We start from the raw sequence: 288358 nt of genomic DNA, 5'->3' as shown, positions 1-288358 counted from the left end.
ACATCTTATCCCCTATCCTTTGGATAGGGGAGTAGATGTCTAGGGGTGGAGTACCCCTTTAAAGGGGTACTCCGGTGCCAGATCTGGTGCCAGAAAGTTAAACAGATTTGTAAATTACTTCTATTCAAATTTTTAATCCTTCCAGTACTTATCAGCTACTGAATACTACAGAGGGAATTATTTTCTTTTTGGAACACAGAGCTCTCTGCTGACATCACGAGCACAGTGCTCTCCAATAGTGTTGGGCGGGAATATTTTTTATGCATTTCAAATTTTTATCGCGAATATTGCAAATTTGTGAATATTGCGAATATATTCGCTATATATTCAAAATTGCGAATATTTGCATTTTTTCCGCATATGCGCAACTTCCTTCTTTTCACTTGTGGGCGAATTAGAATGATGCAAATATACTTGTCAGAGGTTATCAACAACATCCCTAGCAACCAATAGTAAAGTTGCCCACCCCCTTACTGTTTTCTTCCTCCAATACACGAATATGCGAATATGCAGGTATAATGAATACGGGAAATTCGTGAATATAGGATGAATATTCGTCTATATATTCGTGAAATATAGCAAATTCGAAAATGGATAATGCCGCTCGTCACTACTCTCCGCTGACATCTCTGTCCATATTAGGAACTGTCCAGAGCAGCATATGTTTGCTATGGGGATTTTCTCCTACTCTTAAAAGGGACAGAGATGTCAGCAGAGAGCACTGTGCTCGTGATGTCAGCAGAGAGCTCTGTGTTCCAAAAAGAAAAGAATTTCCTCTGTAGTATTCAGCAGCTAATAAGTACTGGAAGGATTAAGAATTTTTAATAGAAGTAATTTACAAATCTGTTCAACTTTCTGGCATCAGTTGGAGTACCCCTTTTAAGGATCCTGATGCGTAGTTGTCTTTCCTATATAAAATCTTGAACAGTACTAGGACAGGTTATTAACTCAGTGACAGAATAGAAGAAGCCACCCAGTCTACCAGCTATTGAATTTACACTAAGTAGAAAAAGGGAATAAGATTCAGCTCACCAACAGCAGGGTAGAAGACTGGAAATTCACTTCAGATGTGGAGAGCAGGGCAGGCAAGCAGCGTGCCGTTTCCCGGGGAAGAACATCAAAGAGGGCAAAAAAAGCAGGGTCCTCCAGCTGCTCCAAACGATGGTAATGAGAAAGTAGATTAAAACTTCACTTTTACATCATATAGTTAAAACCAAAGGATATCCATGGAAGTTAAAAAGACACACATGATACACCGACGCGTTTCGAGCCGTAGATGGCTCTTAGCTCTTAACTTCCATGGATATCGTTTGGTTTTAATTATATGATGTAAAAGTGAAGTTTTAATCAACTTTCTCATTACCATCGTTTGGAGCAGCTGGAGGACCCTGCTTTTTTGCCCTCTTTGATATTGAATTTACACTGTTCAGTTACATCTAGGTAGAGTTACCTTTAAAGGGGTACTCCGGCGCTTAGACATTTTATCCCCTATCCAAAGGATAGGGGATAAGATGCCTGATCGCGGGGGTCCCACCGCTGGGGACCCCCGTGATCTTGCACGCAGCACCCCGTTAAAATCAGTCCCCGGAGCGTGTTCGCTCCGGTTACTGACGATCACGGGGCCGGAGCATAATGACGTCACGGCTCCACCCCCGTTTGACGTCACGCTCCGTCCCCTCAATGCAAGCCTATGGGAGGGGCCGTGGCAGCTGCCACGCCCCCTCCCATAGGATTGCATTGAGGGGGCGGAGCGTGATGCCACACGGGGGTGGAGCCATGACGTCACAATGCTCGGGCCCCGTGATCGCCAGCAATCAGACCCGGAGCACGTTCGCTTACTGATTACTATTTTAATGGGGTGCTGCATGCAAGATCACGGGGGTCCCCAGCGGTGGGACCCCCGCGATCATGCATCTTATCCCCTATCCTTTGGATAGGGGATAAGATGTTTAAGCGCTGGAGTACCCCTTTAATGCATTAAAAGCCATTTTAATAAGTGGCAGAATATGAATGAGATCCTATAAGTTTATTTTTACAGCATCACTTTTTAAGCAGTTCTGATTTGGAGCTGTCTCTATGTATCCGAGCTGTGCTGTGTTTTCCTGCAGACATAACCAAGCACTGCGGAAAGGACCGGCAAGTGTTACCCAACCCGTCACCTCCATTAGCTCATTCCTTCTCAGTTTTGCAGATAAACAGACTAGATTGGGAGTGTAATGTAGTGCTGGAGTGCAGATGTTAATGGCATGTGTTTAGCAGATAATGATAATCTATGCAATGCTGTCATTATGTGGCGTATACAGCAGGGAAATTACAAAGCCTGCAACAAAGACGGCGATAATGTACCGCTATATGGGTGAGATACAGTAAAGCCCAGTCAACTCCATCCTATACAGGTGCAAGAAAAAGTCAGTGAACCTATTGGAATTACCTAGATTTCTGCATGGAAAAAATAGAAATTGCGGTCAAAATTACAGACAAACGCAATGGGGGAAATTTATCAAAGGATTTAGACTGGTTTTTCCCCATCTAAAATTGTCGCACAGAAAGCCGCAGTCTAAATACGTGACACTTTTTCACGACTTTTGCTTTAGAGGATTTTTAGTCCATGATGCATTTTAGGCTATTTTAGATGGAAAAATGCATTGGTGCTGAACTTATTGTGGTAGCCCTTGGGGGGTGTATGGTAGTGGTGGTATGGTATCGGTATATGAGGGGTTAGTGTTAACCCTATAGTTTGTGACGCCAGGCTGAGGGCTAGTATGCTGAGGTAATTCTCCGGCCTATCGCCGCCCTTCCCAGTAACGATAGGTGCATGAAATGACTGAAGGTCCACAAGGAGATTTAACTTGAACTTGAATAACTTTACTTAAATGCTTGCGACACATCCAAGGCACAGTAACAGTCTTGTATAAACAGTCCTTATGTTGCTTAGTGACTGACAGTAGTTGCGGACCTTGAGCTATTTATACAGTCTCTGAATTTAGGGTAGAGATTTGCAGATCCGTCCGGATTTAGGGGAATTATTAGGTCCGGTGATGCTGCAGAGTGTCTGGGGATTGATACACTCTATATTTTGAATGATTCAGCCGTTGCCGCAAGGCTCGGGCCTAACTCACTGCGATAGTTGCTGTACAGGTCCTTCTCGTTTGACAGCCCAGGAACAAGAGAGCGAGAAGATGGCCGCAGCTCCCTTATATGGGCAGGGGGCGGGGCAAATCCGATTGGTCCGAACATCTGTCACTCACCATTAAACAGAGTAATGGGATTGATTATGTCACAGGGCCTCCAAAGGTCCTTAAGCAGAATACCATAGAGTTTGCCTAGTCATGTGACCCGCAGGTTTTGCAATGCTATGGAACCGGTAATTAACTATTTATTTACATCTACACAACCATATTTACATTAACCTTTGCATAAATTACTGGTCTATTAGCTGGAATAGAGGCAACAAGGGGTAAACTACATCACAGGGATCCCTACATCCTAGGGACTCTGGCTATGGGGACCCACACATACATAGGACACCACATTATCAATAGTGACTTTTCAGCAAAAATTTGCATCGGGCAAATTTCGGTACAGTGGTCCCTCAAGTTACATTATTAATTGGTTCCGAGACGGCCATTGTAGGTTGAGACCAATGTATGTTGAGACCAGAACTCTATGGAAACCTGGTAATTGGTTCTGAAGCCCCAAAATGTCATCCAAAAATAGGAAAAAGTGAGGATTACACAAAAATAAGTAGATAACTAATATAGATAAAGCAAATCCTTACATATAAAAGTAAGAAAGATCTGCTGGGAGCTGTAATCACTGTCTATGTCAGTGTTTCCCAAGCAGGGAGCCTCCAGCTGTTGCAAAACTACAACTCCTAGCATGCCCGGACAGCCTTTGGCTGTACGGGCATGCTGGGAGTTGTAGTTTTGCAGCAGCTGGGGGCACCCTGCTTTGGAAACAGCGGTCTATGTAGAGGACAGGAGCTTCTTCCGGGTCCTATACAGTACAGGCAATGTCCTAAAAAAGTAACATGGAGTCGCCCTCACCTGGTTTCCAAAGGAGCAGCTAACCCTGGTACAGGTAAATAGTACAGAACATGTAGTACCTCCCTGTACTGTAGGGGGCGCTACCAGACACCAGTCAGTGCACGCGCTTCAGTAATACAGGTGTTTTACAAGTAAATTGCCCATTCTGATTGGTCAGTTCTTCCAGCCATTGACATGTTTCACAGATCTGGACCGTCCGTAGCATTGTATGTTGAGTCTGGTTTCAACTTACAATGGTCCAGAAAAGACCATTGTATGTTGAAACTATTGTATGTTGAGGCCATTGTAGGTTGAGGGATCACTGTACACTGAAATGTCAGACCATGTTGGAGCAGGTTTAAATACAGTCTAAACCTTAGATCCCTAAGTCCGAGTGCAAAATTTATCAAGAGTCGTGCGATTTTTGATAAATTAGGCACAAAATAGACCGGCCTAATGCTCTGTAGGTTGGTCTATATTGATGCGGGAAATAGACAACTTTGATAAATATCTCCCCCCCTCCCCAATATAACTAAGCTAATAACACACATATAATTGTATTGTTCATGACTATTGTTGAGCACATAGAGTAAACATCCACGGTGCAGGGAGAAAAAGTAAGTGAATGCTAACTGACAAAAGGTGTTTAAATTGAGGACATAAGATTGGATTTGGGGCTATTATGTGTGGTTCGTCCATTACAGTGTTGCTGTCATTCAACAAAACTTTTGAAATGTCATAGATGCATGTCAAACATTTTGGGGGAGATTTCTGAAAACCTGTGTAGACGAAGAGTGGCACAGTTGTCCATAGCAACCAGAGTGCTTCTTTCATTTTTCACAGGTCTGTTTAAAAATGAAAGAAGCAATCTGATTGGTTGCTATGGACAACTGCACCACTTTTCCTCTACACAGGTTTTCATAAATCTTCCCTCTGATCATTAGAAAGAAAGGGGAGAATTTTTCATAATGACCACCTGGTTCATTCTGTGTGGTATCCCGGTACCGGATTGCATCCGTTACCTTGTGGTGAGGTCCCCAAAGTCAGAGTCCCTAGTTACAGGTGGGGTCCTCATCTATAGTTAGCCCCTTGTCACCCCTTAAATAGTTAAAACTATTCAAATTCTAAGTGTAAATGTGTAAATAAAGTGTACTTACCTGGTTGTAGCGTAGCAGGACCTGCGGGTCACGTGATGCGTTCCAAAACTCTATGGTTTATGGTTCAAGGATCTTTGGAGGAAGTCAGGTGATCGCCTACCATGCATTGTAACGGTGAGTGACAGCTGACACGGACCAATCCAAAACGGCCCTGTGGCGGCCATAATTCTCGCTCTTTCCTCGTGGGCTGCTGATGGATGAGGATCTGCGCAGCTGTCATCAGCAGTGACTAGACCCAAGCCTTGCGGCAACGGCCATCTTACAAAACTGTGAGTTATTTCAATCCCTCTTAAGTCTGCAAGATCACCAGACCTAAACAGACCCCTAAATCCAGACGGATCTCTGCATCAATCCTAATTCTAATACCCTCTTGGATAAGCTAATGGTCCTCAACATCTGTCAATCACTGCCGCACTACATAGAGACTGCATTACTAAGACTGTTGCTGTTAATTGGATGTACCGCAAGTACCTCAGTAAAGTTTATACAAGTTCAAGTTAATCTCTATTGTGGACCTTCATTCATTTAAGCACGCACCTATCGTTTTTGGGAAGGGTGGCGATAGGCCGAAGATTTACCTCAGCGTATTAACCCACACCCTGGCGTCACGAGTGACAGGGGTTAAGTTAACCCCTCATCTACTGAAGCAACACCCCAACTACACTACATTCCCCAAGGCATACCACATCTGCTTTATTGCTGTTATTGGACACTTTCATCCTATTGATATGGGAATTGTTATCTCTGCATTCTATTTTTGGAATGTTTAAAGGGGTACTCCCGTGGAAAACTTTTTTTTTTTTAAATCAACTGGTGCCAGAAAGTTAAATAGATTTGTAAATTAACTTCTATTAAAAAATCTTAATCCTTCCAGTACTTTTTAGGGGCTAAATACTACAGAGGAAATGCTTTACTTTTTAGATTTCTCTGTCATGACCATAGTGCTCTCTGCTGACCTCTACTGTTCATTTTAGGAACTGTCCAGAGCAGCATATGTTTGCTATGGGGATTTTCTCCTGTCGTGGACAGTTCCTAAAATGGACAGAGATGTCAGCAGAGAGCACTGTGGTCATGACATCAGAGAAATCTAAAAAGTAAAGCATTTCCTCTGTAGTATATAGCCCCTAAAAAGTACTGAAAGGATTAAGATTTTGGAACAGAAGTAATTTACAAATCTGTTTAACTTTCTGGCACCAGTTGATTTAAAAAAAAAAAAAAAAAAAAAAAAAGCTTTCCACCGGAGTACGCCTTTTAAGGGATCCTGATGCATAGTTTTCCATGGGAGTACCCCTTTAAGAATGCAAGGGAGTGCTGTAGACTACTGGATCTGTTTGCATGTCTCTGTCAAAAGTCTTGTTAAATGACAGGGACACTTTAAAGGGGTACTACCGTGGAAAACTTTTTTTTTTTTTTTTTAATCAACTGGTGCCAGAAAGTTAAACAGATTTGTAAATGACTTCTATAAAAAAAATCTTAATCCTTCCAGTACTTTTTAGGGACTGTATACTACATGTTTTTGGATTTCTCTGATGTCATGACCACGGTGCTCTCTGCTGACCTCTGCTGTTCATTTTAGGAACTGTCCAGAGCAGGAGAAAATCCTCATAGCAAACATATGCTGCTCTGTAGGGTTCCTGAAATGGACAGCAGAGGTCAGACAGCAAAGAAAAAATGGACAGCAGAGGGCACTGTGGTCGTGACATAAGAGAAATCCAAAAAGATAAACATTTCCCCTGTAGTATTCAGCCCCTAAAAAGTACTGGAAGGATTAAGATTTTTTAATAGAAGTAATTTACAAATCTATTTAACTTTCTGGCACCAGTTGATTTAAAAAAAACGTTTTCCACGGTATTACCCCTTTAACCCTTTCGCGACCCATGATGGTTCTTATCTGTCATGATGCCACTAATGGTGTATGGAGTGGGCTCCTGGCTCATGACCGCTCCATACCCAAGGATTTAAGTAGTTGGATGTCACCGCTTATAGCGGACAATCTAGATGTATGGGGGATAATAGAAAGGGGCCGGGGTATAGCTATAGAGGTAGCAATGGGGCCCTAGTGCCTAAGGGGGCCCCAAAGCACATCTTCCCCATAAGAGACCAGTATTATAATTGTATAGAGACTGGTGAGAAAAAGATGACATGGCAGCACCTTGTGTATCCGTAGGTACTGGTATATTTGGTGGTGTCCTCTGTGATGATGGTGGTTATCTGTGGTAATGTCCTAATGGTTGGTGTGCAGGCCAGCAGTATAGTGGACGGAAACCTTGGCCGAGGTCCATAGTCAGCTAGGCAATAAAACTTAGGACCCCTTCACCTTGATATGTACGACCCCTTCACCTTGCAATTGATAAAGGGAGATTACCGTCCCGAAACGTGTCTTGCCAGACCTGTCGTTATATACTTTTATTATTTTGTTTTATCAAGTTTTCAATAAAGGAGCTATTGAAACCTAAATACTCCTTGCATCATGATATTCTCTGGTTGAAAGCACTGCTGCAGTAATTTTCCTACGTTTTATTGCCAGTATTATAATTGGCACATTGGGCCCTGTTGCAGATTTTGCATTGGGGCCCAGAAGCTACAAGCTATGCCCCTGAAGGGGGGCTTTTGGGATTGACATCCTCTCTTATTTCTGCAGCACTGGTTTGCTAATACATGGCTTCTAATGTTATTACCAGGGTATAGAGAAGCTGGACTTCTGTCTACCAGTCAAGTGGTGCACCTTCCTTTTACACGGGAGTTGTCTACATAATAAAGTCCATTTGAGGAAAAAACTCTCTCTCTCCCTGGTGTCATATGTGTGGTTCACCACGGGGTGTGAAAATGAGGTGCATGGGGGATGATGTTATAGCCCTGGGGGAAATGGTGTTAACCCCTAAATGTTCGTGAGGCCAGGACATAGTTTTCCCGATAACCACCTGAAGGGTAGCACCGCTAGTCCTAGTTATGCAGGGCAAATAAGAGTCAAAGACCAGGTCAGGGTTAACGGTAGCTTTACTGAGGTAGACAGATGGTACAGTCTTTCCAGCTAGGCCAAGATCCCAGAGAGGTGACCAGTAAAACAGGGGACTTCGCAGCTTGCTGGTACTTGCAGTGACTCTGACAGACTTTAGGACAGCCACGCCGACTATAATAGACTTGACTTGACTGAAGATAGTGACAGCAGACAGAAATGACTTGACTTACTGACTTGTAGCTGTAATTTAGGCTTGATGCCTCCAGATGTGCTGGACACTGGCTCTGAGACGTCTGGACGGAACTTGACCTGGGCGGAGAATGTGGTGGAAGAGAGAGATTGTAGTACCTCCCCCTGTTATAAAGGAGGGCTGAGCAAGGAGCCCATGTGCTAACTGTGGGTCATCTGGTCTCCTGGTGCTATCTGGGTAACAAAACATGTGACTTTAACATGTGGCAACCATTATCATGTGATCATCAACCATCTGACCATATCAAAGGTCCTTTACACATAATATACAATTAATTACATTATGGGGGTACACTGCAGGTGAGCCCTGGGGACGTGCAGGGATTCAAGCTGATAGGACTGTGAGATGCATATCCCGTACTGAGACATCACATATGGCTAGGTCTTTAGCAACAAGCTCTGCGATCTGTCACCTGCACATAAGAAGAGTAAGGCCATGCAGGTGAAATAACTCTTACCTGAGGTAATTCTTGACCGGTGGGCCCAGTAGAAGTGAGTTTGGCTGCTCCGTGTAGCTATACCCTAAGAATGGAATGAAAAATATCAAAGGGTCATTTTAGAAGCTATTCGAAATATTAAAAATTCCATTCAAATACATTCAAATCAGAAAATTTTATCTTTGTTCTGATGTAGAAATTGGCATCAAATATAAACTTTCTCGCTCTGTCATGACCTTTATCTGGAATAATTGAAAAGAAGCAAAATCCGGCAGATGTTCATGGAAAAGGAGTGTGTCCCACAGGGTCCACTACAAAGCCTGTGGTGAAATGTTTTATGTGCCTTTATGCTGTTTGACATTGTTTGATGCTGTAACAGGTTTTACATTGTGATTTTGCTTTGTTACCAGACCAGGCTGGGGTGATAAAGGTGCTTACCCACTCTCTCTCTCTCACACACACACACACATCCATGCATGTTTGGCAACCTGGGTGTTAAAGGGGTACTCCGTCCTTAGACATCTTATCTCCTATCCAAAGGGTAGGGGATATGATGTCTGATCGCGGGGGTCCCGCCGCTGGGGACCTCCGCAATCTTGGCTGCGGCACCACAGACATCCGGTACACGGAGCAAACTTCGCTACATGCCGGATGACTGACGATGCAGGGCGGAGGCTTGTGACATTACAATCACGTCCCGCTTGTGACATCACTGAAAAACATGGTGTTCTTTGGGTGATGTGATGTGTTGGGTATGCACCAGACATAGTGTTTTCTTTGATGGCCGAAAAGTTAAATTTTAGTCTCATCAGACCAGAGCACCTTCCTCTATACATTTTGGGAGTCTCCCACATGCCTTTTTGCAAACTCACAATGTGCCTTTTTGTTTTTAGCTGAAAGTAATGGCTTTCTTCTGGCCACTCTGCCATAAATCCCAACTCTATGGAGCGTACGGCTTATTGTCGTCCTGTATACAGATACTCCAGTCTCTGCTGTGGAACTCTGCAGCTCCTCCAGGGTTACCTTAGGTCTCTGTGCTGCCTCTATGACTAATGCCCTCCTTACCCGGTCCGTGAGTTTTGGTGGCCGGCCATCTCTTGGCAGGTTTGCTGTTGTGCCATGTTCTTTCTATTTGGTTATGAAAGATTTGATGGTGCTCCAGGGGATCATCAAAGATTTGGATATTTTTTTATAACCTAACCATGACTTGTACTTCTTAACAACATTTGGAGAGTCCCTTGGTCTACATGGCAGTGTTTGGTTACTGATGCCTGTCAGGCCCAAGGCCTGATTATGGAAACATACATGTGTTTTATAATTGCATCTGTGTATAAACTAAGACCTGGGGGGTGAGGGGTCATTCAGACGGTGTATCCTGTGTCTTTTGTGTATTGCAGTTTATTGGGGGGGGGGGTGTCTGGCTGTGTGTTTACATCGTCTTTGAAGTCCTGCACTCTGGTCCCATCATATAATCAACCAGATAAGAGGGCCAGGAAGAGAGATGCCCCCCTGGTGGGATAAGAGGGGAGGAGGGAATGGAGTCCCTCCAAAAAGGAGATATATAATATTTAACAATGCTAGAGTCAGTGTGTTCAATGCTGGGCAACAAGCTGACAAGACCATCCTAAGAACAGCTGGACTCTCGCTCTCATGGACTAATATCATCATGCTGTAAGAACTTCATTTTTGCTTTCTGAACTTGTCTTGCTAAACTCTTTCATATTTTTGTACCTGTATGCCATTTGTTTATTTTTATATTTAGCACTGTGATACCTTTTATCAGATTAAATGTTTAATTAATCAGCTCTGGTCTTTGATCTCTAAATATATGAGCTCACCTTTCTGAAGGCAGCTCTGGTAAAACACATTTATCTAAGGGTTAATTTGGTGACTTGCTGGGACTAGTAGTGGATACCCAGAGGTCTGGCGGCTTTAACCCTTGCACCATCACACTCTCTCTAGCATCTTGGCTGGACCGATAGGGTGTGATCGGGACAATGCCTCTTGCTTGGCTGTTGAAGCCCCTGGGGCCTTTCGAAAAGGTGTGTATATGTAATGACAGATCATGTGACACTTAGACTGCACACAGGTGGACATCATTTCACTAATTATGTGAAGGTAATTGGTTGCACCAGAGCTTTTTATGGGATTCGTAACAAAGGAGGTGAATACATACACACATTTTAGACATACTGTAGCGCATTTTTCTGCCCTCATAAATGCATACCACATACCTACACCTAATTAGTGTACTATTTTAAACCTGTTAATCTGTCAAGGGCCTAGGTACTGTGAAAGTCCAGGCAAAAGTACTCACCGGCTGGTGGTGTACTCAGATACTTTTTTAAGTGTATTGTAGCACATTTTTCTGCCCTCATAAGTGCATACCACATACCTACATCTAAGTAGTGTACTATTTTGTACTTGTTAATCTGTCAAGGGCCTAGGTACTGTGAAAGGACAGCCAATGGTACACACCTGCTGCTGTTCTAGACAAATACTGTTTTTAAGTGAAGCGTATTGTACTCCCCTCATATACGCAATAAGTATGTCATGCAGAGTAGTGCCAGGACGTGCACAGAGGAGTGGCAGAGGCCTAAATTCATCAGGCGCAGGCAGAGGTTGCAGCAGAGTAGGGGTGTTTGGCAGCCAGAGTCACAGCGAGAGGTCTGAGCTCCCGGTGTCAGCTAGCAGTTGAGTCGCGACCAGCAACCCAGCAGCCGTGATTGATCAGTTCGCTCGGTCATCCATTTCATCCCAAGTGAGGTTCACTCGGTCACCCACTTCATCCCAGGTGACATCCGACACGCCCAGTCAACAGTTGGTGGGTTCCTCAGAGTTGGCATGGCACTCATGCTGCTGCTGCCACCTCCAGGCTCTGTCATTGTGCTGCTCTATGGTCTCCTCATGCTAGTGCTACCACCTCCAGGCACTGTCATTGTGCCGCCATATGGTCTCCTCATGCTGATGCTGCCACCTCCAGGTTCTCTAATTGTGCTGCTCTATGGTCTCCTCATGCTGATGCTACCACCTCCAGGCTCTCTAATTGTGCTGCTCTATGGTCTCCTCATGCTGATTCTACCATCTCCAGGCTCTCTTATTGTGCTGCCTTGGATACTGCAAAACATAATTAAGGTGCTGGTTCCCAGTTTCAGAAATTCCTTGCATTAGGGTCACTTTCAGAACTCCTTATGCCACCTCGTGGCTGTGGCATTCAGCCACCATATGATCTCCTCATGCTTCAGCCACCTCCAGGCTGTGCCATTCAGACACTATATGGTTTCCCTGTGCTGCCATAAACTCCAGGCAGTCATTCAGCCACCATATGGTCTCCTCATACTGATGCCACCTCCAGGCTCTGTCATTATGCTGCCATGTGACAAATGACGCCTTGTTAGATTTGGTCCTTTGTACCCACACGCCGGGGCCCGGTACACTGAAACTTGGGAGTTAAAAGATCAATTTCAAAATCCTCAATTTCAATTTAAAATTCTTAAATTTCAATGGTCTCCTCATGCTTTTGCCAAATCCAGGTTGTGCCATTCAGACACTATATGGTCTCATCATGCTTCAGCCACCTCCAGGCTGTGTCATTCGGCCACTATATGTCTCCATATATTGACTGTGTATTGTAGGAAACATGTGGATATCCTTGAATTACTCTCCCAGCATTATTGCCATGTTGATACCAAACCAGTAATAAAAGGAATATTGCCAAGGACTAGCAGAAACAGGGAACTGTGGATACTGACCACCGTCTGTTGGAATTGACTGACTATCCCAGGTGATAGATTTACCATTTTGAAGTTCCTCAGTTCCAGTAGGCTTTGAGTCGTTCATTCTTTGTTATGGATCTTCAGTTGTAGAATTAAGTTGTATCATGTTTTCCTGTTCCTCCGAGGGGCTAATGTCACTGGAACACACAATACTCATATTGTCATCTAATGAAGTATCCTTTTCTTCAGAGAACGTATGTATAATTTTATTAATTTGAATGCCAGGTGGTACTCTGACAATTTCTGATTATAAAGGAATTTTGGAATCTGGGACACAAGTAAAAATAAGTATTTTTAAGCGTATTGTATCACATTTTTCTGCCCTCATAAGTACATACCACATACCTACATCTAAGTAGTGTACTATTTTGTACCTGTTAATCTGTCAAGGGTCTATATACTGTGAAAGGACAGCCAATAGTAAACACCTGCTGCTGTTCTAGACAAATACTGTTTTAAGCAAAGTGAAGCGTATTGTACTCCCCTCATATATGCAATAAGTAAGTCAGGCAGAGTAGTGAAATTTCGATTTCAAAATCCTTAATTTCAATTTCAAAATCTGAAATTTAAATTTAAAAATCAAAAATATGATGGTATAAATGTCTATAAATAGTTAATTACCTGTATAAAGCGTAGCAGGACCTGCGGGTCACGTGATCGGGAAAACTCTATGGTTTCTGCTTTAGGACCTTTGGAGGTCCCTGTGATGTATGCTACCCATCACTCCTTGTAATGGTGAGTGACAGTTACTGGGACCAATCCAAAACGGCCCTGCCCATATAAGGGAGCGGCGGCCATTGCTCTCTCTCCTTGCTCCTGCGCTCCTGACGAGGAAGGATCTATACAGCAATCTCCCGCAGTGAGTTAGGCCCGAGCCTTGCGGCAACGGCTGATCGATTCTAAATTGAGAGTGTATCAATCCCTAAGCACTCTGCATGATCACCGGACCTTATCTAACCCCTAAATCCGGACGGATCTGCAAATATTCCCTAAATTCAGGGACTGTATCTAAAAGTCAAGGTCCGCAACAACTGTCAGTCATTGCACTATAAAGAGACTGTATTCCTGAGACTGTTATTGTGCATTGGATGTATCACAAGCCTTTCAGTAAAGTTTGTTCAAGTTCAAGTACCCTGACCTTCAGTCATTTTTGTATATGCACCTATCGCTACTGGGAAGGGCGGCCATAGGCCGGAGAATTACCTCAGCATACTAGCCCTCTGCCTGGAGTCACGAACTATAGGGTTAACATTAACCCCTCATTTACCGAAACAACACCCCAACTACCATACACCCCCCCCCCAAGGGCTACCACACTGCCAACACCTCAATGCTGTGTCATTCAGCCACTATATGGTGTCCTCATGCTTCAGCCTCATCCAAGCTGTGTCATTCAGCCACTATATGGTGTCCTCACGCTTCAGCCTCATCCAAGCTATGTCATTTAGCCACTATATGGTCTCCTCATGCTGCCAGCACCTCCACGCTGTGTCATTCAGCCACTATATGGTCTCCTCACGCTGCCAACACCTCCAAGCTGTGTCATTCAGCCTCTATATGGTCTCCTCATACTGATGCCACCTCCGGGCTCTGCCATTGTTCTGCTCTGCGGCAGTGATTCTAAAAGCGATGCCTGTAATCTGCATGTCATACTGAATAACAGTATTATTTCACAACCCTAGCACACTCCATATGCGTGTTAGGACACAGCAAAGTGTTCTACACCCCTATGGAGGCTCTCTTTAGGCCAGAAATAGCCATTTTTAATTCAGGTCAAACCAATTTTTTTCAAAAAATTTGGCAAATCGGCCAAATCAAACTTTTCTAAAGTTCGCTCAGCTCTAGTCACAGCAGACCAGAATGCATTATTTGCTCTATAAAGTTAATTTACTGGCTAAAGATTGAAGTGTTGTTATGCAGTTATATTATACTATTTTAGATGTTACTATATTTTACTTTATTTTGTTGAATATATTTCGGACTTTTACTCATTATTTTTAAGGCACGATATTGCATGGGCCCTGGCGACTCTGCATAAGCCAAAACTCTATTATGGGCATTTATCAACAGGTTTAGTCAGGTTTTCTTTACTATAATTGTCGCAAAATTGTCACAACTGCGACTACGCGATTTTTCGAGCGACATTTTGACTGGAAAGCGAGAAAAGCAAGCTTTCCAAAAATTAACTACGTAGTAATAATTTTAAAATGGACTACGGGTAGTCAGGTATTTATTAACTGCGACAGTCGCAACTGCGCAAAAAAACGCAACAGGGTTAAAAATTGACTAAATTTACTGCAGCTCAAACATGGAGCAGAAAAAGCTACTACCAAAGTAAAAAAGGAAAAATTGCTTACGTGAAAGAAAATTATCAACAGGCTGAAACCAGTTGATAAATAAGTCACACATAAGCAAAAAGAAAGTAAGGAAAAAATTACAAAAAAAAAGAATACATAAGCAAACATTGATAAATGTCCCTCTATATGGTTAATTTATTTTACTATCTTAAATACATTTTAAATATATAACCTTGAGGGCTGAAATACAATTTGTTATTTATTTTCTCCTCTAGCTTTGTTATTATATTACCGTATTTATCGGGGTATACCACGCACCGGCTTATAACACGCACCCTCATTTTACCAAGGATATTTGGGTAAAAAAAGTTTTTTACTCAAATATCCATGATAAAATGAGGGTGCGTGTGTGCGCGTGTATACCCCGATACACCCCCAGGAAAGGCAGGGGGAGAGAGGCCGTCGCTGCCCGCTTCTCTCCCCCTGCCTTTCCTGGGGTCTAGAGCGCTGCTGTCGGCCCTTTTCACCCCCTGGTTATCGGCGCCGCTGCCCGTTCTGTCCCCCTGACTATCGGTGCCGGCGCCGATAGCCAGGGGGAGAGAAGCGGCGCCGACAGCCAGGGGGAGAGAAGGGGCAGCGGCACCCATTGCCGGTGCCGCTGCCCCTTTGCCTCCCCCCATCCCCGGTGGCATAATTACCTGAGACGGGTCCGCGCTGCTCCAGGCCTCCGTCGTGCGTCCCCAGCGTCGTTGCTATGCACGGCGCGGCGCTCTGACGTCATGCGCCGCGCCGTTCAGTGCATAGCAATGACGCCGGGGACGCGCGACGGAGGCCTGGAGCAGCGCGGACCCGACTCAGGTAATTATGCCACCGGGGATGGGGGGAGGCAACGGGGCAGCGGCGCCGGCAATGGGTGCCGCTGCCCCTTTTCTCCCCCTGGCTGTCGGCGCCGCTTCTCTCCCCCTGGCTATCGGCGCCGGCACCGATAGTCAGGGGGACAGAACGGGCAGCGGCGCCGATAACCAGGGGTGAAAAGGGCCGACAGCAGCGCTCTAGACCCCAGGAAAGGCAGGGGGAGAGAAGCGGGCAGCGACGGCCTCTCTCCCCCTGCCTTTCCTGGGGGTGTATCGGCGTATAACACGCACACAGACTTTAGGCTAAAATTTTTAGCCTAAAAAGTGCGTGTTATACGCCGATAAATACGGTACTTGTCCTGGAATAACTTTACTGAAGGGATCTTTGCTGGTTGGTTTCCAGTGGGTTAAATAAGGTAAGCAATGATTTAGCTACAATGCCCACTACAATTACCACTATTATCTTTATGCAGCCCCCTCATCACTGCATTGGCCTAAGAAAGGTGTATAAGATGTAGAAGAAGAACTGGGCAAACTTAGAAATGAAAGGTGTCCATAAACATGTGGTATGGCGCTGGGGGGGGGGGTGCAAGGAGGTGCAGGGCAGAGGGTGTTACTCTAGGGGCAGATGGTATTAACCCCTTGTGTTTGTGACGCCAGGGCGCAGTTTAGCCTTAACCACCCGAAGGTATACCGCTGGATCCTTATTCCCCTTGACACTTAGTGGCAGGAGACCAAAGAGATCAGAGTCCCAATCTTCAGAGGGGAAATAGGCGAAGGGGATTTGCAAAGGATTCTTGGGCCTGGTGATGGCTGCTGCCCATTCCCTTGCAGGCTCTGTACAGGGGTGTATTCTACAATCTCCCCATTCTCTAGGGAGTGTAGAGGTGGAGGGAGGTAGTCTCTCTTCACCACTCTCCTGTTGACCAGAATATTGCCACTGTGGTGGCAGTCCATCAATGTTGCATACCCCCTCATTTTGTCAAACTTGACGACTGTAGCTCTTCGCCGTTCTAGGGGTGGCTCCCCCTCTCAGGGTTGTTTTAGCCTCCTGAAATATAGGGCCTTCAAGCTCTTGGTGTCTTGTTGCTTGACGTGACTAACTTCATATAGCACAACTTTAGGGCTATACTCCCTCCTCCCCTGCTCCCTTAACTCTTCCAGGATGGCAGCCACTTCGGCCTAACGTTTGCTCTTTTCGGCCTGGGCTGAGGATGGGACTTCCCGGGCAGGGGTAGAAGATGGTACCTCATGAACTGGACTAAGGCTGGCTCATCGCCGAATAACCACTTGGGTAGCGGTGGTGACTGGGGTCGTGCTGAGGGCTGCCGGACTTGGGGTGCTGGCTCTGGACTGGGGGTAGATGGAGGGGTAGAAAACGTGGCCTCGGCCGGGGTACTTCTGACTCCTCCATGACTCCTCCATGTAGGATCCCCAGGCAGCTCTGTTGATGACTTTGACATACCTTCTGCTGGGGTTACAGGCAACTCTCCGTCATCCTCGGGCAGCGGGACTTGATAGCAGGCCTCTTCTGCCCTGAGGGAGATTTTCTGGAGACAGTCCGCTAACTCCTGGAACATGTGCGCCTCCGAGTCTCCGGCACCATCTTGGGACTCTCTTCTCTCTTGCTCTGCCGTGTTTCCGCCATCATCTTGCTCTCACCAGAAACTTCCACAAGACTGAAGAGGTTGAGCACCGCTCCACTTTTATAAGGTTTCCAGCAAAATGGCCGCTGACCGGAACTTCGTGCTCAGCAGGGCCCGGGACCGGAAGTGACTCAGCGTCCTCTTCTTCCGCTCCCCCGGCAACAAGGGGTGGACCTTTCAAGTTCCGATATCGATTTTTTAGGGCCGATACCGATAATCGGTGGAGGTTAGGGCCGATAGCCGATAACTTATACCGATATTCCGGTATAAGTTATGGGCTATTTATCCCCCCGCGACACCGCTGCAGATCATTGATTTAAAGAGGGCGCTTTAAATCAATGAACTGCAGTGGCTTTTGCGGTGCCATATACCGCCCCCGCCACCCGCTTCTCTCCCCCTGCCTGTCCGGGGGTCCTCCTTAGTTCTATCACCGCCACCGCGAATTGCACTACGTGACCCTTTTGTTCTCAAAGAGATAAGCCATAGCCAGAGGAGTCTGTATGTGGTTTACTCCACTTCTCACCACTGAGGACATGTGAACGTTGGGCCAAGCTGAATGTCCAAGAGCATGGAAAGATCAGGAATGATAGCTGTTGGCTAGCTATTTCATGTCTATTGATGGTCACTGGTATAAGTGAGGGTGGGGGGGGGGGTTCTATTTATTACTTATTCACTACTAAAGTCCTAAGAGCATTTTGCATAATAGCATCTACAAATAGAGTTAAGGTATTTTTAATAGTGCAAAGAAAACATTTAAATAAAACTCTTCTACTTCATCTCCTTGGTTTTCAGTCTCGAATATTTTTACATAATCAAAAATGTGACGGGACAGTTAGGATGTGATCATTACATAACAGCATTGTGCATTTTAATTTAATACTATTTCATCTTATATATCAGTAAATGTACTTGCAGGCATGAAATATGCTTAACTCCTTCAGGACGTAGGGCGTACCAGTACTCCCTACGCCCGATCCCGGTGTTTAAAAAGGGATCACACCGTGACCCCTCTTTTCCCATAAAAAAATTGGTGTAAATAAAAATAAACACATGTGGTATCGCCGCGTGCAGAAATGTCCGAACTATAAAATATATCATTAATTAAACCACACGGTCAATGGCGTACGCGCAAAAAAAATCCAAAGTCCAACATAGCGTATTTTTGGTCACTTTTTATATCATGAAAAATTTATAAAAAGCAAGCAAAAAGTCTGATCAATACAAAAATTGTACCGATAAAAACTTCAGAACACGTCGCAAAATATTAGCCCATATACCGGCCCGTACGCAGAAAAAAAAAGTTATAGAGGGACATTTATCAATGTTTGCTTATGTATTCTTTTTTTTAGTACTTTTTTCCTTACTTTTTTTTTGCTTATGTGTGACTTATTTATCAACTGGTTTCAGCCTGTTGATAATTTTCTTTCACGTAAGCAATTTTTCCTTTTTTACTTTGGTAGTAGCTTTTTCTGCTCCATGTTTGAGCTGGAGTAAATTTAGTCAATTTTTTACCCTGTTGCGACTTTTTTTTGCGCAGTTGCGACTGTCGCAGTTACCCGTAGTCCATTTTAAAATTATTACTACGTAGTAAATTTTTGGAAAACCTGCTTTTCTCGCTTTCCAGTCAAAATGTCGCACGAAAAATCGCGTAGTCGCAGTTGTGACAATTTTGCGACAATTATAGTAAAGAAAACCTGACTAAACCCATTGATAAATGTCCATAATAGGGGTTAGAAGATGAGAATTTTTAACATATAAATTTAACTGCATGTAGTTATGATTTTTTTCCGAAGTACGACAAAATCCAACCTATATAAGTAGGGTATAATTTTAACTGTATGGACCTACAGAATAAAGATAAGATGTAAATTTTACCGAAAAATGCACTGCGTAGAAACGGAAGCCCCCAAAACTTACAAAATGATTTTTTTTTTTCAATTTTGTTGCACAATTATTTTTTTTTCCATTTCGTCATAGATTTTTTGGTAAAATGACTAATGTCACTGCAAAGTAGAATTGGTGGTGCAAAAAGTAAGCCATCATATGGAATTTTATGTGCAAAATTGAAAGCGTTATGATTTTTAGAAGGCGATGAGGAAAAAATGAAAATGGAAAAATGGAAAAACCCTGCATCCTTAAGGGGTTAATCCCAAAAATGGCCAGTTAATGTAAGAACATAAAAACCAAGACTCCAGGAACACCTTATGTATGCCACCTATTTTCATTTAGCCCTTGCCAAAAAAAAAAGGGGCTGCTTGTTGGTTAAAGAGAAGACATTACCTTGCCCCTTATCTCCTCCATACATACATGTACATGTTTGTAATGGAGCAGGCAGAGAAGTTGTGCCTACACACTGCTTCATTTATTTTCGATGGAAGTCGCCTTCTGTGCCCACTTGGGGGTGGTTGTGTTTTACAGATGTCATCCAAAACTTCAATAATGCCAGCCTCCAAGTCTGAGACATGACGTCACAGCCATGCCCCCTCGTGACTTCATGCTATCTCCATTCATGTCTATGGACGGGGGCATGATGGCCGACATGCCCCTCCCATAAACATGAATGGATGGGGCGTGGCGTGATATCACTTCTCGGACTCGGAGGCAGCGCCCGGCACAGAATGCCGGGGGCTGCACCGAGATTGCGGGGGTCCCAGCGGCGGGACCCCTGCGATCATGCATCCTATCCCCTGTCCATTGGATAAGGGATAAGGTGTATAAAGCCGGAATAACTCTTTAAAAGCACAGCCTAATAAAATGTATGATGCCCTTTTGCTGCCAAAATATCTATGACTTGTGAGACATGGACTCCATAGACCTCTGAAGCTATCCTGTGATATCTGTTAGCAAGACGTCCAAGACATTAGCAGCAGATCCTTTAAAGAGATTGTCTAACCATTAGAAGTAATCACATATCAACAGTATAAGGAATAAGTGTCTGATCGCATGGGGTCCGACCCCCTGTGATCTCGACAATAGTGACCAGAGTCCTCCATCAGAATAGAATGGAGGCCACACTTATGCACTGCCGCTCCTTTCATTCTTTATAGGGGCCGCCTGAGTTAGCTGAGTGCAATATTCAGCAATTTCTGACAAATTCCATTCCAATTAAGATGCCTACTGTACCATTCTGAAGGGAAACGCTGATTCCAATTCTTGAGATCACGGGGGGGGCTCATCAGTTGAATCCCCAGTAATTAAACACTTATCTCCTATCCTGTGGATAGGGGATCATTTCTAATGGTGGGACAACCCCTTTAAAGGGGTACTCCGCCCCTAGACATCTTATTCCCTATCCAAAGATGTCTGAACACGGGGATCCTGCCGCTAGTGACCCCCACGATCTCCGTGCTGCACCTGGCGTTCGTTTAGAGTGTCAGGTGCAGTGCCTGAGGCTCGTGACATCATATATACATACAATCATCAAAGTTTTTCAGTATATTATATGTGCCCAAAATTTTTAACACGAGGGAAAAAAATAAAAGGTTCTAGCCTTTGGGGGGAATCTGATTTTACCAATTCTGAAAACAAGTTTTTCAAACTTTAGTAAAAGTCGGTAGCAGAGTAGATAAAATCTGATGTGTAACAAATACATAGGTGTAGAAATATGTACAAAATTGCTGTTTTTTTCGGTACATCGGTGTCCTCCATCCCTGTACTGTTCTTCTCCCTCTTAGATGTGATTACTTCCTGTTTCACTTTCTGAACTGTGACCCTGTTGTTGCCAGGTAACAGAGCACACACTTTCCCACAATTCCCCTTGCTTGCATACACAAAAGGAGACTAGAGTTGAAACTCAAACAGGACATTTTCAGAAATACATTGGAAACGTTTAATTTTACATAATGCATCAGTTTAGACCTATTTAACTTTAAAGGGGTGATCCGCTGCTATACATCTTATCCCCTATCCAAAGGTTAGGGGATGAGGTGTCTGATCACGGGGGTCCCGCTGCTGGGCACTCCTGCGATCTTCTAAACAAACACTGGATTTCAGTAGCAGTGGGCGTGGTGTGACGTCACGATCACGGCCTCCAGCCCCGAGCGTTCTGAACAAATTGTTCCCTTGAAGGGGTTAATTAAATTCATACATTTTGGGTTGGATAAGAAACCAGGGAAGAAAGACAAAGCATTGCAGGGTGACAAATAACTTTGCCTGGCCCCATTCTTCCCTATAACTGCAGCTGATATCAATAAATCCCCTATAAAACAATGTGTGAACCCTATCATTACTGCATTAAAGAAATTGTTCTCCCTTTACAGAAAATGTGTCTTAGGGTGAGTAACGCTGCAGCTCGAAGTCCATTTACAGCACTTGATGTTTGCAGCTCCAGGAAAGCTGTTGCCATAAATTCTGTGAAACCCACAGTAAAATCTGAGTTATTGGACATAACAAGAGCGAAGCAGAGGTCAGGACTGGAGTAACTTGTCTAGTAAAATAGACAAGATCTGGAACTACTGCAGGCGTTCAGCCATCCGAGGGAAGATGGAGAACACACATGGTGGCCGTACTGATTCATGGCTGTCACATAAAGTAGACTTAGCTATTCCAACACTGCCATAAACATTCAACCAGTCAAAGCAGAAGAGTCAAAGACCATAAGCATATACCTCTATAGAACTAAACTAAACATTGACAATTCATGACCGTGGTCAGCCTGAACTCTACCTCCAGCCCACCAGAGACCCTTCATCCAGCTTTACCTGAGAGGTTTGTGTCACCTTCAGTTTCATCTTTAACTTGGTAGAGCTCATGAGAAATGGGATAATGTCCTGAAAAACAAGAATACTGACTCTAAATGGGAGACTTTTAAGAATATTTTAAATTCTCACTGTAAGATGTATATAACTTATGGGAATAAAAGGGTCAGGAATAAAAGAAAACCAATATGGATGAATAAAAATGTTAAGGGGGCAATAAATGACAAAAATAAAGCATTTAAACTACTAAAACAGAACGGCAGTGAAGAAGCATTAAAAAGCTATAGAGAGAAATGTAAAATATTTAAAAAACAGATGAAATCTTCAAAAATAGAGACATAAAGACTCATTCAAAAGAGAGTAAAACTATCCCCAAAATGTTATTTAACTATATAAATAGCAAAAAGGTCAAAAATGAAAGTGTAGGCCTTCTAATTATGAGGAAGAAATTATAGACAGGGATCAGGAAAAAGCAAATATATTAAACAAATTCTTCTCCACCGTATTCACCAAGGAAAATGAAATGCCAGGTGAAATACAGTGAGATAAGGTAAACTCCCCAGTACAGGTCACTTGTCTAACCCAGGAAGAAGTACAGTGCCGCATACAAAAAATCAAAATAGAGAAATCACCAGGTCCAGATGGCATTCACCCCAGTGTTCTAAAGGAATTATGTATCGTAATAGACAGACCCCAATTTTAATATTCAAGGATTCTATAGTGACAGGGACTGTTCCCCAGGACTGGCGCATGGCAAATGTGGTGCCAATTTTTAAAAAGGGGTGAAAAGGGGTCAAAAGGGTTTTCTGAGAGATGCTATTTTGGAGTATTTTGATCAAAATAAATGTATGACTCCATATCAGCATGGCTTTATGAGGCATCAGTCCTGTCAAACTAACCTGATCAGCTTTTATGAGGAGGTGAGCTCCAGACTGGAACAGGGGCAATCGATGGATGTCGTATATCTGGATTTTTCCAAAGCATTTGATACAGTGCCACATAAAAGATTGGTGCTTAAAATGAGAAGGATTGGACTGGGGGAGAATGTGTGTAAATGGGTAAGTAACTGGCTCAGTGATAGGAAACAGAGGGTAGTTATTAATGATACTTATTCTGATTGGGTGACTGTTACTAGTGGGGACCAAAGGGGTCAGTCTTGGGGCCTGTCCTATTTAATATATTCATTAATGACCTTGTAGAGGGGTTGAATAGTAAAGTAGCAATCTTTACAGATGATACTAAACTCTGTAAAGTGGTAAACACTATAGAGGACAGTGCACTGTTACAAATGGATCTGGATAGGTTGGAGGTTTGGGTTGGAAGTGGCAGATGAGGTTGAACACTGATAAATGTTAGGTAATGCACATGGGGAGGAAAAATCCGGGCTGAGATTATGTATTAAATGGGAGCACACGTGGGACGACTTACGTGGAAAAGGATTTAGGAGTCTTAGTTAACAGTAAATTTAGCTGTAGTGACCAGTTTCGGGCAGCTGCTGCCAAGGCAAATAAAATTATGGGGTGCATCAATAGGGGCATAGATGCCCACGACAAGGAAATAATTTTACTGCTGTACATTTCCCTAGTCAGACCACACATAGAATACTGTGTACAGTACTGGGCACCAGTGTACAAGAAAGATATAGGGTAATATGGGGAATGGGAGGACTACAGTACCCAGAAAGATTATCAGAATTAGGGTTAATTTGTTTAAAAAAAAGAAGGCTTAGGTAGTGTTGCTCGCGAATATTCGCAATACGAATTATTATTTTTTTTTTCACAGTACACATCACAGTGATCATCCCTCTCTGCTTCCAGCTTGTGTGGTGTAAAGAAGGCTCTAATACTACTGTGTGAGACTGGTGTGCGAATTTTCGCATATGCGAAAATTTGCATATGCAAATTTTTGCTTGTACAGGTTTTTGTATATGCAAATGTTCGCATATGTTAATTTTCGCAAACGCGAATATTTGCATATGCGAAAATAAAACGCGAATATTCGCGAATATATGACGAATATTCGTCCATATATTCGCGAATATTCGCGAATTCGAATATGGCCTATGCCGCTCAACACTAGGCTTAGGGGAGACCTAATAACTGTGTATAAATATATCAGGGTGCAGTACAGAGATCTCTCCCATGATCTATTTATACCCAGGACTGTATCTATAACAAGGGGGCATTCTCAACGTCTTTTTTTTTTTTTTTTTTTATGATAACAATATTTATTTATGTAGCACAAACAGATTCTTCAGCACTTTACAAATTTAAGGGTACAAATAAAGACAATTATCAGGTATTCAAGTATTATATACTCAACAGGAAGAGTGAGGGTCCTGCTCAGGAAAGCTTCCAATCTACAGTATCTGACATAAGTGAGTCCACCCCTCACATTATACATATCTAGGGGTAACAGCATATTCAAGTCATGGTTGCAAATGTTGGCACCCCTGAAATTTTCCCAGAAAATAAGCATTTCCCACAGAAAAGGACCGCAGCAACACATTATTTGCCATTGCCTTTGTGTGTACTGGAACTAAACCAAAAAAGGGAAGAAAAAAAGCCAACTGGACACAATGTCAGACAAAACCATTGGCACCATTAACTTAATATTTGGTTGCACACCCTTTGGAAAAAATAACTGAAATAATTAGCTTCCTAAAACCATCAATAAGCTTCTTACACCTCTCATCCGTAATGTTGGACCACTCTTCCTTTGCAAACTGCTCCAGGTCTCTCTTATTGGAAGGCGCCTTTTCCCAACAGCAATTTTAAGAAAGAAGCACAGATGGGGGTTCTTTACTGTAAGAGCAGTGAAACTATGGAACTCTCTGCCAGAGGAGGTGGTCATGGTGAACTTTATAGGGACAGAACGTTGATCCAGGGATTTATTCTGATGCCATATTTGGAGTCGGGAAGGAATTTTTAGTATGAGTGTTTTTTGCCTTCCTCTGGATCAACTCAGTAGGGACTCATTAGGGATATAGGTTGAACTTGATGGACTCTGGTCTTTTTTCAACCTTATGAACTATGTTACTATGTTACTATATTATGTTAAGTCCTGGGGCCACAAGAGGATCCTGTGTAAGATGTCTAGGGGCAGAATACCCCTTAAATGAGAACTATGAACATTTTTGATATTATTTGCGGGTATTCAAACTTACACATTTATTTATAACTCACTAAAATGGCGCACTGTATAAATACAGCATTTTTGCCTTTTTTGCTCTTAATTTTTATCTGGGATCGGAAATACTTGGATGTTCTTACTGTTTCTCGTAAAACCTTGTTTTATAGGACATTCTATGCTGTAAGATTTTATTTTTAACTCAATAATTAAAATACTTCAAAGTAAGCTTCAAATTTATAAAGGTTTTCTGACTAACGTAAGATAATGGCTGGCATGGGTGCACAGATAACATAGGCTTACAGAGGGCATGCAGCTGCAGGTCTCTGTAGTGTTCTGATGGCATGGCGCCAACTTATCCATTTCATATAATGAACGGGTTGTTTATATACAGAAACAACTTGGATAATGATTCCTTTTAGATGCAGAGTTCATGCGGTTGGGTCTATGCTGCACCATAGATGCCCCCTTAGAAAAGAGATAAGAAAAGGTCAGTGTATGTAAACCATCACTATACACAACTGCAAAAATTGTAATAAAATCATCATACTATTTTAATAAACTTTGGGCCACTCCCTAACCCTTGCGTTAAATTTCCTGAAGGATCTTGTGGGCGAATAGTGCTTCAGGTTGAGAAGATGCAAGAGTTTCACTTGTAATAAAAAGCTTTATACAAAAAGGTAAAACACAATACTATAATAAGGTGCTACCAAGATGGAAGCACTACCAAGATGTTGTATTTTATTGGCTAACATAGACCAATTATTTCCAAGTACCCTCAGCAGGTACATGGACTGTTATGGTATGTACGGTCATGGTGGTCCAATATATAAGGGTATGCCAAGGTTATGATTATGCACATTGTTCTGTAAGGCAAGCTTGGTAGGACACACAAGTTTGACTAGCCCTCCAGAGGGCCAGAGATGTGTTTCAGGGTTTGTGATGTCCATCACCCGTAGCAAGAAGTTTCTTAATTTCTTGGGACTTATTGTCCAAAAGCCACAGTGAATTTCTTTTGTTAAACCATGTCTCTAATCTTTACCACAATTCTCGCACACAAGTGTAGAGCTCTATGGTCAAAGTACTAATTTCCGGAGGTCTTTTGTTGGGGGGGGACATTCTTTCCATCACTTTAATAGGATGGGCCTTTTGATTTTTCAGGGCTCCTGCTCTTGCTCTGTGCACAACTGGGACAATTGCCAGAGTGTGAGGTAATACATTTCAACTTTGTTTTGTTGGGTGGCTGGTAGTAAGCCAATTGTATAGTGAGGGCATGCTGAAATGTGTAGTTGGTGCTTAGACAAGCAGGCTTTGTTTTGCTTTATGTTAGTGTGAATATGGCTGTATACTGTATTTTTGTTTTGGACAAGAAGCCCTGTTTCTGAATTGCGTGTCCGGCACTGCCTCCCACATGACTATTTATCAGTTCCTCCACCTGTTGCCACAATAGGTCTTGTGGCCAATCAGAGAGCAGTGCATTGTATATAGCATCACATGTGTGTGTATACTGTGATTGAAATCTTGTATTCTGAATCTCTCATATTGACCTGACTGGTTTGACTCCTATTCTACACCACTCCTTTAGGTTTCTTAGACTCAGCTTTGCTAGACCACCATTACTGTATCATTGACTCGTCTGACTACTCTCTTTAATCATCATCTATGGTACTACATACCCCATCTCTGTATCTGCCTGTCTATAAAGGGTAATACATTATAACAGACATTTTTTTATTTGAAAACTTAAATTTGGACTTGTATTACCCCTAGCAAACAAAAGAAGAATGATATATCCCATTCTTTGGTGCCAAATACAGCACATATTTCTGTCCCCGACCTCTATGCTTTTCTGGTATCTTCCATATCTAGTTGTTTTGTGACATCTTGGGACAATTAATCTGATATTTGAATAATTTCTGAAATATCAAAAAAAATGCATCGGGCTGAAGCCTTATGGGACAAGCAAAATGACTGAGAAATAGCTCTAGGGTAAGGCTTTCTTGGCCTAAGATACTGTTGTTTTCTTTGATGCGATGAAGACTTTTCGGTTGTGTGCAAATTCTTATTTGGCATTGAAAGATCCAAGTGCAACAAATTTTAAGACTATCTTTTATTTTCTCCTTTTATGGGAAGGTTATTCTATTACAAGCCCTTATGTTATATTGATCAGAGTTGGGTTTAGAACACGCCGAAGGGTTTGTGCTATCATTTATTCCAGTGAAGCGCTATTGTATCAGCCTGGTTCGTGTCCCAATAATGTGGCCCCTGTTTACATTTATAGATATGTGCCAAGGGGCTTTGATGTAACTTACTTAATATCCACACGAAAGCCCCAAGATAAAACATTTGTATGGAGGCAACAGATTTGTGCTGTTTGCTTGGAAGTTTCTTATGAGGAATTGGATGCACCGAATTCCTTGGTCTTCAAACCACAAATCTCACATAACCATGTGAGTAAGAAATATCATTAAGCATGTGCCAATTGTCTCACATTAACCAATAGACTTAGGCCAGGTATCAACTAGAACAAGTCTCTGTATAGACCTGGAATTAATGCAGGGCTTGATTGGTAATAAGGGGCACATCCCTGGGGCCTACAGCATACTTTTTTTTTTTTTAAACTAGAGACATTCATTTAGAAGGAAAGAGTGGTTGAAATATTGAAAATAATCCAAAATGTAAAAACTGAGGAGGCATATGTAACGCTGCTGGATGTGGATCCTCTAACCTGTGTGGCAGATTAAATGGGCCGTAACGGGGAGTGGAGTCTAAGGTGCCGCTGGTCATCACCAGAGCCCGCCGCAAGGCAGAATGGGCTTGCTACGGCAGGTGACACCCAGATCCCTACCCCTGATAGGACTCGACCACACAAGTAACTGGGCAAGACGAGGTACAGTAGGATGAGACAGAGGCATAGTCGGACTTAGCAGAAGGTCAAGGCAGGTGGCAAAGGTGCATAGTCAAATAACGTAGAGGAGAGGGTCAAGATACACAGGCAAGGCAAACAGACGATAGGGAACGCTTAATCTCAGGCTAGGAGCACTGAAGATCCGGCAGGGAAGAGTCGGAGGTGCAGGGACTTATAGAGTAGTTCATAGAAAGAAATTCAGATGTACTAGATGCTAATGCGTTGATGATTACAGCTGTAATCATCAACGCACTAGCGTCTAGTACCCCAGTGCGGTGTGGAGCCGCTTTACCTGCACGAACCTAAGAATAAAAGATGAAGCATTGAAGTATTGGTGAGTCGCCTGTGAATTTCTTTCTATGAGCTGTTTTGAATGAGGTTACTTTTCTACACAAGAGCACCACCATCCATGCATAATCACCTAGACAAGTGTCAGTTTCAGTGTATCAGGGAGTCACAGGAAGCACGGCCAGCAGTGCCAACATACTTGCCTTCTACTCTACACATATTGTTTGTACTTATAGAGTAGAGTCAGGTGTTGCACATAATGCACATAATTATAGGCGTACTGGCCCTTTAAATGTCAGAGCTCTGGCGCGCGTGTACCCTAGGAGACAGGGACACATGCACCGGAGCTGAGAGGCAGTGGAGGAGGCAGCAGAGGACCGTGGTAAGTGATTCAGCCCGCGATGTGAATCCCAGCCCCACCAGCAGCAGGGGAGACAAATTGCTCATGGCCAGCGCATGCGACCGGAGTGCAATGTGTAACAGTATCATTTTTTTCTAGTTACACCTGTGGAAATTACTGTTTATAGGGATACTGTATACATTGATCAGCTGGAAAATCATTATTTTTATTATTATTATTATTATTATAAAATGAAAGGAGATACAGATGCTGGCACTGGTGAAATATTGTTAGTGGTAAACGAAGGGGGCTTGACTGGTGCAGCAATAGGAGAGCAACTCCTGCAATGTTAGACTTCCCCTGGTGCACAACCCGTATATAGAGAAAAGACAATCTCAACAAAGCAAAAAGAAGAAAGCACGGGGGCACTCACGGTACTTCACTCAAAGCAGGCTTCTTTATTCAGGTAGCGTCTGAACACATGTTCTGGCGGGGCGCCAGGAGCGAGCGTGTGGGACGATAGCTATTTTGTGCCGATCCCGGCACTTCCTCAGGTCACTGACCTGAAAAAGTGGCGGAATCGGCACAAAATAGCTATCGTCCTACACGCTCGCTCCTGGCGCCCCGCCAGAACATGTGTTTAGCTGCTACCTAAATAAAGAAGCCTGCTTTGACCGAGGTACCGTGAGTGCCCCCGTGCTTTCTTCTTTTCGCATTATTATTATTATTATTATGTTGATTTATTTATTTATTTGTTATGTAATATGAAAGTTGTTGTACGTGTTTGACAGTGAAATTTATAATAAATACTAATATATTTTCAGTATCACAGCTTCCCTGATGCCCAGCTTTCTCCAGTTCTGCTCTACTTTTCTTCCACTTTCTTTGTTTCAACGAACGATGTTTGTAAATTTAGCTTAAAGGGGTTATCCAGAAATCAAAAAACAGAGGTTCATTTCTGGTTCTGCAGCTCAGTTCCATTGAAGTTAATGGAGCCAAGTTGTAATATCCCACCCAAAGTGGAGAACGACAGGGTGCGGTCTTTGAAAGAAAAAAGTAAGGATAGATAGAATAGTAACAGATCCTACACAGAGAGAAGTAAGACTCAAGGAACTTGAGGAAAAGTTGTCAGAAAGGGGTTATCCGAAACGGATGTTAAATCTCCCACCCGTGAAAGAAGGACCTGTGACAAAGAAGCTAAAACGATCCCCTTTATTAGGACTTACCATCCCCTGACACCCAAAATAGACGGTATAATCAAAAATTATTGGCATATCCTTGAAAAATCCTACCCACGGATTGATGAGTTCAAATCACCCCCAATTATATGTAACAAACGTTCAAGGAATATTAAGGACTCACTAATAAGAGCAGAAATAGGTGGTACACAAAGGAGCAAACAAAGTTTCTTTGGGACTAAACGCATGGGTACATTTCCGTGTCTGAACTGTGCCCAGTGCAGTAATGTTATCAGAGGAGATCAAATTATACATCCCCCTACCGGCAAGACATTTCCTGTTAAAAAATACTTTACCTGTCAATCACGGAATGTGGTGTACCTTATTAAATGTCCATGCGGTCTCCTATACATTGGGGAAACCACCCAGTGGGTAGGAGACCGCATTAATCGACATATGTTGAGCATACAATGCCAAAACCTACTGCGGCCTATTCCAGCACACTTCCAGAACAGTGGTCACTACATTGCACAGCTACAATATCAGGTTATAGATGAAATAGTGCTACCAAGACGGGGTGGCGATATCAAGCAATTGCTTGTACAAAAAGAGGCACTGTGGATTCATCGTTTAGGAACCTTGGAACCAGGCGGCCTTAACCGCGAATATGAGCTGTCTCAGCTACTGACTTGAACATGATTTTAGTTTTAACTTTTTTTTGGGTTAATAGGATCAAACTCTAACTTTTTGTATTTTCTCCAGAGGGTGAATTGAACGATCACTACAAGAAGAATGGAGACAGGGACCAATGTGAGTGATGACAAGTTCTGTACAGTGCTCCAGAATATGTGGGCACTATATGAATAAATGAATTATTCTTATTATGCATATTAAGGAGGCTGGGTTAGTTACTGAACTAAGCCAGACAGACAGCCCCCTAAAAGCATGTCACTAGTCATGGCCTAGTATAGAGAAGCAGAAGACTCCCTATTTGTGTAGGAACAAACTCTGAAGTAGAGAGGGACCTGAGCTGCTAGCAAGACATCAGGGCAGGTATTATACTAAATATATAGTCACAATGTCAAACACATTAAAACAACTTTTGGACTTTCTGCCCGGACAATTCATTTAAGACTCTGTTCACATTTGCATTAGAGTTTCTGTTTTTGGTACAAGCTATGTCCCTTTGTTGGATTTGCCCCGTTGGTACTAAAAGCAGACCATTTGTCACTCCCTGCATGGCGTGGACAGAAGCGTCACAGGGTCTCTATTACAACCAGCTATCCTCAGCCCTGCTGACCTACCAGAAGGTGGTAGAGCTGGGCCAAATAGCTGCGGTGCTCACATCTCCTGAGGGTGGGATATTTAAACCAGCAGCTGCACTGCTGCCTTGGCTGTGATTGAGGTTGTTTTCCTTCACTAGTGTTTATATGTCTGTTCTTAATCCAGGTCTTTTGACTTACCTCTCCTGACTCAGAATTTCCCTACTCTATTGCCTCCTGATTTTGTACTACACTACCCTCTAAATTTGACCGATTGTTTATTATTACTCTGCTCTTGTTTCTGTGCCTTGTAGTCCAACTAGTTTGACCCTTGCTAGTCCTGATGTTGCCTCTGAATAAGATGTTGTACTGTGCTGCACTTTCTCTGGCTTGTTTCGAATTATCATCTTGTCTGATGACCTTGTACCTGTTCTGCCCATTTGTTACTGACCGTGTCTGTCTGAATTATCTAATGTCCTTGCACTCAGTCCAGTGTAGGGACCAAAGTCCAGTTCGGGACAACTGTTTAGGATATGTGGTGCACTACCTGGGTGCTCTACTCTGGCTAGTGTGATGGTGACAAATAAACAGTTTGTGACACCAGGGTAGCGTTAACCACTCTCCAAGGATTCAGCAGTTCTCCTGGGCTAAACAATGGGCAATAAAGACACCAGATGCATGGTTACAGAAAAATGCCTTTTACTGAGGTGAGGATAGATGTTATAATCCTTTACAGTACAGATCAATGCAGGGGAGTGGAAGAGTAACCCTGTGGATCCTGTTGCCTTGAAGGGACTTGTACTACTTTTTACTTGACTGACTTTTAGTTACTGTGGACTTCAGACTTTGACTTTTAGGCCTTAAACCTTAGTGCTTCCCAGGAATAAGCTTACCGCCAGGTTGGAACTGTAGACTTTGGGACCAAGAGTTGCCTAAGGCTTTTTATCTCTTGCTATCCAAAACTTCCAGACTGGACCTGTGCGATGGGGTTCTTATAGATGAGTGGTTACATACTTTTGACTTCTCCACAGGACTCCTTCAGGCTACCACGGACTTCTCTTAAAGGGGTTATCCAGCATAAGGTGATTTTAGTACGTACCTGGCAGACAGTAATGGACATGCTTAGGAAGGATCTGTGCTTGTCTTGGGCTAAATGGCTATGCTGTGAGATTACCATAACACTGTGGCTAGTTTTCTGTGAACTTGTATTTCCTGTTTTCAGTTTTCTTGTTTGCCTACAAATCCTGTCATTACATTTTCCTCCTTCCCACACATCAGCTACCCCACCCATTGAAACATAAATGAGCTGCAGACCTGTGGTCTTCAATCAGGATGCCTACAGTGGTTGCATTAGTTGCAGATTGCTCTCTCCACCCATTGAAGCAGACAGGCTCCCTGTCATCAGCTGACTAGTGAGTCAGGTCTCGACCGCATTGCAAGCTGGGGAAAATCCGAGACAGCAGTCATTTTGTGTGCTGTTAAAAATAAATATTGGGGTGAAAATCACATAAGAATTGTGAGAAAACCGTCACACACAGGTAAAGACACTATATTATGAACTACACTAACTTTACAGCCCCAGTAGTATAGTCAAATAAAAAAAATTCCCGGAATACCCAACTCCTTTCCACACTGTTTCTCAGCTCTCCTCCACTTCTAACACTAACTAAATCCTCCCCCTACACTACTAAAGGCTTTGGCTAGGGGACACCCCATTGGACATCAGGATCACATGGCTTACTCTGCATTATCACTAGTGTTGAGCGGCATAGGCCATATTTGAATTTGCGAATATTCGCGAACATATGGACGAATATTCGTCATATATTCGCTAAATTCGCATATTCGTAATATTCTCGTTTTATTTTGACATATGCGAAAATTAGTGTATGCGAAAATTAGCATATACTTAAATTAGCATAAGCGAAAATTCACATATGCGAAAATTAGCATATGCACGCCAGTCTCACACAGTAGTATTAGAGCCTTCTTTACACCACACAAGCTGGAAGCAGAGAGGGGTGATCACTGTGATGTGTACTGTGGAAAAAAATAAATAAATAAAAAAAATGAATATTCGTAATTACGAATATATAGTGCTATATTTGCGAATTCGCGAATATGCGATATTCGCGAATAAAATTCCCATTGCGAAAATTTCGCAAGCAACACTAATTATCACTCCTTACAGGCATGTTTAACATTTAATAAAGGCAACATAACAAATATGTCCGTAAGGAAAAGAAGATATCGGCACTCACCAATTCAGCTTGCAAGTCTTCTTTATTGAAGCATACTTACATAAGGGGTACAGAAGAGAAGGGTAGTGGGGGGATAGTGAATGGCGACCGAGCTCCTGTTTCGCATGCTTGGCGTGCTTCGTCCTGCCGAACGAAGCACGCAAAGCGTGCGAAACAGGAGCTCGGTCGCCATTCACTATCCCCCCACTACCCTTCTCTTCTGTACCCCTTATGTAAGTATGCTTCAATAAAGAAGACTTGCAAGCTGAATTGGTGAGTGCCGATATCTTCTTTTCCTTACGGACTGATCTGTATACTGCTTGCCTTATCTGAGCACCACCTCCAGCAACACAGCTATACTAGCATCCATCCGCCGTCTTACACTCCAGGACACCACTAGCAGTGCCGCACCACTTCTACTGTGAACATAACAAATATATTAAAAGTATATACCGTATCATTCTCATCATGGAGACAGGAACACTATTGCTGCACACAATGCTATCCATCCTATCAGAATTACCAGAACTATCGTTAAAAGCTCCCAATACAGTCAACAATTGTACAGAATGTAAATATAATGCTCCCAACTCCCCATATATTATACATATATCATCCTTTATACATTTGCTGGCTCTGAAGGTCAAAAGAAGCAGAGCCTTTTATATATATAAATGTAGTGGGAGTAGGGGCAGAATGTGTCACTCTTCATGTAAGAGAACTTTGTTCTTTATACAGTATGGTGATCTATAGAGAATAAATTCCTTTATTATTGTGTGGTATTTGCTATTGAGTGTGTTCTGTGCAATGTGGGTTGCGCTATAAGAAATCTGAAAACCTGCATAGCAGAATACATCTCTGACATAAAGGGAAAAAATCATCACAAACGTTTCAGGATTGACAATAAATGAAGATGCTATTTTGTCAATTTTGGGGAGTTTTGTTTCAACCCAGCGCACTTTACTGTTAAAAGACATGTTATCTTTATTTTGTAGCTCGATACGATAACAATTCCCAATTTATATCGGTTTTGGACACATTTTTTGTGCTGTGATCTGTAGATTTTATCAATACCATTTTTGTTTTGATGGACATTTTTTGATTGCTTTTTATTTCTTTTTTTTTTCTGCTTTAGAAAGTGACCAAAAATCTGCAGTTCTGGACTGGTATGTTTTTAATGTTTTTGGTGTTGACCGCGCAGTTTTAATCTTTCGGACATTTCATCACACAGTAATATGAAATATGTTTAGGTTTATCTTTGTTAACATTATTTTATTTGAAAAATTGGATTAGGGGTGATTTTTATTAGGGCAGGGGTGTTACGTTATGCCTTCCAAGTATGATGAGGATTCCAAGTCGTGCAGAGGCTTTGTTACACAGTGCTCCATGCATCTGGAGCTCATGTCTGAACTGTTTCTGACGTAACGTAGTAAGGTGGCCTTTGTCATTAGTCTACTGACCGGAAAAGCCCTAGCTTGGGCTACACCCCTTTGGGACTGTGGTGATCCAGTATCCTCCAATTTGTCAGCATTCTTGGCAGAATTTCGCATTGTCTTTGAGGAACCTGTCACGTACCTGGATGCGGATGTCACAGAGCAGGTAGTGGATCCTCCACCTGTGTGGCTGATGACACGGACCGCACCAGAGAGCGGAGTCTAAGGTGTCGCTGGTCTTCACCAGAGCCCGCCACAAGGCAGGATGGATTTGCTGTGGCAGGCGGCACCCAGGTCGCTACCCTCGATACAGCTCGACTGTTACGCCGAGCGCTCTGGGTCGCCGATCCTCCCCGGAGCGCTTGCAGCGTTCACCTTGTCGCAGCGCCCCGGTCAGACCCGCTGACCGGGAGCGCTGCATTAGTGTCACTGGTGGGGATGCGACCCGCGAAGCGGGACGTGCCCGCTTCGGTTCGCATCCCAGTCTGCTTACCCGACCTGTCCTCCGTCATTTCAGTCCCGGCGTGCGCGGCCCCGCTCCCTAGGGCGCGCGCGCGCCGGCTCTCTGCGATTTAATGGGCCAGTGCGCCTCTGATTGGCGCCTGGCCCAATTAGTGCATACACCTGTGCCCTAGCCTATATTACCTCACTTCCTCTTCCCAGCATCGCCTGATCTTGTTGCCCTTGTGCCAGTGAAAGCGTTCCTTGCATGTCCCAAGCCAGTGTTCCAGACCCTCTGCCGTTGCCCCTGACTACGATCCTTGCTGCCTGCCCTGACATTCTGCTGCGTCCGACCTTGCTCTTGCCTAATCCCTTGTACCGCACCTATCTCAGCCGTCAGTTGGGGTTGAGTCGCTATCGGGTGGAACGACCTGGGGGTTACCTGCCGCAGCAAGTCCATCCCGCTTTGCGGCGGGCTCTGGTGAAAACCAGTAACCCCTTAGACTCCGTTCCCCTGGTACGGCCCACGTCATCACCCCACTGACACAGAGGATCCACCACCAGTATCCTCACAGTACTTCTCAGCTGTGGGCTTCTTGGATTCCGGTTCTGCAGGAAATTTTATTTTGGCCTCTTTCGTTAATAGGTTCAACATACCAGTGACCAGTCTTGTCAGACCACTCTACATCGCTTCAGTTAATGGAGAAAAATGGCACTGTACTGTGCGTTACCGCACAGAACCCTTGTTAATGTGCATTGGTCTACATCACGAAAAAATTTAATTTCTGTTCCTACCCAACTGCACTTCTGAAATTCTCCTCGGCTTGCCTTGGCTCCAACGTCATTCTCCTACCCTTGACTGGACCACCGGGGAGATCAAGAGCTGGGGTTCTTCTTGCCTCAAAAAATGCCTCATGTCTGCTCCCGGCTCCGTCAGTCATACCCCTGTGACTCCTCCTCTACCAGGTCTTCCCAAGGTCTACCAGGACTATGCCGATGTTTTCTGCAAAAAACAAGCAGAGACTTTGCCACCTCACAGGCCTTATGACTGCCCTATTGACCTCCTTCCTGGTACTACTCCACCCCGGGGCAGGATCTATACTCTGTCCGCTCCTGAGACTCAAGCTATGTCGGACTACATCCAAGAAAATTTAAAGAGGGGATTCATTCACAAGTCCTCATCCCCTGCCGGAGCGGGGTTCTTCTTTGTCTCAAAAAAAGACGGTACCTTACGGCTGTGCATTGATTACCGCGGTTTAAATAAAATCACTATCAAAAACTGCTATCCACTGCCTCTTATCTTGGAACTCTTTGACCACCTTCATGGCACTAACATCTTCACTAAATTGGACTTAAGAGGTGCATATAATCTCATTTGCATCAGAAAAGGGGATAAGTGGAAAACCGCATTTAATACCAGAGATGGACATTTTGAATATCTGGTTATGCCCTTTGGGCTCTGCAACGCCCCTGCTGTCTTCCAGGACTTCGTTCATGAAATATTTCGGGACTTGTTATATACCTGTGTTGTGGTTTACCTGGACGACATCTTGATTTTTCCCTCTAGTCTTGAGGAACACCTTCGTCATGTCCGCCTAGTGCTCCAGAGACTCCGTGAAAATCAATTATATGCCAAGATGGAGAAATGTATCTTTGAATGCCACTCTCTTCCCTTCCTAGGTTACCTAGTCTCTGGCCAGGGACTTCAAATAGACCCAGACAAATTGTCAGCTGTTTTAGATTGGCCACGCCCTTCTGGACTCCGAGCTATCCAACGCTTCTTAGGATTTGCCAATTACTACCGACAATTTATTCATCATTTTCCCACCATTGTGGCTCCGATTGTGGCCCTAACCAGGAAGAATGCCAACCCTAAGTCCTGGCCTCCCCAAGCGGATGAGGCCTTCAATCGTCTCAAAACTGCTTTCGCTTCGGCTCCGGTACTCTCCAGACCTGATCCATCAAAACCCTTCTTGCTGGAAGTGGACGCCTCCTCGGTCGGAGCTGGAGCCGTACTCCTTCAAAAAAAACTCTACCGGACATAACATTACTTGTGGTTTCTTTTCTAAAACCTTCTCTCCGGCAGAAAAAAAATTACTCCATTGGTGATCGAGAACTTCTGGCCATTAAACTAGCTCTCGAAGAATGGAGGCATCTACTGGAAGGTTCCAAACACCCCATTGTCATCTACACGGATCACAAGAATCTCTCGTATCTCCAGTCTGCCCAATGGCTGAATCCACGCCAGGCTAGGTGGTCGTTGTTTTTTGCCCGCTTTAACTTCGAGATTCATTTTCGTCTTGCTGACAAAAACATCAGGGCTGACTCCCTTTCACGTTCCTCTGATGCTTCCGAATCGGAAGCCCCCCTGCAACACATTGTACCTCCTGAGTGCCTGATCTCCTCTGCTCCAGCTTCTATCAGACAAACTCCTCCTGGAAAGACGTTTGTCCCTCCATTCCAGCGCCTCAAGATCCTCAAGTGGGGACACTCCTCACACCTAGCCGGCCATGCTGGCGTCAAGAAGTCCATCCAACTCATTTCTCGTTTATATTGGTGACCTACCCTGGAGGCTGATGTCGCTGATTTCGTTTGGGCCTGTACAGTTTGTGCCCGGGACAAGACTCCTCGCCAGAAGCCTGCTGGACTCCTTCATCTTTTACCTGTTCCTGAGCTACCATGGTCTCAAATTGCCATGAATTTTATTACGGATCTGCCTTTATCCCATGGCAACACAGTCATCTGGGTGGTCATTGATCGTTTCTCCAAGATGGCACATTTTATTCCAATTCCAGGTCTTCCTTCAGCGCCACAGTTGGCGAAGCAATTTTTTGTGCACATTTTTCGCCTTCACAGGCTTCCCACGCATATCGTCTCGGATAGAGGCGTTCAATTTGTGTCGAAATTTTGGAGAGCTCTCTGTAATCAATTAAAAATCAAATAAAATTTCTGGTCCTCCTATCATCCCCAATCCAATGGGCAAGTAGAGAGAGTTAACCAGATCCTTGGTGACTATTTGCGACATTTTGTTTCCTCCCGCCAAGATGATTGGGTCGATCTTCTACCCTGGGCTGAATTCTCGTACATTTCAAAAACTCTGAATCCTCCGCCAAATCCCCGTTCTTTGTGGTGTACGGCCGTCACCCTCTGCCCCCCCCCCTCCCCATTCCCACTTCTTCTGGATTGCCTGCTGTTGATGAAATTACCCGGGACTTCTCCATCATCTGGAAGGAAACTCAAAAGTCCCTCCTACTGGCCTCATCCCGTATGAAGAAGCATGCCGACAAAAAGAGAAGAACTCCTCCTGTCTTCGCTTCTTGGGACAAAGTGTGGCTCTCTGCCAAGTATATCCTCTTCCATGTCCCCAGCTATAAGCTGGGACCACGTTATCTTGGACCCTTTAAAATCAAGAGTCAAATCAATCCTGTCTCCTACAAACTTCTTCTTCCCCCTTCTCTCCGTAATCCTAATGCTTTTCCTGTTTCTCTTCTCAAAACGCTTGTCCTTAACTGCTTCTCTCCCAAGGTTGTCGCTCCAGCTCCTGTCTCTGGCTCCTCCGATGTCTTCGCTGTTAAAGAGATTCTCGCGTCCAAGACAGTCAGAGGTAAAAAAAAAAAATTCTCGTAGATTGGGAAAATTGTGGACCTGAGGAGAGGTCTTGGGAACCCAAGGATAACATCCTCGACAAGGAGCTCATTCACAAGTTCTCGGGTTCCAAAAAGTGGGGGAGACCCAAGGGGGGGGAGACTGTTACGCCGAGCGCACCCTGTCGCAGCGCCCCGGTCAGACCCGCTGACCGGGAGCGCTGCATTAGTGTCACTGGCGGGGATGCGACCCGCGAAGCGGGACGCGCCCGCTCGTGGTTTGCATCCCAGTCTCCTTACCCGACCTTTCCTCCGTCAGTTCAGTCCCGGCGTGCGCGGCCCCGCTCCCTAGGGCGCGCGTGTGCCGGCTCTCTGCGATTTAAAGGGCCAATGCGCCTCTGATTGGCGTCTGGTCCAATTAGTGCATACACCTGTGCCCTAGCCTATATTACCTCACTTCCCCTTCCCAGCATCGCAGGATCTTGTTGCCCTTGTGCCAGTGAAAGCGTTCCTTGTATGTCCCAAGCCAGTGTTCCAGACCCTCTGCCGTTGCCCCTGACTACGATCCTTGCTGCCTGCCCTGACCTTCTGCTACGTCCGACCTTGCTCTTGCCTAATCCCTTGTACCGCGCCTATCTCAGCCGTCAGTTGGGGTTGAGTCGCTATCGGGTGGAACGACCTGGGGGTTACCTGCCGCAGCAAGTCCATCCCGCTTTGCGGCGGGCTCTGGTGAAAACCAGTAACCCCTTAGACTCCGTTCCCCTGGTACGGCCCACGTCATCACCCCAATGACACAGAGGATCCACCACCAGTATCCTCACAGTACCCGGATCCTGACATCGACCACACAGGTACTGAGCATGGCGAGGTTCAGGAGAGTGAGACAGAGGCGTAGTCAACGTAGCAGAAGGTCAAGGCAGGCGGCAAGGTTCGTGGTCAAAAAACGTAGCAAGGAAGTCGGGTAACACGGGTAGGCAGACCAGGTAATGGGAACGCTTTCTCTTAGGCAAAAGGCACTGAAGATCCAGCAGGGATGTGTGGGAGGTGCAGGAATTTATAATATAGTGTTCAGGTGCACTTACTAATTATGGGGGCACTGGCCCTTTAAATTTCAAAGCAACGGCGCGCGCACCCTAAGGGATGGGGACGCGCACACCGAGGCTAAGACGGAACCGTAGCAGTAGTAGTGGAGGTGGGTAAGTGATGGGCCAGGATTCGCATGCAGGCGCCCCACAATGTGAATCCCGGCCCCGCCAGCAAGCGGGGACATGGGGCTACTGCGCTCCCGGCCGGTGAGCGGGGACACGGAACTACTGTGCTCCCAGCCGGGGAGCGGGGACTCAGGGCTACTGCGCTCATGGCTGGTGCTAACCGCCGGAGCGCAGTATGTAACAGAACTTGCATGTGCCTCTTTTGCTGAGAAGGCGTTGCTGAACCTCTGTCAATGGAATTCTACCGTTGGTGACTACGCGGTTCAATTCCGCATTCTAGCCTCTGAACTTTCCTGGAATGATGAGGCCTTGTGTGCCACATTCAAAAAAGGACTGTCAAGCCGGATTAAAGATGCCCTTGCAGCACGTGACCCTCCATCTTCTTTGACAGAACTTATCCACTTGGCCACACGCATTGATGTGCGTTTTGCCAAGACAGGAGGAATTGCGCTTAGAGAGGGAACCTGCCTCCCTGACACCCGTGTTTAAACATCCACCTCTTCAGTTTCCTGTGCCTCTTGCCGAAGAGGTTATACAAGGAGATCATTCTCGTCTTACGCAATAGGAGAGGTCAAGACGACAAAATGAGAATTTGAGTTTGTTTTGTGCTGGCCCGGAGCACTTTCTCAAGAACTGTACAGTTTGCCCGCACCTAGGGTATGTGGGAGAGGCGTCCCTGGGTGTGAATACTACCTCTCCACGTTTAACTTGGCTTGCCAAGCCCTTGTTCATCTCCTCTGTTAATGGACAAAATCTGGACTGTAAGGTTCACTTCTGTACTGAATGTCTTGTCATGTAAGTGGGAGTATCACATAAAGAAAAGATTGAATTCTATGTTCTGCCACACTGTACTGAGATTCTTCTTGGCCTTCCTTGGCTGCTACGCCATTCCCCGCAACTGGATTGGAGAACTGGAGAAATAATTTGCTGGGGACAATCCTGTCAACATTTTTGCCTCCAACCTGTTTTGCGTAAAGTTGTTTCTCGTCTTCCTCCTTTACTTGGCCTGCCACCACCTTACCAAGATTTCTCTGATGTTTTCGGCAAGAAACAGGCTTAGTCTCTGCCTCCACATCGTCCTTACGACTGCCCTATTGATCTTCTGCCTTGTACCACTCCTCCTCGTGGAAGGATACACCCTTTATCGGTTCCTGAGACCAAAGCCATGGCTGAGTATATTCAGGAGAATCTCCAAAAGGGATTTATCTGTAAGTCCTCTTCTCCTCCTGGAGCTGGTTTCTTCTTTGTTGGAAAGAAGGATGGCTCATTCCGTCCATGCATTGACTACAGAGGACTTAACAAAATCATGGTCAAGAACCGTTACCCTCTACCTCTTATCTCTTAACTTTTTGACCGTCTACGTGGTGCCAAGGTCTTCTCCAAGTTGGACTTACGTGGAGCGTATAACCTCATTCGTATCCGCAAGGGAGATGATTGAAAAACGGCCTTCAATACTCGTGACGGACATTTTGAGTATCTCGTAATGCCTTTTGGTCTCTGCACTGCTCCAGCCATTTTTCAAGAGTTTGTCCATGATATCTTCCGTGATCTTCACTACACCTGTGTTGTCGTATACCTAGATGACATCCTGATCTTCTCTTCCAACTTAAAGGAACATCGTACTCATGTTCGTCTGGTTCTTCAGCGACTACAGAAGAATCATCTCTACGCCAAACTGGAGAAATGCCTGTTTGAGAAATCTAGTCTTTCATTTTTTGGCTACATTGTCTCTCATCAGGGCCTCCAGATGGATCCAGATAAATTGTCTGCAGTATTGCATTGGCCTCATCCTTAGGGCCTATGTACTATTCAACACTTTCTGGGATTCGCAAACTATTGTCGTCAATTTTTCCCACATTTTTCATCCTTTGTTGCTCCAATTGTGGCTCTCACTAAGAAGGCATCTAATCCTAAGTCTTGGCCTCAAGAGGCTGAAGAGGCCTTCTTTAAAGTCTGCCTTGGCCTCTGCTCTCGTGTTTACAAGACCGGATCTGGAGAGGCCCTTTGCTTTGGAGGTTGATGCCTCATCTATTGGAGCGGGTGCCGTTCTTACTCAGAAAAACGCCAAGGGCAAGACTGTAACTTGTGGGTTCTTCTCCAAGACATTCTCTCCTGCTGAGAGGAATTACTCCATTGGAGATCGTGAACTCCTCACTATAAAGCTAGCTTTGGCGGAATGGCGACACTTATTGGAAGGTTCTTCTCATCCAGTCAGCATCTACTCCAACCATAACAATTTTCTATACCTTCAGTCTGCTCAGCATTTGAACCCCCGCCAGGCAAGGTGGTCACTGTTCTTTTCTAGGTTCAACTTCTTCATTCACTTCCGTCCAGCAGACAAGAACTTCAGGGCTGATGCTCTCTCCAGGTCCTCTGACATCATTGGTTTAGACTCCACACCTAGGTATATTATTCCTCCTGACCATTTTATTCCTGCCGCTCCTGCCGAGAGTTGGCAAGTTCCTCTGGGAAAATCCTTTGTGCCCGCCAGATTGAGACACAAGGTCCTGAAATGGGGTCATTCTTCCTTGATAGAAGGACATCCTGGAATACGCAAGACTCTACTTATCTCCCGGCACTAATGGTGGCCCCATCTTGAACGTGATGTTTCAGATTTTGTTCTTTCCTGTAAAACTTGTGCCCGTGACAAAACTCCTCAACAGATACCTGCAGGACTCTTACAGCCTTTACCTATTCCAGAGAATCCCTGGTCCCATATCGCCATGGATTTCATCACCAATTTGCCTCGATCTCATAATAACACTGTCATATCGGTCGTTGTAGATCTGTTTTCCAACATGGCTCATTTCATTCCTCTACCAGGTCTTCCTTCTGCCCGGCAGCTGGTCAAGTACTTCTTGTTGCATGTCTTTCGTTTACATGGTCTGCACACCTCGATCGTTTTGGATCGAGGCGTGCAGTTTGTCTCTAAGTTCTGGCGAACCCTTTGTAACCGTCTGGACATCAATCTGGACTTCTCCTCGGCCTTCCTCAGTCCAACTGTCAAGGGGAGAGGGTTAATCAAATCCTAGAGACTTATCTTCGGCATTTTGTTTCAGCTTGCCAAGACGATTGGGTCGACCTTCTCCCCTGGGCTGAATTCTCATATAATCATCAGGATTCCGAGTCCACGAGGTCGTCCCCCTTTTTTGTTGTCTATAGACTCCATCTCCTTTCTCCTCTTCCTCTCCCAGCTTCCTCCGGTGTGCCTGCTGTTGATGAGCTGGTCCGTGACTTCTCTACCATCTGGCAACAGACCCGACGGTTGTCATCCCAGGCTTCAAGCTTGGTCCTCGATACCTTGGTCCCTTCCAGATTCTCCAAAAAATGAACCCTGTCTTCTACAAACTCCATCTACCTGCTACATTACGTATTCCCAAATCCTGGCACGTCTCTCTCCTCAAACCACTTGTCTTAAACCGGTTTTCTCCAAAGAATCTTGTCCCCACACCTGTCTTTGGCTCTTCTGACATCTTCAAGAGTAAAAAGATTCTTGCTACAAAAACTGTGAGAGGTAAAAAAAAATGTTTTGGTCGACTGGGAGGGTTACGGTCCTAGGGAGAGATCTTTGGAGCCTGAGGAGAATGTCCTGGACCGTGACCTTCTCAGGAGTTTTCTGACTCGTAAAAGAAGGGAAGACCAAAGGGGGGGTACTGTTACGTTATGCGCTCCGGCCGCACACGCTGGCCGTGAGCGCATGGTCCCCTTACCTGCTGCTGCCGGCGGGGGTGGGACTCGCATCGCTGAACCCGTCCGCATCTGGGCCCCAGTCCAATTCTGCCTCTCTGCTCCAGCGCGCGTGTCCCCGTCCCCTAGGTCGCACTCGCTGGAGCTTTTAGATTTCAAGGGCCAGTGCGCACATTAGTGTAATTCACCAGTGGCTCATTGTTAAATTCCTCCACCCTCCTCACTTCCCTGCCGGATCTTTGTTGCTTGAGCCTGAGAGAAAGCATTCCTGTTATTGCCTTGCTGTGTATCTGATCCTTTGCTCCGTGACGTGACCTTGCTCCTTGCCACATGCCTACTGACCATTTGCTGCGTTCCTGAATACACTACTGTGCCGCCTGCCCTGACCTTCTGCTATCCTGACTACAAGCTGTCTTATCCCTCCTGTGCAGGGGTGAAGTCCTGGGAAAAAAAGTGTGCAAACTCACCCAAGATTTCCACTCAAGGGCTGGTCCTACAGGACTCCTGTAATTGGAACGGTGTTCCTGCTGTGAAAAAAGTTCCTGCAGGACTTGAGCCCTGCTCCTGTGCCTTGCATCTCCTCAGCCGTCTGTGTGGTTGAGCCGTACCAGGGGTAGCGACCTGGGTGCCACCTGCAGCAGCAAGTCCATCCCGCTTTGCGGCGGGCTCTGGTGAAAACCAACGGCACCTTAGACTCCGCTCCCTGGTACGGTACAAGTCATGTACCACACAGGTCCAGCGGATCCACATCCACCGGGGTTCCTGTCTTCTGAAACGTGAGTGTAACACCCCTTTAATGACGGCTTTCATGTCAGCTTATCGGTACCCTGCAATCTTACTGCAGAACTCCCAATCAGCCTTCCTGAAAGACCAGCACCAGTATTTTAATGCTTTTAGATCCCACAATCGACTTTGATCATGGGATCTAAGGGGTTAATGCCAGACATTGGGGTGGTTATTAATGCCCAGCATGTCAGTTAGAGTAGCTTCTCAGTTCGCTTCACGACTGAAATATACATAATTTCGTGGTGATGTATTCCCACCAATGATTTAAAAAAATGTCACAGGTTTAAGGAAAATCTGGGTTAGCTACAATGCTTTGCAGGCTCAGCTGTCTCTACTGTGTGTGGTTGGCCACCTTGCCCTATAAATGGCCACCATAGGGTGTAAGGTGAAATGGGTGACCCCTATCAACCTTATTATGGTCCTGAAGATACCAGCTCAGTTCTCTTTCTTATAGAATATAAGACCAAACAGGCCTAGGTTATGTCCTATACAGATTGTGGATAGAAAAAAAAATTATAATAATAATAAAAAAAAATATATATATATATATATATATATATATATATATAAAGTAAGGGTAAGCTTAAAGTGTACCTGGCATTTCAGAAGAAAATAATGCTTCAATGTTACTGACTAGGTCTTGCAGATTATTTATATGTCTAAGGAAATCATTGAGCTCACCCTTACTCACCATGCATTCATTTCCTCCCTGTGTTGGATCTCTTCATCCAATCACTGCAGGCTGCTCTGTCACCCCCTCCTCTCTGTTTTCATGCTGCAGTCTGATAGGACAGGAGTGAGCACATAGGAGTGCTAGTCCCACCCTCACATCGACTTTGTCCCAGTCTGTGCTTTAGTTGGGACAAAGATGTTGCTGCAGCCGGACAGGATTATGTTCTGGATGGTATGGGGACTCCTAGTGGTCTTCTTTATTTGCCATGATTTCTATAAAAAGGAGATAACATTTTTTTTAAATGAAGTATATTAGAAAGGTTAATGTTTTCCCAAGATGTACAACATATAAAGAGTTTTTGAAGCTGACAGTGCCAATATAAGTTTACAGTGCATATGTTCCCAACAAAACATTAGATTTTTATGTGCAGATGTGAAGTTTTTACATAAAGTCATTTTTACAAATGGCATCTGTAACTAGAAGACATCTGGCTCTTTCATCTTCTAAGCCAAGCAGCTGGGTAACTACTGAAATTGCTTGATAACCACACGTAGTCTTCAAAATCACTGATGTGTTTATAACTCCCAAATTTCAAGCAATGATGGCCAGCAAGGCCTATGTCCTGATGTTAGCCCTGTCAATAGGGAGACTGCAAAACACCCATCGTCACTGACTGCATCGGAGATTACTACAATACCAGTCATTTAACCCCTAGATATCATGGTCAACCACAACACCTAGGGAGTTATCTATAAGACAGCTATAAGTGCTGTAAGGGTCCTGATTGTAACTCGCGCAAAGCATTGCAGGGTGTGGATTGGTTTTCATGACAGTCAGGGGCCTCTGTGGCTGCTATGTAAGCACTAATAGTACAGCCTGTCATAGTAGGGTATCCTTTTACATTTAATAGTAAGTCAAATAATTCAGTACATTGCAATACAATAGTATTGTAGTGTACTTAAAGGAAAACTGTCATCCTATTCATCCACGGCGTAGCACCGTGTCTTTTTGGAGGTGCGGCCCAGGGACTGGTTTGAGTGGCATTGGGGCTGCTCTGCCAGTGGGTTGTTCCCCCTGTGGGTACTGGTGTTGCGGCGGTGGTGGTTGCTGCCCAGTGCTATGCCATTTTATGCTAGGGACGTTGGGGACCCACTCTAAATAGATGGCCTTGACGTGGCGAGTGGGCTTGTACTTTTTGATCAAAATGTATACTAACAACCTGATAGTTTTTGAATTTATGCTGAGAAGCAAGTAGATCAAAATACAAATTGTGGATGTGCGACCATGTCTGTTTTCTGTACTTGAATTCACATTGTGTTTTCTATCCCCTCCTTTTTTTGTTGATTTTATTTGGTCTGCACTCTTCCCCACCCCTCAGCCCAACCCTATATAAAGTAGCAGGTAGCTACACAGGGCCCTTTCATTTCTGGCAGCCTCCCAGTCTGACTGGGAGCACACGGTAAGTGAGCATTTACACCTTGTTCACACTGGTGTGGTGCTCTCCGGTGTCCGTTGCTGCCCCGGCGCTGTGTCTGTGGGGAGGTTCGGCCCAGGGCTTGGTTTGAGTGGCATTGGGGTAGCTCTGCCAGTGGGTCGTTCCCCCTGTGGGCACTGGTGTTGCGGAGGTGGTGGTCGCCTCCCTGTGCTACGCCATTTTATGCTAGGGACGTTTGGGACCCACTGTAAATAGGTGGCCTTGACGTGGTGAGTGGGCTTGTACTTTTTGATCAAAATATATATTAACAAACTGTTAGTTTTTGAATTTATGCTGAGAAGCAAGTAGATCAAAATACAAATTGTGGATGTGCGACCATGTCTGTTTTCTCTACTTGAATTCACAAATATGTACAATAGGGGTATGTTCACACTACGGAGTGTGAACGGAATCTCGGCTCGCAGAATTCCGCGAGTGGAGATTCAGTCTGGCAGCCGACGGCGGCGGTAGGACCGAGCGGCACTGCGCCGTCACCATTAACGGCTATGCAGTGCTCGCGGACTTCCGAGCAAACAATGAACATGTTCTTTGTTTGCACGGAACAATCTCATCGGCGGAATTGTCCGCCGCTGAAATTCCGCAGTGTGAACGGGTCTCGCGGAGACCTATTCATACTAATGTTAAGTTCACACCGCGGAATGCCACCCGCAGGAATTCCGTAGTGTGAACATACCCTATGTCTAAAACTTACTCTCAAATGGCTAGATAATTGAAAACTGTGGTTTGTTACAAGTTCCTATTGCCTGATATTACATTTTGCTTTAAGTTAATCACATGTAATAACAGCATCTGGAGGGGGCAAATACTTTTTTCGTAGAACTATAAACATAAAACATGTAACACAAAGCAATGAAATGGTTGAGCTGGGAATGGGCAGAGAATTTCGAGTGCAGAGAATGTCACCTACAGAGGACAGTGCACTGTTACAAATGGATCTGGATAGGTTGGAGGTTTGGGCTGGGAAGTGGCAGATGAGGTTCAACACTGATAAATGCATGGTTATGCACATGAGGAAGAAAAATCCGGGCTGGGATTATGTATTAAATGGGAGAACACTTGGGACGACTGATGTAGAAAAGGACTTGGGAGGCATCCTCTACATATAGAGGAAAGAAGGTTTCTACACCAGCACAGACGGGGGTTCTTTACTGTCAGAGCAGTGAGACTATGAAATTCTCTGCCAGAGGAGGTGGTTATGGTGAACTCTGTAAAAGAATTCAAAAGGCGTCTGGATGCATTTTTGGAGAATAATAACATTACAGGTTATGGATTCTAGATCTATAGGGACAGAAGATTGATCCTGGGATTTATTCTGATGCCATATATGGAGTCGGGAAGGAATTTTTACCTCTAGTATGAGTTTTTTTTTCCCTTCCTCTGGATCAACTCAGTAGGGACTCATTAAGGATATAAGCTGAACTTAATGGACTCTCGTCTTTCTTTCAACCTTATGAACCATGTTACTATGTTACTATATTACCTTTCGTCATCACATCCATCAGACACCGGGAGCCGCTCCCTCTGACAAACCTTCCTCTTTGTAAATATTTTAATAAGTGTAAAATCCGACTCTGGAAATAGATTTGTTCTATTTTTATCTTTTTTTCAATTTTACCTTATTTGGCTGTTTCGTGCTTCATTTGGAAAGAAACAATTGGATTTTTCTATTATAATTAAACATTACGGGATGACTTAATCTATTTGGGTGTTCTGAAAAATTTATATTCTTGGTTTGTTTTATAATTTATTGTAGAATGTGACATCTAAAGTCGTGCCAGAATAAGTAATGATAATCAGATAAAGATGGATGGAGAGATAGATAGATAGAGGAGGAAGGGGGGGGGGGGGGGCATGATGGGTAATGAATGGGCAAAGGGGGAAGAAGGGGAGGTGTGTTGTTAATGGATTGGCACAGGGGAAGGAGGTGGTGGTTTGGTTAATAATTTGGCACAGGGGGAGGAGGGGGCAGGGTGGTTAATAAATTGGCACAGGGAGAAAGAGGGGGTGGTTAATGGATTGGCACAGGGGGGAGGTGGGGGTTTGGTTAATAATTTGGCACGGGGGAGGAGGGGAGGGGTTAAGGAAATGGCACAGGGAAAAGAAGGAGGGGAGGGGGTTAGTGAAATGGCACAGGGGGTGTTAATGAAATGGCACAGGGAGAGTAGGGGAGGGTGGGGTTAATGAAATGGCACATGGGATGAGAGTAGGGGGGCAATGAAGGGGCACAGGGAGCGGGTTAATGAAATGGCTGAGGGGAGGGATTACTGAAATGGCAGAGGGGGATTAGGGGGGTAGTTAAAATTGCACAGGGGTGGAGAAATTGTGAATGACATGGCACAGAGGGGTAATTAAAATTGACCAGAGGGATAAAAGGGGCTACCAATTCCCAATCCCCCCCCCCCCTGATCCCCTGTGCTATTTATCCCCTCCCCCTATCAGAAGGGGGTATTGAAATGGCACAGAGGGGATCAGAGGGGGGAATTGAAAGGGTAGAGAGAACAGGGGATTGGGAATTTAAATGGTAAAGGGGGGATCGGCAATGGAGAGCACTGTAAAGATTCAAAGTCTAACATGTTTTTCCCGCAGATGCTGAAGAGATGAAGTTTTGGCTAAAGACATCATGGCGGTCAGAGCCGGATGGAGAAGAAAAGGAAAGAGAATGCCGCTGATCAGAAAAGATATAGTTGTAAGTCCCTAAATGTAATGGTAATCACTTATGTACAAATATACATGCCTCTATATGGTCCTGTGTATAATCAATTACATGGTATAGATCCTGTATACAGCTGGTATATACCTCTATATGGTCACTGTATTGGGGGGGGGGGTGAGGTAGTAGTGGAATTATCCAGTCACTAGTCGCTTTGTGGTGTAATGGTCCTTGTGTGGCGATATTGTCCCTTATATAGGTGTATTATTGGTAATATTGATCTTGGTATACCTATTTTATTGGTATTGTTGGTCTCAGTATGCCCAATCTGTTCAGGTTACAATATGTAAGGTAATATTTGCTCCTTGTTTAGTGGTACCTGCATGACTAGTATATTTAGGTATACAGTATTATCATGCGTAAAAAAAAAATTCATACATATGTTAAATATATATACAGTCATGGCCATAAATGTTGACAACCCTGAAATTTTTCAAGTAAATGAAGTATTTCCCACAGAAAAGGATGTCACACCAAACTCCAAAAATGGTCTGGGCAAAATTATTGGCACCCTTAACTTAATATTTGGTTGCACACCCTTTGCAAAGAATAACTGAAATCAGTTGCTTCCTATAACCATCAATAAGCTTCTTACACCAGAATTTTGGACCACTCTTCCTTTGCATACTGTTCCAGGTCTCTCTTATTGGAAGGCACCTTTTCCCAACAGCAATTTAAAGATCTCTCCACAGGTGTTTAATGGGATTTAGATCTGGACTCATTACTGCAACTTCAGAACTCTCCAGTGCTTTGTTGCCATCCATTTCTGGGGGCTTTTTGACGTATGTTTAGGGTCATTGTCCTGCTGAAAGACCCAAGATCTCGGATGCAAACCCAGCTTTCTGACACTGGGCTGTACAGTGCAACCCAAAATCCATTGGTAATCCTCAGATTTCATGATGCCATGCTCACATTTAGTCTTGAGAAGAGATGTTTAAGGGGGGATATGATAAATGTATATAAGTATATTAATGGCCCATACAAAAAATATGGAGAAAAACTGTTTCAGGTCAAACCCCCCCAAAGGACGAGGGGGCACTCCCTCCATCTGGAGAAGAAAAGGTTTAGTCTCAAGGGGTGACATGCCTTCTTTACCACAAGAACTGTGAACTTATGGAACAGTCTACCTCAGGAACTGGTCACAGCAAGAAAAATTTACAGCTTTAAAACAGGGTTAGATACATTCCTGGAACAAAATAACATTAATGCTTATGAAGAAATATAAAATCCTATCCCTTCCCCAATATCGCGCCACTCCCCTACCCTTCAATTCCCTGGTTGAACTTGATGGACGTATGTCTTTTTTCAACTGTACTAACTATGTAACTAACTATGTAACATTCAAGGCACCCAGTACCAGAGGCAGCGAAACAACCCCAAAACATCATTGAACCTCCACCATATTTCACTGTAGGTACTGTGTTCTTTTCTTTGTAGGCCTCATTCCATTCTCGGTAAACAGTAGAATGATGTGCTTTACCAAAAAGCTCTATCTTGGTCTCATCTATCCACAAGACATTTTCCCAGAAGGATTTTGGCTTACTCAAGTTCTTTTTGGGAAAATGTAGTCTTGCTTTTATATGTCTCTGTGTCAGCAGTGGGGTCCTCCTGGGTCTCCTCCATAGAGTTTCATTTCATTTAAACGTTGACGGATAGTTTGCGCTGACACTGATGCTCCCTGAGCCTGCAGGACAGCTTGCATATCTTTGGAACTTGTTTGGGGCTGCTTATCCACCATCTGGACTATCCTGCATTGACACCTTTCATCAATTTTTCTCTTCCATCCACACCCAGGGAGATTAGTTACCGTGCCATGGGTTGTAAACTTCTTGATAATGTTGCGCACTGTGGACAAAGGCAAATCTAGATCTCTGGAGATGGACTTGTAACCTCGAGATTGTTGATATTTTTCCCAAGTTTGGTTCTCAAGTCCTCAGAATGTTCTCTTTGGAGTTTGGTGGGACATTACTGTATGTCCAATTTGCTTTTCATTTTGTCCATTTTTTGGTTTGGTTCCAATACACACAAAGGGAATAAACATGTGTATAGCAAAACATGTGTTACTGCAATCCTTTTCTGTGAGAAATACTTCATTTTCTTGAAAAAAATTCAAGGGTGCCAACATTTATGGCCATGACTGTGTGTGTGTGTGTGTATATATATATATATATATATATATATATATATATATAGCAACAGAAGAATGCAGCAGCACACTGCCAGCACAAGGATATAGGTGAAACATGAAAATGCAGTTAAAACATGGAGAGCTATACAGCTATGGTGTAATAGATGCAAATGTGAAACTATGAAATAGTGAGGCACTTAGCTCGCAAATTTGTCTCCGCCGGCGGTCAAATAGCTTGGACCGTCCCACCGCGACAAGGTGGCCTCATTGGGACGGACCCTACACTGTGAATATGCCTCTGTGTGAACAGTTCAGTAAGCATGGCAGGGTCTGGAACATCCAAGACACCTTATATACACACCTGATAGAGGTGGGTGGGGTGCAAGGCCAACATGGAGGTAGCCACTCCCCCGTATGTGCAATACAGACAAAGAATAAGTCAGCCAGCACTTTAGTTGATACCAAACTATTATATGGACCTGGCCTATATATATATATATATATATATATATATATATATATATATATATATATATATATATACACACATACATACATATACACGCACATTTTTTTGGGGGAGTATAATACAGGATATAACTCAGGATCAGTACAGGATAAGTAATGTATTGTATGTACACAGTGACTCCCCCAGCAGAATAGTGAGTACAGCTCTGCAGTATAACAGGGTAAAACAGGATAAAACAGGATATAACTTAGAATAAATACAAGATAAGTAATGTGATGTATGTACAAATTTACTCAACTCTTAACTACATGGGAACTTTGAAATGAAGCCCAAACATGGACCAACCTATGAACAAAAGCAAATGTTAAGGCTGAACATTTTGGGCAAATTGGGATAAACTGTGGCAGACGTCAATAGAAAATTTGGCAATTACCCAAATCTGTTACAGTCCATTAAAAGAAAGGACAAACTTTTGATGTGAATGTTATCAGATTGTGACGCTGCAGGAACCGTCCCTTTTGTTGCAGCGATCTGAAGTCTCTATAGTTGTTTGTGATAATTATCGCGTCCTTCTCCGTTATAGAGGATTCATGTTTTGACTCACGTCAAGCTGATATCCATGGCAATAAACAGTAAGTGACTCAGAGCAGTTTGAAGCACTCCATGCCAAATTGCCAGAATTATCATTGAACAAAATGTTTTTCCTGCAAACTGAAGAGATGGAATGTGAAAAACAACTGTAAAGTCAAAATAAACACAACAGTACGGAACAAAGGGCAAAAAAAAGACTTACACATCGATTAAAAAAATATCATGTATTAGGGGATATAGGTATCAAAATATCAAACAGAAAAGGTCGTCATAAAATACTAATGATGGGAACTACTTTTTCGGCTTCATACAACTTTGACGCGTTTGGCTAACACATGCTTTCCTGCTAATCTGGATAAAGGGAATCTGTCATCAGTATCGCCCGCACTAACACTGATGACAATGGTATTCCCTCAATATTCCTGTAAAATTTTAATATGTTAGTAAAGTATGTTTGTGCACATGGGGCGTTCCCAAATCCTGGGTGGAGGGTGATGTCCACCTTAAATCTGCACAGTAATGCCTCCTCCCCTGCGCTGATCCACTCTCAATCTTACCCCTCTCCTCCGCATGCTCAGCTCGCCACATAAAGTGAAATCTCTCTGCTCGCAAAAGAGATTTCACAGCAGAGAAGAGGCGTCTAGCTGCAGAGTGGAGCTCCATTCTGCAGCATAGGAGGATTAGCACTGGGAGGAGGTGTTTTCTATGAAGACTAAGGCCACATATCACCACGCCCCCCCCCCCCGTGCACCAATATACCACATCACCATATTAAGAAAATAAAGAATATCAGTGGAACAGAGGCACCGATCTTGAAACAGGACGTACCGTTGTCATCATCACCCGCACTACAAGTCTGTACCAATAGGTAAGAGCGGCTGATGCTGATGAAAGATTCCCTTTAAAGGGGTATTCCAGGCAAAAACTTTTTTATATATATATCAACTGGCTCCGGAAAGTTAAACAGATTTGTAAATTACTTCTATTAAAAAATCTTAATCCTTCCAATAGTTATTAACTTCTGAAGTTGAGTTGGTGTTTTCTGTCTAAGTGCTCTCTGATGACTCACGTCCCGGGAGCTGTCCAGCTCCTATGGGGATATTCTCCCATCATGCACAGCTCCCGTGATGTGGCATCATCATTGAGCAGTTAGACAGAAAACTTCAGAAGCTAATAACTATTGGAAGGATTAAGATTTTTTAATAGAAGTAATTTACAAATCTGTTTAACTTTCTGGAGCCAGTTGATATGTAAAAAAAAGTTTTTGCCTGGAATACCCCTTTAATATATGTAACAAAATCACTAAATTGTTGCTCGGTGCATGCCCATAACACCAGGATGAAGAAAGATGATACCCAGCACTCAACAGTAATGCACAGTGAAGATTTATTATGCCATAGTGTAGTACACGTACGCGTTTCGGCCCGGGAGCCTAGGCAGACAGCTTAGGAAGGCTCCCACGTTGAAACACATCCTTGTACTACACTATGGCCTAATAATTCTTCACTGTGCATTACTGGTGAGTGCCGGGTATCATCTTTCTTCTACTTATGGCTTTACCCTACCTCGTGCACCACCGCAGATTCTACAGAAGTACCGACATATCCCCATATGACCAGGACTTCGTCTATAAATCTCAACCAATTAATAATCTGTATAAATCAAGACCAATGAATAATGTATTATGAATAATGTGTGCAAAACATATTTTAAGGGCTATTCATTAAACACTCCTGCCATCTTGGCAAAAACAAATTAGAGATCATTGGTGCCACATGTGTACCCATTGCAATGCCGGTTTATTGGGCATACCACCTGTCACCAAAGTTAAACGCATTGTGCTCAAACATGAAGGGGACGTCTCACATGTGCAGAAACATCTTTACAGTCTAAGTTCCGTCACTATGGAGAATACATGTGGACAAACTGACAACATCAATACCTTCTAAGGCCCCTTTCACACTGCAGGTATGCCCCGTCAAATTTGGCCATCAAACTCCCTTTATTTTTATTTTTTTTGCAGTTTGACAGCCGTAATTTTGACGGATTATAACGGCCAATAATGGGTCCTGATGGACCCCATTATAGTCAAAGAGAAAAGAAAGAGAAAAAGTTGGTGCAAACACTATTTTTTCTCTGGCTTTTCTCGATCCTAAAATAACGGGCTTCACATTGCCGAAATCAACCGGCAGTGAGAATGTAGCCTAACACATGTAATAAGGCCTTAGTATTGTCCAGATATGATGAACAGACTGAAGAAGTGGTCCCGGGGACCCATCCAAGTAGTGAGACAGTGGCTCAGTAACCAAAACACTGCCTGCCACAATGGGCCGTCCTTGAGGATTGACCAACAGTAACTACTACAGTACACAAGTTTAAGGTCCCTCCTCCAAAAATCATGTCCCCCTTCTCTTGGTGCGTCAGTATTCATTCATAAAGATGCAGTGATCGCCTGCCATCCTTTTCAAGGGGATAACTATTAAAATGAGAAGAGCCCCAACTTGCTCTCTAGCCCACACTGCTCTATGTGGTCCCCTGAACAATGGACTGTAATCTTAAAGGGGTACTCCCCTGGAAAATATATATATTATTTTTAAATCAACTGGTGCCAGAAAGTTAAACAGATTTGTAAATTACTTCTATTTAAAAATCTTAATCCTTCCAGTATTTATCAGCTGCGTGTTCCAGAGGAAGTTATTTTTGAATTTCCTTTCTCTCTAACCACAGTGCTCTCTGCTGACACCTCTGTCCATTTTAGTAACAGTCCGGAGCAGGATAGGTTTGCTATGGGGATTTTCTCCTGCTCCGGACAGTTCCTCACATGGACAGAGGTGTCAGCAGAGAGCACTGTGGTCAGACAGAAAGGAAATTCAAAAAGAAAAGAACTTCCTCTGGAACATACAGCAGCTGATAAGTACTGGAAGGGATAAGATTTTTAAATAAAAGTAAGTTACAAATCTGCTTAACTTTCTGATGTCAGTTGATTAAAAAAAATATATATATTTTCCAGTGGAGTACCCCTTTAAGAATGGTAATAGTATCTAAACCCTTTGTACCCTGTAATTTTCAGTATTTTTCCAATAAATTTACAGAACATAGTCCCGGCCCATTAGTAGACTATTTTAGAACATCATTAGCTTGATTTGACTCATTTGATGTGTTTTGTTACTGTCTGTTTGGGTATGATATATATAATATATGTTATATAAGTATAACATGGCTCTTCCCATGAAGGCACCATTAGGCTTTCTAAATAGCCATACACCATTTACATTATAAGTGGATTGCAATGCCTAATGATGATTTTCGTTATAGATAGGGCCTGATCCGGGATTGTGAACACCCCTGAGAACATTTTGTGTTCCTGTTCATCATCATCATCTCAGTAACCAATCTATAAAATATGAAAGTAGAATAAATACTCAGCTCAAATGAATCTCAAATCTTTTCTGTTGGTATATTATGTAACCAATTTTTGGAAAGCACCCACCTGGACCTGATTTATGCACCATAGAGCTGTACTCACTATTCTGCTGGTGAGGTCACTGTGTACATACATTACATTACTTCTCCTGTACTGATCCTGATTTATATCCTGTATTATACTCCAGAGCTGTACTCACTATTCTGCTGGTGAGGTCACTGTGTACATACATTACATTACTTCTCCTGTACTGATCCTGAGTTATATCCTGTATTATACTCCAGAGCTGTACTCACTATTCTGCTGGTGAGGTCACTGTGTACATACATTACATTACTTATCCTGTACTGATCCTGAGTTATATCCTGTATTATACTCCAGAGCTGTACTCACTATTCTGCTGGTGAGGTCACTGTTTACATACATTACATTACTTATCCAGTACTGATCCTGAGTTATATCCTGTATTATACTCCAGAGCTGTACTCACTATTCTGCTGGTGGGGTCACTGTGTACATACATTGCATTACTTATCCTGTACTGATCCTGAGTTATATCCTGTATTACACTCCAGAGCTGCACTCACTATTCTGCTGGTGAGGTCACTATTTACATACATTACATTATTTATCCTGTACTGATCCTGAGTTATATCCTGTAGATCTTTTATTAAAATTTCAAACATAACAATAAAAAATTACAAAACATAAACATATCATATCCGACAGAACATATCAATATAACGAATCATAAAACCAACACCATAGCATAAAATACAACACCGGTCCACCCCACACTCATTCCTGCACACAAACAAATATATACAATATTTACAAAATACATATTCCTATAATACCCATACCATACTAATAAACTATATACACTAATATACACTAATACTAAATGTGAATTTCCTGGCCCAGTTGCAATACCAAAAACCCAATACCAGTAATATACCAAAAAGAATAACAACAACAACAATAATAATATATACAAAATAATAAAAACCAACACAAACAAAATAACACCATTTTATTTTTTTGGGCCCTGAGCTGGTCCCGCATCCCATGCCCCCAGTACATGTTACCAGACGTCCATGAACCAGTCCAGGATTTTCTGTATATATAAAAGTCCCATACAAACCCCCTACCCCCTTTTTAACCAACCACCCAACCTAAACTAAACCCAAACCCCAGGTGGCATCACACAATATATACAATATATACATTACATAAAATATACACAGACTAATAATATATACAATACATAAGTATACAAATAGACTACAACAATAAATACAATAACAAATACATATAACACTATAAGCCAAACAACAAACCCCTAAAGCTCAAGTTCAGCGCCTGCAAGCCCTATATTACCATAAACCAACTGCTCAAAACAAAAAGACTAATGTGCCAGCATCAGCCCACCACCAGGGGGAGACAACAGGCTAAGGCACTTTAAAGGCAGAGCCCCTCCACAGACGAGAGGCCCTGCCAGCACCCAGCCTCTCGTACTCCAGAGAACGCACCTTCACCAGGTCACCGAGAATGTTCCTAACCACCACATCCACAGGGAGGATTTTACGCTGCGTCGACACTAAACACCGTGCGTACCTAACGTGTAGTACCTAACCACTGAGCTGACTAGGAATAAAGTGCACCGGTCCCAGCCTCCAAGGTTTCTGAATGCCCCGTAGGCCCATTCCGCATAGGAGAGACTGGCCAGCCGAGGCCAACCAATGGAAGCGCCCACCCTGGTGTAAACCTCTGTGTTAAAGGGACAATGAAGCAGAAAATGCTCCATGCTTTCCAGCATACCTCCACACTCTTCGCGGGGACATCCCCGGTCATCAGAGCTCCTGCACTTCAGATTGTTTCTCACACACAGTTTCCCATGGAAGCAGCGCCAAGTCAAGTCCCAAAACTTCAAGGGGATCCTGATAGAATTCAAAAGCTCTAAACCCACCTCCAGATCCAGACTTGGGCAGTCCTTGAGCGCCAATGGCCTCTGGAAATGAGAAGACAGGACCCTCTTGTCAAGGAATTTCCTCGACAGAGTCCTAATCTCCCCCATCCCCAGACCCCACCGACGAATAACCTTCAGAACCGGGGTAGCGTAAGCCGGGAGATGCCCGTGTGGTGTGCGAAGATCCTTCACTTGCCCTCCTGTCTCCCATTCCTGGAAGAAAGGCCAAAACCATTCCATACAGGAGGATACCCACGGAGGAGCCCTCTTTGACCAGAGGTTTGCTATATTGGTCTTAAGAAAGGTATTCACTAGGAATACCACTGGGTTGACCATACACAACCCCCCTAGTCTCCTTGTACGGTAAGTAACCTCCCTCTTCACTAGGTTCAGTCTATTCCCCCATAACATTTGGAAGAACACACTGTAGGTGTGGCAACATGCATACACTGCCCAGATATATCAGTAAAGGGAGCAGGAATGTTTTGATCAGGTTAACTCTTTCCCGGAGGGTCAAGGACAAACCCTTCCACTGATCCACCTTCTGAGCGGCGATCTTAAGCCTGCTGTCCCAGTTTTGTTTGGGGTAATCCCCTTGGCCAAATTCAATGCCGAGAACTTTTGAAGATTCCTGGGGCTCTGGAAGGGCATCCGGGAGATCAAAACTAGGATCTCCCCCTCCCAGCCAGAGACTCTCACACTTATCCTGGTTGATCTTGGACCCGGATGCCTCCAAGTAGTGGTCCACCTCTGACATCACCCATCTGACCTCCTCTTGTGAGGAGACAAACACAGTGACATCACCAGCATATGCTACCGCCCTCAGAGCCGAATCCGGCACTGCCAGGTCCATTTTCACCCCCGCCAACAGTCCACAATCGATCCTCCTAAGGAAAGGATCAATTGCAAACACGTACAGCAAAGGGCTTAAAGGACAACCCTGACGGACACCAGACCCAACCTCAAAGGAGCGACCAATCCAACCATTCACAAGCGGGAAACTCTCTGCCCCTACATACAAGTTCTTAAGCCAATCAACAAACCCCCCCGGCAGGCCATATCTCAGAAGAACAGACCAGAGGTATTCATGGTTAACCCGATCAAACGCTTTTGCCTGATCCAAGGAGAGCAAGTACCCCTTCCAGTGGCCAGCCCTACCCTGCTCCACAGTCTCCCGGACACTGAGCACAGCACTAAATGTACTGCGGCCCGGAATAGAGCAATGCTGAGCCCCCGAAAGGAGCCGGGGTGCAAACTCCACCACCCGGTTAAATAGCACTTTTGCCAGAATCTTTCTGTCCGCATTGAGAAGTGCTATGGGACGCCAATTCTCAATGTGGGACGGGTCTTTACCCTTTGACAAGATGATCAGCGCTGACCTCCTCATTGACTTTGGCAGAGTGCCCGAGGATAGACACCAAAGTGTCCTTAAAGGTCTAATAGAAATCAGATGTTAAGCCATCCGGACCGGGTGACTTCTTGAGGGCAAGCCCATCAATAGCCATCCTGACTTCCCCTTCCCAGATCATCTCTGTCAAAACATCAAGAGAGGGGTCTACTCCTTGTTCAGGGACGGTTTCAGCCAAGAAAGCTGATACCTTATCTCGATCTAGATCCTTCCTTCCCAAGAGGTGCGAGTAGAAGGATCTGACGACCTCCAGGATCCCTGATCTGGACCTTTTCAAGGATCCCGTACTATCAATCAGTCCTGAGACTATTTTACTATTCACTGACATCTTGCAGTCTCTGTAAGGGTCGGGCGTGCGGTACTTCCCGTAATCCCTCTCAAAAACCAAAGATGCGTGTCTGTCGTACTGGCACTTCATCAACAAGGACTTCACTCCGGAGATATCATCACGACTACCTCCAGTCGAGACAAGGTGTTCAAGTTTCTTCCTCAGGCCCTGGTACAAACGGTACCTGTTTAGGCTTCTGAGGCCCGAGAGCTGGCGGAAGAATCTCGCAACCCTTTCTTTGAAGATCTCCCACCACTCTGACTTACTGCTACAAAGGCCCAGCAATGGTACCTGGCTCTGAAGAAAATCCTCAAAGGACTGTCTTATCTCCGCTTCTTCCAAGAGAGACGAATTCAGCTTCCAATAGCCTCTGCCCATCCGGGGGGTCTCTGTGACATTCAGAGAAAACAAAATTAAACAGTGATCGGAGAACTCCACCTCAACAACAGACACTGCTGAAGAGACGGACTCCTCCTTTAAATAAAACCTATCTATCCTAGACCTACAACTACCCCTATGATAGGTGAATCCCGCGTGGCCTGGGGTGTGCCGGATGTGGACATCCACCAGGTGAGCCTCACTCGCTATGCTATTAAGGGCGACGCTATCATAAGTCAGCTTGTCTCTGGCACCTCCCCTGTCTTGGGGCCTCGTGACAGCATTAAAGTCCCCTCCACAGACCACCTGCCGACTTGTAAAAAGATAGGGCTTGATCCTCATAAAGAGACACTTCCGGTCCCACTTAGACTGTGGGCCGTAGATGTTAATAAGGCGAAGTTCTTGTCCCTTCATGAGGACATCTAAGATCAGGCACCTCCCCATTTCTAACTCGATAACCCGTCGGCATTCTATCGCTGCGGTAAAAAGGACCGCCACTCCGCTATACGGCTCGGCCCCAAGAGACCAGTAGGAGGGCCCATTCCTCCACTCTCTTTTAGTCTTGTAGATAGATGACATATCTGTTAGCCTGGTCTCTTGCAAAAATAAAATATCAGCATTAATATGGGCAAAAAAATCATAGGCCACAAATCGAGCCGTATCTGACTTTATGCTGGCAACATTAATGGATGCCAGAGTCAACGGAGAGGGTGCCGCCATCAAGGGTGATTGAGTTAGACAGCTTTCTTTTTCCCACCATGCTTCCCATCCACCCCACCACCCTCCTCATCAGATGATGGTTTACCCCTTTTAAGTGAAATAGATGTGCCCATTTTCCCTTTATATATATTTTCCTCGTCCCCTGACTCTGGGCCAGTCTCCCCCCCTGAAGATATAGATTCCCCAGGGAGAGAGGACTCAGCGTCTCCTGTGAGCCCCACCGCAACATCCGGAACCTCACCCCCAGCTCCCCCCTCCTCCGAAGAGGAAATGTCGCGGAGGGCTCGGAACCGGTTGGAGAGACCAATCAGAGGGAGATCAGTTGTACCTTCCTTTGGCATCTGGCGGGTGGGAGAAGATCTTATATCTCTCCTTTTCTTATTCTTCCGAGTACCCCGCTTTGTTTCTGCCCATCCCCCACTGTCCTCATCCGCGCTCCCACCATGGGAGGACAATGAGGAGACGGCATCCCCCTCTTTGTGGATCTTCCCAATCTCCTCATCCAGTTCACTATCCCCCAGAGCCTCAGCAGTAACACTGGTCGCAGGGACAGGATCAGAAGCCACCTCAGCTGGCTGATGCTCCTGTGACTCCCGAATCTCCCTATCCCTTTGACGCTTCTTGAGACGCCTCAGTTGGGCAGGCAACTTCTGCTTACTTTTATGCCCTGGCCCCTGCACCCCTTCATCCCCGCCAGCCATCCCCCCAGCAGAGTTCACCTCATGGCTTACCCCCACTGGGGCAACAACCACGTTGACAAAGGAACGAGGGCAGCAACTGAATGGGTGACCTAAGTCACCACACAGGTGACACCTAATCTCTGCACAAGATGCAGCGAGATGGCCTATTTCCCCACACAGAGTGCACTTCTGAACAGTGCAATTGGCACTAAAATGTGTGGGGTCACCACATCTGTGACAGAGCTTCGGCTGACCCTGGTAGAAGATCTGGATACGATCCCTTCCGAGGAAGGTCGCAGATGGTATATGGGTAACAGTGTTTCCTGAAAGCTTAAGCTTGACCATAAACGTCCAGGCCCCTGACCAGATGCCATATTCATCCCTGTTCTTTTTTGGGACCTCCACCACCTCTCCATACCGACCTAGCCACGTCATGATGTCAATACAAGAAAGTGATTCGTTACGGGTTAAAACGGTCACTTTCTTGACATTGTTTTGGCGAGACACCGCCTGAATGGCAAAGTCTCGCCAGCCGGGCTCATTCTTTACCAGCTCATAATTCGACCAGAAGAGCTCAAGCCCCTCTGGCCGAACAAAGCTGATATCGAAATCAGGGGTACCATAAGGATGTATCAAGGCGTAGATGTCAGCTGCCTTAACCCCTTAAGGACTCAGACAATAACATTTTTACGTTTTCATTTTTTCCTCCTCGCCTTCTAAAAATCATAACTCTCTTATATTTTCATCCACAGACTAGTATGAGGGCTTGTTTTTTGCGCGACCAGTTGTCCTTTGTAATGACATAACTCATTATATCATAAAATGTATGGCGCAACCAAAAAACACTATTTTTGTGGGGAAATTAAAACGAAAAACGCAATTTTGCCAATTTTGGAAGGTTTTGTTTTCACGCCGTACAATTTATGGTAAAAATGATGTGTGTTCTTTATTCTGAGGGTCAATACGATTAAAATGATACCCATTATTACATACTTTTATATTATTGTTGCGCTTAAAAAAAATCACAAACTTTTTAACCAAATTAGTACGTTTATAATCCCTTTATTTTGATGACCCCTAACTTTTTTATTTTTCCGTATAAGCGGCGGTATGGGGGCTCATTTTTTGCGCCATGATCTGTACTTTTTTTTGATACCACATTTGCATATAAAAAACTTTTAATACATTTTTTATAATTTTTTTTAATAAAATGTATTAAAAAAGTAGGAATTTTGGACTTTTTTTTTTTTTCGTTCACGCCGTTAACCGTACGGGATCATTAACATTTTATTTTAATAGTTCGGACATTTACGCACACGGCGATACCAAATATGTCTATAAAAAAAAAATTTACGCTTTTTGTGGGTAAAATAGGAAAAAACGGACGTTTTACTTTTTTATAGGGGGAGGGGATTTTTCACTTTTTTTTTACTTTTACTTTTACTTTTACATTTTTTTACATTTTTTTTTACACTTGAATAGTCCCCATAGGGGACTATTCATAGCAATACCATGATTGCTAATACTGATCTGTTCTATGTATAGGACATAGAACAGATCAGTATTATCGGTCATCTTCTGCTCTGGTCTGCTCGATCACAGACCAGAGCAGGAGACGCCAGGAGCCGCATGGACGAAGGAGAGGGGACCTCCGTGCGGCGTTATGAATGATCGGATCCCCGCAGCAGCGCTGCGGGCGATCCGATCATTCATTCAAATCGTGCACTGCCGCAGATGCCGGGATCTGTATTGATCCCTGCACCTGAGGGGTTAATGGCGGACGCCCGCGAGATCGCGGGCGTCGGCCATTGCCGGCGGCTCATTGGCTGCGATCAGCAGCCGGGATCAGCCGCGCATGACACGGGCATCGCTCCGATGCCCGCGGTTATGCTTAGGACGTAAATGTACGTCCTGGTGCGTTAAGTACCACCGCACCAGGACGTACATTTACGTCCTGCGTCCTTAAGGGGTTAAAGTCCAACTTCAGCAGAAGCTCAACAACTTTAGATCTTGGAGGACATGTATCACTGCCTCTCCACCTCAGCCATACCACATTCCTTCGGAGACCACCTGGCCCGGCTGTTGGGAGGGACCACACAGTATCCCCCCCTCTTTCCTCTCGGAAAGCTGAAAGACCATGTCTTTCTCTCCAAAAGGATAGATCAACCTCCCTACCCTCTACATTGATTGATCTCTCCCCTCTCCTTAAGGCCCCCAGGAGACGCTGCTGCAAATTGCCCCCCCCCCAGAGCCAGAAAACGGGGAAGGTGCCCCCCTCCCCCCAGCGGTGACATTTGCGTAGCTGCGTACCGGTGCTGCCACCGCTGGGGGTGCAACTGGACCAGGCCCTACATCCCCACCACTAATCTGTGCCCCTTCACCACCCTCCTCGACATAATCCATACTCACACCATTATTGCCTGTTTTAGCTGATGTGCCCCCCATACCTCCACCCGTGCTACAGCCCATACTACCATTCACTCCAACATTAACCTCCTCATTCATACTGGCTGGACCGGTGCGTTCTGGTGCAGATAGTGTACCATCAGCATCACTGGGTACCAGAGCTGGAGCCACCGCCACAGGACAGGTCACCGGTCCTTTATACAAGGACCGGGAAGCCTGCCTAGCCTGTTTATTAGTGGCCCCAGCCCTGTTTTTACTGGTACCCTCCGCCTCATCAGTACTGGAGTTTTCTGCTCCTGGGCGCCGCTGTTCTGGATAAGCGGCGCCAATACAAAATAAGGGTTTTAGTCCAGTCTTTCTGGGAGGCGAAGACATCTTGGCCTCAGCAGCTCTTTCACGATGACACCGCTGCTCCAAAGGAACAGCAGTGCCAACGCTCAGAGCCACCGGAGCTCCCGCAGCTGACTCCGGCACAAAGCCGCCCCCCCCCCCCTCCCGTTAGGGAGCAGCCCAATGTGCCAGAGCCATCCATGCCCATCGCTGGGCAAATATCACTGTTCGACCTCACAGCCGATACATTGTCTGCTCCACCACTGTTACTACAAACAGCAATGGAGCTCACCGCCACACTAGACTCCATACTCTCCCCACTCTCCACAGCAGAACTCAGGCTAGGCTGAGAAATGGGGTTCACACAGTGAGCTGACCCTGCGGCCAGTCCGGGGGGCTCAGTGAGGGGGGTATATACAAATGTTACCTGCTCCTGGAGCTTGGTCTTCTTTAGCTTCTTTTTCCTTCCCCCAGGTGCCTCCTCTGGTAACTCATCCCCAAACGTGAAGTCCTGGAGGCGACCTGGGGACTCCAGGAGCTGGATCTGGGCCATCAGCGCCCCTCCCTGGTGACCGGTGCTGCTCTCATCCCCCGAACCGCCAGAGCCACGGCCAGATGACATCGCCACTTACCCTGCAGGGAGCCCACTGTATGGGGTCAGATGTTGCAGACCCCCGGGTGGATTTGGCTCAACATTATCGGCCTCCGCAGCGTCTCCTTCCTCCTCCACCCGTGGCTGAAGCCCCCTCAGCCGTCTCTGCTTCTCTCCCTCCATTTAGTTTTTCCCTAAATGGCCCGCTGTTCCCTAAATTAAAGTTCTCTTCTTCTCCAGTATCCTTATTTCATTTTTCAGCTGTTTAATCCGGGCTGACAGCTCAGCTTTCTGTCGTTTCGCCGCAGTTTCCATCAGGGCTTTTGCTTCCCGTACCTCCTCCAGGAGCCTATACAAGCTGCCCCTTGCTTCCTCATATCCACAGATGTGTTCTGCCACACGAGAGTTATGGGGGACTCCAGACTCCCGGGCCCTAAGCATCCCCCAATCCTCCTCCACACATCCGTGGGCATTTAGCTTTGCTCCAGGAGGAGTATCACAGTCCACATTGTCAGGCCTTGTTGTCACAGTGCCTGTGCTTCCGGAACTTCTTGCACTTGTAGTCCCATAACTTGCAGGGCCAGCCTTGCGGCTGCTCTTTGTCTCTATGGGTTCAGGGGTGGCTGGAGATGCATCGCTGCACCTCCTGGCAGAGCGCCTCAACCCGGAGACCTCTGATGCACTTCCTGATGCTGGTCCCTCCACACCTGGTCGCTGGGTCCCCTTGCCCCCGGCGGACCTGATTCGGGGGGTAGGTGTTGGGGTTCTCCTCTCCTCGCTCATGCCTGAGCACACGCTCTCCCTCTGGGGAAGGAAGAACGTTGTCCGGCACAAATGACACGGCAGAGCTCAGAGCGCACACACACCAAACAATCCAGCAAACGACTTCCTCCACACTCAGCAGACTCACAGGAAGATGCTCCCTCTAGTGGCCAGACTCCAGAGCTGTACTCACTATTCTGCTGGTGAGGTCACTGTGTACATACATTACATTACTTATCCTGTACTGATCCTGAGTTATATCCTGTAAATCTTTTTTATTAGAAAAATGTAAATCATAACAAACACAAAACCAGCACAACTTTGCCATAACTGAAAACAACAACATAAAATAACATAAACCCAAACTTTACATTTCAAATAAAAGAACATAAATCCTGCCTAACCGGCCAGCCCAGTTTTCCCTAGAAAATACTAGAGACGCACCTTACATAACCAAATATCTAACAACACTCACATACATACTCAACTTGCATTACCAAAAAAGAAACATAAAAATAGCACAATTTAGCTGTAACTCAAAAACACCCAAACTTGGGAAAACACACACAACAAGGACTCCCACTACACCCCATTAATTTAATATATATATGTATATATACACATACTTTTTTTTTATTTTTATTTTTTTTATTCCCCTAATTGTTAAGAAAGAAAATTAAATCTATAACTCAAAAACACCCAAACTTGGGGGAAAAGAAGACCTAGACCAAAGAAAAACGAAATCCACTACGGGATACAAAAATACCAAAGAAAAATTACTACAAAAAGAACAACTGGTTCGACTGCCATAATATAAGATAAACAAAATTATAACATATTATACATATAGACTATATACACTATATACACCTAAATATACAGAAAACACACCTACAAATACAATAAAACAACCTACACTAAACTGTCCCTTCACCCACACCACCCGCCCTCCTGTACATGGGTCAGAGTCCATACAGTTCATAGTCCTCAATGTCCAATTCATAACTGACCCATGCCAGGTCCACCAAAAGAAACAACCACCACCACCCACAAATACACCCTCCCAACCTAGAACTCCTCCCAACCAACTTTATCATTATCAGCATTACAATATACATAAACAAACAATACAACCCACTTTAGGCCCAAGTTCGGTGCCTGTAAGCCCTTCATAACCTTAACATCTGAAAACAAAACAAAAAGCTATGGTGCACATGCATTAGCCCACCACCAGGAAGAAGGATGGCAATCCTGATACATACAAAATTTATATTCTTTCCCTAACTGCACCCTACCTCTCTCCCTACCATTATCCTTAAAAATAAACTTACCCTACTATCACCCTAACCCTGTCCCTACATCACTGTCCCTAACCAAATCAAGGGTACTCTACCCAAAAGGTCTAGTACCTAGGGTACATCAAATGAAAACCCTCTCCATAGGAGAGAAGCCCTACTGGTACCAAGACTGCCATACTCCAAAGACCTGATCTTCCCGAGGTCACCAGTGATGTTTCTACAGACCTCCACCTCGGAGAGGACTTTCCGCTGTGTAGATACTAAACACCGTGCATTCCACGTGTAGTATCTAACCACTAAACTGACTAAGAATAAAGTGCCCCGATCACGGCCACCCAGGGTCCTGAATGCCCCATAAGCCCACTCCGGATAGGTAAGGCCGACAAGTTGACTCCAGCCGATGGAAGCGCCCACCCGGTTGTAGACCCCTATATTAAAGGGACAATGAAGCAGGAAATGGTCCATGCTTTCCAGCATGTCCCCGCACTTTTCTCGGGGACACCCCCGGTCATCAGATCTCCTACATTTCAAATTGTCCCTCACATATAGCTTCCCCTGAAAGCAGCGTCAGGCCAAGCCCCAAAACTTCTGGGGGATCCTTTTCATGTTTAAAAGATACAACCTCACCCTCAGATCCTGACCTGGGCAGTCCCTGAGCGCCAGAGGCTTCTGGAAGTGGGTCAACAGAACCCGTTTGTCAAGGAACTGCCTTGACTGGGTCCTGATCTCCCACACTCCCAGACCCCACCGACGTATCGCCTTCAGAGTCGGGGTAGAATAAGCCGGAAGATGCCCATGGGTCGTACGGAGGTCTTTTACTTGCCCTCCTGTCTCCCATTCCTTGAAGAAAGGCTGAAACCATTCCCTCCAGGAGAGTACCCACGGAGGAGCCCTATATGACCAGAGGTTTGAGATGTTAGCTTTCAAGAAGGTGTTCGTTAAGAACACCACAGGGTTTACCATAGATAAACCCCCTAGTCTCCTCGTGCGGTACATAACCTCCCTCTTGACTAGGTTCATCCTGTTCCCCCATAACAGTTGGAAAAACAGGCTGTAGATCCTAGTGTAGTAAGCCTCTGGCAAGATACAGACGCTGCCCAGATAGATAAACAAGGGGAGCAGGTACGATTTGATCAGGTGTACCCTTTCCCTGAGGGTCATAGACCAATCGTTCCACTGATCCACCTTCTGAGTGGCATCCTGTTGGCATCTTTGGTGGGATAATCATCCTGGCCGAATGTGATGCCCAGAATTTTTGCTGAGTCTTGGGGCCCTGGGAGGGTGTCCGGGAGATCAAACGTGGGATCTCCCCCTCCCAGCCAGAGACTCTCACGCTTATCCCGGTTGATCTTAGGCCCGGATGCCTCCGACTAGCGGTCCACCTCCGACATCACCACATCGACCTCCTCTCTCGAGGACACAAAAATGGTGACGTCATCAGCGTACGCCACCACTCTCTGGGCGACATCCAGCTCCGCCAGACTCATCCCGACTCCCACCAATGGCCCACAATCTACCCTCCTTACGAAGAGATCGATTGCAAACACGTATAAAAGCGGGCTCAAAGGACAACCCTGACGGACTCCGGACCCCACCTCAAAAGAGCGGCCAGACCACCCGTTTACCAAAGGGAAACTCTCTGCCCCTGCATAAAAGATCTTACGCCAATTAACAAAAGTACTCGGTAAGCCATATCTCAGGAGGACGGACCAGAGGTACTCGTGGTTCACCAGATTAAATGCTTTGGCCTGATCCAGGGACAGAAAGTACCCCTTCCAGAGACCTGCACTACTCCGCTCCACTGCCTCCCTGACACAAAGGACAGCACTTAAGGTGCTGCGGCCTGGAACCAAGCAATGCTGGGCCCCCGAAAGGAGCCGGGGTGCCGATTCACCAGCCGATTAAACAGTATCTTGGCCAGAAGCTTCCTGTCCTTATTGAGAAGAGCTATGGGCCTCCAATTCTCAATACAACTGGGATCTTTACCCTTTGACAGGAGAATCAGGGCTGACCTCCTCATTGACTTTGGCAGAGTGCCCGAGCAGAGACACTCATTGAATACCTCAGTCAAGAGGGGAGCTAAAGACTCCTTAAAGGTCCTGTACCACTTAGATGTTAAGCCATCCGGACCTGGCAACTTTTTAGGGGAAAGCCCCTCGATCGCCAGTCTCACTTCCTCTTCCCTGATTTCTTCTGCCAAAATATCAAGAGAGGGGTCTACCCCTGGCTCAGGAATAGTTTCAGCCAGGAAAGCCGACATCCTGTCTTGATCTAGATCCTTCCTTCCCAAGAGGTGCGAGTAGAAGGAGAATTCCACCTCAACCACGGACACTGCGGAAGAGAAGGCTTCCTCCTTTAAATAAAACCTGTCTATTCTAGACCTGCAGCTACTTCGATTATAGGTGAAACCCACGTGGCCTGATTGGCTCCGGATGTGGGCATCCTCTAGGCGAGCTTCCCTAACTATATTATTGAGAGCTATGCTATCATAAGCCAACCGATCATTGGAGCCTCTCCTATCTTGGGATCTCGTGACAGTATTGAAATCCCTTCCAAAGATCACCTGCCGACTTGTAAAAAGAAAGGGCTTAATCCTCATAAAGAGACCTTTACGGTCCCACTTGGTTTGTGGGGCGTAGATGTTAATAAGCCGAAGCTCTTGCCCCTTCATGAGGACATCTAAATTCAAGCACCTCCCCATTTCTAACTCAATAACCCGTCTGCATTCAACAGGAGTGGTAAAAAGGACCGCCACCCCACTATAAGGCTCAGCCGCAAGAGACCAGTGGGAGGGGTCGCGCCTCCACTCTCTCCTGGGCTTACCAGGGAGGCAAGATCTGACAACCTTGTCTCTTGTAAAAAGAAAATGTCGGCTTCAACACGGCCGAGAAAATCAAAGGCTGCAAACCTAGCCGTATCCGACTTTATGCTGGCACAGTTAATAGATGCCAGCGTCAATGGGGTGAGTGCCGCCATCATGGGTGATTGAGTTAGATGGCCCTAACCCCTCATTTCTGTTTTTTTTCACCCCATCATCCCCAGATGAGGAGGCTTCTTTCCCTTTGGACTTTTTTTTAGACTCTGACTGGTTCATTTTTGAATCCCCATCTCCGCCTGGCTCTGGTTTGGCCCCATTCCCTGAGGAAACTGCCCCATCAGGACAGGGCCCAGTTCCCCCTGGAGGCTCCCCCACTTCAAGCAACCCATCCTCGACCCCCCCTCCAAGGAGGGGGAGGAGATGGCATTGAGGACAGAGTACCGGTTAGAAAGATCAATCAGAGGGGGGCAGGTAAGCATCCGCTAGGGACCTGGTCCGTCCATAGCACGGGAACTAGAGGGCTCCGACCTCTTCTTTCTCCCTTTACTGCCCTTCTTTTTTGGCCTCTCTTCACCCTCCTCATCCACACTTTCACAGTGGGAGGAATCGGAAAGATCGGCCTTGCTGCCTTCTTCTCTACAGATTCTCCCCATTTCCTCATCCAGCACATTCTCCCCCAGTACCTCAGCAGTTTCAGGACTAACCTCTGGAGCAGGGCCAGAAGCTACCCCTGCCACATGGGAACTCTCCAGTTCCCTGCTCCTTCTCCGATTAGCCTCCCTCCCGGACTTTTCCTCTTCACTAACCCTTTTGCACCTTCACCCGCACTCGTGCCCTCCCCAGCTGAGGCAACATTACTGCTCTCCCCAGCCAAGGTGACCGTTGCACGGGCCCAGGCGCTAGGACAACGGCTGAAAGGGTGTAGTAAGACACCACACAGATGACACCTGATCTGCCTACAGGATGCAGCAAGATGACCTACCCCACCACACAGAGCACAGACCTGCACGGTACACGCTGTGCTAAAGTGAATGGGGCTGCCACACCTGTGACAGACCTTGGGCTGCCCCTGGTAGAAAATTTGGATTCTGTCTCTCCCAAGAAAAGCAGCTGATGGGATGTGGGCAACAGTGCTCCCCAAACGGTTCAGTTTGACGGAAAACGTCCAGGCCCCAGACCAGATCCCATGTTCGTCATAGTTCTTTTTTGGCATGTCCGTCACATCACCATATCTGCTGAGCCAGGTCATGATATTATAGCAAGAGAGTGACTCATTACGTGTCAAAACAGTCACTTTCTTGACCAAATTCTGACGGGATATCGCCTTTACGGCAAAATCCCGCCAGCCGGACTCGCTTTTCACCACCTCATAGTTCGACCAGAAGAGTTCCAAACCCTCTGGCCGAACGAAGCTGATGCCAAACTCGGAAGTACCGTAGGGGTGGGTCAGGGCAAAGATGTCACTTGCCCTGAATTCCATCTGGAGGAGGAGCTCAACCACCTTACCCTGAGGTGGACACGCATCTTCGCCCCTCCACACTAAACGGACCATCTTCCTATGACCACTTTCCTGCCCGGATGTCGGAAGGGACCAGACCACCTCCCCATTTTGTTCTCGGAAGGCGCCTAGGCCATGTCTTTCTATCCAAAAAGACAGACCAACCTCACCCCTCCCCTCTACATGAATTGATCTGTCTCCCCTACATAGAGCCTCCAGGAGGCGCTGTTGCAAGTGACCCCCAGAGCCAGACAGAGATGGGGATCCCCCTGATCCCCCAGCAGTGACGCTGGCATAGCTTCTGGGAGAAGCAGCCACTACCGGGGGGGGGGCAGTCGTACCAGAAAATGACCCAGACGAACCAGAACCCTTATTCTTAACAGAGGTGTCAGCCACCAAACCTCTCTCTGCCATTCCACTACCACTCCTCACCTGAATTTCACTAGCACCCCTCTCTTGCACCCCATTTGCACTCATCTCTTGCACCCCACTTGCACCCCTCTCTTGCACTCCACTTGCACTCCTCTCTTGCACTCCACTTGCACCCCTCTCTTGCGCTCTGCTTGCACCCCTCTCTTGCACTCCACTTGCACCCCTCCCTTGCACACCACTTGCACCCCTCTCTTGCACACCACTTGCACCCCTCCCTTGCACACCACTTGCACCCCTCCCTTGCACACCACTTGCACCCCCCTCATCCACACTGCTACCAAAACTCCTCCCATGCACACTACCATAACTCACATTCTGCACATTACCATTTTTGCTTTCACTTTCACTCTTGCCTACAGTCTCCCTTGTATTACAGGCTGGGCTGGCTAGGTCTTTTGTTTCATGTACAAGGGTTGCCGGTTTTAGGATTGGCGCTGTAGAGTTCTTCCTTCCAGTCTCCTGGGACGCAGAGACAGGCTCTGCCTCCGACATGGGTGGCCACGCCCCCCGCAAAATGCCGTACATCTTGGCGGGAGCTGTCCCTCCAGATGCACTCCCGCCCAGTCCACGTCACCTATGGGACCGCCCACTGAACCAACAAGGTCTGGTGCCCGGACACTCCCCCCCCCCCTCACAGGGGAGTGCCCTGCAGCGCCAGGACCTGTACCGCCCACTGCAACCAAGGGATCGCCCCCCAGACGGGTGAATCTGCTGCCATTTTCTGGTGCCTGGACACCCTCCCCCCTCACAGGAGGGTGCCCTTTTTTTTCAATAGCACCCGTGTTTAATAAATTAAACAACAGCGGGCCCAGTACTGAACCTTGGGGTTTACCACTAATAACCGGAGACCAATCAGAGTACGAATCATTGACCACCACTCTCTGGGTACGATCCATGAGCCAGTGTTCAATCCAGTTACAAACTAAAATTTCCAAACCCAAAGACCTTAACTTACCTGTCAGACGTCTATGAGGGACAGTATCAAATGCTTTAGCAAAATCCAGAAACACTATATCCACAGCCATTCCTCTGTCAAGGCTTTTACTCACCTCTTCATAAAAGCAAATTAGATTGGTTTGACAACTTCTATCCTTAGTAAACCCATGCTGGCTATCACTTATAATACAATTATCCACTATGTATTCCTGTATGTAATCCCTTATAAGTCCTTCAAACAATTTACCCACAATGCATGTTAAACTTACCGGTCTATAGTTTCCTGGGAAAGACCTAGAGCCCTTTTTGAAGATTGGCACCACATTCGCCTTGCGCCAGTCCCTTGGCACAATACCAGACACCAGAGAATCTCTAAATATCATGAACAGGGGTACAGATATTACTGAACTTACCTCTCTAAGAACTCTTGGGTGCAATCCATCTGGCCATGGAGATTTGCTTACATTTATATCACTTAACTTACCTTGTACCATCTCTACATTAAGCCAGTTCAGTACATTACATGATGTGTTACCAGCACTGACCTGGCCAATGTCAGCTCCTTCTTCCATAGTATATACAGAACTAAAGAACCCATTCAGTAGCTCCGCTTTCTCTTGATCGCCTGTGACAACCTCCCCATTATCATTATTAAGGGGTCCTACATGCTCTGTCCTTGTTTTTTTTGCATTTATATATCTAAAAAAATATTTAGGATTAGTTTTGCTTTTTTTGGCCACCTGTCTCTCGTTTTGAATTTTTGCTGTTTTTATTACATTTTTACAGATTTTATTAAGCTCTTTGTACTGTTTAAATGTTATCGCTGACCCATCAGATTTGTATTTTTTGAAGGCTATTTTTTTTTGTTGTTTATTGCTCTTTTAACATCATTTGTCAGCCATGTAGGATTTAGTTTTAATCGTTTATATTTGTTCCCCTTTGGTATATATTTAGCTGTATAGTTATTTAGAGTTGATTTAAAGATGTCCCATTTACCTTCTGTATCAGTATTTGAGAACACCTCCCCCCAGTCTATGTCCTGTAGTGCAGATCTCAGCCCAGGGAAGTTTGCCTTTTTAAAGTTATATGTTTTTGCCTTCCCCGCCTGTCTTTGTTTTCTACATTTTAAGTCAAAAGTAACTATATTGTGGTCGCTATTACCAAGGTTTTCCCGCACAGTTACATTACCAACCAGCTCTGCGTTGTTGGAAATGATCAGATCCAACAAGGCATCACTTCTTGTTGGGTCCTCCACAAACTGGCCCATAAAATTATCCTGCAATAAATTTAGGAATTGACGCCCCTTTGTAGTTTTAGCCAACCCCGGACCCCAATCTATATCTGGATAGTTAAAATCTCCCATTATTACCAGTGTACCTGCCCGGGCAGCCCTCTCTATTTGTTTATGAAGCCGAACTTCTATGATATATGATATTAGGGGGTCTGTAGATTACCCCAAATATCCTTTTTTCAGTATTTCCCTCCTTTTGTAATTCTACCCACAGTGATTCCACATCCTCAGAATCATCACACACTATAGCATCGTTCACACTGAATTTCATACCACTTCTTACATACAGACAGACTCCACCACCTTTTCTGTTCATTCTATCCTTGCGAAACAATATAAACCTCTGCAGATTGACAGCCCAGTCATGTGAGGAGTCCAGCCATGTCTCAGTGACCCCAACTATATCAATATGTTCCTCCAGTATCAAGGCCTCAAGCTCCCCCATTTTATTTGCTAGGCTTCTGGCATTTGTGAACATACACTTTACATTTCCATCCTTTATGTTATTGGGGTTAATGGGATTCAAGGGTGTAAGTTTTATTTTCCTATGAAGCCTATTCCTATTAACTATTCTAACCCCATAAAGAATCTTCTCCCTGAAGATGCCGGCTCCAGCCACAATGTCTGATCTCAGCTGAACCAGATCCTCCACCTCTTTCTTTAATGCTCTCACCTTTGCAGTGAATGCTGCTCTCTTGCCCTTGGCTGCTGTATCCTCCTGCTAACTTGTGAACTTGATATCTTTTTCTTAGGCCACGTAGCTGTTTCCCAAGCTGTTCATATTGGGCCATCTTTGCCTGAATTCTCGAACCAAAAGTGGCTAGGGATTCCCTTGGCCCCTTTACCCCCCATTGCTGGGGTTCTGAGGAGCCAGAGGTAGAAGCCTTCACTCCACTCCTCTGCCTGGAAGAGCTTCTTTTCCCAGAGGAACTTTTGCTGGAAGCTTTGCAGCTCCCAGCAGGAGACGGGGGAGGGGGCCCCACATTACTGTGAACCCAGGTGGATCTCCTCATCCCATCTTGGCTACTGGCTGTCGCATGTTCCTTGGCACCCCCCGCCAGCCGAGAACGGGGGGGGGGGCAAGATGAAGCCCCAGATTCCTGAGGCTCCATAGCAGGTGAACCTACCCAGGTGTCTGCCACACACCTGGGGAGGGGCGGATGAAAACGCTGCTTCACTGGAAGACTCAGGAGCTCAGCAGAACACACCCTCTCTACAGAGCTGCACTCACTTTTCTGCTGGTGAGGCCACTGTGTACATACATTACATTACTTATCCTCTACTGATCCTGAGTGATATCCTGTAGATCTTTTATTAGAAAAATATAAATCATAACAAAAACACAAAACCAGCACAACTTGGCAATAACTGAAAACAGCAACATGAAATAACATAAACCAAAACTTTACATTTAAAATAAAAGAACATAAATCCTGCCTAACCGGCCAGCCCAATTTTCCTAACAAAAAGAAAAACACACCTTACATAAGCAAATATCTAACAACACACTCACATGCATACTCAACTTACATAACCAAAAAAGAAACATAATGTAAGGGATTAGGTAACGGGGATAACGTCTCCTGGGTAGACAGGCACAGTTTTTCAGGAACACTGTATAAATTGCAGTCCAAACAGCAGGGGATTCGTTTAACTGACCTCAGCCAGTTTTATTGACAGGTTGAGGTACAGAACATAAAATATAAAAAACAAAATCCTAAGCCTGTCCGGCTCTAACTAACAACAGGAAACCTCACTAACCAAGTGCCGGCCTAATACCGGGCACCAAACAATATAGCAAAGTCCATACCACTTGTAGTGCTCTCACAGGCTCCATGCAGATAACCTGTTCCCAGGCTGAGAGAGAGATGTGTCTGAATTCTCAGCCTTATATCAGGCCAGCACACCTGAGGAGTGATTACCTGACAGCCCAAAACCCGGACTGTCCGGATGGAGTGGGGGCCCACCCTTCTCTCCCCACTCCAGCAACACAGGCCCTAAAAACACACAGGTTTTATACAAACCCAAATTGCAGAGATGTCTGCATAGACCTCTGCTGAACATTTCCCTGGTTGCTTTAAATTACATAAGTGAGGAACCTCGGGCATACATAGACCCCGTCCACTACTTCTCCAGACACTCTGTCACATATCCTCCCCCCCTGTTTCAGACCCGGGGCTGGAACACATCTGGACGTCAGACAATGTACCCGTGACAAGGCATCTGCATTTCCCATTTCGGTCCCTGGCCTGTGCTTTACCGTAAACTGGTACTCTTGTAGGGCTAAGAACCATCTTGTTACTCTCCTATTTTTTTCCTTATTCTCACACATCCATTTTAAGGGAGCATGATCTGTGACTAATTCAAAGTGACGGCCCAGCAAATAATAGCGGAGTGCTTCCAGGGCCCATTTAATAGCAAGGCACTCTTTTTCCACAATTGCATATTTTTGCTCATGATCATTAAGTTTTCTGCTCAGATACAGTACGGGGTGTTCTTCTCCATCCCGTACCTGTGACAGTACTGCCCCCAGTCCTACCTCAGATGCATCTGTCTGTAGGACAAACCCTTTCTTAAAGTCTGGGGTTATCAGCACCGGCTGAGCGCACAGGAGAGTTTTTAGAGTCTGAAATGATTTTTCAGCCTCTTGTGACCACTTGATCATGACAGAGTCTTTTCCTTTTGTCAGGTCTGTTAATGGGGCTGCAAGGGAAGCAAAATTTGGTATAAACCGCCGGTAATAGCCTGTTATCCCCAAGAAGGCACGAACTTGCTTCTTGTTTACCGGTTGAGGCCATCTTTGTATGGCTTCAATTTTGTTTAACTGGGGCTTTACTAGGCCTCGGCCTATGGTGTAACCTAGATACTTAGCATCTTCAAGACCAATGGCACATTTTTTTGGATTGGCCGTGAAGCCTGCCTCACACAGTGAATTGATAACGGCCTGCACCCTAGGTAGATGGGATTCCCAATCTGGACTTTGGATGACGATGTCATCTAGATATGCTGCTGCGTACCGTCTGTGGGGTCTTAATATCTTATCCATTACCCTCTGGAAGGTTGCAGGGGCTCCATGCAAACCAAATGGCAAGACAACATAATGGAACAACCCCTCAGGAGTGGCAAAGGCAGTTTTCTCTTTGGCCTCATTTGTCAGGGGAATTTGCCAGTATCCTTTGGTTAAGTCTAGAGTGGTTATATACCTGGCATTTCCAAGCCTGTCAATGAGCTCATCAACACGTGGCATTGGGTAGGCATCAAACTTAGATATGGAATTCAATTTCCGGAAGTCATTGCAAAACCTCCAGCTGCCATCTGGTTTGGGGATCAGAACTATGGGACTGGACCACTGGCTATGGGACTCTTCGATTACCCCTAGTTCCAACATTTTCCTCACCTCTTCAGAGATAACCCCTCTTCTGGCCTCTGGTATCCTGTAGGGTCGCAGCTTAACCTTTTTCCCTGGTTCTGTAATGATGTCATGTTTTATGGCAGAGGTGCGACCTGGGACCTCTGAGAAAAAATCCCTATTCTTAAAGAGGAACCCCTGAACTTCTACTTTTTGTGTCTTGGACAGGGAGTCTGGCACTGTTACCTCTGGCAACAGGGGTTTCCCAGAGCATCGCTGCTCTAGTGGGAAGGTGGTGTCGGCAGCAAGTGATAGTCGATCTTTCCATGGTTTTATAAGATTGACGTGGTATACTTGCTCCGGCTTCCTCTTACCTGGCTGACGGATTTTATAATTTACCTCATTTACTTTCTCTATCACCTCAAAGGGGCCTTGCCACTTAGCCAGAAATTTACTGTCTACTGTAGGGATTAGCACAAGAACCCGGTCACCTGGGGCAAAGGTACGTACTCGGGCACTGCGGTTATACACCCTTTGTTGTGCCCCCTGAGCCTGGGCCATATGTTCACGGACAATAGGCATCACCGCCGAAATACGGTCCTGCATTTGGGCCACATGTTCAATGACACTTTTATAGGGGGTAGCTTCTTCTTCCCAAGATTCTTTTTCTATATCTAGCAGACCCCTAGGGTGACGACCATATAGCAACTCAAATGGGGAGTAGCCCGTGGATGACTGAGGTACTTCACGGATGGCAAACATAAGGTAGGGGAGAAGAAAATCCCAGTTTTTCCCATCTTTGTCCACCACTTTCTTAAGCATGGCTTTTAGAGTTTTATTAAATCTCTCTACCAGTCCATCAGTCTGTGGATGGTAGACAGAGGTACGCAGCTGTTTCACTTTGAACAGTTTACATAACTCCTTCATGATGCGTGACATAAAGGGGGTACCCTGATCTGTTAGGATCTCTTTTGGTAGACCCACACGACTGAACACCTGTACCAACTCTTTAGCTATGGCCTTGGATGACGTATTACGCAAGGGTATAGCTTCAGGGTACCGAGTAGCATAGTCCATGATTACGAGAATATGTTGATGGCCTCGAGCAGATCTTACAATAGGCCCCACCAGATCCATGGCTATTCTCTCAAATGGTATCTCAATGATTGGTAGAGGTACCAGGGGACTACGATAGTGTGGCCTAGGAGCAGAAATTTGACACTCTGGACAGGTGTCACAATAATCTTTAACATCTTTATGGACCCCAGGCCAAAAGAACCTTTGAAGGACTCTGTCTGTAGTCTTTTCAGCTCCCAAATGCCCCCCCATAAGGTGACCATGAGCCATATCTAGTACTGTTCGTCTGTACACTTTAGGAACCACTAGTTGTTCCACCAAATCCTCTCCCCTTTTTACCACCTGGTACAATAAGTTGTGTTTCACAGCCATATGCGGGTAGCTAAGTCTGCTGTCAGGTTCCACCAGCTTACCATCGATAGACTTCACATTTTCCCTGGCTCTAATAAGGGTGGGATCTTTTAACTGCTCAGTACCAAAATGCTCTTTCCTTACTGCAAGGTCTGGCAGATTGTCATTAGCAGAGTCTACTCTCTCTGGATTGCTCTGACCCTCTTCTAACCCATCACTATGGTCAGAGACCTCAGACTCCCCCACCATGACAGAGAAGGGAAATGATTCATCATCAACAGAAGTCCCTCTTAAACACTCACACCCTTCGGTACCCGGTGGTAGGTCATCCCCTTCCTGACGGGCATTTGAAAGTTTATATTCCCATAGCTGCCAAAAATGTGGGAAATCCCGCCCCATGATGACATCATGCATTAATCTGGGTACTATACCAACCATAAATTTTTCTGCCCCCAACCGGGTATTTACATCTACCACAGCAGTGTGATAATTATGGGTGTCTCCGTGTATGCAGGTTACCGCAATGGTTTTCGCTTGCCATTTCCTGGGATTTACCAAGTCCTTTTTTACTAGGGTAACCAGACTGCCTGAGTCTAACAATGCACTCACATCTTTACCTTCCACAGTAATAACACACATTTGTTTCTCACCCTCAGTATTTGGATATGCCATACACGCAAGCTGAGCATACAGTGATAAACGGCGGTTTATATAGGAGGCATCACATTGCATTGGTTCGTCATACATTGGGCAATTGGCAACAACATGACCTGGCATTTGACATCTGAAACATTTTATTAAGTCTCGATTAAGTCTCTTATAGGCCACAGACCTCCCTGGCCCAGCTGGCCAGCTTCTAGAGCTTGGGCCTCCAGTCTCTCCACTTGCACCCACAGATATCTCACGTCTGCCAGACCCCTTTTCCCTTAGAACAGTCTTACCAGGTAGTCCTGGAGATCTTCGCTGCGGGGCTAGGGGGCGCTGTGGCAGGGTCAGTAGCTCCTCTGCGGCTGTGTACCTCTCCACCATCTCCACCATCTGGTCAGCATTCTTGGGGTCACCATGGCTCACCCACTTACGCAACGTAGCAGGGAGGGCCCTTAAGTACTGGTCCATCACAACCCGCTCCACCATCTGGGGACCTGTCAGGATCTCCGGCTGCAACCACTTCTTGGTCAGGTGTATGAGATCGTGCATTTGGGAACGTGGAGGTTTATCCATGCTGTAGTCCCAGTTGTGCACACGCTGTGCGCGGACCGAAAGAGTAACTCCCAGACGTGTAAGGATCTCCTTTTTTAGCTTATCATAGTCCATAGCATCATGATTCTCCAGGTCAAAATATGCCTTTTGGGGTTCCCCTGAAAGGAAGGGTGCCAACAGTCCTGCCCATTGTACCTTTGGCCAACCCTCTCGCTCAGCAGTCCTTTCGAAGGTGGTTAAGTAGGCTTCCACGTCATCTGTGGTTGTCATCTTTTGCAAAAAGTGACTAGCCCTTATGGAGGAATGAGTGGCGTCCGCCATACCTGGGTTTCGTCCAGTGACACTGGTTAGTTGCTGCACAACAACTGTTAAGGTCTCCCGGTCTTTTCTTTGGGCCTCTTGTGTAGCCTCAATTTGGGCCGTCAGCCTGTGGCTGGTTTCCTCAAGTGCCTTTTGCTGTACTCTGGTAGCCTCCTGCTGCACTCGGGTAGCCTCCTGTTGAGATGCAACAGCTTGCAACATAGCTTTAACCACATCCTCCATTTTCCCAGAGGCAAAAAAAATAGTCTTTGGTGCCCTGCACAAAAAAAGGATTCTGGCCCTTTAAATGTTCAGTTTTTGGCTTTCTTATACCAGAATTACTTTGCCCGCATCCTCCACCACTTGTAAGGGATTAGGTAACGGGGATAACGTCTCCTGGGTAGACAGGCACAGTTTTTCAGGAACACTGTATAAATTGCAGTCCAAACAGCAGGGGATTCGTTTAACTGACCTCAGCCAGTTTTATTGACAGGTTGAGGTACAGAACATAAAATATAAAAAACAAAATCCTAAGCCTGTCCGGCTCTAACTAACAACAGGAAACCTCACTAACCAAGTGCCGGCCTAATACCGGGCACCAAACAATATAGCAAAGTCCATACCACTTGTCGTGCTCTCACAGGCTCCATGCAGATAACCTGTTCCCAGGCTGAGAGAGAGATGTGTCTGAATTCTCAGCCTTATATCAGGCCAGCACACCTGAGGAGTGATTACCTGACAGCCCAAAACCCGGACTGTCCGGATGGAGTGGGGGCCCACCCTTCTCTCCCCACTCCAGCAACACAGGCCCTAAAAACACACAGGTTTTATACAAACCCAAATTGCAGAGATGTCTGCATAGACCTCTGCTGAACATTTCCCTGGTTGCTTTAAATTACATAAGTGAGGAACCTCGGGCATACATAGACCCCGTCCACTACTTCTCCAGACACTCTGTCACAATAAAAATAGCACTATTTAGCTGTAACTCAAAAACACCCAGACTTGGGAAAAACACACACTACAAAACACACAGAAAACACAACAAGCACTCCCACTACACACCACCACCCCTTTTTTTTTATGTTTTTTTTTATGGTTTTTTTTTATTTATTTTTTTGTTTTTTTTAATTATTTTTTTATAATAACACTAATAATAATAATAATACTATGCCACACACATGCATCACAGATCCATAACTTTACAAAGGCATAAAGATAAATTAATCTACAACTCAAAAAACACCCAAACTTGGGAAAAACACATATTACAAACCAAAAACACAACAAGCACTCCCACTGCACACCAAATTATATATATATATATATATATATATATATATATATATATATATATATACACACACACACACTTTTTTTTTTTTCCCCTTCCACGCACACACATATATACATATGTTTTCTACGTTATCCCACAAGACCTAAACCACAACTGGATACAAAAATTACTACAAAAATAACATCTGGTTCGACTGCCATATCTATCTCTACTATAAACACAATATAAACAATATATAATTCACAAATCAAGATTTAAAAAAAAAAAAAAAATATTCAATATTTTTATAATAATTACATGTAATGTACACAATTTATACATATAAACTATATACACTATATACACACCTATTATTATACAGGAAACACACCTAAATATACAATAAATCATCCCACTCTAAACTATCCCTTCACCCACACCACCCGCCCTCCTGTACATGGATCAGAGTCCACAGTTCTCAATGTCCAGCCACGACTGACCCATGCCAGGTCCACCAAAAGAAAACCACCACCCACCAAATACACCCACCCAACCTAGAACTCCTCCCGACCAACTTAGCCATAACCAACTTTATAACATACATAAACAATATAACCCACACTAGGCCCAAGTTCGGTGCCTGTAAGCCCTTCATAACCTAAACATCGGAAAACAAAACAAAAAGCTATGGTGCACATGCATTAGCCAACCACCAGGAAGAAAGATGGCAATCCTGATACATACAAAAATGTACATACTTTCCCTAACACCTCTCTACCTTTCACCCTACCATTATCCCTAAAATAAAAACTGACCCTACTATCACCCTAACCCTGTCCCCTTACATCACTGTCCCTAACCAAAACAAGGGTACTCTACCCAGAAGGTCTAGTACCTAGGGCACATCAAAAGAAAACCCTCTCCACAGGAGAGAAGCCCTACTGGTACCAAGACTGCCATACTCCAAAGACCTGATCTTCCCGAGGTCACCGGTGATGTTCCTACAGACCTCCACCTCGGAGAGGACTTTACGCTGCGTAGACACTAAACACCGTGCGGTAATCACTAAGCTAACTAAGAATAAAGTGCCCCGGTCTCGACCACCCAGGTTCCTGAATGCCCCATAAGCCCACTCCGGATAGGTAAGGCCGGCAAGTTGACTCCAGCCAATGGAAGCGCCCACCCGGTTGTAAACCCGGTTGTAAATTAAAGGGACAATGAAGGCGGAAGTGGTCCATGCTTTCCAGCGTGTCCACACACTCTTCTCGGGGACAGTCCCGGTCATCAGATCTCCTACACTTCAAATTGTCGCTCACATGTAGCTTCCCCTGAAAGCAGCACCAGGCCAAGTCCCAAAACTTCTGGGGGATCCTTTTCATGTTTAAAAGAAACAACCCCACCCTCAGATCCTGACCTGGGCAGTCCCTGAGCGCCAGAGGCTTCTGGAAGAGGGTCAACAGAACCCGTTTGTCAAGGAACTGCCCTGACTGGGTCCTGATCTCCCACACTCCCAGACCCCACCGACGTATCGCCTTCAGAGTCGGGGTAGCGTAAGCCGGAAGATATCCATGTGGTGTACGGAGGTCCTTCACTTGCCCTACTCTCTCCCATTCCTGGAAGAAAGGCCGAAACCACTCCCTGCAGGAGAGTACCCACGGAGAAGCCCTCTCTGACCAGAGGTTTGAGATGTTGGCTTTCAAGAAGGTGTTTGTTAAGAACACCACGGGGTTTACCATGGATAAACCCCCTAGTCTCCTCGTGCGGTACGTAACCTCCCTCTTGACTAGGTTCATCCTGTTCCCCCATAACAGTTGGAAAAACAGGCTGTAGACCCTAGTATAGTAAGCCTCTGGTAAGATACATACACTGCCCAGATAGATAAACAAGGGGAGCAGGGACGATTTGATCAGGTGTACCCTTTCCCTGAGGGTCATAGACCAACCCTTCCACTGGTTCACCTTCTGAGTGGCATCCTGGAGCTTACCATCCCAGTTTTTGGTGGGATAATCATCCTGGCCGAATGTGATGCCCAAAACTTTTGCTGATTTTTGGGACCCTGGAAGGGTGTCCGGGAGATCAAACGTGGGATCCCCCCCTCCCAGCCAGAGACTTTCACACTTATCCCGGTTGATCTTAGACCCGGAAGCCTCCGAGTAGCGGTCCACCTCTGACATCACCACATCGACCTCCCCCCTCGAGGAGACGAAAATGGTGACATCATCAGCGTACACCACTACTCTAGGGGCGACATCCGGCTCCGCCAGACTCATCCCGACTCACAATCCCGGTTCACAATCTACCCTCCGGACTAAGGGATCGATTGCGAATACGTTTAACAGCGGGCTCAAAGGACAACCCTGACGGACTCCGGACCCCACCTCAAAAGAGCGGCCAGACCAACCATTCACCAGAGGGAAACTCTCTGCCCCTGCATACAAGATCTTGAGCCAATTAACAAAAGTACTCGGTAAGCCATATCTCAGGAGGACGGACCAGAGGTACTCGTGGTTCACCCGATCAAATGCTTTGGCCTGATCCAAGGACAGTAAGCACCCCTTCCAGAGACCCGCACTGCTCCACTCCACTGCCTCCCTGACACTCAGGACAGCACTTAAGGTGCTTCGGCCTGGAACAGAGCAGTTCTGGGCCCCCGAAAGGAGCCGGGGTGCAAACTCCACCAACCGATTAAACAGTATATTGGCCAGAAGCTTCCTGTCCATATTGAGAAGAGCTATGGGCCTCCAATTCTCAATCCGGCTAGGATCTTTACCCTTTGACAGAAGAATCAGGGCTGACCTCCTCATTGACCTAGGCAGAGTGCCCGAGGAGAGACACTCATTGAATACCACAGTCAAGAGGGGAGCTAAAGACTCCTTAAAGGTCTTGTACCACTCGGATGTTAAGCCATCCGGACCTGGCGACTTCTTAGGGGCGAGCCCCTCGATCGCCAGTCTCACTTCCTCTTCCCTGATTTCTTCTGCCAAAACGCCAAGAGAGGGGTCTACCCCTGGCTCAGGAATGGTTTCAGCCAGGAAAGCCGACATCTTGTCCTGATCTAGATCCTTCCTCCCCAAGAGGTGTAAGTAGAAGGATCTGACAACCTCCAGGATCCCTGATCTGGACCGATTCAGAGATCCCGTACTATCAATCAGTCCTGAAATTACTTTACTACTCACTGACATCTTACAGTTCCTGTAAGGGTCGGGTGAGCGGTATTTCCCGAAATCCCTCTCAAAAACCAAAGATACGTGCCTATCATACTGACACCTCATCAGCAAGGATTTCACTCTGGAGATATCCTCTCGGCTACCTCCAGTCGAGACAAGGAGCTCGAGTTTCCTCCTCAGACCCTGATACAAGCGATACCTTTTCGGGACCTGAGGCTCGAGAGCTGGCGGAAGAACCCCGCAACCCGCTTCTTGAATATCTCCCACCACTCTGACTTACTACTACAAAGGTCCAGTAAAGGTACCTGACTCTGAAGAAAATCCTCAAAGGACTGTCTTATCTCCGCTTCCTCCAGGAGGGACGAATTCAGCTTCCAATAACCTTTACCCATCCGGGGGGGTCTCTGAAACATTCAAGGAAAACAAAATCATACAGTGATCGGAGAACTCCACCTCAACCACGGACACTGCGGAAGAGACGGCTTCCTCCTTTAAATAAAACCTGTCTATCCTAGATCTGCAGCTACCTCGATGATAGGTGAAACCCGCGTGGCCTGAGGGGCTCCGGATGTGCGCGTCCTCTAGGCGAGCTTCCCTAACTATATTATTGAGAGCTATGCTGTCGTAAGCCAGCGGACCATTGGAACCTCTCCTATCTTGGGACCTTGTGACAGTATTGAAGTCCCCTCCAAAGATCACCTGTCGGCTTGTAAAAAGAAAGGGCTTAATCCTCATAAAGAGATCTTTGCGGCCCCACTTGGTTTGTGGGGCGTAGATGTTAATGAGCCGGAGCTCCTGTCCCTTCATGAGGACATCTAAGATCAGGCACCTCCCCATTTCTAACTCAATAACCCGTCTGCATTTAACCGGAGCGGTAAAAAGGACCGCCACCCCACTATACGGCTCAGCCGCAAGAGACCAGTGGGAGGGGCCACGCCTCCACTCTCTCCTGGCTTTTACCAGGGAGGCTAGATCTGACAACCTGGTCTCCTGCAGATACAAAATATCGGCTTCAACACGGCCAAGAAAATCAAAGGCTGCGAATCTAGCCGTATCAGACTTTATGCTGGCACAGTTAATAGATGCCAGCGTCAATGGGGTGAGTGCCGCCATCATGGGTGATTGAGTTAGACGGCCCTAACCCCCTCATGAGGAGGCTTCTTTCTATTTTAGCCTTTTTTTAGACTCTGATTGGTCCATTTTTGAATCCCCATCTCCGTCTGGCTCTGGTTTGGCCCCATCCCCTGAGGAAACTGCCCCATCAGGACAGGGCCCAGTTCCTCCTGGAGGCTCCCCCACTTCAGGTACCCCATCCTCGACCACCCCCTCCAAAGAGGGGGAGGAGATGTCATCAAGGACAGAGTACCGGTTAGACAGATCAATCAGAGGGGGGGCAGGTAGGTTTCCGCTTGGGACCTGGTCCGTAGCACGGGGACTAGAGGGCTCCAACCTCTTATTTCCCCTTTTATTGCCCTTCTTTTTTGGCCGCTCTTCACCCTCCTCATCCACACTTTCATAGTGGGAGGAATCGGAAAGATCGGCCTTGCTGCCCTCTTCTCCACAGATTCTCCTCACTTCCTCCTCCAGCACATTCTCCTCCAGGGCCTCAGCAGTTTCAGGACTAACCTCTGGAGCAGGGTCAGAAGCTATCCCTGCCACATGGGAACTCTCCAGCTCCCCGCTCCTTCTGCGATTAGCCTCCCGCCTCAGCTTGGCGGGACTTTTCCTCTTCACTGACCCTGTTGCACCTTCACCCGCACTTGTGCCCTCCCCAGCTGAGGCAACATTACTGCTCTCCCCAGCCAAGGTGACAGTTGCTCGGGCAAAAGCGCTAGGACAACAGCTGAAAGGGTGTCCTAAGACACCACACAGATGACACCGGATCTGTCTACAGGATGCGGCAAGATGACCTACCCCACCACACAGAGCACAGACCTGCACGGTACAGGCTGCGCTAAAGTGGGTGGGGCTGCCACATCTGTGACAGACCTTGGGCTGCCCCTGTTAGAAAACTTGGATTCTGTCTCTCCCAAGAAAAGCAGCTGATGGGATGTGGGCAACAGTGCTCCCCGAACGCTTCAGTTTGACGGAAAACGTCCAGGCCCCAGACCAGATCCCATGTTTGTCATAGTTCTTTTTTGGCATGTCCGTCACATCCCCATATCGGCTGAGCCAGGTCATGATGTCATAGCAAGATAGTGACTCGTTACGTGTCAATACGGTCACTTTTTTCGCCAGATTCTGACGGGATATGGCCTTTACGGCGAAATCCCGCCAGCCGGGCTCACTCTTCACCTCCTCATAGTTCGACCAGAAGAGTTCCAAACCCTCCGGCCAAACAAAGCTGATGTCAAACTCGGAAGTACCGTAGGGGTGGATCAGGGCAAAGATGTCACTTGCCCTGAATTCCATCCGGAGGAGGAGCTCAACCACCTTACCCCGAGGTGGACACGCATCTTCGCCCCTCCACACCAAACGGACCACATTCCTACGGCCACTTTCCTGCCCGGATGTCGGGAGGGACCAGACCACCTCCCCGTTTTGTTCTTGGAAGGCGCCTAAGCCATGTCTTTCTATCCAAAAAGACAGGTCAACCTCACCCCTCCCCTCTACATGGATTGACCTGTCTCCCCTACGTAGAGCCTCCAGGAGGCGCTGTTGCAAGTGACTCCCAGAGCCAGATGGAAATGGGAATCCCCCTGATCCCCTGGCAGTGACGCTGGCATAGCTTCTAGGAGAAGCAGCCACTACCGGGGGGGCAGTCGAACCAGGACCTGACCCAGATCCCAAACCAGGACCCTTGTTCTTAGCTGAGGTGTCAGTCAAACCTCTCTCTGGCATTCCACTACCACTCCTCACCTGCATTCCACTTGCACCCCTCTCTTGCACTCCCCTTGCACCCCTCTCTTGCACTCCACTTGCACGCCTCTCTTGCACTCCCCTTGCACCGCTCTCTTGCACCCCACTTGCACCCCCCTCATCCACACTGCTACTACAACTCCTCCCATGCGCACTACCATAACTCACATTACCATTTTTCCACACATTTTTGCTCTCTCTTTCACTCTTGCCTACACTCTGTATATTACAGGCTGGGCTGGCTGGGTCTATTACATTATGTATAAGGGTTGCCGGTTTCAGGACTAGGGTTGCATTTCCAGTCTTCTGGGGTGCAGACACAGGCTCTGCCTCTGATATGGATGGCCCCGCCCCCTCACACAAAGTCATGGATTTTGGCAGGAGCTGTCCCTCCGGACGCACTCCTGCCCCGCCTACTGCAGCTGACGTGCAGGGAACCTCCCCCTTTACAGGTGAGTGCCCCGCAGCGCCAGAAATGGTACCGACCGCACATAAGGGACCGCCCCCTGAACCACCAAGGTCCGGTGCCTCCTCACTGGGGAGTGCCCTGCAGCGCCAGGACCTCTACCGCTCACTTCAACCGAGAGACTGCCCCCCGAACGGGTGAAACTGCCGCCATTTTCTGGTGCCTGGACACCCTCCCCCCTCACAGGAGGGTGCCCTTTATTTTCTATAGCACCCGCGGACATTTTGGGTGCACTACTGAGAAACGGGGTCTGGCAGATTGGGGGACCCAGCACCCTGAACCGACTTCTCAGCCGGCCCAGACTGCTGGAGGGGTGAAAACACAAACTTTATCTGCCCTTCAGTTTTTTTCCTCTTCTTGCCCTTTTATTATTCCTCCTCTTCTCCACTGGGCCCAGATCTTCTCCAAAAGAAAAATTTTCCAGACGGGTGGGGGACTCCTGCATCACAATCACCCGTAGGAGACCCCCATCCGCCAAGCCGCTGCTCTCACTGAGGAATCCAGCTCCGCTGCTCTCACTGAGGAATCCAGCTCCAGCCACAATGTCAGACCTCAGCTGCACCAGATCCTCCACCTCTTTCTTTAACGATCTCACCTTTGCAGTGAATGCTGCTCTCTTGGTCTTGGCTGCATGATTTGCCTGGTAAGACACAAGCTTCAGCTCTTCCCTCAGGCCTCTGAGTTGTTTGCCGAGTTGCTCATATTCGGCCATCTTAGCCTGGATTCTGGATCCGAAGGTAGCCAGGAATTCTCTGGGCCCCTTTACTCCCCATTGCTGGGGTTCCGAGGAACCAGATACTGTAGCCTTTCCTGCACTCCTTTGCCTGGAGACACTTTTACTGGAAGCTTTGCAGCTTCCAGCAGGGGATGGGGGAGGGGGGGGGATGTTGTGGGTCCTGGCTGAACGCCTCACCCCATCCTGGCTACTGGCCGTCGCATGCTCCCTCACACTCCCAGCCGGCCATAAACGGGGAGTGGACGATGGAATTCTGGGGTCCATAGCAGGAAAAACCTACCCAGGCGCCTGCCACACACCTGGGTAGGGGCGGATGAAAACGCTGCTTCACTGGAAGTCTCTGGAAGTCACAGGAGCTCAGACACACCCAACCTCTCTCCAGAGCTTTACTCACTATTCTGCTGGTGAGGCCACTGTGTACATACATTACATTACTTATCCTTTACTGATCCTGAGTTATATCCTGTATTATACTCCAGAGCTGTACTCACTATTCTGCTGGTGGGGTCACTGTGTACATACATTACATTACTTATCCTCTATTGACCCTGAGTTATATTCTGTAACTCTTTTTAATATAAAAATACAAAACACATCCAATACAAAACATAAAACAAAAACAAGCTTAACCAGCTATAACAAACATAACAAAAATAAAATTACAAAAACAAACTCTGCCTAACCGGCCAGCCCAAATTTACTAAAATACACTTTTTTTTTCCTTTTGCCCATACCAAAATAACTCACACAAACACACATACAAAAAAAAAACATGAACAGAAAAATAGCCCAACTTGGCTTATAAAAAATATATAAACATAAAATTCAGCACGACTTGGCTATAAAAATAAAAGAAAAAGGAACATAAAAGTAGCACAACTGGCTATAACTCAAAAATTATCCTCACCCAGAGAAGAGAAGAAAAAATAAAAAATAAAAAATTATAATAATAAATAAATAAATTCCTAAGCACAACTTGCTTTAAAAAAATAAAAAAATAAAAAAAATTGATACAAAATTATGCTCTGCCTCCCAGCCAGAGATCCACCGGTGAAAGAAGGGCAAGGAAAAACAGCGCGGAGATGCGGCCGGAGAGAGGGCCCAAAGAGCCCAGCCCCACGCACCGCCCCCGCACGGCCGCAAGGCCCGCAAAGCACGCCCAGCACGGCAAGGAGCCGAGAACGGCCAGGGAGGATCTGCGCACGGCCCAGAATCCGGCGAGCGCCTAACCCAAAAAGAGCAAGCCAGAACCGAAGAGAAGGACAACACCGCCGAAAAACGAGACCGCGAAGCCGGAGGCGAGGAGAGCAGAGACACCGGAGGGGAGCGGCCCCCCCAAGGAGAAACCTAAACTTACACAAACATACACATAAATACATATGACACCACTTTACTACTGGCCCGACTGCCACTATACACTATATAATATAAAACAATATAAATACAAAACACAATATATACAAAACACAATATATACAAAAATCACAGAAAATATACAAAATATAATAAATACACTACAGAAAACAACAGAAAACACCTACACTAAAACTATCCCCTCACCCACGCCACCCCTCCTGTACATGGGTCAGAGTCCATACCGTCCATACAGTTCTCAGTCCTTAACTGACCCATGTCAGGTCCCCAAAACACCACAAAACCACCACCCACAAATACACCCTCCCCACCTAACACTCCTCCCAACCAACTTATATACAAACCTATACACTCTTATCCACAACCCCCTTTAGGCCCAAGTTTGGTTGCCTGTAAGCCCTTCATACCATGTCAACTGAAAACAAAACAAAAAGCTAATGTGCACATGCATCAATCCACCACCAGGGAGAAGGATGGCAGACCTGATACATAAATCATGTTATACTCTTTCCCTAACTCCCCCTACAATTCTCCCTAATTCTATCCCTACAATAAATCTGACCCTGCCCTCACCCTATCTCTACCCCTATAACACTGCCCCTAACCACAAATAAAAGGTACTCTACCCAAAAGGTTTAGTACCTAGGGCACATGAAATGAGAAACCTCTCCACAGGAGAGAAGCCCTACTGGTACCAAAGATCATACTCCAAAGACCTGATCTTCCCGAGGTCACCGGTGATGTTCCTACAGACCTCCACCTCGGAGAGGACTTTCCGCTGTGTAGATACTAAACACCGTGCGTTCCACGTGTAGTACCTAACCACTAAACTGACTAAAAATAAAGTGCCCCGATCTCGGCCACCCAGGTTCCTGAAAGCCCCATAAGCCCACTCCGGATAGGCAAGGCCGGCAAGTTGACTCCAGCCGATGGAAGCGCCCACCCTGTTGTAGACCCCTATGTTAAAGGGACAATGAAGCAGGAAGTGGTCCATGCTTTCCAGCGTGTCCCCGCACTCTTCTCGGGGACATCCCCGGTCATCAGAGCTCCTACACTTCAGGTTGTCCCTTACACATAGCTTCCCCTGAAAGCAGCGCCAGGCCAAGTCCCAAAACTTCTGGGGGATCCTTTTCATGTTTAAAAGATACAACCCCACCCTCAGATCCCGACCTGGGCAGTCCCTGAGCGCCAGAGGCTTCTGGAAGTGGGTCAACAGAACCCGTTTGTCAAGGAACTGCCTTGACTGGGTCCTGATCTCCCACACTCCCAGACCCCACCGACGTATCGCCTTCAGAGTCGGGGTAGCGTAAGCCGGAAGATATCCATGGGGCGTACGGAGGTCCTTCACTTGCCCTCCTGTCTCCCATTCCTGGAAGAAAGGCCGAAACCACTCCCTGCAGGAGAGCACCCACGGAGGAGCCCTCTCTTTCCAGAGGTTTGCAATGTTGGCTTTCAAGAAGGTGTTCGTTAAGAACACCACGGGGTTTACCATAGATAAACCCCCTAGTCTCCTCGTGCGGTATGTAACCTCCCTCTTGACTAGGTTCAACCTGTTCCCCCATAACAGTTGGAAAAACAGGCTGTAGACCCTAGTGTAGTAAGCTTCTGGTAAGATACATACACTGCCCAGATAGATAAACAAGGGGAGCAGGTACGATTTGATCAGGTGTACCCTTTCCCTGAGGGTCATAGACCAACCCTTCCACTGGTTCACCCTCTGAGTGGCATCCTGGAGCTTACCGTCCCAGTTTTTGGTGGGATAATCATCCTGGCCGAATGTGATGCCCAGAATTTTTGCTGACTCTTGGAGCCCTGGAAGGGTGTCCGGGAGATCAAACGTGGGATCTCCCCCTCCCAGCCAGAGACTTTCACACTTATCCCGTTTGATCTTGGACCCGGATGCCTCCGAGTAGCGGTCCACCTCTGACATCACCATATCGACCTCCTCCCGTGAGGAGACGAAAATAGTGACATCATCAGCGTACGCCACCACTCTCTGGGCGACATCCGGCTCCGCCAGAGTCATCCCGACTCCCGCCAACGGCCCACAATCTACCCTCCGGACGAAGGGATCGATTGCGAACACGTATAACAGCGGGCTCAAAGGACAACCCTGACGGACTCCGGACCCCACCTCAAAAGAGCGGCCAGACCAACCGTTCACCAGCGGGAAACTCTCTGCCCCTGCATATAAGGTGACAAGCCAATTCACAAAAGTACTCGGTAAGCCATATCTCAGGAGGACGGACCAGAGGTACTCGTGGTTCACCCGATCAAATGCTTTGGCCTGATCCAAGGACAGCATGTACTCCTTCCAGAGACCCGCACTACTCCGCTCCACTGCCTCCCTGACACTGAGGACAGTACTTAAGGTGCTTCGGCCTGGAACAGAGCAGTGCTGGGCCCCCGAAAGGAGCCGGGGTGCAAACTTCACCAACCGATTAAACAGTATCTTAGCCAGAAGCTTCCTGTCCGTATTGAGAAGAGCTATGGGCCTCCAATTCTCAATCCGGCTAGGATCTTTACCCTTTGACAGAAGAATCAGGGCTGACCTCCTCATTGACTTTGGTAGATTGCCCGAGGAGAGACACTCATTGAATACCTCAGTCAAGAGGGGAGCTAAAGACTCCTTAAAGGTCCGGTACCACTCGGATGTTAAGCCATCCGGACCTGGAGACTTCTTGGGGGCGATCCCCTCGATCGTCAGTCTCACTTCCTCTTCCCTGATTTCTTCTGCCAAAACATCAAGAGAGGGGTCTACCCCTGGCTCAGGAATAGTTTCAGCCAGGAAAGCCGACATCCCGTCTCGATCTAGATCCTTCCTTCCCAAGAGGTGCGAGTAGAAGGATCTGACGACCTCCAGGATCCCTGATCTGGACCGATTCAGAGATCCCGTACTGTCAATCAGTCCTGAAATTACTTTACTACTCACTGACATCTTACAGTTCCTGTAAGGGTCGGGCGAGCGGTACCTCCCGTAATCCCTCTCAAAAACCAAAGATGCATGCCTATCGTACTGACACCCCATCAGCAAGGATTTCACTCTGGAGATATCCTCCCGGCTACCTCCAGTCGAGACAAGGAGCTCGAGTTTCCTCCTCAGACCCTGATACAGGCGGTACCTATTCAGGGACCTGAGGCTCGAGAGCTGGCGGAAGAACCCCGCAACCCGCTTCTTGAATATCTCCCACCACTCTGACTTACTACTACAAAGGCCCAGTAAAGGTACCTGACTCTGAAGAAAATTCTCAAAGGACTGTCTTATCTCCGCTTCCTCCAGGAGGGACGAATTCAGCTTCCAATAACCTTTACCCATCCGGGGGGTCTCTGAAACATTCAGGGAAAACAAAATCATACAGTGATCGGAGAATTCCACCTCAACCACGGACACTGCAGAAGAGACGGCTTCCTCCTTTAAATAAAACCTGTCTATCCTAGACCTGCAGCTACCTCGATGATAGGTGAAACCCACATGGCCTGAGGGGCTCCGGATGTGGGCGTCCTCTAGGCGAGCTTCCCTAACTATATTATTGAGGGCCACGCTATCATAAGCCAGCGGACCATTGGAACCTCTCCTATCTTGGGACCTCGTGACATTATTGAAGTCCCCTCCAAAAATCACTTGCCGGCTAGTAAAAAGGAAGGGCTTAATCCTCATAATGAGATCTTTGCGGCCCCACTTGGTTTGTGGGGCGTAGATGTTTATGAGCCGGAGCTCTTGCCCCTTCATGAGGACATCCAAGATCAGGCACCTCCCCATTTCTAACTCAATAACCCGTTGGCATTCAACCGGAGCGGTAAAAAGGACCGCCACCCCACTATAAGGCTCAGCCGCAAGAGATCAGTGGGAGGGCCCGCGCCTCCACTCTCTTCTGGCTTTAACCAGAGAGGCTAGATCTGACAACCTGTTCTCCTGTAAAAGGAAAATGTCGGCTTCAACACGGCCGAGAAAATCAAAGGCTGCGAATCTAGCCGTATCCGACTTTATACTGGCACAGTTAATGGATGCCAGCGTCAATGGGGTGAGTGCCGCCATCATGGGTGATTGAGTTAGACGGCCTCACCTTTATTTTTTCTTCCCCTTCTTCTTCGCCCCCTCATCCCCAGAAGAAGAAGAAATGGCAGGACCGCTTTTACCTCTTTTTTTTGACTCACTCTGGTCCATATGGTCCCCGTCTCCGTCCCCGTCCGACCCTGGTTTAGCCCTGCCCTCCGAGGAAGGTGCCTCAACAGGACAGGGCCCAGTTCCCCCCAGAGGCTCTTTCTCCCTGGGCACCTCGCCCTCACCTTCCCCCTCCAAGGAGGGGGAGGAGATGTTATCACGGACGAGGTACCGGTTTGACAGGTCAACCAGAGGGGGGGCAGTCAGGCTTCCATTTTGGACCCGGCCCGCAGTACGAGGGAGAGAGGGCTTGGACCTCTTCTTTCTCCCTTTCCTTTTGCCCTTGTCTTTCTTTTTTGCCTTCTCTACACTCTCCTCATCCACACTTTCATAGTGGGAGGAATCGGAAGAGTCGGCCATATTGCCTTCCTCTTCGCCCAGTCGCCCCCATCCCTGCTCGTACCCTCTCCAGCCGAGGCAACTTCACAGCTCTCCCCAGCCGGAGCGGCCGCCGCACGGGCGAAGGCGCTAGGACAACGGCTAAAAGGGTGCCCGAGGACACCACACAGATGGCAGCGGATCTGCCTACAGGATGCGGCCAGATGACCCACCCCACCACACAAAGCACAGACCTGTACAGTACAGGCTGCGCTAAAATGGGTGGGGCTACCGCACCTGTGACAGACCTTAGGCTGCCCCTGGTAGAAGACCTGGATCCTGTCACGTCCAAGGAAGGCGGCTGACGGAATGTGGGCAACCGTACTCCCTGAACGCCTGAGTTTGACGAAAAACGTCCAGGCCCCGGACCAGATCCCGTGCTCATCAATGTTTTTCTTGGGCATGTCCGTCACATCCCCATACCGACCGAGCCAGGTCATGATGTCGTAACAAGAAAGTGACTCGTTACGGGTCAAAACGGTCACCTTCTTGACCGAGTTCTGACGGGAAATTGCCTTTACGGTAAAATCCCGCCAGCCAGGCTCGTTCTTCGCCACCTCGTAGTTTGACCAGAAGAGTTCGAGACCCTCTGGCCGAACGAAACTGACGTCAAACTCGGACGTACCGTAGGGGTGGATCAGGGCAAAGATGTCACTCGCCCTGAATTCCATCTGGAGGAGGAGCTCAACCACTTTAGCGCGAGATGGGCACGCATCCTCACCCCTCCAAATCAGACGGACCACATTCCTGCGGTTATTGTCCTGCCCGGTTGTCGGGAGGGACCAGACCACCTCCCCATTCTGCTCTCGGAAAGCCCCCAAACCGTGCCTCTCTATCCAGAAAGACAGGTCGACCTCACCCCTTCCCTCTACCTGGATCGACCTGTCTCCCCTACGCAGAGCCTCCAGGAGGCGCTGTTGCAAGTAACCCCCGGGGACGGACGGAGACGGGGACCCCCCTGGACCCCCGGCAGTGACATTAGCATAGCTCCTAGGAGCAGTCACTGCCGGGGGGGCAGCCGGGCCAGACCCAGACCCAGAACCACCATTCACACCACCATTCACATCATCCTTTTTTCCATCCATACCAGACTTCCCATTCGTACCACTACTCCCACCAACATTCACTCCAATGACACTCCTCTCATCCACAACACTACTACACTCAGCATTCTCACATCCTGCACTCATACCCTGCCTAACTGACTCTGGGCTGGCTGGGAGTTGTAGTATGGCTGGTTTAACCAAAGTCTTTTTCTCTGGCTTGGCTTTTGCTGGGGTCAATGCTGATGGCGATGGCTCCTCCTCCTTACTAGGTAATGACGCCTCCTGAGTCTGGGGCTGCCCCCCCGAGCGCACCCCAGCTCCTCCCACGGCGCCTTTGCCGGACACTGACCCCGGCACCGGAACACTCCCCCCCCTCACAGGGGAGTGCCCCGCAGGCGCCAGTAGTGCCCACAGTACTCGGGGAACCGCCCCCCGAGCACACGGCAGCGTAGCTTGCCTCTGGCACTTGGACACGCCCCCTGCCACCCTGGGGCGGTCCTGCAGTGCCAGAGCTGCCCGGCATGAGCCCATCCTGCCCTTCCCTACCGACAGGATGGGTGGGCTTCACAACTATTGCGCCCTTAGCCTTTCCTGACGCCATACTGTACTCCCCATGCTGGCCCCGCTCCACCACAGGAACGGGGTCTGGCAGTTTGGGGGAGCCCGCAGCCTGAACCAGCTTTGCAGCTGGCCCAGACTGCTGGAAAGGGACAAACACATATTGTACTGTCTCCTTCGTCTTACGCTTCTTGGACCTCTGCTGGACCACCACATCCTCACATTCCTCGTCCCCAAAAGTGAAATTCTGGAGGTGGGCTGGGGACTCCTGCATCACAATTGCCCTCAGCAGACCCCCAGCCTCACCCTCCACGTCATCCTCCTCACTCTCGCTTGGTGGTAGTGCCACCTGTCCAGCCTCAATGTAGCTGTCCTGGGTCTGGGTTTCACATGGAGCAGCTAAAACATTCACACTTTCCTCCATCTTCTTTTCTTCCTCCTTTACCTCCTCACCACCATCCTCACTATCTTCGCCGCCACTACTCTCCCCATCATCCACCTCCACCTTACCTGGGGATTTCTTGGCGGCAAACCGATCACTGTTGATCAGCTTCTCCTTGAAGAGACCGCTCCCCTCCAGTATCTCCGCTCTCCTCGCCTCCAGCTTCACAATCTCGCCTTTCAGCGATGTTATCCTTCTCTTCAGTTCTGGCTTGCTCTTTCTGGATCCGGTGCTCATCAGATTCTGGGCCGCACGCAGATCCTCTCTGGCCATCCTCAGCTCCTTGCCGCGCTGCTCATACTCTGCAAACCTTGCGGCCATGCGGGAGCAGTACGTGGAACTGGACTCTCCGGGCCCACTCTCCGACCACATCTCCACACTGCTTTTCCGTGCCCCTCTTCCACCTGTGGATCTCTGGCTGGCACCCGTAGCCTGGGAAGCAGAGCCTGCGTTTCTGCAGTCTCTGCCAGATCTTCTCCCGGCCGGAACAATGGCTGTTGAAGTTTTCACTCCACTCCCCGCCAGCCTAGAACGGGAAGTGGAGCCATGAGGCTCCATTGCAGGAGGCTCTTCCCAGGAATCTGCCACCTTCCTGGGAAAGCAGGTGGAAAAAATCAGCCTCTCTCCTCTGGAAGTCTGGAGTCTCAGGAGCTCAGCAACACACAGACACACCTAGTGACCACACCCTCCAGAGCTGTACTCACTATTCTGCTGGTGGGGTCACTGTGTACCCAGAGATGCACTCACTATTCTGCTGGTGAGGTCACTGTGTACATACATTACATTACTTATCCTGTACTGATCCTGAGTTACATCCTGTGTGCTACTGCAAAGGGGCCCTCTGAAGATAAAGATAAGTTAATCTGGTTTAGACAACTCCGACTTAGCTACAAGGATGCCTGCAAAGAACATACAGAACCCAGATTTCCTTTTAGTCGTATCTGAGGGAATATTAGAACTAAGGAGAAAAAAAAATCCATAGAGGCTTTGAGGGGAATGTGTACAAGAATTTAATGGCATATCTGTGGCCTGCATGGGCTTTAGGCTCGGTCCAGACACATTGTGGCCATCACATCAAGCACCTAGTGAAGACCTGCATCCCACAGAGAGCATTACAGCTTGAGGGTGACATTACATTACATTTTGGTTTATTTGGCTCAGTGGGCAGGTCCTGTTCCATCAATCTTTTTACAGCTGTCCCAGCATAATAACAAAAAATCTAATACTGTAATACCCTTTTAATAATTATTATATTATACAGTGCCAACTTATTCTGCAGCACTTTACAGAGCTTCAATGTGGCTCATAACCTGAATTTTAAAATAACATAGCAGTGTGGGAGGAGTGTGGGAGGAAACACTGGGGTCGACACAAACTCTTTGCAGATGTTGTCCTTGGTTGGATTTTAACCCAGGACTTCAGGAATAGTGATAAACACTGAGCAACAGGACCATTCATAAGACAGCAGATGTAACATTTTCCAACATTCCCTTGTTTTTTTTTTTTTTTTACATGGAACTTGTGCTAATAATATCAGTTCTAGAAAAGGGCATCTTTGCATCAGATATTCCCTCAGAACAGGGAACGCTGCTTTCTTATCTAAGAAAAGATTCTTGCTGCTAATGAGCAGTAATATGAGCTCCCCCTCTTTACATGAATTGTCTCTCCCTGAGCAAACAGGAGGGGGGGGGGCAGGGAGAGGAGCAGACTGCTTTCAGAGAGTGTGAAGCAGAGCAGAGCTGATATGGAGATATCTGTGCTGTATTTATAATAATGTTATATGAGTAAGTTGCTGTGTTTTTCTTTTTGAAACCATACACAGGTTGTTTCTTTCGCTTGACAACCCCTTTAAAACATAAAAAAGTGTAATAGAAATTATATTTCCTTTACTGGTCGATCAAACTTTTGTGACTCCTTATAAAAAATGCCCTAAAATAGACATCAAAATTCTCCCCAGAGAAAACATAAAAGTTAGTTTATCATCCAGAAGAATCTGACATCCAAGATGATGTTAGTATCATAAATGTTCTATACACTGAGGGGTCGGGAGGAGAGACAGTACTTTCTGCCTGAGATAGATAGATGTGTGTGTATATATATATATATATATATATATATATATATATATATATATATATATACAGTGTATATATATATATACAGTGGTCCCTCAACATACGATGGTAATTCGTTCCAAACGACCCATCGTTTGTCGAATCCATCGTATGTTGAGGGATCCGTGCAATGTAAAGCATAGGAAGCTGTACTCACCTGTCCCCGTCGCTCCGGACCAGGTCCTCACCGCTCCCGATGCTGTCCCAGGGGCTCCCGATGCTGTCCCGCTGCTCCGGTGTCTTCTTCGCGATCCTCCGGTGTCTTGCGCATCTTCTGCAGGGTCCGGGCCTCGCTTTCTGGTGACGTTATTACGCTGCTGCGCCGGCGCGGCGTGCGTAGTGACGTAATAACGACGCCGGAAAGCAAGGCCCGGACCCTGGAGAAGATGCGCAAGACACCGGAGGATCGCGAAGTGGACCCGGAGCAGCGGGAATAGGTAAGCGAACCTGCCAGGGATGCTTAAACTGCTATCCGACAGCAGCTTAAGCATTTTGTGCTGTCGGATAGCAGTTAATGCGATGGCCCCGACATATAAAAGCATCGTATGTCAATTTTATCATATGTCGGGGCCATCGTAGGTCGGGGGGGTTACTGTATATATATATATATATATATATATATATATATATATATACACACATATATACATAGGGATAATGCCACATCACGATACTATTTACTTTTATTATATAGAACACATTTTCTGTACTTTCTACAAATAGCATAGAAGAGACACGGTTACCGCACTCACCGCTAGGCTTCAGTCAGCTGACTCCACTTCAGCTGCTCACACGGACATCACCGGTTCCAGATCTGATGCATATAAAAAACAATATAAGTAAAAATAAATCTAAACAGATGTGGTATCGCCGCATGCGTAAATGTCCAAACTATAAAAATATATCATTAAATTAACTTCACGGTCCATGGCGTACACGTAAAAAAATTCCATATAGCATATTTCTGGTCACTTTTTATACCATAAAAAAATGAATAAAAAGCGATCAAAAAGTCCTATCAAAACAAAAATGGTACTGATAAAAACTTCAGATCACAAGGAAAAAAATGAGCTCTCAGTCATCCCCATATGAGGAAAAATAAAAAAAAGTTATAGGGGTCAGAAGAGGACATTTAAAAAAAAAATGTTTTTTCCTGCATGTAACATAGTAACATAGTTCATAAGGTTGAAAAAAGACCAGAGTCCATCAAGTTCAACCTATATCCCTAATGAGTCCCTACTGAGTTGATTCAGAGGAAGGCAAAAAACCCTCATACTAGAAGTAAAAATTCCTTCCCGACTCCAAATATGGCATCAGAATAAATCCCTGGATCAACGATCTGTCCCTATAAATCTAGTATATATATCCAGCGATGTTATTATTCTCCAAAAATTCATCCAGACCCCTTTTGATCTCTTTTACAGAGTTCACCATGACCACCTCCTCTGGCAGAGAATTCCACAGTCTCACTGCTCCTACAGTAAAGAACCCCTGTCTGTGCTGGTGTAGAAACCTTCTTTCCCCTAAACGTAGAGGATGCCTCCTTGTTATAGATACAGTCCTGGGTATAAATAGATCATTGGAGAGATCTCTGTACTGTCCCCTGATATATTTATACACAGTTGTTAGGTCGCCCCTAAGCCTTTTTTTTTCTAAACTAAATAACCCTAATTCTGATAATCTTTCTGGGTACTGTAGTCCTCCCATTCCCCGTATTACCCTGGTTGCCCGTCTTTGAACCCTCTCCAGCTCCACTATATCTTTCTTGTACACTGGTGCCCAATACTGTACACAGTATTCTATGTGTGGTCTGACTAGTGATTTGTACAGCGATAGAATTATTTCCTTGTCGTGGGCATCTATGCCCCTATTGATGCACCCCATGATTTTTTTTGCTTTGGCAGCAGCTGCTCGACACTGGTCACTACAGCTAAATTTACTATTAACCAAGACTCCTAAGTCCTTTTCCACATCAGTCGTCCCAAGTGTGCTCCCATTTAATACATAATATCAGCTCAGATTTTTCCTCCCCATGTGCATTACCTTACATTTATCAGTGTTGAACCTCATCTGCCACTTCCCAGTCAGATCCATTTGTAACAGTGCACTGTCCTCTATTGTGTTTACTGCTTTACAGAGTTTAGTATAATCTGCAAAGATTGCTACTTTACTATTCAACCCCTTAATAAATATATTAAATAGAACAGGACCAAAGACTGACCCCTGTGGTACCTCACTAGTAACAGTCACCCAATCAGAATAAGTACCATTAATAACCCCCTCTGTTTCCTATCGCTGAGCCAGTTACTTACCCCCTTACACACATTCTTCCCCACCCAATCCTTCTCATGTTATGCACCAACCATTTATGTGGCACCATACCAAATGCTTTGGAAAAATCCAGATATACTACATCCAGCGATTGCCCCTGATCCATTCTGGAGCTCACCTCCTCATAAAAGCTGATCAGGTTAGTTTGACAGGACCGATCCCTCATAAAGCCATGCTGATAGGGGGTCATACATTTATTTTTATCAAGATACTCCAGAATTTCATTCCTTAGAAAACCCTCAAACAATTTACATACAACGGAGGTTAAACTAACATGCCGATAATTCCCGGGGTCACCTTTTGATCCCTTTTTAAATATTGGTACCACATTTGCCATGCGCCAGTCTTGGGGAGCAGTCGCTGTTACTATAGAGTCCCTGAATATTAAAAATAGGGGTCTGTCTATCACATTACTTAAAGGGGTTATCCAGGAAAAAACTTTTTTTATATATATAAACTGGCTCCAGAAAGTTAAACAGATTTGTAAATTACTTCTATTAAAAAATCTTAATCCTTTCAGTACTTTTGAGCTTCTGAGTTATGTACTTATGAGTTATGTACTTATGAGTTGTTCTTTTCTGTCTAAGTGCTCTCTGATGACACATGTCTCGGGAACTGCCCAGTTTAGAAGAGGTTTGCTATTGGAATTTTCTTCTAAACTGGGCGGTTCCCGAGACACGTGTCATCAGAGAGCACTTAGACAGAAAAGAACAACTCAACTTCAGAAGTTCATAAGTACTGAAAGGATTAAGATTTTTTAATAGAAGTAATTTACAAATCTGTTTAACTTTCTGGAGCCAGTTATATATAAAAAAAAGTTTTTTCCTGGATAACCCCTTTAATGTAGTCATGATTTTTCCCAGAAGTACGACAAAATCAAACCTATATAAGTAGGGTATCATTTTAATCGTATGGACCTACAGAATAAAGCGAAGAAATGCACTGCATAGAAACGGAAGCCCCAAAAAAGTTACAAAACGGCATTTTTTTTTTTCAATTTTGTCCCACAATGATTTTTTTTTTCTGTTTCGATGTAGATTTTTTGGTAAAATGACAGATGTCATTACAAAGTAGAATTGGTGGCATAAAAAAATAAGCCATCATATGGATTTTTAGGTAGAAAATTGAAATGGTTATGATTTTTAAAGGTAAGGCGGAAAAAACGAAAATGCAAAAACTGAAAACACTTCTTAAGGGGTTAATCCAGGTTCTTGTTCTATCAGGTGCCAATTTTGGCTGATCACTGATTTTATTCTCCCATTCATCAAGTTGTTTTTAAATGCAAACACAAACCTTTTTTCTTTATTCTTCTTAGTTTTCTCTATTAGCAGGTTATCTCTTTCTGTACTTTTTACTTTACATAAGGCAGAACAATAAAGAAAAAAGGTTTGTGTTTGCATTTAAAAACAGAGTGATGAATGGGAAAATAAAGTCAGTGATCAGCCAAAATTGGCACCTGATAGAACAAGAACCTGGATTAAGAAAGGTCACGTCTAGCGGTCCGATAGTCAGGCATAGGAGAAACCATTCGTTGGGAGAATTGTTGATCCACAGGAAGAGAAGAACAAGAGAAATAAGTCTAATATACCGGATAAGTCCGGTAGCAACTGGCTCACACAATTGTCTCCTACAGGAAATAAAAAATGTGGTAGTTGTCCCCAGTGTAAATACAATGATTGCGCGAATACAGGACGACTTGGAGGCTTCCATTTTGCAGTCAAAGAACTGATCACGTGCCGCACCACACATGTCGTATATTTCATCAGATGTTAATTCAATAGGTTCTATATAGAGAAGACAATGGCAAATGGAAACTCTGTATTAGAATTCGTGAGCATCTACACTCAATTCAAACAGGTATTGGAGCCCCGTGATTTCTTGAGCATATGAAAGGAGTGCACGGAGGTGACATAAGAGGTCTGAAATTTGAAAGATTGGAAGTAGTTAGACATGCAAAATCTGGATATGACAAGAACACCTTACTGCTGCGAGATGAAACATATTGGATCATGCGCACTGAAGCGCTTGGGCAAATTGGCCTGAATGAAAGGATTGAAATGTCATCCCTTCTATAGATGTTTAGTTAGCGCCTCAGTTTATAATACTTACCTAATTTGTCCAGTAGAAACTCACTTATGTGTATAATAAAGGTGATGGTCTCCACTAGTATAGTTGCTTTGCTATTATTTGCTTTTTGTCCCTTAGCAGACTCCGTAGTTGGAGTGATCACATGATCAGTGTTTTTCCCCTATTTAGTATGTGCACTGCGCAATGATTGATACGAGGCCGGAAGAAGCACACACAGTGCAAAACCGCCGGCAGTCGCCTCTGAGCGCCCTGCATCAGGTCTGGAACCGGTGATGTCCGTGTGAGCAGTTGAAGTGGAGTCGGCCGACTGAAGCCTAGCGGTGAGTAAGGGTAACCGTGTTTCTTCTATGCTATTTGTATTTAGTGACTTAGTTCTTTCTGGTTCCCAGTAGTGTAGAGCACAAATATTTGTAATGCAAATTTTTATCGTGAATATTGGCTTACCCATCATTACGCCACAAAATGGTGCCCTTCCATTTTTTAGGTAATACTGTAATATATACAGTCACTAGTGGTATACATACACCAGTGTGTTTTTGATGGCAGAGTACTCCAATGGGCTCTTGATTGGGGCCATAAGGCCCCTCTTATGGATTTACCGTGTAAAGAAGGGGTCCCAGATTCTCCAAAAACAAGGAATCCTCATATGTCAGATCTGTATATAGAGGGGGAGCGCCTGCAGTGCTGAGAACACCGAACAACCCTACCCCTGGGTCAAGAGCCGGCTATATATCAGAAGACATTAACACATAAGGACATCTGGTAAATCATTCATGACATCCAGAGATGAGACCAGAGGTCAGGGGTCAACTCCTAACATGGGCGGACATTATATGCAGTCCACCAAACTGAATGATGTTAGAGAAGGACACAGCACTACAACTCCCCTCATGTAACACTACTGAATGATATATGTGATAAAAATCCTTTTTATTGCGTATCACGTAAAACTACTAAATAATATAATAGAAGGACACATCACTATAGCTCCCATCATGTAATACTACTAAATAATATAATAGAAGGACACATCACTATAACTCCCATCATGTAATACTACTAAATAATATAAGAGAAGGACACATCACTATAGCTCCCATCATGTAATACTACTAAATAATATAAGAGGACACATCACTATAGCTCCCATCATGTAATACTACTAAATAATATAAGAGAAGGACACATCACTATAGCTCCCATCATGTAATACTACTAAATAATATAATAGAAGGACACATCACTATAACTCCCATCATGTAATACTACTAAATAATATAATAGGACACATCACTATAACTCCCATCATGTAATACTACTAAATAATATAAGAGAAGGACACATCACTATAGCTCCCATCATGTAATACTACTAAATAATATAATAGAAGGACACATCACTATAACTCCCATCATGTAATACTACTAAATAATATAATAGGACACATCACTATAACTCCCATCATGTAATACTACTAAATAATATAAGAGAAGAACACATCACTATAGCTCCCATCATGTAATACTACTAAATAATATAATAGAAGGACACATCACTATAACTCCCATCATGTAATACTACTAAATAATATAATAGAAGGACACATCACTATAACTCCCATCATGTAATACTACTAAATAATATAATAGAAGGACACATCACTATAGCTCCCATCATGTAATACTACTAAATAATATAAGAGAAGAACACATCACTATAGCTCCCATCATGTAATACTACTAAATAATATAATAGAAGGACACATCACTATAGCTCCCATCATGTAATACTACTAAATAATATAAGAGAAGAACACATCACTATAGCTCCCATCATGTAATACTACTAAATAATATAATAGAAGGACACATCACTATAACTCCCATCATGTAATACTACTAAATAATATAATAGAAGGACACATCACTATAACTCCCATCATGTAATACCACTTACTGTTCTAAGAGAAGGACACAAAACTACCCCCACGGCACTACAGCTTTACCAATATAATACTGTCACGATTCGGCTGGCTGGAGGTGGATCCTCTGTGCCAGAGAGGGATTGGCGTGGACCGTGTTGGTGGACCGGTTCTAAGTTGCTACTGGTATTCACCAGAGCCCGCCGCAAAGCAGGATGGTCTTGCAGCGGCGGTAGCAACCAGGTCGTATCCACCAGCAACGGCTCAACCTCTCTGACTGCTGAAGATAGGCGCGGTACAAGGGAGTAGACAAGAGCAAGGATCGTAGTCAGGGGCAACGGCAGGAGGTCAGGAACACAGGCTAGGAACACACTAGGAAACGCTTTCACTGGCACAATGGCAACAAGATCCGGCGAGGGAGTGCAGGGGAAGTGAGGTATAAGTAGGGAGTGCACAGGTGAACACACTGATTAAGCCTGCTGCGCCAATCAGTGGCCCTTTAAAATGCAGAGACCCGGCACGCGCGCGCCCTAAGGAGCGGGGCCGCGCGCGCCGGGACAAGACAGATGGGGAACGAGTCAGGTACGGGAGCCAGGATGCGCATCGTGAGCGGGCGCCTCCCGCATCGCGAATCGCCTCCCGGCTGAGAGAGATATTGCAGCGCACCCGGTCAGCAGGTCTGACCGGGGCGCTGCGAATGCGAGGATGCTGCGAGCGCTCCGGGGAGGAGCGGGGACCCGGATCGCTCGGCGTAACAGTACCCCCCCCTTGGGTCTCCCCCTCTTCTTGGAGCCTGAGAACCTGAGGATAAGACTTTTGTCTAGGATGTTGTCCTCAGGTTCCCAGGATCTCTCTTCTGGGCCACAGCCTTCCCAATCCACCCAAAAAAATTTTTTTCCTCTGACCGTCTTGGAGGCCAGAATCTCCTTCATGGAGAAGACGTCAGAAGAACCGGAAACAGGAGTGGGAGAAACAAGTTTGGGAGAGAAGCGGTTAATGATGAGTGGTTTAAGGAGAGAGACATGGAAGGCATTGGGAATACGAAGAGAAGGAGGAAGAAGGAGTTTGTAAGAGACAGGGGTAATCTGGCACAAGACTTTGAAAGGACCAAGATAGCGTGGTCCCAGTTTGTAACTGGGGACAAGAAAGCGGAAATATTTAGCGGAGAGCCATACCTTGTCTCCGGGAGCAAAAATGGGGGGAGTTCTTCTTTTCTTATCGGCAAATCTTTTCATCCGGGATGAAGCCTGTAAAAGAGAATTTTGGGTCTCTTTCCATATGGTGGAAAGATCACGAGTCACTTCATCCACAGTGGGCAAACCAGAGGGCAAGGGAGTAGGGAGGGGACGAAGAGGGTGACGGCCGTACACCACGAAAAATGGGGACTTAGCAGAAGATTCGGAGACCCTGAAGTTGTATGAGAATTCGGCCCATGGTAGAAGATCTGCCCAGTCATCCTGGCGGGAGGAAACAAAATGCCATAAATAGTCACCCAGGACCTGATTAATTTTTTCTACTTGCCCATTGGATTGGGGATGATAAGAAGAAGAGAAGTTTAATTTGATCTTGAGCTGTTTACAGAGGGCCCTCCAGAATTTAGACACAAATTGGACGCCTCTATCCGAGACGATATGCGTGGGCAAACCGTGAAGGCGAAAAATGTGTACAAAAAATTGCTTTGCCAACTGAGGCGCTGAAGGAAGACCAGGAAGAGGAATAAAATGTGCCATCTTGGAAAATCGATCAACGACCACCCAAACAACTGTGTTGCCACGGGATGAGGGCAAGTCTGTAATGAAGTCCATACCAATCTGTGACCAAGGCTGTTCGGGGACAGGCAGAGGATGAAGGAGGCCAGCAGGCTTCTGGCGAGGAGTCTTATCCCGGGCACAGACAGTACAGGCCCGCACAAAATCAACAACATCAGTCTCCAGAGTCGGCCACCAATAAAAACGAGAGATGAGTTGCAAGGATTTTTTGATGCCCGCATGGCCTGCGAGGTGGGAGGAGTGTCCCCATTTGAGAATCCCGAGACGCTGGCGTGGAGAAACGAAGGTCTTCCCTGGAGGAGTTTGCCTGATGGAGGCTGGAGAAGTGGAGATCAGACAGTCAGGAGGAATGATGTGTTGCGGAGAGACCTCTACTTCAGAGGCATCAGAAGAACGAGAGAGGGCATCGGCCCTAATGTTCTTGTCAGCAGGGTGAAAATGAATTTCAAAGTTAAAACGGGCAAAGAACAACGACCACCTGGCCTGGTGAGGGTTCAGTCGTTGGGCAGACTGGAGATAGGAGAGATTCTTGTGATTAGTGTATATGATAACTGGAAATTTTTATCCCTCCAGCAGGTGCCTCCATTCCCCAAGCGCCAATTTAATGGCCAGTAGTTCTCGATCCCCGATGGAGTTGTTTCTCTCCGCCGGAGAGAAGGTCCTAGAAAAAAAACCACAAGTAACAGCATGCCCGGAAGAATTTTTTTGTAGAAGGACAGCTCCAGCTCCCACTGAGGAGGCATCTACCTCCAATAGGAAGGGTTTAGATGGGTCAGGTCTGGAGAGCACGGGAGCAGAAGAAAAGGCAGACTTGAGATGTTTAAATGCGTCTTCCGCTTGGGGAGACCAGGACTTGGGATTGGCATTTTTCTTGGTTAAAGCCACGATAGGAGCCACAATAGTGGAAAAGTGTGGAATAAATTGTCTGTAATAATTGGCGAACCCCAAAAAACGTTGGATAGCACGGAGTCCGGAGGGGCGTGGCCAATCTAAGACGGCAGAGAGTTTATCTGGGTCCATTTGTAGTCCCTGGCCAGAGACCAAGTATCCTAGGAAAGGGAGAGATTGACATTCAAAGAGACATTTCTCCATTTTGGCATAAAGTTGATTGTCCCGAAGTCTCTGAAGAACCATGCGGACATGCTGGCGGTGTTCTTCTAAGTTGGCAGAAAAAATCAGAATATCGTCCAGATAAACCACAACACAGGAATATAGGAGATCACAAAAAATTTCATTAACAAAGTCTTGGAAGACGGCAGGGGCGTTGCACAGGCCAAAGGGCATGACCAGATACTCAAAGTGTCCATCTCTGGTGTTAAATGCAGTCTTCCATTCGTCCCCCTCCCTGATGCGGATGACATTATAAGCACCTCTTAAGTCCAGTTTGGTAAAGATGTGGGCACCTTGTAGGCGATCAAAGAGTTCCGAGATAAGAGGTAAGGGGTAGCGTTTTTTTACCGTGATTTTATTAAGTCCGCGGTAATCAATGCAAGGACGTAGGGAGCCATCTTTTTTTGGACACAAAAAAAAATCCAGCTCCGGCAGGAGAGGAGGACTTGCGGATAAACCCCTTTTTTAAATTCTCCTGGATGTACTCTGACATGGCAAGAGTCTCTGGAGCAGACAGAGGATAGATTCTGCCCCGGGGTGGAGTAGTACCCGGGAGGAGGTCAATAGGACAGTCATAAGGCCTGTGAGGAGGTAAAGTCTCAGCTTGCTTTTTGCAAAAAACATCAGCATAGTCCGTATAAGCCTTAGGAAGACCGGATACAGGGGGAACCACAGGGTCACGGCAGGGAGTACTGGGAACCGGTTTAAGACAGTCCTTGTGACAAGAAGTACCCCAGTTCTTGATTTCTCCTGTGGACCAATCAAGGGTTGGGGAATGGCGTTGAAGCCACGGTAATCCAAGAAGAATTTCAGAAGTGCAGTTGGAGAGGACCAAAAATTCAATTTTTTCATGATGAGGTCCGATGCACATTAGGAGAGGTTCCGTGCGGTAACACACGGTACAGTCCAATCTTTCATTGTTAACAGAATTGATGTAGAGGGGTCTGGCGAGACTGGTCACCGGGATGTTGAACCTGTTGATGAGAGAGGCCAAAATGAAATTTCCTGCAGATCCGGAATCCAAGAAGGCCATAGCAGAGAAGGAGAAGGTAGAGGAAGATATCCGCACAGGCACAGTAAGGCGTGGAGAAGCAGAGTTGACATCAAGAGCTGTCTCATCTTTGTGCGGAGTCAGCGTACGTCTTTCCAGGAGGGGAGGACGGATAGGACAATCCTTCAAGAAGTGTTCGGCACCGGCACAGTACAGGCACAGATTCTCCATGCGGCGTTGTGTCCTCTCTTGAGGTGTCAAGCGAGACCGGTCAACTTGCATAGCCTCCACGGCGGGAGGCACAGGAACGGATTGCAGAGGACCAGAGGAGAGAGGAGCCGGGGAGAGAAACCGTCTCGTGCGAACAAAGTCCATATCCTGGCGGAGCTCCTGACGCCTTTCGGAAAAACGCATGTCAATGCGGGTGGCAAGATGAATAAGTTCATGCAAGTTAGCAGGAATTTCTCGTGCGGCCAGCACATCTTTAATGTTGCTGGATAGGCCTTTTTTAAAGGTCGCGCAGAGGGCCTCATTATTCCAGGATAATTCGGAGGCAAGAGTACGGAATTGGATGGCGTACTCGCCAACAGAAGAATTACCCTGGACCAGGTTCAGCAGGGCAGTCTCAGCAGAAGAGGCTCGGGCAGGTTCCTCAAAGACACTTCGAATCTCCGTGAAGAAGGAGTGTACAGAGGCAGTGACAGGGTCATTGCCGTCCCAGAGCGGTGTGGCCCATGACAGAGCTTTCCCAGACAGAAGGCTGACTACGAAAGCCACCTTAGACCTTTCAGTAGGAAACTGGTCCGACATCATCTCCAAGTGCAGGGAACATTGCGAAAGAAAGCCACGGCAAAACTTAGAGTCCCCATCAAATTTATCCGGCAAGGATAATCGTAGGCCGGAAGCGGCCACTCGCTGCGGAGGAGGTGCAGGAGCTGGCGGAGGAGATTGTTGCTGGAGCTGTGGTAATAACTGCTGTAGCATCACGGTCAGTTGAGACAGCTGGTGGCCTTGTTGCGCTATCTGTTGCGACTAGTGTTGCTCACGAATATTCGCAATTCGAATATTATTCGCGAATATCGCATATTCGCGAATTCGCGAATTTCGCGAATATAGCGCTATATATTCGTAATTACGAATATTCGTTTTTTTTTTTTTTTCTTCACAGTACACATCACAGTGATCATCCCTCTCTGCTTCCAGCTTGTGTGGTGTAAAAAAGGCTGTAATACTACTGTGTGAGACTGGCGTGCGTAAATTCGCATATGCGAAAATTAGCATATGCTAATTTTCGTATATGCGAATTTTCGCGCATGCTAATTTTGCATATGCTAATATTCACATATGTTAATTTTCGCATACGCGGAATGTTCGCATATGCGAAAATAAAACGAGAATATAACGAATATGCGAATATTCGCGAATATATGACGAATATTCGTTCATATATTCGCGAATATTCGCGAATTCGAATATGGCCTATGCTGCTCAACACTAGTTGCGACTGCTGGGCGACCACCGTGGTGAGGTCGGCGACAACTGGCAGTGGGACTTCAGCGGGATCCATGGCCGGATCTACTGTCACGATTCGGCTGGCTGGAGGTGGATCCTCTGTGCCAGAGAGGGATTGGCGTGGACCGTGTTGGTGGACCGGTTCTAAGTTGCTACTGGTATTCACCAGAGCCCGCCACAAAGCGGGATGGTCTTGCAGCGGCGGTAGCAACCAGGTCGTATCCACCAGCAACGGCTCAACCTCTCTGACTGCTGAAGATAGGCGCGGTACAAGGGAGTAGACAAGAGCAAGGTCAGACGTAGCAGAAGGTCAGGGCAGGCAGCAAGGATCGTAGTCAGGGGCAACGGCAGGAGGTCAGGAACACAGGCTAGGAACACACTCGGAAACGCTTTCACTGGCACAATGGCAACAAGATCCGGCGAGGGAGTGCAGGGGAAGTGAGGTATAAGTAGGGAGTGCACAGGTGAACACACTGATTAAGCCTGCTGCGCCAATCAGTGGCGCAGTGGCCCTTTAAATTGCAGAGACCCGGCGCGCGCGCGCCCTAAGGAGCGGGGCCGCGCGCGCCGGGACAAGACAGACGGGGAACGAGTCAGGTACGGGAGCCGGGATGCGCATCGCGAGCGGGCGCCTCCCGCATCGCGAATCGCCTCCCGGCTGAGAGAGATATTGCAGCACACCCGGTCAGCAGGTCTGACCGGGGCGCTGCGAATGCGAGGATGCTGCGAGCGCTCCGGGGAGGAGCGGGGACCCGGAGCGCTCGGCGTAACAAATACTTTATACATAAAGAGAAGGCCACAGGACTACAGTCCCCATCATGTAATATTACTAAAAGAGAAGTCCACAGCACCAACGCTTCCACCATATAATACTACTGAATGATATGAGGAGGCACAGTACTACAGCCCCCATCATGTAATGTTACTGAATCCAAATATAGTTTCCAAATGCTCAATCTATTTCTAAAGATAAAAGAATAGTAAATTCTGCAGAACACATACTGTATATAGATCTTATTACAAACAATTCCGATTTGTGGTTATACACTCCCACACATCAGTATATACATTCACACATCAGTATATACACCCACACATCAGTATATACACCCACACATCTGTATGTACATTCACACATCAGTATATACATCTACACATCAGTATATACATCTAATCATCAGTATATACACCCACACATCAGTATATACATTGGGGCAAAAAATATTTTGTTAGCCACCAATTGTGCAAGTTCTCCCACTTAAAAAGATGAGAGAGGCCTGTAATTTTCATCAGAAGTATACCTCAACTATGAGAGACAGAATGAGAAAAAAAACTCAGCATTCTTTCTACTCCAAACATGACAAGTTGAGTTTTTACCAAAAAGTTCTACTTTGGTTTCATCTGACCATATGAAATTCTCCCCATACTATTCTGTAATATCCAAATGCTCTCTAGCAAACTTCAGATGGGCCCGGCCATGTACTGGCTTAAGCAGGGGGACACATCTGGCACGGCATGATTTGAGTCCCTGGCAGCATAGTGTGTTACTGATGGTAGCCTTTGTTACTTTGGTCTCAGCTCTCTGCAGGTCATTCTCTAGGTCCCCCCATGTGGTTCTGGGATTTTTGCTCACCGTTCTTGTGATCATTTTGACACCACGGGGTGAGATCTTGCGTGGAGCCCCAGATCGAGGGAGATTATCAGTGGTCTTGTATGTCTTCCATTTTCTAATAATTGCCCCCACAGTTGATTTCTCTACACCAAGCTATTTGCCTATTGCAGATTCAGTCTTTGCAGCCTGGTGCAGAAATACAATTTTGTTTCTGGTGTCCTTCGACAGCTCTTTGGTCTTGGCCATAGTGGAGTTTGGAGTGTGACTGTTTGAGGTTGTGGACAAGTGTCTTTTATACTGATAACAAGTTCAAGCAGCTGCCATTAATACAGGTAATGAGTGGAGGACAGAGGAGACTCTCAAAGAAGAAGTTACAGGTCTGTGAGAGCCAGAAATCTTGCTTGTTTGTAGGTGACCAAATACTTATTTCCCACCATCATTTTCGAATAATTTCTTTAAAAATCAGACAATGTGATTTTATGGATTTTTTTCTCATTCTGTCTCTCATAGTTGAGGTATACCTATGATGAAAATTACAGGCTTCTCATCTTTTTAATGGGAGAACTTTCACAATTGGTGACTGACTAAATACTTTTTTTGCCCCACTGTACACCCACACATTAGTATATACACCCACAAATCAGTATATACATCTACACATCAGTATATACACTCACACATCAGTATATACACCTACACATCAGTATGTGGTAGAGAGTGTGATGCAAATGGCAGATGTTGTTACCCTAGGGGCAGATGGCATTAACCCCTTGTATTCATGATGCCAGGGCGTGGTTTATCCTCAATACCACACAAAGGTATACAGCTATATCCTAGGTTAGGCACAGGGGCAATAATGACTCAGATGCCAAGTTACGGACATTGGTAGCTTTACTGAGGGTAGACAGATGGTAAAGTCTATACAGTTCAGCCAGGACCCATGGAGATGACCAGTGACTCAGAGACCTTAAGGGCTTGCTGGGATATGGTCAATTTAATGCAGGCCATGTTGACTTGACAAATGATGACTGTGACTGACTTGACTGATGACTGACAATATTGAGACTGTGGCTTACTTGTAGCTGCTTGTGGCTGCAGACTGGACTTGAGGCCTCCTATGACTCTGGACACTCTCTAGGCTTGACTCTCTACTTGACTTGACCTTAGCAAAGACTTGTAAGGAAAAAGAGAGAGCTAGCTCCACCCAGGGCTTATATGGGGGAGACTAGCAGGGAGCCCATAGGTCACCCCTTGGATCACCTGGTCACTGGTGCCTCCTGGGTAACAATCCCATGACAAGTCACATGGTAAACAGTCTTAAAATGACAATGCATTACATGGTATAATACATTAGAAACATATTTACATGGGGGGACAGATGCAAGGGGGCCCAGGGGACACTGTAGGGAGGCTGCCTGACAGGGCAGCAGGAGTATGGGTAACACCTCCTGTACTGAGTCACCACAAACTCCCCTTCTTGAATACAGCCGTCCTCGGCACCACTGATGCCTATTGACAGTTCCTGGGGCATATTGGTATAAAATGTCCTTCACAGGTCTGGATAGTTAATAACAACAGAGGATGAGTCCATGTAGCACTTTAGAAATGTCCATACATGCTCTTTTGGGAATTAAATTGGCAGACACACAGGATTCATTACACTCTAGACACTGAAACACATAAATTGAGGATTGGGCTGCCGGAGGCTATTTACACAATGCCTTAACTACTGGGGCCCTTCAGTACTAAAACACTTCTCCCCAGAACTCTATACATTTTTTTTATACAACACACCATTGTTACCTCTATATAAAGCATTTCTGTCACTCTACGTGCTTTACTTAAGTTTCAGGGGAACCCTCTGGCCAGGAGGGCACCCTGTACACGGGGACAGGAAAAATGTTAAATACATATAAACATTTCAACAATATGGACTGGTAATGGAAACATTAAATAAAGTCCTGACTTGACATTTTGATTAACTCATATATACATTATATAGACTTACTAAATTAGTTTGACTGTGTGATATTGTTTTTACTCCCTATATCTAGCCGGAAGCTGTAGCAGTGAGGTAGTGGCTATGCTTCTCCTGATCAGGTCAGGATACCTCCCATATAAATTGCTATGAACAAAAGACTCTGTACACCTTGACATTTTATTACAGCACACCATAAACATTATAATACACTTGCATGAATTCTCACTTGCACAAAGATAATAGCAAAATATATTACTCTAACGGTATATACATACAGTATATTGTTCTTTTTGTTCTTAATACCGCTCCACAGTTCTGGTACTCTATAGTGTTCTTAGTAAAGATTTAAGGCTAAAAGCTGGGCAGATACACTTATGAAAATGGTTACAAATATACTTCTTGACAAGTTTGTCAGGCACTTCTTCTTAAATGTTGCATAATATGTAGACAACAAAAGTACTTCACAAAGTAAAGTTAGTGACACATAAGCAGAATTATCACTGATATGCTTCTTTAACTTGGAAACTTCCCATCCCAGCCTTGCCAGTCGGACTGCTTACAAGACTGGGACATGTAACAGGGTCCACGGGACTGTGCTCCCTCTAATGGACTCATGCGGGTTTTCCAGTTCACCCAAGACAAGGTAGACTCTGTAATGGGGGGGCTGATGGTGACCTCCATTTGTACTTCAGCGGCTTGGGCCACTGGGGGAATAGCAGTCAGTGCCTGTTGCGGGAGTAGGCCGAGGCACTTCAGTTGGTACCCGCTGGTTAGGTCAAACCTCCTCGACTGTGGCAGATACATTGGTGCCATGACAGGCACTTCGGGCAAATATTTATCTTCTTCTGGACATATGCCTTTGACTTTAGGGGACAGCAAGGGTAGCAGATACTGTTGCAGATATTGGATAACTTGCAGCTCATCGCCAAACAACCACTTAGATATTGGTGGTGACCGGGATGTACAGCAGACTTCTGGACCTAGGGGGTTTGCTCAGGGCTAGGGGTAGAAGGAGGGGTAGAGAAAGCGGCCTCAGCCAGGTACACACTTCTGACTCCTCGGTGTGGATTTCAACCCAGGACCCCCAGGTCCGGTGGTGAGGGGACAGCCTCAACGGCGATGATGCATGAGAAGATGCCGGTGTTCCCTCTGCCGGGGTTGCTGGCCAGTCTCCATCGTCCTTGGGCAGCGGAACTTGGTAGCAGGCCTCTTCAGCCCCAATGGAGATCTTCTGAAGATGGTCAGCTAACTCTTGAAACAGGTGTGCAGCGGCCATGGCGACTTTCCGGGCTTGCAGCACCATTTTAGGACTCTCTGCATGTGTGCTTGCCTGTTCCGCCATATTGCTCCATGTTGTCCTGTACACTTTCTGGGGCAGATTTTATTTGCATCAGCATGTGATTTTCTGACAATACTGGACACAGTTCAGACTGGGGGAGGACTTGTCACATAAGACGCACATCCATATCCTGTTCGTGACACCAAAAGTTGTGGTAGAGGTTGTAATGCAAAGGGCAGATGTTGTTACCCTAGGGGCAGATGGCATTAACCCCTTGTATTTGTGACGCAAGTGCGTGGTTTATCTTCGATACCACTCGAAGGTATACTGCTGGAACCTGGGCTAGACATGGGGGCTATAATGACTGACGCCAAGTTACGTATAACGGTAGCTTTACTGAGGATAGACAGATGGTAAAGTCTGTACAGTTCAGCCAGAGCCCACAGAAGTGACCAGTAACTCAAAGGCCTTAGGGGCTATGGTGTAATAGGTAGCTATGGTGTAAGTCAATAGAGCCTTGAAACATGACTTAGAAGCAAAACCAGGGATCCCCATCTGTAGACAGTTGTTTTTGAGTAGGGTAGGGTGCTGGTTGGTCGATATGCTTGCTTCCTCTTGTGGAGACCCAGGGGGTGTAGGAAGTCTTACATGCAATAATCTCTAAAAAAAAAAGTTACACAGTCCAACAACTGCTTCAATGGCAACTCACTGAGCCAACAGGGAACATTGCCTGTAATACTCCCTACACCTGCTGGTTCTTGGCAAAGAGAGTCAATATCTTCCAATGAGTATCTCAAAGTCAATATTCCAAATAATGCATACACTTCAATGTTCTGTCTGATGTCTGGATCATCTTCTTTACTCCCACCACCAAAGTCTGTGGCTTCTTGTGGCGGCCCAGTCCAGCATCTCTGGCTCTTCCGCCGTAGGACTAATTGGGTGGCTGACGTTTAAAAGGTTTGCTAGAACTGCCTTGTGTATTATGAGTGCTGGAGCTCAAAGTTACCGTATTTTTGCATTGCATGTGGATTGGTCAGTCATTTCATGCATACACTATAGGGTTCTACAGGGGGCAGAGGGTAAATTTTTTTCACATGTATTGCATCATTCTGGAGAGTTGTGCAAGAATCTACTCACATGTAGGACTCCTAACCAATTAATGTAAAAGCCAGTCCCAACTAAACCCCATAGCCTTGGAATAGAGGGGGATCTTGGTCTTGTTCGTCTAGTTATTCTGGCCCTGGCTATAGCTGGAAGCATGTTAATCCTTCAGCTCTGTTATAACATGCCCAATTCTTCTTTCCCTCAACACTGTCAGTCACGGGAGGCTCCATACACAATGGATAGTCGACTGGTCCTGTTAAAGTTTGTTGGTTTGGATGATTTTGACTACAGTGTATGGGGACCTTCAGACCCCTTATACAGAGAAACTCAATGCAATATGAGGAATAGAGGCACACAAATATGCTATGAGGAACTTCCCAACTATCCCTTATAATTCTTTGACTAGAGAGGATTGAATTTTTAAGAAATTTGATATGTCCGATTTGATTCGCTCATCTGTATTGAGGACCCATTGGAGGGCAAGTCTGGTGCCAGCAGCCGTCGTAATTCCAGCTACAATAGTGTAAAATTTGCAGCAGTGTATAAGTTGTTGCAGTGAAAAAGCTCATACTTGTATCTTAAAATCGAGCTGGCGGTCCGCCGCGAGGCCAGCTACTGCCTGTCCCATCCTCTGCCTCTCAGCGCATGATCCATGCTCATGAATGAGTGTCCACTTCAAAATGGAGGGACTACAGCTGGGACATTAAACAACCTGGAGGTGGCAGCAGCATGAGGAAACCATAATCTGGCAGAATGACACAGCCTGGAATTAGCGGCAGCAAGATTAGACCATAGAGTGGCAGAACGACCCAGCCTGGAGTTGGCAACAGCCTGACGAGACCATAGGGCCTCACAATAGAAAAGATTAAAGATATTTTAGAAAATTTAAATTGAAGATCTTATATATGTCTTTAACCCCTTAATGACAATGGACATTAATGTAAGTCATGGTGCCGTGGTACTGAACGCACCATGACATACATTTACGCTCCGCCATGACCGCGAGCACCGGACTGGTGTTCGCGTCATGCGTGACAGGTCCTGGCTGCTATCAGCAGCCAGGGACCTACCGGTAATGGCGGACATCTGTAATCGTGCGGATGTCCACCATTAATCCCTCAGATGCCGTGATCAATACAGATCACGGCATCTGCGGCAGTGCGGTACTTTAAATGGATTATCAGATCGCCCACAGCACCGTCCGTCTCCAGGGGTCTTCTGCTCTGGTCTGAGATCGAGCAGACCAGAGCAGAAGATCAACGATAACACTAATCAGTGCTATGCCCTAAGCATAACACTGAACAGTATTAGCAATCAAATGATTGTAATAAATAGTCCCCTATGGGAACATAAAAATTGTAAAAAAAAAAAAAAAAAAAAAAGTTACAAAATGTAAAAAATAAAAAGTACAAAAAATTTGTAAAATCCCCTCCCCCAATAAAAACATAAATCATCTGTTATTCCCATTTTTCCCCCAAAAAAGAAAAAATTATAAACATATTTGGTATTGCTGCATGAGTAAAAGTCTGAACTATCAAAATATATTGTTAATTATCCCATATGGTGAACGGCATAAACGTAAAAAAAAATGTAAAAGTCCAAAATTGCTGCATTTTTGTCACTTTTTATTCCAAATAAAATTCATTAAAAAATTATAAAAAGTTAAAGGGGTTCTCAGGTGGTTACACATCTTTTCCCCTATCCAAAGGATAGGGGATAAGATGCCTGATTGCGGGAGTCCCGCCGCTGGGGACCCCCGTGATCATGCATGCGGCACCCCGTTTGTAATCAGTCCCCGGAGCGTGTTCGCTCTGGGACTGATTACTGGCGACTACAGGGCGGGCGGCATGTGACGTCACGCCCCCGTGTGATGTTACGCTCCGCCCCTCAATGCAAGCCTACGGGAGGGGACGTGACAGCTATCACGCCCCCTCCCGTAGGCTTGCATTGAGGAGCGGAGCGTGACATCACACGGGGGCAGGGGCGTCACGTCACACGCCGCCCGCCCTGTAGTTGCCGGTAATCAGTCCAGGAGCGAACACGCTCCGGGGACTGATTACAAACGCGGTGCCGCGTGCATGATCACGGGCGTCCCCAGCGGCAGGACTCCCGTGATCAGGCATCTTATCCCCTATCCTTTGGATAGGGGAAAAGGTGTGTAACCACCTGAGAACCGCTTTAAACCTAAGTGGTACAGATAAAAACTACAGATCACTGTGCAAAAAATGAACCCTCATAGAGCACTATATACGGAATAATGAGAAAGTTATAGGTGGTCAAAATAGGGCAATTTCAAACATACTAATTTTGTTAAAATAGTTTGAGTTATTTTTAAGCGGTACAATTATAGAAAAGCATATAACATGGTATCATTTTAATCATATTGACCCACAGAACAAAGAAAACATGTAATTCTTACCATAAAGTGTACACCGTGAAAACAAAATCTTCCAAAACTTGCTAAATTGCAGTTTTCTTTTCAATTTTCCCACATAAATCGACCAATCAGAATGGACTGGTAAATCACTGGTAAAACCCTGTATTACTGAAGAGCATGCACTCACTCGTGTCTGGTAGCGCCCCCTACAGTACAGGAAGGTATTAAATGTTCTGTACTCTTTACCTGTGCCAGGGTTAGTTGCTCCTTTGGACACCAGGTGAGGGCGGCTCCATTTTACATTTTTTTTTTAGGACATTGCGTGTTCTGTACAGGACCCTGAAGAAGCTTCTGTCCTCTACATAAACCAGTGTTTCCCAAAGAGGGTGCCTCCAGCTGTTGCAACAGCTGTTGTAGTTTTGCAACAGCTGGAGGCACCCTTGTTGGGAAACACTGAAATAGACAGTGACTTACAGCTCCCAGCAGATCTTTATTACTTTTATATGTAAGGATTTGCTTTATCTGTATTAGTTATGTACTTATTTTTCTTTATTCCTCACTTTCTACTATTTTTGGACGACATTTTGGTGGCTTCAGAACCAATTACCAGGTTTCCATAGAGTTCTGGTCTCAACATACAATGGTTTCAACATACAATGGTCGCCCTGGAACCAATTAATATTGTAATTTGAGGGACTACTGTGTCTATATATATATATATATATATATATATATATATATATATATATATATATATATATATACATATTTATTTATGAAGTATTCCACACTGCTACATCACTGTGTCACCTATCCAGTGTCCCCAGAGCACTTTATGTGCATGCACACACTTTGTCAAGCATACTCCTCCGGATACCCATGTTCGCTAATATATCCTTCACCATTTGGGAGGTTTTTTTACTCAGAGATTGATTTATTAGCTCACATGGGCATGTACATTGTTAGTGACAATATATGTTGTCATTATGATTTTCTGTGATAAGTCAGGAATACATTGAATTATCCATTAACAACCATCAGCAGCGGAATTGCCGAGTACAATCACAATCTGCTCCTACTCTTGAGAAGTATCTATTGTTATTATGTCTATTGTTAGGTATTCCTATATCAATATCATTTTTTTCAGTCCTATGTAGAAGAATATAATTACTATAATACGGCCTCCTATATACAAGAATATAACTACTATTATACTGCTCCTATGCACAAGAATATAACTACTATAATACTGCCTCCTATCTACAAGAATATAACTACTATAATACTGCCTCCTATATACAAGAATATAACTACTATAATACTGCTCCTATGTACAAGAATATAACTACTATAATACTGCCTCCTATGTACAAGAATATAACTACTATAATACTGCTCCTATGTACAAGAATATAACTACTATAATACTGCTCCTATGTACAAGAATATAACTACTATAATACTGCCTCCTTTATACAAGAATATAACTACTATAATACTGCCTCCTATGTACAAGAATATAACTACTATAATACTGCTCCTATGTACAAGAATATAACTACTATAATACTGCCTCCTATGTACAAGAAAATAACTACTATAATACTGCTCATATATACAAGAATATAACTACTATAATACTGCCTCCTACATACAAGAATATAAATACTATTATACTGCTCCTATGTACAAGAATATAACTACTATAATACTGCTCCTATATACAAGAATCTAACTACTATAATACTGCTCCTATATACAAGAATAACTACTATAATACTGCTCCTATGTACAAGAATATAACTACTATAATACTGCTCCTATATACAAGAATATAACTATTATAATACTGCTCCTATATACAAGAATAGAACTACTATAATACTGCCTCCTATATACAAGTATATAACTACTATAATACTGCCTCCTATATACAAGAATATAAATACTATAATACTGCTCCTATGTACAAGATTATAACTACTATAATACTGCTCCTATATACAAGAATATAACTACTATAATACTGCTCCTATATACAAGAATATAACTATTATAATACTGCTCCTATATACATGAATATAACTACTAAAATACTGCTCCTATATATAAGAATATAACTACTATAATACTGCTCCTATGTACAAGAATAGAACTACTATAATACTGCCTCCTATATACAAGTATATAACTACTATAATACTGCTCCTATGTACAAGAATATAACTACTATAATACTGCTCCTATATACAAGAATATAACTATTATAATACTGCTCCTATTTACAAGAATAGAACTATAATACTGCCTCCTATATACAAGTATATAACTACTATAATACTGCTCCTATATACAAGAATATAACTATTATAATACTGCTCCTATATACAGGAATATAACTACTATAATACTGCTCCTGTATACAGGAATATAACTACTATAATACTGCCTCCTATATACAAGAATATAACTACTATAATACTGCTCCTATATACAAGAATATAACTACTATAATACTGCTCCGATGTACAAGAATATAACTACTATAATACTGCTCCTATATACAAGAATATAACTACTATAATACTGCTCCGATGTACAAGAATATAACTACTATAATACTGCTCCTATATACAAGAATATAACTACTATAATACTGCCTCTTATATACAAGAATATAACTACTATAATATTGCTCCTATATACAAGAATATAACTACTATAATACTGCCTCCTATATACAAGAATATAGCTACTATGATACTGCTCCGATGTACAAGAATATAACCTACCTCTACAGTGTAAAAAACAATAAATAAAAGGGGTCATTTATGAAGGCCCTATATTTTTGTGAAGTTGCGGCGCACAGCTATATGACTATCTGCACTGGTGGATCCAGTGGGGGATTTGTTGATGCAGTTTTCTAGGCGCACAGTTTTGTGCTATGGTCACTTCACCTGGGACCAGCGAGCTCCACGTTAGCGCCGTTAACATTAGCGGACATTTATCATAAAGCACCGGTACCTCCATAAATACCGTCCAGCTGCGTGCGGGGCACACCAATGCACCGCACAGGTGGAAACGTTGCACATATTAATGTGTGACTCCTATGGTGTTTAAAAAAAAAATAAAAATATATATATATATATATATATATATAAATAAGAACAACCTAAAAGAAAAAAATATATATGAACAATATATTATTATTATATCAGGCTTGGTCCTTGTGCTTTGAGATAGGGGGTTAGATTTGATGACCCATATTAATTGACATAATGTATTAACACTCCAAAAATTCTATACTAGGTGGCGTTGTTTCAGGTGCTACATAGAATATACAATTTTTTTTATAGTTCACCTCAAGAAGAGTTTAAAGGGGTTATTCAGGAAAAACTTATATATATATATATATATATATATATATATATATATATACATATATATCTCAACTGGCTCCAGAAAGTTAAACAGATTTGTAAATTACTTCTGTTAAAAAATCTTAATCCTTTCAGTACTTATGAGCCTCTGAAGTTAAGGTTGTTCTTTTCTGTCTAAGTGCTCTCTGATGACACCTGTCTCGGGAACCGCCCAGTTTAGAAGCAAATCCCCATAACAAACCTCTTCTAAACTGGGCGGTTCCCGAGACACGTGTCATCAGAGAGCACTGAGACAGAAAAGAACAACCTTAACTTCAGAAACTCATAAGTACTGAAAGGAATAATATTTTTTAATAGAAGTAATTTACAAATCTGTTTAACTTTCTGGAGCCAGTTGAGATATATATATATATATATATATATATATATAAAAAGTTTTTTCCTGGAATACCCCTTTAATGCACCTTTCAAACTCAATTATAGGAGCTCCACCAAAAGAGAGTGATGTTATCTTGTGTTTTAAATACCAAATCTATGGGGGAAGATTTATCAAAACCTGTGCAGAAAAAAGTGGTGCAGTTGCCCGTAGCAACCAACCAGATTGCTTCTTTTATTTTTCACAGGCCTTTTTCAAAATAAAAGAAGCGATCTGATTGGTTGCTTTGAGCAACTGGTCAACTTTTTCATTGCACAGGTTTTGATAAATCTCCCCCATGTGTGTGTATGTATCCATAAATGTGTGTATGTGTCTTATGTATATATGTGTATGTATATGTATGTATGTATGTGTGTGTGTGTATATATATATATATATAGATATATATATATATATATATATATATATATATATATATATATATATACATATATATAATGTATGTATGTACCAGCATCACTTCCGAACACCTGGAGATATGTTGATGTTTGTACAAATATAGGATAGTTAAATTAACCCTAACCCACCCAGTGTTTGGCGGGACCACAGGTGTAGTGCTGTAGGTGGTGGGGTCAGATGGTATTAACCCCAGGGGGCAAGATGTTGTTAACCCCTAGTGTTTGTGATGCCAGAGTGGTTTTTGGTATCGAAACCACATGAACGGTATCTCAGCTATTCCAATGGCTAGTTAAGGAAAGGAGAGTCCACAACCAGTTATGGTTTAACGGAGGCTTTACTGAGTTTAAGACAGATTATATTATCTTCACAGCTAGGTTAGATTCCCAGAGAGGTGACCAGGACCCAGAGGACCTCACAGCTTGCTGGGACCAATTATACTTGTAATAGACTTGAGACAATTATCTTGAGGCTTGACAAGTTGACTATATGCAGGACTTGACTACTTGTAGGTAGCTACAGCAGACATAGACTTGAGACTTACTGGAATGACTGTAGCTTTTGGGGTCTTCCAGATGCAGATCACTTGCACGGAGATATCTGCACTGGCTGGTTCTCAGTAAAGGAAGAGAATGAATTGTAATGGCCGCCCCTTTATATAGTGGGGGCTGGACTAAAGCCCATTGGTCAAGCTGTGGGTCATAGGTTAAGCTGGTGCTCTCTGGGAGAACATGTGACAACAAATCATGTGACTGCATAATATAACATGTGACAGACTTACACAGGTCCTTGAGACCTCCCACAGGTCCTTTGTACTACATATACATTAAGATCCTGTCTATACATTAAAGCAGTATATACAACATTCTGGAAACAACAGGGGGAGACCCTGCAGGGAAGCCCCTTGTTAGGATTCGGCAGGCTGGAGGTGGATCCTCTGTCAGCGAGGGATTGGCGTGGACCGGTTCTAAATTGCTACTGGTATTCACCAGAGCCCGCCGTAAAGCGGGATGGTCTTGCTGCGGCGTTAGCAACCAGGTTGTATCCACCGGCAACAGCTCAACCTCGCTGACTGCTGAGAAGGCGTGGGACAGGAGGACTAGACAGAGGCGAGGTCAGACGTAGCAGAAGGTGAAGGCAGGCGGCAAGGTTCGTAGTCAAGGGTAACGGCAGAAGGTCTGGTAACACTGGTAAGGCAATCACAGGAACGCTTTCACTAGGCACACGGCAATAAGACCCGGCAATGCAGGGAAGGGGAAGTGAGGTAATATAGGCCTGGAGCAGGTGAGCTAATTACACTGATTGGGCCAGGCACCAATTAGCGGTGCACTGGCCCTTTAAATCTTAGAGAGCTGGCACGTGCTCGCCCTAGAGAGCGGAGCCGCACTCGCCAGGACGTGACAGCCGGGACCGGGACAGGTAAGTAGATTGGGATGCGATCCGCGAGCGGGCGCGTCCCGCTATGCGGATCGCATCCCCGCCGGCAGTGTCAGGGCAGCGCTCCCGGTCAGCGGGTCTGACCGGGGCGCTGCAGAGAGGAGAACGCCGCGCGCGCTCCGGGGAGGAGCAGGGACCCGGAGCGCTCGGCGTAACACCCCTAGGTCACTGAGGGTCTCAACCTGACAGGGCCCAAGGGTAGTACAGGACCATGTCCTGTACTGGGATATTTCACATTCATCTGCATAAATATAATATTAGCACAAGAAATTTGTGCAAGTAACACTCATCTCTTTAGGTGGTGTAGGATGAGGGAAGTTCATTGATACGTGTCTTCTCCCATGGTACATCCTTTTAAAAATCCACACAATTCTTATGTTGCTTGCGTAATTTTATAAATTAGGTAGAGAACCCTCTGCCAGAAAAACAGAGCAAATGAAAAGAAGTAGAAGGAGGATTTATTATTAGTGTTGCTCACGAATATTCGCAATTCGAATATTATTCGCGAATATCGCATATTCGCGAATATCGCGATTATAGCGCTATATATTCGTAATTACGAATATTGTTTTTTTTTTTCCCTCTTCACAGTACACATCACAGTGATCATCCCTCTCTGCTTCCAGCTTGTGTGGTGTAAAGAAGACTGTAATACTACTGTGTGAGACTGGTGCGCGAAAATTCGCATATGCGAAAATTAGCATATGCAACTTTTCGCATATGCGAATTTTCGCGGGTGTTAATTCCGTATGGGCTAATATTCACATATGTTAATTTTCGCATACGCGAATTTACGCATATGCGAAAATAAAACGGGAATATAACGAATATGCGAATATTCGCGAATATATGACGAATATTCATCCATATATTCGCGAATATTCGCGAATTCGAATATGGCCTATGCCGCTCAACACTATTTATTATAAGCGCAGATTTTGTGCAATGTAAAAGCTGCGGTTTAACCGTGTTTTCCCAGTTGCTGCAAAATTCATCTTATGATGGACATAATAATAAATTGGAGCAAATGACCTAGCGCATAGCGGGTGTTTAAATTTGCATGTTTACTTGCCGCTGAAATTATAATCTAATTTTGCGCTATTTTTATGTTCTCTGTACTGACTTTGTTATTTTTTGTTGTGCGCCTCCAGGTGGCGTGGTTAGCAGCTGCGCTGGTTGGTGCGCTGACTTTATCATTTGCACTAAAATAACTTTTGTGCAAGTGCATTCCCGTGACTAGCTGATAGGAATATGTGTGAGTTTTTTACCTTTTTATGGGCTTCCTGTCTTTTGCGCAAATTTGTGCCGCATATCACATTTCGAGCAGCAACTGATGAAAGCACACATTTGCACAGCAGGTTTCACTTTGCTTAAAAATCTGCGCTAATGATCAATTCCCTCCAGAGTGCACACAATTAAGAAATCCCCCATAAAGGGGTACTCCGGTGAAAAACTATTTTTTTTTTTTTAAATCAAATTAATTCAAGAAAGGTAAACAGATTTGTAAATTACTTCTATTAAAAAAAAATCTTCACCCTTCCAGTACTTATCAGCTGCTGTATGCTCCACAGAAAGTTTCTTTCTTTTTTAATTTCTTTCCAATCTGACCACAGTGCTCTCTGCTGATAGCTCTCTGCCTTTGGCTGTGCGTGCATGCTGGGAGCTGAAGTTTTGCAACAGCTGGAGGCACCCTGGTTGGGAAACACTGACCTACGGCTGTACAAGTACACTGGGAGTTGTAGTTTTGCAACAGCTGGAGGCACCCTGGTTGGGAAACACTGACCTACGGCTGTCCAGGTACACTGGGAGTTGTAGTTTTGCAACAGCTGGAGGGACCCTGGTTGGGGAAACACTGGACTTTGGCTGTCCGGGAATGCTGGGAGTTGTAGTTAATATTTAAAAAAATATAAATATCCAAGGCTTCTCAGAATATCATTAGAGTAATGGGAAGGATCTTAGCATATTAACTCCTTAACAACCAGGACATACATTTACGTCCTGTACATGATATTTACGTCCTATACATTTACGTCTTATACCGGTAATGGTGGACATAAGTGATCCCGTTGATGTCCGCCATTAACCCCTCAGATGCCGTGATCAATACAGATCACGGCATCTGCGGGTTTGCGTCTATTGTAATAGCTGATTTGATCGCCCACAGCAAGGCTGTAGGGGATCAGATCAGCTAAGATGGCTGCCGGAGGTCCACTCACCTGCCTCCGTCGCTCTCCTGGGGTATTCTGCACTGATCTGCATTCACACCACGTTTTTGCAATACAGTTGCCATATCAGGTTTTTGATTTAAAAAAATGGATTCCTCAAAACCGGACTAAACTGTATCAAAACGTGTGTACAAATTTTAACCCGTATACGATTTTAAAAATGATGTCCGGTTGCATCCGTTTTTTAAGAAAAACTGTATACGTTTTAAACTTTTCACTCCATTTGGAATAAAGTTTCACTTGTTTGATTGAAATTCCAAGAAAAAAAACCATATGGTGCAAACCAAATGGAACCGTACGCATTTTTTTTACACTAAAACAGTATACGGGAACCATATTGTAAAAATGTGGTGTGAATGCAGCCTTAGAGCCGGAGATTGCCGATAATACTGATCAGTGCTATGCCTATGGGCTTGGTCCTTAAAGGGTTAAAGGGTATCAAATGTTGTCGTTTACAAACCGAAAACAGTTGCAAAACATAAGGTATAAACATATACAAAAAGCATCAACTTTGATTCCTAACAAAGTAGCAATAAAGCAAGCCCGCTGCTGACCTCTACAGGTGACTGTGCAGAATGCAAGAGCCATTCAGATGACTGTGAGAACAGCATCAAATGAAGAGAGGGAGGAGACCTGGCTGCCCAAGTGAATGAATTGCAGCCCTGGGAGGCTTCCTGATCCCTGCAATGTGAGTTTCTCCAAAGCTTCTCCAAGCTGCTGAGCCCATGTAGTGCCCTGAGCTGCTGCCATGGAGAGTGGAGTCAGCTAGGTGGCACAGGGAGCAGCAGGTCATGCAGGGTTCCTGGACCCCTTTTGGGGGATTAGAGCATCTTTAGGCAGACACTGGGGAGGAGCTGCTGCAATCCCCACCACTGCTGCTGTTGTTGACTGAGACAAGTAGCTGCTTCAGACACAATGTCATGCATGGGAGGTGCAACACACTGCAAAACTTTCTCACGAGTTCCTGCTCCTCACGCCTCCTGAATCCAAGCCTGTCAAGGCAGAAGAAGGGCTGGGACTTGTGGTACCATGCAATGAAGGGACTTTGTGGAGATGTCTTGGACAGGACACCATGCCTGAGCTTTCTTCTGCCAAGTGTTTGAGACCTGGATCCTTCTTACATGGAGAGGAGACTGAGTTAACATGACTTTATTCACCAATGAAAGCTTGTGGAACCGATCAGGACAGCAGGACCACCTGCTGAGGGGCAATGGCACTGCCAATAGGACCTCACTGGTGGAGGGCTTGGACATGCAGGCGATCAGTGTTGGCATCGTCTTGGCTGCTTTTATCTTGTTCGCCATTGTGGGCAACATCTTGGTCATCTTGTCAGTGGCATGCAACAGGCAGCTCCAGACTGTGACCAACTACTTCATCATCAACCTGGCCATAGCTGACCTCCTGCTCAGCACCACTGTGCTGCCTTTCTCCGCCACCCTGGAGGTTCTTGGCTTTTGGGCTTTTGGAAGGATCTTCTGTGACATCTGGGCTGCTGTGGATGTCCTCTGCTGCACTGCCTCTATTATGAGCCTCTGTATCATATCCATTGACAGGTATGTAGGGGTCAAGTACTCTCTGAAATACCCAACCATCATGACTGAGAAGAGGGCTGTGGTCATCCTCATCATGCTGTGGGTCACCTCCATGGTCATCTCCATTGGACCACTCCTGGGATGGAAGGAGCCTCCACCAGCAGATGACAGCCAGTGCAACATCACTCAGGAACCTGGCTATGCCCTCTTCTCCTCTCTGGGCTCTTTCTACCTGCCCTTGTTGGTCATTCTCTTCATGTATTTCAAAGTCTACATTGTTGCCAGAAGGACCACCAAGAGTTTAGAGGCTGGGGTCAAGAGGGAAAGGAATAAGTCCATGGAAGTTGTCCTCAGGATCCACTGCAGAAGTAGTGTCATGGGGGAGTCTACGGCCAGCACCAGATCCAAGGGACATACCTTCAGGAGTTCACTCTCTGTAAGACTCATCAAGTTCTCCCGGGAGAAGAAAGCGGCCAAGACACTGGCTATAGTGGTGGGGGTATTTATTCTGTGCTGGCTGCCCTTCTTCATTGTGCTGCCTTTAGGTAGGTACCCCAGGGTCACCCTTCTATAGTGTAAGTGTATGGTCCTTGTGCTGTATGATTGCTTTTGTGTTGAGCTATTATAGTACCTTTGCTGTGTTGGTTGTCGGGGACGTGCACACATAGACTCAAAAGGGGGGTTGAGCCCCTACCCTATGATACCCTGACTAATTAGTAGTGTTGAGCGCGAATATTTGAAATTCGAATTTTTACAGCGAATATCGGCACTTCGCGTTTTCGCAAATATTTAGAATATAGTGATATATATATATTCGTAATGACAAATATTCATTTTTGTATGCAAATTTTTAAGCAAATTTATGCAAATATCGTCACTTCCAGACTGGACACTGATCCCTCCCTTCTTTTAGGCAAAAGATATAATGGCGCATGCGCACTATGCAAATTTTATTACGAATTTTCTCATGAAAAAAAAACAACGAACATAGCGAATATGTGAATATCGCAAACATAGGACGAATATTCGTCCATATATTCGCGAAATATCGCAAATTCCAATATGGCCCCTGCCCCTCATCACTACTAATTAGGACCTCCATGGGGTGATGCGAATCCTATTCAGCTGATCTCAGGAATTGTGTTGTGTTAACATATATGTAAGTTTTTTACTAAGTTTTTGTTTTTTTTGTTATAAAGAGAAGTGCCATTTTTTTCTACTTGAGCCCCTGCCCCCCAAAATGTCTGTGCATGCCCATGTTGGTTGTACATACATACGTACACACATTCATTCATACCTACATGAATTCATACATAGAACTATGTAGGTGCAAGAATACATACACCCCTATATAACTATATTTTTACATACAAAAATTCATTAGTATTCATATGACAACTTATACATGCACATATACATACATTAATTCATACATATGCAAAAATTAGAATGCATACAGACATACATAGACATATATATATATATATATATATATATATATATATATATATACATGCATTCATACATATAGGCAAGCACAAACATATACTTGCATGCTTGTATGCATAAATACATGTGAGCATACATATAAGCGTTCATACATACCTGTGTTCATACATATAAGCATTTATACATACTTGCATACCTATTTCTGAGCTTAGGTAGGAAGATATACCAGTGTTTCCCACTCAGGGTGCCTTCAGCTGTTGCAAAACTACAACCACCAGCATGCTCGGACAGCCTTCGGCTGTCCGGGCATGCTGGGAGTTGTAGTTTTGCAACAGCTGGAGGCACACTGGTTGGGAAACACAAAGATAGATAGATAGGCTTTCATACATGCATGTAAGCATTTCTACATACTTGTATTCATACATACATATAAGCATTTCTGCATTCTTGCATAGATTTTTGGATTAAACAACATTCATATATACATATATGTGATCATTCATACATCCATATAAGCATTCATACATAATTCTATACGTACTTGTATTCATACATACGAGCATTCACACATTCTTGCACAGATATGTACATATAAGAATTCATACATACATGCATGTATTCAGCCATACATATAAGCATTCTTACATAGATATTTGGATATATTCATACATAAAAGTATTCATACATACTTGCAAAGATATTGATACATACCAATCATACATACTTGTATACATACATACATATGAGCATTCATACATACTTGTATGCATACATACAGTACATATAAGCATTTTTACATACTTGCATAGATATTCATACATACATATACTCATTCATACATACTTGTATACATACATATAAGCATTTTTACATACATGTGTAGATATTTGTATTCATACATACACAAAATCATTTATACATACTTGCATAGATATTAACACATACATATATCATTCATGCATACTTGTATACATACATACCTACATACACATGTATTCACACATACATATACTCATTCATACATACTTTCATACATACATATAAGCATTCATACATACTTTCATACATACTTGTATTCGCACATACATATACTCATTCATACATACCATTCATACATACTTGTATTCATACATACACATACTCATTCATACATACTTGTATACATACATACCAACATACATATAAGCATTAATACATACTTGTATACATACATACCTACATACATATAAGCATTCATATATACTTGTATACATACATACCTACATACATATAAGCATTCATATATACTTGTATACATACGTGTATTCATACATACATATACTCATTCATACATACTTGTATCCATACATACATATAAGCATTAATACATACTTGTATACATACATACCTACATACATATAAGCATTCATATATACTTGTATACATACATACCTACATACATATAAGCATTCATATATACTTGTATACATACGTGTATTCATACATACATATACTCATTCATACATACTTGTATCCATACATACATATAAGCATTCATACATACTTGTATACATACATACCTACATACATATAAGCATTCATACATACTTGTATTCATACATACATATACTCATTCATACATACTTGTATACATACATACCTACATACATATAAGCTTTCATACATACTTGTATACATACTTGTATTCATGCATACATATACTCATTCATACATACTTGTATACATACTTGTATTCATACATTTACTCATTCATACATACTTGTATTCATACATACATATACTCATTCAACATACTTGCATAGATATTCATACATACATATACTCATTCATATATACTTGTATTCATACATACATACAAGCTTTCATACATACTTGCATACATATTTGGATTCTACAGCATACATACCTATAACAATTCATGCATACTGTACATACTTTGTGTGGTTTTACTTTAGCTCAGCAGCTTGTGCAGGGTTTATCACAGTAAATGTTGCAGTGTTTGTTCTTCATACATACATGCATCCAATGTTGTGTTGTATACTGCATATACATATAGTGCTGGTGTGATATACATGTGGGACCTTGATGCTTTGCTTTATACAGTATAATTGCAGAATGTGCTGCATTGGTCTAGAATAGTAGTATCAATACCAATAAAGACAACACATTATGCTTATCAATATCACAGGGGGAAATAGTACCAAATGACAAACTCAGCTCTCCTACAGATGCATGTTAGAGTGTTTTACAGTTAGTATTGTCTGTTGGTTTGATATTCATTCATGTTATGTGCAGTAAGTTTTACCATGGAACACCCAAATGTAGTATTTTATTTGGTGTTTGATTTTGTCAAGTGCTGCTTAGCTGAGTTTGTCAGATGCACTTGGAGTGCTTTGTTTGTCAAATGTAGCAAGGCTGAGTTTGTCCCCTGTATTCTGGCTCCGTTTGCTGCAGAGCTGGATTTGTCAGACATAATCGAGCTTGATTTGTTACAAGTAGCAGTGCTGAGTTGATCTATCCTGATGTCATTTTATGACTGCAGGAATGTAAGCGGTGTACAATGGCCAAGGCAGCACCAAAGAACTGAATTACTCGTTCAGCTCTGCTACTTCTGTCCTGATGTTTCATCATGTTATGACCGTAGGTAACTAATCAGCAGAGATCAGCAATGCAGCACCAACGAACTAAATTACTCATTCAGCTCTGCTACATCTGTCCTGATGTTCTATCATGTTATGACTGTAGGTATCTAATCAGCACACGTGACCGATACAGCACCAAAGAACTAAATTACTCGTTCAGCTCTGCTACATGTGTCCTGATGTTCTATCATGTTATGACTGTAGGTATCTAATCAGCACACGTGACTGATGCAGCACCAAATAACTAAATGACTCGTTCAGCTCTGCTACATGTGTCCTGATGTTCTATAATGTTATGACTGTAGGTATCTAATCAGCAGACGTGACCGATGCAGCACCAAAAGACAAAAATACTAGTTCAGCTCTGCTATATCTGTCCTGATGTTCTATCATGTTATGACTGTAGGTATCTAATCAGCACACGTGACTGATGCAGCACCAAATAACTAAATTACTCGTTCAGCTCTGCTACATGTGTCCTGATGTTCTATAATGTTATGCCTGTAGGTATCTAATCTGCACACATGGTATTAGGTATCTGATCAGCAGAGATGAGCAATGCAGCAACGAAAAACTAAATTACTAGTTCAGCTCTGCTACATGTGTCCTGATGTTCTATAATGTTATGACTGTAGGTATCTAATCAGCACACGTGACTGATGCAGCACAAAAGAACTAAATTACTCGTTCAGCTCTGCTACATGTGTCCTGATGTTCTATCATGTTATGACTGTAGGTATCTAATCAGCACACATGACCTATGCAGCACCAAAAGCCGAAAATACTCATTCAGCTCTGCTACATGTGTCCTGATGTTCTATCATGTTATGACTGTAGGTATCTAATCAGCACACGTGACCGACGAAGCACCAAAAAACGAAAATACTAGTTCAGCTCTGCTACATGTGTCCTGATGTTCTATCATGTTATGACTGTAGGTATCTGATCAGCAGAGATGAGCAATGCAGCACCAAAGAATGAACATTCAGCTCTGCTACATCTGCCTATGTTGCATTGTGATGGTGTTGTTTACCGTATCTCAGCGGTGTAGCAGTGATGCTGTGCAGTGTCTGCACTGTCCTCTATCACAGACACTTCAGCTGCAGGAGATAAGAGACTGTGGCTGATCCTCATTCATTTGCATAATGTGCTCAGATCTCAAAGTAGAAGAGACTGGTACCATAAGGACTGCAAAGAAACCAAGACACAGATGTAGCAGAGCTGAATGTGTGATTCGACACAGACCATTTCATGCTGGGTTTTTTTAAATCCAAAAAGTAACTCAAAATGTGTAAATTATGGAATGTTATGGAGTAAGTAAAAATTACAAATTCATCTCTGCTACATCAGATGAATCGGTACGACCCGGCAAAGTTACGGCATCAGTTGTGATCAGTTTAGGCTGGGGTCACTGAGCCGGATGCCGGATATATGTGAACACAGCCTGAGATGCTGCAGAAGCCACAAGAGATCATATGCAGGAAGCCTGAGAGAGGCTACTACTCCATTCCGAGTCTTCCTATCTTTTTACATGATAATACTATTAAATAAGTTAATACGTTTTTTGGGGGATTTTTTTCTGAAAAATTTTGCAATTAAAATGACTATTTTTAATTACACATCGATGTACAGAAGTAGTTGAGTTAAGTAAATGACTTGATTTGTAATATCGCAATGTGTTATGTGAGCCTTTAATCCTAATATCTTCACACATTGGTCAAGATTTTGGCCCAGATGCAAACTTAAAGGGGTTATCCAGGAAAAAACTTTTTTATATATATCAACTGGCTCCAGAAAGTTAAACAGATTTGTAAATTACTTCTATTAAAAAATATTAATCCTTTCAGTACTTATGAGCTTCTGATGTTAAGGTTGTTCTTTTCTGTCTAAGTGCTCTCTGATGACACGAGTCTCGGGAACCGCCCAGTTTAGAAGCAAATTCCCATAGCAAACCTTTTCTAAACTGGGCGGTTCCCGAGACTCGTGTTATCAGAGATTACTTAGACAGAAAAGAACAACCTAAACTTCAGAAGCTCATAAGTACTGAAAGGATTAAGATTTTTTTAATAGAAGTAATTTACAAATCTGTTTAACTTACTGGAGCCAGTTGATATATACATAAAAAAAAGTTTTTTTTTTCCTGGATAACCCCTTTAACTCTGCTACATCTGTATAGATGGAATGATGTAAAAATCCTTCAGTTTCCTGTATGGAACAGTTGGTGGTATCATAGTTCACTTAGGTAAGTAGAAGGACCAGTGTTTCCCAAACAGGGTGCCTCCAGCTGTTGCAAAACTGCAACCCCAGCATGCCGAGAGTTGTAGTTTTGCGACAGCTGGAGGCACCCTGATTAAGAAACACTGAGATAGAGAGATAGATAGATATGAGATCGATATGAGATAGATAGATATGATATAGATATGAGATGATAGATAGATAGATAGATATGAGATCGATATGAGATAGATAGATATGAGATAGATAGATAGATAGATAGATAGATAGATAGATAGGAGGGAAGTAGATAGAGAGATATACGATACATAAATGATAGATAGGTAGATATGAGATAGATAGATAGATATGCGATAGATAGATAGATAGATAGATAGATAGATAGATAGATATGAGATAGATAGATAGATATGAGATAGATAGATAGATAGATAGATAGATATGAGATAGATACAGTGGCGTTGCTAGGGTTGGTGTCACCCGGTGCGGTAGAAAATGGTGTCACCCCCATACCTCCCCCCCTCCCCCCAGAAAGTTTTTAGCCTGTTGTGACGGACACCACTGTTGTAGCGCATTGTGAGAAATTCCAGTATAATAATCACATATACCAGTTGCCACAGAATGGGAAAGTGTTAAAGAAGTTTTCACCATTGAAATATACAGCTCCCAGAAGGGGTACTCCACTGGAAAACATTTACTTTTATATCAACTGGTGCCAGAAAGTTAAACAGATTTTTAAATTACTTCTATTTAAAATCTTAATACTTACAGTACTTAGAAGCTGGTGTATGCTCCACAGGAAGTTGTGTAGTTCTTTCCAGTCTGACCACAGTGCTATTTGCTGACACCTCTGTCCATGCCAGGAACTGTCCAGAGCAGGATAGGTTTGCTATGGGGATTTGCTCCTACTATGGACAGTTCTTGACATGGACAGAGGTGTCAGCACAGAGCACTGTGGTCAGACAGAAAATAAATTAAAAAAGAAAATAACTTCCTGTGAATCACTTATACAGCAGATAATAAGTGCTGGAAGGATTAAGATTTTTAAATAGAAGTAATTTACAAATCTGTTAAACTTTGTAGCACCAGCCGATTAAATTTTTTTTTTCCAGTAGAGTACCCCTTTGAGCAGTGGTGAGGTTATGCTGGGAGTTGTAGTTTCACTGACCTAACTGTAGAACGGACAAGTGACTACAGCTCTGATAGGACATAGAGAGGAGAATGTACAATGATATCAGTGACTACAGGTGACGTCTTCTCTATAGTGAGGAGAATACAGAATGATATCAGTGACTACAGGTGACGTCTTCTCTATAGTGAGGAGAATACAGAATGATATCAGTGACTACAGGTGACGTCTTCTCTATAGTGAGGAGAATACACAATGATATCAGTGACTACAGGTGACGTCTTCTCTATAGTGAGGAGAATACAGAATGATATCAGTGACTACAGGTGACGTCTTCTCTATAGTGAGGAGAATACACAACGATATCAGTGATTACAGGTGAGGTCTTCTCTATAGTGAGGAGAATGTACAATGATATCAGTGATTACAGGTGACGTCTTCTCTATAGTGAGGAGAATACACAATGATATCAGTGATTACAGGTGACGTCTTCTCTATAGTCTTTCCTTATCTAATTCAGATGGTACATACCGCCAGGACTTGTTCCAGCTAAAACTTCTGTCTGCAGAATGCGACGCCCAGACGTCTCCTCACTATGTCAGCGCATTCTCATCCTCTATATGAAAACAATTATTATTATAAACCTGCCAGACACTGTATCCTCTGAATATAATACTACTATACACTATACTCTTTGATTATAAACCTTCCATACACCATACCCACTGAATATAATACTACCACACATCTGTTCATTCTGAATATAATACCAACACATACTGTACACTCTGAATATAAATCTGCCACATACTGTACCCGTGAATATAATACCACCACACACTGTACCCACTGAATATAATACTACCACACACTGTACATTCTGAATATAATACCAACACATACTGTACCCTCTGAATATAAATCTGCAACATACTGTACCCCTGAATATATTACCGCCACACACTATACCCTTTGAATATAATACTACCACAAACTGCGCCCTCTGAAAATAATTCTGCCACATACTGTACCCTCTGAATATAAATCTGCCACATACTGTACCCTCTGAATATAAATCTGCCACATACTGTACCCCTGAATATAATACCGCCACACACTATACCCTCTGAATATAATACTACCACAAACTGCGCCCTCTGAATATAATACTACCACAAACTGCGCCCTCTGAAAATAAATCTGCCACATACTGTACCCTCTGAATATAAATCTGCCACATAATGTACCCTCTGAATATAAATCTGCCACATAATGTACCCTCTGAATATATATCTGCCACATACTGTACCCCTGAATATAAATCTGCCACATACTGTACCCTCTGAATATAATACTACCACCCAATGCGCCCTCTGAATATAATACTTAGAGATGAGCAAACTACAGTAAATTCAACTCGTCACAAACTTCTCTGCTCGGCAGTTGATAACTTTTCCTGCATAAATTAGTTCAGCTTTCAGGTGCTCGCGTGGGCTGGAAAAGGTGGATACAGACCTAGGAGACTTTTTCCTAGGAATGTATCCACCTTTTTCAGCCCACGGGAGCACCTGAAGACTGAACTAATTTACGCAGGAAAAGTCATCAACTGCCGAGCAGAGAAGTTCGTGACGAATCGAATTTACTGTAAGTTCGCTCATGTCTAATAATACTACCACAAACTGCGCCCTCTGAATATAATACTACCACAAACTGCGCCCTCTCAATATAACGTTGCCATACAGTGCACCCTCTGAATATAATACTACCACCCACTGCGCCCTCTGAATATAACGTTGCCATACAGTGCACCGTCTGAATATAATACCACAACCAAAGTAACACCCCTCAACATCCGGTAGCTGATGCTATTACCACGGGAGGGGGGTATTGGTGGTGTTGCTAGTGGATGATGGGAGTGGTACTACTGGGGAGGTGTTGCTGGAGGATGATGAGGGTGCTACTGGCCATCCCCCCTGGCAGTATCACCCCCATCATACATCGGCAGGATCATCCTCCTGGCAGGAGCACCCCCATCATCCACCATCAGGGTATGTTGATGGAGGTGCTGCTGGGGGGGGGTGTTGCTGGTGGATGATGAGGGTGCTACTGCCAGGGGGGGAGCATTAGGTAGGCAGCAGTGCCCCCACATTAGGTAGGTCGCAGTTTCCCCACATTAGGTAGCATCTATTCCCCACATTAGGCAGCATAGATTCCCCACATTTGGTACCAGTTCCCCCACATTAGGTAGGTACCAGTTACCCCACATTAGGTAGCAATTTCCCCACATTAGGTAGCACAGATTCCCCACATTAGGTAGCAATTTCCCCACATTAGGTAGCACAGATTCCCCACATTAGGTAGCAATTTCCCCACATTAGGTAGCAATTTCCCCACATTAGGTAGCACAGATTCCCCACATAAGGTAGCATAGACTCCCCACATTTGGTAGCACAGATTCCCCACATAAGGTAGCATAGACTCTCCACATTTGGTAGCACAGATTCCCCACATTAGGTAGCATAGACTCCCCACATTTGGTAGTAGTTTCCCCACATTAGGCCGCAGGTTCCCTTGCAGGTTCCCCACAATGGGTCAAAGTCTCTTCACAATAGATCGCTGGTTATAACCCCTCCCCCCCCCCCCCCCCCCCCACACACACACACACACAAAAAAAAAAAAAAACACATACAACACAGAGAGACAAACACACACACACACACAGTCAGAGAGACACACACTCACAGACAGACAGACACACACAGAGTCACACAGTCACACACACACACAGAGTCACACAGTCACACACAAACACAGAGTCACACACACACACTCAGAGAGTTACACAAACACACACAGTCACACACAAGCATAGATAGAGACAGACAGACAGAGAGACAGACATACAAACTCACCCATCCAGCGCAGCGCTCCTTCTCACCGGGCGCCGTGCGAGTGACGTAACTCACGTCCTCCTGCGCGGCCATGCGGTGTGACGTCAGGCCGGCGCAGACGTGGGAGCGGAGGACGGGCACAGTGCTGGTGAAGGTGAGGGTGGGGGGTGTGATGACGGTCAGGCGCACAGTGAAGGTGAACGAGGGGGTTTGCTGACGGACGGGCGCACCGCACACACAGCGCAGGGGGGGGTGCTGACGGATGGGAGGCCGGTCGGGCACAGATGGGGGGGGTGTCTGTGTAGCTGGGGAGGGGGGGTGCTGCGGAGCGTCTTGGTGTCACCCCATTAGGTTGGTGTCACCCGGTGCGGGACGCACCCCCCGCACCCGGGTCGCAACGCCACTGGATAGATAGATAGATATGAGATAGATAGATAGATAGATAGATAGATATGAGATAGATAGATAGATATTAGATAGATAGATATGAGATAGATAGATAAATATGAGATAGATAGATATGAGATAGATAGATAGATATGAGATAGATAGATATGAAATAGATAGATAGAGAGAGATAGATATGAGATAGATGGATATGAGATAGATAGATAGATAGATAGATAGATAGATAGATAAATTAATATGTAACATGTCAGTCTTCACTGTAGTGTCACAAGTCCCAACATGTTGGGAGTTGTAGTTTAGCACCAGCTGGAGGTGCACTGGTTGGGAATCACTGCATTGAGGGACCTTAGCACTTTAAGAGTTAAAATTAACCTCAGCGCCAAAAACCTGGCTTGCCCTTTGATTAAGTAAATATCAAGTTTCTAGAGAGTCATAATAATAAGCAGTGATATAGGACCTGGAGTAATGTAGGGCTGTCCTCCCCCCTTCACTGCCACTTTACAAGCCAGCCTTTATGTACCACCATACATCGCTATTGATCCGGGGTAGACATCATACGACTGGCACATGGAAGGTTGGCTGCTCCTGCCCAGCAACAAAGTGTGGTATGAAGCAGCGGGCAGACTGCCAATGTGAACCCCTGGAGATGGTGGAAGATTATTAGACATTAGTATCACCTACACTGTATACCAGGTATATGGCCCAAACCAGGCTGATAGATAGATAGATAGATAGATAGATATGAGATAGATAGATATGAAATAGATGGATAGATAGATAGATAGATATGAAATAGATAGATATGAGATAGATAGATAGATAGATAGATAGATATGAGATAGATAGATAGATAGATAGATAGATATGAGATAGATAGATATGAGATAGATAGATAGATAGATATGAAATAGATATATATGAAATAGATAGATAGATAGATAGATATGAGATAGATAGATAGATAGATAGATAGATAGAAGATAGATAGATAAATGATAGATAGATATGAGATAGATAGATAAATATGAAATAGATAGATATGAGATACATAGATAGACAGATAGATAGATAGACAGATATGAGAAAGATAGATAGATATGAGACAGATAGATAGATATGAGATAGATAGATATCAGATAGATAGATAAATATGAGATAGATAGATAAATAGATATGAGATAAATAGATAGATGGATAAATAGATATGAGATGGATAGATAGATATGAGATGGATAGATTTAGATAGATATGATGGGATATGTAGGTGTGGATGTGCCTGTGAGTAAAAGATGACACAGGAAATTACTAAAGGAATTCCAGACAATAAATGGAAGTTTTCCTAATATAAAGCACCACCCAGAATGCCACTCGTGATGCATTTATATTAGACAGGTTAAGAGTAGACACCGCACCCGTGCCCTGGGGTAAGAGCTGGCACTTCTCTCTGTTTATGAGTTAACAAGATGATTCCTGTCTGGATTGATATAATGACTACTACATCTATGGACACAGCTCCTGGCATTAAGTGGTTACTGTTCATCTCCTGCTCTATAGACCTGGAATTTCATCTTGGAAAACATTGGCATTTAGGAAATTATTATCACTGAAAAATTCTCAGATTTACTCACTACCCACAGCATATAATATAACTACTATAATACTGCCTCCTATGTACAAGAATATAACTACTATAATACTGCTCCTATATACAAGAATATAACTACTATAATACTGCTCCTATATACAAGAATATAACTACTATAATACTGCTCCTATATACAAGAATATAACTACTATAATACTGCTCCTATATACAAGAATATAACTACTATAATACTGCCTCCTATATACAAGAATATAACTACTATAATACTGCTCCTATATACAAGAATATAACTACTATAATACTGCTCCTATATACAAGAATATAACTACTATAATACTGCTCCTATATACAAGAATATAACTACTATAATACTGCTCCTATATACAAGAATATAACTACTATAATACTGCTCCTATATACAAGAATATAACTACTATAATACTGCTCCTATATACAAGAATATAACTACTATAATACTGCCTCCTTTGTACAAGAATATAACTACTATAATACTTCTCCTATATACAAGAATATAACTACTATAATACTGCTCCTATGTACAAGAATATAACTACTATAATACTGTCTCCTATATACAAGAATATAACTACTATAATACTGCTCCTATATACAAGAATATAACTACTATAATACTGCTCCTATATACAAGAATATAACTACTATAATACTGCTCCTATATACAAGAATATAACTACTATAATACTGCTCCTATATACAAGAATATAACTACTATAATACTGCTCCTATATACAAGAATATAACTACTATAATACTGCCTCCTATGTACAAGAATATAACTACTATAATACTTCTCCTATATACAAGAATATAACTACTATAATACTGCTCCTATGTACAAGAATATAACTACTATAATACTGTCTCCTATATACAAGAATATAACTACTATAATACTGCTCCTATATACAAGAATATAACTACTATAATACTGCCTCCTATATATAAGAATATAACTACTATAATACTGCTCCTATGTACAAGAATATAACTACTATAATACTGCCTCCTATATACAAGAATATAACTACTATAATACTGCTCCTATATACAAGAATATACCTACTATAATTCTGCTTCTATATACAAGAATATAACTACTATAATACTGCTCCTATGTACAAGAATATAACTACTATAATACTGCTCCTATACGGTGGGGATCAAAAGTTTGGGCACTCCAGGTTAAAAAATTGTATTAATGTGCATAAAGAAGCCAAGGAAAGATTGAAAAATTTCCAAAAATGCATCAAATTACAGATTAGACATTCTTATAATATGTCAACAAAAGTTAGATTTTTTTCCATTATTTACACTTTCAAAATAACAGAAAACAAAAAAATGGTGTCTGCAAAAGTTTGGGCACCCTGCAGAGTTAATATCCTGTTCTGCCCCCTTTGGCAAGTATCACAGCTTGTAAACGCTTTTTGTAGCCATCCAAGAGTCTTTCAATTCTTGTTTGAGGTATCTTTGCCCATTCTTCCTTACAAAAGTCTTCCAGTTCTTTGAGATTTCTGTGCTGTCTGTCACACACTGCTCTTTTAAGGTCTATCCATAGATTTTCAATTATGTTGAGGTCAGGAGATTGTGAAGGCCATGGCAAAACCTTCAGTTTACGCCTCTTGATGTAATCCCCTGTGGATTTCGAGGTGTGTTTAGGATCATTATCCATTTGTTGAAGCCATCCTCTCTTTAACTTCAGCTTTTTCACAGATGGCATCAGGTTAGCATCCAAAATTTGCTGAAATTTTATTGAATCCATTTTTCCTTCTACTCGTGAGATATTCCCTGTGCCACTGGCTGCAATACAACCCAAAAGCATGATTGATCCACCCCCATGCTTAACAGTTGGATAGAGGTTCTTTTCATTAAATTCTGTTTCCCTTCTTCTCCAAACGTACCTTTGCTCATTCCGGCCAAAAAGTTAAATTTTAACCTCATCAGTCCACAGAACTTGTTTCCAAAATGCATCAGGCTTGTCTATATGTCCATTTGCAAAGTTCAAACGCTGATTTTTGTGGTGAGGACGTAGAAGAGGTTTTCTTCTGATGACTCTTCCATAAAAAACATATTTGTACAAGTATCTCTTTATAGTGGAATAGTGTCCCACAACTCCAATGTCTGCCAGATCTTTCCAGAGGGATTGTGCAGTCAAACGTGGGTTTTGAATTGTTTTTTTTTTTTTCACAATCCTGCGAGCTGTTCTGTCTGATACTTTTCTTGGTCTTCCAGATCTTGCTTTAACTTCCACTGTTCCTGATGACTGCCATTTCTTAATTACATTCCGAACAGAGGATATTGACATTTGAAAACGCTTTGCTATCTTCTTATAGCCTTCTCCAGCTTTGTGAGCTATTTTCAGTTTCAGATTCCTAGACAACTGCTTAGAAGAACCCATGGTGCTGATTGTTGGGGCAAGGTCAGATGAGTCTGGGCATTTAAAACCTTTGAGATTGACATCACCTGGTCTTCCCAGATGATGATTGAGAACAATTCATGACACTGGAAGGTCTCAGCTTTGCAAAGGGGGCAGTGCATGCTATAAATTCTGCAGGGTGCCCAAACTTTTGCAGACACCATTTTATTTTTCTGTTATTTTGAAAGTGTAAATGATGGAAATAAAACCTAACTTTTGTTGACATATTTTAAGAATGTTTAATCTGTAATTTGATGCCTTTTGGAGATTTTTCCATCTTTCCTTGGCTTCTTTATGCACATTAATACAAATTTTACCTGGGGTGCCCAAACTTTTGATCCCAACTGTATGCAAGAATACAACCACTATAGTACCGCATCCTATGTACAAGAGTATAACTACAATAATAAATTACTTGATGGAAGATATTAGGGGCACAAAACTCACCAATTTAAACGCATAGTCCTCTTTATTCAAGCTTCATATGTTAAAGCAGTATCAAGATGTATAATGATCAATGGAGATTTGTAGTGCGGGCGCAGGGGTATGGTGAAGGCCTCTATGATGCCCCTGCGCCCGCAACACAACTCTCCCCTAATCATTATACCACTTGATACTGCTTTAACATATGAAGCCTGAATAGAGAAGACTATATAGGGGACGATTTATCAAAACCTGTGGAGAGGCATAGTTGCCCAGTTGCCCTTAGCCTCAGAGACCTTGTTAAGAATGTAAGAAGCGATCTGGTTGCTATGGGCAACTGGTGCAACTTTGCTCTCCACAGGTGTCGAAAAAAATCTCCCCCATTGGGGTGAGGATCTGTCTGGTTATAGAACAAATCTAAGCACCTTTAAAGGGGTACTCCGCTGCTGGAGCCAGCACTGGGAGCTCGTGATGTCATGGCCCTGCCCCCTCATGATGTCACGCCCTGCCCCCTCAATGCAAGTCTATGGGAGGGGGCGTGGTAGCCATCATGCCCCCCCTCCCATAGACTTGCATTGAGGGGGTGGGGTGTGACGTCATGATGGGGCAGGGCTATGACATCACAAGCTCCTGGGGCTGGCTCGAGTGTTCGGAACAGAGTACCCCTTTAATACAATGTTTAAGCCAGATATCCTTTAATATTTTTTCATGATGGTTCTTGTAAGTTTTTAATTGTATATAAATAAGGAAGTGTATGGAGAACTTCCAGGCCTGTTAGCTGTGTTGTTTCTGTGATAAGCTCATGGCTGGTGTTACTTTAATGGAGTGTTTTAGTGTAATGGAATGCTTAATGGCCGTACGCTCCTAGATCCGACCTCACATCTGCTCTATATCAGGCTCTCCTAACCACAAACAAGCCAAGGCCCAATCTCCACTCCAGTACTGTAGTGATGCTTGGAAGGTCTATGACCTAAAGACTATCTCCTACCACAATACCTGGGCTGTTTATAGAAGCTTATGTTGTTTCAAGAGATTACTCCAGGTTAACATGTTTTGTAATTTAACTCTCGTAGCAATTTGATTTAAAGGTCAAATCCTTAAAGGGGTTATCCTCCATAGTGTGATTTTAGTAGTACGTGCCTGCCAGAACTGGGTATTTCCTGTTGAGTTTCATTCTCTAAACTACACATCCCATAGTTCCATAGTTGTAAGTATGAGGTCACTTTCCTCCCTCCCACACATCAGCCACCCTACCCATTGAAACACACCCGTGATCCATTCAATGCAATGCACCAGTGTTTTCTAATCAGGGTGTCTACAGCTCATTGAAGCAGGACTGGCTCCCTCTGATCACCTGACTAGTGATGTAAGGTCTCGACACACTGCAACCTGGGAAATCCCGATACCTGAGTAATTTTGTATGCTGAATCACATAAGAATTGTGAGACCACCGTAACACACAGGTACAGACACTATATTATGAACTACACTAACTTTACAGCCCCTGTAGCATAGTCAAATAAAAAAAAAGTTCCTGGAATACCCCTTTAATGGGGTTTCCTTGGACCAAATCTGACCAAATACTTCAGATCAGTGTCGGCCAAACCTTTGTTGGGCAACTCACCACTGACTGGCAGCTTATCTCTTTGAGAACTTTAGAATTGGACATGCTGAACATCTACATGACAAATGGTTCATTCCTTAGATATCCGCTATTGGGGAAAATTTGAAAGGACCCCGTACAGATAGCAGCATCAGGTACTGTTCCTATAGTTCCTAATACCCCACTCAGAGCATGGAGAGCTGGAAGCCTGGGTTAGCAGACCAAGAACAAAAAGGTACTTCAGCATGACCAAATGGGATAAGTAGTGGGCATAACAACAGGCTAAAAACAACATTCTCAGAAGACTTGACAGGTTTCGGCTATCAAGCCTTATTCATAGCATCTAGGGAAACACTACACAGAGAAGGGGCCTCGACCCGGTTGGTCCCATTCCTTATTTTCTAAGGTACAAAACTGTGCCGAAGTCCTCTCTATAGGGAACTGCAGCAAATTAATTTAAGGGGGAAACGACCCTTCGGTTCTGGGGGGACAAAATCAGATGCCATAATAGAAAGCCCATGTCGATATTAGCTATGGGGCTCCCTTTCTTCTATGTGCACCATTGCCAATAATGTACCACTGAAAACATATATGCATTAATAACTGATTAGATATAGGCAAACATGACAAAAACAAAAGCATACAAAATAGACAACGCATTCTACTATGGCTCTGACATAATCTCAAAAAGTGTACCCCATACAGATTAGGTGGTTGTATATGGCCATATGTTAGGTTAGGCCATCACTGTTTAATTGATCGGTGTTGGGCCTTTGGGATCTGCAACTCAACCCAATGTAGGCAAAGCACTCTGGTCCTATATATCAGACTCCATGGTTTCAACATTGATGACCTACCCATAAGACCAACCCATCACTGTTTTAGTTATTTAAAGGGTATGTCTCTGGATGACAGTTCATGATTATATGCCCTATTTGAACTTATATACATCATAGATGTAGGTTCCCCACAATGAATCTCCCCTCTGTGAGCCTGGATGGAGATCTCCTCTGTAAAAGTTACTCTAAGTGATGTGAGCATCCTCTGCCGAGGAAGTGTCAGGTCAAGCAAGGCTTTTGCTGGCTTTGCTGAGGGAGCCATTTTGGTGTCTGCTATAGGGTGTATAATGATTTATTGCAGAGGTGTTGCTTGTAGCTTCTGGGCCCTGTTGCAAAATCTGCAACAGGGCCTCTATATGCCAATTATAATACAGGTCTCTTATGGGGAAGGTGTGCTTAGGTGCCCCCTTAGGCCCCTGAGGCCCTTGTGCGACAGCTACCTCTGCTACCTCTAAAGCTACACCCCTGGTTTATTGGATCATCATTTTACAGTATAGCATTGTGTAATTCCAATATTACATATTGGGTATTCCGGTTTATACATCTTACCCCTATCCAAAGGATAGGGGATACGTTGTATGATCGCAGGGGTCATGCCACTGGGGACCCCAGTGATCTCAGTGCAGGCTCCAGCATTCTGTGCCGGGCGCTGCCTCTGAGATGGGGGCACCTAGATCGTGCGTGGGGCCACGCCCTCTGTCACGCCCCCTCCCATAGACATGACAGGAGGGGCGTGGCGTGATGTCACAAGGGTGTGTGGCTGTGACATCACGTCCCCAACTCGGAGGCAGCGCCCGGCACAGAATGCCGGAAGCTGCACCGAGATCGCAGGGGTCCCCGGCGGCAGGACTCCTGCGATCGTACATCTTATCCACTATCCTTTGGATAGGAGATACATTGTATAAAGCTGGAATACCCCTTTAATACTTAAAAAAAAAACGTTCCATGACTTGACCAAAAAGATGCACTTGGACACAGCAGAGAAGACTTGCTAAAGACTGTAGCGCTAGTAATATGTAGAGCTACCTGGGCAGTGTAGACATTGTGTATAGGATATTAACATCTGTTAAAGGGGTACTCCACTGGCCAGCGTTTGGAACATTTAGTTCTAAACGCTGTGTGCACGCTGCGAGGGTCATCCATGCCCCCTCGTGACGTCAGGCCACGCGCCTCAATGCAAGTCTATGGGAGGGGGCGTGGCAGATGCCACGCCCCCTCCCATAGACTTGCATTGAAGAGGCATGGTGTGACGTCATTAGGGGCGTGGCTGACCCCCCCCACAGCACACACAGCGTTCGGAACTAAATGTTCAGAACACTGGCCAGTAGAGTACCCCTTTAAAGGTTCAAAAGAACAACTAGTAAGTCATGTTTTTGTTTTTTTGGGTACTACATTTTTATTGTAAATACTAGTCTGAAGCCTCCACTGAAGTGTTGACACGGTGACCTCTAGTGTTTACCCAGTCCAGGAACGACTTCAGGCCAAGCTTAAAGACTGATCCTTAAAGATAAGGATCACTAAGGTCAGCAAATGTCTACAAAAACATTGAAATGGTAACTTCAGCCACCAAATATATTAACAACAGTAATATAATAGACATTCCAAAAGACAGACAAACATATCAGATAGCTGTTGTCCACATGTTTGCTCAAACAACAGTTATCTTGGCCAATCACTCCATACACAAGTGTACACCTGTTTTCATTGTCTGGCCTATCTGCCTGAGAAGGATCAGGCAATTGAAATTATACACATCCAACCATTATCGTCTCGGACATCTGCTGTTGGGGGGGGGGGAGTCTGGAGGCCACTATATATATTAGAAGGTGCTTTAGATGCAGCACAATATAACTACTATAATACTGCCTCATATGTACAGGGATATCTACTATAATACTGCCTCCTATGTACAATGTACAAGAATATAACTACTATAATACTGCCCCTATGTACAAGAATATAACTACTATAATTCTGCTCCTATATGCAAGAATATAACTACTATAATACTGCTCCTATATACAATGTACAAGAATGTAACTACTATAATATTGCCCTATGTACAAGAACATAACTACTATAATACTTTCCTATATATGAGAATATACCTATAATACTGCCCCTATGTACAAGAATATAACTATTATAATAATGCTCCTATGTACAAGAATATAACTACTATAATACTGTCCTATATATGAGAATATACCTATAATACTGCCCCTATGTACAAGAATATAACTACTATAATACTGCCTCCTATATACAAGAATATAACTACTATAATACTGCTCCTATATACAAGAATATAACTACTATAATACTGCCTCCTATGTACAAGAATATAACTACTATAATACTGCTCCTATATACAAGAATATAGCTACTATAATACTGCCTCCTATATACAAGAATATAACTACTATAATACTGCTCCTATATACAAGAATATAACTACTATAATACTGTCTCCTATATACAAGAATATAACTACTATAATATTGCCTCCTATATACAAGAATATAACTACTATAATACTGCTCCCATATACAAGAATATAACTACTATAATACTGCTCCTATGTACAAGAATATAACTACTATAATACTGCTGCTATATACAAGAATATAACTACCATAATACTGCTCCTATGTACAAGAATAAAACTACTATAATACTGCTCCTATGTACAAGAATATAACTACTATATACTGCCCCCTATATACAAGAATATAACTACTATAATACTGCTCCTATATACAAGAATATAACTACTATAATACTGCTCCTATGTACATGAATGTAAAAACTATGATAATGGTCTTTAGTATAGTAAGTAAATGAACCCTGTGCGGTATATTTGCAGTCCAGTGTATACAGAGCGTCCTCCCACAGACATCGTGATTGCGGTGATTGGTTTCGGGATCCGGGACATGCCTGGTAAATCCCTTTGATTGTGAACTATTTGCTTGTGTTTTGCTTTGGGCACAACTGTTTATATTGTATTTTCTGCCACATGGTAACAATTGTGGGATCATTATGGGGCCGAGTGTTGTGGTGTCATATTTAGGACGGCGGCGTACGCACTGCACTTGTCTTATTAGTTGGGAGATTAAAATTCAGTTAATAGATTTCCTGTTCTGCATATAAATGACTGCATTTCAGTTTTTCTGCAGGATTTCGTAATGCAAAGTGCTATTAGAGCTGTAGATATCTGGCGTATTGTGCTGAACAATGGACAGTGATGAATTTGGAACAAAAGAAATTATATTATTATGATTAAACTTCATACATTTAATTTGATGGGCCTGAAGGAATGTGTACAGGGGGAATGGAAAAGGCAAAAATACCTACCCCCCCATTGTTCTCTGCACTCAGTACCCCATAATGAGAATGTCAAAACAGAATATTAGAAATCTTTTCTAATTAACCGAAAGGGAAAAACTAAAGTTTTCCATGGACATAAGTATTCTGACCCTCAGAGCCTTTACTATAGCACTTAAAATATATCTCTGGCTCCTCCCATTTCTCTTGATCATCTCTGAGATATTTCTCCACCTTGATCAGAGTCCCTACTGGTGGTAAATTCGGTAGAATGGACATTACTTGGGAAGACACCCCCTGTCTATATAAGGGTTCACAGCTGACAATGTATATCAGAGCAAAAACAGAGCCATGAGAGGGAAAGAACTGCCTATAGAGCTCTGAGACAGGATTGTGTGGAGGCACAGACCGAGAAAAGGGGACAAAAAATTCTGCTGCTTTCAATGTTCCTGAGAGCAGAACAGCCTCTATAACTCTAAATTGAAGACGTTTGGTACAACCAGGAATAATCTTAATGCTGTGGGTTTTAGCTAGGACAGGAAGACTGGTCAGTTTTAAGGGAAAGCTGAATGGAGCAAAGTACAGAGATGTTCCTGATGAAAACCTAATCCAGAGCGCTCTGGACCTCAGACTGGGCCGAAGCTTCACCTTCCAGCAAGACAATAGGGGATATTTATCAAAACCTGTCCAGAGAAAAAGTTGCCCAGTTGCCCATAGCAACCAATCAACTCGCTTCTTTCATTTTAAACAAGGCCTCTGCAAAATGAAAGAAGCGATCTGATTGGTTGCTATGGGCAACTGGGCATCTTTTCCTCTGGACAGGTTTTGATAAATCTCCCCCAATGGCCCTAAGCACAAAGGCAAGACAACACAGGGGCGGCTTAGGGACAACTCTGTGGATGTTCTTGAGTGGCCCAGACAAAGCCCTGACTTCTCTGTAGAGACCTGAAAATAGCTTCCACCGATGGCTCCCATCCAACCTGACAGTGTGTGAGAGGATCTGCAGAGAAGAATGGCCGAAAATCCCCAAATCCAGTAGTGCAAACCTTGTGGCCTCATCCCCAAGAAGACCGGAGGATGAAATCACCGCCAAAGGGGCTTCCATTAAAGGAGGACTCCAGAATACAAAAATTGTCCTCCATACATAGTTACATAGTTACATAGTTAGTATGGTTGAAAAAAGAAATACGTCCATCAAGTCCAGCCAGGGAATTGAAGGGAAGGGTGTAAGGGGATAAGGGGAAGGGATGTAGTTTTATAATTCTGCATAAGCATTAATGTTATTTTGTTCCAGGAATGTATCTAACCCTGTTTTAAAGCTGTTAATTGTTCCTGCTGTGACCAGTTCCTGAGGTAGACCGTTCCATAAATTCACAGTCCTCACGGTAAAGAAGGCGTGTCGCCCCTTTAGACTAAACCTTTTCTTCTCCAGATGGAGTGAGTTCCCCCTCGTCCTTTGGGGGGTTTAACCTGGAACAGTTTTTCTCCATATTTTTTGTATGGGCCATTTATATACTTATATACGTTTATCATATCCCCCCTTTAACGTCTCTTCTCAAGACTAAACAATTGTAACTCCTTTAATCGCTCCTCATAGCTAAGATGTTCCATGCCCCATATTAGTTTAGTCGCGCGTCTCTGCACCCTTTCCAACTCCGCAGTGTCCCTTTTATGGACAGGTGCCCAAAACTGAACAGCATATTCCAGGTGAGGCCGTATCAATGCTTTATAAAGGGGGAGTATTATGTCCCTGTCCCTTGAGTCCATGCCTCTTTTGATACATGACAATATCCTGCCGGCAGTAAAAAACATAAATAGATACATACCTTCCTTCGCTCCCCCGGTGCTTCCGGTAACCCGCTCCGGTCTCCACCGTGATCCTCTTCCTGGTTGCCGGTGGTCGGCGAGTCATACTGCACTCAACCAATCACCGGCCGCAGCGAAGTCCCGACTCGGCCGGCGATAGGCTGAGCGGCAGTGTGACGTTTTCAGCCCCAGCAGCAGGCCGTCACACTGCCGTTCAGCCTATCACCGGCCGAGTCGGGACTTCGCTGCGGCCGGTGATTGGCTGAGTGCAGTATGACTTGCCGATCACCATAAACCAGGAAGAGGATCACGGCGAAGACCGGAGTGGGTAATCGGAGGCACCGGGGGAGCGAAGGAAGGTATATATCTATTTATTTTTTTTACTGCCGGCAGTGTGGGGGACTATTTTTGTGTTCTGGAGTTCTCGTCCTTTTCGTCTAGGGGGCTTCCACTAAGTCCTGAGTAAAAGGTCTGAATATTTATGTTACTGCAAGATTATGATATTACTAATTTTAAGACATTGGGGGAGATTTATCAAAACCTGTCCATAGAAAAAGTTGCCCAGTTGCCCATAGCAACCAATCAGATCGCTTCTTTCATTTTCGAAAGAAGTGATCTGATTGGTTGCTATGGACAACTCAGCAACTTTTCCTCTGGACAGGTTTTGATAAATCTCCCCTATTGAGTGGAGAATGAGGGGGGAAACTTAAATTTTTGTGATTAATTTTTTTAATTTTTTTTTTTTTAAGTGAAAGGGTCTAGGGCAGTGGTCTTCAACCTGCGGACCTCCAGATGTTGCAAAACTACAACTCCCAGCATGCCCGGACAGCCGTTGGCTGTCCGGGCATGCTGGGAGTTGTAGTTTTGCATCATCTGGAGGTCCGCAGGTTGAAGACCACTGAGTCTAGGGGCTTCCTGAATGTAAAGTAGGTATTCCCCATCCTGTGGACAGGGGGTAACTATTAATCTTGGGATAATCCCTTTAATGTAGAAAGACTTTATGATTAAAAAAAACTTTTTAAGTTATATATAACCAGAAAATTGCTGACTCTTTCCAGAAACAACCAGCAGATCAGTGACTGCAGCTCTGGGCTATTATAGATACCGCAATATCAGTACATATCTGGGGGTAAGAATAGTGTCACATATTTCCCATATTTTCCCAAACACTAGATCACATGTTCTAGGAAGGTGTACACTACATTTTTCATCATATTGCTACCACTAAGTGGCGCTATGTTTCACCTGTTATTATAAAAGCCTACAATACATGACCGGCGTTATCCGTCAAATGGGATCATAGTTAGGAAACTATTTCCAGTAATAGAATCCAGCCCGGTTTATGATGTTCTTGTTGCCATCCTGCATCATAAACCATCCAGCCTATATATATATATATATATATATATATATATATATATATATATATATATATATATAATGTACAGTAACTCCCCGACCTACGATGGCCCCGACATATGATAAAATCGACATGCGATGGCCTCTCAGAGGCCATCGCATGTCGATGTCTGCATCGACATACGATGCTTTTATATGTCGGGGCCATCGCATTAACTGCTATCCGACAGCGCAAAATGCTTAAGCTGCTGTCGGATAGCAGTTTAATCATCCCTGGCAGGTTCGCTTACCTATTTCCGCTGCTCCGGGTCCACTTCGCGATTCTCCGGTGTCTTGCGCATCTTCTCCAGGGTCCGGGCCTTGCTTTCCGGCGTCGTTATTACGTCACTACGCACGCCGCGCAGCAGCGTAATAACGTCACCAGAAAGCGAGGCCCGGACCCTGCAGAAGATGCGCAAGACACCGGAGGATCGCAAAGAAGACACCGGAGCAGCGGGACAGCATCGGGAGCCCCTGGGACAGCATCGGGAGCGGTGAGGACCTGGTCCGGAGCGACGGGGACAGGTGAGTACAGCTTCCTATACTTTACATTGCACGGATCCCTCAACATACGATGGATTCGACAAACGATGGGTCGTTTGGAACGAATTACCATCGTATGTTGAGGGACCACTGTATGTATATATATATATATATATATATATATATATATATATATATATATACACATACAGTGGGGCAAAAAAGTATTTAGTCAGCCCCCAATTGTGTAAGTTCTCCCACTTAAAAGATGAGAGCCCTGTAATTTTCATCATAATGAGAAAAAAAATCCATAAAATTTAATTGTCTAAATTTTAAAGAATTAATTTGCTAATTATGGTGGAAAATAAGTATTTGGTCAATAACAAAAGTTCATCTCAATACTTTGTTATATACCCTTTGTTGGCAATGACAGATGTCAAACTTCTGTAAGTCTTCACAAGGTTTTCACACACTGTTGCTGGTATTTTGGCCCATTCCTCCATGCAGATCTCCTCTAGAGCAGTGATGTTTTGGGGCTGTCGCCAGGAAACACAGACTTTCAACTCCCTCCAAAGGTTTTCTATGGGGTTGAGATCTGGAAACTGGCTAGGCCACTCTAGGACCTTGAAATGCTTCATACGAAGCCACTCCTTCGTTGCTCAGGCAGTGTGTATGGGATCATTGTCATGCTGAAAGACACAGCAACGTTGCATCTTTAATGCCATTGCTGATGAAAGGAGGATTTTTACTCAAAATCTCACGATACATGGCCCCATTCATTCTTTCCTTTACACGGAACAGTCATCCTGGTCCCTTAGCAGAGAAACAGCCCCAATGCATGGTTTCCACACCCATGCTTCACAATAGGTATGGTGTTCTTTGTATGCAACTTTCTCCTCCAAATTCTTTCTCCTCTAAACATGATGAGTTGAGGTTTTACCAAAAAGTTCTACTTTGGTTTCATCTGACCATATGACATTCTACCAATACTCTTTTGGATCATCCAAATGCTCTCTAGCAAACTTCAGATGGGCCCGGGCATGCACTGGCTTAAGCAGAGGGACACATCTTGCACTGCAGAGTCCCTGGCAGCGTAGTGTGTTACTGTTGGTAGCCTTTGTTACCTTGGTCGCAGCTCTCTGCAGGTCATTCACTAGGTCCCCCTGTGTGGTTCTGGGATTTTTGCTCACCGTTCTTGTGATCATTTTGACAGCACATAAGATCTTGCATGGAGCTCCAGATGCATTTTCTAATAATTGCTCCCACAGTTGATTTCTTCACACCAAGCTGCTTGCCTCTTGCAAATTCAGTCTTCCCAGCCTATTGAAGGTCTAAAATTTTGTTTCTGGTGTCCTTCGACAGCTCTTTGGTCTTGGCCATAGTGGAGTTTGGAGTGAGACTGTTTCAGGTTGTGGACAGGTGTCTTTTATACTGAAAATGACAGGCCTCTCTCATCTTTTTAAGTGGGAGAACTTGCAAAATTGGTGGCTGACTAAATACTTTTTTGCCTATATATATATATATATATATATATATATATATATATACTAACATCACAGCTTCTGCTCGCTCATTTCTCCCAACCATTTCCTATCTTGTTGGTTTGTTACTATGTAGCTCCTTGGGGTTAGTTTGTTTGTGTTGCCGGCTTCACATTTTGTATTTGAGAATTGAACAGAGAATATGACCCTTGGGGACAGATGGTAAGATTCTTTAATATTTCATGCAGTTTATCATGGGGATATGAAGAAATACATGTGGGCAAATGAAGCTTTATGCGGATCCTGTAATGAGAAGCTTCAGCCCGGAGCAGATGTTCTCCTTAATTCAAGCACAAGAACTGGTAGTTCTTCAGTTTTTCTCGAACAACCAGTTAGGATCCGGTTCCTGCGATGCACTGGGAGAAAGTCTCCCATATGAGCTCTCTATACCCTGACTTCACTAAAGCTGGCCTTAAGCTGTCCGACTAACATTTGTTAAGTTGACAAGTATCACTCCTAATTCCCCCATACACGCTCGGCTTGGACATTGAAATCCAACATGTCAAACCCTTTTTACCCTCGACATTTGCCGTCATGCGAGATTTGGTAGGTCCACTACGCATTAGATGATCCTGCTGAAATTTTAGGGTTTGGCAGACATATGTCTAATGTGTATGCTAGTTTAGGGATATCTCCCAAATCTTGCTAAGAGCAAATAGGGACAAGCCACATCCCTAACCACTTCCTAAGCCACATCCCTAACCACTCCGTCAACCCCATCCCTAACCACTCCCTCAGCCACATCCCTAACCACTCCCTCAGCCACATCCCTAACCACTCCCTCAACCCCATCCCTAACCACTCCGTCAACCCGGAGATGGGAAAGGTCATTTTTAGTGATGAGTGGCATTGGCCATATTCGAATTTGCGATATTTTGCGAATATATAGACAAATATTTGTCCTATATTTGCGAATTTTGCGTATTCGTTATATACGCGTATTCGAGGAAAACAGTGAGGGGGAGGGCAACTTTACTATTGGTTGCAAGGGATGTTGTTGATAACCTCTGACAAGTGTATTTGCATCATTCTAATTGGCCCACAAGTGAAAAGAAGGAATATGTGAATATTCACATATGCAAATATAGAGCGAATATTTTCACAATATTTGCCAATTTGAGAATTTGCGATATTCGCAATCAAAATTCGAAATGCGAATATTTGTGCCCAACACTAGTAATTTTGTGACAATATTGCAATATATTGATACTTGGACATGATGTAGTACTACAATCACTAAACAGGGTGAAGAACAAGGCTATACAGAGATAGCAAGTCATAAGTAGTGTTGAGCGTGAATATTCGAAATGCTAATTTTTACCGCGAATAACGGCACTTCAGGATTTCGCGAATATTTAGAATATAGTTATATATATTCGTAATGATGAATATTCTTTATTTTTAATGCGAATGTATGCGAATATCGGCACTTTCAGACTGGACACTGACCCCTCCCTTCTTTTAGGTGAAAGATATAATTGCGCAGGTGCATTATGGGAATTTCTTTACGAATTTTCACATGGGGAAAAAAAAGAGAACGAACATGGCGAATATGCAAATTTCGCAAACATAGGACGAATATTCGTCCATATATTTGCGAAATATCACAAATTCGAATATGGCCCCTGACGCTCATCACTAGTCATAAGTAGTCACCCTGTAAAGTAAGTTCCCAAACCTAAAGCTGGATATATACATTAGATTACTGTTGGGTCATATGGCCAATAATTATATCTCTTGACCACTTGTGTGCGTGAGTTCTGAATTGAGATGGTGGAAGTAAAGCAGCTGCCGGAGGAATCTTATCTACCTTGAAATGGGATTTGACAAATTTTCGGGGGGAATGTCAGAATTCCAGAGTAGGATAGGTTTTCTATGGGGATTTGCTCCTGCTCTGAACAGTTCTTAAAATGGACAGTGGTGTCAGCAGAGAGCACTGTGGTCAGACAGAAAAGAAATTCAAAAAGAAAAGAACTTCCTGTGGAGCATACAGCAGCTGATAAGTACTGGAAGGATTACGATATTTAAATAGAAGTAATTTACAAATCTGTTTTACCTTCTGTCTAACACAAGCCCTACACCTGCTAACCAGACAAGAGGAGATTCCTGTGGTTTTCTATAGTTTGTCGAATGGATTTAATCGTATTATATTACAAAGTTACATGAGTGTGCGTCCCGAAATATAGTTATGTGCTGAGTCATGATTCCAACATTTTTGCCTTTAGAGTCAAAACCTCTTGTCACTTTTTTTTTTTTCTCCTTTTTATCCTTTAGAAGAGACATATAGATTATGGGGGAGACTTATTAAAACCTGTGCAGAGGAAAAGTGTAGCAGTTGCCCATAGCAACCAATCACATTGCTTCTTTCATTTTTCAAAAGGCCTTTTGAAAAATGAAAGAGGCAATTTAATTGGTTGCTATGGGAAACTGCACCACTTTTCCTCTGCACAGGTTTTGATAAATCTCCCCCTATGTTGTTTTTTAAGCCATGTTTTAGCCTAAGGCTATATTCACACGGTGGAATTTCCGCAATTCCACACAAATTCCGCCAAAATTTAAGCCCCCATTGACTTCAATGGGATTCCACAGCGGAATACCACAAAATATAAGACTGGTCTTATATTTTTGCGGGAAAGCAGAATTTCTGGAGTGGAATGCCCGTTGCAGAAATTCTGCTGCCTGAATGGGACTGCGGAATCCCATTGAAATCGATTGTAGGGAAATTCGGCTGAATTTCCAGCAGAATTCCGCACAGAAATTCCGCTGTGCGAACATAGCCTAAGGGTGGCGTATTTTGCTGCGTATTTGGTGCTGCGTATTTTCCTACCCATTGACTTCAACAGGGAAAATAAAATACGCAGCAGCATATACGCAGCAAATACACCGTGTGGGAATGTACCCTTAGGGTGCGTTCACAGGTGCATATTTTTGCTGCAGATCTGCTGCAGATCTTGCTGCTGCAGATTTTGCTGCCCATTGACTTTAATGGGCAGCAAAATCTGCAGAAGCAAATCTGCAGCAGATCTGCAGCAAAAATGCGCACCTGTTAACGCACCCTAAGGGTACATTCCCACACGGTGTATTTGCTGCGTATATGCTGCTGCGTATTTTATTTTCCCTGTTGAAGTCAATGGGTAGGAAAATACGCAGCACCAAATACGCAGCAAAATACGCCACGTGGGAATGCACCCTTAGGGTGCATTCCCACGTGGCGTATTTTGCTGCGTATTTGCTGCGTATTTGGTGCTGCGTATTTTCCTACCCATTGACCAAATACGCAGCAAAATACGCCATGTGGGAATGCACCCTTAGGGTGCATTCCCACGTGGCGTATTTCGCTGCGTATTTGGTGCTGCGTATTTTCCTACCCATTGACTTCAACAGGGAAAATAAAATACGCAGCAGCAAATACGCCGTGTGGGAACGTACCATAAGAGTACATTCAGACGCATGCGCGGTATACTCGCACACATCGCGCTCACTCCCTCTGCTCTATGAGCTAGGCCGAGAGCTGCCGCGATGTGCGAATATACTGCGCATGCGCGCGGAGACTCGCACATCGCAGCATGTCTGCTTGTAGCGGCGCATTGCCGCTCCGAGCAGGCACATGTAAAGGCAGCTTAGAGAGGTCCTTCAGCGGTGGATCCGCGGCGAAATCCGCGCGAAAAATCCGCTTGTCTGAACGTACCCTTAGGTTATGTTCACACAGTGAAAAATTTGCGGAATGTGTGGCTGGAAAACACAGTTGAGCATTCCGGCAATACTGCTAGGACCACTCAGAAATGCATTGTCTCCATAGACGGCTATGCATTTCCAAGCAGATTCTGCTGAAAGAATGAGAATATAGTAAATATCTTAATCAATATAATTTTTTTTATAATATAATAATATTAAATATAAAATGTAGTTATATATTCTATATAAATAAATAATTTATTATTTTTATTAATTATTAATTATTATTATTTTTATTATTATTATTCCTTTCCCTCTGAAAAGGGTATTTTAATTGAAAGCTCCCAGACAATGTGAGATTCCTTGTTTGGGGATCATGACCTGCAGTACCAGGCACCACCACATATTGATGGGTGTCGCTGTTTTAGGTACTGTAGTAAATAGACCATAAATCTTCACTATTGCCTTTCATTTTGCAGATCAGTAGAGGAGTTAAAGGGGTACTTCACTGCCCAGTGTTCGGAACATTTATATGCGGGGGTTGTGATGTTAAGGCCACGCCCCTCGTGATGTCACAACCACGCACCCTCGATGCAAGTCTATGGGAGGGGGCGTGAAAGCCACCACGCCCCCTCCCATAGACTTGCATTAAGGGGGCGTGGCTTGATGTCACGAGGGACGAGGACGTGACGTCACAACCCCCGCAGCCCCCTCCCAACATTCGGAACTAAATGTTCCGAACGCTGGGCAGGGGGGTACTCCTTTAAAGGGGTACTCTCCTGGAAAACATTTTTTAAATCAACTGTTACCAGAAAGTTAAACAGATTTGTAAATTACTTCTATTAAAAAATCTTAATCCTTCCAATACTTTTCAGCTGTTGGGTGCACCACAGGAAGTTCTTTTCTTTTTGAATTTCCTTTTTGTCTGACCACATTGCTCTCTGCTGACACCTCTGTCCATTTTAGGAACTGTTTTCGGAGCAGGATAGGTTTGCTATGGGGATTTGCTCCTATTCTGGACAGTTCCTAAAATGGACAGAGTGGACACTGTGATCAGACAGAAAGGAAATTCAAAAAGAAAAGAACTTCCTGTGGAGCACACGACAGCTGATAAATACAGAAAGGATTAAGATTTTTTTTTTAATAGAAGTAATTCACAAATCTGTTTAACTTTCTGACCCCAGTTGATAAAAAAAAAAAAAAGATTTCCAGGGGAGTACCTGGGGTAGTGCTCGTGATGTCAGCAGAGAGCTCTGTGTTCCAAAAAGAAGAGCATTTCCTCTGTAGTATTCAGCAGCTAATATGTACTGGAAGGATTAATATTTTTTAATAGAAGTACCGTATTTTTCGCCGTATAAGACGCACTTTTTCTTCCCCAAAACTGGGGGGAAAAAGTTGGTGAGTCTTATACGGCGAATACACCCCTATCGCGGTGTTCCCTGCGGCCATCAACGGCCGGGACCCGCGGCTAATACAGGACATCACCGATCGCGGTGATGCCCTGTATTAATCCTTCAGACGCGGCGATCAAAGCGGACCACCGCGTCTGAAGGGAAAGTGACACTAACCCGGCTGTTCAGTCGGGCTGTTCGGGACCACCACGATTTCACCGCGATGGTCCCGAACAGCCCGACTGAATAGCCGGGTTAGTGCTTACAGGACACCGGGAGGGACCTTACCTGCCTCCTCGGTGTCTTCTCCGTTCAGGGATCCCCTGTATGGCCGGCGCTCTCCTTCCTCGTCATCACGTCGTCGCGTACGTGCCTCGGCGTGCGTAACGACGTGATGACGGCGACGGAGAGCGAGGATACCCGGCCGGCAGCAGAGACGTTCCGGAGCGACTGGGACACAGCGACAGCGATGGAGCGACATCCAGGGCAGCGGTGACGGGTCCGGAGCGGCGGGGACACGTGAGTATTACCTCCTATGCAGTGGTCTTCAATCTGCGGACCTCCAGATGTTGCAAAACTACAACTCCCAGCATGCCCGGACAGCCAACGGCTGTCCGGGCATGCTGGGAGTTGTAGTTTTGCAACATCTGGAGGTCCGCAGGTTGAAGACCACTATTGGGTTCAAAATCTTAATTTTTTTAGATTGTGCACCTATAAATTTGGTTGCGTCTTATATGCCGGTGCGTCCTATAGGGCGAAAAATACGGTAATTCACAAATCTGTTTAACTTTCTGGCCCCAGTTGATTTAAATAAAAAAAAATGTTTTTCAGGGGAGTACCCCTTTAAGCATGGGGAGGATTAATCTTCTCTGCATTTGTTGTGCACTTCCATTCACGAACAGAGCGCAGAGGTAAATAGTAAAGAACTGGAACACAAAGTATATCGATAGAACTGGAAAACGACTTAAAAGTATAAAACTCCGATTGCATTTATGATAAATCCCTTTTTAAAACTAATCCCTAAACCGTGACTCGGCTTCCGCTTCTTGGATCACATCTGCAGCCCGATAGATAGAAAGAATTTTTGGATGACAAGGCATCTCCATCCGCCGGTAAAAGATGGGATAGTAATGACACAGAACCCATCTGTCTGCCGTCTATGAGGCCTTGTGACCATTGAAGGATTTCATACTGCAGACAGTCCGCTCTCCCTCCACCGCATAGATCAAGGCCGAGATGACACTTTGCTGAATGGGGCGCTGCCATGTCTGGAGTGACGACGCCGTCACCTTGCTGATGTTGCAAGACGTCTCGGCATTGCGCTCTATCGACTCCAGAAAAACTTCTATATTAGCAATAAAGCGGTTAACCCTTGTGATATCCCCTTGTTTAAGTTATAAGAGCCATTAATAACAGCTGGAGCTTATTATGTGGACAGCGGTGTAGTGTGGTTGCTCGTGTCATCTGCTGGAATAATAATGTGGTGTTTATATGGTTAATAATAACATAAGGCCATTATTACACAATCCATAGTAATAAGTCATTATCCACACAACACTGTACAGGGGGAGATTTATCAAAACCTGTCCAGAGGAAAAGTTGCCCAGTTGCCCATAGCAACCAATCAGATCGCTGCTTTCATTTTTAACAAGGCCTCTGCAAAATGAAAGAAGCAATCTGATTGGTTGCTATGGGCAACTGGGCTATTTTCCTTTGCACAGGTTTTGATACATCTCCCTCTTTGTGTTTTATGTAATATCATGTGTTAGGATTACCTGGGTAGAAGGGGGGTTGCCCGCAATACGCTGTTGGGGTAGCGGGGTGTGATGAGGGCAGATGTTGGTACCCTAGGGGCAGATGTCATTAACCCCTTGTATTCGTTACGCCAGGGCAGGGTTTAGCCTATAACCACCCGAAGGTATATCGTTGGATCCTGGGCTAGGCACGGGGGGCAATAATGACTTTAATGCCAAGTTACGGAAAACGTAGCTTTACTGAGGGTAAACAGATGGTAAAGTCTATACAGTTCAGCCAGAGCCCAAGGAGGTGACCAGTGACACAGAGACCTTAAGGGCTTGCTGGGACTTGTAGTAGACTGGACAATTGAATGCAGACCACGCTGACTTGACAGATAACAGGGACTGACTAGACTTGACTCATAAAGCTGTGACTTTATCTTACTTGCCTTGATGGTGGCTGCAGGACTGGACTTTGAGGCCAACACTCTGGACACACACACTAGACAAGACTGCACTGGACCTCAGCAGAAGAGAGAGAAGCTCCACCCAGGGCTTATATGGGGGAGACTAGCAGGGAGCCCATAGGTCACTCTTGGGGTCACCTGGTCACTGGTACCTCCTGGGTAACAATCACATGACATAACTCTTAAAGATACAACACATTTTATAATACAATACACTGCAGAACTTATGTACAGGGGGAAAACAAGTGCAAGGAGCCCCGGGGACACTTAAGGAGGCTGCCTGACAGGATAGCCAGGGTACAGGGCAACACCTCCCGTACTGGGTCACCACACTGTGAGATATAGCTACTCATTGAATTGAGTGGACACCGTGTAATGTCTTATTTCCCCAGTGTGGCAGGGAAGTTGAACGCTTGCTATTAGGTCTCCGCTCAGGTTACAGATGACACTGGAGGTCCCAGCAGAAGGACATTTTCTTATCTGTGTATTGTTAAGGGGTTCTTCTAACAAGAAAGCATTGTCTAACATGGAGGATCCCTTCTAAGGGGTACTCCGGTGGAAAACAAATGCTTTCATATCAACTGGTGGCAGAAAGTTATACAGATTTGTAAATCACTTCAATTTAAAAAAAAAATCTTAATCATTCCAGTACTTATCGGCTGCAGTCTACTCCAGAGGAAGTTGTGTAGTTCTTTCCAGTGTGACCACATTGCTCTCTGCTGCCACCTCTGTCCTTGTCAGGGACTGTCCAGAGCAGGAGCAAATCGCCATAGCAAATGTCTACTGCTCTGTACAGTTCCTTAAACAGACAGAGGTGGCAGCAGAGAGCACTGTGTCAGACTGGGAAGAGCTACACAACTTCCTCTGGAGAATACAGCAGCTGGTAAGTACTGGAAGGATTAAGATTTTTAATAGGCATCATTTATAGATCTGTTTAACTTTCTGGCACCAGTTCATTTGAAAACATTCTTTTCCACCTGAGTACTCCTTTAAAGATCATTTGCCCCTAAAAAGTAAAATCCAAAAAAGGATTACAGCATTACAGCTACATTTTTTTCTTTGGCTGCTATTTGAGAAAAGGGGAGCGACAAACCATATTTAGGCCATATGTTGTACATCTATGGTTTGGTACTCTTTAGATCACCAATCTGAAAAGATCACTGATGGTTCCAGGAGTGGACACAATGTTAGCATTAGGAGACAGTCCCTTTATGGTCCATGTCAAACATGCAAGTAGATGATATTACAGTTTGTCTAAATGAATAGGCTCTAGATTAGTGAATAGGCTCTAGATTAGTGAATAGGCTCTAGATAGAGTCTTCCTTGAAGCTGAAGCTCTCTTAAAAGCTCTGCATCTCATGGGGGACAATGAACAAATCCATTTGTTTGTTATAAATCCCCCGTCCCATTAAAGTCCACTGTCTAGCATTCCTGGCATTCAGTTTATCTTAAAAGGGTACTCTGGTGGAAAACCTTTTTTTTTTTTTTAAATCAATTGGTGCCAGAAAGTTAAACAGATTTGTAAATTACGTGTATAAAAAAAAAACTTAATCATTCCAGTACTTATTAGCTGCTGAATACTACAGAGGAAATTATTTTCTTTTTGGAACACAGAGCTCTCTGCTGACATCATGACCACCGTGCTCTCTGCTGACATCTCTGTCCATTTTAGGAATTGTCCAGAGCAGTATATGTTTGATATGGGGATTTTCTCCTACTCTGGACAGTTCTTAAAATAAAAAAAAAGACAGAGAGAGCACTGTGGTCCTGATGTGTTCTCTGTGTTCCAAAAAGAAAACCATTTCCTCTGTAGTATTCAGCAGCTAATAAGTACTGGAAAGATTAAGATTTTTTTAATAGAAGTAATTTACAAACCTGTTTAACTTTCTGGCACCAGTTGATTTAACAAAAAAATAAAATAAAATAAAAAACATTTCCACCGGAGTACCCCTTTAAAGGCATTGCTTGACCATTTTCTGGGCTATAAATGAGGGTGAAGGCTCTAATCTGTTTGACAAATACTTCCAGTATCAGCTGCTGTATGCTCCACAGGAAGTTGTTTGGTCTTTTTCTGTCTGACCACAGTGCTCTCTGCTGGCACCTCTGCCCATGTCAGGAACTGTCCAGAGCAGGAGAGGTTTGCTATGGGGATTTGTTCATGCTCCGGACAGTTCCTGACAGGGACAGAGGTGTCAGCAGAGAGCACTGTGGTCACACTTAAAAGAACTACACAACTTTCTCTATAGTATACAGCAGCTGATGAAAGGATTTAAGATTTTTAAATAGAAGTAACTTACAAATCTGTAAAACTTTTCGGCACCAATTGATTTGAAAACATTTGATTCTACCGGAGTACCCCTTTAACCTCTTAAAAGAGAACTACGGAATTGAAAAATGTATCCCCTATCTTACGGGGCCCCGGCTCTCTGCATAGAGAGGGAGTGTTGACCACCACACGAAGCAGCGGCTGACACGCCCCCTCCATACACTGCTATGGGAGAGCCGGAAATTGCCGAAGGCAGCGCTTCGGCTCTCCCATAGCAGTAAATGGAGGGCGCGTGTCAGCTGCCGCCTCGTGCGGTGGTCGACACACGCTCTCTATGCAGAGAGCCGGGGCCCCATACGGGAGATCGTGGGGGGCCCCAGCGGTCGGACCCCCCCGCGATCTGAAACTTATCCCCTATCCTTAGGATAGGGGATAAAATGTTCAATCCCATAGTTCTCCTTTAAGGACGCAGGGGATACCTGTACGCCCTGCGTCTGGTCCCGGTATATTACGCGGGGTCACGCTGTGACTCCGCGTCATACCAGGATGGTCCCGGCGGCTAATGGGCTAATAGCCTGCGGCACCGATCTTTGTGCCGCACACTATTAACCCATTAGATGCGGCGTTCAAAGTTGATCGCCATGTCTAAAACTAAAGTAAACGCTTCCCGGCAGCTCAGTCGGGCTGATCGGGACCATCACGGTGAAAATGCGATGTCCCGATCAGCTAGAACGCGAGCCGAGGTCCCCTTACCTGCCTCCGTCGCGTCCGATTGGCGATTGATTGCTCAAGCCTGGATTTCAGGCTTGGAGCAATCGACCGCCGATAACACTGATCTTTGCCGTGTCAATTCATGGCAATGATCTGTGTATGAGATCGGTATGTGCAGTGTAATAGCCGCTAGGGGGGGCTATAACACTGCAAAAAAAGTGTAAAAAATAAGTTAATAAAGATAATTTAATCCTTTCCCTAATAAAACTAAGAATCACCCCCCTTTTCCCATTTAAAAAAAAAAACTGTGTAAATAAAAGTCAACATATGTGGTATCGCCGCGTGCGGAAATGTCCGAACTATAAAAAGTCCAAAATAGCGTATTTTTGGTAACTTTTTATATCATGAAAAAATGAATAAAAAGCGATCAAAAAATCTGATCAATATAAAAATGGTACCAATAAAAACGTCAGATTACGGCGCAAAAAATTAGCCCTCATACCGCCCCATACGCTGAAAAATAAAAAAGTTATTGGGGTCAGAAGATGAGGATTTTAAACTTATAAATTTTCCTGCATGTAGTTATGATTTTTTTAATAGAAGTTATACAAAACCCAACCTATATAAGTAGGGTATCATTTTAACCGTATGGACCTACAGAATAAAGATAAGGTGTCATTTTTACCGAAAAATGCACTGTGTAGAAACGTAATCCCCCAAAAATTACAAAATGGCATTTTTTCTTCAATTTTGTTGCACAATTAATTTTTTTTCCGCTTCGTCTTGGATATTTTGGTAAAATGACTGATTTCACTGCAAAATAGAATTGGTGGTGCAAAAATATGGAATTTTAGGTGCAAAATTGAAAGCGTTAAGATTTTTAGAAGGAGATGAGGAAAAAATGAAAATGCAAAAACGGAAAAACCCTGCGTCCGGGGTTAAGATAGATACTTGTCAGTCAAATCAGCACTCGTCAACAGCTATCGAAGTTTTATGGACACCATATAGACTTGTCATTACTCAAGTTCTTCATTGTTCATCTCAGATTGATGCCATACTTTCTCACCCTTCTACTTCCTTACATTGGTTTTAGTAAAACAAAGGGTTACTGTATAGGTATTAGAATTAATTAATGCTTATACTTCCCTGTATTTGTTGTCTTTCCTTATGGGAGAGGTAGATGTAAAGCGTTTATTGTGATATCATGGGTCCACCCTTTTATTGTCGATCTGGGATTGTTACATGAATGGAATGTAATTCACACTTGGGCTGCATTTTTGACCTTTCCCAGGCTGTGCTTTACTCCTTACTTTTCATGTACCTACATGTGCTGCCAACCTACTGGATTTGTAGGAAAAACACAAATTCAGTGCTTCAGGCTTCATTATCCTATTGCCCTTTTACCAACACATTTCACAGTCCCTGCCACAAATGGGGCTCGCAATCTAATTTCCTTACCTCTACGGTAGATATGTCATTGCTGCTGGCAAAATGACTGTGGTGTCCCGGTACCGTATTGCATACCGTCCCCAAAGTCAGAGTTACTACGTTCAGGTAGGGTCCCACAGGTGGGACAGCCCCTAGTCGCCTTTTCTTTCTAGTTTTGTAATGTCTAAATTTATATATTTAACATAATGTATATTAGTATGCTTACCTTGGTAGCGTTGCAGGACCTTCGGTCATGTGACAATGTTGATTCCTCTATAGTATGTTGGAGGACCTTTGGAGGTCCTTGGGTCACATGTTTATCCATAACTCTTTGTACAGAAGATTGACAGTTGTTATGGACCAGTGAGCTCTAGTCCAGCCTCTGCCCATATAAGGGAGCTGTAGCCAATGATCACTCTCTTGGGTTGCTGCTCTCGTGGATGCCGGACTATTAGGACGCATCTGCACAACTTACAAAGACAAGCTAGGCCAGAAACCTGCCGGCCTCAGCCTGAAACGAAACCGTGAGTTAAAATCTCAATCCCTGCTAAAGCTAACGTGTTTACTGGACCGAATCTAAATCCAGTGGATCAGTGCAACAATTATCTTCCTAAGCTCAATAGACTCACGAGGTCCCAACCACTTGTCAAGCTCTAATAGACTCTGTTATATGGACTGTTCCTGTTCATTATTGCCTAAAATCTTCAGTAAAAGTTCCGACAAGTTTCTGCAAATCTCTGGTTGTGGACAATTAATTATTTCCTTTCTCCCTATCGCTCTTGGGACAGGTGGTGTTAGCACAAGCATACAGGGAATAGCCCTCACCCTGGCGTCACGAACAGAAAGGGTTAAGCAAGCACCCTTTAGTAACCGCACAGCTACACCCCATATACCCTACAACCCCAGGCTACCACATGACCATGTAGCTACAAAAGAGGGCCCCACCATAAACACCAGATAAGTGACTACCATACTCAACTGGGTTATCTTAGTGAATTTAAAGGGGTACTCCACTGGAAAACATTTTTTTTAATCAACTGGTGGCAAAAAGTTAAACAGGTTTGCAATTTACTTCTATTTAAAAATATTAATCCTTTTCCAGTACTTATCAGCTGCTGTCTGGACCACAGAAAGTTATTTTCTGTTCGAATTTCCTTTCTGCCTGACCACAGTGCTCTCTGCTGACACCTCTGTCCATGTCAGGAACTGTCCAGAGCAGGATAGGTTGGCTATGGGGATTTGCTCCTACTCTGGACAGTTCCTGATGTGGACAGAGGTGTCAGCAGAGAGCACTGTGGCCAGGCAGAAAGGAAATTAAAAAGGAAAAGAACTTCCTGTGGACCATACAGCAGCTGATAAGTACTGGAAGGGTTAAGATTTTTAAATAGAAGTAATTTACAAATCGGTTTAACTTTCTGGCACCAATTGATTTAAAAAATAATGTAAGGAATCCATGCACATTAGACTGAAGCTGAGGAAAACGGATGATTTTAGCTTCAACTAGATGACTTGGATAGACTAAGTGTCTGGGCATCCACTTGGCAAATGAGGTTCAATGTGGATAAATGTAAAGTTATGCATCTGGGTACTAATAACCTGCATGCGTCGTATGTCTTAGGGGGGATTAAACTGGCAGAGTCACTGGTAGAGAAGGATCTGGGTGTACTTGTAGATCACAGACTACAGAATAGCATGCAATGTCAGGCTGCTGCTTCCAAAGCCAGCAGGATATTGTCATGTATCAAAAGAGGCATGGACTCAAGGGACAGGGACATAATACTCCCCCTTTATAAAGCATTGGTACGGCCTCACCTGGAATATACTGTTCAGTTTTGGTCGCCTGTCCATAAAAGGGACACTGCGGAGTTGGAAAGGGTGCAGAGACGCGCGACTAAACTAATATGGGGCATGGATCATCTTAGCTATGAGGAGCGATTAAAGGAGTTACAATTGTTTAGTCTTGAGAAGAGACGTTTAAGGGGGGATATGATAAACGTATATAAGTATACAAATGGCCCATACAAAAAATATGGAGAAAAACTGTTCTGGGTTAACCCCCCCAAAGGACGAGGGGGCACTCCCTCCGTCTGGAGAAGAAAAGGTTTAGTCTAAAGGGGCGACACGCCTTCTTTATCGTGAGGACTGTGAATTTATGGAACAGTCTACCTCAGGAACTGGTCACAGCAGGAACAATTAATAGCTTTAAAACAGGGTTAGATACATTCCTGGAACAAATTAACAACATTAATGCTTATGCAGAATTATAAAACAACATTCCTTCCCCTTATCCCCTTACACACTTTCCTTCAATTCCCTGGTTGGACTTGATGGACGTATGTCTTTTTTCAACCATACTAACTATGTAACTATGAAAGAGGAAATATAACATCTAACCAATGTTTGAGCAAATTGATGGTACACTGTCCTCTTCTGTAAAGATGTCGTCCATGCTTGAAATTTTCCAAAATGACAATATCAGGATGGCACTGCACACAGGTGGTGCTCGTTGATCAATACAGTATCCAAAGTAGAAAGGAGGGATCCCGACACTCGTAAACTGCTGAATGAACTTTGTCTTTTTATTATAGCTTCATAGAAAATACACTTAGGCGATACGCGTCATGGCTATACCAGCCTTTCTCAACAGCACTGCGGTTGAGAAAGGCCGGTATAGCCGTAACGCGTACCGCCTAAGTGTATTTGCTTTAACCCCTTAAGGACATGTGCCGTTAATGTACGGCGCTGCATAGTGTCACTTAGCGCACAGCACCGTACGTTTACAGCGCGGCTGTGACGCAAGCACGGTAATGGCGGACATCAGCGATCGAAAAAAGTCAAAAATGTAAGCTTTTTTGTCACATCAAACTGCAAAAAAATGTAATAAAAAGCGATCAAAAAGTCACATATATGCAAATGTGGTACCAAAACAGATCATGGCGCAAAAAATGAGCCCTCGCATATCCCTGAATACGGAAAAATAAGAAAGTTAGAGGTGGTCAAAAATAGGGCAATTTTAAACATACTGATTTTGTAAAAAAAAAAAGTTTGAGATTTTTTAAAAGCAGTGGAATAATAGAAAAGTATGAGAAATGAAGAGAAAGTACTAAGGCTACGTACTGTGGCCGAAACGCGTCACCTGTTCTCCATGTTGGCTGATTGCTAAATAAAGTACCAAGTATTGCTTGACTTGCCACGCTGGACTTTCTCTTCATTTCTCCTGCAATTGCTGGACTGGGGTCCGGTCCTGTCCGTGCTGTGGCGAGGGCACCGGGGTGAGCTGTGTCTACTCTGCATTGCTGTTAATAGAAAAGTATGTAACATGGGTATCATTTTAATCGTATTGACCCACAGAATAAAGAAAACATGTAATTTTTACCGCAAAGTGTACAGCGTGAAAACAAACCTCCCCCCCCAAATTAGCAAAATTAGGATTTCCGTGAAAATTTCCTTACGCAAAAAATTTTGGGGGGGGTTTACCATAAATTTTAGGGGAAGAGGAGTGATGAGTGAGTAGATCTGGTCTTGCAAAAAACAAGCCCTCATATGGGTCTGGGAATGGAAATATAAAAGAGTTATGAATTTTAGAAGGCGTGGAGGAAAAACCAGAAACGCAAAAATAAAATTGGCTGTGTCCTTAAAGGGGTACTCCGGTGCTTAAACATCTTATCCCCTATCCAAAGGATAGGGGATAAGATGCCTGATCGCAGGAGTCCCGCAGCTGGGGACCCCCGGGATCATGCACGCGGCACCCCGTTTGTAATCAGTGCCCGGAGCGTGTTCGCTCCGGGACTGATTACCAGCGAACCGCAGGGCCGGCGGTGTGTGACGTCACGCCTCCCCCCCTGTGATGTCACGCTCCACCCCTCAATGCAAGCCGACGTGAGGGGGCGTGATAGCTATCACGCCCCCTCCCGTAGGCTTGCATTGAGGGGCGGAGCGTGACGTCACATGGGGGCGGAGGCGTGACGTCACACGCCGCCGGCCCTGCGGTCGACCATAATCAGACCCGGAGCGAACACGCTCCGGGCACTGATTACAAACGGGGTGCCACGTGCATGATCCCGGGGGTCCCCAGCGGCGGGACTCCCGCGATCAGGCATCTTATCCCCTATCCTTTGAATAGGGGATAAGATGTTTAAGCACCGGAGTACCCCTTTATGGGGTTAAAGCTATAATAAGAAAGGCAAAGTTAATTCAGCAGTTTATGAGTGCCGGGATTCCTCCTTTCTACTTTGGATATTTGATCTTTTGGTTGAAAATTTCAAGCAGTTTCCAAACGAGTCCCAGAATATTCCCACAAAGATCAATCATCCTTCGCCCAGTGTTGTTGATCCTATATGATCAGTTTAATCCCATATAATGGCCAGTATGGACTGAAATCTTTGTGCTGGTGTTTTCCAAAGAATTTTTCACCAATTAATAGTTAATCCAACAGTTGTTCAACCATCAACCTACTTCTCGTAAGATATCCATACACATGCAATAGCTAAGGGCCGAATGTTTGTTGGGCAAACAGTTATGTCTCCTGATCCCTCCATGAACATAAAAATGTGGCTCTGCCAAGCATTTATGTGTTCTCAAAGGTAAGGAGGAGTAAGCTGCTGCCAGACTAATCTTGAGGTGGCCTATTTCTCTGGAAACGTAAACGTAAAGTATCAGGCACTTTAACTACATCTTGCCTGATCCTTATCTTCCCTGACGTCATCTATGGGAGCAGGGAGACCACCTACACATTAGACAGCTAGCCGATCAAGCTGGATTTAGAAGGTTTGGCCAACTTTGTTCTAATATGTATGGAGGCTTTATCGGGGGTCATACACCTTCAAACAAATGTTTGGCCTACAGCTATCTCCCCCGTTCACCCAATACACACGAATGCACAACTCGGCTCATAAATTCACAATAGAGAGGAAGGGTAAACACTGTCAGACTCCTCTGGCAACAGCTTATCTCCCCAAGACCAGAATTGAAATCCAAAATCCCTTCAAATCAGTGGGCTTAATTGACTTTTCTGTAATGCGTATGAAGCATTATTTGTGTTGCCTTTCTAGTAGGATTGGACTGGTGGAAATCCTGGTTGTTGGACTCCATTTTCTTCAAATATTTTATTAACTATGTGCCAACTATAAAATAGTTGGCCCATTTTCCCTACATTAGCTATATCCATAGAAACTAGGGGCAATTTAATAGGCTTAATTGCTTAATTTAATAGGCTTAATGCTTAATTTATCTTTGGGGCGGGGGGGGGGGGGGAAACAGGAGAACTTTGGAGAAGCCAGGAGCCCACACAAGTGTAATGTCCCAGTACGGGATGTTTAGTTTTGTATTATAAGCGTAATATACCTTTAAATCTGTACCACATGATTGTATTGTTACCCAGAGAACCCCAGTGACCAGGTGACCTATGGGCTCCTTGCACAGCCTCCCTATATAATATGGGGAGGGGCTGTAATCTCTTTTTTCCATGCTCGTGGGTTCCTCCTGAGGTTCAATGCAGTCAAGTGTTCCAGTGCCTGTGTCCGGCCATTGGAGGCCTCCAGTCTAAATTACTGCAGCCACCAGTCGGTCCTGAGTAAGTCAAGTCATTTTATTTGTCTGTCACCATCTCAAGTCAAGTCAAGTCATCTATAGTCACCGTGGCCTGCATTATAGACTGTCAAGTCACTGCAAGTCCCAGGAAGCCTGCGAGGTCTCCCTGTGTCACTGGATATTGGCTGAACTGTAGAGACTGTACCATCTGTCTTACCTCAGTAAAGCTACCGTTACCCTTAACCTGGCCTTGGACTCATTATTACGCCTGCCTTACCTAGGATTAGCGGTTCTACCTTCTGGTGGTTATAAGGCCAAACCACGTCCTGGCGTCACGACAAGAAGGGGTTAATACCATCTACCCCTGGGGCCATAACATCTGCCCCCTTACACCTTACATCACACACCGTGGCACACCACACAAAAATGTGGAGGTCATACAGACTCTAAGACATCCTAATGGCATTGAAACTTACTGCCTCAGTGCTCCAAAGCAACAGATATAGTAGCCATTGGACCAACTAGAGGTTGAGAGAAATAATCAAGGCCAAAGCAAAGACAAGTAGTGAAAGTTTTTTTATGATCTAAAAGGGCCCATACACCTTAGACTAAGTCTACTGAATCTGCTGCCTTTGGCAAGTTTGGCCAACTGTCTACAGTGGTAAACTGTCTAAAGTGACTCATGACAGATAATGCCGGTGGACGGAAGGGCCAAGCGTGTTGGCTTTTCAATGCTTCTATTGAGGCTCCTTTAGAAGTATCTGACAACTTGAAATCCAACATGCCCAATTCTTAATTTATTTTTAATTTTTTTCAGTTGTCTTTGTTTTTGCTTGGTCTACACTTCCCCCCTCAGCCGAGGCCTATATAATTGGCAGAAAGCTGCATCAGGGCCCTATTCCTCCTGGCAGCCTCCCAGTCTCATACTGGGAGCACATGGCGAATGAGCTTTTTACATCTGTTCCCCCTGGTGTGGTGCTGTTTGGTGTCTGTTGCTGCCCCGGTGCTGTTTCTGTGGGGTGGCGCGGCCCAGGGACTGGTTTGAGTGGCACTGGGGATGCTCTGCCAGTGGGTCATTCCCACTGTGGGCACTGGTGTTGTGTGCCATTTTATGTTAGGGATGTTAGGGACCCTCTACTTACAGGTGGCCTTGATGTGGCTAGTGGGCTTGCACTTCATGATCATACAGTACACTAACGACCTGTTAGTTTAATGAATGTTGCTGAGAAACATTAGATCAAGGTGCATGTTGTGGATGTGCGAACATGTCTGTTTTTTCTCAAGTTGAATTCACCAATTCTTCTTTACCCATGACCTTTGCTGTGGTGAATTGGGATATCCTCATACACCTTATATAGTTAACTTCCAACCAATGCATATCGGTGCCATTCATCCAGCCAGTCTATGACTGTACACAAGAGGATCTGCCTTATTGGGCCAGGATTTTGGATTGTCATAGAGAAGGTTTATCTTGAGTCCCCCTCTCTGTGAACAGATTATTGTATTATCCATCTTTTGGACGAGGAATTGAATAACCTCAGTGATGACTTTGGTTTGTATAATCTGGAAATGTTAGTAAATAACTTTCTAATGTCGAAGCGTTTTTGATCCAAAAATACAAGAAAACACGTCACTCCGGCAGATTGTGATTCCAACTTGCTGTTTACTCGAGGACTCCAAATATGTGCACCTCGGGATCAGATTATTTTTACTCTATTGTGAAGAAAAAATAAGATAAATGATTTTTGTTAAGCAATATTTTGACAGCTGTTCCCTTTTGTGCTTTTGGCAAGTCAGTAATAAAATCCCTTTGAAGTTTAAGTATAGAGGGAAAACAATAAGACGCTTTTCCAAATTTGTAAAACTAATTTATTTTGTGTAGGAACCTTATGTTAACATTTCTCTGCATTAAGTTTTTCCATGGTAAATATAGCCATGGGTGCCCCACTGATTGGTAATAATGGAACGTTGAACTACGCTGCAGAATGATGGTTTAGTGTGCCCTGGTACTAATTTTGTCAGTTGCCTTAGTGTACAGATCAATAAAGGCTCCGGAAGACTATCAAGAGAGTTTGCTTTCAATGGTATTTTGTTATTTGCCCACAGTGGAGTTATACCAACCTTGTAATTGTCAGGATCCAGATAGGTATGCAGCGAGGACACTGGTAGTGGATCCTCTGTGTCAGAGAGGTGATGACATGGGCCGTACCAGGGGAACGGAGTCTAAGGGGTTACTGGTTTTCACCAGAGCCCGCCGCAAAGCGGGATGGACTTGCAGCGGCAGGTAACCCCCAGGTCGTTCCACCCGATAGCGACTCAACCCCAACTGACGGCTGAGACAGGCGCGGTACAGAAGGACAAGGCAAGAGCTAGGTCGGACGTAGCAGAAGGTCAGGGCAGGCAGCAAGGGTCGTAGTCAGGGGCAACAGCAGAAGGTCTGGAACACAGGCTTGGGAACACAGAAAACACTTTCACTGGGCACTAGGCAACATGATCCGGCGATGACAGGAAGGGGAAGTGGGTTTTATAAGGAGGGAGCAGGTGCAGGTACTGATTGGGCCAGGCGCCAATCAATGGCGCACTGGCCCTTTAAATCTCAGAGAGCCGGCACTCGCACCCTAGGGAGCGGGGCCGCGCGCGCCGGGACTGAGCAGACGGAGGACGGGGCAGTTAAGGAGATTGGGATGCGAGCCGCGGGCGGGCTACGCCGTTCGCATCCCTGCCGGTGACAGTAGTGCAGCGCTCCCGGTCAGCGGACCTGACCGGGGCGCTGCACGGAGGTGAACGCCGCGAGCGCTCCGGGGAGGAGCAGGGACCCGGAGCGCTCGGCGTAACAGTAATAGTCTAGTTGGCCATATATGATGCACTAAAGGCTCCTAAAGTGGCTTCTTCATAACGCAGGCGGTTCAGTTAGCCATATGTAATGCTTTTAAAGGCTCTTAAGGTGGTTTTATCATAACCCAGGTGCATAAGCTGGTCATTTATGATGATTTTAAAAGCTTTTAGAGTGTGTTCTCACCTGGCGTATACGCAGCGTATTTCACGCTGCGCAAAATTTACAGCAGCAACGGGAAATACGTTGCGTATTCCTTGCTCACAATACACACAGGGCTTTCCGGCGGCAGCCCTATGTGTGTAGTGAGTTTTGGAGGCGGGGCCATGTGACGGGGTGACTGGGATGTGCGGCTCCGCCTCCAAAACTCACTGCACACATAGGGCTGCCGCCGGAAAGCCCTGTGTGTATAGTGAGCAAAAAATATGCAACGTATTTCCCGCTGCTGCCTTAAATTTTGCGCAGCGTTAAATATGCTGCGTATACGCCAAGTTGGATCGCACCCTTAGGCTAGGTTCAGACTACGGAATTTCCGACAGAAATTCAGTTGTAAAATTTCCGTCAGAAATTCCGCTTGCTAAAATGTCTAGTGTAGTGAATGGTTTTCCGTTCACAAATTCACACTTCGGAATTTGTGAAGCGGAAAATCCGCTTAGAAATTTCCGCCTGAAGAAAGGCGGTGCTCTTTCTTCAGGCAGAATTCCTCGCCGAACACATTGCAGTCTGTGGGAGACTGCAGTGTCTGCGCGGTCCTAGCGCCGACCTATTCAGTCGGTGCAGGCGGAACTCAGAATCTCCGGCCGGAGATTCCGTAGTCTGAACCTAGCCTTAAAGTGGCTTATTCATGACTCAGATGGTTACGTTGTCCATAAGTGATGCTTATAAAGTGGCTTCTTCATAACTTAGGCTCATTAAAACCAAAAAATGTGTAACCGATTGCCCAAAGTCATCTGGTGTTAAAGGGGTACTCCGGTGGAAAACTTATTTTTTTTTATTTTTATTTTTTAAATCAACTGGTGCCAAAAAGTTAAACAGATTTGTAAATTACTTCTATTAAAAAATCTTAATCCTTCCAGTACTTATTAGCTGCTGAATACTACAGAGGAAATTCTATTCTTTTTGGAACACAGAGCTCTCTGTTGAATCACGAGCACAGTTCTCTCTGCTGGCACTGTCTATTTTGGGAACTGTCCAGAGCAGCATATGTTTGCTATGGGAATTTTCTCCTACTCTGGACAGTTCTTAAAATGGACAGAGATGTCAGCTGAGAGCACTGTGCTCGTGATTCAGCAGAGAGCTCTGTGTTCCAAAAAGAAAATAATTTCTACTGTAGTATTCAGCAACTAATAAGTACTGGAAGGATTAAGATGTTTTAATAGAAGTAATTTACAAATCTGTTTAACTTTCTGGCACCAGTTGATTAAAAAAAAAAAAAATACGTTTTCCACCGGAGTACCCCTTTAACCCCTTAACGACGCAGGACGTAAATGTACGTCCTGGTGACGTGGTACTTAACGCACCAGGACGTACATTTACGTCCTGAGCATAACCGCGGGCATCAGAGCGATGCCGGCATCATGCGCGGCAGGTCCCGGCTGTGGATCGCAGCCAGGGACCCGCCGGTAATGGCGGACACCCGCGATCCCACGGATGTCCGCCATTAACCCCTCAGATGCCGTGATCGATACCGATCACGGCATCTGCAGCATCGCAGTCACTTAACAAGACGATCGGATCGCCCGCAGCGCTGCCGCGGCGATCCGATCGTCCTGCACGGCAGACGGAGGTCCCCTCACCTGCCTCCGCTGCCTTCCGGGAGTCTTTTGTTCTGATCTGCCTTCCCGCAGACCAGAGCAGAAGATCACCGATAACCCTGATCAGTGCTATGTCCTATACATAGCACTGAACAGGATTAGCAATTGAGTGATTGCTTTAAATAGTCCCCTATGGGGACTATAAGAGTGTAAAAATAAAAGTAAAAAAATTAAGTTAAAAAAATTTGAAAAACCCCCTCCCCCAATAAAAAGTAAATTGTCCCATTTTCCCTATTTTACCCCCAAAAAGTGTAAAAAAAAAAAAATATTTTATATACATATTTGGTATCGCTGCATGCGTAAATATCCGAACTATTAAAATAAATTGTAAATGATCCCGTACGAGGTATGTGCTTACTCGAGAGAAATTGGGCTACAAATATAAGTATACATTTTCTCCTTTTACCCCTTGTAAAAATTCAAAAATACGGTCTACAAGAACATGCGAGTGTAAAAAATGAAGATTGTGAATTTTCTCCTTCACTTTGCTGCTATTCCTGTGAAACACCTAAAGGGTTAAAAGGCTGACCGAATATCATTTTGAATACTTTGGGGGGGTGCAGTTTTTATAATGGGGTAATTTGTGAGGTATTTCTAAGATGAAGACCCTTCAAATCCACTTCAAACCTGAACTGGTCCCTGAAAAATAGTGAGTTTGGAAATTTTGTGAAAAATTGGAAAATTGCTGCTGAACTTTGAAGCCCTCTGGTGTCTTCCAAAAGTAAAAACACGTCAATTTTATGATGCAAACATAAAGTAGACATATTGTATATGTGAATAAAAAAAATATTTTGAATATCAATTTCCTTACAAGCAGAGAGCTTCAAAGTTAGAAAAATGCTAAATTTTCAAATTTTTCATAAAATTTTGGGATTTTTCACCAAGAAAGGATGCAAGTTACCAAAAAATGTTACCACTATGTTAAAGTAGAATATGTCATGAAAAAACAATGTCGAAATCAGAATGATAACTAAAAGCATTCCAGAGTTATTAATGTTTAAAGTGACAGTGGTCAGATGTTCAAAAAATGGCCGGGTCCTAAGGTGTAAAATGGCTGGGTCCTTAATAGGTTAAGGGGTTTAACCATTATACAGGGAAGAAAAATAAACTAATACCCCCCCCCCCCCCCCCCCTGTTCATCTACATTTAGAAGAGGTTATTTATTTTGAAGTAGTCATTCATATGCATCTCTTCAATAATTATTCATATGCTGTGAAATTGCACACAGTTTTGTAAGTTTGGGCTCATATGGTACAAGAGATGGGACAACAAATTTATTTTATGGTAATGTATCAGTCACTATTTAAAGGGGTACTACGTTCAGCGTTTGGAACAAACTGTTTTGAACTCTGGAGCCGGCGCAGGGAGCACGTGACATAAGAGCCCCACCCCTCATGAGGGGGTGGGGCATGACATCATGAGGGGGCGGGGCTATGATGTAACAAGCTCTTGTCACAGGCTCCAGCATTTGGAACAGTTTGTATATAGAGCTGGGCTGAGGGGGAGGGGTAGAGTGCAGACCAAGTAAAAACAACAAAATATTCAAGTAGAGAAAACAGACATGGTCGCACATCCACAATTTATATTTTGATCTACTTGCTTCTCAGCATAAATTCAAAAACTAGCAGGTTGTTAGTATATATTATGATCAAAAAGGGTCTTTCCAATTGCATTGAAATCAGTGGTCCTTCCATATAATGCACATATTTGCTGGGTCCTCCAGAGTTGTCCAGGCTCCAGGGGACCTCCCGGTTCCTATTAGCTTACAGAGGTTGAAAATATACTTTTGGAACCCTCTTAGGAAAGGTAAAATGTACTCACAGAGACTGAGCTGACAGCTTTCTCTGCAAAGTACATTGGTGCTATAGAAATACTTGGCAACCCCTTATTGATTGAAGCTTCTGATTTAGTGCAGTTGAACTTGTGAAAAGTAGAGTCGGTCAGATGTACTTATACCAACTCCATGGGATTCTCTGTAAACCTCAACTCATCGTACTGAATTATGATGGTGCATGACATTTTTTTTTAGAATTCAGCTTTGCTATGTGGCCTTTCTAGGCTGATATTCCCTAGTAAGTAGTATACAGAAGTATCTTATATGGACATGCTTGGATTAGACAGCTTGGGGGACGTATTAAAAAATGGTGTCATTTATGTTACATTAAAGGATAGGGGATAAGTTATAGATCGCGGGGTGTCTGACCGCTGGGACCCCCTGCGATATCCTGCACGGCACCCCGGCAGTCCGTAAGAAGGGGATGTGCCGATTTCTGCAGGAAGCCACGACCGAGTATACGGGATACATGGAGGTGGCCTGTTGGCCGCCGCTTCGTTCAGGGGTCTACGTGCCCCCTTCCTGTGGACTTCTGAGGTGCCATGCAGGAGATTGCAGGGGTCCCAGTGGTCAGACCCCCCCCCCCCCCTCACAAACTATAACTTATCCCCTATCCTTTGGTATTAGGATAAGTTTTATTTCACTGAAGTACTCCCTTGATATTGATCGCTCTTTCTTTATTTCTCACCACATTTTCATAGCTAACCTGTCTTGCTTGCTTATCCCCTATTCAAAGGATAGGGGATAAGATGCCTGATTGTGGGGGTCCCGCCACTGGGACAGCTGTCACACCCCCTCCCATAGACTTGCATTGAGGGGGGGGGGGAGAGTGACATCACAATGCTCCGGCCCCGTGATGGACAGTAATCAGACCCGGAGTGAACATGCTCGGGGGACTGATTTTAACGGGGTGCGGCGTGCAAGATCACGGGGTCCCCAGCGACAGGACCCCCGCGATCAGGCATCTTATCCCCTATCCTTTGGATAGGGATGTCTAAGCGCCGAAGTACCCCTTTAAAGTGCCAAAAATTTCAGGCGCAAAAAATGCATAACACTCAGAATGAGATTAGGAAACGGTTCAGGAGTCAACCAAAGAAGATTCATCTGAGACATCATAATCCGAAACCAATAATGATGCGAGTCTGAAAATAAAAAAAAAAAGCCAAAAAATAAATCCCCACTCAAAAAATATTTTTGCGCGCTGAAAAAGATAAGTAGGCCATGTTTACATATTTTGTTTTATTTGTGGCACTGTAGGGCTGCTGCCATGTGTTTATCACGATATTACAAAATTGCGATTAAACTAGTGCAAATTTGCAAATCGCGATAACATGCACATTTTTGGTTGTTTCCCATAAAAAAATGGTTAAAAAAAAAAGCATGTTGTACTGCAACAGTGCTGCAAAGTCAAACATGGCTCCATTTCAAAGTAAGCCGCACCTGATGGTATCTTTGGACCTTACTTAAAAAAAAATAATAATAAATGTCATTTGTAAATACGTATAGTAATATTTAACATTGTCAAGTGCAAAAATGCAATATATAACACTGGAAAAATTACAAAATAAAAAAATAAATAAAAGTATGAGCCTTTAACCCCTTAAGGACGCAGCCCTTTTTCACCTTAAGGACTGAGCCCTTTTTCGCAATTATGACCACCGTCACTTTACGAATTAATAACGCGAAAACGCTTTTACCGAATATTCTGATTCTGAGATTGTTTTTTCGTGACATATTCTACTTTATTTTGGTGGTAAATTTTCGGCGTTAATTGCATCCTTTTTTGGTGAAAAATCCAAAATTTCATGAAAATTTAAAATTTTTCTAACTTTGAAGCTCTCTAATTTTATGGAAAATGGATATTCCCAATACATTTTATTTTTCTTCACAAACACAATATGTCCACTTTATGTTGGCATCATAAAATGGACATATTTTTGCTTTTTGAAAAAAATTGAGGGCTTCAAAGTAGAGCAGCAATTTTCAAAAATGTCATGAAAATTGCTAAATCTGAAGGGACAGATGTTACAGAACTACAACTCCCAGCATGCCTGGGCAGTCGAGGCATGCTGAGAGTTGTAGTTTGGCAACATCTGGAGGGCTACTGTTTGGGCACCACTGTAACAGTGGTCTCCAAACTGTGACCCTCCAGATGTTGCAAAACTACAACCTTGCTGTAAAACAACAGCCTTTGGCTCTCTGGGCATGCTGGGAGTTGCAGTTTGGCCCCCCTAGTGGTTGCCACAGTAAAGATCGATTTACTTTCACTTTCAATCCCCCCCCCCCCCCACTGTCGATTCCCTACCTGACCAGATTCCAGCAGGCTCCAGCGAAGATCCCAGGTCCTCAGGCATCTTCTCCTGCAGGTACGGCCTCCATCTTCTTCCCAGACCCCCTCGACATCCAGGGGCGGGCAGAACGGGCGGGCAACCCCCTGTCCTGCGCTGCCATTGTTCAGAACTCTGTTCTGAGTAATGGCAGGGGATAGGAGGAGATTGCAGCTCTGCGACCTCACTCCTATCCTTTAGGCTGATCGGGGCTGTTGCTGGCAGCTCCGATCAGCCCTATTTTCTGGGTGATCGGGTCACCAGAGACCCGATCAGCCCGGAATTGGAGAAAATCGTCTGAATTGACATGCGATTTTCTCCGATCGCCGACATGGGGGGGTCTCAGGACCCCCCTGGGCGATGTGCCTAGGTGCCTGCTGAATGATTTCAGCAGGCATCCGGCTCCGGTCCCCAACCGGCTAGCGGTGGGGACCGGATTTCCCACGGGCGTATGGATACGCCCTCGGTCCTTAAGGACTCGGAATGCAGGGCGTATCCATACGCTCTGTGTCCTGAAGAGGTTAAAAATGACTTGTAAGGGTACGATCACTCGGGCAGTTTACCCACAAGTTTTCCGCTGTGGAATCTCCGCATCCGAAATCAGCAGCAGATTTCATTGACCTCAATGCAGTCTGCTGAGGATGTTCCTCTGCAGAAATTTTGCCGAAGCCTCTGTGTAACCCGCTCCACGGAATGTACCCTAATCTAGACCAAATCAGACACCAGGCTAACCTTTGCAAAACTGGAGCACATTGTGTAAACTTATAGTTTTATGTATACTCCTTTGAAAAAGTAGTGGGATTTTCGTTTCACTCCTTTCCGAGTTGTGTGCCAAAAAATGGGGTGCAAAAAAACGGAAAAGTTTTAACCCCTTAAGGACGGACCCATTTTTTACCTCAATGACCAGGGTCTTTTTTTATTTTTTTTATTTGACATGTATCTCTTTAAATGGTAATAACTTAAGAATGCTTTTTCTGAGCAGAGCGATTCTGAGATAGTTTTTTCGTGACATATTATACTTTATATTTATATAAGTGGTGCATTTTTGTTGACACGTGCAGCATTTTTTGTGAAAAACTGAAACATTTCTGGTGTTTTTTAAAATTATTTTTTAATGGTGTACATAAAAGTGTTATATTTATTCTGTGGGTCAGTACGATTGTGGCGATACCCAGTTTATATAGCTTTCTATGTTATTTTTCCTTTTCTGAGCAAAATTCTGTTTCTGCCATTCATTTTCCAACAGCTGTAACTTTTTGATTTTTATTTTTTATTTTTCCGACACCATTGAGTAAGGGCTTATTTTTTGCGGGATGAGCTGTACTTTTTATTGGTATCATTTTTGCCATACGTGCTACCTTTGATCTATTTTATTCCACTATTTGTACCAAATAATTTGTACCAAATTTGTATGTTTTTTTTTTTTACGGCGTTCACCGTGCGGGATAATTTACATTATAATTTTATAGTACACGTCATTTCGGACGTGGCAATACCTATTATGTATATGATTTGTGTTTTTGATCTTTTTGGCTGGTAATACAGGGCTTTTATTGGGAAAGGGGCATTTTTTTATTTTTTACACTTTTTACAGGTTATACTATCCTGCAATACATTTGTACTGCAGCACAGTATGACCCGATCAGCTGCACACATTACAGCCTGTGGGATCCAACCTCTGGCTGGATCTCACAGGCTTCCGTAGCAGGCAGACAGGAGGTCATGATCTGATCTCCTGCTGCCATAGCAACCAACGGCGACCTGTGATCGTATCGCGGTGCCACTGTTGGTGAACAGGGGGAGAGCGCTCCCCCTGTCAACACCATAGAAGCAGTGATCAGGATTGATCACGGCATCTAGGGGGTTAATGCTGCCAGAACCGGCACGATCGCGGCTCCGGCAGCTGCGGTGAGACTCCTGCTGTGATTAACAGCCCGATCCCGTCGCCGATCTCCTGTGCTGCCAGTGGCAGTGCCGGAGATCGCTAGGACGTATGCATACGTCCAAATGCGCGATGCTTGGATGTATGCATACGTCCTATAGCGGGAAGGGGTTAAGTATGTCCTCCATTAGACCCATAATGGGATACAACTTTCCTGAAGCCTTCTGGTTGATTGAGCCCAGTCCCATTGGCCACTCTTGGTATAGTTGATTATGTTTAGAGTTAGGCTAGTTTCACACTACGCAATTTCAGCCTGCAATTCCGCTTTGAAATTGCAGACAGAAATTCTGCTTACTAAAATGTACCTGCGAGTCAATGGGTTTTCCGTGCACCCATTCATACTTCAAGATTTTTGAAGCGGAATTTGTGAGTGGAATTTTCGCTTTCAAATTTCTGCCTGAAGAATGGAGGTGCTCTTTCTTCAGGTGGATTTTCACCGCAGAATCCCATTGACTTCAATGGGACTCTCATTTGAAGGCGGATTTTTACCCAACGCGGAATGTAGGCATATTGGAAGTGTATTGCAGGTGGAATTTCCGTACGGAGTTTAGTTGGAAGTTTAAATTGGGTCAGCCCACTGGTTCTTGGAGTAGCCCACATTCTCCCTACCAATACGCCCATATGACCAAATGGTCCAAAAGGGGCCGAACTTTGGTCCTTAGTCCACTGTTTTCTACTTCAAATTTCTGTTTTGAAATGGGGGAGGAAAATCCGTCCGGAATAGGGACGGAATACTCATGGAAATAACAAAACTCTATCTGCAATAGAAAATAGGCTTTGGAGGCGGAAATTACTCTACCAAACTTTTGCAAGCAGACAGGCGGAATTTCAGTAGTCTGAACCTAGCGCTACAATCTGTTCACACGGCAGAATTTCCACTTGCAGAATTCCACCTCAAATTAAAGCCCATAAACTTATATGGGATTTTTAACTCCCATTCACACTTCTGAATTTCCGCTTGCGGAATTCCGCAAGCGGAAATTCAGAAGTGTGAATGGGAGTGCAGACTACCATAGAAGTCTATGGGCTTCAGTTGAGGCGGAATTGCGCAAGCGGAAATTCTGCCGTGTGAATAGACCCTTAGGCTAGGTTCAGACTACGGAATCTCCGGGCAGAAAATTTACGCTTGGTGATGCCGAGTTCGGCGCTAGGACCGCGCGGACACTGCAGTCTCCCATAGACTGCAATGTGTTCCACGAGGAATTCCGCCTGAAGAAAGAGCACCGCCTTTCTTTAGGCGGAAATTTCTTAGCGGATTTACTAAGCGGATTTTCCGCTTCGCAAATTCCGAAGTGTGAATTTGTGAACGGAAAACCATTCGCTACACTAGACATTTTAGCAAGCAGAATTTCTGACGGAAATTTTACGACTGAAAATTTCTGTCGGAAATTCCGTAGTCTGAACCTAGCCTTATACTCTTGTTTATTTCTCATTTGACCACTAGTAAAGTGTAACAGAATGACAGCAGCAGTAAGACAGATGAGTCCCTATGCTGTGTGTGCCTGGTACTGAATACCTCACTGCCGCGCACAATACATTATGTACTTTTGGAAACCTCATACGCTGTAATTAGTGGGTGACCCACATTAGATGGAGACATCCGCAGAATACAAAGACAGGAGGCGTCGTAGTGAGCGGTGAGCGCCCGCCTCATTGGTATGTTCCAGCAGGTCCGGCTGATAATAAATTGCTTTTTACTGCAGGTCCTTGGCTAAATCCCTGGCAACAATCAATTCTGGGCTCTTAAAAGGGGGAGATTGAAAGCTCGAAAAGAACTTCGATTCATCTATTTTTGTGCACTCTGTCACTGCATTCAAAGGATTGTGCTATAAAAGTCTCAGGAAAAAGTAGATTGTTTCCTCTGTGCTGTAAGAAGTCTCTTCAATAGCCGTAGACATAAAACTGCAGTCAGCGTCATCACATCACCTGTGAGACAGAGGAGCAGTATTATTTTACATACCATATTTGTTCCATTCTGACTGGAAGGAGTTCACTAAAGTAATAACATCGGAGCAACTTCAATGAGGCAATAAAACTGTGACCTCTGCTATGTAGTGATATAAGGCACTATCCATTGGAAATCCCAGTCGATTGATTCATTGCCACGATATGTAAGGCTCCTTTCACGCTATACTGTTGCTCTGTTACAAACGGACGTTAAAGGGGTACTCCCGTGGAAAACTTTTTTTTTAATCAACCGGTGCCAGAAAGTTAAACAGATTTGTAAATCACTTCTATTAAAAAATCTTAATCCTTCCAGTACTTTTTAGGGGCTGTATACTAAAGAGAAATCCAAAAAAGAAATGCATTTCCTCTGATGTCATGACCACAGTGCTCTCTGCTGACCTCTACTGTCCATTTTAGGAACTGTCCAGGGCAGAAGAAAATCCCCATAGCAAACATATGCTGCTCTGGACAGTTCCTAAAATGGACAGCAGAGGTCAGAAGAGAGCACTGTGGTCATGACATCAGAGGAAATGCATTTCTTTGTTTTACAGTATAAGAATATAACTACTGTAATACTGCTCCTATATACAAGAATATAACTACTATAATACTGCTGATATATACAAGAATATAACTACTATAATACTGCTCCTATGTACAAGAATATAACTACTATAATACTGCTCCTATATACAAGAATATAACTACTATAATACTGCTCCTATATATAAGAATATAACTACTATAATACTGTTCCTATATACAAGAATATAACTACGATAATACTGTTCCTATGTACAAGACTATAACTACTATAATACTGCTCCCTATGTACAAGAATATATCTAGTATAATACTGCTTCTATGTACAAGAATATAACTACTATAATACTGCCTCCTATATACTAGAATATAACTACTATAATACTGCTCCTATGTACAAGAATATAACTACTATAATACTGCCCCATATGTACAAGAATATAACTACTATAATATTGCCTCCTATGTACAATTATATAACTACTTTAATACTGCTCCTACGTACAAGAATATAACTACTATAATACTGCCTCCTATATACAAGAATATAACTACTATATTACTGCTCCTATGTACAAGAATATAACTACTATAATACTGCCTCCTATATACAAGAATATAACTACTATAATACTGCTCCTATGTACAAGAATATAACTACTATAATACTGCTCATATGTACAAGAATATAACTACTATAATATTGCTCCTATGTACAAGATTATAACTACTATAATACTGCTCCTATGTACAAGAATATAACTACTATAATACTGCTCCTATGTACAAGAATATTACTACTATAATACTGCTCCTATATACCAGTCCAGTCAGAGGAAGCGCCGTCCTGCGAGAAACTAGTCCTGGCATTTATTCCCCTCCTTGTTCTCCACCTCATGGATCTACCTCCGATGGTCTGAATAAATCTACATTTGCAAGTCTATACAGTGGGTGAGTGCGATCTCTCTACTTTTTCTTGAACCGTCATATAACTACTATAATACTGCCCCTATGGACAAGATATAACTACAACAGTGGGGCAAAAAGTATTTAGTCAGCCACCAATTGTGCAAGTTCTTCCAATTAACCTCTTGGGGATGCAGGGCGTACAAGTACGCCCTGCATTCCCAGACCTTAAGGTCCTTAAGGAGACAAGACCGGGATGCCTGCTGAAATCGTTCAGAAAGCTTCCCGTGCATAGCGATTAGCGATTGGCGATTAGCGGCGATCCGGTGACGCGGAAAAAAAGGGTGATAGGTTCCGTCCGAGATGGCACCTATCACCATTTACCAGCAGGAGTGAGGTAGCACGGGTGCCACCTCAAGATCGCGTGATCGGTCGGTGCAGTGAGCATTTACACCCCACAGGTGTCTAACAGATTTTTGAAACAGTGCTCCGTGAAAATGAAATTCCAAAGACCTGACAAACGCCAGTGGGGTGTAAATGCTCACTGCACCCCTTATTAAATTCTGTGAGGGGTGTAGTTTCCAAAATGAGGCCACATGTGGGGGGGGGGCACTGTTCTGGCATCATGGGAGGTTTGTAAATGCACATGGCCCCCGATTTCCATTCCAAACAAATTCTTTCTCCAAAAGCTCAATGGCGCTCCTCCTCTTCTGAGCATTGTAGTTCGCCTGCAGAGGACTTTACATCCACATATGGGGTATTTCCATACTCAGAAGAAATGCTGTTTCACATTTTGGGAGGCTTTTTCTCCTATTACCGCTTGTGAAAATGAAAAATTGGGGGTAACGCCAGCATTTTAGTAAAAAAATCAAATTTTTCAATTTCACGTCCAACTTTAACGGAAATTTGTCAAACACCTGTGGGGTTTTAGGCTCACTATACCCCTTTTTACATTCCTTGAGGGGTGTTGTTTCCCAGATAGTTTGACATGTGTTTTTTTTTTTTTTTTTGCTGTTCTGGTACCACATGGTTTTTCTAAATGCGACATGCCCCCCCAAAACAATTTCAGCAAAATTTGCTTTCAAAAATCCAAATGTGACTCCTTCTCTTCTGAGCATTGTAGTGTGCCCGCAGTGCAATTTACGTCCACACATGGGGTATTTCCATGCGGTTACAAATTTTGGGGGGCATTTTCTCCTATTACCTCTTGTAAAAATAGTAAATTTGGGGAAAAAACTGCATTTTAATAAAAAAATTACAGAAAAGTAATTTACAGAAAAGTTGTCAAACACCTATGGGGTGTTAAAGGGGTACTCCACTGGAAAACAATTTTTGTAAATCAACTGGTGCCAGAAAGTTAAACAGATTTGTAAATTACTTCTATTAAAAAATCCACAGGAAGTTCTTTTCTTTTTGAATTTCTTTTCTGTCCATGTCAGGAACTGTCCAGAGTAAGAGAAAATCCCCATAGAAAATCTATCCTGCACTGGACAGTTCCTAAAATGGACAGAGGGTTCAGCAGAAAGCACTGTGGTCAGACAGAAAGGAAATTAAAAATGAAAAGAACTTCCTGTGGATTTTTTAATAGAAGTAATCATACAGCATCTGATAAGTGCTGGAAGGATTAAAATTGTTTAATACAAGTAATTTACAAATCTGTTTAACGTTCTGGCACCAGTTGATTTAAACATTTTTTTTTTCCAGTGGAGTACCCCTCTAAGACTCACTGTACCCTTTGTTATGTGCCTTGAGGGGTGTAGTTTCCAAAATAGTATGCCATGTGTTTTTTTTTTTTTTTGCTGTATGGCACCATAGGGGCTTCCTAAATGCGACATGCCCCTCCAAAAAATCATTTCAGCAAAATTCACTCACCAAAATCCCATTGTCGCTCCTTCCCTTCTGAGCCCTCCAGTGCACCCACAGAGCACTTTAACCCCTTAAGGACCAGGCCATTTTACACCTTAGGACCAGAGCGTTTTTTGCACATCTGATCACTGTCACTTTAAACATTAATAACTCTGGAATGCTTTTAGTTATCATTCTGATTCTGAGATTTTTTTTTTCGTGACATATTCTACTTTAACATAGTGGTAAAATTTTGCATTTTTCTAACTTTTAAGCTCTCTGCTTGTAAGGAAAATGGATATTCCAAATAAAAAAAATTTTGATTCACATATACAATATGTCTACTTTATGTTTGCATCATAAAATTGATGTGTTTTTAATTTTGGAAGACACCAGAGGGCTTCAAATTTCAGCAGCAGTTTTCCAATTTTTCACAAAATTTTCAAACTCACTATTTTTCAGGGACCAGTTCAGGTTTGAAGTGGATTTGAAGGGTCTTCATATTAGAAATACCCCACAAATGACCCCATTATAAAAACTACACCCCCCCCCCAAAGTATTCAAAATCAGTCAGCATTTTAACCCTTTAGGTGTTTCACAGGAATAGCAGCAAAGTGAAGGAGAAAATTCACAATCTTCATTTTTTACACTCGCATTTTCTTGTAGACCCAATTTTTTTATTTTTACAAGGGGTAAAAGGAGAAAATTTTACTTATATTTGTAGCCCAATTTTTCTCGAGTAAGGACATACCTCATATGTCTATGTAAAGTGTTCAGGGGGCGCAATAGAGGGCTCAGAAGCGAAGAAGCGACAAGGGGATTTTGGAGAGTACGTTTTTCTGAAATGGTTTTTGGGGGGCATGTTGCATTTAGGAAGCCTCTATGGTGCCAGAACAGCAAAAAAAAAAAAAAAACACATGCCATAACATTTTGGAAACTAGACCCCTTGAGGAATGTAACAAGAAATTAAGTGAGCCTTAATACCCCACAGGTGTTTCACGACTTTTGCATATGTAAAAAAATTTAAAAAAATTCACTAAAATGTGTGTTTCCCCCCAAATTTCACATTTTTGCAAGGGTTAATAGCAGAAAAGACCCCCCAAAATTTGTAACCCCATCTCTTCTGAGTATGGAGGTACCCCATAAGTTGAACTGAAGTGCACTACGGGCGAACTACAATGCTCAGAAGAGAAGGAGTCATATTTGGCTTTTTGAGAGAAAATTTTGCTCGGGGGGCATATCGCATTTAGGAAGCCCCTATGGTGCCAGAACAGCAAAAAAAAAAAACACATGGCATACCATTTTGGAAACTAGACCCCTTGAGGAACGTAACAAGGAATAAAGCAAGCCTTAATACCCCACAGGGGTTTCACGACTTTTGCATATGTAAAAAAAATTTTTTTTAACTAAAATGTGTATTTCCCCCCAAATTTCACATTTTTGCAAGGGTTAATAGCAGAAAAGAACCCCCAAAATTTGTAACCCCATCTCTTCTGAGTATGGAAATATCCCATGTGTAGACGTCAAGTGCTCTGCTGGCGCACTACAATGCTCAGAAGAGAAGGAGCGCCATTGAGCTTTTGGTAAAAAAAAATTTGGAATGGAAGTCAGGGGCCATGTGCGTTTACAAAGCCCCCCGTGGTGCCAGAACAGTAGAACCCCCCACATGTGGAAACTACACCCCTCACAGAATTTAATAAGGGGTGCAGTGAGTATTTACACCCCACTGGCGTTTGACAGATCTTTGGAACAGTGGGCTGTGCAAATGAAAAATAAAATTTTTCATTTTCACGGACCACTGTTCCGTGAGGGGTGTAGTTTCCAAAATGGGATCACATGTGGGTATTTTTTTTTTTGCGTTTGTCAGAACCGCCGTAAAATCAGCCACCCCTGTGCAAATCACCAATTTAGACCTCAAATGTACATAGTGCGCTCTCTAGCCTGAGCTTTGTTGTGCGCCCGCAGAGCATTTTACGCCCACATATGGGGTATTTCTGTACTCAGGAGAAATTGCGTTTGGGGGTCTTTTTTTCCTTTTAATGCTTGTGAAAATAAAAAGTAATGGGCAACACCAGCATGTTAGTGTCAATTTTTTTTATTTTTTTACACATTTTTTAACAAGCTGGTGTAGCCCCAACTTTTCCTTTCCATAAGGGGTAACAGGTGAATAAGCCCCCAAAATTTGTAGTGCAATTTCTCCCGAGTACGGAGATACCCCATATGTGGCCCTAAACTGTTTCCTTGAAATACGACAGGGCTCCGAAGTGAGAGAGCTCCATGAGCATTTGAGGACTAAATTAGGGATTGCATAGGGGTGGACATAGGGGTATTCTACACAAGTGATTCCCAAACAGGGTGCCTCCAGCTGTTGCTAAATTCCCAGCATGCCTGGACAGTCAGTGGCTGTCCGGAAATGCTGGGAGTTGTTGTTTTGCAACAGCTGGAGGCTCCGTTTTGGAAACACTGCCATACAATACGTTTTTCATTTTTATTGGGGGGGACAGTGTAAGGGGGTGTATATGTAGTGTTTTACCCTTTATTATGTGTTAGTGTAGTGTAGTGTAGTGTTTTTAGGGTACATTCGCACTGACATGTTACGATGAGTTTCTCGCTAGAAGTTTGAGCTGCGGCGAAAAATTTGCCGCAGCCCAAACTTGAAGCAGGAAACTTACTGTAAGCCTGCCCGTGTGAATGTACCCTGTACGTTCACATAGGGGGGCAAACCTCCAGCTGTTTCAAAACTACAACTCAAAACTACAGCATGTACTGACAGACCGTGCATGCTGGGAGTTGTACTTTTGCAACAGCTGGAGACACACTGGTTGGAAAACCTTCAGTTAGGTTCTGTTACCTAACAGTATTTTCCAACCAGTGTGCCTCCAGCTGTTGCAAAACTACAACTCCCAGTATGTACTGATCGCCGAAGGGCATGCTGGGAGATGTAGTTATGCAATAGCTGGATGTACGCAACTACAACTCCCAGCATGCCGAGACAGCTGCTAGGAGTTGTAGTTTTGCAAGATCTGGAGGGCTATAGTTTAGGGACCACTATATAGTGGTCTCAAACTGTAGCCCTCCAGCTGTTGCAAAACTACATATTTCAGCATGCCCAAACAGCTGTCTGGGCATGCTGGGAGTTGTAGTTTTGCAACATCTGGAGGACTACTGTTAGAGACCACTGTATAATGGTCTCAAACTGTACCTTCCAGATGTTGCTAGGCAACTCACCGGCTTCCGTCGGATCCAGCCGCACGTCATCACCGCCCGCCGATCTCCGTCGCCCGCAGCCTCCGTCGCCCGCCCGGATCGGTAAGTGTATCTTCAGCGCCGGTCCCTGTCGTTTCCTCGTCCTGCCCCGCCTATTGTGGGAGGGTAGGACGGGGAAAACGAAAGTAAACCCCCCCGCCCCCGATCTGCTATTGGTGGTCGCGTCTAGACCACCAATAGCAGGGATAGGAGGGGTGGCACCGGTGCCACCTCACTCCTATCGCTTCAGGGGGATCCTGGGTGTCTTAGACACCCGCGATCCCCCTTCTATTTCGGGTCACCGGGTCACCATAGACCCGTAATGACCCGGAATCGTGCAAATCGCAAGTGTGAAGTCACTTGATATTTGCCGCGATCGCCGACATGGGGGGGTCTAATGACCGCCCTGGGCATTTGCACGGGATGCCTGCTGAATGATTTCAGCAGGCATCCCGCTCCAATCCCCGCCCGGCGCACAACGGGGACTAGAACTGCCCATGACGTAAATGTACGTCCCTGGTCCTTAAGACCCAGGGTGTTGGGACGTACCGTTACGTCATGGGTCCTGTAGGGGTTAAAGGGGTACTCCAGTGGAAAACAATTTTTTTTTTTTTTTATATCAACTGGTGCCAGAAAGTTAAACAGATTTGTAAATTAATTCTATTAAAAAATCTTAATCTTTCCAGTACCTATTAGCTGCTGAATACTACAGAGGAAATTATTTTCTTTTTGGAACACAGTGCTCTCTGCTGACATCTCTGTCCATTTTAGGAACTGTCCAGAGCAGCATTTGTTTGCTATGGGGATTTTCTCCTACTCTGGACAGTTCTTAAAATGGACAGAGATGTAAGCAGAGAGCACTGTGCTCGTGATGTCAGAAGAGAGCTCTGTGTTCCAAAAAATTTCCTCAGTAGTATTCAGCAGTCTTCCAAAAGTAAAAACATGTCAACTTTATGATGCCAAGAGAAGAGAGCTTCAAAGTTAGAGAAATGCAAAATTTTCAAATTTGTCATGAAATTTTGGAATTTTTCACCAAGAAATGATGCAAGTATCGACAAAAATGTTACCACTAACATAAAGTAGAATATGTCACGAAAAAACTCTCGGAATCAGAATAAAAGGTAAAAGCATCCCAGAGAATGTGTGAAAAAATGCAATAAAAATTCAACATGTGAACATAGCTTATAGGCCTCAGATATTCATAAAACACCTCACTGAATAAATAAATAAATAAACAGTTTGAATGTAAAAAAAAAAAAAAAAAAAACATCAAAACTGCATGTGGTATGAACTGACCTCAACCTACTTATGAGTCTATTGAGTTCACCTGGCTGGACTCCAACACTTACTGCCTACTTAGCTGACCATGTGCAGTGATCAAACTCCACACCCTCTCTGCAGAGCCAGAGGATCCATGGTAAATGTGGCGGCATCATAAAGTAATTTAAGTAATAGAATTGCATCCAGTAAGGAGCCAAACCCATGTCTGCCACATCTGCACTGCAGGTAAGCACATAGAAGGCGTACACAAGAACTCACAGAGCCTATGCTGCACTATATAAGCAGAAGTTTACAGTACATCACATAGTGGTATTTACTAGTCTAAGAGACGTTCGAGCTCAGACTTCTTGATGGAAGAAGACAGAGAATTCTAAGAGGAAATTGGCTGTGATAATTGAATTTCTTCCCACCGCTCCAGTTATATATGGTGTGTAACAGGTCTGTAGGTCACGTACTTCACACGTATGATTATGTGACATCCTCTGGGTATTGTTCATTACTGACAGCCAATTGTCTTTCTTCTGTTCCTTGTAAGACTATGATTTACGGGATTCCCTTCTCTATCCCCGCACAAGATTCTTTCAAATTGCTGGTAGTAATTCTCGGTTGGCGAAGGTGTTCATACTCCAGTATTGCCTTGAATCATTTGCTGAAGTAGTGCGTCCCTAACAAGTCCTCACCAGTCCCTATGATTAACTATTTGTTGCCAGACTTATGGAGAGTTTTATCATACTCTAAATTATAATTTGATTATAGGATCAATGCTGAGTCATGTGCTTGTCATTCCATATTTAGGCCAGAGGGGGTGTGCCCATAAGCCGGGCACTTCCGCTGCCTCTGTTTAAGAGGTAGCCATAGGATACTTGGCACCCAAAGTTTGAGAATAATCGATTCTATAAATTGTATAGCAGTATTATTGGGCATTGTATAGGAGTTTAGATTACTTTGTATGGCAGAATAATTTATACATTGTATGGTGGAATTATTTATACACGGTATGGTTGTAATATTTATACACTGTATGTTGGTATTAGTTATACACTGTACAGTGGAAGTATTCATACACTGTATGGTGGAATTATTTATACACTGTATGGTTGTTTTATTTATACACTGTATGGTTGTATTATTTATACACTGTATGTTGGTATTAGTTATACACTGTACAGTGGAAGTATTTATACACTGTATGGTGGAATTATTTATACACTGTATGTTGGTATTAGTTATAAACTGTATGGTGTAATTGTTTATACACTCTATGGTGGAACTAATTATACACTGGATGTTGATATTATTTATATTCTATATGGTGATAATATTTACACACCGGTGGTATTATTTATACACTGTCTGGTGATATTATTTATACACTGTGTGATGATATTGGTGATATTATTTATACACTGTATGGTGATATTATTTATACACTGTATGGTGATATTATTTATACACTGTGTGATGATATTGGTGATATTATTTATATACTGTATGATGATATTATTTATACACTGTATGTGATATTATTTATACACTGTGTGATGATATTGGTGATATTATTTATACACTGTATGGTGATATTATTTATACACTGTATGGTGATATTGGCGGTATTTGTTATACACTGTATGGTGATATTCCTTATTCACTGTATAGTGGAATTAATTATACACTGCATGGTAGAATATTTTATACACTGTATGGTGATATTGTTTATATTCTATATGATGGTATTATTTATACACTGGTGGTATTATTTATATACTGTATGGTGATATTATTTATACACTGTATGGTGATATTGGTGATATTATTTTTACACTGTGTGGTGATATTATTTAAACACTGTATGGTGATATTGGTGGTATTAGTTATACACTGTATGGTGATATTGGTGGTATTAGTTATATACTGTATGGTGATATTATTTATACACTGTATGGTGATATTATGTATACATTGTATAGTGGAATGAATTATACACTGTATGGTGAAATATTTTATACACTGTATGGTAGTTATATTTATACATCGTATGGGGGAATAATTTTTTCGTTCTTTACATAACACTCCCTGGAAATCATTTTCTATCTTGCTATATGCTGTAATATTTATCTTACAGATAGCTGCATGTCGGGAAGATCAAATCTTGTCCTTCTGTAATCTTTATATTTCTCCTTCTCTGGGTTATATCTGTATTTCTCCTGCTTTAGGAACGGGGACAGTGAGTCACAATTTGCGCACTTCATCGCCCGCAGAAGACCTTTAATCTATTTTTAGAACTCCCCTAACGGCAATGGCAAAAGTTCTGATCACAGCAGGTTACTTCTTCTTCAACCACAAAGTTAACCACTTGAGGGGGTTGTGCAGTATTAGACAAACATGGTGGCTTTATTGCAGAAACTGTGCCACGCCTGTTGATGGTTTTTTTGAGCTCCATTGGAGTGAATGGGGCTGAGCTGTCATACCAGACACAAACTGTTGAGAGGTGTGTCATTTTATTTTTTTTGGGAAGAAGGTAGGGATATTTTTCTTATCCTCATCCTTTTCTAATCTTTTAAAGTTATCCCCTAGCCACAAGAAAGGGAAAAACTGTCTGATTGTGATAGTTCCCGCCACTATGGCCCCCAGCAATTCCCCTGGAATGGGGCAATTTGCACCGCCTCATGTGAGTTTTTTCCTTCCTCTGTGTCAACACAGTAGGGTTATAGGTTAAACTTGATGGGCCCTCAGAGGTCATGCAAGGACGTTGTTTCTCTAAGGAAACAACCAAACGCTGTGGTCATATTAGACAGGTATATGTGCAGCCAGAAGCTTGTCCATAGCCCCTTTCCCTGCCTACTTAAATATTTGCCCTAAAACAACAGATTCTCAACTGTACGGTAGCCCCTACTCTGAGTAAAGTGCAGGGCATAGCAGTGTCAAAATAATAAAGCAAACACAGTTTAGAGTAGAGGCCTGCAATGGGATTAGGATTTTGTGGGTTCTGCAGGACCCCATATAAAATGTTCTGGCGGGCAGTTTTTAGTCTTGAGAGGGCGCAATCAGGTGGTCACAGAACACAGAGCAGGACCTTCAATATCCTGAACAGTCCCACATATCTCTGAAATGCCACAGGGGCTGATAAAATGGCACGAGGGGGTAATGAAATGGCACAAGGGGGTGATGAAATTGTGCAGGGTGGCTATCTTAAAAAACAATCACAAAATGTTTGCAGGGATGGGAGGGATTGGACAAACATGTAGTGATATATAGAGGGAGTGGAAAACACATGTGGTGTCCCGGTACCAGATTGCATCCGTTACCTTGTGGTGAGGTCCCCAAAGTCAGAGCCCCTAGGTACTGGTGGGGTCCTCATCAATAGTTAGCCCCTTGTCATCCCTTCAATTGTTAAAGTTATTGAAATTCAAAGTGTATATATGTATATAAAGTGTACTTACCTGGTTGTAGTGTCGCAGGACCTGCAGGTCACATGATGCGTTCCAAAACTCTATGGTTTATGGTTCAAGGACCTTTGGAGGAAGTCAGGTGATCGCCCACCATGCATTGTAAAGGTGAGTGACAGCTGACTTGGACCAATCCAAAACGGCCCTGCCCATGTAAGGGAGCGGCGGCCATTAATCGCTCTCTTTCCTCGTGGGCTGCTGAGAGAGGAGGATCTGCGCAGCTGTCATCAGCAGTGACTAGGCCCAAGCCTTGCGGCAACGGCCATCTTACAGAACTGTGAGTTATCTCAATCCCTGTTAAGTCTGCAAGTTCACCGGACCTAAACAGACCCCTAAATCCTTACGAATCTCTGCATCGCTCCTTATTCTAATAATCCTTGGGATAAGCTAATGGTCCGCGGCAACTGTCAATCACTGCCGTACTACATAGAGACTGTATTGCTAAGACTGTTGCTGTTAATTGGATGTACAGCAAGTACCTAAGTAAAGTTTATACAAGTTCAAGTTCATCCCTATTGTGGACCTTCATTCATTTAAGCACGCACCTATCATTTCTGGGAAGGGTGGCGATAGGCCGAAGATTTACCTCAGAGTATTAACCCTCACCCTGGCATCACGAGTGACAGGGGTTAAATTAACCCCTCGTTTACCGAAGCAACACCCCAACTACACTACACCCCCATGGCCCTACCACACACACCTTATAGGAGCAGGCGGTAATGGTTAGAAATACAGCAGGAGCGGGTGGCAGTGGGATTAAAAATAACAGTCCCGCGAAGGGCTCTAGTACAGAGGTCAGGGAACAGTTTGGGACACAACAGGTTAAACCAAAGCACAAACCAGGGAGCAAGAAAGGTAACAACAAACTGACTTCTCAACAAAAGTTGAAACTTAGAAGAAAAGGAGGTGGGGCATAGTAGGAATCATTTATCCCCATCCCCCACCGCCAAATAAGCACAATAATGAGCATGTGTTTTAGAGTCAAAAAATGTTCTTGTTAACAAAAATGTAGCAGCCGTTAAATCCCTTTCTTTGGTCCACTATAAAAGCAAAAACTAGAGCGCCCTCACTTGTGTGACATTTCTGTTTTGTAGGGCATTATTTTTATCCAGTTTTGTTTAAATTTTTTTTTTGTTCAATAAAGTAATTCTAAAATGTAAAATAAAATACATAAAAAGAAAAAGAAAATATGTAAAATAAAATATTTAAAAATGTAAAATACAATATGTAAAAATGTCAAAAAGAATATATAAAAATGTTGAATAAAATATATGAAAATGTAAAATACAAATATAAAAATGTAAAATATAATATTAAAAAACATAAATTAAATATTAAATTAAAAAATGTGAAATAAAATATGTAAAAATGAAAAATACAATATATAAAAATGTGAAATAAAATATATGAAAATGTAAAATACAATATATAAAAATTTAAAATATAATATTAAAAAACATAAATAAAATATGAAATTAAAAAATATCAAATAAAATATGTAAAAATGAAAAATACAATATATAAAAATGTGAAATAAAATATATAAACATGTCAAAAAGAATATATAAAAATGTAAAATACAATATATAAGAATTTTAAATACAATATATAAAAATGTAAACTAAAATATAAAAAAACAAATTAAAATATGTTAAAATTTTAAATACAAAAAAAAAACACCTATCTGAAGAAAGTGAAAAAACTTGGTTAAGTGGTCATGTATATTGTTTTAGCAGCATATTGTCCTAGTTGTGTCCGGTCACAGCCGTGTGGTTAGCACAGTAGTACGTATCTCCAAACATCTGCAATGAGGCGAATGACAAAGGTCGCCTTGCGCCATGCTGTTCTCATCACGGCTTTCAACAGCTGTCACACACTTTGATCACAGGATGTTGGATCCTGGCCGCCATGTGCAGGCTCTTCAACCCTTACTGAGTACCTCCTAAGTTTTGAGAGCGTAAAGATCATGTGGCCTACAAGTCTCAAGTGTTTCCAGGGTATTTCCAGCCTGGAACGTTACTTACTTTCTTGACTAGAGATATGATGCGATAAATGTGACCCCAGGGATACTGGCTTGTCAGGATTTACAGTGTGAACAAAGCAAATGCAAATAAATGTGAAATAGAATTTACTTTTTCAAATTATTATGATAGAAATGAGTTGTTGACCAACTGTAGGCGTCAAATGGACTGGCAGTCACCTAAATATCTGTTCATCTACAATAAATCTGCCCAAATTTAATGGCATCCAAAGAGGAGAAGGAGCCCTATATCAAAAACTACTTCGTGTACAATAGCATCATTACTATAATAATGGTCCCTATGTACAAGAACATATATTAACTCTTTGTGCCCGCTCTCATTGTATGAAGCGTGCTTAGGAGCTAGCGCGATGGTCCTGGCTGCTGATGCTGCACATCACCGATCCGGCTGATGTCCAATATTATCTCTTTAGACGCCGCAATCAAAGTTAATTGTGGTGTAGAAAATGTAGAAAAAATAATCCTGGCAGTTTAGAGGAGCTGATCAGGACATCCGTAGTGAAAGCCATGGCAGTCTGCAGCAATGCATCATCAATAACACACTGATCAATATTGTGCTATGGCACAGCCTTATTCAGTGTATGCAATCTAAAGATTGTAAGTAATAGTTTCCTATGGGGACTAAAAAAATAAAAGTAAACCCTTCCCTAATGAAAGTTTGAATGCAGCCCACCCCCCCCCCCCCATTTCCCATATTTAAAAATAAATAAATGTAAACAAAAATAAACATTTGTGGTTTCACTACGTGCATAAATCTGAGGGTGCCAAAACTGGGGGAAAAAAGTCGGTGCGTCTTATACGGCGAATACACCCCTATCGCGGCGGTCCCTGCGGCCATCAACGGCCGGGACCCGCGGCTAATACAGGACATCACCGATCGCGGTGATGCCCTGTATTAACCCTTCAGACACGGCGATCAAAGCTGACCGCCGCGTCTGAAGGGAAAGTGGCACTAACCCGGCTGTTTAGTCAGGCTGTGCGGGACCGGCGCGATTTCACCGTGGCGGTCCCGAACAGCCCAACTGAATAGCCGGTCTAGTGCTTACAGGACACCGGGAGGGACCTTACCTGCCTCCTCGGTGTCTTCTCCGTTCAGGGATCCCCTGTATGGCCGGCGCTCTCCTTCCTCGTCATCACGTTGTCGCGTACGTGCGTCGGCGTGCGTAACGACGTGATGGCGGTGACGGAGAGCGGTGAAGGAGCCGTTGGCTGTCCGGGCATGCTGGGAGTTGTAGTTTTGCAACATCTGGAGGTCCTCAGGTTGAAGACCACTATTGGGTTCAAAATCTTTATTTTTTGTAAACGTTAAAAGTAGTCCACAAGTGTGTATTTTTGGTCACTTCATATATTATTAAAAATTCTTAAAAAACCATCAAAAAGTCCCATCACAACAACAATATTACCGATAAAAATAAGAGATCACGGCGCAAAAAAAAAGCCCTCATACATCTCTGTATACGGAAAGATAAAAGTGTTATGGGAGTCAAAATAGAACAATTTTAGGCATACTGATTTTCATATAAAAAGTAGAAATTTTTTTTAAGTAGTAAAACAAAATGAAACCTATATAAATCAGATATCATCGTAATTGTATGACCCTAGATCATAAAGATATTGAGTCATTTGTATCGGAAAGTGCACTGCATAGAAACAGAAGCAGAATGGCATTGTTTTTTTATTCAATTTCCCCCGAAAAAATTTTTTTTTCCGTTTTATTGTAGATTTGGTGGTAAAATTAGTGATGTCATTACAAAGCACAATTGGTGGCACAAAAACCAAGCCCTCATATGAGTCTGTAGGTGGAAAGCGAAGCGGAAAAAACAAAAGTTCAAAAATGAAAAATCCTTGCTCCGCCCCTAGACATCTTATCCCATATCCAAAGGATAGGGGATAAGATATCTGTTTGCGGGGGTCTCGCCGCTGGGGACCCCTGTGATCTCCCTGCTGCACCCGGTGTTCGTTTAGAGTGTTGGGTGCAGCGCCGGAGGCTCGTGATGTCACGGTCATGCCCCGCTCGTGATGTGATGGCCACGCTCCCTCAATGCAAGTCTATGGGAGGGGGCGTGGCGGTTGCCACACCACCTCCCATAGACTTGAATTGAGGGGGCGTGGCCATGATGTCACGAGCGGGGTGTGACTGTGACATCACGAGCCTCCGTCCCGCAACGCCAGTCATCCGGCACGAAGCAAAGTTCGCTCCGTGCACCGGATGTCTGGGGTGCCGCAGCTGAGATCCTTTTGAATAGGGGATAAAATGTCTAGGGGCAGAGTACCCCTTTAAGGGGTTGTTACTAAACCACCAACATCACCCCCCCCTCCCCTCCCCCAGTATAATTCCGTATGAACATGGATGTAGGCTGATGCATTTCATCCTTTTTTTCCCCAAGACACCCACAACCCCCTCCCCCATTGAGTCTATTATGGACTACTTTGTATACTATAACATCACTACTACCGTGTTTCGGTGGTAGGCTGCAATATAAGCCCTACCCCGAAAATAAGACCTAGGCAATGCCCGGGCTGCAAATATAAAAAAACAAACTTTAACTTACCTTCGTCCTCCTTCCCCCGTTGCTAAAGAACCGGCCTCACTGTTCTCCGCTGCTCTTGCTGCTTCCTGGTGTTGGGACGTCTTAGAGCCTTCAGCCTATCACCGGCCTCAGCGATGCCCCGCCTCGGCTGATGATAGGCTGAGCGCATTGCCATGTAAGGAGGAGCCGAACAATGACGTTGGGGGGCAATGTATGTTGTTCAATGTACATACCGTAAATAAATAAGCCCTACCCTGAAAATAAGCCCTAGTGTATTTTTTGTGACTAAAATTAATATAAGACCCGGTCTTATTTTCGGAGAAACATGGTAGTTATATCAGAGAGTAAATATGTTTAACATAAGTTATGCCAACTCCGTGAGAGGTCTGGACAGCGTAGACAACAAGATTAAAATTCCTTCACTTACAATTATTCTTCATTCATTGTTTATTGTCTTGGATACAGACGTCTGGTTGAACTAGTTAGAATACAATAGTAGATGAGTATAGTAGATACAGTAAATGATGTGCTTTATATACAGTATATAATGTGGGGAGATGACACAAGGGGAAGATTTATCACTGTAGGTTAAGGGGCACACAGTTTTGAGGGTGCGTTCACACGCTCTTTGTTTTTTGCGGGTTTTCCCGCTGCATATTTGAAAGGGGGCGGGCTCTTCTCGGCTGTCCACAGCAGATTTTCCACGGAGGAATTTACGCTGCGGAAAATCCGCCGCAAGCCCCATTGAAGTCAGTAGGGACTGCGGCGGATTTTCCGCAGCGTAAATTCCACCGCAGAAAATCTGCTATGGACAGCCGACTTTTTTTTTACAATCCTTTATCATCCGTTTGCTTCCTGTTCCCTTTTTTTTTTTTTTCTTAAAGGGTACCTCTCATCAAATAAACTTTTGATATAGTTTAGATTAATGAATGTTGAATAACTTTCCAATAGCATGTTAATGAAAAATATGCTTCCTTCTATTGTATTTTTCCCGATCAGTCCTGGCAGCAAGCATTTCTGACTCATGCTGGAGTCCTAAACACTCAGAGCTGCCAGCCTGCTTTGTTCACAGCCAAACAGGCTGTGAACAAAGCAGGCTGGCAGCTCTGAGTGTTCTCCTATGTGAACAAAGCAGACTGGCAGCTCGTAGTGTTTAGGACTCCAGCATGAGTCTGAAATGCTTGCTGCCAGGACTGGTAGGGAGACCCCTAGTGGTAATTTCTTCAAAGTGGAAAATTAAATAGAAAGAAGCATATTTTTTTTATAACATGCAATTGTATAGTTATTCTGCATACATTAATCTATAATATATCAAAAGTTTTTTTGATGAGAGGTACCCTTTAATGGGGAAAAGACGTTGCATGCTGTATTTTTTTCTCCCGTCAAAAATAACGGAATAGGAACGGATATTATAAATTTAACATTGAAGTCTATAGCTAACGGATTAAAAATGGATGAGCCATTAATGTCTTCGTTTGCCCCTGATTTTTCCAATCTGTTTTTGATCCGTTATTACTTCTGAGCATGCTCAGAAGAGGTGTGAGGAACCAGCCAGACAATAATAAAAATGGAAAATAAACGGATTAAAAACTGATGCAGCAGGATGCCACCTAAAGGTACTCCAGTGGAACAAATAAATGTTTTTAATAAACTGGTGCCAGAAAGTTAAACAGATTTGTAAATGACTTCTATTAAAAAATCTTTATTCTACCAGTACTTATTAGCTGCTATATACTGCAGAGAAAGTTCTTTTGTTTTTGGATTTCTTTTTTTTTTCCCTGTCCACAGTGCTCTCTGTTGACACCTCTGTCCATACCAGGAACTGTCTAGAACAGGAACAAATCCCCATAGCAAACATATCCTGCTCTGGACAGTTTCTGATATGGACAGAGGTGGCAGCAGAGAGCACTGTGGACAGGGAAAAAAAAAAAGAAATCCAAAAACAAAAGAACTTTCTCTGTAATATTCAGTCGCTAATAAGTACTGGAAGGATAAATATTATTTTTTTTAATAGAAGAAGTTTACAATTCTGTTTAACTTTTTGGCACCAGATGATTAAAAAAAAGTTTTCCACTGGAGAACCCCTTTAATGCAATCCTTTTGCATCAGGACAAAAAGTTATACAAAAAATCTCAAAGCCATTGAGGCACCAAATTTGGGCATTTTTTTACACACCAAAAGACGTGTAAAATGCTTGATAAATTCCCCCCAATATCATTTAATGCAGAATTGAGCATTGCAGCATTAAAGGGGTACTCTGGTGAAAACCTTTTTTCTTTTAAATCAACTGGTGGCAGAAAGTTAAACATATTTGTAAATTACTTCTATTAAAAAATCTTAATCCTTCCTGTACTTATTAGCTGCTGAATACTACAGAGGAAATTCTTTTCTTTTTGGAACATAGAGCTCTCTGCTGACATCACAAGCACAGTTCTCTCTGCTGACATTATTATAATAATAATAACACTTTATTTATTGCTGTCCTTAGTGGGATTTGAACCCAAGTCCCCAGCACTGCAAGGCAGCAGTGCTAACCACTGAGCCACCATGCTGCCCTTAGCATACATCTGCTATGCATGGTTGCTAAAATGGACAGAGATGTCAGCAGAGAGCACTGTGCTCGTGATGTCATCAGTGTTCCAAAAAGGAAGGAATTTCCTCTGTAGCATTCAGCAGCTAATAAGTACTGGAAGGATTAAGATTTTTTAATAGAAGTAATTTACAAATATGTTTAACTTTCTGCCACCAGTTGATTTAAAGGGGTATTCTGCCCCTAGACATCTTATCCCCTATCCAAAGGATAGGGGATAAGATGTCAGATCGCCGCGGTCCCGCTGCTGGGGACCCCCGGGATCCCCACTGCGGCACCGCGCTATCATTACAGCACAAAGCGAGTTCGCTCTGTGCGTAATGACGGGCGATACGGGGGACGGAGCAGCGTGACGTCATGGCGCTGCCCCTCGTGACATCACGGCCCATCCCCTTAATGCAAGTCTATGGGAGGGGGCGTGACGACCGCCACGCCCCCTCCCATAGACTTGTATTGAAAGGGGCCGGCCGTGACATCACGAGGGGCGGAGTTGTGACATAACGATGCTCCGACCCCTGTACCGCCCATCATTACGTGCAGAGCGAACTCGCTCCCAGGGGTCCCCAGAAGCGGGACCGCGGTGATCTGACATCTTCTCCCCTATCCTTTGGATAGGGGATAAGATGTCTAGGGGCGGAATACCCCTTTAAAAGAAAAAAGGTTTTCACCGGAGTACCCCTTTTAAGTGCTATAATTTATTGTTTCACCAAGAATTTGTCCCAAAATCTTCTCCATTGTCAACTCATCAAGTAGTCAAAGATTCAGGGTATAAATAGCATGTAAGAAAGAGGTATTCAATAAATCTATCTAGCCCCTTCCACATGTCTCCCCCATTTGTGTTTCTTGTTTAATTTCCTACAGATACAGGATTTCGAGTGTAGTCTTCTTATGCTCTTTGCTGCCTCAAGGGAAAGAACTATAACCACCCCAAACTACAGGCCCCAGACCAGAAACTCCATATTTACAAACCCCAGATCAGAATCGTTCATTTCCTGATTCCAGACCAGACTACTATGTTTACAGACCCCAGACCATACTTTTCAATTTAAATTTTTGGTGCTAATTTTTCCGCAGACACATTTTGTTGCACAACCCGAGAAAACAGGTTGTGTTTACAAAAGTAAATAATTGCCATTGTGTTTTAAAGGGGTACTCCGGCGCTAAGACATCTTATCCCCTATCCAAAGGATAGGGGATAAGATGCCTGATCGCAGGGGTCCCGCCGCTGGTGACCCCTGTAATCTTCCACCCCGCACCCCATTAGAATCATCCCCCGCCGCACCCCGTTAGAATCACGCCCCCTCCCATAGGCTTGCATTGAGGGGGTGGAGCGTGACGTAACATGGGGGCGGAGCCGTGACGTCACTATGCTCCGTCCCCGTGATCGCCAGTAATCAGACCCAGAGTGAGCACGCCCTGGGGGGCTGATTCTAACGGGGTGCGGCGGAACCCCCGCGATCAGGCATCTTATCCGCTATCCTTTGGATAGGGGATAAGATGTCTTAGTGCCGGTGTACCCCTTTAAGGACCCTCTTGGTGAATATTTTATGAATACTTAATAAATGTTAAGCTTTAGATTTGGAGCTTGATTTCTATGATAGCTGCCCAGACCAGACCCCCCTTTTTTACAGACCCCAGACCAGACCCCCTTGTTTACAGACCCCAGACCATACTTTTTAGTTTACTAATTTCAGACTAGTCCTGCCACGCTGAAGGGGAATTGTGTCATCTTTGCAACCTTAAAGGGGTACTTCGCTGCTCAGCGTTTGGAACAAACTGTTCCGAACACTGGAGCCGGCGCCGTCCCGCCCCATCAATGCAAGTCTATGGGAGGGGGTGTGACGGCTGTCACGCCCCCTCCCATAGACTTGCAGTGAGGGGGTGGGGTGTGACATCATGAGGGGGTGTGGCTATGACATCACAAGCTCACGGCACTGGGCAGCAGAGTTCCCCTTTTAACATTACTTTACATCTTTGGAGCCCTCTAGTCTGGTGGTATTTGAGTAAGTGGTCCACGGCTGGACATGGAAAATCTGCTGTCTCATCTGTGTTTAAATGGTTTATCCAATCAGCCTATGGATGATTTGCAGTGTTTTTGACCTGCTATTTTTTCCTCTGATGAACCCCAATAACATTGCAATGGGATGAAACATGTTGGGACATTGTTTTTTTTATTTTTTATTCATTAACAAGAATTATAGGTACCACAGAGATTTTGCAGGTGGGCTTACAAGTTTTAGCTATTCTAGCCGTCTTGGCATATTTGGTCATACATGGTTACTACTATATCATGTGATTTATCTTCTCACATTTTTGTATTTTTCATACATATTGGCACTAATTTACAAAGAGTGAAATGTAGTTTTCTTTTTGATTCCCGACAGGTATTTTTCCACAGTATTTACTAATGTTTCCCTTCGTTTTGCACTTTTCCCACCTGTCCCACCCAAGTTTTTTTTTTTTCCACCTGTTCCGAGCTGTGGGGTTTTCCAGAGCTCAAATCCTACACATTTTTCGAAAATGTCGGGAACACATCCCCCTTTTTGGCTGCCACCAGACCCCCTAATTTACAGGTCCCAGATCAGACTACTTTGTTTACAAACCCCAGACCAAACACTCCCCGTTAACTGACCTCAGATCAGATGCCTATTTACAGACCCCAAACCAGAATCCCCAAACATACAAACCCCAAACCCACTGTTTACAGACCACAGTACAGACCCCCATAGACAGATCCCAAACTGAACCAGATGTTCAGATATTCACTTCTCCTTGTTCCTGCACTTTGCTCTGCTCCCAGATGCTGCTGCGGACAATGCCCTGCTGCAACTTAATAACCATACACTGCAGCACTATAATAACTTTTTATAATACTATAGCTCTATAATAATCATAACTCTAAAAAATTATAATAAACACCCTGTAATGCCACATAATCATATACTGTATAATTGGAAGATAAGATACTATATAATTACACTTGTTATGATATAGACTCATCACTCCTGATATAACGGTAGTATAACAGTGCACCTCTTTTATTACCCATCAAAAGCATTTTTCCTGGACTTATACATATTTTTTTTTGTGTCCCACCCAAAAATATACAAGGGAAGAACATACCAAAATAGTAGACCATGTTTGGTTTATTGACATCAATGGGCCAACTGTGAGTATGCCACAGCATGTGTCGGTGTACCCTTTTTGCCGTTATACCGGTAACGTGCTGAATGTGAAAAGGGGTTACAGGCTGTACCTATCCGCCCCTAGACATCAAAAGGATAGGGGATAAGATTTCTGACCCCGCCGCTGGGGATCCCCGCAATCTCGGCTACGGCACCTCAGACATCCGATGATGACTGGCGATATGGGGTGGAGTATCATGACATCACGGTCACGCCCCGCTCGTGACGTCATGGCCACGTCCCCTCAATTCAAGTCTATGGGAGGAGGCGTGACGACCGTCATGCCCCCTCCCATAGACTTGAATTGACGGGGCGTGGCTGTGACGTCACGAGCCTCTGGCGCTGCACCCAAGGCTCTAAACAAATGCCTGTTGCAGCAGGGAGATCGCGGGGGTCCCCAGCAGCTGGACCCTCGCGATCAGTCATCTTATTCCCTATCTTTTGGAAAGGGGGTAAGATGTCTAGGGGCAGAGTACCCCATTAAAGGATAGTTGATGTCAGCCAGAAGGGAACACTTAGTGTGATCTAGGGCTGTGAAGATGTTCAGCCATCGAGAGACAAGATGCAGAACTTTCACGACTTGGACTGTACAAGAGAGTGTGGACACTGAAAAATTCTCCAAGTGTCTGGAAGATCTCTTTATTATTTTTATTTTTTTTTAAAGAATTTCACAAACAAGTGTACTATTTCCTCTAGTGGTATTGCTTTTTAGATAAGGTGCTGTTAAATTCATGGCAGATCTTAAAGCGCAACTGTCATGAGGTTTGGGGCATATAACCAAACCACATATGTATGGTGTGTAAAATATGTCTCCATCCTTACTTTTATCCCTCTTATTACGGCTTTTATTAGCTCAAAAAACACTTTTATATGCTGTCACTGACAGTCGGATAGGCGTGGCCAGGGGTTTGCTATGCCCCACACCTATCCCCTGTACACCAGAACTAGGACTGCTGTGTGATTGACACACAGGTCCTAGCGCAGGCGCCCCTTATCGTTCATATGTAAGCGCCAACCGACATTTCTTTACAGAGCGTGAGCGCTCACTTCAACTGTCTGACGCCTCTGTGCGCACGGACAGTGCCCGTCCTTCTCCTCGTGCGGGGGACGCGCTGGGCGCTTCTGCATTCCCTAGAGGCAGAGAGCGCTCACTCTCTGTCTCCAGTATTGCCCCGGTGCACGGAGTCGTCAGACAGAGCGCTCACTCTGTAATGTCGGTCGGCGCTCACATATGAAAGATAACGGGTGCATGCGCTGGGACCTGTGTGTCAATCACACAGCGGTCCCAGCGCTGGTGTACAGGGGATAGGCGTGGAACATAGCAAACCCCTGGCCATGCCTATCCGACAGTGGCAGCATATAAAAGTGTTTTTTGAGCTAATAAAAGTAATAAGAGGGATAAAAGTACGGCTGGAGACATATTTTACACACTATACACACACTGTGGTTAGGTTATATGCCCCAAACCTCATGACAGTTGCGCTTTAAAGAACTGGTTACAAATTTTGGGCATCACTATCTACTGCCAAAGAGGTCCACGTGCATTACAAAGTGTCTTAAAGGGGTACTTTGGATAGAGGATAAGATATCGGATCGCCAGTGTCCTGCAGCTGGGACCTCAACGATCTCCGTGCAGCATTCGTCTAGAACGCTGGGTGCGGGCGATGGGGGTCGTGACGTCACGACCACGCCCTTCTTAATGTCACGCCACTCCCCCTCAATGCAAGTCTATGGGAGGGGGCGTGGCAGCCACCACGCCCCCTCCCGTAGACTTGCATTGAGGGGGAGTGGTGTGACGTCACGAGGGGCGTGGCTGTGATGTCACAACCCCCATCGCCCGCTCCAAGCATTGACCAATGCTCCATCCATTGACCAATGAAGATGCATAATCTCAATGAAGATCCATAATCTCAATGATAAGACACACACACCCTACCGGGCACATTTTGTAGCTTGTGGTGAAGCTGTAAGTACTTCAGTAGTCGGTTTAAAATTTCCACATGGGAACCCTTAATAATGAAATTCAGATTTGGCGTTGCAGCTCTCCTCTGCGAATGTAAAGGGAGGAAATTGCTGCTGACAGTCGAGGTATCAGACCTTTAAATAATTGAGTATAGTAACAGTAAGACATAAAGTGTATGTCAAAAGTACTTAAAGAATTCACAGGAGATGTAATTTGGCAGAATCTACTTCGAAAGGTTAAAAATCACAGAATGTTCAAAGTTAAGGGGGACGGGGGTGGGGGGGATTATTCTGGAAAAGCTAAAAAAAAAAAAAGTACTCAAGCCAAGTAATGCAGAGTCACATGCCAAATCCGAGAGATTTTGCAATGTTACATGATTTTATTTCTGTCTGTTTTCACACAAACATCTAGATTTATTCAGATATGAATATGTTTCTCACAACCGGCCCCGTCCGTTGAGAATTGTCTCTGTCATTTTTTCTTTTCGATGTTTGATTGGGATTTAACTACATAATGACTGGACGAGTTCCCTTCGTTATGGACGAAGGTCATTTGGTGGAGTCTTGCCGAGGCCCAAAAAATGTAAGCTATGAGATCTTTCCACAGGTATCAATCAGTTTTTTGGGACTTGCATGGATGCCAAATGTTGATTTTAGTTGGCTAAGAAGGGTAAATCCATTATGGAACATGTGTGCTCCTACCAGGAGGATCATACTGGCCCACCAGGGGATCCAGGTTCTGACACACTAATGGGCCCCAGTAGAAGACAACCCAACTTGATGTTGATATGGAACCCATTATCTGCTTATTGACACGCTCATGTTTTGTGCAGATTACTGTAGGCTCACTTCCTCAGGGGTAGTCCAGTTTATAACATCCATTGTCATTGAATTCGGAGTTATTTGAGCGGGTCCTCTGTTTAGGATTGGGCAACCCATCTATCTGAATCAGTGCAGCCTACCAGCAGGAGGTTGCTGATGGACTTGTAGTCCCATTTTAGGGTTGACTTAAAAGGGTACTCTGGTGAGAAATATATATTTTTTTTAATCCACTGGTGCCAGAAAGTTAAACAGATTTGTAAATTACTTCTATCTAAAAATCCAAACCCTTCCAGTACTTATCAGCTGCTGTATGCTCCACAGGAAGTTCTTTTCTTTTTGAATTTCTTTTCTCTTTGGCCACAGTGCTCTCTGCTGACACCTCTGTCTGTCTCAGAAACTGTCCAGAGCAGGATAGATTTGCTATGGGGATTTGCTCCTGCTCTGGAAAGTTCCTGATACGGACAGAGGTGTCAGCAGAGAGCACTATGGTCAGACGGAAAATATATTTTAAAAAGAAAAGAACTTCCTCTGTAGTATACAGCAGCTCATAAGTACTGGAAGGGTTAAGATTTTTAAAAAGAAGTGATTTACAAATCTGTTCAACGTTCTGGCACCAGTTGATTTAAAAAAAAAATGTTTTTCACTGGAGTACCCCTTTAAATATAGTAATATGTGCGAGCTTTTCACAGTCTTTTGCAATGTAATACATTTTGCACAACTGGGAATACCGCACACGTGCACAGCAGGTTTTGTATTGGGCAGAAATCTTTGCTAATGATAAATTTCCCAGAAGAGTGCTAGGACACTGCATATGCACTGTGTAATGCTTTGTTACACCTGTGGTGGCGCTGTAGTCAAATTGACTGATTATATCTGTGTCCCTGAAAAAGATAAGGGTGGCGCCACTTCAAAATTCCGATCAGAGTAGCTGACAAAATATGGAAAAGCGATCAACTGGCACCAGAAAGTTAAACAGATTTGTAAATGACTTCTATTAAAAAATCTTAATCCTTCCAATAATTACCAGCTGCTGAAGTTGAGTTGTTCTTTTCTGTCTGGTAACAGTGCTCTCTGCTGACATCTCTGCTTGTATGGGGATTTGCTTCTACTCTGGACAGTTCTCGAGACAGGTGTCATCAGAGAGCACTTAGACAGAAAAGAACAACTCAACTTCAGCAGCTCATAAGTACTGAAAGCATTAAGATTTTTTAATAGAAGTCATTTACAAATCTGTTTAACTTTCTGGAGCCAGTTGATAGGGATAACCCCTTTAATATTCAGTAAACTCCTATAGAAAGACGTGAATCGGTAGCCTGCACTTACCGCTGGATACGAGACCCGAAGCTCCTAACCGGAGTCACCGGCGGACCTGGCCAGGTCCGCCGGTGACTCCGGTTAGGAGCTTCGGGTCTCGTATCCAGTGGTGAATGCAGGCTACCGATTCACGTCTTTCTATGCAAGTGAACTGATTATATCTGACTGCTGGTGGTCCCAGAAATCAGGTGTCTCCATACCAGGACCCCCCTTTACTCATCACAAGCCTAGTCATGTTCTTCCATTGCTCCTCGGTATAACATCATAAACGCCAGATCTTTCATTTCAGAAATCAGAACACTCGCTGAGATGTGTTTGGCATTTGTTCTATCAAAAAGAGACCCTGAGGGGCAAATCTCCTCGTACTGAAGGATTGTTTAATATTTCCTTCCGCAAAACAAATAACCTCCTTCTCGGCCGCGTACAGAGAATATGATCCGACCGATCAAGGGACAATTAGAATGTAATTGTGTTTGGAGTCTGCAGCTAAGCAGCTCGCGGGCGGAGGGTGACGGCCAGTATTACGTGTGAGAGCCGGGCTCCGGGAGATCACATTAAATGTCATCAGAAATGTGTATGGGCTACAAGAAGGACTGCAAACTTTATTATTCAGTTTTGGGAATCCTGCCGAAAGATCGTGTCTTCCCATACTCAACATTACAGGAAAATCACTGCATTCCTGGGCTGACCGGAAATAAAGTATGTTCTGTGTTATTGCCAACTCAAGTCAGATAAAGATAGAAAGATAGATAGATAGATATGAGATAGATAGAGAGATAGATATGAGATAGATAGAGAGATAGATATGAGATATATAGAGAGATAGATATGAGATATATAGAGAGATAGATATGAGATAGATAGATATTAGATAGATAGATAGATAGATAATAGATAGATAGATATGAGATGGATAGATAGATAGATATGAGATGGATAGATAGATAGATATGAGATAGATAGATATATATATGAGATAGATAGATATGAGATAGATAGATAATAGATAGATATGAGATGGATAGATAGATAGATATGAGATAGATAATAGATAGATAGATAGATAGATACCAAAAATACAGGGGGTGAGCAATACAACCAAGATATGTAGTAAAACGGTGCAGGCAGTCAGGTCAAGAGCCAGAATGGATCCACAGGAGAGAAGCAAGTGTTTTTTTTTTGTTGTTGGATAGAATAAAGCTACCCACTTATTCACTATACTTGAGTGCTGCAGCATTGCTTCTCTCCTTTAGATAGATAGATAGATAGATATGAGATAGATATGAGATAGATAGATATAGATAGATAGATAGATATGAGAAAGATAGATATGAGATAGATAGATAGATATGAGATAGATAGATAGATATGAGATAGATAGACAGATAGATAGATAGATAGATATGAGATAGATAGACAGATAAATAGATAGATCTTTTGTTTCTGAAGAGACCTCTGAAAAATAAAAGAAGCGATCTGATTGGTTGCTATGCTCAAGTCAGCAACTTTTCCTCTGGACAAGTTTTGAAGAAGGTGACTGGAAGCTATGCAGGATTATCTTCGGCACTAGACGAAGGAAATTAGCAGGGCCACAGGAATAAAACCAAGCTTATTTATTGTGCAGAGATGCAACGCGTTTCGCTATGCATGCACAACTTCATCAGGCATCCTGATGAAGACACCTTGATGGTTGCCTGATGAAGTTGCGCATGTGCAACGAAACACGTTGCATCTCTGCACAAAAAACAAGCCTGGTTTTATTCCTGCTAATTTCCTTCGTCCAGCACCGAAGATAATCCTTCATTGCTTCCAGTCACCTTCTTGATCTTCCTATCTACTCCAGGAAAGCTGCGGATGATACATATTACTTTCATGCACTCTCCATTGTTGTGTGTGTGCTCACACAACCTGATTTGGTAAGCGGCTGTTCGCTCCCCTTCCCCAACCCTGCACTCCTAAGATCCTACACACGGAGCGCCTTCTGCTTTTTTGTTTCTGGACAGGTTTTGATAAAGCTCCCCTATTGTTCCTACGTCTCACCCATGTAAATAGGGCTCAGTTATAGAACCTTTATCATATGGACAACATTTTTAGGCTCTGTTCCACCACCATTGGCGTGCATACAAAAATATATCATTAGGGCCCTATGCACCTGGCTATACCAAAAGAGTGTTATTTTGGGGTATGCTGAGTGGTATACACTGGCATGCTACTTTTTTACTGCATTTTCTAGTTCAGCTCCATTAACGTAAATGGGGGCTGAACTACAATACTACTACTAATACTACAAATTGTGGACAGGTGTGAGCCTCTTTTTTGGAGGAAAGCCACCATGCTTTACATTTCCTGGACAAATGCTTTCAACTTGGGGTAAAATAACTACAAAAATGTGGTATTTTCTCTTAAAAAAGTGAGAACTTGGCTTCGAGCCACGACTGCGAATGTTTATACCGTAGATTAACTTAACAGAAATCACGTTTGCTCAGTGACTCAAATCTCTGTTTTTCCAAGAGACTGGGGAATTTGGATGTTTAGTATCTTTGCCAAATAATACACTGAGATTCCAGATAAAATAAGGACAAGGGGCTAATTTAGGGAATTGGTGGATTTGTCCTGGAACCAAACAGAACAATAGATTGTATTTGGGAGCGGGTCCATGTTGGCGCGGCTATACTTGCATGGGGACCAAACATATTGGAGGATTTGGGTGTAGAGGAACATTGGAAGAAAAAGAAAACATTCCTTAGACATTTCTTTGATCTCAAGATCTATGTATAGAAGTAGATAATGTCATATTATGTCCTTAGTTTAAGATTTTTGTATAATTTGCTATGTACTGTAAGCTCCCACAGACAATGGTTCATCTTCATCAATACTATGGATTTTAGAAAGAAAAATTGCCCTCAAAGCCTGTAACATTCACGATTCAGAAGACAGGAACTCCGGTGGATGTGGATCCACTGGACCTGTGTGGCAGATGACTCCGACCGTACCAGGAAGCTGGTTTTCACCAGAGCCCACCACAAAGCGGGAAGGACTTGCTGCGGCAGGCGGCACCCAGGTCGCTGCCCCTGGCACAGGAGATGGGAGGCACAGGAGGGATAAGGCAGCTCGTAGTCAGAATAGCAGAAGGTCAAGGCAGAAGGCAAAGTAGCGTAGTCAGGACGTAACAGGAGGTCAGTAGGCAGGCGGCAGAGGAGAAAGGTCAAGTCACAGAGCAAAGGATCAGGAGGATGGTGGAGGAATTTATCAATGAACCACAGGTGAATTACACTAATGAGCGTACTGGCCCTTTAAATCTTAAAGCTCCTGCGTGCGCGCACCCTAGGGGATGGGGACATGTGCGCCAGAGCAGAGAGGCAGAGGCTGGGGCAGGAGAAGCACCAGGTGAGTGACAGACTGGGGCTCGCATGCGGGTGTGTCCCGCAATGTGAGACCCAGCGCCGCCGACAGGAGCAGGTAACGGGACTATGCGCTCACGGACAGCGTGTGCGGCCGGAGCGCATAACATAACAAAGCCCAAATAAATGTTTGTTTGTTATCTCAGAATTTCATGATGTGGGGTCTCTTCTAGCACAAGCTAGACTTATATAACATCATTCCAGTTTATTTTATATAACCAAACCAAGGACATACGTACCATAGTGACCCTTAGAAAGCAGAGGCCCCTTCCTTGTTGGTTCAGTTCCTTTCTTTACTGGTATGAAACTGTACAGAACTCCTTTCTCCAGGGAGCTGCATAGTCAGCAATTTATTAGAGGGAGGGGGGGGGGGAATTGACCAATGGGACATGAAAGCAAAGGGAAATAAACAGGAGAACCTTCTGTCCTAGGGCAAAATCAGATGCCATTATAGGAAGCCCATATTGATGGCCCCCTTTCTTCTATGTACCCACTGAACCAAACCCTTGTGTCAATGTTTTATTACCCAAGAGAAGGTCCTTGCTAGTCACCCCTTCCCAAAATGAAAAGCTTTGCCCATACATACTGGACCTTAATATGCCTCTGATATCATACTGAGGTATACAGAGGTTAAAGGGGTACTCTGCTGCTCAGCGTTTGGAACAAACAGTTCCGAACCCTGGAGCCAGCAACGGGAGCCCGTGACATCATAGCCTCCCCCCCCATAACGTGACGCCCCTCAATGCAAGTATATGGGAGGGGGCGTGGCAATGTCACGCCCCCTCCCAAAGACTTGCAATGAGGGGGCAGGAATGACATCATGAGAGGGGGGGACTATGACGACACAAGCTCCCGGCGTCAGCTCCAGCGTTAGGAACAGTTTGAGCAGCGGAGTACCCCTTTAAAACCAGAAAAGAAAAAAAATGCTGTATCCTTTTCAGTGGCATACACTAAATAATGAGGGCCCCAAAAGAAACATGGGCCTCCAATAAGGGCATCTGATTTTGCCCCCCCCCCCAGGACAGAAAGGTCTGGTGTTTATTTCCCCTTTGCTTTCCGTGACCCAATGATCAATGCACCCCTTCATGAATTTGCTGACAATGTTCCCTGGAGAGAGAAGTTTTGCACAGTTTTTTACCAATAGGAAAAAGAATGGGACCAACCAAGGGCTCTTCAAGCGCCCCACAGCAGCCGTTTGGTCGGCTACTATGGTACATATTCACTTGATCCGCTGACAGATGCTCTGCGTATGAAGGGATGCAGGGATACTGAGGTATACAGAGGTTAAAGGGGTACTCTGCTGCTCAGCGTTTGGAACAAACAGTTCCGAACCCTGGAGCCAGCAACGGGAGCCCGTGACATCATAGCCTTGCCCCCCATGCCATGATTGGTTCTACAGGCTGTATGGCTCCATACTGGGCTATCATATACCTTGATGTTCAGGAATGGCGCATTAGAATGAATAATTGAAGGCAGGATATAGAGGTTCCAGGATGCTGGTAAAAACTGAGCCTGGTATACTTTGACGCTAAATTTTGTAAATGCAAAATCATGAGTCTTGCCCCAAACATGGTCCACTAATATTGTGGTAATGCTTGAAACTGAAAATAAAGAGATTGTCTAGCTTAAAGGGGAACTCCGCTGTTCAGCGTTTGGAACAAACTGTTCCAAACGTTGGAGCCGACGTTGGGAGCTTGTGACGTCATAGCCCCGCCCCCTCATGATGTCCCGCCCCTCAATGCAAGTCCCATAGACTTGCATTGAGGGGGTGGGGTGTGACATCCTGGCGTCTTCTCCAGCATTTTGAACAGTTTGTTCCAAACACTGAGCAGTGGAGTAACTCTTTAACCCCTTAAGGACTCAGGGTTTTTCTGTTTTTGCACTTTCGTTTTTTCCTCCTTACCTTTTAAAAATCATAACCCTTTCAATTTTCCACCTAAAAATCCATATTATGGCTTATTTTTTGCATCGCCAATTCTACTTTGCAGTGACATTAGTCATTTTACCCAAAAATGCATGGCGAAACGGAAAAAAAAATCATTGTGCGACAAAATCGAAAAAAAAACGCCATTTTGTAACTTTTGGGGGCTTTCGTTTCTACGCAGTGCATATTTCGGTAAAAATTACACCTTATCATTATTCTGTAGGTCCATACGGTTAAAATGATACCCTACTTATATAGGTTTGATTTTGTCGCACTTCTGGAAAAAATCATAACTACATGCAGGAAAATTTATACGTTTAAAAATGTCATCTTATGACCCCTATAACTTTTTTTTTTTATCGGTATGATTTTTGTTTTGATCGGACTTTTTGATCACTTTTTGTTCATTTTTTTAATGGTATAAAAAGTGACCAAAATACGTTTTTTTTGGGACTTTGGAATTTTTTTGCGCGTACGCCATTGACCGTGCGGTTTAATTAATGATATATTTTTATAGTTCGGACATTTACGCACGCGGCGATACCACATATGTTTATTTATTTATTTTTTTTACACTGTTTTATTTTTTTTATGGGAAAAGGGGGGTGATTCAAACTTTTATTAGGGAAGGGGTTAAATGACCTTTATTAACACTTTTTTTAACTTTTTTTTTGCAGTGTTATAGCTCCCATAGTCCCATGCACACACTGATCTCCTATGCTGATCACTGGCGTGTATTAACACGCCTGTGATCAGCATTATCGGCGCTTGACTGCTCCTGCCTGGATCTCAGGCACGGAGCAGTCATTCGTCGATCGGACACCGAGGAGGCAGGTAAGAGCCCTCCCGGTGTCCGATCAGCTGTTCGGGACGCCGCGATTTCACCGCGGCGGTCCCGAACAGCTCGACTGAGCAGCCGGGTCACTTTCAGTTTCACTTTAGAAGCGGCAGTCAGCTTTGACCGCCGCTTCTAAAGGGTTAATACCGCACATCGCCGCGATCGACGATGTGTGGTATGAGCCGCGGGTCCCGGCTGTTGATGAGCACCGGGACCGACGCGATATGATGCAGGCTTCATATCGCGGGAGCCGGCGCAGGACGTAAATATACGTCCTGCGTCGTTAAGGTTAAAGAGTACCTCTCATGATATTTTTAAATTTTATAATCCTCCCAGTTCACTGCCCCCATCATGATAAACCACCCCCTGCCTTTATTTTTATATATTTCTTTTTGTTTTCTACCTTGATATTGCTCTGTATTTCCTGCTCAGTCAGATTCACAGACTGGGAAGGGACATTCCCCAGCAGGTGTGACATCATCTGAACCCATACAGGGGAGAACTTCCTCCCTCCCTCAGCCCAGAGCAGTTCAGTGTGAGATGAGCTGGGATTGTCTAAGTCTGCTCCTCACCTCAGAACTCCAGACTACATTTCCTGATTTTGTACTTCTGCCAGGTCAGCAGGAGTCCAAAGTCTGTGCAATAGATAGGTGAAAATGTGCTCTGGACAAGTAGGGTTACACCTAAGGACAGTTTTTTTAAACACAAATTAAAAAAAGAAAACTTAATTATTATTATAATTATTTTTTTTTTACAAAGTACATTAGAAAATTTTAATATTTTAGTTAGTTTTAATGACAGTGCTCATTTAACAAACCTTTTTTCATAGACGTGAGATAAGTGCTTAGCTTTACCGGTGTTTTAGAGACATCAGAAGCCAAATATGTGACCAGCAGATCAGGATCCCAAGCCCTTGCCTTTTAGATACCAAGAAACTAAAGTATACAGCGTGACTATATGTAATGACCTCATGTTCTTGAATATGTTCCTCCCGATGAATGTATATCTTCGGTCATGTTCTTTAAAGTTCAATAACCCCATACATTTCCAGCTATGGAGCATGCAACGAAGGAGGAATTTTTAAACATTTATACACAGTTTTCCTGCCTGTTTGACCCTTTCCTCTACGCTAGTAGTTCTTTGCTTTACCAAACGGTGGAGAGTAAAGGTCATCTTATCGGGTATCTTTTGTATTAAACCATACTTGTCTTTCAGTGACCTGAACCACTATCAGCACTTGTTTCCTTGTTTGGATATCTCTAAAGGAAATGTCTGTAGTGAATAAGTGAATTAGCCGTCATATAAGAACCGGACGAAAAACCAGTCTGAAGACAAGCTCGACCACCAAGTCAACGGAAGTTCACATCATTGGTAAAAGATCTCTTATGTTGAGATGGTCTTAAAAGGGTACTCGGCTGCTCAGTGTTTGGAACAAATTGGAGCCGGCACCGGGAGCTCATGACGTGATAGCCCCGCCCCCTCATGATGTCATGCCCCGCCCCGTCAATGCAAGTCTATGGGAGGGGGCGTGACAGATGTCACGCCCCCTCCCATAGACTTGCATTGAGGCGGCGGGGTGTGACATCATGGGAAGGCCGGGTTAGGACGTCACGAGCTCCCAGCGCCGGCTCCAGCGTTCGGAACAGTTTGTTCCAAATGCTGGGCAGCGGAGTACCCCTTTAAAGTTGGAACATCCTAGGCCATGAGGCATCTGCTCACTAAGCAAATATATATATATATATATATATATATATTATGAAGATGTTGTATTTTTATAGTATATACTGTATAAATGCACCATCAGGTATACGGGGCAAGGTTCTTATACCTGGTATGGTCGTCTTGTTTAGCATTTATGATGCAATTTCAAACCCTTGAACTTCTTTTTGATTTTATGAGCCATGCTTCATATGTCATCCTTATGGAGAATGGAGACAAATGGGAAACAGGTGGGATTTGGGAAACAGATGTTGAGATAGTCGGTCATGCTCCTTCGTAATGGTAATAAAAAGCTTCGGTCAGAGAAGTGAATCACTGAAGACGACTAGTAGAGCGAGAAGTTGTCTGCCGAGTTCCCTTACTTAAGTGTTTCCAGATACCAGGCAATGGTAACACCTGGGACCTTGTGACTGAGAGGGTGTAAAGGCTTCTCTCCCACATAAATAGCCACTAGTATTATAGATGGTAAATGGTAGGCAGGGGCCCTTTAACAGATTTTGCATTATTCTCCATGCAGTGCTAGAAACAGTGCCAACGTGTGCTACATAACAGTGCTTACTATAGTGTGCCACCCTATAAGGTCAACCCCACTGTGCCTCCCTATGGTGTAAGCCATGGTTTGGTGTGCCCTATACAGTGCAAACTGTAGGCTCCATATAGTGCCAGCCACCATGTCTCCGCACAGTGCTAGTCACTCTGTTCCTCCATATAGAGCAAATAACTGTGTGCTACATACAATGCCAACCATCATGTTCCCCATATAATGCTAACTACAGTGTGCCCCATAGAGTGATAGCCACAGTGTGTTACATAGAGCACAAGCACAGGGTGTTACATATATTGCTAACCAAAGTGTGCCCCATATAGTGCTAACCACAGTGTGCCCCAAATAGTGCTAACCACAGTGTGCCCCAAATAGTGCTAACCACAGTGTGTCTCATATAGTGCTAACCACAGTGTGTCTCATATAGCACAACCACAGTATACCCCATACAGTGTGTCTCATATAGCACAACCACAGTATACCCCATACAGTGTGTCTCATATAGTGCTAACCACAGTGTGTCTCATATGGCACAACCACAGTGTGCCCCCTAACCACAGTGTTCCTCATATAGTGAAAATCACACTGTGTCCCCTACAGTGCTAACCACAGTTTTCCCCATGCTATGCTAACCACACTGTGTTGCATACAGTGCTAACCAAGGAGTGCCCCATACAATGCAAACCACAGTGTGCCCCATACACTGCTAACCAGTGTGCCCCATACAGTGATAGCGACAGTGTGTTCCATAGAGCACAAGCACAGGGTGTTACATACATTGCTAACCAAAGTAGGCCCCATATAGTGCTAACCACAGTGTGCCCCATATAGCACAACCACAGTGTGCCCCATATAGCACAACAACAGTGTGCACCTTACAGTGCTAACCGTTGTGTGCCCCATATAATGCTTACCATAGCATGCCCCATAAAGTGCAAACCACAGTGTGCCCCATAGAGTGCAAACCATAGTGTGCCCCATAGAGTACTTACTGCAGTGTTTCCCATATAATACAACAACATTGTGCCCCATACAGTGCTTACCACAGTGTGCCCCATATAGTACAATAATAGTGTGCCCCATACAGTGCTAACCACAGTGTTCCTCATACAGTGCAAATCACACTGTGTCCCATAAAGTGCTAACCACAGTTTTCCCCATGCTATGCTAACCACACTGTGTTGCATACAGTGCTAACCAAGGAGTGCCCCATACAATGCTAACCACAGTGTGCCCCATACACTGCAAATCACGCTGTGTCTCATAGAGTGCTAAACACAGTTTCCCCATGCAGTGCTAAACACAGTTTTCCCCATATAGTACTAACCACAGTGTACCCCATATAGTACTAACTTTAGTTTGCCCAATGCAGTGCTAACCACAGTGTGTCCCATACAGTGCTAGTCACAGTTAGCCCATTCTGTGCAAGCTACAGGGCGCCTCCAAGTGGTGCAAGCCAATGTGCAATCACAATGTGCCCAATACAGCCACAATGCCCCCCCAACACCAGCCACAAATTCCCAGCCATGTCAAGAATGCACAATATACCCTTCAATTGAGCTACAGCACCCCCCCCCCCCCCCCCCCCATTGGCAACTAGAATGACCCTCATTGCCAGATCTGTAACGGAATGCCCCTTCACTAAAATTTTAATTTCTCGAACATTCAACATGAATTCGATTTGAATTCGACATTATGACATAGAAAGGGTCTTAAAGGACTTGGCTGTTGTTGCATGTTGCACATTACAGGAAATCCGATCTTTTCTCGTATAATCACCAAACATCTAAAAATCTGATTATTGGCCAACAGAGACCGGGACTCAGTGAGCTGACCTCTGTGCTAAACCAGGACCTGAGGCAAAAGCCAACAGCAGAAGACTTCTTTACAATCAAGAGGAGTACTGACATGTGCCTCCAAGTCCGTGATTGCAGGCGACGCTTACGGAAAATCCCCATCAATCTGAGTTTTGATGAATTCTCAGATAAAACTCCGGCAATCAGACTGGCTTCCCCCCCAAGTGTCAGATATCACCGAGTGTTCCAGCAGATGCCCATATGTATTCTGTATACAGACATCAAAGAGAGCAAAGATATGAAGAATCAATAGGATGTGGTCGAAAACTGAAGAAAATTGGATTTTTACATCCATAACTATGGAACACCAGCAGTTGCAAAGCTACAGCTCTGAGCATGCCCGGACAGCCGAAGGCTGTCCGGACATGCTGGGAGTTGTAGCTTTCCAACAGCTGGATGTCCAGAGTTTGGAGACCACTGACCTATAAGATGGAAGGGTCTAACAATTTTTAATAATTATTATTTTTATAGAAGAAATTAATCTTTCCATTGTTCTGTTACAGTTACAGCTTGTAAAGTGGGAGGTTCTAAGCAAGTTAAAGGAGTACTGCGGGAAACTAAAGCCAAATCCCATACTTTTCCTCTCATCAACCTATTTAATTGACTAAATATCATTCATGAGCCATATAGAGCAGTTTCCCCTCTCTGTGGTTGTCACTTACATTCATGAGGGAATTAAACAATCCAGCCATCTACTCTGTCACTGCCCAAATCCCTCTCTGAAAGCAGCCCCCACCCTCCTGAGAGACTCAGACCATCACGTGTATGGTGTCCATTTTAGGACATCGTCAGTCGTCAGATATAACTCCATCCTCTGGAAGGTGAAACGGCGTCCCGCCTCGGACCAATCACCGTCAGACGCAGCTCCATCCTCCGTCAGGAGAAACAGTGTCCCGCCTCCTCCCTCGGACCAATCGCCGTCAGTCGACAGCCGCAACACCGTCCTCTGTCATGTGAAACGGTGTCCCGCCTCCTCCCTCACACCAATCGCCGTCCTCCTTCAGCCACAACTCCATCCTCCCACATCTGAAACTCCGCCATCCAAAACGCCATCATGCCTCAGATAATTCTCCATCAGACCCAACTTCCTGCCGCATAGCAGAGCCGATGCTGCACAGTATAGTCGAAACTGTGAAACTTGCACGTGTGTACTACAGACACTACATGTGCTACAGAGTCTGTAAAGCAGACATTGACATTGAATAGCATGTACAGCAGAACCCGTATAGCAGAGAGCCGACACTGACTTTGCTCTGCTACACGGCAGGAAAGTTTTTCGTCTGAGGGATGACGGAGTTTCGGATGAGAGACTTTAGGATGACAAAGGAGGGAGTTGCAGCTGATGCCTGACTGAGATTGGCCGAGGCAGGAGGCGGGATGTCGTTTCACCTGACGGAGGACGGAGTTACGACTGACGATGTCCTAAAACACCGTACACCGTACATATGGTTTCTGCCCTGCACTGATGAGTCATGCTCTCTTTAGTGCTGAGAACTGGGAGGTGTGTGAAGCCTCAGCCAATCAGACACTGAATCTCTCTTTGCTGAGAGGAGCCATGCATATCAGGCAGGATGGTTTACAGGGAACATATCCAAGTAATGGGAAGGTTTTTGAATATATATATATATATATATATATATATATATATATATATATATACTTCCCTGAAGTACCGCCTAAAGTCCGCCTATGAGGAACTGATTTAAGACTGAACCTCTTTTTCAAGTCAACCACAAATCCAATATTGTACACAGTTTGGGGTCAAGTGCTTAGTTCCATTCACACTTTAACAACCTTGTTGTGCAAAAGAGAAAAATAAAAGTTTTGTCGGGCCGACAATTATTCAGTGCGTCAAGTGATTGGAAAGAGTTGTCACATGTGTTTTCAAAACAGTTATCTAAGACAGAAATCATAGAAAAATGCTACTGAGTTAGTGTTTATAGTACATTGACATTCTAAAGATATTACTGCAACCCCTTGCAATGTACAGGGACAGCTATAAAGGCTGTCCAGGCTTGCTGGGAGTTGTAGGTCTTCAACAGATCGAGGTCCACAGTTTGGAGACCACTGACCTATAAGATGGAAGGGTTTAACATTTTTTTTATTATTACTTTATATTAAAGAAGAAATTCATCCTTCCATTGATTTGTTTTGTTACAGTTACAGCTTGTAAGGTAGGAGGTTCTGAGCAAGTTAACTCCGCCTATGAGGAACTGAGTTGAGACTGAACCTCTTTATCTACTGAACCTCTTCTTCTACAAGTCCCATATTATACACAGTTCGGGGTCAAGTGATTAGTTCCGCTTGTACTTCAACAACTTTGTTGTGCAAAAGAGAAAAGAAGAAGTTTTGCCGACAATTATTGAGTGCGTCAAGTGATTGGAAAGAGTCCTCAGATGTGTTTTCAAAACAGTCATCTATGACAGAAATCATAGAAATATGTTATAGAGCTTGTGTTTACAGTACATAGACATTCTAAAGATAATACTATAACCCCTGGCAATGTACAAGGACAGCCATAAAGGTTGATTTGTCCTTCGGGTCCCAGACTAAAGATACCTTGCTGTGCAATATTCATAGATATAATGCAATTGTGAACATTGATAAATGGAGACTCCAATTCCTCCATGTATAGTTTGTGGACACACTCTTACCTGTTCCCATAACTTCCATAGACCGTTATAGATACTTACCATGTATATGTTTGGGGAGTTAAAGGGGTACTCTGCCCCTAGACATCTTATCCCTTATCCAAAGGATTGGGGAAATGATGTCTGATTGGCGCAGCGCCGGAGGCCCGTGATGTCACAGCCGCACCCTGCTCGTGATGTTACGGCCATGCCCCCTCAATGCAAGTCTATGGGAGGGGGCGTGACGGCCGTCACGCCCCCTCCCATAGACTTGCATTGAGGGGGCGTGGGCGTGACATGACGAGCGGGCGTGGCCGTGACGTCACGAGCCTCAGTCCCGCATCGACAGTCACCAGATGTCTGGGGTGCCGCAACCAATATCGCGGGGGTCCACAGCGATGGAACACCCACGATCAGACATCTTATTCCCTATCCTTTGGATAGGGGATAAGATGTCTAGGGGCGGAGTACCTCTTTAAGGTGGGTACTATAGATTGTTCTATGTAATAGGGTGGCACTTGGGGTCCTCAGAGGCTGGTCTGTGGGTGGTGGGGGATTGGCTTGGGGTTATTAAAGGTTACTCTGTATGTGACAAGGAATGGGTTATCGGTGACTATTCTGTCTGTAATGGGAAGTTGCTAGGGAAATATAGAGAATGTGGAATAGATATTGTGATTTTCGGAATAGATGTCATCATGCACATTGGTCCTGGTCCCTGTTAGGGCTTACAATATAAATTATCCTAAATTATCAGTATGTTTGACAAACTCATTGAGGATGCTGCCCTTTGCCATCTTACAACCCAAGACCCCACTAAAGAAGGACAACATTGATAACCACTGAGCCACCATGGTGTCTACTCTTTATCTTGCAAAGGGCTTAAAGGGGTACTCCACTGCTCAGCGTTCAGAACAAACTGTTTCGAACGCTTAGAGCCAGCGGCAGGGACTCGTGACGTCACTGCCCTACCCCCTCAATGCAAGTCTATAGGAGGGGGCTTGGTGGCCGCCACACCCCCTTCCATAGACTTGCATTGAGGGGGTGAGGCCGTGACATCACAAACCCCCTCCATCAGCTGTAAGCGTTCAGAACATTTTGTTTTGAACGCTGACCAGCGGAGTACCCCTTTAAAAATATCAAGCAGGCTGTTTTTTTTTTTTTTTTTTGAGGCTATTACCCATTTAATAGCCTCAAAAAAAAAAAACCTCAGGTGGTCAGGTGGAAAACATTTTTTTTTTTTTTTTTTAAATCAACTGGTGCCAGAAAGTTAAACAGATTTGTAAATGACTTCTATTAAAAAATCTTAATCCTTCCAGTACTTTATAGCAGCTGTATGCTACAGAAGAAATTATTTTCTTTTTGAATTTATTTTTTGTCTTGTCCACAGTGCTCTCTGCTGACACCTCTGTCTGTGTCAGGAACTGTCCAGAGCAGCATAGATTTGCTATGGGGATTTTCTCCTGCTCTGGACAGTTCCTGATACGGGCATCAGGTGTCAGCAGAGAGCACTGTGGACAAGACAAAAAATAAATTTAAAAAGAATAGAATTTCCTCTGTAGCATACAGCTGCTAAAAAGTACTGGAAGGGTAAAGATGTTTTAATAAAAGTAATTTAGAAATTTGTTTAACTTTTAACTTTCAGTGAGGGCTGGATTGGTGACCTCTGCTCCGGTCTAGAGAACCTTATAGTCCAGCAAAGCCCCAAGCACTTATCGTCTTCTTGTTTTATTTCTTTATTCTACTTTCATTACTTTTATAATGAGTTTAAAGGCGTATTCCGGTGAAAAACTATTTTTTTCATATCAACTGGCTCCAAAAAGTTAAACAGATATCAAATTACTTCTATTAAAAAATCTTAATCCTTCCAGTACTTATAAGTGGCTGAAGTTGAGTTGTTATTTTATGTCTGACCACAGTGCTCTCTGCTGACACCTCTGTTTGTCTAAGGGACTGTCCAGAGTAGGAGCAAATCCCCATAGCAAGCCTCTCCTGCTCTGGACAGTTTCTGAGACAGACAGAGGTGTCAGCAGAGAGCACTGTGGCCAGACAGAAAAGAAATTCAAAAATAAAAGAACTTCCTGTGGTGCATACAGCAGCTGATAAGTACTGGAAGGGTTAGGATTTTTAGATAGAAGTAATTTACAAATCTGTTTAACTTTCTGGCACCAGTTGATTTAAAAAAAATGTTTCTCACCAGATTACCCTTTTAACAGACAGACAGAGGTGTCAGCAGAGAGCACTGTGGTCAGACAGAAAAGAACAACTCAACTTCAGCCGCTTATAAATACTGGGAGGATTAATATTTTTAACTAAATTACAAATCTGTTGTAAACTGGAGACAGTTGATATGAATTTTTTTTTTTTTACCGGAATACACCTTTAGGGTATGTTTACACGTATGCTGATTTGATGCGCAGGAATAAATTTACAGGATTTTTGCTGCAGATTCCAATGTAAACTAAATGACTGAGCACAGCTTCTAATCGGCAGTTACAAATCCTGCGCATCAAATCTGCGCAGGATTCTGTATGTGTGAACGTACTCTTAAAGGGGTTATCCACCATAAGGTGATTTTAAACGTTAACCTGGCAGACAGTAATGGACATGTTAAGGAAGGATCTGGGGCTAAATGGCTATGTTGTGAGATTACCATAACACTGTGGATATCTTTTTGTGAACTTCTTTGCCTACAAATCCCATAATTCAATTTTCCTCCCTCCCACACATCAGCCACCCCACCCATTGAAACATAAATGAGCTGCATCCATTCAAAAGACCTGTGGTTTTCTATCAGGGTGCCTACAGCTGTTGCATTAGTTGCAGATTGATCACTCGACCCATTGAAGCGGACAGGCTCCCTGTCATCAGCTGACTAGTGATGTCATTGCAACCGCATTGCAACCTGGGAAAAATCTGAGACAACAGTAATTTTGTATGCTGGTAAAAATAAATATTGGGGTGAAAATCACAGAAGAATTGTGAGAAAACCGTCACACACAGGTACAGACACTATATTATGAACTACACTAACTTTACAACCCCTGTAGCATAGTCAAATAAAAAAAAAAATCCTGGAATACCCCTTTAAGAATCAGTTTTGTGATAAAAGTCAAAAAATGATAGATTTTAGAGAGAAAGCCATTTTAATTCCAGCTTTACTGCTGCAGCTGTGATAAATCGCGTTGCGATAAAAGTATAAGCTAGAAAAAGTACTCACTGGAGTCTTCTTACCAGCAGGAACATCTAGGCCAGTTCCAATGGTACGTTAAAATACGGGCCAGTGAGAATGAAATGGTTTTTTGAGAACGGCGGAATGCTTGTGGATCGGAAACAAGGGAATTTTTGTGTACAATACTATTCGAGAATTCAGAACAGTCAAAGGAATAACTTTTTAATACAAAATTATTTTTTTTTGGTTACTTGATTATAAAACCAATACTCCAAATGCCACTAAAATACCCTACGTTAAATTAGGGTCATGGCGCAGTATGATTTTTATCACAAAACTTTTTCTTTGGTCTCAATCATGTGCAGCCATATTAGCTCTCATAAAGGGGTACTCTGCCCTTAGACATCTTAAACCCTATCCAAATGATAGGGGATAAGATGTCTGATCGCGGGGGGCCCGCCGCTGGGGACCCACGCGATCTCGGCTGCAGCACCCCAGACATCTGTTGCACGGAGATAACTTCGCTTCGTGCCAGATGACTGTTGATGTGGGGCCGAGGCTTGTGACATCACAGTCTCTCCCCGCTCATGTTGTCACGGCCACACGCCCTCAATGCAAGTCTATGGGAAAGGGCGTGATGACCGCCCCCACCCATAGACTTGCATTGAGGGTGTGTGGCTGTGACGTCACGAGGGGGGCATGACTGTGACGTCATGAGCCTCCGGCGCTGCACCCGGCACTCTAAACGAACGATGGGTGCAGCAGGGATATTGCGGGGGTCCCTAGTGGCAGTATCCCCGCAATCAGACATCTTTTGTCTAGGTATCTAGAGGTGGAGTACCCCTTTAAAGGGGTACTCCGCACCCCTAGACATCTTATCCCCTATCCAAAGGAGTTGTGACGTCACGCTCGTCCGCTATTGTGGTCGGGATCCAAAGCCTCCAGCGTTGCCGGTGTGAGGTGGAAGCCGTACAGGTGGGTGGTGCAGCCGAGATCCCGGGGGTCCCCAGCAGCGGGACCCCGGCTATCTGACATCTTATCCCTATCCTTTGGATAGGGGATAAGATGTCTAGGGGTGCGGAGTACCCCTTTAAGGGTTCACTTTTACTGTCAACCGATCACTAAAAGGGTTCCCCTCTCCTTCCCATCTCTTTCACTGTCTATACAATTTGAAACCAGATATTCATATCTCAAAACCCAAAAGTTTAAGAAGAATGCTGGGAAGTATAGTTTAATGGGGATCTAATTGTAGAGGAAATAGCTTTGTCTTGAGTTTTATTTAAACCTCGGTTATAACTGCGTTTATGAAGACACCAAATCCCCTTCACCATGTACCCTCCCAAACGTTTACAATCACATATTTTTAGGGTTGTAGACAAGTAGGTATCATCATAGAAGGAAACCCAAGGTCCCTCCATTATGGTGAGAAACACCAAATTGGTTTTGCTCTTACAAAGCAGTTGTCCACATGTACATTGTGGTATACATAAAAGGGAATAGTCCCTCATGGTTGGTTTTGCCAACCATAATGGAGGGACTTTGGGTTTGTTTTTATGACCCTTGGACCCATTTCTGACCTTGATTGCTGACAATGTAGTACCTACGATTTTGCATAAGGAAATTCTGTACAAATTCCCCACACCCAATTGTAATTGGAATAAATTCCAATTGGGCTATCCCCCCCTTTTGCCAAGGTATGGCAGCCATACAAGCCCCTCTTTAACATGTATGCCATTTCATGAATCCATTGGAATTTACGGAAATGGTCAGGACTCACTTCACTTAACCCATCAGATCATTTATAGCATTGGTCCCCAAACCCAATCCTCAAGGCTTCTTTTCAGTTACTCAATTCAGTTACTCAATAGAACAAGGAAAATTTATATTCTGTGATTGTTGGTGGGCCTGGGGGACTGGGTTGGGGAACTCTAATTTTAAGGTGTACTCCACTCCCCAGCATTCGAAAAACACCCGCCACCTTAATTCAAGTATATGGGAGACTTGCATTGAGGGGGCGTGGTGGCGACCCCCAAAGCCCGCACCCAGCATTTGGAACTAAATCTTCCGAACGCTGGGGAGTGGAGTACCCTTTTAAAGCATGGGATCAATGGTGCCATCTAGTTCAAATTTCATAAAGCTCACATATGTCTAACCAAATCAACAGGTACTAACCATAGCAATGTAGACTCTACCTCTATCGCACTATGATGGTGGTTCTTAGTGGTTGTCCCCCAGCAAAAAAATTTATTTAAATTTGGAATATTAAAAACAAAAACTTCACGTAAAGTAGAATAAAAGCTCTTGAGCTGACAATTGAGAGAGACCAGAACATATTACGATTGATAGATCCCTTTGGAAGGGTCAAGAAATTAACCGTATTAGTGCAGATGGCTCATGAATTCTCCTTGGTTCCAATTGGCAGGGAAGTGACCAATTGCCGTGGCCTATTCTCTTCGTATTATAGAGACAATCGTCTTCAGCTTTCTGGAGAACCGTTACCTCCTTTGCAGTAGTGATTGATTTCTTTTATGACGTTTTTGGTTCTGCTCTGATTTTTTACGGTGATTTACGATGAAGTAGTTTTGGATACTGTTCCAAGTTATGTGTGCAATGCTCCTGATAGCCCCTGGAAGAGTTATTATAGGCCTTTACGTAAAGCAAAGGAGATGCCAGTAGCTGGAAAAGAGCACTGTGTATCATTTAATTTGCCTCGTGAGAGCACGTATGCCATGTTTTTATGCAGAGAACTGGCTGAATTTCAGATTTAGGCTTTTTTTATTTATTTTGGTTTCATTATATAACATAAAAATAGCTTAAAGGGGTACTCCTCCCCAAGACATCTTATCCCCTATGCTTTGGATAGGGGATAAAATGTCTGATCGCGGGGATCATGCTGCTGGGGACCCCCACGATCTCGGCTGCGCCACCCCAGACATCCGGTGCACGGAGCAAACATCCGGTGCACCCCAGACATCCGGTGACTGGCAATGCGGGGCAAAGGCTCGTGACGCCATGGTGACGCCCCACTTGTGACTTCACGGCCACGCTCCCTCAATGCATGTCTATGGGAGGGGGAGTGGCGGCCGCCACACCCCCTCCCATAGACTTGCATTGAGGGGGCATGGCCGTGACATCACGAGCGGGGCATGACCGTGGTGTCACAAGCCTCCGGCACTGCACCTGACGCTGAGAGAATGTCACTATTATGGTATCTAGTGAAGTATGACAAAAAGATCTGGGCTGTACAGAGGTATTGTCTTGCGCTATAGACCTGTATGGTGAAACTATCTGATGTTTTTTTTTTTATTAGAACTTGTTTTACAATGCAGGAAGAGCAATGCAGTAGCTCCAGCTCTCTGAAGTTGAAGGACACATCAAACATTCCCTTCGCTCATGTGTGTTTTGTACCCATAACATTGCCGGCAGTATATTTTCACTTGTCATGGTCAGATGGAAACCATGTGTGTAACAGAAGTGTTCAGTAAGGAAACCATACCATGTCATGACAGAAGCGCTGAGGGAGAATACAGATCTGTATCACTATGTGATTGTTACTCCACATAAAACCTTTAAAGGGGTACTCCACTGGAAAAAAAATTTAAATCAACTGGTGCCAGAAAGTTAAACTGATTTGTAAATTACTTATGTGAAAAAAATCCTAATCCTTCTAGTATTTATAAGTTTTATTATGCTCCACAGGAAGTTCTTTTCTTTTTGAATTTCCTTTCTGTCTGACCACAGTGCTCTCTGCTGACACCTCTATCCATTTTAGGAACTGTCCAGAGTAGGAGCAAATCCCCTTTTTTATCTTGCTGGGAATTAGCAGGGAGCAACTACGGCTGTAGTATTGGAGGCGATAGAGAGGTTTACTTACAGGTCTGTAGTCCTGGCGGGATTTCCTGTGTATTGGCTTGAAGTATCGGGTCTTGGTGCGCTGCTATATGCGCGGGCACCACCAATCCTCATGGGCAACCTGTCGCTTACTCCACTTCCGGTCATGCGCGCTGGTGTAGTGAGCCGCCGGAGCGACAGTTAAAGGGCGGCGGGCTTGTGTTAGCCATAGTATTGTGACGGTAGTAGTAGACTTATGGTCAATGTGGTAATATCTGGGAATAACCAAAGTCTATGAAAGAGGAAAACCAGCTCACCACCATGTAAGTTCTTGAGAGGAGGAGGACTTCAAGTGTGGATAGGAAGCACGGACAACATCCAACCGCATGCTTGGAGTGAAGACTTGGAATAGAGAAGAAGAGCAGGGTCCAGCTCCCAAGGAAAACGGATAAAATCCAAAATTTTAATTCAAGCCATTAAAAAGTGAGTGAACAAAAGAGAGAGGGGGAATAAAATCATGGCAGAAATGCCATGGCGTTTCTGCCATGATTTTATTCCCCCTCTCTCTTTTGTTCACTCACTTTTTAATGGCTTGAATTAAAATTTTGGATTTTATCCGTTTTCCTTGGGAGCTGGACCTTGCTCAATATCTGGGAATACTATAAGCCGGCAGTGAGATGTAATGTAACAGTAAACTGGCAGTGATGTATATTAAAACAATAAGCCGGCAGAACTATGTGACAGAACTATGGATTATATATGTAAACAGATATAAATGCTAATTAAAACGGGTTATTGAATTATGATGGAACTAGGGAAAAGGAAATGGACAAGAGGAGGGCGTAGAAGTACATTATGGTGGATGTGTAAGTGACTGGACAGTTAGAATACTAATGGTAAAAGGTAAATATACCGTTATGTAGTGAAAAGGAGAGGTGGTTATCGCCAAAGAGTGGGAAGCTAGTGTGTACTGTGCTGCTAGAGGAAGGACATGGAGGATGACCACAAATGACTGGAGGGAGATAAGGAGAGGGGAAGGGGGAAGGGGGAGAGGGGACCAACTGGAGAAAAGGATTGATAGACTGAATTCATAGTTCTATACATTCGTTTAGCCCATCAGGAACGAGGCATTTCAGTTTGTAGATCCAATAGGCTTCTCGTTTGTTTAGAGCCGCTCGTCTGTTGTCCAAATCTGCTGATATGTGCTGAATTGGAGGCATGTGAAGTTTCTATTGTGATCTTCTGTTAAATGCCATGATACGCTCTGTTTCAAATAGCCTGTGTTGCAGTTGTGTCTGTGGCCGTTAAGCCGTTTTCTCAGAGTCTGGGTGGTTCTTCCGATCTAGTAAGTGCCACAAGAGCAGTCAATCAAATAGAATAGATGTGGAAATGTTCTTAGATGTAAAGATTTTTCTTCCGTGTTGTATAGTCTGGCAGCATAAACAGCCTTTGCTTCCACATTTGTATGATCCTGGGGTAGAGGTGGAGGATTTCTTTGTTTTTTCTTTTCTTAAAAGACTAGGGGCGAGAATGTTCTTAACGGTCTGTCCTCTGCGGAATGTCACTCCGGGTCTCTTCGGGATGAGGTTTTTCATAACCGGATCTATAAGGAGGATGCCCCAATGTCTCTCTAGGATCCTTTTTATCTGTTGGTGTTCCTGGTTATAGGTAGTAATACAATTATAACTGTATGTATTGGTGGGATTTTTTCTTTTGGTTGGTCCGATGGTAGAAGAGTTGTCTGTTCTATGGCAAGGTTTGATAGAAAAGCATTCTTGAGGAGGGCCGAGGGGTAACTTTTTTGTAGAAATCTTTTTTGTAGGGTCTTGGATTGTGTTTTGTAATCAGATACATTTGTGCAATTTCTATATATTTTTCTATATTGACTGAAGGGTATATTTTAAAGCCATTTTTTGTGATGGGTACTGTGGAAATCCAAAAAACTGTCGGTGTCAACTTTTTTAAAATGTGTAGCGGTGATGATTTTTCCTTGTTTGTGACTTATGTTAAGGTCCAGGAACACTATGGATTTTGAATCAACAGTTGGGGTGATTTCGAGTCCCCAATTATTGCTGTTCAGGTGTTGGATGAAGCGATTTGCTTTGGTGTTTCCTTTCCAAATGACAAACAAATCGTCAATGTAGCGTTTATAATACATGATGTGGGATCTGTGTTTATAGTACATGATGTGGGATCTGTGGGTGGTGAAGTCGAAGATTTACTCAGGTTCAAACCCTCCCATGAACAGATTTGCATAACTGGGGGCCACAGGGGTCCCCATAGCTGTTTCCTTTTTTTTATGGTAGAGGGAGTTATTGTAGAGGAAGACATTGTGAGTCAAGATACATTTCAGACCATCTAGAAGGAAGTGGATTTGTTCTTTTTTTAAAAATTTTGTTTGATGTAAGTAGTGTGCTGTGGTTTTTAGGCCCAGATCATGTGAGTATAATGAATCGACATTGAGGGTTAGGAACATATAGCCATTTTCCCAAGGGAAATCCAAAAGATCTTTTATCAAACTAGATGAGTCTTTCAAATATGAGGGTAATGTGGTAACGATTTCTTGCAGAAAAAGGACTATATAATGAGACAGTTGGCTCGTGAGTGAGCCAATACCCGAAATTATTGGTCTTCCTGGGGGTTTGCTGCTACACCTTTGGTAGATGATAGACAGTCTCTTAATTCGGCTTTAAATAGTACAGTTTAGGAGTCAGAAGAATTAAGATTTGATCACTGCCCCTTGAAATTGTCCTATTAAAGGGGTTGTCCAGGAATAAAAAAACAGACCTATTTTCTTTCAAAGACTGATCCCTGTCTGTCTCCACTTTGCATGTGGTATTACAACTTGGCTTCACTCACTTCAATGGAACTGAGCTGCAGAACCACACCCAACCTGGAGACAAACAGGGAGTGGTCTTTGAAATAAATTATCTCTCTTTTTCGATTCCTGGATAACCCCTTTAAAGCAGCTTAGCTGAATTTTAGGAGACTTGAAGTGCTCCAGCACATGTATGGGAAAATATATTTTGCAAGTGTATGTGCAGGAATTTAAAGGAAAACTTTCATCAGTTTTACCTACACTAACCTATTGGTACAGGTGTGTAGTGCTGGTGACACTGATGACAACTATACTGTCCTGATCCGGTTCAGGGGTCCCATTGTCTCGCTACCTTACTCCATCTCTTCTGTTTCGGAGCCAGCTTTGGGAATGGGCGGAGCTTCCTGACTTCACCTCTGGGACCAGCAGCGGTGATGTTAGGAAGCTCTGCCCGTGCCCCAAGCCAGCCCTGGAAAGGAAGATATGGAGGAAGTTAGCGGGACAATTGGACCACGGAACCGGTCAGTGTCACCCACACAACACACCTGAAAAAATTTGTGTCGTTAACACTGATGAATGTTTTCCTTTAAGGTTCAATAGCTCTGTAATTCTAAAGTCCAAACTACAGAAACTACTAGACAAGAACCTTCACAGGTGGATAGAACTTCTTTTTACTTATTCTTTTGGCTGCAATCTATGACACAACACTCATCTAGGCGCATCCGTGACTTGGCAAACAGGCTGGCACTGATCTGACCGTAGGCCCTAAATCCATCAGCGAAATGCAGAAAGGTCTTTGTTCACCTCTATCCTTTCTGAACAAATTTCTCCCCTTGGAGGTTTAGACAATGTTAGCAAATGTGTCCTTACAGCAGGACTTGGAATAGGGACAGCAAATTTTAGCTACCAGTGGTAGTGACTAGTGTTGCTCGTGAATATTCGCAATTTGAATTCGCAATTCGAATATTCGTTTTTTTAAATTTATTTATTTATTATTTTTTTTTCACAGTACACATCACAGTGATCATCCCTCTCTGCTTCCAGCTTATGTGGTGTAAGAAGGCTCTAATACTACTGTGTGAGACCGGTGTGTGAATTTTTGCATATGCTAATTTTCGCTTATACGAATTTTCGTTTATGCTAATTTTTGCATATGCGAATTTTCACATATGTTAATTTTCGCTCACGCGAATATTCGCATATGCGAAAATAAAACGAGAATATTACGAATATGCGAATATTCACGAATATTCGTCCATATATTCGTGAATATTCACGAATTCGAATATGGCCTATGCCGCTCAACACTAGTAGTGACTGAATCTAGCTAAAACACCTGTAGCTTTAAGACAGGTAAAGCCCTGGCCACATGTTGAACTGATTTAGGTGCACTTATTTGGGTCTGTACTTAGGGAGTCTTGCATTGGGTGTGTATTTAGGTGGTCAGGTCTGGGGTCTATAACTGTTTAGAGCAGTGTTGTCCAACCAGTGTGCCTCTAGCTGTAGCAAACCTACAACTCCCAGCATGCCCGGACAGCCTTCCATGATTTGGCAGACAGACTGGCACTCATCTGACTGTAGGCCCTAAATCGATCAGTGAAATTCAGAAAGGTCTTTGTTTAGCTCTATCCTTTCTGAAAATGTTTCTCCCCTTGGAGGTTTAGACAACGTAGGCAAATGTGTCCTCACAGTGGGACTTGAAATAGACTTAGGGACAGCAAATTTGTGGTACAGGTGGTACTTACTGGAGCTAGCAAAAGCACATGTTGCTTTGGGAAAGGCCAAGCCCTGAATATTGTAGAGCTAATTTAGCTCCACTTATTTGGGTCTTGTATCAGGTGTGTATTTAGGTGGTCAGGTCTAGGGTCTATATTTGTTTAAAGCACTGTGTATCCCAACCAGTGTGCCTCCAGCTCTTGCAAAACTACAACTCCCAGCATGCTGGGAGTTGTAGTTTTGCAACAGCTGGAAGCACACTGGTTGGGAAACACCGGTTTAGAGGGTTTAGGGTGTGTATTTGTTTTTATGTTATGGAGTCTGTATATGTTTAGGGCATCTAGGGTCTGAGAAATCTGGTCTGGGTGTGTATTTATATGGGTGTGGTATAAGGGCCAATTTATTTAGGGGTTTTGTCTATGGTCTCTGTCATGTAAGGGTCTGGTCTGGGGGTCCTTATTCACTTTTGATTTAAAGAAGGGGGGTTGCTTACACTCTTTATGCTGAGTCTGTGCCTTATTGAATGTTATCCCTATACATATACATTTTTATCCCTATAGTACATTTTTCAAAACATGTTGTTTCTGAAGTAAGCCCCCAAATCCTACTCTCAGTCCCATGTAGCACCATGAAGCTAAAGTATGCAAAGTTATTTGGAGTTAGCTAAGTGAAAAAAAGTGAAAAAGATATAGCTAGAAAATATTCAAACTAGAAAGACTCTCAAAAAAAATAAAAAATAAAATAAAAAAACACCTTTTTATGTTCCTGACCTTAAGACACTGTGACAAGTAGACTCCTAGTACGCGGCAAGGTGTTGTTAAGTTTTCTTAAGTTGACATCTTCACGCTGTTGGCGGGCAAACTGTCAGAACGAGTTGTGCTCACATCTATCTGGTTTATATTATGTTGTGTGAGGAGACGGGTGACCTGGACATATGTACCAGATTATTCCTGCATGCTGCACGCACATACCTGAGATTTTTTTCTTGGGGAAATGGTAATTCAACCCAGTTGTAGATGATCAGACAGGCAGCACCTCTCACATCGGAAATCGCCACGAGCATTAAACATTCGTATTTATGAAGAACTTGTGAACTATTCCAGCTGGTGGAGTCTCCTGCCCTGCTACCTACTTCTCACATAGATAGATGACATGAATGAGGGTTTATGTTCTCAGACCTACAATGACGGTCAATGAGGGGACATCATGTTCTATAGAGGACACCATTAACCATATGGCCTATTCTACTAAGGAGAAGATGCACCAAATCCTCCTATTTCCCAATAGTCCTCTCTTATCCCCCCCTCCTCCGTCATGGGCATGGGATGTATTAATGTGCCCCCCCCCATATTGTTATCATATGTGTTATGTGTAGGGTGAGCAGTACTATGTATATATACAATACAAGCTGGTATCAGTTGTATGTACGGCTTTGTTTGGGTTATAGGGTGTATAGCAGTATCATTTATATGTACAGCATAGGGATGCATTATTTAAAAGTATGATATATGGCGGTATCAGTTAGATGTGTAGGATCTGTTCAATGTGTACAGTATATCGCAGTATCACTTATATGTTCAACATATGATGGCATTATTTATGTATGTACATGTTCAACATATGATGGCATTATTTATGTATGTACAGTAAATAGCGATATCATTGGAGATATTTGGGGAGATTTATCAAAACCCCTCCAGAGGAAAAGTTGCCCAGTTGCCGTGACAAGATTCCTGGACCATTGTAACTTGAAACCATACTTATGCCATGCTACAGACAGCCCAGATCTGCTAAACATGTCAATGACTGGAAGAACTGACCAATCAGAATGGCCATTCACCGTTAAAACACCTGTATTACTGAAGTGTATGCACTGACTGGCTGTCTGGTAGCGCCTCCCTACAGTACAGGGAGGTACTACATGTTCCGTGTACTCCACTGGAAAACATCTTATTTTAAATCAACTGGTGCCAGAAAGTTAAACAGATTTGTAAATGACTTCTATTAAAAAAATCTTAATCCTTCCAGTACTTATCAGCTGCTATATGGTCCACAGGAAGTTATTTTCTTTTTGAATTTCCTTTCTGTCTTACAACATTGCTCTCTGCCCATGTCAGGAACTGTCCAGAGGAGGAGAGGTTTGCTATGGGGATTTGCTCCTACTCTGGACAGTTCCTAAAATGGACAGAGGTGTCAGCAGAGAGCACTGTGGTCAGACAGAAAGGAAATTCGAAAAGAAAAGAACTTCCTGTGGACCATAAAGCAGCTGATACGTACTGGAAGGATTAAGATTTTTAAATAGAAGTAGTTTACAATTCTGTTTAACTTTCTGGCACCAATTGATTTAAAAAATAGAAAGGTTTTCCAGCGGAGTACCCCTTTGACCTGTGCCACAGTTACCTGCTTCTTTGGACACCAGGTGGGGGCGGCTCCATTTTACTTTTTTAGGACACTGTGTACTGTACAGGACCCTGAAGAAGCTCCTGTCCTCTACATAGAGAGAGATTACAGCTCCCAGCAGATCTTTCTTACTTTTATATGGAAGGATTTGTTTCATCTATATTAGTTATCTACTTATTTATCTTTAATCCTCACTTTTTCCTATTTTTGGATGACATTTTGTGGTTTCAGAACCAATTACCGTATTTTTCGCTCTATAGGACGCACCGGCGTATAAGACGCACCCAATTTATAGGTGCAAAATCTAAAAAAATTAAGATTTTTAACCCAATAGTGGTCTTCAACCTGCGGACCTCCAGATGTTGCAAAACTACAACTCCCAGCATGCCCGGACAGCCGTTGGCTGTCCGGGCATGCTGGGAGTTGTAGTTTTGCAACATCTGGAGGTCCGCAGATTGAAGACCACTGCATAGGAGGTAATACTCACGTGTCCCCGCCGCTCCGGACCGTCACCGCTGCCCTGGATGTCGCTCCATCGCTGTCGCCGTGTCCCCGTCGCTCCGGAACGTCTCTGCTGCCGGCCGGGTATCCTCGCTCTCCGTTGCCGCCATCACGTCGTTACGCACGCCGACGCACGTACGTGACGACGTTATGACGAGGAAGGAGAGTGCCGGCCATACAGCGGATCCCTGAACGGAGAAGACACCGAGGAGGCAGGTAAAGTCCCCCCCGGTGTCCTGTAAGCACTAACTCGGCTATTCAGTTGGGCTGTACACGGTGAAATCGCGGCGGTCCCGAACAGCCCGACTGAACAGCCGGGTTAGTGTCACTTTCCCTTCAGACGCGGCGGTCAGCTTTGATCGCCGCGTCTGAAGGGTTAGTACAGGGCATCACCGCGATCAGTGATGTCCTGTATTAGCCGCGGGTCCCGGCTGTTGATGGCCGCAGGGATCGCCGCGATAGGGGTGTATTCACTGTATAAGACGCACCGACTTTTTCCCCCCAGTTTTGGGGAAGAAAAAGTGCGTCTTATACGGCGAAAAATACGGTACCAGGTTTCCATAGAGTTATGGTCTCAACATACAATGGTCGTCCTGGAATCAATTAATATTGTAACTTATATGTGCAGTATATGTGCATAGACCAGCTGTCCAGGCATGCTGGGAGTTGTAGTTTTGCAACATCTGGAGATCCACAGGTTGAAGACCACTGGCATATACCATATGTATGTAATCTCCGGCAGTTCCCTTATCGCTTTCTGCTGCATTTCTTCTGCGCTGCGCTTATTTTACATGACAGGCCATCAGATTTCCCGTGTAAGAGCTGTCACCCGTGTATACATTCCACATATCGCATTCTGTTTCTCATTTACCACTTTTGTGGGATTTACTGATTTGTTTAATATTTCGGCTGCATGAAAGTAAAGCAACGCTTCAGGGAGCATCTGCAGTGCTTCCCAACCAGTGGGCCTCCAGCTGTTACGAAACTACAACTTCCAGCATGCCCAGACAGCCAACGGCTGTCTGGGCATGCTGGGAGTTGTAGTTTTGCAACAGCTGGAGGCACACTGGTCAGGAAACACAGATCTAGAGCTTATTTAGGCAAGGCTAAGTATTTTTTCTGGCTTTTTTTTCTTTTCTTGAAAAGTACACCCCAAAAAACACCCTGTTATTTTGCACTCCCAAGATGCATTTATTTATTTATTTAAAAAAAAATAAAAAATAGTCTGTTTTAGTCTTGGCTTTATGTTTTTTTTTTTTTTTTTTTCTCAAAAATAGTTGGTTTTAGTCTTGGCATAATTTTTTTTTTTCTCTTTGACGCTTTTTCCACAACATTTTTGTCATAACAGGTCATGCGATTCTTTCCTCATATGACTTATAGATTTCTATTGAAAAAATAAGGGGAGAAAAGCACCATGAAAAAAACAAAAAAAAAAACAATGCTAAACCCACATGCCATTTTTATGACGTTTTCTTTCTCCCATAGACTTCCATGGAAGAGAAACACCAAAAAATAAATAAAATAAAAAAAAAACACCATAGTCTCAACCTGCTGCAATTTTGGAAAATCGCCACTAAGCCCAAAACCGTCATTTGTGGTCTTTATTTATTTATTTATTTTTTTGGGAGGAGATGGGTTATTGGGCATTTTTGCCTTAAGGAAGGCCAAAACATGTGTAAGAGTGGTGCAGTTGCCCATAGCAACCAATCAGATTGCTTCTTTCATTTCTTTTTAAAAGTGAAAGCAGCAATCTGATTGGTTGCTATGGGCAACTGGCCAGCTTTTCCTCTACACAGGTTTTGATACATCTTCCCCTAATTCTTCAATTGTTTTTTAATTTAGCTAAATGCCCCCCCAAAAAGCCACAATAGCCACACAATGTTTTTGTGGTACAAAAAAAAACGCAGCGGCCAGATGTTAACCTCAAGTCTATAGGGTTTTATGAGATACCATATCCATTTGACATTTGATTCTTTGTTGTTTTTACTCACCTTTGTTTTTTCTGCAGTTTTAGTGCCAGTTTTCTAAATTCGCAGCATGTTGAGACTATAATGTTTTTTATTTAATTTTTTCCTTATAAAATCCTGGCGTTTTCTTTCCATATAAGTCTATGCCATGTTTATCATTGGCGTGTTTTTTTGTGGCTTTATTCCTCATTTCTTCAGTGGAAATTCTTTAGTTACATGATGAAAGAATCACATGACTTGACACGCAGGAAAAAAAAAAAAAAGAAAAAAACTCCAAGAAAAACGCCACAAAAACAGCATCTTGGAAGTTCATAATGAAAGGGCAATTTTAGTGATATTTTTTGTAGGTAAAAAAAAAAAGGAGAAACCTAGCCTAATGGTGTATTCCCATCCTATCATAATAAATGCCTTAATATTATAATTGGTGGGGGTCCGACCTCTGAGACCTCTGCTGATCCAGGGAACGTAGAACCTGCTCTGCAAGGAAATGCAACATTGACCTATTTAATTAAAGGGGTTATCCAGAAAAAAAAATGTTTTTGTATATCAACTGGCTCCAGAAAGTTAAAAAGATTTGTAAATTACTTGTATTAAAAAAATCTTAATCCTTTCAGTACTTATGAGCTTCTGAAGTTAAGGTCTTTTCTGTCTAAGTACTCTCTGATGACACGTGTCTCGGGAATCACCCAGTTTAGAAGAGGTTTGCTATGGGGATTTTCTTCTAAACTGGGCGGTTCCCAAGACACGTGTCATCAGAGGGCACTTAGACAGAAAAGAACAACCTTAACTTCAGAAGCTCATAAGTACTGAAAGGATTAAGATTTTTTAATAGAAGTAATTTACAAATCTGTTTAAATTTCTGGAGCCGGTTGATATATATAAAAAAGTTTTTTCCTTGATAACCCCTTTAATAAATGGTAGACGTACCGGCACATAGACCCCTTCCAACCAAATCCTTTCAATTTCAGATATGTTAGAGTTTAATCACTTTACGCAGTGAGGACAATGTGCGAAAGAAACACTCACTGGAAGAAGGACACTTAATCCATCAGTGATGGCGAGGAGGGCTGAAGGATACCATATAGACGGAAGAATAATAAACATTGTGCTATCACCGTGGAGTGTGCCAAATGACATCCTCAGCTATGCTCCATTAAACAAACTAGGCTCTTCTACAAATTCATCTCAGCCATATCTAGCTATCTATCTATCTATCTATGTATATATATATATATATATATATATATATATATATATATATAGAAAAAAGTAGAGCAGCACCTCAGTAAAAATTTAGAAGAATAGTAGGGGTGCGCGTCGGTCACTGGGACCCTGGTCCTGGGTCCAAATTCACAGCATAGAACAAAAAGGATGACCGCAGCACTCCATAAGGGGAAAAGAAAAAAGTGTCTTTATTCCATGAACAAAACTTGGTGCGACGTTTCGGTGTCCTCACAACACCATTCTCAAGCCTTGAGGCTTGAGAATGGTGTTGTGAGGACACCGAAACGTTGCACCAAGTTTTGTTCATGGAATAAAGACACTTTTTTCTTTTCATCTTATGGAGTGCTGCGGTCATCCCTTTTGTTCTATATATATATATATATATATATATATATATATATATATATATATACACAGTACGTGCACATAGATGAAGCTGGGCTGAACGTGTCTAAGGTTTCTGAGCTGGAGATGTACATAGGACTGCAGGTAAACATAAAAAGCCTAATAATACATCTGTACCTATATACAGTGCATTCAGAAAGTTTTCAGACCTGTTCACTCTAATAATAATAATAATAATAATCTAGGTCCCCAGTCATTCTGCACCCAATATCCCATAGTGACGTGATAACAGAATGTTACAGATTTTTACTAATGTATTAAAATTAAGAAATTATAATCTTGCAGTGACATAAGTATTCAGACCCTTTACTCTGGATTTAGTTGAAGCCCCTTTGGCGGTGATTTCATCCTCCGGACTTTTTGGGGATGAGGCCACAAGGTTTACACTCTGTTCTGCCATTCTTCTCTGTCAGGTTGGCGGAAGCCATTTTCAGGTCCAGAGATGTTCCATTGGGTTCAAGTCAGGGCTCTGTCTGGGCCACTCAAGGACATTCACAGAGTTTTCCCTAAGCCGCTCCTTCGTAGTCTTGGCTGTGTGCTTAGGGTCATTCAAATATAGAAAACAAAAAGAACACAAGAAAGGTGTTCTAAGTGCAGTTTTCTTAAAGGGGTACTCCCGTGGAAAACTTTTTTTTTTTTTTTAAATCAACTGGTGCGAGAAAGATAAACAGACTTGTAAATTACTTTGATCAAAAAACCGTAATCTTTCCAGTACTTTTTAGGGTCTTTATGCTACAGAGGAAATGGTTTTCTTTTTGGAACACAGAGCTCTCTGCTGACATCATGACCACAGTGCTCTCTGCTGACATCTCTGTCCATTTTAGGAACTGTCCAGAGAAGCATATGTTTGCTATGAAGATTTTCTCCTGCTCTGGACAGTTCCTAAAATGGACAGAGATGTCAGCAGAGAGCACTGTGGTCATGATGTCAGCAGAGAGCTCTGTGTTCCAAAAATAAATCAATTTCCTCTGTAGTATTCAGCAGCTAATAAGTACTGGAAGAATTAAGATTTTTTTTATAGAAGTCACTTACAAATCTGTTTAACTTTATGGCACCAGTTGATTTAAAAAAAAATAAAATAAAAATAAGGTTTTCCACAGGAGTACCCCTTTAATAATGAAGTAAGAGAGATTGGGGTGAGACAGGTGTAAACTCACCTTGTGGTTTTGTGCTGTGGGCCCAACATCAGCTTGCACTTTGCACTACTCTGATGTGCATGTAACAAAGTGCCTGGAGCAGCCTATGTCCACCCGCAGCTCGAAGAATTGAGGCGGTCAGTTTAGTTCCCCAGAAGATCCTTGTCTGGAAGTGGTGCTCCTGGCTAAATAGTAGTATCTAGTACCAAAATTCCGGACAAGATATATGAAATAATAAAGGTTTATTCAAAGCAAGATGCGGACAACGCGTTTTGAAGGTCCTGCCCTCTTTGTCAGGTCTAAAATGCAATAAAGACATAAACTAATGTTTTAAATATACACGAGAGAGGGGTCCACCTGGAAATGCTCATGGCATCATTCCATATCAGGGTTAAAAGAAAAAAATTGTAATGTCTATAGGTTCAACGTAGAAATACTGTTAAACCTATAGACATTACTATAGGCATTACTAATGTTAATACTGATGCATTAAATATCAGGAGTCCTTATAGACCCTTATTTTTAATATTCAGGGACTCTATAGTGACAGGGACTGTTCCCCAGGACTGGCGCATGGCAAATGTGGTGCCAATATTTAAAAAGGAGTCAAAAGGTGACCCCAGGAATTATAGACCTGTTAGTCTAACCTCCGTTGTATGTAAATTGTTTGAGGGTTTTCTAAGAGATGCTATTTTGGAATATCTCAATAAAAATAAATGTATGACCCCGTATCAGCATGGCTTTATGAGGGGTCGGTCCTGTCAAACTAACCTGATCAGCTTTTATGAAGAGGTGAACTCCAGACTAGACCAGGGGCAATCGCTGGATGTCATATTTCTGGATTTTTCCAAAGCATTTGATACGGTGCCACATAAAAGATGGTGCATAAAATGAGAGGGATGGGGCTGGGGGACAATGTGTGTAAGTGGGTAAGTAACTGGCTCAGTGATAGAAAACAGAGGGTGGTTATTAATGGTACTTAATCTGATTGGGTGACTGTTACTAGTGGGGTACCACAGGGGTCAGTCTTGGGTCCTGTTATTTTTAATATATTTATTAATGACCTTGTAGAGGGGTTGAATAGTAAAGTAGCAATCTTTGTAGATGATACTAAACTATGTAAAGCAGTAAACACAATAGAGGACAGTGCACTGTTACAAATGGATCTGGTTAAGTTGGAGGTTTTGGCTGGGAAGTGGCAAATGAGGTTCAACACTGTAAGGTAATGCACATGGGGAGGAAAAATCCGGGCTGGGGTTATGTATTAAATGGGAGAACACTTGGGATCACTGATGTGGAAAAGGACTTAGGAGTCTTAGTTAATAGTAAACCAAGGCAAATAAATTCATGGGGTGCATCAATAGGGGCATAGATGCCCACGACAAGGAAATAATTCTACCGCTGTACAAATCACTAGTCAGACCACACATAGAATACTGTGTACAGTACTGGGCTCCAGTGTACAAGAAAGATATAGTGGAGCTGAAGAGGGTTCAAAGACGGGCAACCAGGGTAATACGTGGAATGGGAGGACTACAGTACCCAGAAAGATTATCAGAATTAGGGTTATTTAGTTTAGAAAAAAGAAGGCTTAGGGGCGACCTAATAACTATGTATAAATATATCAGGGGACAGTACAGAGATCTCTCCCATGATCTATTTATACCCAGGACTGTATCTATAACAAGGGGGCATCCTCTATGTCTAGAGGAAAGAAGGTTTCTACACCAGCACAGACAGGGGTTCTTTACTGTAAGAGCAGTGAGACTCTGGAATTCTCTGCCAGAGAACGTGGTCATGGTGAACTCTGTAAAATAATTTAAAAGGGGTCTGGATGCATTTTTGGAGAATAATAACATTACAGGTTATGGATTCTAGATTTATAGGGACAGAACGTTGATCCAGGGATTTATTCTGATGCCATATTTGGAGTCGGGAAGGAATTTTTACCTCTAATATGAGTTTTTTTTTTTTTCCTTCTTCTGGATCAACTCAGTAGGGACTCATTAGTGATAAAGGTTGAACTTGATGGACTCTGGTCTTTTTTCAACCTTATGAACTATGTTACTATGTTACATGCAGGAAAAAAAAATGTAAATGTCCTCTTCTGACCCCTATAACTTTTTTTTTTCCCTCATATGGGGATGACTGAGAGCTTTTCCTTGTGATCTGAAGTTTTTATCAGTACCATTTTTGTTTTGATCTGACTTTTTGATTGCTTTTTATTCATTTTTTTATGGTATAACTCAGTAGGGACTCATTAGGGATAAAGGTTGAACTTGATGGATCTGGTCTTTTTCAACCTTATGAACTATGTTACTATGTTAATATATATAACAATAGGACATTTTCATCATGGAAATCAATGGAGAGCATCAGATCATGAGCAGAGCTGAGATCAGTATGTGGCAAAGGTCAGCGCACATGGCGAGCATCAGATGTGGAGATATCTAAGATATATAGATGACAGGGGTCTGATGAAGGTGAAATCTGAGAGGGATCGCAAAGTCTTTGTAGTGCAGAAGGTAAATTGAAAGCAGCAGAGTACTCCTTCTGAAGATCTTTTATATTAAATTGTCATCAGGAGCCTGAGGATTCAAAGAGTCGGCCTGTGATCCCACTATAGTCTGCTACTGACAGAGCACAGGCTACAGCCTATTGTTGTTGTTTTGTTGTTGTGCCTATTATGATTGTTGTTGTTGTGACTATTATTATTATTGTTGTTGTGCCTATTATTGTTGTTGTTGTGCCTATTATCATTGTTGGTGTTGTTGTTTTGTTGTTGTGCCTATTATTATCGTTGTTGTTGTTGTTGTTTTGTTGTTGTGCCTATTATTGTTGTTGTTGTGCCTATTATTATTGTTGTTGTTGTTGTGCCTATTATTATTGTTGTTGTTGTGCCTATTATCATTGTTGGTGTTGTTGTTTTGTTGTTGTGCCTACTATTATTGTTGTTGTTGTTGTTATTATTATAGTAGCAAAGAACAAACGGTACCCACACTTACCGCAGGACTGCTGTGGCTCGACTCTTCTGGCAATGATGGATGACTCGGTATCAGACACGTAGCAGGGCGCTCAGAAGCGAGGCAGTCGCCTCTCTTCTGAGTGCCCTGCTACGTGTCAGATACTGGGTCGTCCGTCATTGCCAGAAGAGTCGAGCCACAGCAGTCCTGCGGTAAGTGTGGGTACCCTGTTTGTTCTTTGCTAGTATTTTTATGTGACTTTGGGCTTCTTCGGTCCCCAGCACCTCCGAACTCCGCTCTTCCCTAGTGACAGACCGCTACTGACAGCAGTTCACACTCGTGCTATTTGCTCACTAGTCATAGACCACTACAGTGCCCTCATCTTTTGTTCAGTAGTTATTATTATTGCAATAAAACTGCAAAGAGTGGGCCACTGTTTATTGAAATCAGTGGCCACCAACCCATCACTCCTCTAGGCACACCCTAAGAGCCACATGTTAAAGACCACTGTGACCACAATTGAACACCATTTAACAATATGTTATATTGTTCCTGTTACATCCTGTATTCGGTTATGTTCACACGGGCACACGGCAGCGGATTTTCTTACCATTGATTTCAATGGGTCCGAAGGAAAATCTGCTAATCTTCCTCTATAGCGGATTTTCTGCTGACCCATTGACCTCAATGGTAGCAAAATCCGCTGCGGATTTTCCGCAGCAAATATGCTGTGGAAATTCCGCAGGTAATCCGCTTGTGTGAACGTGCCCTTATACTTCAGAGCTGCACTCACTGTTCTGCTGGTGGAGTCACGTCATCTATCCCGTACTGCTCCTGAGAAATATCCTGTATTATACTCCAGAGCTGCATTTTGCACGTGTACACTTTGCCCTTAGCCCTATATATTAGTGAATATGGGATATGTAGATGTCATAACTGATGGCTCCAATGTGCGCAGTGGGGAGGTCAGCTGAGGACACAGGTGGCGGGCGTGATGAGTGGGAATATAATAATCTCCATCGGTGGAGGGATGAGAAGGATAAGCGGCAGGATGAAAGCATGAGATATATAAAGAGAATGGAAGGTCATGGAGAACTTGAATCATTTCCAGATGTTAAGTCCTAAAAATACAACCACTAACTCTTCCTTTTATGTGTACAGCAGTTTTTGGGGTTATCTTGGTTTTGATAAATCTACCCCTTACACAGGATAAGAGATAACTACCTGATCGGTGGCAGGCCAACAGTTGCCCCCCCCCCCCCCCCCACCACCACCACCATCACCACCACCACCACTGATCATTTGACAATAGTCAAATGTCCCCCGAATGAATGGAGCTGCAGCCATTTTCTATAGGACTTATGAACACAGCTATGTTTGGACATCCCATATGCCAGTTGCAACCAACCCGGTCCTCAAAGCCACCAACATTACAGTTTTTTTTTTTTTTCAGTTCCTCCATTGGCTTAGAACACGGAAAATCCTGTGATCAGTAGGGGTGTGAATCGGCAAGAATTTGGTGATGGGATACGTATCGCGATACACATATAACGATACGATATATCACAATATATCCCTTTTCTGTTTATGGGACAATATATTGCAATATATCCCGATTCTGTCTCAAAAACAATGTCTTTTACACTTTTATTAAAACTTTTTTTTTTTATACACTTTATTAGACTTTTAGGAGGATGAATAGAGGTCTATTGAACTCCATTGATCTGCGATCCATTGATAGAGCCTGGTCAAGCCACGGGACATCAGAAAGCAGAGGTAAGCCCTCCGGCTACCTCCACAGTGGATCACCCGCCTGCGATCGCGCACTGGGGGGGCGATCCACCCCACTAGCCCACCAGGGAGCATTCACAGATCCCTTTAGACGCCGCTGTCAGCTTTGACAGCGGCGATCTAAAGGGTTAATAGCCAGCCGCGGCGATCGCCACATGCTGGCTATTAGCAGTGGCCCCGGCTACTGAAAACAGCCAGGGGCTGCAGAGTATGGAGTGGGCAGGAGTCCGTAGCCCGCTCCATACAGACTTCTGAGCCCCATATGCTGGATATTAGTGGCAAAGCCCGCTCCATACATCCAGAGCGACGCCGCATCAGGTACGGCCCTGCTTGCACGAGCCGGAAAAATTCACCTGTCCGGCACCCGAAACAGCATGTCCCGGGCGTCAGGAGATACAAAATCCTAATCCCTAAAAGGATCGATTCAAAAATATTTTGAATCGATTCAGTATCGCCAAATGAAAAATTGCGATAATCGCGCAAATCAATTTTTTCTTACATCCCTAGTGATCAGTGAGGAACCATTCTCTTTGGGACTTCTTAACATTGTTCAGACATCCCATAGACCAGTGATTCCCAACCCAACATCCACCAACATTCCAGGTTTTTTCTGTTACTCCATTGAAATAGAACTGGGGAAAATTCCAATCCTGGACTATTGGACGGCCTGGAGGACTATGTTGGGGACCTCGTCTGTAGACAATGAATGAAGCAGCTCCATACACTTGTCCTCCAATCCTGTGATCAGTGGTGGTCCCAGCGGTCAGACACCCTTTAGTGAGTTATTCCCTATCCTGTATCCCAATCCCACTGAGAGCTACTGTATAGCAAAGTTATTGCCGGCTACAAAAGAAAGGCGTTCGAACACCCAGAGAAAAGAAAATTCTTCTTTTGTTTTTCTTTTACCGCTTTCATTGAACACGACTAAGTGACTAATATGAAGCATTACCCATTTTGATTTTAGTAGTAATTGCCTTGTATGGGCGCTGACCTTGTGCCTGATCATTGCATTAGTCACTGACAGAATGCGACATTAGGACTTAATTAGCTTTTCATTCATTCTTGGGGACAAAAAAGCTATTTCTGCCTGTTGATCTCTCTATATAATTGGGGAGGAAAAAGAAGTAATAACTGGATTGTGGGTAAAAACCTTGACACCTCACAGTGAAGGTCATACATTCTGCATTACGTATGGCGGCGTCTGGAGCCTGTGGATACGTTGACGCCCAGTGATGTCAAGACTTGAGATGCCATCTGGTCAAACTTGTCGTTTTATGCAGGAAGCCAAGGATGAGAAGTATATACGTTTACCATATATGTATATACGTTTACCATACCATAAGTATATCCATTTACCATATGATGGCCTATAGAAAATAACAGTACAGTGATCCCTCAACTTACAATGGCCTCAACATACAATAGTTTCAACATATAATAATATTTTCTGGACCATTGTAACTTGAAACCAGACTCAACATACAATGCTATGGAATCTGCGAAACGTGTCAATGGCTGGAAGAACCGATATTTCAGAATGGACATTTCACTGATAAGACCCCTGTATTACTGAAGTGTGTGCACTGACTGGTGTCTGGTAGTGTTCCCTACAGTACAGGGAGGTATTACATGTTCTGTACTGTTTACCTGTATTACTGAAGTGTATGCACTGACTGGTGTCTGGTAGCGCCCCCTACAGTACAGGGAACTATTACATGTTCCGTACTCTTTACCTGTATTACTGAAGTGTATGCACTGACTGATGTCTGGTAGCGCCCCCTACAGTTTAGGGAGGTATTACATGTTCTGTACTCTTTACCTGTACCAGGGTTAGCTGCTCCTTTGGACACCAGGTGAGGGCGGCTCCATTTTCCTTTTTTTAGGACATTGCGTGTGCTGTACAGGACCCAGAAGAAGCTTCTGTCCTCTACATAGACCAGTGTTTCCCAAAGAGGGTGCCTCCAGCTGTTGCAAAACTACAACTCCCAGCATGCCCGGACAGCCTTTGGCTGGGAGGTGTACAACCAGGGCTCAAGTTCTGCAGGAACACGTGGGAACTGAGTTCCTGCACTTTTTCCACAGCAGGAACAGCATTCCCATTAGCAGGAGTTCTGCAGGACAGCCCTTGAGTGGAAATCTACTATATATTTTGATCCTTTAGCTGCACTATAGAGATAGAATTAAAGGGCAGGTGTATAACTTCTATATATTCTGATTCCATAGAGATAGCAGCAGCAGTATACAGATAGAGCTGGGAGGAATAGGGAGGGATCTAATCGGTGATGATATCATCATGTTATTCACAGGAAGTCAGCTGACCCAGGACTGACCATTTCCTCTAACACATTAAGTACTGTGAATTTCTGTGGGTCAGACTGGTCACATGACCCAGTTACACTAATGAAAATAATGGTTGCAGCTGTGCTGGAATAAAATAGACGATGCTGCATGACTAGTGATGGAAAGTGTACATTATATGGGCAAAAAAACAACTGGAGTGCTTCTTTAAGAATGGTGGTCTCCATCCGGTGGCTCTCCAGTTGTTGCAAACCTACAACACCCATCATGCCCAGACAGCCGATGGACATGCTGGGAGTTGTAGGTTTGCATCATATAATCCAGTATTAGCTCAAAATTGGCATTTGCTAAGCTCTTTAGAATGAAATGTACATAGGCTTAAGCTGTGTTACCACCCACAGTCCTCTAGGCTGGCAGATGAACGTCTGAAGAAGCTCTAAATGCCATAACAATACCCCAGTGGTCCGCTTTTCCACCGCTTTCCATCGCATATTAATATACGATTATTAAATTATCCGGCGCGCTGCACACACTACATCCCCAATTCCCCATAGGCGTCTATGGAATACGAGATTGCTCAAGTGCTGCTGTATCTGAGGCTCCGATCTGGGACTCATGTGAAATATCTGGCTGTATACGTCTCACACCGCTCCTCATAACATCGCCAGGTCAGAGGTCACACAGCGCAGAGGAAACCGGATCTCGCCTGATATAAGAAAAATTATTAGATTTATATGGATGATATCCACATGATACAAAAAAAAGTCAGAATAACAGTATATGTTACATCAAAAGAAATCCTTCTGCAAAACAGGAAATAAAATCACGACATGTGGAAATATCATTTAAGGGCACGATAGAAGGATGAAGGACCTGTTATTATGATGATTCTAATTGTATTCATTTTATTTTTTATTGCTATTTTATCCCTTGATTTATATGTGAGTTTTTTTTTATTGTATTTATTTGTTAAATAATCTAGCTGAGTACCTGGCATTGCCCGGTCTTCTTACCTAAAACTTTGCATAGGAAAAGCAATAATGACTCCCTTGTTCTCAATTCCCGACATCATATTCTGACCTTATATCTCTTCTTTATATCCCGACTTTATATCCCCTCCTCATATCCCTACCTCATATCCCATCCTCATATCCAGAACTCATATCCCGTCCTCATATCCTGACATCATATCCCATCCTCCTATCCCATCCTCATATCCTGACCTCATATCCCGTCCTCATATCCCCTCCTCATATCCCGATTTCATAGCCCATCCTCATATCCTATCCTCATATTCTGTCCTCATATCCTGTCCTCCCATCCCATCCTCATATCCCGACCTCATATCCCATCCTCATATCCCATCCTCATATCCTGTCCTCATATCCCATCCTCATAATCCGTCCTCATATCCCGTCCTCATATCCTGTCCTCATATCCCATCCTCATATCCCATCCTCATATCCCCTCCTCATATCCCGATTTCATATCCCATCCTCATATCCCATCCTCATATCCCGATTTCATATCCCATCCTCATATCCCATCCTCATATCCCATCCTCATATCCCCTCCTCATATCCCGATTTCATATCCCATCCTCATATCCCATCCTCATATCCCATCCTCATATCCCCTCCTCATATCCCGATTTCATATCCCATCCTCATATCCCATCCTTATATCCCCTCCTCATATCCCGATTTCATATCCCATCCTTATATCCCATCCTCATATCCCATCCTCATATCCCCTCCTCATATCCCGATTTCATATCCCATCCTCATATCCTATCCTCATATTCTGTCCTCATATCCCGTCCTCCTATCCCATCCTCATATCCCGACCTCATATCCTGTCCTCATATGCCATCCTCATACCCTGTCCTCATATACCATCCTCATATCCCATCCTCATATCCCGACCTCATATCCCCTCCTCATATCCCGATTTCATATCCCATCCTCATATCCCGATTTCATATCCCATCCTCATATCCCATCCTCATATCCCATCCTCATATCCCCTCCTCATATCCCGATTTCATATCCCATCCTCATAGCCCATCCTTATATCCCCTCCTCATATCCCGATTTCATATCCCATCCTCATATCCCATCCTCATATCCCATCCTCATATCCCCTCCTCATATCCCGATTTCATATCCCATCCTCATATCCTATCCTCATATTCTGTCCTCATATCCCATCCTCCTATCCCATCCTCATATCCCGACCTCATATCCTGTCCTCATATGCCATCCTCATACCCTGTCCTCATATCCCATCCTCATATCCCGACCTCATATCCCATCCTCATATCCCATCCTCATATCCTGTCCTCATATCCCGTCCTCATCCTGTCCTCATATCCCGTCCTCATATCCCGTCCTCATATCCTGTCCTCATATCCCATCCTCATATCCTGTCCTCATATCCCATCCTCATATCCCCTCCTCATATCCCGATTTCATATCCTGTCCTCATATCCCATCCTCATATTCTGTCCTCATATCCCGTCCTCCTATCCCATCCTCATATCCCGACCTCATATCCTGTCCTCATATCCCATCCTCATATCCCGACCTCATATCCCATCCTCATATCCCGACCTTATATCCCATCCTCATATCCCGACCTCATATCCTGTCCTCATATCCCATCCTCATATCCCGACCTCATATCCCATCCTCATATCCCATCCTCATATCCTGTCCTCATATCCCATCCTCATATCCCATCCTCATATCCCGTCCTCATATCCCATCCTCATATCCTGTCCTCATATCCCATCCTCATCCCATCCTCATATCCCGACCTCACATCCCGTCTTCATATCCAGACCTCCTATCCCATCCTCATATCCCGTCCTCATATCCCATCCTCTTATCTCGTCCTCATATTCTGTCCTTATATCCCGTCCTCATATCTCGTTTTCATATCCCGTCCTAATATCCCGACCTCATGTCCTGTCTTCATATTCCACCATCATATCCCGTCCTCATATCCCGTCCTCATATCCCGACCTCATATCCTATCCTCATATCCCATCCTCATACCCTGTCCTCAAAAGCCCCGACCTTATATCCCATCCTCACCTTTCATCCTCATATTCTGTCCTTATATCCCGCCCCCCGCACTTACTATTCTTTGTACCTGTCTCCCAGACAGTCGGCAGGATGTTTAAAAGTCCCGGGATATCTCTGCAGCCTGAGAGTAATACGATCAAGAGCTGTAACAGTAGTAACATGTAACAAATTTCATCTAAATATCTCCAGCCATTTGGACGTTATGCTGGAACATACATACCATTATAAATACATACATATAAACATACATTGACTTTTAGATATTAAGATTAATTAATTAACTAATTTATTTACACACAGTATGAATTATATCAAAGAAATCTTGCTACAAAACTGAATAAAATCATCGAACCTGGACATATAATTTAAGTGCATAATATTTTATTTACAGTCTTATTTTCAGCTGTTTTATTTTTACGTACTCGGCAAAAAAAAGTGCCAAAAATACAAAAAAGGAAAAACAAAATACCGCCATATTATTTAAACAAAGTAAATATATACACTAAGTGTGCCATAAATCTTTAATAGATAACAGGGGACCACACCACCCCCACCCTCCCCATGGATTTTAAGGAAATTCCTTATGATACGTAGTGGGAAACACTGGCTAAGTTTCTAGTTAGAGGAGAACAATTATAGGTTTGGCTGCTGCTGCCACCTAATGGTGATTCATAGATTGCAGTGCAGTATACATTAGTGTTGCTGTTGCTTTATTGCCAGTCTTTAGTAATGGCTGGCATTTTATATTTGTGGATGTAGCAGAGCTGAACATAAAGCAATTCTTTTCATCATTTCAAGAGTGAGGTCTACTATTCAGCTCATAGTGACTTTATTTATCATTTATATGTCTGCGACTTTAGTGTCCATGGAATGGTCTTATGTCTGAGTCTATACTTTAACCCCCTAACAACCCATGACGCGGCATGTCATGCGATCATTAAGGACATATGGCACGGGCTTCTGACTTATGCCTGCACCATACCCGAAGGCCGCCACTAATAGCCAGCATGCGGCGATCGCAGCGGATGGCTATTAACTAATTAGATGCCGCTGTCAAACTTCACAGCGGCATCTAAATGACAGTTACAGCTTTCATTGCCTTCCATGGCTGCTGTGGCCCTTCCACTTTCTGTATCAGGCTCGACCAATAGAGCACAGATCACATCGATCAACTCCAAAATAGCTTTTTTTTTATTTTTATTTTTTTATTGTATTTTTTTATAACGTCACATCACAGAAAAAATTTAGTAAAAACTCTGATCAATACCACAATGGTGCCAATAACAACTACAGATCACATGAGAAAAAAAGGGGGCCTCATACTGCCCTGTAAATAAGAAAAATAAAAAAAAAGTTATTTTTTTATTTTCATAAAAATTCTAAAAAGTTTAGAATAAAATAAAAAATAGTAAAACATGACAGAAAGTTTAGAAATTAGGCATTGTTGTAATCGGGCCGACCTAAAGAGTCAAGATAACATGTGAGTTTGACGGGGCGGTGAATGGCATAAAGAAGAAACCGAGCTCATTCTCATTACCGCCGTAATTTTACAACTATTTTCCCAAATCGCAGTAAAAATTGCACAATTTAAAATAGTGTGAAAGCAGGGTTAAAAGAAGGACTCAATATTCATTCTGTGGTTTGGTCACGTGTTCTCACTGGTTTGAGCCATTGGGGCTGTAGTGGATCTCCAGTGTCCAATACAGTGGTCCCTCAACATACGATGGTAATCCGTTCCAAATGGACCGCCGTTTGTTGAAACCATCGTATGTTGAGGGATCTGTGCAATGTAAAGTATAGGACAGTGGTCTACAACCTGCAGACCTCCAGATGTTGCAAAACTACAACACCCAGCATGCCCGGACAGCCAATGGTGTTGTAGTTTTGCAACATCTGGAGGTCCACAGGTTGTAGACTACTGTTAGAGGAAGTTGTACTCACCTGTCCCTGCCGCTCCGGACCCTTCACCACTCGTCACCGCTGCCCTGGATGTCGCCGTCCATCGCTGTCACCGCGTCCCTGAGGTGTCCCCGACGCTCCGGCAAGGCCTCTGCTTCCCCGGCATTCACGCTGTCCGTTGCCGCCATCACGTCACTACGCACGCCGCTCCTATTGGATGATGGGACAGCGTGCGCAGCGGTGTGATGACGACGATGCAGGGGATCCCGAAGAGGACGCACCGGAGCCCCGAGGACAGGTAAGTGATCGTCAGCGGACCACACGGGGCACCGTAAACGGCTATCCGGTGGCAGCTGAAGCAGTCTGCGCTGCCGGATAGCCGTTTATGCGATGGCCCCGACATACAAAAGCATCGTATGTTGATGCTGCCTTCAACATGCGATGGACTCTGAGAGGTCATCGTATGTTGAAATGATCGTATGTCGGGGCCATCGTAGGTCGAGGGGTCACTGTACCTCCTTCCCATAGTCACTTTCCATAAAATGGGCAAATACTCTCAACAGTTTTGTTTGTTTTTCGCCCATACCCCTCTCCTTGGAAAGTGTAGCATGTGAGCCAATGTCATACTTTACAGTTAGCCAGAATTTATCGCAAGGCATTCCTCATAGTAAATTCTGGCCAGCTGGAAGACACTGGTGCAAGTGCAGGACAGTGGTCTTCAAACTGTGGACCTCCAGATGTTTTTATGGCGGCGGACCTATATAGGTTACACGCATCTCTCCTGCATGATTATCCAGAATCCATATTAAATTAGGACAGACATATCCGAGGCCGGACTAGACGGACGCAGTATCTCAGTTTCTAGGTTGCATATATTTATTTACATGGGAATCTCCAGACTTCATGTTCTCACTGATTGCTGTACATACTTCATCATGTCCCCCAGGACCTCAGCCTTACTCGAGACACGCAACGTGTGGTGCTGGAATAGCCGAGCGTCATTATCCCTCTGCGTACTTCGTTTCGCCCTCCCCACCCCCCACACTCATCTTATTGAGCTGTGGACATCTACCTGGCAGCTCCAGTCGATGGATTTCATCCGGTTTCTATGTATAATTATCTACTTAGTAATCAGAGATGAGGAATTAACCCTTAAGTAGTCTTCCACTGGTTGTTTTTACGGCCTATAGCCATTACTCCTGATCTCACCATGCTAATCGGAGATTTTAGGTAACTTCAATGGAGATTTTTCTTTGGTTCCAGTTCTCCTAATATAGTGTCTCCTAAACAATGTCCAGAGCAGTGTCCTGTAGATATCTCTTTCCCTACTTCTATAGTTTCTATAGACGCTCTTGTGTTCTTATCCGTACATGACATAAATTATATTGTACTCTTCAGTCTGTACTCTAGAGCTGCATTTACAATTCTGCAATTTTCCTCCACCTTGTCCATGTATCCTGTAATCTGAGTGGCCACTTGGGTCCTATACCACAAATCTGGTGAATCTTGGATACTGTCTAGTCATAAAGGGGTACTCCACTATTTTAAAACGTATCCCCCATAATCATTAGACGGTCAGTCAATCCCATTCAAATCGTTGAGACCACGACTTATAGTGGTCCTCTGCTACTTTAAAAGAATCCCCTATCCCAGTGGATGGACCCCACCATGATCAGACTCTTATCCTCTATCTCAAGGACAGGGTCTCCCTGTTCATGGTGCGGCATGTTTGCACATGCTTTATGGGAGTACTGGAAAAACACAAGCTTCTGTAGACAATGCATAGAGCGCGTACTGACACATTACACTGACACTTCAATGTAAAGCAAGAGATGGGGTCGTCTTCTGGAGATCGTGGAGTGGTCGCAGTGGTCGTATCCCTGTGATCAGACACTTTCAAAGTAGGGAGTTTTAAGTTGGCTAAACTCTACAGTTTGGATGGGATTGGCTGACTTTCGGTGGTCACGTCACTATCTCCAGATATCAGGCAAGGTGTCAGGTTGGACATGTTGGATGTCATTGATCTTCTCCACTCTCCCCTGACCGATACAGCTGAGCATTTGTAACAACATCTATGTTTCTATCAAGGATCCCAGAGTATCAATCAGCTATATCCTCCTTCTCCTTCATACTAAAACTCAACATGGAGAAAACAGAATCCATTATCCCATTATCTCTCCCCCATGTCCCCCATGACCAGCTGATTCCCTCATCTCCGTTTCCAGTCTCTATATGAGTCCAGAACATTAACATCTTATATTTTTCACCTGTTTACATGATTATTACTGCATCTTTGAATCCAATCATCTTTTCTTCTTTCATCCTATATGACACATGGTCATTCTGTGCCTTTGTAATCCCAACTAATGATCTCCTGATGAACCTTTGACTGCACAGTGGAAACCTGTTGGGACCTTTTTCTTTTTTCCTTTCTGGCAATGTCTTTGGTCATAGTAGACATCCAGTAACAGATGTATGCTGTTGGGTTCATCTGGAAGTCTGCCCACCTCCCTTTCTGTGTATAGGCAGCTGGCTTTTTATATGTAAAAAAAAACATACTGTATATACTTGAGTATAAGCCGACCCGAATATAAGCCGAGGCCCCTAATTTCACCCTAAAAACCCAGGAAACGTTATTGACTCGACTATAATCCTTGGGTGGGAAATACATCATCCCCCCCATGTCATCATCAAGACCCCCGTCATTAACACCCCCGTCATCAACACCCGTCATCAACACCCCCTTCATCAACACCCCCGTCATCAACACCCACGTTATCAACACTACAGTCATCATCATCACCACCCTGTCATCATCATCCTGTCATCATCATCCTGTCATCATCACCCTGTCATAATCCCCCCCCCTTCATCCCTTCATCATCACCACCTGTCAATCCTGGTCTTCAACCTGCGGACCTCCAGATGTTGCAAAACTACAACTCCCAGCATGCATGTTTTGAAACATCTGGAGGTCCGCAGGTTGAAGACCACTGCCGGGCCTTCATCATCATCCAGAACACCCCCCCCCCCCCCCCCTTTTAGTTTTCTTCTCACCTCCCCTCGGTGGGAAGGAAGGGTGAGCTGATCCGGGCCATCTATGCTGCAGGGACCGTCCAGTGGGGAGGGTTAGTCGTTCCGGACTGTCCGTCTTCACCGGGAGGCCCTCTTCTCCGCTCCGGGCCGGCCCCGGACTAGTGATGTTGCCTCGACGATGACGCACAGGGACGTCCCTGCGTATGAATGTCCCTGTGCATCGTCGTCAAGGCAACGTCACTAGTCCGAGGCCGGCCCGGAGCAGAGAAGAGGGCCTCTTGGTGAAGACGGACAGCCCGGAACGACTAACCCTCCCCACCCGACAATCCCTGCAGCATAGATGGCCCTGACCAGCTCACCCTTCCTTCCCACTAAGGGGAGGTGAGTAGAAAACTAAAGGGGGGGTCTGGATGATAATGAAGGCCCGGCAGTGGTCTTCAACCTGCGGACCTCCAGATGTTTCAAAACTACAACTCCCAGCATGCCCGGACAGCCGAGTATATATGGTAGCTGACCAAGAGACCAGGTCTGCTGTTCTTCAAGGTAGCTCCCAGTATGGTGAAACCCTCAGAAAGTAAGACATGTTACTGGTGCCAGAAAAGTAAGTTCATGGCTCTCACAAAGACCACCAATCCCCTGAAGATGCTGGAACCTTTTTTTAATACATTTGCTTTATAGAAGGGAAAATGAGGTCTCCAGGGCAGGGTAGACATTGTTTCTCTAACAGAGTGTTTCTTTAATAGAGTTATGTAATCCCTCGCTTGAAACACTGTTGTCAGTAATATTTGTCTTCCTACAAGTATTCATTTAGAGCCGAAAAAGACTTTTCAAAAGACCCCATATGAGTCGGAATATAATTCTTGTGTAATTATATTTGCAAGAGTTATTTACAAAGCTTTTTATGTGATTTTCATGAGTATTTAAGGTCTTAGAGTCCCTTTGTCGAACCTCCCGAGACACAAACACAATGAAAGCAGCTTAGACTAATGAAAACACAATTACTAGCTGAGATGTTTTATAACAATAAAAACTTGCAGCGGTAGGTCATACTAACAGGACAATTTTCTCTACATTTTTGTCAATGATGCCCATAATAGGGCTCCCTTAAAGGTGCATGGCACCCTACAGGAACTCTCCATATATATGGCACCCTACAGAACCTGTATGTCAGCACACAAGAATGTTGGACAACATACATTTTTTTATGTGACTTTTATGTGACTGATTTTTTGGGACAGAATATTTATCCAGGGGTTTATTTTGCCATATTTGGAGTCGGAAGGAAATTTTCCCCTGGTATAAGGCAATTGGTATCAGCCACATAAGAGTTTTTTTTTGTCTTTGTCTGGACCAGCACAGTAGGGTTATAGCTATAGATCTTCAGTTGTCCCCTAAACTTTGTATAGAGGCATACTTGACCACTACTCCTTTCAGACAAAAGCACTCTGCGCCGCACACTTGGCACCCAATCGCCATTTATCCGTCCGCCTATTAAAAACCGTAATGGCCCTCACAAACCTTACTTCATGGAGCTATATTTTCTCCATCTCTCAACTAAACAAAACTTTCCAACCATTAAAAAATGAGCATAAACTTCTAGGTTATAAACCAGCAGATATAGATACTTATTTGGTCAAGAAACAGTTAAACAATTTGCATATTCACTATTCCAGAATGACACAAATTGAGATGTAAAGGATAATAATTTCTTGTTTTATGAAAACATTGTCATTCTTTACAATTATCCTAGAAATAGCCCTTGCAGGGGGCTTTTGGTAAGTTATTGGGTGCTTGAAGGTACCCATTGCGGTACCCTAAAGGGATACTGATGCCAGTTTCACCCGCACTAACCTGTTGATACAGGTAAGTAGTGTGGGTGACACTGATGATAACAATAGTTACCTGTCCCCATTCTTTAGTCCCATTGTCCCGTTATCTACCTCGTTCGGGCGGCAGGCTTGGTGCAGAGGCAAAGCTTTAGAAGAATGTTGACTTCACCACTGCTGCTTCTTTGCTTGGTCCAGCTGGGTCCTTTAATGCTCTACTATAAATTTTTTGAAAGAATGAACATGTTCATTATTTCGTCATATTCTGGGATTCAGAATTTCTGCAGCTGACTTTTTGTGAATGGTATAGCAGAGACCCATTGAAAACAATAGGAGGCTGCAGCACTGTATTTTCCACAGTGGAATTTTGCTAGGAAGTTTGAATGGGCTTTTAAAATTTCACTGCTTAATGTCATTTTGTCTTCTTGAATCAAACATATTTTCCAAATATAAGTAACTGCAAAACAAAACGTCCTCTGACCGAAGTTTATTACATTATACAATAGCAAAAAAAAAGATCAATAAACCCAATACCTAATACCATTAAGATAAATAATGAAGCCAGTCATTCCTTTTACTTAGTTCCAAGCTCCTTTTATCTTCCTCTCAGGCTCCTTCACTTGCGTTCCTCTAATGAGACCCTCTTGAAGCCATCTTTTCATGAAGCTCTTATGGCGCAGTCACTATTTATCTTAATGTTGTTGTTTTTCTATAAAATTCTCTCTTAAGAAATCTCAGCATTTGGGTAAACTCTGTGTTCCCACTTCAATATAACATCAATAGCAGCCGCCAGCCTTGGCTTCTAATACGTTCTCCAAATCAAGAATATAACTATAAAAATAGTGATTTCTTTGTGACATATCGACCACGTGGAGCATTTAGGCATTTACTTTTCAATTTAATGGCTGACTTGTTTTACAGTTTTCTTTGTTTTTTTTTTTTGTTAACATATCAAACTTCTAAGGAAAGAAACAAAATGTAATCATAGTGCGGAACGGAATAATGCCTCCTCCTGAGGGTAGTGCTGATGGATTCCTGACCACACTATTATGTAATGCTGATTCTGGGAAGCCAAAAGAAAGTTTAAATCATTGCTGTCAATAGTAAGAAAAATGTAAAAAAAATTCAAGTCAGTGTAGTAATGTGCCCTAAGACCTGTATGCAAAATAATATTTATTTTTAATACATTTTTAATTGATTTTGAAAATGAAGTACATCTAATCATAGTGATAAACAAGAGTACCTTTGTGAAACAAAACATAATGTAAAAAAAAAAGGAAAATAATAACAAAAACGGGTGTAGGGGCAGGAGCGCTTCATACCTGGAAGCACTCCTCATGATCTTGTTAAATTGTATAATCCTCCCAGTTCACTGCCCCATCATAAAAAACCACCCCCTGCCTTTATTTTTTGTTATTTGTTAGTTTCTACCTTGATATTGCTCTGTATTTTCTGATTAGTCAGTCAGATTCACAGACTGGGGAGGGGCGTTCCCCAGCAGGCGTGACATCATCTGAAGCCATACAGGGAAGAATTTCCTTTCTCACTCTGCTACACACAGCCCAGAGCTGTTCAGTGTGAGATGAGCTATGATTGGATAAGGCTGCACACACACCCCTCAGCACTTGAGACTGTATTTCCTGATTCCAGCAGGAGTCCAATGTCTGTGCAAGAGATGGGGGGTGGGGGAGGGGAAAATGTGCTCTGGACAGGTAGGTAGACACCTAATGGCAGCTTTTTTAAACACAAATAAAACATAGAAAACTGAATTTTTTTAAACAAAGTACAATAGAAAGATTTCTTATTTACCATAAGCAATAGCAAAAATTAGTTTTAATAAGAGTGCCCATTTAACAAGAATTGCACTCCGTACCTTAGCCCACCCTCCTCTCTGATGCTTTCACAGCTATCTTAACTTTGTCATGCTACTATGACCAGCTACATATGGAAAGTGGGTTACCTCTATCTGCTCCCCCCCCCCCCCCCCCCGAAAAGAAAAGAGTGAGAAGAAAAAAAAAAACACAGACTGATTTCCCCCCAACATGCTCCCTCTTTACAACCAGCTTACAGTGAGACTAACCCTAAAATGACCTTGTCAACACTTTAAAGGGGTACTCCGCTCCTAGACATCTTATCCCATATCCAAAGTATAGGGCATAAGATGTCTGATCACGGGGGTCCCACTGCTGGGGACACCCGCAATCACCCTGCTGCACCAGGCAGTTCGTTTAGAGTGTCCGGTGCAGCACCAGAGGCTCATGACATCACGGCCACGCCCCCTCAATGCAAGTCTGTGGGAGGGGGAGTGATGGCCGCCACTCCTCCTCCCATAGACTTGCATTTTTGGGACGTCACGAGACTTGCATTTGACTGTGACGTCACGAGTCTCCGCCCCATATCGCCAGTCATCCGACACGGAGAGAAGTTCACTCCATGCACCGGACGTCTGGGGTGCCGAAGCCGAGATCAGACATTTTATCCCCTATCATTTGGATAGGGGATAAGATGTCTAGGGGCGGAGTACCCCTTTAATCCTAGGGCAGCCCCACCATAAGTGGAGCAGGGTGCTCTTCTCTGTTTTACACCTCCAGCACATGTTAGACACCTCCGGGAACACTCTATGCATTAACACGGGGTACCTATACCATCTAGAGATGATCTTGTAATTTTTCTCTTTCACACTGGCAGAGCAAGACATCTGATATGAAAATGTACAGATTTTCCCCACGTCTTCCTCATTCAAGGCTACCCCTAGCTCCTCTTCTCACTTATCAAAAGAAGGTAGCCCTACCGGGGTTGCATGTTGTTAACAGCAGATGGTATACCTTATATAGAATGGCAATAAAAGAACGGGAACCAGCACTTAATAATCTTCAGTTTATAGGAGGTAAAATCACAGGAGCAGATAAAATACACATACCAACATGCGGAGGTAGCAGTGACGCTTTTCAGGTCATGTGACCCTTCATCAGACTGATCAGACTTAGATAGAATCTTGGTACATATATCTGTATCCATGAACAACGTATCTATAGCTGAACAAGGTCAGATATCCTTTGCCTTAAAGGGATATTCCAGTGAAAACTATTTTTTTTTCATATCAACTGGCTCCAGAAAGTTAAACAGATTTGTAAATTACTTCTATTAAAAAAATCTTAATCCTTCCAGTACTTATCAGCTGCTGAAGTTGAGTTGTTCTTTTCTGTCTGACAACAGTGCTCTCTGCTGACAGCTCTGTCTGTCTCAGGAACCGTCCAGAGCAGGAGAGGTTTGCTATGGGGATTTTGCTCCTACTCTGGACAGTTCCTGAGACAGACAGAGGTGTCACCAGAGAGCACTGTTGTCAGACAGAAAAGAACAACTCAACTTCAGCAGCTGATAAGTACTGGAAGGATTAAGATTTTTTAATACAAGGAATTAGCAAATATGTTTAACTTTCTGGAGCCAGCTTTTCACTGAAATACCCCTTTAAAATTTAGGGCTAAATTTTTTTTTATCTGGATGTATTCTAGTCATGACATTTTGGAGTCAGGGAATGCTGTTGTCCATCTGTTCATGACAACAGGTTGATCCTGTATTAATAAATCTTGTATTCTGCCCTTCTCAATTCTTAGACGTGAAGATAAATTGGGTCCTTAAACCCCATTAAAAAAGCCGGGTTATCAAACAATGGGGTCAAACCACCTGGCTTTTGTGTAATTTCAAACTTATAATAATATGTGCATAAAATATATATTTTATATGTAAAATACCTTTTGATCTATGTTTTACTATGCTCACTGTTCTGGCAGTTCTCCTGGTGGCTGGGGAAATTTCTTTATGAGCACTATAAACTCTTCTTCCCTTTCTCTTGTCATGAGGTCTGCACAAACATTTTTACATTTGCAAAGCTTTGTACCTAAAGTGCACACTTTATATAACCCTAAAGCAGCAGCGGTGGAACCTATATGATGCAAATACATAAGAAAACAGTTCACAAAATGACCAAGGAGAAATCATTTTGCAAATAAATAATAATTTATCAGATTGTATAGTTTGTCAGTGTGCATAGAAATGCTCCTCTTCTAAAAAGGCTGCAAGCTGTCTGTATCTCGTCTGGATCTCACAGTGGTTCAGCTCAGACTGGTAAAATCTGCAGTCTGCACTGAGGCATTTGAGAGAGCAGAGCAGAGAGATAACCTCACCTCCTCTCAGCAAACAAGTCCAAACTTCTAGTTACTCGGACTAAAAAGACTAGGATAACAGTGTTCATTTGCATTATTAAAGAGGCAGAGACCCCTAGTGGCCGTTTTAATTAATTTTTTTAGAAATGTTTTCACATCTTTAACAATATTTTTTGGGAAATCTTCCCCTATCCCCATTATCTACATTATCATTGCTTGCAAGATGGAAACTAATCTCCCTTCCTATTTTTATAGCATATGGGAAAAAACCTAACCCAAGCTTTCTACTTTCATAGGCCAAATAGAAAAAAAAATTTAAAAAAATGGGACCATACTGTACCCTTGTCTGTCTCTAATTTAACACATTTAGATATTATTCTCATGGAATTTAAAAAACATTGTAGCATGAATTTTGTAGGCAAAGTTTGGTTTTCGTTGTAGGCACCGTATTAAAGTGCTTATTGCTTATAGCACCATCACAGACCAAAAAGATTTGTAAGATTGTTGTTAGAGCGAGAAGAAGAAATATCACCGAAATAATGTAGTAACTGGTTACGTAGGTCTAGAGATGTATGAGACTGTGTGGGATGTGAGGCAAATATGGCCTCAACTTACTAGAATATACCAAAGTACTAATACAAATTCCTGCCTGTAAAACATCATGGACAAAATATGTCCCAAATATCTCAACATGTTTCACTCCAATGACAATAATAGGGTTGATCGGGGGACCTTAGTAAGCAGAATAGTATTAGAAAATCGGATGGTGCAGACAAATATGCCAAATCTCAAATGTAATATCCTACCAAATGGTAAAATAACCTGGTCCACTAGGGGACCACTAACTTAGATGCAGATGGCAAGGTACACTGGGGTAGAAAAAAGACTAATAATTATGATGCTAAAGGGGTACTGTTCCGAATGCTGGAGCTTGTGATGTCATATCCCCGCCCCCTCATGACATCATGCCCCGCCCCCTCAATGCATGTCTGTGGTAGGGGGCGTGGCGGCTGTCACGCGCCTCCCATAGACTTGCATTGAGGGGGTGGGGCATGACATCATGAGGGGCGGGGATATGATGTCATGAGCTTACGGCATCGGCTCCAGCGTTCAGAACAATTTGTTATTTTTTAAGTAATGGGATGTCTCTTCTCTTTCTGTACCATAGTCTATGTGCCCAATCTCCTTTCTGAGTGAAGTCCAGAGTGGCAATATGAAAAGGAATTGCCTTCATGGAACAACCTTTTAATATATGGCCTATGACACATTTCGTGAAACATCCCCTTTCTTAGCAAGTCCCATAATGAGGTCGAGCACCAATAAGAATTTGTCCTACTGCAGTGATATAAAGTTATCCATAGAAAGCACAGACAAAAAAGATCATACAAAACATTTGAAAAGTCTTCAGACCCTATTACTTTGTTCACATTTTGTTATGTTGAGTCACGTGGGGTAAATTCAGCTGATTGGATTGGATCAGATTTGGAAAGACACAGCCCTTTAAATATAATGTCTCACAGCTGACAATGTATATCAGAACAAGAACCAAGACATGAGGTGTAAAGAACTGCCTGCAGAGCTCAGAGACAGGATTGTGTGAGGGTACAGATCTGGAGAAGGAGGAAAAACTTTCTGCTGCACTGAAATGTTCCAAAACCACAGTGGCCTCCGTCATTCTTTAAGGGATGAAGTTTTGAATGAGGACTCCAAACTACCAAACTAATCTGGGGAGAAGGACCTTGGCAAGAGTGGTGAGCAGTAACCCACTGGTCACTCTGGCTGAGCTCCAAATATCCTGTGTGCAGATGGGAGAAACTTCCAGAAGGTCCAAAACCATCACTGCAGCCTCCAAATGTCATGTCTGGAGAAAACCAGTTACTGCTCACCATTTGACTATTTACATAGGGAAGTGTGGTGGTGGCAGCATCATGCTGTGAGGGTGTTTGTCAGTGACTGAAAGATTGCTCAGGGTTGAAGAAAAGCTGAATGGACCAAAGAAAAGGAGATATTCTTACTGAAAACCTGATCCAGACTGAGCCGAAGGTTCATCAGACTATGACCCTAAGCACACAGCCAAGACAACACAGAAGCAGTTTAGGGACAACTCTGTAAATGTCCTTGACTGCCAAAGGGGTTTAAAGATGTATTCCAGCCAAAGACATCTTATCCCCTATCCAAAGGACGGCCGCCACGCCCCCTCCCATAGACATAAACTAAGGGGGCGTGACACCACGTCTCCAGTCCCGGTAAGAAAGAGGTTTCTGAGACTGGAGCAGCAGCCCTGCATGGAATGTGGGTGCTGCACGGAGATCGCGGAGATCGCCCCCCACAATTAGTCATGTTATCTCCTATCCTTTGGATAGGGGATAAGATGTCTTTTGCCGAAATACCCCTTTAAGCTATGTGGTATGCAAGGTATTAAGTGCAGAATAATAGGGGAAACCGGGAAATGTTTTTTTTTTTTTTTTTTTTTTTTTTAGCACAAGGCCGCAACATAACAAAATGTGAGAAAAGTGAAAAAGTTGAAAGATTTTTAAAATGCACTGTAAGTTTAGTGCAATGAAAGACATATCTAGTATTCAACATATAACAAGTATAAATAATAAAAAGAAATACCAAGATATAGGCCTAGTCAAAAAGTTACAGCCTCATTACGCAATTGTGATTCTAAGATATAACTCCTGGATCATTTTCAAAACTTTTCTTTCATTTATTTATGGACGGACTTTCTATAAGTCTATAAGCTGAACCTTGTGTACTCAAGCAGAGTTTGGGATTAGTTGCATGTTTTTTTATTAGACTACACTAAGAATAGGATATGGAGGATAATCTTCAGCTTCGAGGCATATGTACAATCAGTTAGATGTGCTTCCTGAAAGGGGTCGTGTCACCAGCAATAGTTTACATGGTGCCCCCATCGAAACCAAACTGTTTCTGGCAAGTTTGTTGTCTACTCTCACGCCATTTTGGCGATCATATCCTGGACACCAATGTGCTCCTTAGTTGAAGTGTCTGCCACACAAAAAAAGGCTGTCTGTGGTGAGGCTAGGCCTTTAAAGGAGTACTCCACTAGCCAGTGTTCGGAACATTTAGTTCCAAATGCTGTGTGCGCGCTGCGGGGGTTGGTCACGCCCCCTTTTGACGTCAGACAACACCCCCTCAATGCAAGTCTATGGGAGGAAGCAATGCCCCCTCCCATAGACTTGCATTGAGGGGGCATGGTCTGAGGTAACGAGGGGCGTTGCCTACCCCGCAGCGTGCACACAGCGTTCAGAACTAAAGGTTCCGAACGCTGGCCAGTGGAATATCCCTTTAAAATCCCTTACATTGCAATATTGTTGTCTTCAAAATATGTTTTTGCTTCAAGATGTATTAATATTTGTCAAGATAATATGTTCACTAAGCCAGGTATCCATAGAGCTGTCCAAAAATGGAATTATGGAGTTGTCCTTTAAAAATGTAAGAAAGATGACATGATGGTGAGAATCGAGTCTAATATAAATAATTGAAGGGATTTGTGTCTGTAGGGAGCCAATCCTAAGAAAACACAGACATTTCTACAAATTCCAAGGGACAAGTGTTTTAAAACTTGGAACTGTCCCTGAAGATTATTAGTGTTTCATGTTTTACAAGGCAGACCTGTATTTTAAAGAGCAATGCTGGTCAATATTGATATTACCATCTATAGTGCAATACACATTCCCAAATAATACATGAAAAAACATTGATTCTGAGCCAGAGTACTGGCCTTATAAACAAGGCTGAATATCATCTTCAGACAGTACAAAAATATATCTACCATAATACTGCCTCCTATGTACAAGAATATAACTACTATAATACTGCTCCTATGTACAAAAATATATCTACCATAATACTGCCTCCTATGTACATGAAAATAACTATAATAATACTGCCCCTATGTCCACAAATATAACTACAATAATAGGGCCTCTATGTGCAAGAATATAACTACTATAATACTGCCTCCTATGTACAAGAATATATCTACTATAATACTGCTCCTATATACAAGAATATAACTACTATAATACTGCCCCTATATACAAGAATATAACTACTATAATACTGCCTCTATGTGCAAGAATATAACTACTATAATACTGCCTCCTAAGAACAAGAATATAACTACTATAATACTGCTCCTATATACAAGAATATAACTACTAAAATACTGCCTCCTATATACAAGAATATAACTACTATAATACTACCTCCTATGTACAAGAATATAACTACTATAATACTGCTCCTATATACAAGAATATAACTACTATAATACTGCTCCTATATACAAGAATATAACTACTAAAATACTGCCTCCTATATACAAGAATATAACTACTATAATACTGCCTCCTATATACAAGAATAGAACTACTATAATACTGCTCCTATATACAAGAATATAACTACTATAATACTGCCTCCTATGTGCAAGAATATAACTACTATAATACTGCATCCTATGTACAAGAATATAACTACTATAATACTGTCTCCTATATACAAGAATATAACTACTATAATACTGCTCCTATATACAAGAATATAACTACTATAATACTACCTCCTATGTACAAGAATATAACTACTATAATACTGTCTCCTATATACAAGAATATAACTACTATAATACTGCTCCTATATACAAGAATATAACTACTATAATACTACCTCCTATGTACAAGAATATAACTACTATAATACTGCTCCTATATACAAGAATATAACTGCTATAATACTGCCCCTTTGTGTGTATATTATAGGAAATAACTGTACATAACATATTGTTACTGAGAAGTAGTATCCACAATGTGCCTGGGATTGTGTTGCTCTGTGTTGCACATGACCTGCTGTGTTTCGCTGTTCGCAGACCCCATGTGGAGTAGTTGTCACTTGCACTGTTTGGGTAGTGGAGAGGAGGTTGTGGTTGGTCCTTTGATCTTAATCCACAAGCAGCCAAGCAGTTCAGTGAGTTAAATATTTGGAAGAAATATGGAACAAGAACCTTTTCTTGCTTCTTTGTTATGATTGAGCCGAGCCTGAGGAATAAAGGTACAGCCAATGTCAACACCCTGGGGATTGTGTAATATAGATAGGAACAACATGGCATTTTATCACTGACATCTTAGGAGCAACACTGAGGAAACACCATGTATCCATTCATATTACTGGAGACTGAGGCTTCATGTGCTGTCAAAAGGCTCCTGAAGGGCTGTACAAATCTATCTGTCTATCTATCTATCTATCTCCTATCTATCTATCTATCTATCTATCTATCTATCTATCTCATATCTATCTATCTATCTCTCTCATATCTATCTATCTATCTATCTCATATCTATCTATCTATCTCTCTCATATCTATCTATCTATCTATCTATCTATCTATCTATCTATCTATCTCATATCTATCTATCTGTCTATCTATCTCCTATCTCCTATCTATCTATCTATCTATCTATCTATCTCATATGTATCTATCTCATATCTATCTATCTATCTATCTCATATCTATCTATCTATCTCATATCTATATATCTCATATATATCTATCTATCTATCTATCTCATATCTATCTATCTATCTCTCTCATATCTATCTATCTATCTATCTATCTATCTCATATCTATCTATCTGTCTATCTATCTCCTATCTCCTATCTATCTATCTATTTATCTATCTCATATGTATCTATCTCATATCTATCTATCTATCTCATATCTATCTATCTATCTCATATCTATCTATCTCATATCTATCTATCTATCTCATATCTATCTCTTATTTATCTATTTATCTATCTATCGCATATCTATCTTTCTATCTATCTCATATCTATCTATCTCATATCTATCTATCTATATCATATCTATCTCATATCTATCTATCTATCTATCTATCTATCTCATATCTATCTATATATCTCATATCTATCTCATATCTATCTATCTATCTATCTCATATTTATCTATCTCATATCTATCTATCTATCTCATATCTATCTCATATCTATCTATCTATCTAGCTATCTGTCTCATATCTATCTCTTATCTATCTATTTATTTATCTATCTCATATCTATCTATCTATATCATATCTATCTATCTATCTCATATCTATATATCTATCTTTTATCTGTCTCTCTGACAATTTTCCTTGATATATTTATCAGATATACTTTTTCTCTCTCCATAGTTTCTCATATATGTTGATCTAAGATAATGACTGTACATTACATGTGTCTTCTGTAAATTCCCCATTACCATTTCAGAGATACCGTTCCTGTAAGGCCCCTTTACATATATCCGGCAGTGTGTCCCTGTGGCGCTGTAGATAAAGCATCAGGGGGAAACAGATGATACAACTGATCCAATTCATTTGAATGGGACAATTCACTTTCATCCAGCGTCTCCGTATGGACAGCGTATTTCTGACGTGCCCCACAGGCGCTGGTTCGGGGAATGCATATTGCTGAATTCCCCCATCCTGCTGGATTCTCTGAGCCAGATGGCGGATATATGTGAACCCAGCCTAATATAAGCCATCTAATAGACCTAATATTAAAAAACATTGACTAATGAGCTTGTGCTCGTACACAACAGCCAATCTGAACAAACCAAGCTGAAGAGTTAAAGGGTTACTCCGCCCCTAGATATCTTATCCCCTATCCAAAGGATAGGGGATAAGATGTCTTATCACGGGGGTCCCGCCGTTGGGAACCCCCGCGATCTCAGCTGCGGCACCCCAACTTCAAACTTCGCTCCGTGCCAGATGACTGGTGATGCAGGGCGGAGCCTTCAGCGCTGAACCTGACACTCTAAACAAATGCCAAGTGTAGCACAGAGATCGCGGGGGTCCACTGGGGACCCCCGCGATCAGACGTCTTATCCAAGGATAGGGGAGAAGATATCTAGGGGCAGAGTTATTTTTTTATTAAGAGCCGAGGCAAGTGCTCTCTATCACCCAAAGTGCATAAAATGCAAACGCGTCACACAAAAAAAAAACGCGCACAAAGGATGCGGTATATCGCTAAGCCCTTCTCCAACAGGAGCGAGACCCCTAACAAACCTATCCTTCACCTCCGGGCCAAAAGGCACCTGCAAGGATCCAGGTTCGATGCCCCTTTTCGCCGAAGCTACTAAGGGGTCATAAATGCACCTGGCTTCAACCCAGGCATTACCCAAGGTATCAGCCGTATACTGATGGCATCTTGACCAAAGCCAAGATGCCCAGGGGTAGCAGGGAGGGGAGGAACCAAATGGCCACACACACCTCCCCTAGACCGCCAGGAGGTACACCCAGAAGGGCTACCGCACCCTGACAATCTTGTGTACAAACAAAACACAAAGTGGCAGACAAAAATAATAAATAAGTGGATAATTGCAGATATACTGCCCGGTCACCCGGCCGGATCTATAAAAATTACCCTGATCCTAGCCAGAAGGCCAGGATACCAAGGGTGAGTGCCAAAGGTGAAGAGTGTATGGTGCAGTGCGTTCACTCAGTGAGTTTTGGCACCTCAGGGTCACCACTCCCCGAGGCACAAAAGTACCTCGTCTCTATACCCCCCAATCTCATGGCGAGACCTGGAGGAAACAGGTCACATCAGGGCAGCCGTTGAGCTGGTCCTCTGGCACTAGCCCCGAAATGCCCCGCTACACCTGCCCCCTCCATGCATCCTACATCAATGGCAAAGACCAAACCACTGATGAGAACAGATACTACACTTGATCTTAGCCAAAAGGCCGAGAAGCAATCTAAGGGCGTAGTACCCCTTTAAAGTGTACCTGTTGTGTTAAAAGATTTTTAAGAAACCTGTTAAAAAGTGCTGACAAGGTCGTTTTAGGGTTCTCACTGCTGTTGTTGAGAGCCCCCTCCATGGTGCACAGCTATTTCTCTTTTTTACCATTCCAGTAGTATACACACAGTTACTTCCTCCCTTACTCCTCTGGTCAATCAAAGCACAACACAGCACTTTACTCCTCTTTGCTATGTCATGAGATAGTGCTTGTGAAAGGGCACTGAACTGAAGAGGCTAGCACTGATGATCTGCAGTACACTACTATAGATGGCATGTGGGGGGAGAAGGGGTTACTGATTTACTGGCTTTGTGAAGTGCTATGTGAGCAGAAAGGAAGAAACAGAAGTAGCATAGCAAGGAAGTGGCTACACAAAGCACTGGCCTGCTACTGATAATAATGATAAGGAAGCCTTGATTTACCTCTCATGGACAGTGCAGATCTTCTGGTGGAAGATCTTGTACTAATCGTAAGAGTCTATAATAGACTCCAAAGCTGTATTTGTAATTCTTCCAGCTTTAGAGATGAAGTTTCCTACCACTGGACACTGTACAGTAATCTTAATTGCATTAGGGGGGCTCAGCTAATCTTACTAACCAATCAGTCTAGCTCCCCATGAATACATTAGGCATCTAGTATTTATTGAGTTGTGTCTGGATCTACTTATATCTTAAAGGAATACAGATATTGTTCATTGTTCTGTAATAAACCATAGTCAGTAAAGATCTTCTCATTCTTAATTTCAGACAATGAACAATTCTATGCAGTGAGCTACTCCTAGGGGCAACTACAGGAAAATCTGTAGCTCAGTGTTGGGCCCCTTTCACCATGGGCCCTTTAGCAATTGCAAATGTCTGTTTTGAGAACGCTACTGTGAACCTGTCAAATTCTGGCTCTTATATTTTCTGTACCTTGTTACAGTCATCATATCTAGAAGGTATGCGAGTGTGTGGTCCTATATAGGACCATGGTATCTACCATCATTATGCATGGTTTTTGATTCATTGCTATACTATACTATGTCATCTGCATCTTCCTTTTCATATTCATGTTATGTGACCATGGTTTAGACTTATGATATCTTTTACACGTTATTCTGTTCAAGTCCTCTGATGAACCCTGCTATTGTTTTGGCGAGGGAAACACGTTGGAATGTAAAGTTTTTAAAGGTACGCATCAAATCGGATTTATGCTCTATCTAGCTTCCTTGTTTGTACACATATCTTAGGCTGGATTCACATCACGTTTTATGCAATACGGAACCACATACAGCTGGGGGGGAGCTAAAACCGGGTGCTCCTGTATCCCTGCCGCATGCGGCATGTATGTAATGTATTTCAATGAGCGGTCCGGAGTGAAGCGCTGACTCTGGTCGGATCATTTTTGTCCCATATGCGGTTTTCCCACCGGACTTAAACCGTGGTGGATACGGGAGTGCCCGGTTTTAGCCCCCCCCCCAGCCGTCTGAGGTCCCGTATTACATAAAATATGAACCCTTATGCATCTTTTGATGTAATCTGGCAGTGATCTGTCAGAGTAGAGTACTTCTTGCTTGAATATATTTTTTAGCTGTATTTAATAATACAGTGTACAGAGCCCTGCTTGTCCTCAGTGTACAGATCCCTGCTTGTCCTCAGTGTACAGAGCCCTGCTTGTCCTCAGTGTACAGAGCCCTGCTTGTCCTCAGTGCACAGAGCCCTGCTTGTCCTCAGTGTACAGAGCCCTGCTTGTCCTCAGTGTACAGAGCCCTGCTTGTCCTCAGTGTACAGAGCCCTGCTTGTCCTCATTCTACAGAGCCCTGCTTGTCCTCATTCTACAGAGCCTTGCTTGTCCTCAGTGTACAGAGCCCTGCTTGTCCTCAGTGTACAGAGCACTGCTTGTCCTCATTCTACAGAGCCCTGCTTGTCCTCAGTGTACAGAGCCCTGCTTTTCCTCAGTGCACAGAGCCCTGCTTGTCCTCAGTGTACAGAGCCCTGCTTGTCCTCAGTGTACAGAGCCCTGCTTGTCCTCAGTGTACAGAGCCCTGCTTGTCCTCAGTGTACAGAGCCCTGCTTGTCCTCATTCTACAGAGCACTGCTTGTCCTCATTCTACAGAGCCCTGCTTGTCCTCATTCTACAGAGCCCTGCTTGTCCTCAGTTTACAGAGACCTGCTTGTCCTCATTCTACAGAGCCCTTGCTTGTCCTCAGTGTACAGAGCCCTGCTTGTCCTCAGTGTACAGAGCCCTGCTTGTCCTCAGTGTACAGAGCCCTGCTTGTCCTCAGTGTACAGAGCTGCTTGTCCACCCTCACTTCCTGTATTTGGACTCCTCATAGAGACACACAAACAATAGCTGTAGGGACAAAAATATAAAAAATTTTTAACCAATGTATATGACATATATATATATATATATATATATATATATATATATATATATATATATATACACACACACACACACTTTAACTTTTGCTGGAGTTCTCCTTTAATATAATTTATATAATTTGAATAGAATGAGAATAGATACTCAGTGGTACTTTACGTGAAAACTTGGAACCCCTTTAGTTTAATATTTCCTCTGGTGGACCACCTGGACATGTTGTACAGTATGTTATAGATTTCTTTGTATCTTTTAGCAGCACTACAGTTATGTATACCTTTTTAGCTAGTACTCTTTCTTTATAACATTATCCACTAGGGGTCACTGTTTAACATTGTCCCTTTACTGGAGAGGAGGGGTGTTTTGCAGATTCAGTTTGTTTGTATTATTTTGTGGCTTCAGGTGCCCTAATTCCAAGTCTGTTTAAGGGTAGGGTCACACGTGCCGTATTGTGCTGCATATTTGCTGCTGGATGTAATGTTACATATTTGCTGCATGTAAGTTTACTGAGAATGTGAGAGTCATTTACCTCCATGTGTCATTATGTATGTAGTTTAAAAAAAAAAAAAAAACAGTGCCCCACCTGTCCACAGGTTGTGTTTGGTATTGCAGTTCTACTCTATTAAAGGAGTTCTCTCCTGGATTTTTTTTTTAAATCAACACGTACCAGAAAGTTAAACAGATTTGTAAATGACTTCTATTTAAAAATCTTAATCCTTCCAATACTTTTGAGCTCTGTCTGACCACAGTGCTCTCTGCTGACACTTCTGTCCATTTTAGGAACTGTCCAGAGTACAAGCAAATCCCCATAGCAAACCTATCATGCTCTGGACAGTTCCTAAAATGGGCAGAGATGTCAGCAGAGAGCACTGTAGTCAGAAAGGAAGGAAATTCAAAAAGAAAAGAACTTCCTTTGGTTTATACAGCAGCTGATAAGTACAGGAAGGATTAAGATTTTTTAATAGAAGTAATTTACAACTCTGTACAACTTTCTGGCACCAGTTAATTTAAAAAATAATGTTTTCTAGAGGAATACCCCTTTAAAGTGAATGGTAACAACTCAAAAATAATTACCTGTAGAAGTTTTTCCCAATCAGAGTGCCTCCAGTTGTTGCAAAACTACAACTTCCAGCATGCCCGGACAGCCGAAGGCTGTCCGGGCATGCTGGAAGTTGTAGTTTTGCAACAGTTGAAGGCACCCTGTTTAGGAAATTCTGATCTACAGTACAGTGGTCCCTCAAGTTACAATATTAATTGGTTCCGGGACGACCATTGTATGTTGAGACCATAACTCTATGGAAACCTGGTAATTGGTTCTGAAGCCCCCAAAATGTCATCCAAAAATAGGAAAAAATGCAGATTAAAGAAAAATAAGTAGATAACTAATAGCGATAAAGCAAATCCTTATATATAAAAGTAAGAAAGATCTGCTAGGAGTTGTAGTTTTGCAACAGCTGGAGGCACCCTCTTTGGGAAACACTGTTCTATGTAGAGGACAGAAGCTTCTTCAGGGTCCTGTACAGAACATGCAATGTCCTAAAAAAAAGGGAAATGGAGCGGCCCTCACCTGATGCCCAAAGGAGAAGCTAACCCTGGCACAGGTAAAGAGTACAGAACATGTAGTACCTTCCTGTACTGTAGGGGGCGCTACCAGACACCAGTCAGTGCATGCACGTTAGTAATACAGGGGTTCTACCAGTGAAATATCCATTCTGATTGGTCGGTTCTTCCAGCCATTGACACGTTTCGCAGATTCCATAGCATTGTATGCTGAGTTTGGTTTCAAGTTACAATGGTCCAGAAAAGACCATTGTATGTTGAAACTATTGTATGTTGAGGCCATTGTAAGTTGAGGGATCACTGTATATGACCGTTCTAATGTTCTTATTTGTCTTTTTGTTTTTCTCTCTTTTTAGGGTCATTTTTTCCCTCACTGAGACCCTCGGATGCCGTCTTTAAAGTCATCTTCTGGTTGGGATACTTTAATAGCTGCGTCAACCCTATTATATACCCATGTTCCAGCAAGGAATTCAAAAGGGCCTTCATAAGACTGCTGAGATGCCGCTGCCGGAGGAGGCGGCGCCCCCTGTGGAGGGTCTACGACCAGCAATGGAGAACTTCCATGACCAGTTCCAGGAGGGGTTCCGATGCAGAACACCCTACAGACTTCTCCTCCCTAAACTCCTCATTTATTTTCAACCCAGGCGACCACGGGATCGCCACGAGGAGGAAGACCATGGATTTCGCTAACGGTTGGAAACTCATCTCTCCTTTCCGAAGCTCTTCTTCCCAGCTGAAAGAAAAAGTGAACAGCCTTTCTAATAAAATAAGGAACAGCTCGACGAAGAGCAACATTTCGGCGGCCTACAAGAGCGAGGTGGAGTCCATCTCCATGGCCGTCTCCAATGACTTTACGGAACTAGAGTATCAAATGTACGACCTCACAGACTGCTGCGGGCTCCGAGAAACAGATATCTAGATATATATGTGTCTTATATTGTCCTGATTTTATGGCCATTTCTTTTTATGTGAGGGATGGGGGGGTGGGGGGGGATGTCATAGTGATTTTGTGAAAAGAATTTATGGATTGTAAATAAAAATTTTGGTATTAATATAAAAATTTTGAAAAAAAAAAAATTGAATAAGAAAGTGCTTTGACTGTATTAAGTTTTTGCCGTCAATACAAGCGGTTGTTGTTGAAGTATTATACTATATCAGTTATGTTTGGCGCCTGTCATCCTCAAAGTATCTAGGTGGTTGAGCGTCTATGGGAGAGAAGTCTACACCAACACAGGGTGTAGGGTTAAACACAACTGAGTATGGCATTTACTAGGGATCGACCGATATCGTTTTTTTAGGGCCGATAATCGGTGGAGGTTAAGGCCGATAGCCGATAACTTATACCGATATTCCGGTATAAGTTATCGGCTATTTATCCTCCCGCGACACCGCTGCAGATCATTGATTTAAAGCGGGCGCTTTAAATCAATGCACTGCAGTGGCTTTTGCGGTGCCATAGACCGCCGCCGCCACCCGCTTCTCTCCCCCTGCCTGTCCGGGGGTCCTGAGACCTATCACCGCCGCCACGCCGCACCGCGCCTAGGGGTGCCTCCAGCTGTTGCAAAACTACTACTCCCAGCATGCCCAGACAGCCGTTGGCTGTCCGGGCATGCTGGGAGTTGTAGTTTTGCAACAGCTGGATGGCCTACTGTAGGTATAGTATATTATACAGACCCCTGTCCATCCCAGAACCCTGACTCACCTTCCCAGTTGCTGCAAGGACCGTCTGGGAGGGTGGTCCGGGCCATCCATCCTTCCTGTAGTGTCCGGCGGCATTCCGGGTGGAGAGTGAACCGGTCCGGGCTGTCCTTCTTCTCTGGGGGTCCTCTTCTCCTCTCCGGGCAGGCTCTGGCCTAGTAACGCTGCATAGACGCCGCTGCGCAGCGACGCACCTGATGTCACGGCGTAGCGGCGTCTATGCAGCATACTAGGCCGGAGCCTGCCGGGAGTGGAGAAGAGGACCCCCGGAGAAGGACAGCCCGGACCGGTTCACCCTCCACCCGGAATGCCGCCGGACACTACAGGAAGGATAGATGGCCCAGACCACCCCCATTACGGGTAAGTTTAATTTTTTTTATTGACTCGGAGGGTGGGGGAGGCGCCCGACCGGTATAGCGGTATGGGCAAAAATCCATACCGTGGGAGAAAGAAAAAAACGGTATCCAGTTCATAACGGTATATTGCCCAGCACTACGGTGGGGGGTGCGACGCGCCCTGCGGTGGGTCGGGGGGGCGGTCGCGGTGCGGCGGGTCGGGAGGGGGGGGGCGGTCGCAGCGCGGTGGGGGCGGTGCGGGGGGCGGGGCATTATTGGCTTATCGGAAGGTAATTGCCGATACCGATAATGCCCAAAATCGTGATTATCGGCCGATAATATCGGCCATACCGATAATCAGTCGATCCCTAGCATTTACCAATAAAAATACAGATTTGCCCACACCTATTTTTAATTTTTTTAATTTTGTTAAAAAATCTTATTTCTTGTTATACAAATTCAATATAATATTGTGACATAGTAACAAAACTCCATCAAGCTGCAACACACATCACCACCACCAGGCGGACACATATAGACACATATGGCATAAACAACCCCAGACACAGTATAAGGCTGGGTTCCCATTATGTTTTCTGCCATACGGGAGCGCATACGGCAGGGGAGAGCTAAAAACTTGCGCTCCTGTATGTCTTTCTATGCGCTCCCGTATGTAATTAATTTCAATGAGCCGACCGCAGTGAAACGTTCTGTCTGGTTGCCTCATTTTTGCCCCGTATGCACTTTTACAACCGGACCTAAAACCGTGGTTGACCACAGTTTTAGGTGCGGGAAAAAAGCGCATACGGGGCAAAAATGAGCCGACCGGACCAAAAGTTTCACTGTGGTCGGCTCATCGGGAGCACAAGTTTTTAGCTCTCCCCTGCCGTATGCGCTCCCGTATGGGAGAAAACGTAATGGGAACCCAGCCTTATTTTGTTTTCCTTCAAAGCTTCTTGTCTCGCTTAGGCTATGTCAAGCCGAGGAAAAAAAGGTAAGAAAAGACACATATGTATATGTTTGGTACTTTTGTTTTACTGGGTATATTTTTTTTACTTAAGCCACACCCTTTTTTGTATAGCCACACCCACTTTCCAGTAAGATAAACCCTTTATCAAGCACAACTACACACAAAATATTGGGCAAGTAATGTCTGTTTATATTGCACCAGATTTGTGGCATAGTTTTATTTACACCCCAAGAACTATTTCCATCAAGATTTACTATTATTTATCATTAGGAAAACAAGATCAGGCCTATAATAACCAGAGACCAGACCCCTAAAATGAATCATATAAATGCCAGGTCATTTAGACCCAGAAACTATCCTTAACCCCTTAAGGACGCAGCCCTTTTTCACCTTAAGGACTGATCCCTTTTTCGCAATTATGACCACCGTCACTTTACGAATTAATAACGCGAAAATGCTTTTACCGAATATTCTGATTCTGAGATAGTTTTTCCCTGACATATTCTACTTTATTTTGGTGGTAAATTTTTGGCGTTAATTGCATCCTTTTTTGGTGAAAAATCCCAAAATTTCATGAAAATTTTGCAAATTTAGCATTTTTCTAACTTTGAAGCTCTCTAATTGTAACACAATATGTCCACTTTATGTGGGCATCATAAAATGGACATATTTTTGCTTTTTGAAAAAATCAGAGGGCTTCAAAGTAGAGCAGCAATTTTCAAAAATGTCATGAAAATTGCTAAATCTGAAGGGACAGATGTTACAGAACTACAACTCCCAGCATGCCTGGGCAGTCGAGGCATGCTGAGAGTTGTAGTTTGGCAACATCTGGAGGGCTACTGTTTGGGCACCACTGTAACAGTTGCAGTTTGGCCCCCCTAGTGGTTGCCAAAGTAAAGATCGTTTTACTTTCACTTTCAATTACCCCCCCACTGTCGATTCCCTACCTGAGCAAAGATCCAGCAGGCTCCAGCGAAGATCCCCAGTCCCCAGGCATCTTCTCCATCTTTCTCCCAGAACCGCTCGATATCCAGGGGAGGGCAGAACGGGGGGTTAACCCCCTGTCCTGCGCTGCCATTGGTCAGAACTCCGTTCTGACTAATGCCAGGGGATAGGAGGAGATCGCAGCTTTGCGACCTCACTCCTATCCTTTAGGCTGATCGGGGCTGTTGCTGACAGCTCCGATCAGCCCTATTTTCTGTATTGACATGCGATTTTCTCCGATCGCCGACATGGGGGGGTCTCAGGACTCCCCTGGGCGATGTGCCAGGGTGCCTGCTGAATGATTTCAGCAGGCATCCGGCTCCGGTCCCCAACCGGCTAGCGGTGGGGACCAAATTTCCCACGGGCGTATGGATACGCCCTCGGTCCTTAAGGACTCGGAATGCAGGGCGTATCCATACGCCCTGTGTCCTGAAGAGGTTAAACAAATTCAAATGCTAATCTAGAAATCTAGACCCCTTTAGGTGTCCCTGTCATTTGGAAAAACTTGTGATATGCCACAGTGACATGTCAAAATTTTTGATTAGTCAGGGTCTGAGTGTTCAGACCCCATCAATCTGCAGAGATAGCCGGAAAAAGTGTGCAGTTGAGTGATCCTCTCCCCAGCTCCCTTCATTCTCTGTATCGCTGCACAAGACGCGCTTCATAAACGTACCCCACACACTTCTTTATCTAAAGATTGGTAGGGTCTGAATTCAGACCCCAGAGCAGAACCTTTGAAATAATCAGACCCCAGATCAGACCCTAAAATGAATTCAGACCAAGTAAAAGTAAAAAAGAAAAGGGGTTTCCAGGTATTTAACATTGATGGCCTATCTACAGAATAGGTCATCAATGTCTGATTGGCAGAATGTCGACACCCAGCATCCTCACTGATTTGCTCTTATGCAGAGCCGCAACTCCGCTAAATACACAATAAATGGACAGTAGCATTTGGCTCCACTCATTGTGAAGTGGTGACTCTGGGTTATTGCAGTTCAGCTCCCATTGAACCTTGACAATGCCTGAACCTTTCTCTTTTAGAATCTCCCATTGAATATGAATGAATAAACTTTATTTATAACTCGTTTCTATGGGTTGTAACATGGTGCCTTTAGACTTTGTCTAGGTTAAGCCAGATACACAAACTGGTAAATGCAATCGATTTATGTTTTAGTTCCGTCCCTAGTGATGTGACCCCCCCCCCCCCCCCCCCCCCCTAGCCTGAAAGGCCATTTATACAGGATATTGACTAAATTATTTCCTTGTGTTTCTATTCCCATTCAGACCAAGACTGGACATGAAATGACACTATTGATTTTTCTAGTTGTTTCCTGGGCCGTGAAATGAAATTCAGTGACATATGAACTTTAACATTGTCTGTCATGTAACATTGGGCCATGGGACTCAGAGGAGTTGATCTTTATCAAAATATTCTGGATATATTGAGTAGAAACTTCCAGGTCTCGACATTACCATTGTATAAATTACCATCTCAATGGAAAAATACTTTTTGTCAATATTAGTGATGATCAGTCATTTGCATTATTTTAAAGCATTTAAAATGCAAGCTTGAAAAATTGGCTAAATTTGTTTGTGACCGGTTTTCTTCCGCTGCTATAGGCAGACCTCCCCTTATCTAACCAAAGACCATTTTTGGAACAAATTTTTCAGAGGAAACAACCTTTTTTTTTATTATTGTCTATTTTATTTTATTACAAAATTACAGAAAAGAAAAAATATACATATTTAAAACACCAATAAACTTACACCCCCCCCCCCCCCCTCCTATTAGCAGAGCAGGAGGAGAGGAATAAAAAGAGAATAAAGAAGAAAAAAAAGGAAATTAAACAACTGGTCGATTTTGCAAACCATCCAAATATTTTCCCATTTAATTTTAATCAGTTCTCCAACCCTTCCAAATATTTTGATATTTTCTCATCCTTTTAGGAGTAGAGCGAGCCCTTAATTTTTAACACTAAATTTCCCCTCTCTTCAATATTAGGGCACTCCTCAGACAACCACACACGTAACACTAAAAGTCTGGCACAAAATAATAGCTTGGAGAACAATAACCCGTGTCTCCCGAACTCACCCGGCATTCCCAGTACGGCTTCCCCAAACAAAAGAACCAAGTTCATCCCGAACATCTAGGGCAATTGTCCGATTCCTTATATCCAAACAATTTAATCTGTTTAGGAGAAATATAAACCCTATGTATAATCTTTGTTTAAATAAGTTGATCATTACTGTTCACCGAGATATTCCTAACATTTTTAAGCATTTCTTGCCACCTTATTTCATTAGTATCTCCTATTTCGCGTGACCAGCGATTTCTGAGATTGCCATAATACCCTACTGAAACCTCCCGTGTCAAACATTTATAAATATTAACCAGAAATGTTCTCCCTACTATCCCTTTGTGAATCAACTCCATCAAGTGATGTTCCTGTATGTGCACATGAGCTTTATTCTCAGTGGGGGAGATTTATCAAAACCTGTGCAGAGGAAGAGTGGTGCAGTTGCCCATAGCAACCAATCAGATTGCTTCTTTCATTTTCCACAGGCCTCTTTAGAGGCCTGTGGAAAGTGAAAGAAGCAATCTGATTGGTTGCTATGGGCAACTGCACCACTCTTCCTCTGCACAGGTTTTGATAAATCTCCCCCAGTGTTCTTAAATGCATGTGCTGTTTGATAGTACCTAAAATATAGATTTCTATTTATCCCATACAAATTTTGCATATTTTCAAAACTATTTAAACTTCCCCCAACCATTATATGTGAAACATATTTTATCCCGAGACGGGATAAAATATCCACGTCGGGGATTGATTCAAATTCTACAAATTTAGTGTTGTTCCATATTGTAGTTAAAGCCGTACTTCCATTAATTTTTAACAATTTCTTCAACAAAACCCACCCCTTACTCACCATTTTACCGTACGTGAAAGAATAACTTATTTGGCTTCCTTCTAGCCCCTCTAATAATGCTTTACTATCTAAATCAGTTGATATACAATGTGTACCTACTATAGAGTTCATCCCTAAAGTGATAATCCTAGTAATCCTGGCCAGATAGTATAGTTTAAAATTTGGCAGGGCCAACCCACCTTTCCCAGTTGGGGTAAACCACACTTCATATTTCAGCCTGGGACATTTCCTCCCCCATATAAACTTGTTTAAAATTCTGTGCAATCTATTAAACCAGGCCTGTGGAATCCCCACAGGAGAGGCATTAAGATAGAACAGAACCTGGGGCAGTATTATCATTTTGATTAATGATGCACAGGCGGGAATTGATGGAACCAGTATCGACCATATTCCTACGTCATTTCTTATTTCCCATACTAGGGGCTTAAGATTGTACTATATGAATTTCCTTGGGTCCTTTGTAATGGTTACCCCCAAATATTCTAAATCACTTCCTTCCTCAATAATCTTAAATGGAATATCTTCCTCGATGACCATGTACGAAAGAGGAAGAATATAATATTTACCCCAGTTTATGTCCAACCCTGAAAAGGCCTTAATAATTATTGGGGCTGATTTTACCGGATCCTGTACAAACATGAGCAAGTCGTCAGCATAAAGAGAGATACGATTCTACCCATCTTTATGGTTGAACCCCCTAATCCCCTCCAACCCTCTAATCATTACAGCCAATGGTTCGATGTACAAAGCAAAGAGTAAAGGGGATAAAGGGCACCCCTGATGTGTCCCTCTGGACATTTCAAACTACCCAGACCGTGAATTGCCCAGTAAGATACAAGCCTTAGGTGCGTGATAGAGTAACTGAATCCACATAATAAACGTGTCCCCAATCCCAAAATCCTTAAGGTACCTCCACTCCACCCTGTCAAATGCTTTTGTGGTGTCCAGGGACAATATGGAGCAGAGTTCCCCCTCCCCTTTCTGAATACCCACATATGCCTTCCCAATATTTGTAAATAAATTTCTTCAAGGAATAAAGTCTGTCTGGTCCTCTGCTATCAACCCATCTATAACTCTGCTCAATCTTTTAGCCAGAATTTTTGCAAAAAATTTTAACATCTGAGTTCAATAATGAGATTGGTCAAAATGATTCGATTTTAGTGGGGTCCTTATTTTTTTTAAAGGATCAAAACGATGTAGGCCTCCATCATTGATTTTGGGAGACTACCTCCTATACAGGATTCATTAATTAATTCTAACATTATTGGGGCCAGTACATTTGAAAATATTTTAAAAACCCCAAAGTGCAAGCCGTCCGGGCCTGAAGAGGAACTATCTGGGGCAGTCTGGATAGTACTCCTAATCTCTTCCAAAGAGATAGGTGAATTCAAGATCTCAGCCCCTTCTGGTGTAACCCTAGGTAGTCCAAACCATTCTAAAAAAAAAGCTACATTTTCCACTTCCTCAGGCTGATAGTCTGATGTATACAACCTGACAAAGAAATTGGAAAAAAAATTCTCTACCTCTCCTGAGTCATGAGATACAATTCCCTGTTCATTTTGAATAGCGCAGATAGGTTTTCTATTTTCTTGCGCCTTCACTAAACTCGCTAGCGTCTTATAAGGCTTTTCCCCTACAAAGAAGGATTTGTACCCTGCAAAAAATAATTTGTTTTGAGCTTTCCCTGCCTGCCAGTCTTTCAAATTGTCTTGTGCTACTTTTAATTTTGTTAAGTTATCTAAGTTTGAAGGGAACACTCTGCCTCCTCTACCCTCCTATCTCCTGAAACACCCCTTCTTTTTTATAATTTCTCTAAAAAAAAGGCCTCTTAGGAAGACCTCTTAGGAAGACACTGTGGCGTCCCATGCTACAGTGTGGGCAGTGGTGCCCCTATTAATTTCCCAAAAAGATTTAATTTCCTGCATAAAAATCCATCACAATTTAAGATTTTGTGAGGGTTCAGTTTAAATGGGGGAGGGCAAATTATTGGGGGGTACCCTGAGTTAACCCTGATAACTATTGGGGAGTGGTCTAATATAGATCTAGTCTGACACACTATGTCCTTCCAGTATTCCCCAGTATTTTCTGATTCCCCCAAAAAGTCGAACTATAGCAGGTAAAACACTTACGCTCCACATATAACTCCCTCCAAAGGTCCAGCCAACCAACCTCCTCCAAAAACTTAGATAGTGGAGAGCGGCCTTCTACCAGGGCCGGACGACCAATTCTATCTTGTTGTACATTTACTACCATATTAAAATCCCCTGAAACCAGAAGGGGAATATTGGACTTAGCACCAAGAAACTTCAATAGCGCTGCCAAAATTTTGAAATGTAAAAGGCGGTGGGGGGGAGGGATATATATATAAATGCCATAATCATTTCAAGATGGTCAAACTCCCCATGTAAAAAAAAATAGAGCGACCCCTACCGTCAATCAATTTAGCAAATGAACAAAATGAATCGATCTGTGGCTATAAAGCGAAACTTCAGCCGAGTAATTAGAGAAGACAGAGTGGAACTCAGCTCCCGTCCATTTTCTACAGAGCATACCCCTAGTATCTGAAGTGAGATGAGTCTCAAGCAGTGCTACCACAGCCAGGAGATTTCTGGAAATCTGGTCAAAAATGTCACACCTTTTAGTCTTGTCCGACATTCCCCTTACGTTCCATGATATGACCTTAATCATTTAAACACAAAGAAGGAGAAAAAAAAAAGAGGAAATCCCCCCTCCTGCTCTTCAACCCTCCCCTCCTCCCTTCCCCAATCTGAGCCGACTGCATAGCTGGAAAATCTGTGGGTCTCACTGACGCCCTAACTCTATTGCCCCTAAAGGCCAGCCAAAAGTACACAACTGCTGCTGTTCTACACAAATACTGTTTTAAGTGTAGTGGAGAGCATTGTACTCCCCTCATAAGTGCATACCACGTACGTATATCTAAGTGGTGTACCATTTTGTTCCTATTAAAGTCTTAAGGGCCTAGTTACTGTGAAAAGCCAAGCAAAAGTACACACCTGCTGGTGCTGTAGACAAATACTGTTTTAAGCGTAGTGGAGCGTATTGTCCTCCCCTCATATACGCACTAAGTATGTCAGGCAGAGAAGAGCCAGGACATGCACAGAGGAGTGGCAGAGGCCTAAATTCATCAGGTGCCGGCAGAGGTCGCAGCAGACTAGGGGCGAGTGTCAGCAGGAGTCGCAGCGAGAGGCCTGAGCTCCCGATATCAGCTACTAGCAACTCATCTGCCGTCATTGATTGGTTTACACGGTCATCCACTTCATCAAAATTGACATCTGACACCCCCAGTCAACAGTCGGTGAGTTCCTCGGACACAACCCTCAGTTGTCATGGCCCAGGAGCAGTCCCTGTCCTCCCATTGCCTCTTTCCTATGCTGTTCCCTCCCCCACAGAAGTATCTTATCCTATGGGTTCAGCTCCACTAGTTAGTGAGGACGATATACTAGAGGACAGTCAGCAGCTACTGTCCAGCCAAGAAGTGGAGAAGACATCTGCTGCTTCCTCTGCTAGGTGGGCAAGTAGTGATGAGGAGAGTGGCATTGGAGGTGGTGTTGCGAGCATTCAGGCTCCTGAAGCAGACACTGTTGAGGAGCCTGAGGAGGATATCAGTGATGTGCAGACACAACTCGATGATGCTGAAGCCGATCGCACTTGGGAGCTGGGTGCAGAAGGGGCTTCATCATCATCATCATCATCAGGAGAAGAGGGTTGCAGGTTTCCCGGCACAAAATGGTCGCCTTTTTTACACCCACTGAGAGGGAGGACAAACTGACCTACTAGAGACATCCTACGTAGTCAGTTGGCTGATGCCTAACAGGTACATCCTCTCGCAGGTCTGACTCGAGGGGCCCTCTGCGCTCCACTGCCATGGCTGCTGGGGAGGGGTGGGGTGGCAGGAGCAGTACCAGCTCCATCAGCAGTAGCCTGAGTCTACAGTCACTGAGTAGCTTTCTTCACCTGCATAGTGAAGCAACTCATCAGCAGCAGGTAGACCTGGAGCAGGACCTGAACCAGCAGGTGGTGGCATACCTTGACATGACCCTGCCAACACACATTGCAGATCCGCTGGACTTCTGGGCAGCCAAACTTAATTCGTGGCAGCAACTAGCAGAATTTGCCCTGGAAAAGCTGTCCTGCCCGGCCAGTAGTGTGCCATCAGAGCTGGTGTTTAGTGCGGCAGGGGCCATAGTCACCCCAAGGAGAACTCATCTATCCATGAAAAATGTGGAGAGACTGACCTTTGTGAAGATGAATCAGGCATAGATCAGCCAGGATTTCAACCCACCAATGCCTGATGCATCAGAGTAGATTGACCATGGTGCCACCAACACTTCACAAATATGGATAGTGCTAAACATGTTTAAGGTGCTGCTTCCCAGTTACAGGCATTCCTCCGCATCAGACCACAAGTAAATATTGAGGATATGCATTAGCTAAAACGTAACTTTTCTTAGGATAAAATATATGTACCCCATATGTATATTTTGTTTAATCAAACTAAAGGAAAGGTGTGCAAAAAACACCATGTGCCACCTACACCACCAAGTATTGATGTGATGCAAAGACCTCTAAAAGGTGGAAGGGGACATCGTATGGTCCATTGTAACCAGTGGGGGTAAAAACTTTCCCTGTAAAGCCCTACTCTTGCATTAATAATTCCTTTCTTGGCAAGTGTTACTCGCCCTAAAAAGGGCGGCCCCACACAGGCACCTCTCTCTATTTCCACCTAAAAACTGGGAAATGGCCTGGGAAATGGCAGTGTTTGTGGGGCCGTCCTTTTTAGGGCGAGTAACACTTGCCAAGAAGGGAATTAATAATGAGAGAGTAGGGCCTTACAGCGGAAGTTTTTACCCCCACCAGTTACAATGGATCATATGTTGTTCCCGGTCCGGTCCTCCATCTCTATGGTTGTACGCACGGGATGTCAGTGACGTCACGTGCCTACAACCATAGAGGCAGAGGAGCGCAGGACCAGGAGGACCGCAGGAGGACGCGCGCCGACCGGGCCTGGTGAGTGACCGGCCGTGCTATCTTAAGTGATCCGGTCACCGGTCCCGGCACCTACTGCTATGGTCCATAGGCCATAGCAGTAGATGGTGACCCTGGCCGGAGGAGCGGTGATCGGAACACTGTGGGGGCAGACCAGTACAGACATACAGCCTGTAGACATACACTGTATATGGCTGGAAGCTGTATGTCTGTTGGGGGGAGCTGCCAATCTAATGTGGGGGGGAGCTATCTACTATTGTGGGGGAACTGTTGACCTAATGTGGGGGGAGCTGCCTACAAATGTGGGGGGAGCTGCCTACAAATGTGGGGGGAGCTGCCTACAAATCTGGGGGGAGCTGCCTACTATTGTGGGGGAACTGCCTACTATTGTGGGGAAATGCTGACCTAATGTGGGGGAATTGCCTACAAATGTGGGGGGAGCTGCCTACTATTGTGGGGGAACTGTTGACCTAATGTGGGCGGAGCTGTCTACAAATGTGGGGGGAGCTGCCTATAAATGTGGGGGAGCTGCCTACTATTGTGGGGGAACTGCTATTAATGTGGGGGAGCTGCCTACTAATGTGGGGTAACTTCTGACCTAATGTGGGGTAACTCCCGACCTATTGTGGGGGAGCTGCCTACTATTGTGGGGGAACTGCCGACCTAATGTGGGGGAGCTGGCAATCTAATGTGGGGACACTGGCAACCTAATGTCGGGGAACTGGCAACCTAATGTGGGGGAACTGGCAACTTAATGTGGGGGAACTGCCAACTTAATGTGGGGGGAACTATACTGCCTACCTAATGTGGGGGGAACTATACTGCCTACCTAATGTGGGGGGAACTATACTGCCTACCTAATGTGGGGGAACATGATGTCTACCTAATGTGGGGGGAACTACAAGGTACCGTACATCGCGGTAGGAGGGGTAGTCTTATATGGCGAGTATATCCCAAACTCTATATTTTAACTGTAAAAGTTGGGGGTCGTCTTATACGCCAAGTTGTCTTATACGCCGGCATATGCGGTACATATATTTTATCCTAAGAAGTTAAGTTTTAGGTAATGCATATCCTCAATACTTGTGCACGCTTTTACAAAAGAGACTGTTTGTTTTCTTCTGCCAACTTGCCTCAGCTACTAGTCTGATCCTGCCACCTGCCTGATGCCAAGTTCTCCTTTTTTCACCCACCTTCGTCACCGGGTACTGGTATTGCCACCCAACACCCCACTATGTTACTGGGTCACTTTCAGGACTCCTGATGCTGCTGATGCCACCTCCAGGCTGTGTTATTCTGCCATCATATGTTCTACTCATGCTAATGACAGCTCCAGACTGTCTCATACTGCCACCAGATGTTCTCCTCATGCTGCTGCCACCTCTAGACTGTCTCATTCTGCCACCATATGTTCTCTTCATGCTGCTGCCACCTCCAGTCTGTCT

General features: G+C 43.7%; 1 protein-coding gene and 1 non-coding gene across 2 annotated transcripts; one reads left to right on the top strand and one right to left on the bottom strand.

The window, feature by feature from the left end:
• Positions 1–127048: 127048 nt before the first annotated feature.
• On the top strand, positions 127049–275974 carry ADRA1D (adrenoceptor alpha 1D). The gene is made up of 2 exons (XM_056553692.1): positions 127049–128801; positions 275348–275974. Exons 1-2 carry the CDS (start codon positions 127868–127870, stop codon positions 275908–275910), a joined length of 1497 nt encoding a protein of 498 aa, XP_056409667.1. The 5' UTR covers positions 127049–127867; the 3' UTR covers positions 275911–275974.
• On the bottom strand, positions 270843–271028 carry LOC130343259 (U2 spliceosomal RNA). Its single transcript, XR_008882625.1, has one exon. It is a non-coding gene; the product is annotated as a U2 spliceosomal RNA (small nuclear RNA).
• Positions 275975–288358: the final 12384 nt, after the last annotated feature.

The sequence above is a fragment of the Hyla sarda genome, chromosome 1, assembly GCF_029499605.1.
Source record: "Hyla sarda isolate aHylSar1 chromosome 1, aHylSar1.hap1, whole genome shotgun sequence".
NCBI classification, from domain to species: domain Eukaryota; kingdom Metazoa; phylum Chordata; class Amphibia; order Anura; family Hylidae; genus Hyla; species Hyla sarda.
The sequence above is the reverse complement of the archived record's forward strand: the minus strand, read 5'-3'. Positions and strand labels throughout refer to the sequence as shown.

Coding starts and splice junctions, on each gene's coding strand:
- ADRA1D (XM_056553692.1), top strand. CDS start 127,868: ATGACTTTATTCACCAATGAAAGCTTGTGGAACCGATCAGGACAGCAG. Junction 128,802..275,347: donor CTTCATTGTGCTGCCTTTAG/GTAGGTACCCCA, acceptor CTCTCTTTTTAG/GGTCATTTTTTCCCTCACTG.